The sequence below is a fragment of the Amblyomma mixtum genome, chromosome 3 (genome assembly GCF_055824585.1).
Source record: "Amblyomma mixtum isolate Tamu chromosome 3, ASM5582458v1, whole genome shotgun sequence".
In the NCBI taxonomy this organism is placed as follows: Eukaryota; Metazoa; Arthropoda; class Arachnida; order Ixodida; family Ixodidae; genus Amblyomma; species Amblyomma mixtum.
In genome coordinates, this window is record NC_143014.1 from 349,849,528 (window position 1) to 350,130,670 (window position 281,143).

Sequence of the window (281,143 nt, forward strand, 5' to 3'; positions counted from 1 at the left end):
ACATTAAGATGCAAAAATCTCCCGTTTCTTCACCATTTTTTTTAAATTTATCAAAGCACTGCGGGAAAAAGGGCATGAAGTAAGAAATTTTTAGTTTCAATAGAAAATTCGATTACAACAGGAAACATGAATGTCCAAAGCGGTTTGTACCAAATTTACCGTATGGGCTAAAAAGGAGTACTTGAATGGTTTGGTTTGGTTTGGTTTATGGGGTTTAACGTCCCAAAGCGACTAAGGCTATGAGAGACGCCGTAGTGGAGGGCTCCGGAAATTTCGACCACCTGGGGTTCTTTAACGTGCACTGACATCGCACAGTACACGGGCCTCGAATTTCTCCTCCAAAGAAATTCAGCCGCCGCGACCGGGATCGAACCCGCGTCTTTCGGGGCCAGCAGCCGAGCCCCATAGCCACTGAGCCACCGCGGCGGCTAGGAGTACTTGAATGACTCGTCATTGGTGACTGCTGTATTATGCACAGATGATGCGCTGGAGTGCCATTATAGACAAAAATGAGGAAAGCATAAAGCATGTCAAAGCTACCGCGCAAAATACTCCATTCCCTGTACATGAGTGCGTTTGTATCCGCTATGCACCCTGGCCAATCCCCCGCCGTGGGTATGTGCCATTAAGCCTGAGGACATCATCATCATCATCATCTCTGCATCAGTCAGATGCCTCGCTATAGTTTCAGCGGCACCCTTTGCTATGGCCCGGATCGTCAACGCAGCAGGAACTAGATCCTCAGTAATAGTTTATTAATTAATTAATTTTATTATTTTACCCTCAGGGCTTACCAAAGCATTGTAGAGGGGAGGGGCAGAAATACAAGGTACACTATGCAATTTGGTTAATAAAAGGAAACAGAAAAAAAAATATAAAGGCAACAACAACAACGACGAAAAAAGAACAAAAACGGCACGTATTCAAAGCACACGGGTCGGTTACAAATGTGCAATAGTTTGGTTGAACAGAATGCAGCAGAGTACAGCATCAACGTAAAAAAAACAAAAAAAAATAAAATGAAGGAACAGTCATACAGATCATGATAAGCGCCAGTGCAAGTTTTAAAAAGAAAATAAAAAAGGGCTTCAAAGTATGTTATTAAGGCAAGCACGAAATCAGTGGTTGTCGGTGATAGCGCCAAGGTCAGCAGGTATATGGTTCCAGTCACGGGTTGTTTTTGGTAGAAATGAATGTGGATATGTCATGGTGTTGTGGCGAGGTATGGCGATTTTGTAGCAGTGATCTACACGGGCAGAAACATGCGCAGCATCTGTGATCAGGCGCGTCCTGAGTTGATGGTTATGATGATAAATTTTATGGAAGAGGCAAATACGAGAAATCGTACGACGGACAGTGAGAGGGGGCAAATTTAGACTTAGTTTCATGTTAGTGACGCTTGCTGTGCGGTGGTAATTATTGAGAATAAAACGAGCAGAGCGATTTTGTACGCTCTCCAAGGTTTTATTCAGTGATACATGGCCAGGGTCCCATATGGATGAAGCGTACTCAAGATTGGGTCGTACATAGGTAGTATATAGCTGTTTTTTAAGTGAAGACGGAGCTAGTGAAAAGTTACGTTTCAAATACCCAAGCATGCGATTGGCTTTGGCTGTTGTGTAGTTAATATGAAACTTCCAGGAAAGGTTATTCGCAACGTGTACTCCAAGGTACTTATAAGTTGAAACGGAGTCGAGTGGAGAATCATTAATACAGTAGCTTGGACAGGATGATTGACTGCGGGAAATTCGCATTGTTTTGCATTTTGCAGCATTCTGTTTCATCTGCCAAAGGGAGCACCAAGAAGCGATATTATTTAAGTCAGTCTGGAGTAAAGTCACATCAGAAGCGTTAGTTATTTTACGGTAAATTACACAGTCATCAGCGAAAAGACAAATAGAGCTAGATACGCAGTTGGGTAAGTCATTAATATAAATAAGAAAAAGCAATGGAGCCAAGACAGATCCCTGAGGCACTCCTGATTGGACGGGTACCTCAAGGGAGTCAGTCTCGTTAGCTGTGACATACTGGGTGCGGTTTGAAAGAAATGCAATTATCCAGTCAAGTACTACAGGATCGATGTTAAGGTGACTGAGTTTTAGTATAAGAAGTTGATGATTAATCTTATCAAAGGCCTTGGAAAAATCTAGAAACGCACAATCAGTAATGAACCCCGAGTCTAAAAATGAATGTAGATCATTGGTGAACATAAGTAACTGTGTTTCGCATGAGTATAATTTGCGGAATCCATGCTGGGAGGGATGAAAAAAGTGGTTTGATTCGAGAAAGTTGACGAGGTTGGTGAAGATTATGTGCTCAAGTACTTTGCAGGGTACTGATGTCAAGGAAATGGGGCGATAGTTAGACGGTTTGTGTGAATGGCCAGATTTGTAAATAGGAACAACTTTGCCTGTTTTCTAGTCTTTGGGTAGACAGCTGTCGTTAAGTGATTTGATAAAAATAAAGCTTAATAAAATAGAGCAGTATTCAGTAGTGTTCTGAAGGAGTTTTGATGTGATTCCATCGACACCACAAGACGATGATCGTTTCAGTTTACTAATGATGGTTCTGATTCCGGCGGGATCAAAAACAATGAGGTCCATTGGAGAAAAATGAGCATGAGGGAAAAGCGGGCATTGAGTGGCTGAGGGGCTAATGAACGAGAGAGAAAAGGTCTTATTCAATAAGGCAACACATAAAATTTCAGGGACCTGCTTGCCAGACTCGTCAACCAGGGTGATTGTTCGATCGTTGGAGCTCTTTACAATGTTCCAAAATTGTTTCGGATTCGTACTTATTAAAGAAGGAAGTGTGGTGTTAAAGAAATTGAATTTAGCTGTTTTCAGAGCGTTTATGTAGTTTTGTGCTGCCTGATTGTATATTGACCATTGGTTAGGGCTACATCTCATTTTTGCTTCGCGAAAGAGCCTTTTTTTCTTATTGGATAAGCGTTTTAGATAGGTGTTATACCAGGGGGCACTGGATGAGTGATGGATCGTTCTTAGTGGAATATACTTGTCACTGAGATGGAGAAGATTACTTTAGAAAGATGACCAGAGTTCGGAAACCGAAAGCCTCGAGTGGATTAGTAAAATGTCAATGAGAAATGAGGAGAGCTCCTTATTAATAGCGTCAAAGTTGGCGTTGTTGTAATCTCGGATACGTTTTTTTTTTTGTCGCTTTGCTCGCGTAGATGGCACTGAAAACGAGAAGTGTAATATGTCATGGTCGCTGAAGCCTGGTACGTGTAACACTGCAGAACTGATGTCAGGAGCTGATGTAAGTATTAGATCAATCAAAGAAGATGACGATGGTGTTACACGTGTTGGTAGATTGACAAGCTGAGATAAACTGAAGTCAGAACAAACAGTGACAAAGTTAGAAGCTTCAGCGGTAGTAGAACTAGCGCAAAGATTGGACCAGTCAATGCTTGGGAAGTTAAAATCCCCAAGCAAAAAAATAGGTGCACCAGGAAACTGTACAGTGATTTGGTTAAGACAGTCATGGATACCTTCACAAAACGCCGTGCTGCAACTGGGAGGGCGGTAACAGGCACCAATGACAAATTTTTTGAAAGCAACAGTTATACAGCACCAAAATGTTTCTAAGTCACAATCAATAGATATAGGAAAACACTGAAAACTTTCATTAATAGCAATTAGGACTCCACCACCCATTCTATCAGTTCGATCATAACGAAAAGTAACGAAGTGTTTATTGCAGTCGAACAGTTCATTTGATGATATTTTCTCAGAGAGCCAAGTTTCGGTTAGGACAATTATGTCTACTTCAGAGTCGTTAATTAGCGCATTAAAATAGTCTTTTTTATTGTAAAGGCTGCGAATGTTCGTGTACAGCACGGAAACTTTCGACACTGATCCGCTTCCCCTCACCCATTCCTAACTTTTGGACGAGTAAGTGCGGCCAGAACGTATTGCCGTGGTAGGTGGGGCCTCATTATCAACTGTTCGGCTAGCGGGTGGCATCTCGCGTATGTTTTTGGTAAGCGCGTCATAAAAGTAGCATTTGTCTTTGGCAAGCAATTTATTGTGACGTAGCTTGTACTTAGTTTTGAGTGATTTCGCGAACTCAAGAAGTTTCTTTCGAGCTTGTCGAGTAGCTGGGCAGAAGTCCTCGCTCATGCTGAAATCGCTATCCTGAAGGCCGGACGGATTGGAAAATACCAGCTCTTTGGTCTTGTCGGTTGTGAATTTAACAATAAGCGGCCTGCTTTTTTCGGAATCGTATCGGCCAATTCTATGAGCACGAGCTACCGCATCTGATGTTAGCTGCAGTTCAAGTTCCTCAGAAAGTAGAGCTAAAAGTTTTCTTCAGACTGCTGGGGTGTTTCTGATTCTTCGTCACTGATTCCAAAAAAAATTAAATTATCGCGACGAGAATGGTCTTCCATTTGATCAAGTCGAGAGCGGAGGACAATGGAATCTTGTTCAAGGCGGTCAATGTTTCCTTGTGCTTCATTCATGTCTAGCTGTACGGTTGCCAATAAAGCGGTTTGCTGCTCAACACTTGCTAAACGTTCATTTATTTCAGATATGGTGTTAGAGAGCAAGACCTGCTCCTGCTTGATTTCTATAATAGTCTGGGATAAGTTAGCTTGGTTTGCTTCTATCCTGATGCATCTCTCGTTGGTTTCTTTAACCAGTTTGAGCAATTCAGTCATATCGTTATCTTTCGGTCCCGGGTTTTCTTCAACATCACCACACATTAACAGAAAAAGCGAGCAAAATGAGGCTGCCAGTGTTCCAGGGCATGGAAGCACAATAATAAATGGATCATCTGATTTAAAGCATTTAGTAGGGAGATATGGACGACTAACCTGCGCAAAGAAGACGATAACGTGCGAGTGCATCATCGTCGAAGAGGTGCTTCCATGCCCACTGAAGACGAACCGCCCGGCGTCCGCTTTTAAGCCGTCCGTTTTTCGAAATGTTGATGTCGTTGTGGCTGGACTACGATGAATGAGGCCTGGTCTAGCAGTGCAGATGGCAAAAAGGCAGGGCAAGCCGGCGGAATGCGGCAAACCAGCGAAGCTTTGTCCAGGCAATTCAGTGTTCTTTTCACTGGAGTCGAATGTTCCGGCTTTGAAGGGCGTTTCCGCACCATGATTGCAGTAGCTGAAGATAGCAGAAAGCTGCGCAAAGAAGACGATAACGTGTGAGTGCATCATCGTCGAAGAGGTGCTTCCATGCCCACTGAAGACGAACCGCCCGGCGTCCGCTTTTAAGCCGTCCGTTTTTCGAAATGTTGATGTCGTTGTGGCTGGACTACGATGAATGAGGCCTGGTCTAGCAGTGCAGATTGCAAAAAGGCAGGGGAAGCCGGCGGAATGCGGCAAACCAGCGAAGCTTTGTCCAGGCAATTCAGTGTTCTTTTCACTGGAGTCGAATGGTCCGGCTTTGAAGGGCGTTTCCGCACCATGATTGCAGTAGCTGAAGATAGCAGAAAGCTGCGCAAAGAAGACGATAACGTGTGAGTGCATCATCGTCGAAGAGGTGCTTGCATGCCCACTTGTTTATGAGGAGCTCTCTCTCTGCGCCATACGAGGTAATTGTGGAAAATATGGCGTGAAAAGAAGAGTGAAGAGCGTCTTTATTTTTTGTGCGTCTGAAGGAGGAGAGTTAATGAACGAGTAGACGCAGAAAACGTTTTACGAGATGGCTTGATTAATGATTTGAAAATTAAGGGGAAAAGAAACACATCAGCTGTGGAAACACTAGAGAGCTTTAGCATAAGCCTCGTATACATGGAGCCCGACGTTGCGGGTCGGGTCGGGGTGCGCCAGATGTCGGGCTGACCAGCCCGACCCTACCGCGTATACATGAACCGGTTTTCTGTCGGGCAGAGACCGTCGCTACCCCTAGCGTCGAGCACGCAAACTACACGCATGCTAGAGGAGGAAAGACGCCCAGACGAAAAGTTCCCTTTCCCGCTGCTGCTCGTTCCGGCCGGTTGGTTCGCCCGTTCACGTGCGCGCTGTCTTCGAGGCCGGCAGCGGCTCGCTTTGATTTCTAATGGGTGTCTCCGCTGCCGGAAAAAAAAATCTCCCAGCACGGCCGGTCTCGACGCGCGCGCTTTCTCGCTCTCTTCTTACGGCCTGAGCAGGTGCCGAGAAAACAAATCATGGTGAAAACCACTATCCAAAGCCGGGGTTTCTAGTGATTCCGGCGTTTTTTTTTTTGAAAAGGCGGTCAAGTATCTCCCACAATCGAAATTCTCGAAGTCTTGTAACTAATCATTGAACCACATCTAGAAGATTCACCCGTCCTATGCTGCCCGGAATGGGTTGACATAAGCCACGCCAAATGCTTAACACACCTCATTTCTGAGAAGTTTCTCCGAATTTTTCTCGTCAACTACACAAAGAAATTGACAAACCAAAATGACAAGCCGTCTGGTTTCATCCACAAGCCAACGCGAAAGCATTTAAGGCTGTAACTGACATCCCTTGAACTGCGAGCCGCACAACAATGTTGTATAGGTCATTACAAACAGCGCCTGTTATTGTTTTCAGTCCTTCTAAGTATGTGAAACGATATCGGAGTTCCAAAGAGCAAAGGATCTTTCTGATCTGGTGTGTTTCACGCAGTGAGAACAGATAGCACAGATACTTCGAATGTTTTCAAACGGCAAGTGCTATTATTTTATTCATACATTTCCAAGTATCAACAGAGATTGTGCCAGCCCTGAAGATGAAAATAAATGTTTTCCTAACCGTGGCTTCGCCCTGTAATATCTTGCCTCACTTTTATTCCTGGTAGACGCAAATGATACAGCCCTATTCGCTAATACTATGCGCCATCATTGCATGCCGACTTCAATGTTTTGAGATCCATCTACTAGTTCCCTGCTTTGCGTGCCGATAGCAGTGGCTGCATAAGATTGTCGTCAAGTTCTTCTTCAGTACTCGGAGCAGCCGTTCAGCAATATGTGCGAAGTAACCGAACCAGGCCCCGGAGAGTTGCGGCGGTAGATAGCAACTGCCCCTCATGCACAGGCCGTTAAGAAAGAGCGCGCGCCGAGTGCTCCGAGTTCCTGCACAGCGCCAGCCAGACCGGAGAGGAGGCAGGAGAGTAGGCGCTAAGCCGATGCGGCAGCGTATACATGCTCCTTCCAGCCGGGTCGGGCAGAGCCAACCCACCCCCTGCAGTCGGGCTGGCCCAGCTCGACTCGACGGTCCCTTTGCTCGACCCCCTAGCGTATACATGAGCCCGACAACCGGTTCTCGGCCCGACAGCCTGCTTAACCCGACTTTTGTCGGGCTCATGTAAACGCCCAGATAGTGAATCTGTTACAAGAGCAAGCCATGTATAGATGGCTTGCCCATGAGATAAATTTACTCGCTGCATACCGAGCAGGTGGCGATCAGCTGTTTCGATCAGCAGGAAGACTTTTATTTTTTTTACTCACTAAACGGTAGGTGCGGGGCCAAGTGCAGAGCACACCGCAGAACCAGTGTAGAGGTTAAATTCATGCATTTCCTCAGTATATAAAAACATTTGAATCGAATCGCGTGCGTATGGCGAATGATTAATGATGCAAACGTCGCAAGGATTGCCGACATAGGCAGAAAACAACTCATTTTATATCCATAGAAATGACCAGGGAATGCAAGCATGAAATGCATTGCAAGAAAAGCACAGCGCATTCTAGGGCACGTCACTAACGGCGGATAACTGGCAGATTCTTTCACTGCTGGACTAGCCGCAGCCTCTTGCCCGCTTTGCACGGTGGCTCAGTGGTTAAAGCGTTCGGCTGCTGAATATACACCCGTGCAATGGTGTGAGGGGACCGAGTGTGCCAGCACATGTTCAGGGATGCACATACAGCCGACACTACGGCCGCAGGTGAGCGGCGAAACACGGCGGCCCGATCACACAAGTGGAGGCCTCCTCGGTGGCACTCGCGAGTTATCGACGGAGTGCAGTTTTCCCCCGACAGTCACCTTTGCTTGTAACCAGTTTAACCATCTTCCAGTTACTTCAGGTGTACCTCAAGGCAGCGTCTTAGGGCCACTGCTTTTCCTAATCTATATAAATGATCTGTCTGCTTCAATCCCCGGAAATCTCTCTTTAAAGCTTTTTGCCGATGATTGCATACTTTTTAAGTCCATAAATAACCAGAACCATCACTACATATTGCAAAATGCGCTTCTAACTGTTCATCAGTGGTGCGTAAAATGGGATATGCAACTAAACCTTGATAAAACTGTTCTCTTACGCATTTCGCGCAAAAAAACATTTTAGTTCTTTCTCTTACACCCTGCAAAATCATGTAATCCACGGGGTTACACAATATAAATATTTAGGGGTAACGTTAACTCATGACTTAACATGGACTTCACACATTGCAGACATTTGCTCCTCGTCTTTTTCTAAGCTTTGCTACTTAAGGCAGAAGCTTAAAGATGCCCCAAGTAAAGTTGAACTCCTTGCATACTCAACATTCATTAGGTCCAAATTAGAGTACGCTTCGGTATTATGGGATTCATTCATAAAGACATGTACAAGATAGAGATGGTGAAAAGGAAAGCGGTTAGGTTTATTTATAACAAATACAGGAGGTTAGACACACCTACAACACTAATGAAAACCAACCATATTCCATTACTTGAAGTACGCAGAAAAATTTCCCGTCTGTTGTTTATGCATAACCTTTTAACACATAAACTAAACATACCCCGCCCTGTAATTCTCAAACAATTGTCGCGCCGAACACACCATTCAAGAATTCATTTGCTGGAACCCATTTTTGCAAAGACTCACTCATTCAAGCACAGTTTTTTTCCACGGACTGTTTCCGACTGGAACTCTCTTCCCAAGGCCATTTTCCAGTCCTCAAATTTTAGTAAAGCTCTTGAGAAGCATTTTCTCGAGTGAATGAGCGTTGTATTTTGTTATTCTGCTCATTGTTTGTAACCACGTGTATTTTCTTAATATTTGTCATTTTCAGTGCCTTATATAGCCCCTCCTGCATGGGCCAATCTATTGGCCTGCAGTATTTTGAAGTAAATAAAATAAATAAATGCCGACGCGCCGCTTCCGCTCCTTTCGACCGCCCGCTTGCATGGCCCATGTATGCGAAGCAGCACCGTAAATGTGTTTTCTTGTTCCCTCTATGCCCGGAGATTAAAAGATTGGCGCAACGCATCCTTCGGATAAGTGCCGCCCCAGGCCTATCTTTGCGCGAGCTCGACAACCGAAAAGGTGGGGTCTCGAAGTGCAACCAGGTCGGCAGAGCTGCGTGTGTTCTTTTTATGGAAGTGCAGGCAGCGCACAGGGGCGACTTGCTACTCGCTGCAGCGCTTTTGGCGTCTCTTGAAAGGGATGCAGGACTTAGAGAGGGCTAAAGTTTTTGCTGCTGCCCTAGCATTTCCATTTTCTTGTTTTACGCGTTGTGGTCACGTTTGGCACGTTAAGATTCGAACAACACGCTTCCCCCCTGGAGTTTTTGAACGGCGACGAAGTCTTCTTGGCCTACAGAGCTTCTCTGTAGCTTTCCTTTGTAGCTGTGTATGGCTGCGCTTTGGTGGATGCTAATGAGTAATTACTTCCTGATTAAAAATCTAATCCAGGTTGGAGAATTCCTATAAACATTTGACTAATATTATACTGCACTTTTTTGATGCCTCGTGTTACCTTAATGCACCTTTGACGTCCAGCCATCGTTCGGTTGTTGGAACCGAAACCGAGGAGCATCTGAGAAGAAATACAAATCAGGGGGCGCTTTCTTGACCTGAGTGCTCTGAGGCGAAATCGTTAGGCGTAGTGTTGCTACTTGTGTCACTGATGTGTGGTGAAGGTATTAAGCTTCGCCTGTAAGAGTGGAACGCGACAGCGTCTTGCAATGATGACAGGGAGTCCACAGAACGCCATCACCCGCTCAGCTGTACGCCTTGCTCGTCGGTAAATTGGTTTTTGAGGAAAGGAAATGTATCTGTCTCGCATATCTCGGTGGACACCTGAACCTCGCCGTAAGGAAAGGGAGGAAGATGGGAGTGAACGAAGACACTGTATTCACAAGACGAGCCTTTTTTCAATCCAAACCATCGAGCTGGCATAATGGATATTGTACAAAAGGGATAAACAAGGTCTGTTCTGAAAGTAGTAGGACTCATACTTTTTAATAAAATTTATTCATAAGAGTACTTAAAACAATTATAAACTTTCAAAGTAGCGCCCTTCCACACCTACACGCTGCTGCTAATGAGTCTTCGAGTTTTCGTACGCCTCCAGGAACGCCTGGACCGGAATGTTGTTTAGCTCCCTCGACACGGCCTTTTTAACCGCCTCTACTAATGCGTGATATTTCCCCTTGAACGTCGATTTAATTTTCGGGGATAGAAAAAAGTCTGTCGGGGCCAAGTCGGGGCTGCAGGGGGAGCTGAGGCAGCGTTGCCGCCTTGTGCAGGGCGAAAAATCAGGGTCCTCATTGACATGATGAAGAAGATCCTGACAGATCGCATTCCGGTTTTCTTTTGCTCCTCTGACACCACTCCCGGCATCAACTACGCGAATACTTTACTTTATTGTCCCGATCTCAAAAAGTTGGGTTTGAGGAATGCTGAAGTCATCAGCAACGATTCTGATACTCATCCTACAATCACTGCTGAGTAAATGTTTCACTCGCTACACATTTTCGTTGGTCTTGCTGGTAGAAGGCCTTCCGAAGCGGTCGTCGTTTTCCACTCTTTTCTTACCTTTTCGGAACAGCTTGTGCCACTCAAAAAACGCCTGATCTACTCATGGCAGCGTAACCGTGGGCCTCCTTAATCATGTCGCGAGTCTCTTTGCCAGTTTTACCAAGATTTACGGAAAATTTGATCGCGTATCGCTGATCCAGTAAACACTCCATGATTCTGCGTGACGAGACGTTTCGACAGGGGTTCACAGTACAAGCCACCTGCTCTCTTCAACGGCCGAGAGCCGACTGCCGATTTTCCCCAGCGTTCCTAATATCCCCCTTCAGCGCTCCTGCGCGCGCAGACCGCCTCTCGTCCGCCCGTTCGTCCAGGAAAAAACCAGTCCTACTGCTTTAAGAACAGACCCTGTATATATGTACACATGTGTGTGTGTATACACACACAAAAAAACACTATTTACAGAGCACCTAATTAAGCGCTACGTGGCACAAACATGATAGAAAACTTATTAGAACTAAAAGGACGGTAATCATATACAGCGCATCAGGGGAGGAAACCATGTCAATAAATACCAGGAAAGGAAAAAAAAGCTGGCATGGTGGACTGGTTAGCGTGCTCGTCGCGCACTCCTGACACCCTGGTTCGAGTCCAAAACTCCGCCAATTCCATTTATCAGTTTTATTTACTTTGTTATTTATTTATTTTACTTGTAACATTACTATACCATCCGTTTAATTGGTTACTAGCTAAATGGTTACTAGCTAAAGTACAATTAGCCCCGTTTAAAATTCGCGCACTGTGACGCCATGACCATTTCGACCAATTGAAAAGCGTGACATTTCTGTCGACAACTCCTGCTTACAACGCTGAGGCATTAAAGGCTTCCGTCTTAAAATCAATTAGATATTACATAGCGCTTATATAGAGGAATACCGCGGTATGATCCATGTACAGTAATGCCTAACTCATGATGGGATTGGCCCGCCGGAGTGGCTCAGTGGTTACGGCGCGCGGTTGCTAACCTGAAAGACGCGGGCTCGATCCCGGCCGCGGCGGCCAAATTTCGATGGAGGTGAAATTCTAGAAGCCCGTGTACTCTGCGGTGTTAGCGCACGTTAAAGAACCCGAGGTGGTCGAAATTTAGGGAGCCCTTCACTACGGGGTCCCTCGTAGCGCCGGAGAAAATTATATCCTGCCAAGCGTTTGCAGCACAATGTTTCCGGAGGCGTCATATGATTCAGCGTATCATACAGCTTAATCGTACTAGTTAAGTTAGAGCCTAGCTTGTGGCAGGAATTCGCACCAGCGTCCTATAACCAGGGGCTGCGGCTGTCCATCGAGGTATATGAGATAGCTGTTGCGTCGTTTCCTTTCCTCAAATCCAATTTTCATTTCCTTCATTACGGCACCTGCTTCCCTCTTTCTTCTTTCGCTTCCACCTTCCTCCCTCCAGTAGCGGTGCGGTTCGGGTCTCCACCGAGATGTGAGACAGTTACTGCGCCATTTCCTTTCTTCAAAAATGCGTTGCTTTCAAAGCTGTTTTCAACGTGCAAGGCGCCGCGCCTAACGGGCGATGGCGTTCCGTGGACTCCCTGGAAGCGCTGCAACGCGTTGTTGCGTTCCACTCCTAAAGCCAATGCTTAAGCGTTCTCCAACTTTTGCCATCTGCGTGCGGGGAGCCGCAATAATAACGGACAGCTATTGCAGCTATTCAGTCTATCCTTCCACATCACCGATTTTCTTTATTTCTGTCAGTCCTTTCTATTTTTTCTGACGGCCGAGTGTACGCGTCACCCGACAGTCACCCTTCCTTCGAAGCAATATAAGTGCCGACGAGTGGCTTCCGCTCCTTTCGGTCCCCCGTTTGTGTGATACATGTATGCGATGTGCCTCCGTAAACGTGCATATGTGTGTTCTTTATTTCCGCAAATTAAAAGATTGGCGCAGCGCATCCTTGGAATCAGCGCCGCCACGGGCCTCTCTGCGCAAGCCGCGAAAAACGAAAAGGTGAGGTCTTGAGGAGCAACCGGGCGGCACAGTTGCGTGTGCTCTCTTTAAGTAAGTGCTGGCAGCGCACACGGGTGATTTGATTCGCCTGCAGCGCTGTTCTGGCGTTTCTCGATTTTCTCAGAAGTGTTAAACACCTGCTTCACCCAGCATGTCTTTCCTGAATCATTCAAAAGAGGCCCCAGTGTCCTTATTCCTCAAAAGTCTCCTTTGTCGACATGTCCGGCAGATGGGCGCCCTGTCACACTACTGAATTCAGATTACAAAGTATTAGAAAAATTGCCCTTTTCTCGTCTACGGGCTCTCCTCTCGTCCCTCACTTCCTCCTACTAGGTTTGCTCCAACCCAGATCGTGAAAACAGATTTAATCTTCCGTAACGCGAGACATCCTAGCGTATACTTTACGGCGGCCATCACAGGATCTTCTTGTTTCCCTTGATCAAGAGAAGGCGTTCGACTTTTACAGCACGACTATAATTAAGGTTCGCTGGATGCTTTCGGTTTCCCACCTTTTTTTGTGATTCTGAAGATATCTACAGGGATATATTAAGCGCCCAATTCCTCGATCTACGGGAAAGTACCGCATTTGATGTTGGCCGCGGCGTCCTTCAAGGTTGTCCCCTCTCTTCCCTTTTGTTTGTCTTATCATTAGAGCCTTTCCTCTTGGAAGTCAATCGCCACTCTCTTATTAGAGGTCTGGCTTCGCCAGGCAGCGAATCGCCACCCTTCACTGTTTATACTGATGACACCACCCTGTACAAAGCTGATGAACGCAGCCTGCTTGAAACTTCAAATGTTTTTAGGGAGTACGCCTCCTTGTCTGGGGCTGCTCTTTATTATTCGAAGAGTAAATAATTTTTGTGGGGTCCTCTAGATTCATATTACATGCGCAATACATTTGCAGTGGAGCGCGCAGATGCGTATTTTAGGCGTCACCTACGACGGCGCTCCAATATGGCATGGTGTGTGGTCTTCGGACGTCGAAGGCATTACAGCTAGTGTGCGCAGGGCGCAGACATTTGACCTGCTATTGCTTGAGAGGCGCTACCTGGTTCAGTCCGTCATGCTCGGCGCTTTCTGGTAACCTTTGCCATATAGTTAAACCAGCCCTCCGTGTCATAAGTGGGGGTGCAGACTACAGTTTTTTTTTCTTTTTTTTTGGTCAGGCAGAACCTAGCTTCGGGCTTGCGCGGTTCTTTGGCAACGACTGGAGAGAGGAGGTTTGGCCTTTCCAAATTTGAACGTCACGTCTTCGCTGTTAGCTTTGAAGGGTGTTTTGCGTATACTGCTAGGAGACGCTTCTCCGGCGCGAACCCTGACTCGGTACTTTTTGGGTCGTTCTTTGCGCTTTTTTGATCCCGCGGCCCCTGTTAGTCACGGATCTCAGTCAGAGCAGCCTACCGCTTTCTATGTTTTGTCAGAGGCCTTCTTCAGGCATGTAAGAGCAGTAGCACCTCATGTAAACATCGTCGCAGACCGTGGGGTGCATATTATTGGCTGGCTATTGTTGCCTGTTGCGCCGGCGGGTCGTCGCTCACCTATGCGCCGCATCCAGTGGGTGCGGTTGTGTGATTGAGGAACAGTGCGTCCTCATCAGCGCTGTCGATAGCTCGGCGTTTGAACTCTTTTAAATCGAATGTACCACACTGCAGTCTGCTGCAACGCACCGCGGGAATCACACCGAAAGAATGCAGCGAGAATGAGGCCTAAGCACTTGCTCTAACTGCGTCGCGGGGCGAACAGATGAAGATCAGGTATGGCGAGAGCGCCCTGTAGGCTTTAGGGGAACAGGTAAAAGTAGCTTCTGTAGCATAAAACGGCGACAGTCCAACATCTTATACCGTGCCAGGCACAGTGGAGCAGCAGGGGCGAGCAGCGACGATGGTAATATGGAGTGCGTCAGCCTCGTCACTAGACAAATTTAGCGTACCGCTACCTTTACCGGACTACCGGGAGACCGCCCACCACGGGTGAGCACGCGCTGATTGGTCTCGATGCTGCAGGTTCACGTGCAGCTGCCGAGCTCCTGGCGACATCTGGTGCCGTCAAGGCGATTTGAGCATGCGCATTGGCTGCGCGCGAGCTCCCGGAACTCCGGTACTGGTAACGGTAACATGGTACATGGTATGCTAAAGTGTCTATTATCGCACGACTGACCGAAGCAAACGAGACGCTACGTGGCGCTCGGGAAGGCGCAAAATGGTGTTTTTCTTACTATCTTTTGGTCTTTAGGAGGGATGTGACCAACAAACTCATTTAAAAATAGCAGTTAAAAAGAAGGAAGACATATCAATTACGCTCCATGGATCAGCGAAGTAGGTGAAATAGGTAATTTAACACAGCCTGCTCCACACTGACGGAGTAGACGCTTGCACACGAGGTGTTTTGAAGGCGACGCCTGCTATTTGAACGCAGATTTGGTTTGATTCCTGTTTACAGCGCAGTGCGCCTCAAAAATGGTCCCATGCATCGACAGTTGAGGCAGGTAAATTTAAGCTAGGAGTCATTTACGCTGCAGCGTAATTATCTGATGAAATATTTGCTGCATGAGGGGCAAGCCATGTCTCGAAATGGCGCACAGCCACTCCAAAGTGCTACAAAATGCCGATACTATTGCTGCAAAGTCTTGCAAAATGCGTTTTTTTTGTGCTTAAAAAAATGCTCCGAATCACGGTTTGGCGGTAGCACTACTGCAAACAGTGTAGTTAATGAGCGAATCAAAAAGTCATGAAAACGAGCCGAATGGGAACCGAATGTTTGTGTCATTACTCGTAACAGTAGCAAATACTCGTACGAAACGAATATTTGCATGAAACAACGGAACGTTGGCAGCAACGCTGTAAGTCATAGATTTTACGCGCAGTGCGCAGAATAACACATTAGAAGGAAGTTTGAAAAATTTTTGTTGTCACTCAGTTATCTCAAATACTGACGACCACTGCCAAATTTCTCCCATATTTACCATGGTTTGAACGGTTTTGATGTGGACAAATTCCTCGATAATTAACGTATTTTTTCCTTTTGAAGTCCGGATTAACGAGTTTTATTGTACAAATAAAAAACTAACGTCCTATAGCCTTTCACTGCAATAAAATAGAATCCTTACTAAGCAATCTGCCGAAGTAAAGAGTCGAGAGCAGGCATCTAAACTTAATTGCTACGCAGATATCCTTATTTTTATCCCCGGGCCATCATGAGCTGCTAGTAATTCATTCATTCATTCATCTTTATTTGTCATCTTTACAGAGGTCTGGACCACAGACAAAATGCTGAAGAAGACAGCTTGACGGGGTCTGTGCCCCTTAACAATTCATGTGCGTACTGACATGTAGAAATGATATTTGGCTCGTCAGTTGCAAATTTGTAATTCAGAACATAAAAAGTCATGACTGAAAACTAAGTGAACAATTCTGTTATTAATAAGACAAACAATTCACAATGTACTAGTAAAAACATTCTCGGTAATGATACAAGGCAGGTACATGGATAATAGCTAAGCAAAACTAACAAGGGACGACAGCACGAAAGCACTGGTGAATACAGGATAACAAAGCGAGCAATAAGAACGTTAGGAAAAACAAGAGAAAGTGACACGTTGATGAAAGTTTAAAATGTGTAGGAAAAGACGTAGGCTTTCTTCTAGGTTTGCTTTTAGCTAACTGAATTTTTTTTTATAGATTGCGAATATTCAATAGGGACGGCAATCTCACGCATAATGACTGAGTTCCATAGTTGGTGCGCACTGATGGAATGAGCCAGATTTCATGGTGACGTGTTTCATAAACATTATCATTTCTCATGAGGTTCGATAATGTTGCAATGAAATTATTTCCGCCGCCGCGGTGGCTCAGCGGTTATGGTGCTCAGCTGCTGACCCAAAAGACGCGGGTTCGATCCCGGCCGCGGCGGCTAGAATTTCTTTGGAGGAGAAATTCTAGAGGCCCGTGTACTGTGCGATGTCAGTGCACGTTAAAGAACCCCAGGTGGTCGAAATTTTCGGAGCCCTCCACTACGGCGTCTCTCATAGCCTTAGTCGCTTTGGGACGTTAAACCCCATAAACCAAACCAAACCAAACCGAAATTATTTCCTTGGTTTCTTGTCTTAAAGTATCGGTTGAGTAATGTGTCATTATACAGAAAGTGAACTGGACGGATTTTAAGATTTTCAAAGAGGGGTTCTGTATGAGCATCATATGAGGAGTCCGAAATGACGCGCACTGATTTTCTGGAGTAACAATACCTTGTTCATTTTAGTGGCAGTGGTAGTCTCCCAAATCAGATGACAATAGCTAATGTGCGAAAGGATGAGTGAGTTATAAATAACAAATTTTATTCTGCTCAGTAAAAATGAACGTAATTTGGTTAGTACTCCAACTACTTTGGCAATTTTGTTAGCCACCATGTCGACATGTGAATTCCAAGATAAATGCTCCTCGAATATGACCCCAAGACTTTTGAAGGAATGGACGATGTAAATGTCTGATGTTCCGATCATTAGATTCCCAGTAACGGACACGTCCTGATTTTTTGGACTGAAGAGAATAGCTTTGGTTTTATTAGTGTTGATTGTTAAGGCGTTTACAGCGCTCCATTTGTGCAATTTTAACAATGTAATGTTTGCTCGGTCCAGTAAGCTCACCGGAGTAGGTGAAGTAAAAAATATGGTAGTATCATCGGCGTAAATAACAAACGTAGCTGATTCATCTATAGATGTTATGTTGTTAATGTAAATATTAAACAGTAATGGGCCAAGGATACTCCCTTGAGGCACCCCCCTGTTAATTTGCCTAATTTAAGATATGTGAGTATTAATGTGCACTCTTTGTTGGCGATACTGGAGGTAACTTTTCAGTAAACTTAGGAATACCCCTCGAAATCCGTAGATTTCAAGTTTCTTTAGTAATGTAGTATGATTTAAGCGATCAAAGGGCTTCGAGAAATCAATAAATACACCTAGAGTTAGTAATTTGCTTTCTATTGCATGCAAAATGAATTCCTTTTGAGTTAGAAGTGCTAATTCAGTTGAAAGTCCTTTTCTAAATCCGAACTGAGATTTAACTAGTATGTTATGCTTTTCACAAAATTCAGTCATCCTGTTGTTAATTAACTTTTCTAATCCCTTTGAAAAACTGGAAGAATAGAAATCGGTCTCTAATTGGTTAGGCTATGTTTATCACCGCCTTTGAAAAGAACGCTCACTTTTGCTGTCTGCATACCTTTAGGAAATATGCCATGTGGGAAGGAAAGGTTGTACACGTGCTCAAGGATGGGACTGATAATGTCTATGACGTATTTGACGGGGCGCATCTGTAAGTCATCCGAGTCGCATGATTTGCTGTTGTTGAAGGTGAGAAATGTGTTGCAAATTTCTTCAGAGTTAGTTGGTTTTAAAAACGCGCTGTCACGGGAGGAATATCTAATGTTTTCTAGGCTCCGTGAATCGTGGGAATCAGTCACTAGGGTGGTGAAGAATTCGTTGAAAGCGTTAGCCAGTGATGATCCCGATGATGGTGTGCCATTTAACACCAAGCCTTCTAGGCTCTGCGAATTTCGGCCGTCTCGACCAAGAACCGTATTAAGCCTTCGCCATGCAACATCGCTACGTTTCATAACTGCAGTGTTAAAAAGGTTGTGAAGGTAATTTCTTTTGCTTTGTCTTAAAAAATTTGTTACTTTGTTTCTGAAAGCCTTAAAAGCGCGCAGGTCTTCAGCATCCTTTGTTTCAATAAAGCGTTTGAAAATAGCGTCCTTTTGTTTAATTAGTTTTAAAGAATGGTTCGTTATCCATGGTTTACGAGTCTTTTTATTGTTTGTTGCTTTGCGGGAAAAGTTTTGTTATAAGCTAACTTGAATAATGACAGAAAAGTGTCGTAAGCAGTGTCCGGGTGCGATTCGTTGTAGACTTGTTCCCACCTGATTTGAGATATTTCATTGCGAAACTGTTCCAGAGTAAATGGGTTAATATCCTGATATGTCATGTCACGCGTTGCCAGGAATGATGATTGTGTTAATTTGTGGTCAGTAATGAGAAATATATAATCTACAGCACAACACAGGCGCATATTGGGGAAGTTGGATTTTTGCAAGAATTTATTTGTCCATGATTCTGTAGCAAGGCCTAGGCGCAAGTTTTCAATTGAGGAAAGCTTGCGCCCCACAAAAAATATTGATGCGGGTAGACGACGACGACAAAGAGCGATGGCACGAGTGGGAAGAGTAGAAGACGACAACGAAGTTCGGACTGTGTTCTCGCTGCCGCTCGCAGCTGTTCTTGTCTATTTGTAAATATCTGTAAATATATTCTTTCCCGCAACAATATTGTTGAGACAAGCTTGATTATTTGAATTGCGTTGACTCTAGCTGACTGCTCGAAGGGCAATTTTCGTTACTGCATCTGGTGCATCAATTATATATTCTTGGAGTTGGAGAAAGGAGGAGCTACTTTAAAGAGACCACTATAAGCATACCCAAACCCACTGAGTCTCGGGCATTACGTCTCGTGAGTTCCTAATCTCGGTCCATCTAAATTCGGTATGGCTGTATTGGGTACAGGGACACATAGGGCTCCACGTAAAAAAGGTTGCAGATTCTTTATCAAGGCCCTCTTTGTGCGGCCCAATTGCTGCGTTCCCGCCAACCTGTGCATTTACAGCTGCGGTAAGATTTCGCAGCTACACATTATTTCAGGAATTTGCTGCCACGGCTCTTGCATAATCTCCGAGATATCAGCATCTTCTGCATCCTTGGAGTAGCAAACACTATCGCTCTCACAGACTGGAGATCTCTTTCACGCGTTTGCGCTGCCGGGTTCCCCAGCTAAATTTTTACCTTCACAGACTGGTCTGGCGGTTTCCACTGTGCCCATTTTGTGACGAAACTGAGACAGTAGATCACTCCCTGTTGTTCTGCCCACGCTTCTGTTTTTCGAGGAGCCGCATACTACAAATTTCGTTTCATGAGCTAGGCCTACCTGTGTCCACTATGGTTGTTCTTTCCATTTCGCTTCTTTTATTGGTCGAAGCAACACGAGGGTGCGCTCTGCTGCGCAATATATCCTTCTACAAAGACCGCGGCTCCCATTCTGAAGTTTCTCTTTTCTTTCGCCTCCCCACTCTCAATCAGTGCGATCTTCCAACATTACATGCGTCGTGTTCGAACTTGCACATAAAACCATTGCCCCGTCTTTGATCTCCTAGCTAACAGGTCCACTGTCGTTGCGTCGCGCCGTCTGTCACCCTGTACCCTATTACTCCTCCTTTTTGCCCGTTAAACGCTCTTCTTTCCAGCAATTCACCGCCTGTGTCTTGGCCACTGCCCAGTAGTGGTTGTGTGCCATCTTTATTTGAGGCCAACCTACCAACCATATGCACGCCAGCAAGACACCAGAACAAGTGACGCTAGAGAAAGCACTTTCACTGGGGCCAAACATCAAGCTGCCATGGTATATGGATGGCTTGCTTGTAGGGTTGTGCTCTTGACCAACTTAAAAAAGGGCGTGTTTTGTGTTGTTGTCACCTTGTGCTTTGTTCTTTGTCTTCGTCAAATACAGCGCTCTCGCGACTTCGCCTCGTGCACCCGCCAGTGCTCTCAACGAACGTCGCGGTGCTCGCGGTGAACCAAACCTCGCTCAACGCCTCCGTCCAGGCTCATCGGTGGCAGCTACCTGCAACTGGCACGTAAGTCGGCGGCAGTTTGCAATGGCTGGCAATGGCGGCAGCCCGTGGCCCAAATGCCCGTAAGGCAAAAGCTGCGGGCGCGCTTTGGCCTATTCTGTGGTGCGTTGGACACCCAGACCGTTTTCAGCTGCTGCATGCTACTGCTCAGCGAGCGTCTACTGTTTCCACGTAGGACGTCTTTCCTCATCCTTTGGTCTCGCGTTTTACGAGGGGCTTTCTGCAGCCTTAACTGCGCTGCATCATGTCGTAACGGCAGGGGATGGGCTAGGGGCTCTGCGGAATATGAGATGTGGTAACATGGTCAAGGTTAGCCGGTAGGATATCTGGGAATATTTAAGAGCGCTACTTCTTCCTGAGTTGAGCTGCGTCAGCGTAAGCGGCAGTGCGAGCGATGAGCGTAGCAGCGAATGAAAGTACGGCGGGAGGGAAGATAGCGCGAGGAAGAAAGAGAAAAAGGGTGGAGTTCTGGCGAAAGCGCTGGTTCAGGCATGCACACACACGCCTCAACCAGCTTACCCACTACCGAGAAACCCGGCGCTTTTACGCACCGCCGGCTCCCTCGCTAACCCTAACACAGGCCTCCCACTGGTGCCGACACCAGACCCGTACTGCTCTCACCCCTATTCTCCTTCATGTCCGCTACCCCTATAAGTTCGTCTCCTGCTGTAAGCTGTGCAGGAAACCTGGAGACTTCACGTCCTCCTCACAATCCCTATCTTCCCACGCCCTCCATCCCCAACCACGGCGGAGTCGGACTGGGAGACTCTCCTGGCCAGCTCCATTGCTGTTGACCAGCGCCGGATAATTACCGACGCCCTGAAACGGATAGCCCTCCAAGGGCTGTCTCGGAGGAAGGGGTTACCTCGTGCCATGGAAGGGGGAGCGGGGAAGGGCGGGGTTTGCCCCCTTCTGAACTGGTAGGCAATAAATGATTTCCGAAGCCAAACGCCGCCGCCATTCGGCATTGCATGTTCCTTATGCTATCGCCTATCGTTAAAGTACCTCGGCAGCTGCGCTTATATTCTGCATTACCTTTTATCGTAATCTTTCAGTGATTGTTTTCCTTTGATGCTAGCTGTTAGCTTTGCTAATAGTCTTCAAGCTTCCTGATACTGTGCTTAAAGTATAAGACGAGAATACCGTGCCGGCAGCCGGCCAAATTAACCGACAGTATGACCCTATTACGGCCTCATCGCGGCACACAACCATTGAAAAGACTCTGCCGGCATTCTCTTTTTCCAGCTGTTTTGCCTGTAGAACCCCCTGCACAAAATTCTGCCAGCAGCAGGCAATCTAACATAACCAAAAGAATCTCAAAGTGCTACCCTATAAGCAACACACTCCCAAGGGAAAGAAATATTGGTTTGCGTTGTTTTCTCTTTCCATCTATGTAAGAAAAATTCCCCTCGAGCAGGGCTTCGAATTGCTTTCTTTTGCGTCCTCAAACGCAGTGCTATTGCACTAAGCTACAGAACCATTGGAACAAGGCGCCGTATTCGTGCTCCTTACCGTTGCTGCGCCCGTCACGCGTCACCAGCGAGCCAATAAGACTTCACTGCAGGCATCCTGTTTTTCGGGCTATCCTGCCGGCTCCTGACAACGTAGCCACGTCCTTAAGGATACTGATGCCGTGCGCATCAACTACTGCGCTGGATCGGCACACAGACCGATTCGCTGGACAGCATGTCAACTTATGATCGCTGATGTCAGCCTCCGCAGGGCCTTTACAACGTTAAGGGTGTCGTGTCGAAGGAAAGACCTCGGCGTCCTTGTCCGTAAGCGAATCATTCCGATGGAAGCAAGGAGTTGCCAAAACTAAATAACAAAGAAAATTGGGTTAACTTAGGTTTAGGCGAGAATTGAACCCAGGACATTCGGATTGTACTACCTATAGGCCGCAAAGCGTCTTTAGCTAAGTCTAGTGAATGCGTTGTGGTGTTTCACTTAGTGAAGTACAATGAGTAATTATGCTAATGAGGAATTATGCAATCAAGTACGGGATGCGAGCGGGGCCCAAAAGCGCTATCTCGTCGTATTCTTAAAGACGAACTTAATGTATCCCCCAATATCTTTTCCGGAGCTATGTAACTGCAATACCACTTTCCAACAGCTCGATGTCCGGACTGACGTTTTTCACCCTCGCTCCAATCCTTTCTTGCGTGCCCTGCTAGTGATGGACTTAACACGTAGTATCACGATATAATTTTTTACGAACCCGCCGCCGTGGCGCAATACTTAGAGTGCTCGGATACCTAGCCGGAGGACATGTGTTTAATCTGACCCGCAACGCCCGCGTGTCGCTGAACTCGAAAATCTGAAGGCGCCCTTGCGCTGCTTATATCAGTGCACGTTGAATAACCCGAGGTAGTCTAAGCTAACGATGATTGGTTATCAGTAAAACGAAAGGTGTAGTGACTGTCTCACTTATTGCTGGACACCGCGACCGCGCCAGACGAGAACGGAGGAAGCTGGGCGTGAAAGAAGGAAGGAAAAGGTGCCCTACTGGAGGGCTCTGGATTAATTCCGACCACATGGGGCCTTTAACATGAACTAACATCGCACAGCACACGGGCGCCATTGGCGTTTCGCATCCATGGAAATGCGGCCGCTGCGTTCGGGTTCGAGCACCGGTACTCCAGCTCAGCAGCCAAGCGAAAAACCTCTGAGCCCTCGCGTCGGTTACAAAAAAAGAAACCTGAGCCTGCACTATACTCGCGGGCAGCTTTTTATGGCTATGTAGCAGAGGCTAGACAGGAGAGGGAAGGAGATGGGACTTTGTCCCCGCGCCGCAGGGAGTGCGTTGATCGTTGATCGGGCTAGGGATGCGGAGGGGGGAAGTCGGAGAGAGGGTTCAGGGTTGCTAGTGCTGAGGAGCCCACTTTGCACGACACGAGAACAAAACACCGCCTGCTTCTCTTTCCTGCTAGCCCCTATTGGACAGCCATGAAAAGTTGTCCGCGAGTATAAGGCATCACTTCCGCTCTCTGTTCATTTACTTATTTCTCGTCCCTTCCCTCATAGCGTGGTTGAGGTATCCGCCAAGGTGTTAGGCAGTACGCATTCCCCTTTCCTGAAAAATGGTTGTAGTTTAGCTCAGCTAAGCGTGGTTTCGAAAAATCGACCCGACGTAGACGGCTCCGGCCGACAAGCTTCGACCATAGCGAGAGCTGCAATGCAAATGCCGCGATAGTGACGCCGGCTCCTTTTTCCATCAAACGTCGAGTCACTTGGTTAGTCACGTTGCCACAGCTGCCAAGGCCGCGGTCGGCTCAGCGGTCCGCACGTCGGCGGCACGAGGTTGCAGCTGCGGCGAGTGACGTGTGTTATATCTTGTGGCTGTCCACCGCCACCGCTCCTACACTTCAAGGTTATATTGCGACGCCGATGATATTGGCTTGACTAGGGCAGTAAAGGTTTCGCTTTTAAAAAAATTCAGTTTTCCAGTACAGTACGGTTGAGACGTCCACTCAAAATCAACTAAGGCGCCAAGGAGAGGCCTGGGGTAAAAATTTTGCCTCCCGCTTCTCTGAGCCGCCGAAGCGGGCACCATTTTCTTATTCAGCCCGTATTAGGGTCTCTCGCTGGGAAGCGTGTATGCGAAGCTTGCGTCGCCGCATTTTGTTCATGCTGTCTTGATGCAGACAGCGCCGCCAAGGCATCACGTCTTCTCAATGTTCGGATTACACCCCCCCCCCCCCCGTTCCCCTCGTTGTGAGCGTCACTGTAGAATAAATAATATCCGCCGTCCGTCGCGGCGACTCAATGGCTAAGGCGCTCCTCTACTGAGCTGCGGTATCCGGGTTGGAACCAGGCCGGGGGGGGGGGGGGGGGGGGAGGGTTGAATGGCGGCGTAACGCAAAACGCGCAGTGTGCTGGGCGATGTCAGTGCATGCTAAAGATCCCCAGCTGGCTGAAATTATTCCCGAGACCTCCACTACGGCACCTCCTTCCTCGTTCATTCCCACCTTCCACCTTTCCCTTACGGCGCAGTTCCGGTGTCCAACGAGTTATTGAGGCAATTCCTGGGTCATTTCTTTTCTTGTAAAACTAGTGTTTATTTTGGCCATGTGATGTGCGATGGCACTGTATGTTAAAGGTCCCTGAGGACCGAAATTATTCCGGAGCCGTCCACTGCGACACGTCTGTATATTATTCTTATTTCACTCCCACCTTCCTCTCTTCCCTTACGGCGCGGTTCAGTTGTCCACAAAGAAGTCAGTTACTGCGCCATTTCATTGCATTAAAAATTAATGTTCATTTTTGGGCAACTTTTGGAGGGGCGCATTATTGGCACGATACATTACTTATCTTCGAAAAAAATGTAGGGGTGGGGGGCGAATGAATGGGCGCATTCATAGGTGACGCTTGGTGAATATGGTTGAAAAGATTAAGGGGGGGGGGGTGAGGCGGAGGGGTGTCTATTATCGCAGTGTACTTCCTGGACTTCGCCAAAGGAAAATAGCATGCTCATAAATATCATAGAGAACAGTCCTCGCTGAGAGATGCGACCCCCTCCCCCTTCAGTCCACCAGTTGGCCAACGGGGTTTTTCCGAACTAAATTTCACCCTTGAGGGGTTAAAGGGGCGACTGCAGCTTTCCTCCTCTAATCCGCCCTGGGAGTCTTGTGCGACAGCGCGTGCTTAGAACTTTTCATTTTTGCCCCCTTATTCTTCGTCCTACGACGTTACATTTCACAGCGCTCTTGGCACGAAGGAACCCTTGAGCGCGACTCGCAACGACGTGGACCAGCAGCAGGATTCCACGAGCAGCGCAGAAGAATCCGTCGAAGAATCGTAAGCGCTCGGGCTACTTTTAGCCAGTCTTTTTCTTTCATTCGTGTTGTGTGCACCACTGCCTTTTTAATTCTGTGACGCTCCTGATATGTAAAAAAAAAGGTTAGAGGGCACTGCAGAAAACGCATTGGAGCTATGCGAAAGCATTGACGCCTCCTCGCCGCCTCTAGTTGGTCCTCGCCGCCTCTATGTCGAGTGTGACGTTGCGGCTTAGGATCGAAGCACGTAATTCACCTTAAACAACAATTAATGCAGCTTACTCTATAATTAATTCGAATTTAATTAAGCATTATTTTGGCTCTAATTAATTAACTAATGATCTGATTGGCACCAAATTTTCTGCCCGGCATCGCCTCATCACTCCCCTTTTATTACAGCCAATTTTGGACAATGTGTCTTTATGGTTCGTCGCAACTGCTGCCGACACCTTTTTCGGGCACGAAGTCGTCGACGTAGCCAAGAAAGGCTTTCGTCTTAATGATCGTTGGTTGGTTGGTTTATGGGGTTTAAGGTCCCAAAGCGACTCAGGCTATGAGAAACGCCGTTGTGAAGGGCTCCGGAAATTTCGACCACCTGGGGATCTTTAATATGCACTGACATCGCACAGTACACGGGCCTCTAGAATTTCTCCTCCAAAGAAATTCTAGCCGCCGCGGCCGGGATCGAACCCGCGTCTTTTGGGTCAGCAGCCGAGCACCATAACCGCTGAGCCACCGTGGCGGCGGTGCCTTAATGATGATTATCCGAGAAAACAGAGTATTAATACCCTGTGTAATTCGTAGATTTCGCCAAAGAAAAATAGGGTTTTTTCATAAATATCATACAGTGAAAGTCCTCGTGGAAAGATTCGCCCCCTCCCCCTTTAGTCCAACAGCTGGCCAATGGGTTTTTTCCAAACTAAATTTCTCGCTTGAGGGTGGGAAGGGGCGACTGCAACAGTCTTCCTTAAATCAGCCCTTGGAGCGTTGTGCGACAGAGCGTGCATTAGAACTTTTCATTTTTGCCCCCTTATTCTTCGTCCTGCAACGTTACAATTCGCAGCGCTCTTGGCGCGAAGGAACCCTTGACCGCGACTGGCGACGGCATGGACCAGCAGCAGGCTTCCACGAGCAGCGCAGAAGAATCCGTCGAAGAATCGTAAGCGCCCGGGCTACTTTTAGCCAATGTTGTCGTTTCCTTCGAGTTGTGTGCGCCACTGCCTTTTTAATTCTGGGAAGCTCAGCACGACAAAAAAATATAAGCTCTAGAGTTTTTATTCGTCGCTTGTTCAATATAGTCAAGCATTAAAAAGCTGATCTCATTTGCTTTTACAATTAGCCAGCGGAGTAATACAGGGCGTCGCGGACGGACCCTGGCCCAGTGTTAGCAACTGCTATTTTTTGAAGTTGTGTCCCACTATGCATACCTTCCCCGACGGCGTGGTTTAGGTGTCCATCGAGAGTGAGCCAGTTGGTGGGCCTTTCCTTCAAATGAGCATTTTCGCCCTTTGCTGCTTCTGACACCGTACCGAATACATTCATGCACTGAAACCACGGTGAGTGAAACCTTTGGGATCATAGCAGGAGCATTGAAATTGGGTTTTGAGGAAAGAAAATGGTGCTAAAACTGTCTTCCATATCTCGGTGGACACCTGAACCACGCATTAAGGGAAGGCATAAAGGAGGGTGTGAAAGAAGTAAGGAAGAAAGAGGTGTCGTAGTGGAGGGCTCCAGATTGATTTGGACCAGCTGGCGATCATTAATGTGCACTGGCTTCGCACAGCACACAGCCGCCTTTAGGATTTCGCCTCCATCCGAACGCTGGTGCCGCGGTCAAGTTCGAACCAAAGTAGTCCAGGTCAATAGCCGAGCGCTCTAACCAGTGAGGCACCGCGACAGGTAGAGGAAAATTGATGTCCTTGCATGGTTTCACACAGATCACGAATGTCGCTTTCAAACATAAGCAATAGATCGTCATTGGTTATTTCTCATATGCATTGTCCTTAGCTGCAAATAAATTTGTAACGCATGCGCTCAGCCGAGCAGCAAAGAAAGTAGGTAGGGTAATCAAGGGTTCGACAGAGTCCTGTCTGGCGAGGGAGAGGCATAGTGGTAAAGTAAAACATACACTCGCCAAAAGATGGTTTATAAACCATCTTTTGGCGAGTGTATGTTTTATTTTACCACTAAAGTAGGTAGGGTTTCACCCCCCCCCTCCCCCCTCCGGAGTCCTGGTTCTAGAATGCTTTCCCCCTTACACATTTGTGCTGTGGTGAAACCGCCGCGGCCACCTACTGCTTCTGCGCTTTGCTCTTACCGTCGCCTTCCTAGAGGCCCTCAAGTTCCTGTGGTTCGTAGGGGAAGGAAAGCTTAGGTGAGGCCCATGCACGGGGGAGAAAACGGGAGCAACTTCCGTCCCTGCTGATTGGAAGAACCTCCTCTGAAGCCCTAACTGGTCCACCATCCGCTGAGAACGTAACTGAATGCTGTATTGGCGGTAGCGTCTGTAAAGAGAAAATACAGCGATAACTAACAGCAAGAAATTTCTGAAAGGAGGAAAATCTCTTACTCTCTGCATTCCATTTTAATTTCTGATTCCTGCGGCCGTTGTCACCAGCGCGCATTTGTTTGCGTGTTTCGCGAACTCCGTGAGTCGCGTCATCTCGGGCGCTGTCGCCTCCTTTGCGGCGCGGATCGCGGAACTCACCCAACAAGCGGCAGAGTATGCGGCTGAACTCGCCGACTGGAACTGGGTAGACCGATGCAACACCGCTGCTCGACAAATGTCGAACCAGATCCTCTTTGACGTCCGGTTCGTGCGCGTGGCGCGTTCTCCACGCCCTCATTGATCCGACGCAAACACGCACCGAAACACAAAAACATATTTAATGTGCAATTCACACCATCAACGGAGACAGCGAAACTGGCTGTCGCGCTCCGAGATAAATATCTGTATACAGACCAGGATTCGCGTGGTCCGGCGTACTCATATGCAGGTTATGAGAACGCAAATCTGAATCGAAGGTTCTACCTTCACGACCTCAAAGCGGTCCTGACCAAAATAAAACGAGGGACAGCCCCGGGCGGGGAGAAGGTGACGGTGAACCTTCTCGCTAACCTCCCCGAACCGGCTTATGAGCGGCTGCTGGAATATTCCAATACCATCTAGATGGCTCTCATCACATTCATACCCAACCCAGGCAAAGCTCTCAACGCCGACCTCAGGAGGCGGATAGGATAGCTCGAGGGTACGCAACAAACCGAGCATCCAACAATCCTGACCCCGCTGAGGAACCCGAGGCGGTAGCCCAAAGCTATACAGAAATTCTTAACTGCTACAGAGAGATCAGACTAAAATGCCCGCCCCCACACAAACAACTCAATAGAGAAGACGCCGTAGCATGGCGACCGTTACAAACGGGAACATTCCCGTGCCTAAACATGCTAACTGAAATCTACCCCACGCAGTACAAGAGCGAGTGCCCGTGGTATGGAGACAAACCAACCCTATACCAGACTACATGGGCTTGCCAGAAAATAGGCGAGCTACCCATAACAGAAAACCCGAGTGCGGAACAGTGGGAGAGGATGCTATCCAGCGACACACTGAAAGTCCAACAAAGACTAGTAAGGCGTGCACGCAGGGCAGCTACCCTCAGCGGAGTCCTGGACAAGGGGAACCGACCCTGGTTATAAGATGGAAGACTCCATCGGAAGCCACAAAAAACATTGTAAAATAGAGCAAATAAACGTTTTCCACCACCACCACCGGCCCATCTCTCTCACATCTTTTGTGGGGAAGTTGATGGAGACCATGGTCCGTGACAGACTTCCAACGACTTAGAAACGCACAACGCCTTTGCAGGCACCATGTACGGGTTCCGCCCATACCGCTCCCAGTAATATGTTCTGCAGCAACTTCATAGAGGAAATCTTGATCCTGTCGAGCACCCTAGGGACGACAACGCAGTCCTCGCAATGGAATTGCAGAATGCTTTCGACAATGTGACGTATGTTATCATCCTCTCCCACCTGTCCCAAGAGGACTGTGGGAACAACACAATCCTGTGGGAACAACACAATCCTGTGGGAACAACACAACACAGATCAGCAATCATATATCCGACTCCAAGACAGTGAACATGGCCCGTACACACTTGGTACGTGAGGGACTCCACAGGGAGTGGTCCTCTCGCCTCTTCAATTCAATCTGGCCGTGATGAAGCTAACCTACCCTGCTGTGTGAGGTCTCCGGCGTGCAGCATGCCCTGTACGCGGATGACATCACCCTCTGGGCAACACACGGATTGTTTGGAGAAATCTAGGCCAACCGACAGCAAGCGGCGGCTATTGTGGACGATTATGCACGCCGCTGCTGCCTTGAGTGCTCCCCGAGCAAATCGGAACTCATGCACATATGTCCCAATCCAAAATGCACAACCAAAATTAACCTCTCCCTGCTTAGTCGCCCGATACCTGAACACGAGGAACTCTGGGTATTGGTATTCTAGATGCAATGGAACCGCAAGATCGACACCGCACTGAAGAAGCTCCGCAAGGTGGGGGATCAGGTGGGCCGTACGGTCTGCCGGGTATCAAACAAGCGGGGAGGGGGGGAGGGGGGGGGTGCGATGTAAAGGGGCCCTGCAGCTGAGCTGGCCAGTGCATTCGTAACCAGCCGAATCCTGTATTCGGAACCGTACCTCCACCTGCGCAAATGCGGTGAGAACGCTCTCGAAGTGATTGTCTGCAAAATCTATGAGAGCTCTGGACCTCCCCATTGCAACATCCAGCGAAGGTCTCCTCGGCCTGGGGATGACGAACACCTTTGGGGAGCTGCGTGAGGCTCATCTCAACAATCAACTTGCGTTTAAGCAAAACACGTGCGGGTAGGCGCCTTCTGACTCGCCTCCACATCAATTACACAACTCAACAGGAGAAGCGGGTATCCCTGCCCGAAGCCTGGCGCTTTGCCCTGCAGGTTCACCCCCATCTCCAATAACACGACAAAGGATGCCCATGATGGCCACAACCTCGCGCGAGCACGGGCCATTTCCGAGGAGTATGGTGCTCGATCAGGGGTATTTTGCACGGACGCGGCCGGTGAACACCATGGGGGTTGGTACACGGCGGCCGTCGTCCACCAAAGCTACTCAGTTTAAGGGCTCGCCTTCCGTGCTCCCGACATTACATTCGCGGAGGGAGTTCCTATGGAATTTGCTGCCGCGGATCCAGCGTTGCGAGTCATTATAACCGACTCAAGGGTGCTTGCCGCAATTTTGGACACGGATAAATTCTAGATCGCGCCTTTCAAATTTTACATAGATGTGAGTACCGGGGTTTCCCAACCCGCCGCACCATCATCTGGGTCCCAGGACATACGGAGGTATAGGGAAGTATAGTACGGATGCTACCGCCCGCGCGCATAGCTACTGGGCATCGCCTCTCCCTTTGCCTGATCCGGCTACTGGTTTTAATCCGGCTATTACTTTTCGGGAAATCTCTCTCCTGTATCAAACCACTCTCGGCTGGTACCAACCCCTTTGCAAAGGCCTCAGGATGGCGGAGGAGCGTTGTCTCCTTCGTCTCTACACCAACACGGTACGGTGCCCGGCAGTGCGTGAACATTCCAATTCGGCCTTTTCGGGTGAGGGTCCACACAATGGGGAACGGATTGCGGACACGAATCAGATAGTGTGGGCATGCCCTGCCAATCCTGCTTCCCCACTACACCCGAGAGGACTGGGAGGCTGCCCTGCTCGGCTGCTCAACTCTCCAGGACCAACGAGCCCTGATTACAAGAGCCCGGGCCGCCGCCGAGGACACTGGTGTCCCTGATTAGGCATCACTTCTAGTGATTGTGACGGCTGGGCCATTCAGGCCCAGTCCAAGCAATGCCTCTTTTGTAAATAGTATAAATAAATGTTTTACGCTCCCGACAACAGGTCACAGAAACTTTGACGTCGTGCTCCTCCATGCGCTAGTGATTTCGGTGCATCTACAGCAACGGTGGTGTTGGTTTTGGGCTCGTGACCTTCGAAATTGCGAAGAACGCATCGAAACTCGCACATATTTGACGGGAACCTCTATCTGCGCTCGATTTCTCGGGAGCCACTGCTCACCGTGGATCATAGTCACTGCTATGATTCGAGTCGGCACATCTTGGCAGCTGTCTCTAAAACTGCGTGCTAACTGAATTCTATTGGAATCGCATATATTAGCGAGGACATTGAAAGTCATTGCGTGATAGTGGTTTCTTTCACATGTGTACGCTAAACAATTTTTAGAAATTATCTACGATTGTAAGGTACATCGTGCACACATTAAATTGCGTGCACTTTCTGTGCACAGAATGATGCCTATGCATCGCGCGAACACTATGCACGGAATGATTGGACATGTAATGCGTGAATGATGGAGGAAATGATGTATTCAAAATGTCATTTGCACCGTCTGAGAGAAACTTAACATTTCTGGTGCGTCGACACATCTGTATTTTACAGAATGCTGCAACATGTCGCAGTTCGAGAAATATCCTTTTAGACCGAGAGAAACGATAAGGGTCGGTGCGTCAATAAAACAATACAAAATATGTTCTCTGTTCTTATTACATTGTTTGCACTGCTGGTTCCCGCCGGTAGCCTCAGCGCTGCGCCAATGTAAGAAGGTTTAACGTCCGAAAGCAGCTCAGTGGACGAAAGACGCCATAGTGAAGGGCTCCGGAAATTTCGACCACCTGGTGTTCTTTAACGCCAGGTGGTCGAAATTTCCGGAGCCCTTCCTCATAGCCTGAGTGGTTTGGTACGTTAAACCCCGAAAAACCACTTTCTTACACTGTTTCAGCGCTGCGGCTACCAACGTTGACCAGCTGCGGAACCAGTTTTAAAATGTCACAACAGCAAAGAAACTGTGTGCGCAAAACACAAACGCGCTGCTCTCGACCACGCGCAGAGCAGGCGGACAACGACACATCAGCCCACCTGCCGTAGCGAGCCCGAATTGGGATCACTGCATGCGTGAAGCGGATTCCATGCGAACTCCTCCCGTGCTCGAATGTTTCGGTCATTCTTTGTGATGGAGATTAATGCGCCGATATTCGCCCGCCAACCGGAATCAACGTAAGCGAAGGAAGAACTGGCGCTAGCCTCTGTATTTCATGGCCGCTGGCAGGTATAGAAAATTTCACCCCCGTGCAGTCGCTCTCCGAGCTGCACGCATAACTGCGCCGGATGTCAGGTGTTTTCACAAATATTGCTGGGAGTTTTTGGCCGACGGCGCAGCAATGGCCACTTTGGGGCAGCGGCGTAGTCTGTTGCTTTATCTGCTGCGCATGCGCAAGCGCGCGGGGACGACGCCAGCAAACGAAGGGGGGAACTCACGTGTAACTTTAAATAACGTGACCTAACGGCATTTCCTAAATTCTTTCCTTCCTCCATGGCGTGCTCCGAGCAATGTCATTTGCATTGTTTTCGCACGTGCACTTATGCATTGCGGGGAACCCATCCAGTTAGCTGGCTGCCTCTGCGCGTCTGCTGTTCGAATCCCCTATATCCAGGCCTTCAGGTTACAGGTGCTCGTGTTAAACCGTCGCCATGTTTTTATGGATCCACCCAGAATCCACCCTGTCAGCTGACTGCCTCGCCTGTTCTACTCTTCTCCTCCCCTCTGCCTATAGACCCTCAGGCGTCGCGTGCTGCAATAAAAGCAGTGACATTATTGATGCTTGCCCACTTGCAGATATGCATGGTGAAGAACCCACCTTGCCAGTTGACTTCCGTTGCGCTTGTTCCATGCTAGACCCGTTTGTACGCTAGAGCGCCTCTTCTCAGTGCCTAAACTTACCACACGATCATAGTTTGGCAGAGTTACGGACGCATTTGCCTGGAAGCCGTCTTATGGAATGTATAAAAATGCATACATATTAATACAACTTTACGGAGCATAGCGCAGGATTTTCGCGCCTATTATTTGGGAACCAACGAAGTTTTCTTGTACTGCCGTTATTTATTTTTTTTCACTGGGGAATCTATTCAAGAACAGCTGAGAATAGCACATGTGCCGTAAAATTCTAGGTGCCACCAGCCTGGATGATGTCTTTTTTCCTGCCCACATGCATCATTTTAGGCAAACCTTAGAGAAAATATAGCACTCGTACTCTCGTAGTGCTTCAGACTCTGTGCCCTTTCACTCGTTTATTGGGGGCATTTATTGTGCTGCGCTATCTATGTTATAAGAATTTGCGTCGGATTGCAGCTCCGAAGACGGAGTCAAGATCCGGTCCCTGGACGACTTTGAGATCGCCCGGCGACTGGGGACGGGCGCGTTCGGCAACGTCTACCTTGCCCGAGAAAAAAGGACGAAATTTATCGTTACTCTTAAAGTGAGTAATCAGTACGATTTGAGATCATTTAATGTACAGTTGGTGTCACAGCATTGCATTCATTTAGCGAGATTTCTTTTCTTTGAGCACGTCATTGCTGCTATATTACCCCCATTTTGCTGTCCGACAGCAGTTGACATGTGTTATTAGCGGGGGCTCGATTTCCTTCTTTATATAGCGGGCGATGCACCTGAATAACTCTGAATTTTTATAAAGAGGCTTTTTATTTAGAAGACTTAAGACTATCAATTGTGAACCGCATCAGAATACACCTAAGACGGTTTAACTAGTAGGCTGGTCGACTAATACTGAATAGTTAACGTTTTAACTACTTTTATTAGTCTCCTTATCAAGAGGCCTGTAGCTCGTGTTAAGTAATATATAAACTGAGTGATTGGAATTTCGAAAACGAAGTTGCCCTCGGCGCAGTGGGCTAACGTATTCTGGCTGCTTCGACTAGTTATGTTCGCTTGAGGGGTCGCTTTGCCTGCGAGCGTCTCGAAGGCGCTTGTATTTTGGCGGGACTTAAACATTTGTTGGCGCACAGCGAGAGAGTGACTGCTTTTTCTAAATTCTTTTGAATTTTTTTATAGAAGACCATTGTATGACCCATTATCCGACACTGAGATAGATGGATAGCTGCACACACTGGCGAAGCCTTGACGCTGTCGTGGGCTCACTAGTGCATAATTGTTTGGCTAGAAAGACCACTCCTGTTTACGAGCTGCGACACCCAGCAACCTAGGCGCAGTGGAGAAAACACGTGTGCATATTCATGTTCGATGAAGCGTGTGTTCATGCAATTGCCTGTTTTCTGGTTGTGCGTTCCGCCCCACGAAAACCTGTATCCCTGCATTAGCGACAGTCAGCTTCGCTCCCGTACTGTTTGGAATTTCTCAGAGTGCAAACACCTCGCGTACAACCTCTACTCTCCTACCCCGGTGGCTGAATCACCAGGTACACATCTGTAAGTTTACCGAGGGTAGAGAAACTATAATAACGTATCTTACCTCCACCTTCTGGAGATGTGTGATGCGATAAATCTACAGAATGACTGCGGTACTTCTGACTTGTGTGAGGGAAAATTTCTTCTGACATAATAAGAAGGCTCTGTTGAAGAGCTCTAGAAACCCTTTTTGAGTGCATAAACAAATTCCCTGAAGTGAAAACTGAGAGTGCATGGTACCATATCGTCTACATGCTTCAGGAGTGTTTGTATTATCGAGAAACTTTGTAACGTTTTTGAATGCTCGAATACAACGGCACGTGGTCTTATCAGTCGCGACGCAAGAGGCGACCAGATATTTATGGCCGTAGGTTGCCGTAGGTGCGCTTAGCCCCTTAGCTTCAAAGTTCTTTAAACTGAGCGCTCTATAAGGCCGACGGTGCTCCTTTTCTTCGTCAACCAGCTGGTACATTTACTTATATCGCCGTCACTGAGTTGTAGTCATTTACGGGCACAGGGTAGCACAATAAACAACGTTCAAGTTTCAAGCAGTTCTGCCAGTCTTCCTTTTGTCGACCGCCTGCCTGTACTATTCTAGACCATATTTTGACAGCTTAAACCGACCGGTTGATTTTGATATGGTTGCGCTGTATTGTTTGTAAATTCATTGTAAAACTACATACAACAGCCAACAATGAAAATTCTGCGGGATGCGAAAGCCACTTCCTCCTTTGTTGCTGCCCCCGTTACTGTGGTGGTGACGTCATATGTGGCGTCACACGTATGCGCAGTACATTACTGGTTACGAGATACTATGTAACTGATGACGGCAATAGTTTTTCTTAATTTGTATTTTTATTTTGGTTTCTATTTTTATATCTTTCAATTTTTGTTTCTTTTAGCATTTCTTTCTATTTTCCCTTTTCTCTTTTTTTTAATCTACATTTTCATTATTATTATTATTATTTTAATTTTTATAATTTGCGATTTTATTTATTATTATTTTTATTATTAATCTTACATTAATATTTGTTATTTCGTTTTCTTCTTTTCATTTTACGATGATTTATATGATTTTTGGTTACGACGTATAGCACCATTGATGACGTCATCAGGATGATTGAGAGCTACAGTGTGACAATTTTAACGGATGAACGGACAAAGATAAGCCATTAAATTATTTCGTCTCAATAAATCTTTCAGTATTCACAAGGAAAGGGATCAGTACTCGAGGGCTGATATAACACTGCCAACCGAAATTCTTGAAATTTATTGAGCACAGCTACAACTGCACATCATCCAAGTTGGAAAGTTTCTGACATTGGTTTTGCTGCTGTGGTGTTCTCCGCCTTCTGTTAAAAATGCAAGGCCTTCAGACAGAGTGTTCTTTGCAAGACACGCCCTAATCCCACGAAGAAATGGTGTGTAAACGTTGTGCGTGAGACAGAAGCAGTGGCCTATCGGTTGGGGCATCCGCATCGTGAGGGAGAGGTGCGGAATTCAGACACTACTGCCGCCAGGAATAACCATCATTTTCCAATTCGTGCAAGCTTTCGCCTTCCCTGGTGTGATATTCCTAGGGTGAAATTCCCGCAAAATGGGTCTTTGACCCCACCTTGTCCGGATGAAAATAGCGATCGCCATAGCGCTTTTTGTCCAAATCTTCCCTTAAAAGCTGCCAACAAACTTCACTTTTAACGCTGTGCGTGCAGGTCATGTTCAAGTCAAAGCTGCAGCGGTTTAACATCGAGCGCCAGCTGATAAGGGAAATCGAGATCCAGGCCCAGCTAAGGTGAGCTTGCTTGCTTTGATTTTGCATTGTCATGAGTACACCTTGCAGCACACATCGTTGCGCTACATTCTTGCTGGAGGTTATCACGTTCTTTGTGCAGCTTTTTGGCGATTGTTTCTGCGTTTCGCGGCGTCGCCGTTGCCGTTGTCTGTTGTAACAAGCAATAGACACTTTGTTCGCGCTTTAAGCTGCGAAACCAATACAGCGCGAGCTTGAAAAGCAGAGGGTAAAGTTGGTAAATCTCTTTTTGAGGAAAAGAAACGGCACAGTATCTCTCTCACACATCTCGGTGGAAACCTGAGCCAGAGGAGAGGCGCACAACTGCCCTTTTGGAACAGTGGACACCTCAATCGTACCTTAAGCTACGTGGAGGTAGTGACAGATGTGCACTGCGTGCGGTGGGATTGAAAACGTTGTGCCAGAAACGCGGCGTTGAAGCCATAGGCCGTCGGCAATCGTTGTTTTCATTGGCATTGTCGTCGACAGCGTTTTACACCGATAATTTTAAGGAAAGGAAGCGCGCATTACTGGCTCAATGGGCCAGTGGACGCCTGAATCATGCTTATTGTTACGTCTGGTGATGAGATAGAGATGTCGGCAGCATGCGTTAGCGCTGACAACGGTGAGCGAACTGCCACTTGCCAGGGTGGCAGGGTGGGTGGGGACTTTTAATGGAGATATCAAGACAAACAGAAATTTCTCAAGCCTTATGCCGGAGTATATCTTGTACCTCTCGTCCGTAACGCCTCCCAAGGCCGCGACAACCTCGCGAAATATTTTTACAGGCCTCGTCTTTGGGAACCAGGCATTGGTGCAGCAATTCGAGCATATTTCTTTCTCCTCAGCCTTTCTCCTGAGCCATTGTACATGACTGAAATAAATGCACTGAACACTGAACACACACATATATCCATCTATTTCTCCAACCACAAAGCTACCTTCATGAAAATCAAGAACAGTTAGTGGAGTGTTTCTTGAAGAAGGAATATATGCAAAAAATAACAAGTTGTCTGTAGTTGCACATATATTTCTTGCTTGAATTCTTTGCCTCAGTCTATCGCAAAGCTGAAACAGCAGATGAGCTGCGCTCAAATTTCACATTAGGAACTAACGTAATCGTCCGCAATTTTTTTTCTCGGTACAGTTATGGCCTGAGCACGCTCATTAACTCTTTAACTGCAGTTATTTATTTATCTTTGGTGTTTTCTTAAGTGCGAGAGATTTATATGGCTGTGTCGCGTCAGCAAAAAGCGTCCGCAATTTTGTTTGCACCATGATGTCGTTCTCTGATGAAAAATGTGTGAGTGTTATTGTGACGCAGATTATGTTATAAAACGCTTCAGTGGGAAAAATTTGGTTCATTAGATGTTCTTCAAGAATTAAACACGATAAAACTCATAGAAATACACAGAGAGGTCGATATAGTACACGGACGTCAGAACTGCCATGGACGTCGATATATTATGTGGACGTTTTGCTTTCTCATTGCTCCAATGCCGGTCGCGGGAGCGATCCCAAAGTTTTTTCTTCTGCATATATCACTTGTTTGCTGCGCCATGTAGCTTGGAAGATGTTGGATATTCTGCTGACACTGTCTTGTGAGCCCTTTTTTTTTCTCTTTGAAAGTGCACACCTACCACAATCACATCAGAATGCAGCCAGCCCAGAAGTGAAAAACTGATAACTGCACGCAATTGAAGTCAGCTGGTTCTACAGAGAAAGGCGTTTCACAGCCCAGCTCCAGCACACGGCTTCTTTTGAGAACGCTTGATTCAGTTTGTCGGTGTTCGAAATACTAATGCTGCTGTTATGTTGGTTCTTCAGCCTCCTTGAGGAAGAAGAATTCATGCGTTCTGGGCGTAGCATGGTGGCTCTCAGAAGATACCACACGTAATATTGTAAGGGAGATTTGGCGTGGTTATTTTGTTATTCTCGATGTGGCAAAGTGGAAAGTACCACGTAATGCTTTGAATTTTGCACAAGACAGGATCCACAAGCAATTTTAAAATAAATTTTGCAGTGGTACATGATTAGAATGAGAAGAGCGCCACAAGCCAGGCGTATGTAAATCTCACATATAACTTCCATGGCTTGAGGTCTGTCATAATGGAGCGCATTTGTGTACAGAAAGTATAGGTGTTTTGATGAAAAAGTTGTTATTCGAGTAACCAATGCCGCCATTCTTGTCAACTTCTATTTCTTTGGTTATTTTGATATTTTGACTTCTCATTAAAAGCAGTCACGGTGATGCACCGACTTGCTTAACCTCGCTTAAAGTAACCACGGTTTTCGCTAAGCTTGGTGCTGTTGTTCGCACGGCAGAATAAGGCTAATTGTTAACCTCGTTTAAGGTAAGCACGCTTAACTAAAAAAAAGGTTACCTAAACTACGGTGAAGCTCGCTCTTGTGGCAAGGACATTAGGCGGGCAAAATAAGCCCATTGGCGTTCTTTTTTTTTTTGCGTGAAAGTGCAGGAAATGCACACATCAAACAGTCTTGAAATTTCTCAAGGCCTTTTCTCTGTGTAGTGATTTTTAAGCGTCAATCTGTTCTGTCGTTGTGTATGGCTGCTCTGTTATCAGTGCGTGTTTGTGAATAACCTATAACTCCTATGCATTTCAACATTTCTTCAAAATTTTCAAACAGTTCGATAATATTGTAAAATGTATACGGGGCTGTTAAAACATATGATCAGAATACTTCGCTTTTGTTCCCTTGCCTTGCCTTGCCTTATTTTATCTCTCAACGCACGTTAAGACAGCGTTTCCTTTGCGAGTGACAACCGATGCCAGACTTGTTGACATGCCCAACGGTCACTTCGGGCCTTCCCTTGCAGGCACTCGAACATCCTGTGCCTCTACACCTGGTTTCATGACAGCACCCGTGTCTACCTCATCCTGGAGTATGCACCTCAGGGGGAGCTGTACCCCCGTCTTCTTGACGCAGGGCGATTCACCGACCAGCGAGCAGCCACGGTCAGTGCCCTGTCCTTTTATCACTCGTGTGTCACCCCCGTCATGTGTCACTGCCGTCACCACAGCTTTCAGTGATGCCACAACCCCTCCTCTGATGCTGTGACAAAAGCGCTGTGCCTCTGGGCACAAGCCAGTAGTCTGATCTTCAGGGCTGGTTACTGATGGCGGGTGGTTCTTCTTGATAACGTTGAAGAACAGGTCAACGAAGGGGTATTGAACAATGTGGTTATTTGGGAGCCACAATGTTAACGCTTATAAAAGGTTTAAAGGCGGGCACGTAATAGGCCGAATTAAATGATGAGCCTGAGAAGGAAGGCTGACCACATTTACCTTCCCATTTCTGCAGCTAATTCGTACATCCCCTATGTTTTGGTGTTGAGCTGACCTTCGGAGAAAGTAGTGGTTATAGGGGTGTGCGCTTGGAACTTTCTCACGCCCGGACCGAATTCCAATCGACAAAAAATATTTCTAATATTCTCTGCCAAATTCAACACCCTTACAAAACCAATAACCGTGCGAAACAACGAAAAGCTAGCGGCGCTGCTGCGAAACAGCGCTCCAGTTTCAGCTGCAGCTGTCAAGGGACGCAAGGCTGATCTCCAAAAGGAGGACGCAGCACGAAGTCAGTGTAGTAACTCTATGATCATCATGTCATACGTAAAGGAAAACTGCTGCCTCTGTGGCAGTCATGTTATAGTTACAAGAAGGTTTCTGTTCTACTAATGAAGAAAGCGATTAAATTATCGCCGCATCTCAATCGAGGAGTGGGGTGAAAGCTGTATGAGCCACGGCCATCTAGATCGGGCATCAAGCCACGGTCTGTTGAATTGCGTCATCCCTGCCGCGTTGCCCAGACTTCTTGGCCAAGTATGAGCAGTATGATACAGCTGTTTTATACGTTCCTACTTAGGGCTATCGGCAAATAAAACAGCTGTCTTACCGCTGCGCTCCTATGGGGCAGAAACGTGCAGGCTAACGAAGAGGGTTCAGCGTAAGTTGAGGAGGACAACGTAATGAGCTATGCAAAGAAAAATGACAGGTGTAACGCTGAGAGATGGGTAGCGGGCAGAGTGGTTGAGGGAACAAACGGGACTTAATGACTTGCTAGCCGAATTCAAGAGGAATAAATGAGCTTGGGAAGGGCATGTAATGCGAAAGCAAGACAACCGCTCGTCCCTAAAGGTAGCGGAGAGAATCCCCAGAGAACGCAAGAGTAGCAGGGGGCGGAAGAAAGTTAGGTGGCTGGGTGAGATTAAGAAGTGTGCGAGGATGAGGTGTATGCAGCACGCAACGGACAGGGTTAATTGGAGACGCATGGGGGAGGCCTGTGCCCTGCAGTGGGTGCAGTCAGGTTGGTGGTGATGATGGTGATGACTATGAGCAATTTGAATGTCGCCAGATAAATGGACCGGATCGCTGCACTGAAGCCTCAATACCGCGCTGTCCGATCTCGGCAACATGCTGTGGGGCGCGCGGGGGGGGGGGGGGGACCTTTAGTTTTGTGTAACAAAAAAAAATAGCCAGTTTCGACCGAAGAATTCGTATTTTCGGCTCTCATTCCTTACAATGATGCAGTGAAAATTCCTGCATTTTTCCCTACGTTATTGCTTTTTCGTTAATCATTTCGATTTCAGTAGAGATTAGTGAAGGTCAAAGAGCTGCAATTTTCCACGTGCTACTCGTTACGATTGTATTTGAGGCAGGAACAACCTGTCTGAAGAGATGGGCGCCATCACCATCTAAAAGTTACGTGATAAAAGAAAAAGCTTAGATTCCAATATGGAGCTTTGTTCGATCATAATGCACTTCATAATGGACGCTCGAAGAAAGTAAGCATGTAAATGACTAGAATAAACTCCTTCTTCATACTTAAATTACAGAACTAATTAGAGTATCGATCTACTGAATGCCATATTTACTCCCTAACTGGTCGGCCCATGGCATATTGTCGATCCCTTGTACGATTGGTCGATGTCGTTGCTCTTTTAGCAAAGCGCGCACATATTCCCCCATACAGTACGCCTGCCAGGCCCTCAAGATCTGCCACAGCTGCAAGTTGATCCACCGGGACATCAAGCCAGAGAACTTGCTCCTTGGCATCAACGGCGAGATAAAGATCGCCGACTTCGGCTGGTCCGTGCACGCGCCCTCTTCAAGGTGGGCACACTGGCTAGTTTTCACTTGGGATGCTCGATTGTCAGCAGATGCTATACTCGTTGACAGCACTTTGGTGTTTTTTTTTTCGTTATATCTGCCTAGTATGCTCTGCACAGGGTGTACCGTATTGATCTGTCCGGTTTGTAAATCATCCTGCACAAACTACTGGACTATTTCGGCTCAAGCACAAACCACGTGGTAGCTTATGATAGTCTCCGTTTTCCGATAAAAATTTGGATTGACTGGAATTGGCGAACAACTGCAGTCGTCTGCGTAGAGGATTTTCGTGAGGGCGAACGAAATAGCCGATTTTAGAGGCTGCATCATCTGGGGTAATGTGAGGCCTGCCCCAGATCCAAGCAGGGTCACTGGTTTTCTCGCAGTTCGCCAGATGGCGCTGCCTCGCAAATTGGCTACTCCGCTCGACTCGACGAAAATGCTCTACGTAGGCAACTGCAGTTCTTCGTCGACTTCTGTCAATACAGGTAAGTTCCGGGGCTAAATTATTTATTGAAACACGCAGAAAATCACAAGCTGCCCTGTGGTCTATGCCTGGGACCAAGTAAGCCTGTAGTTTGAGCAGGAGAAATTTTTAAATCCCGGGCTGATAAATACGGCATACACTGTATACAGTTCCTTTGTATGAACAAAGTACCAAAGGAGACGTTTAGGGCAAAAATCGAAACCTATACTGTTTGCTTCAAAAAAACAAACCAGTTAGCTTGGTTTGTGGACTGCGCTTCGGCAGCTCTCCACTTGATACAGTGGAAGAGTTCAAACTTTTAGGGCTGGCATCCCAACCTTATGAGTTGGGATGCACATATTAAATAACTGGTCAAAAATCTCTCTTCCACTGTTTGCTTACCACCAAGATATTGAGACATTTTTCCAACCAACATTAATTATGCTTCAAGCCAAATCTTTCACTCTCTCTTTCGGTCCCACATTAACTATTGCACATTAATTTGGGCCATGATTAATAAAAAAAAATAACAGTATTACATAGGCTCGAAAAAGAAACTGTCCGCTGCATTGCTAATGTTCCATACTGCCACCACACTCAAGAGCAGTTTGCTCAATTCAAGATAGGTAGTGCCGCCGCAGTGGCTCAGTGTTTATGGCGCTCGGCTGCTGTCACCTAAGACGCGGGTTCGATCCCGGCAGCGGCGGTCGAATTTCGATGGAGGCAAAATTCTAGCGGACCGTGTACTGTGCGGTGCCAGTGCACGTTCTAGGGCGCTGAAATTTCCATAGCCCTTCAGTACGACCCGCGACACATCAGTGGTGCGGGAGAGACCCAAACTAGGGTCTCAATCAACTCTGTCCCTTCAGTACGGCGTCCCTCAGAGCCGCAGTCTATATTTGACGTTAATCCCCCATAAACCATAAACCAACATAGTTAGTATAGAGCAAATATACAAATACTGTCTTACATAACTGCTGCACTTTTCGAGGGTATGTTAGCAAGAATTCTTAAAAAAAAGTGTAGTCTTAGATTGCAAACTCACGCACATCGAACCTGGTCATCTGAAAAATTGTTTGTGCCACGGCTGAGCACAATTCATCCTCTGACACAGCATACTATGCGCCATTTTTTACAAATAAGCTCAAAAGACGTTTTTATGCGAAGCATACTAGCCGCACACCCGAGCTCTTCCTTGCTGCGCCGCGCGCGCCCGCGTAGCTACCACTTGACCTACATCGGCGCACCACGTGATATGACGTCACAACAGCTGTGAAAGCTGGGGCTCAACTCGTGCGCTCGCTTGCGGACGCGCAGCCTCCACCGGCGGCCTAACTCCCGCTCCTTCCGCTAGGGACGCTGACGTCACAACAGCTGTGAAAGCTGGGGCTCAACTCGTGCGCTCGCTTGCGGACGCGCAGCCTCTGCCGGCGGTATGCTTCGCATCCTAGGCTTAACCATAAGCTAAGCCAGGCCATTTTTTTTATTGACATAACTCGCAGAGCATTGCAAGGCATATTTGTTATTTGACAGTTTTCTTAGTACGTTGCATCTATTTTGTCACACAAATTCTGTTAATGAATATGCAAAGTGTTTGCCTTTCCACCTGGATCGTCATGTACGGCGCTATACAAACAGAATACTGCTGCTTTGTAGAGCAGGTTTATTGTTAAGTCCTTCATTTGCTTGCAGCATAATTATGTTGATAAGCGGAGTGCATGTATCATATTGTAATTTTATTCTCGCATTTGAACCTTTGTACTGTTTATGTAAAGTCACTGCTGCCAATATGGCTCCCTAGCCTAGTCAAGCTGTGGTCACAGCTTTTTTGTCAGGGAAGCCATCAACCTTGCACTGTCGTGCAGAATGAACCTGATTTGATTTGAAACCATTGAAAGTTTGATGAATAAAGGGTTCGGCAAATGAAAATTGTACTGTTATAGGAGTTGAGCGGACAAGGGGAGGGAAAAATGGGACTCGTTATGACTAGCATGACGGAAAACAGTCACTCATACCAAGAAGCACAGGGGATGTTTTTTTAACCTTTGGTATTCGTCAAGTTGAGATTAAAATGATATATTTTAAAGATAATTGATTAAAAAGCAAACGAAAAAACTACATACCGCCAGTGGTATCCGAAACAAGGAACTTTGAATTTCGCGTCCGGTGCTCTACCGACTACGCGCAGGCGACGCCTGTCTAATCTTCTGCCTTCGGGGTATTTATTTTAAGCGTAACCCGACCTTGAGAGTGTTCACCAGCGCCACCCTCGTCCATAGCGGCGGGCGCAGTACGTCCTTCATTACCGCGAGGGTCACGTAGGAAGGTGATCGAACGGTGAGGGTAGAAGCTTGCGAGAACCCTCTTATGCTACGTATGGTATCAACACTGCCAAAAACGAGGCCTTCGTTAGCTATAGAGCAGACAAGGGAAGGCAAAAGAGGGCTCCTTATGGCATAAATGACGGAAGCCGATAGTCACTGAAACCAAGGAGCATATGCGTTGTTTTCATCACTGAAGTGTCATCATAAATTAACTGCTTCTACTTAGTGCAGCTGCGCTCTTCTATTAGCCTCACTGCAGCAATTTCAGCGCTTAGACAAAGCAGCTATCGCGTCACGACTCACGATGTGGAAACAAGAAACCAAAAGTGGCTTGAAGAACTACCTGCGAGCGATGGTCAGTGACTGCAAAAAAACAGCAAAACCGCTGTTTGTTTTTAACTGTTCGTTGATAGCTGGTAGGCACATGACTAGTAATAGCGAGCGATAGATTGCCTCTTAGTGCAAGCTGCAAATATATGTACGCATGTTGAATCTGGCATTGTTGCCTGCAGGCGACGTACAATATGCGGAACTGTGGAGTACCTGCCGCCGGAAACGGTGATGCACATCGCATACGACGAGAAGGTGGACCACTGGTGTCTGGGCATCCTCATCTACGAGATGGTGGTTGGCAGCACACCATTTGCGTCGGACTCATTTGGCAAGACCCGTGAGCTCATAATGCCGGCCAAGCTTGAGTTCCCGCACCGTGTCGGTGCCGATGCTCGCGACATCATCGGAAAGGTTAGAAGCACGCATTGCGCGAAATAGTGTACCCCCTGTGGCTACATGTTGCATCCGTGTCTGTCAGTGAAGCATACGTGCTGCGTTTGTTGTGCTTTTCCGCACTGCGGATGTACACTGCTGACTCAGCAGAGTTGTGTTCTCTTCACATTTGTGCCGCACCTTTTGTCTAGCAATGCTGGCATATTGCACTGAAACAGACCTGTGCCTATACGGTTTTCTTCTTCAGAAGCAGCGAATGTGGCAATAGGTTCTGTTAGTCGAAAAAGCGCTTACTTTATAGAAATATATTCAGTTTTTGATAGAGGCAGTAGATAAACTGAGAGGTTGGTAGGGTAAGGTATGATAGGGTAGGTGGGAGTGTAGGGTACGGTATGGTTGGTAAGGCACGTAGGTGAACAGGTTATGGTGCCGTAGTGTAGGCAGTTTAATGAGGGTAAGTAGGATAGTTAGGGGACATAATGGTGGATAATATACGTAAGGGTATTAAGGCTAAGGTACGATGCGTAGGGGTTCGTAAGGGAAAGCAGGTGTGTTAGTTAGGGAGATGGACATGCTGTTTAGTTTTAAATATGCGGACGACTGCAACATATCTTATTTTCGCAGCTGGTCCGGATACGTGCCGTAGACCGCATTTCCTTGGATGAAGTGCTGGCCCACCCGTGGATCACGAAGAACGCCGACACCACAGTGGTGTCCACGACTTTCTGAAAACCCCGCTGCCATCGCTCATTGCGTTCACTGGGCACGCTGATTTTGTCGTGCACCTTTGACGAGGCATCTCAAATTCCTTGTATCGGTTTAGGTGTTTGTTTCGTGTTTTTTTTGCGCATTCATATTGTCAGTACATGTAGTACAGCATTTATAGGGCATTTATTTGGTGAGGTTTTACTTAGTTTCGTACAGCACGTTTTTAGAATACTCGTTACTTTTATTCACAAAGTTACGAGCATTGATGAGGAAGTTAGAGCGCAAAAAAGACAAAGTGGAGACGTGGACGGGACAAGCGCTTTGTCTTTGTTTTTTTTTGCGCTCTAACTTCCTCATCATGAACTACCAACAGGCCCCAATTTCTACTCTGCTGAATTATATTTCTTCTCCACTGGGCTCTTTTTTGTGTTCCCTACGCCCTAGCGAGCAGTGTTCCGTTTGTGCTAGTCTCATTGCCTCTTCAACGTGCAAGGCCCGCTACCTCGCCTTCTGCGTCAGGAAAGATCTGTGTCCCCCGGATATCGCCCTTTTGTTCGGGGTGTTGCTACCTTCACTTGGGCATTGGAAAAGAATCTGCAAAATCATAAAATCTGAATGTTGGCGCCAAGTGCCGTTCTTGCTGGAGTGGCTTCGGATGGCTTGCTTCAAGTGGTGCGGCCTTGGCTTTTCTGGGAAACAGTGCTTCAGAGAGTACATGAAAACGGCTGAAGATGCAACGGGATTCCTTTGGAAGACAGTTATCCGCAATTTGCCTAAGCCAAACAAGAAGAAAGCTGGCATCGTTCCAGTGAACACATTGGGCGACGTTTCACTCCCAAACAAAGTTCAACGCGTTCGGGAAAGAGGTCCTAAGTTCAGCTTGCAAGACCCAGGTGACAAGGTGACTCTTTTAGCAACTGTTCATAACATAGCTAGCAAAGCACCAGTAGAGAAGGCACGCTGCATTTCAGAGGGTGTTGAAGCATTGCAATGAACATACCCCAGGAAGAAAGGTGGTCTTCCTATCCTACGTGACATTACTATCGATTTCCAGGACTCCGGCTTGTCACTCCTCTTATCTGACAAGGAGGGCGGCTTTACTGTCATGCCGCAGGGCTTATGCAAGGAAAAGGCCACGCAGGCTGTAAGCAAGAATTTCAAGCCAGCAGGTATACGTCCAGGAAGAGCGAAATCAAAAGCACTCTCTCTGCTTGAGGAGCTCAGCCTTGATTCACTTGCCAAACGTGTTCGTGCGACCAAGGTTGATGTCCTGAAACTATTTTTCGCTGCCAAGACACACAAACCGCTTTGTCCTTTTAGGGAAATCGTGTCCGAAAAGGGCAGCTGGCAGGAACACGTTAGAAGCTTCCTCTTGGCACACCTGAACAGCCTTAATGTGGACGATCCCTGCAAGATTGCAAGTGCAGACCGTTTGGTTGAACAGCTCAAGGAAGGTCTTCCTGGAGCGAACTGCGCCTTTTCTGTGGATGTGGAGGACCTCTTCTACTCTGTACCTCGCGGGGAACTCTTGACAGCCGTCAGTGAAGTTATTGATAGGACTTGCACTGTGGCTTTCCAGAACTCCTGTGGCATTACAGCGGAAGCCTTTTTGGAACTGCTGGACTGTTACTTAAGTTGTACTTTGGTGAGATACCGAGATGTTTGTTTTTTGCAGAAGGACGGCATATGCACTGGTTCTCGTATTGCACTTGTATTATGTGAAATTTATCTAGCTAAATTAGATTCCTTGATTCTAGACAATCTTAACGACCAGCCTGTTGTAAAAGTTTGTAGATACGTTGATGACTTTCTTGTTCTTGTTCACGTGAAGCCGGGGGACACTTTACACCTCTTGGCTACCTCGATTTTAGATATTTTTAACAGGTGCTCGACAAGCCTAAAATTTACCCTTGAACTACCTCAATCTGAGTCGTTACAGTTTTTAGACATTCGCTTGTTTTTTAATTGCATTGCTTCCTTTTGACTCAGCTCACTCCAAGTTAGTCAGAGTGATAGCTACATCATATCTTCGTGCAGCGCTCTTCAAGTCCTGTCACCATGAAGCAAAAGAAAGTTTCCACACCCAAGTGGAGCGTTTAGGTAGTTCTGGCTACCCCGCCGAAATGATCGTAGCTGTGGCGGAAACGCTGATACAGAAGATGAAAACACCCTTGCACAGGCGCACGAAGGAACAAATGAGCGAAAGCTTCGCTGTCATGCCTTACGTGCACCGCGTGTCGCATAATCTGAAGAGAATTGCGGCTAAATTCCAGGTTAATGTTATCTTCAAGGCGCCATGCAAGCTATCCAAGTTATGTCCCATGGTGACTGGTGAGCGTCGAAAGATTCCTGGGTGCAATAAGAAGCAGGAAGAAAAATTTGTTCCCTGTAAAGAAGGCGTTATTTATCATATCCCTCTGAGCTGTGGTCAAATCTATATCGGTCAGACAGATCGATGTTTAAACGACAGATTGAGGGAGCACGCCAATTCACTAGATAAAGGCTACGGATCGAACCTCCCACCCCATTGTAAGGACTGCAAATGTCTACCGCTTCTGAAGAGCACCTCGGTAATCGGGAGGCATCTAGGTAGGCTCGTACGTGAGTTCTTTGAAGCCGCTAAGATCGCTCAGAACAATCTATGCATCCGCTCGCCCTCAGTGCACATGACACCAAAAGAACATCAATTTTTGTAATCATAATGTGTATTATCTTAGCTATTTTGAATCGTGTATGCCTTCACCACCTTCTGCATACTCGCATGAGGGTTTAACAACAGCAAGTTTTGGAGACAAGAGGTTTAGCGCATGCGGTGCGGCCCCGCTAGGTACCCGCTAGGTTCAATAAAGCAGTTGTTGAAACTTAGCGCTTGTCCCGTCCACGTCTCCACTTTGTCTTTGTTTTTTTTTGCGCTCTAACTTCCTCATCATGAACTACCAACAGGCCCCAATTTCTCCTCTGCTGAATTACGAGCATTTATTTGGACCGTTTACCGGTGAAGCTTGGAGGCATTGTGTTCTGAGAACGCTAGTTTTTTTTAAGTTCTATGCTTCAACAAGTTTATCCCGCGAACAAATAATTGAACTAGATGTCCTTAAAGGGACGCAGGAGAAATTTATGTTGTATCGATAATGTACCACCTCCTAAGCACAGAAATATAACTCTTACCTGCAAATAAAGGTCTTGCAAGGTGAAGTACAGGTACCGCTGTCACAGGCCCATCTCGCAAGCACAAGTGCGATGACGAAATAGCTCAAAAGAAGGAATGGATCTCTGAGGCTGACCAGCGTGCATGAAGGTTACGCGTTTGTGTATCGGATCTTCAGTCGTGTCTCACGCACGGGCACTAACCACAGGCCAAGCTCCGGGGAGCATGCCGCTATCTAATGCGCGATAACCCACTCGCCCTCTTACGCACCGAGTGGGCTATAAAAACACTCGCTGAATAAAGCAGGTCGTTCAGTGTTCTGTGGCTGCGTCCACGTTTGACTTCGGCCAGTGGTTAAATGATGCTTGGTGTCAGAAGTGGGATGATCCTCGAGCCTGCTGTTCGCGGATTCCACTCGTTGTGCTCACCCGCCGACGGACGACCCGGAGCAGCTTTGCAGACATGGTAAGCATCAAGCCTCCAGAACCACTGATCCTGTCCGGAAAGCCGGAAGAAGATGGAAGCTGTTCCACCAAAGGTTTGAACTCTTCTTGGAGGCAACGTCACCTGAAAAACCAAGGACTGAAGCGGCGAAAACGGCGCTCTTGCTCAGCGTAGCAGGCGAAGTTGCGATAGATATTTACAGCAATTTCTCGTTCTTGGAGACAAGGCAAACAGGACTTCAAAGTGGTTGTCGCCATGTTTCAGGAATACTTCGCCGGAAAGAAGAACGAAGTGCACGAAAAGTATATGTTTCGTACACGTGTGCAGTAGCCGGCAGAACCTTTCGAACAATTTTTGCGAGAGGTGAAGAAACAGGCGAGGTTCTGCAATTTCGAGGCCCTAACTGACGACATGGTACGGGACTGAGTGGTTTTCGGCACAAACTCTCCCAAGCTACGAGAGCAAATGCTTAGAGAAAAGTATTTCGCGCTCGGAAGAGCCATGACTTTATGCAAAGCAGCTGAAACCGCCCCTCGCCAAAATGAGATATGCTTCAAGACAGAGACAGAAATCTATGCAGTAACTTCAAGAAAAGAGCATCAGCCAGCCACGTGCCCCCGTTGCGGCCGGACACATCCGCCAATGCGCTGCCCGGCATACGGAAAAACGTCGTTCGTGCAACAGTCCACACCATTTTACCTCGTGTTGCAGAGGGAGAACTAATGTCGGTGAGGTATAGCAAGGTGGTGACGACGACTTCCAAGTTTAATACCCCTGTCACACGGCCAGTTTCCATGGCCATCGAGTCGAGGGCCTTCGAGATTTTCGATCGCCATCGAACTCGAGGTAGTTGTGGTCCTGCTACACGGCATATCTCAATGGCCATTGAAATGGTTCGCGCGTCTTACGCCAAGCTCGTGTGGCGCCACAATCATTACGTTCGGTTTCGCGCAGATAAGAAAAACAGTGCCCGGATGAATGGAATTCAGTGCCCGGATGAGTGGGATTCAGTGGCCGGATGTTGGCTCTCGGTCTCGCCGTGACGTCACCACACTGCCGACAACGGGAGCTAAAAGCATATCACGCTTAATAATTAACTCTCGTCCAAAAATCCTGCGAATGAAGCAGATTCGCTCGCCGCAAAAACTAGGACCTGTTCTCATCTGTTGACGCCCGGGCGAGGTGGAACTGCCGCGCGCTGCTGTTTCTCGCTTTTGCACACCGCGTCGCCGCTCGCGGCGTACATAGATACAGTGATAAAAGAGCATAAATTTCTGCTGTCTACGTACCACGAGCCTATGCGCGCTTACGTACGCTTTCCCACTTTTAGTTCAGCGTATGCTAGCAGAGACGCAAAAATAAACTTAGCCTATAGTGGCGCCATCTGGTTTTCAAGACGGGAACCATTGCTGTCAACAAACTGTCTCCTCTTAGGCCTAGCAGCGGCAGAATCGTCGCTCTAAATAAAAATAAAGCAAATTTATCACTTATACATTTTCTGATAGGCAAGATGAGAAGAAGTGAAAGACCGGTACCCCATTTATGACCATTGAACAGACTGAAAAAGGCAGCAACGACGAGAATTCAGTCCGAAGCGAGGGGCCCGACTTTGAAGGGCGCCGCCATGTTTGTCGTTCGAAGCAATGCTAGCAACACTGGGCAACGCTCAAGGCCCTCGAAATCTCGATAGAGTTCCGGGCTGCTCCGTTGACTCGATAGACTATTGAGTCGATGGACATTCAAACTGGCCGTGTAGCAGCGCTCGATCGCCTTTGAGTCGATAGTCTATCGGTTCGAGGGCCTTCGAAACACCCGTGGGACAGGGGTATTAGATGTGGCGGTCGATAGCATTCCGAATGGCCGCGACTAGCTTGTGGAAGCCAGTATTGGAGGAAAGAACGTCACATTCGAAGTTGATACCGGATCCCAAGCGAACCTCGTCCCGTTATCAGCCTATCGAAAGTTTAATGTCGCTGGGCTTCGGTCAAACGGAGCAGCGCTGCGCTCGTACATAGGTGGCATTGTCAAGCACCGAGGAACCTTTTCGACACCTGTCGTCATTTCCAATCGAAAAGAAAGTGCCGAGTTCTTCGTGGTAAAAAAAAAAAACAAAAAAACAAAACCAACACCACGCTATTCTTGGATTTGAGGCCATCAAGCGTATTGGACTCGTTCAGCGGAATATCGACGCTGCAGCCACAACCACTTGTGAGGAAACTGCCCGGCAGTTCCCGCACTTGTTTCTTGGAACTGGACGCCTCCGGCGGGAATGCAAGATTGTGCTTCGCGAGGATGCTACACCCATCGTCCAGCCGGCTCGAAGAGTGCCCCTGTCTCTTCAGCAGCCACTGCGTGCCGAGCAGGACCGAATGGAACGAGAGGGCATTATTCTCAAAATGAGCGACCCGACGGACTGGGTAAGTCCACTCGTAATGTTAAAAAGATGGCTAGCTAAAAGTATGACTTGACCCGAGAAAATTTAATGACAGTTTGAAACGGGAACACTACCAGATGCCAAGGCGAGAGGAGATTGAGGCAGAGCTAACAGGCACAAAATTTTTCTCGCGTTTAGACGCCAATGCCAGTTTTCATCAAGTTCCCTTGGATGAGACTTGATCCAAAATATGCACATTGTCCGCACCCTTTGAGCGTTACTGTTTTTTGCGCCTCCCTTTCGGCACTGCCTCAGCCAGTGAAGTGTTCCAGAAAGCACTAAACGAGGTATTTGACGGTCCTCCTGGGGTTTGCGTGTATGTTGACGATGTGTTGATTTCAGAATATATTTATTGAACATCATGGCGATGTTGGGTGCACCGGCAAAAAGCCAGTGCAAGGCTTGACGAGGCCGGCGCACCCTACAGAAGCTTGGCAGTGATACACTTGTTCACGCTAACAAAACAAACGAAAGAAACAATACCAGGGCACTTTCAGAGAAAAAAAAAGAACGTACAAACACACAAGACATATAACAGTTGTTGGCATTGTTTAGCTATACATTTATAAGGATTTCTTATTTAATAAATGTGGAAGAGTGAAGTTCAGCATTTGATACCCGTAATTTGTGCGGGTCTTAGGTACAAACCAATTCAAAACTGTTCGAGTAGAGTATTCAGGCTCTTTGTATTTCAGTCCAGACAGCTGTAACATAAAGCAATTGTTTTTAACAACACTCGTTTCATGCCGTCTTAAGAGCAACGTTTCATACAACTGGGGAAGGGGGTGATGCCGAGTGCCTGAAATATCGGGCCACTATGCTCTAGTCGCGGAGCATTCACAATGCTACGAACAGCTTTTTTTTTGAAGAAGGTGCAAGCGATTAATGTTGGTAAAAGACGTAGTGCCCCAGACCAAAAAGCAATAGTTAAGAACAGAAGAAAAAAGTGCGTTATACAGCATTTGCTTAATACGCTTCGGCATAAAGTACCTTAGTCGACATAAAATACCGACAACCTTGGACTGTTTGTTTATTACCATTTCGACATGATCATTCCATAATAAGTTCTCATGAAAAATCACACCTAAACTTTTGATGACTGGAACAATCTGGATGAGTGACGAGCCCAATCTTAAAGAAAGTGTCGATCCGTTAATAGGCTTACTGCGAGGTCTGAAGAGCACAGTTTTTGTTTTCTGGGTGTTAATGCTTAACAAATTGCATTTAGACCATTCTAAAAGCGAGTGTAGACAATGTGATGCTTGTTGCTGAAGATCTTGTAAATGTGAGGCTCTAAAAAATAAAGTGGTGTCATCTGCGTAAATAATGAAAGTTGGCAGCTTACTAATGCAGACGACGTCATTAACATAAATGAGGAATAGGAGTGGTCCCAAAATACTGCCTTGCGGAACGCCTGAAGTGATAGGCCTAAAATCTGAGGAGTCATTGTGTATGTTTACCTGTTGTACTCGAGAACCTAAATAAGACTGAATTATTTGAAGAAACTTTCCGCGAAAACCATAGTGCTCGAGCTTAGCTATCATTATTCTGTGATTCATGCGGTCAAATGCTTTGGAAAAATCAATGAAAATGCCAAGAGTGAGAAGTTTCTGTTCAAAGGACTCTAAGATTAGTTCTTTCTGCGTGAGAAGCGCGGTTTCCGTCGAGAAGTGTTTTCTGAAACTATGCTGACTGGGCGTTATTATGTTATGTTTGTCACAGAAACCAGATATTCGTCTAAACAGGATTTTTTCAAAACACTCTGAAAAAACAGGAAGAATGGATATTGGTCGATAATTTGACAGAATGTTTTTGTCTCCGCCTTTATGTATAACCGTGACTCTGGCAATTTGCATTCTTTTGGGGAATACTGCATGTTCAATGCAACAATTAAAGATATATTCTAACACTGGGCTAATTACATCGGCTACATACTTTACTGGGGAAATTCTGAAACCATCAATGGGGCCCAACCCGAGAAGAACATAAAAAGCGCCTACGAAGTGCAGTAAAAGCAGCTGGCTCCGAAAGGCTTACCTTTAACGCTGCAAAGTGAAAGTTTGGCGAACCAAAGATCGCATTTCTGGGTGACATAATTTCCAGCAAAGGCATCGCGCTGGATCCAGAATTAATTTCCATCATTCACGAGATGCCAAGGCCAAAAGACAAGCAAGCAGTACAGAGACTGCTGGGGACAACTATTTTAGCAGATATGTGCCAAGCTTGGCACAGCGCCTTTCATTGATAAGGTCTCCTCTCAAGCAAGATGAGCGGTTGCAATGGACTGCCAATTAACCATGAAACTGAAAGGCGAGGAATTTGTGAGGCGCTGAGCGCAGCTCCGCTGTTCGCTGTTTTCGGCCCAAACCTGGACGTCAAAGTTACATCAGATGCCTCGCAATATGGCGTTCGGTCGGCTTTTCTGCAAAGGCTTGATGACGAGCGGAAGCCAGTAGCATACGCATCAAAATCGTTTGCTGGGAGAGAACAGCGCTATTGTCGAATTGAACGAGAAGCTCTGGCGCTTGATTTCGGCTGTGAACGATTTCATCACTTCGTTTACGGGTGATCACCGGCCTCTTATAGACATAGCAAAGAAGGCGATAGCTGATATGCCACCACGAGTGCAGCACTTCTTTCTGAGGCTTTCAAAGTATGATTACACTATCATATTTCGTCCTGGCAAGCAGATGGTCCTGGCAGACGTGCTATAAAGATCACTCGTTCCTGGAGACAGCACCGCCGTGGATACCACCGACGTCGAGATCCATGCCGTCAGCGTGGTGTCAATGCTCGTCAGCGACACAACAGCCCAACGCCTTGCCGTATCTCAAACTCAACGCCGTATCTCAAACTCAATGTGGACGTCAAAAAGACGTCCAATGCAATCTTAGACCAGGGTTAGTGACGCAAGGAGAACAAAACTTCGGCTATAATGGAAAAAGAAAGGTAACAAGTGGGATTAACATTGAGTAAGAACAGGCAACCAAATATGCAACTTCACATCATAATCCGCAGTGTGAGCACACATTTACCCTCGGCACATGAACCTCAGGGCTCAAACAGATTAATCCACATAAAGCATGTTTCTGTCGAGAGTATTCCTAAGCTCCCGCGCTAAGGATAAAACATGGTTTGTAACAAATGCTTTGCGTGAAGCATGTCTAACAAAATTATGTAAAATCAGCACGTGCCAATAGCCGAGTTACGAAACCGAATATGTGCAAACATTAAATACGCTGCACAACTACCGTACAGTTACCATGTGAGTGGCAATCAATCCGAGGGTTACCAGCAATGGCCGCTGCTTCCCATGATTTCAGAAGTGAGACGCTACTTCGCAGAGGTGCCTTAGAGCTCCAGCGCTCGTACGATTCGACCGCGTTGCAAACGGAAGAGCTGCCGGTCACGGCAAATCGCACACGCAGTACCGTTGACAGCGATCCGTTGGAACACCACAGGCAGCTGTTCGCAGTCGTCACCCAGGTTCTCCAGGGATCAAGAACACAACTCGCTGCTTGACTGTCGCATCTTGTTTGCAAAAAGAGCGCCTTTTGCAGCATCGGCGCATAAAAGGAATCCCTCAAGGTCATCGCAGTCGGTGAATTCTATCCTCCGACGGCACTGACACACAGATTCTGCAGCAGGGCTTTCCTTTCGCCGTGACAGCGGAGACAGAACGGAACCAGACGCGGACCTGCTGACTGAGGCGTCGTAAGAGCACGTGGAAAGATCTGAGGAAGACCTCCACGAACTGGGCGAATCTGACAGCCCCTTGGAATCATGACGGCTTTGCGGCAGCGGCGTAGACGCCCGAGGTGTGTCTCGGAGCATTACGTCGCTGGTCGCCCATTCGCTGTACTGGCCGGAGTCCTGCAGGATGCATTCCTGGCGGCAGTCGACTCGATCCTCCATAACGTCACCTGCGAATGGAAGAACAAAAATTACGACTCACAGTTTTTGAGACGTGCACACGGAAAATCTTTGTCTGCTACTCCGTTTAAGCGACGAATATGCACCGATTATACTTACAGTAGCACACGCCAAAAGCCTCTTCGTGAGGAGCGCAGTCCAACGACGACGTAAGATAAGTGCCCAGGTGGTCGGCAACACCACTCGTTCGCAGACAACTGGGACTTCCCTCCAGTGCTGCTAACCTCGAAAGCCTCTGCTCCCCCAATTTTTCACTCAAAGTCTTCTAGATTTCCCTAGATGCGAAAAATAATATTGAGGCATGAAAAAAATGTGCGTGGTTGAACTGCAAACTGTTTTATTTCGCAGGGACCCTTTTACCAGATTTTGGGAGTAACTTTGAACACAGTAACACATTAATATCCCATGCAAACTCGCGTACCATGATCATGAGTAAGAAAAACATTCGAGTTATCAAAAGCTAACAAATCCTGGGCGAAGCCGAGAAATGAATGGAAATCTGGCAGTGAACACTTATGCTCACCGACTGCAGTCAAAGTGCGAGGCAAATCCACTTTGTGCACAAATGTGGGCGTGAACCAACAAACGCTAATACAGAGGACAAGTCATTTGAGTGGCATTCCGGCTGTGTTTCACTCATGCATATACAAGTCCTTTTCCCATGAGGCCAATTATGCATTCCTTCCCTGCAAAGTGATACAGTTGGCTCTTCCTAGAACCCGCTTGGCGTAATTAGTAGCTGCCACGGATTGCGTCACCAAGCTGTTCCTTAGCTTTGTTTCGATCAGGTTGGTCTGAGAGAAAACTCTCTCCGCTGTTGCACTCGAGTGCGGCAAACAGAGAACTTGTAGACAAAGACGCTCAAGAAAGAGGAGACATTGGGCTTCCGTCCCCTTGCCTGGCGTCTCTCACTCGTTTTCAAGAGCGTTGAACGTCCACATCTTCCGGCACGTCCATTTTCGTATTGCGGAGTGGCCTCTATTCTGCGTCATTTTTCTCATTTCCGTTTCTGGCACCGAAGAGAATGACGTGGAAAATGGGGCTATTGAAGAAGTCCGCTTTTCGATGACAACTTGCGGGTCGACTGCCTCCAGTCTCTTCATCTGGATGTTATCCAGTGGGAGTCTGGTTAGTATCAGGGTTGCCGCTTCAGTATAAAATACTAAACATCTCAGGCGGAAGTTATGAGTAATAGTTCAGTCTATGCTATGAGGCCCCGACAGTGCCGACATCACTTTTACGCCGAGGTATATCTCCTCAAGAGGCATGAAGTTTGTTGGGTCTCTGTACGGTACACGCTCACGCAAAAAGTTTAAATTTATATACGCTTCGAGAATGGTCTTCAATACCGCTGATATGGAGTCAAGAAGCTTGAGCAGTGTTGTCTCTGCGGCTTGCATTTCCTTGTATAGTGTGGTGAAGAGCGGAAGAGCATAGTCGAGAAATTGGAGATACAGCTTTGTTGAGGGGTCCTTCAGCTTGTTCAAGATGGATTCAGCATCTTAAAGTCGGTCCTCGCTGTTTTGGTCTAAAAAAATGCAACAAGAGCATGGTATTTTTCGAGAAGCTGTTTCACAACAGCTTGGAAGGGGAGCCAACGTGTATGAGAGGGGTGTGAAAGCTTGTGATGCTGCACAGCTAGGATCTCCTAATGGACATGGTGATATGCCACCATTTGCTTATACGACAGGAAATAGTTACAAATGTCTCTGGACAAGCCTCCAATGCCCCTGGGGAGCGTCTGGCATGCATCACGCAGGTGAAAGGAATGGCACACGCACTTCATTCTAAACTGTCCGAGAATGTCGCCCGTGAGGAGGGAAGCCATTGAGTTCCTAGCCCCCATCATTACGTCAGCGTCATCGGCTGCAAAGCCAATCATGTTCTTCCTGTAGTCAATCACAGCTGCTGTGAAGAAATCGCCCACTAACATGTGAGATTTTCGCTGCCGTCATTTCCGAGCACTCCCTTGATATTGGACGGCAGTTCGGTCTGCCACAAGACATTTTTTTCGCGATGTCGGAATCTGAGCACACCGCTTTTACTAGCGGTACGAGGGGGTCCATCATGGCACGCGGAAGGTTGTTCTGAACAGCGAAAGCAGCCGACCTATTTCCCCTTCCTTGGCTTTCTTTTCCACTTTTGAGTTTGCGCTGAAACAGGGCATGCCAAAAAGCGTTTACGTCTTTACCCTGCTGGCGAAGCTTGTCTGGTGCTACTTGCTTGACTAATTCAGATTTTCCACCTTTATAATCAGCACCACTCGACTCGCAGTAGAAATGCGGCGGTCATTTCTTGTTCTTCATCAGCCAGCCACTGTACTTGCTATACTTTTCCCATTTTCAAGGTACTTTTGCGCGTATACCTTGGCTTTCTCTGGTGCATGCGGGCATTGCAGGTCACAGTCGGACGACGACGACATTCTGGCGCTGACATTGACTTTGAGAGCGGCTAGCCTACCTGCGAGAATTTATACGAAGTCGTCTACGCTGTTGTGAACGAACATGGACCTGTAATTCCAGCAATTACCAGTGGACTCTTTCTGCTTGCATCCCGGTCGAGTTGGTACTCAAAAAGACTAGTTAACCACTTCACCCTCAGCTGGCGAGTCGCAGGGACTGTTTCTAAGAAAACTCGTCGCGAGATCCACTTCTACAGCAATTCACCAGAACCCAGCCAGGAGAGCACAACCTAGACCAGCCCTTCCAACAAGCAGCGCATGTCGTGACGAGGAATGTGCACTGCGGAGTCACACCAAACTTCCTTCAGCCGTGGTTTCGAGGAACCGTGCTTCTCCCTTATAAAAATTTCCATAGACAGTCCATAGACTGTCTATAGACTTTAGTCTATGAAGTCTATAGACTGTCTATAGACAAATCCTTTAGACTGGTCTATAGACAGTCTATAGATTTATGGCCATACACTTTTAGTAGACTTGTCTATAGACAAATGTCTACTGAAAGTCTATAGGTCTGTAGGAAGTCTATAGACACAGGTCTATAGACAGTCTATAGACGATCTATAGAATTGTGGTCATACATTTACTATAGAGCTGTCTATAGACCGTCTATAGACACTTGTCTATAGACGACCTATAGACTTATGGCCATAGACTTCCTGTAGACTACTGTCTATAGACAGTCTACAGACAAAAGTCTACTGGTCCAGTAGACATATGTCTATAGACTGTCTATAGACATTCCATAGGTGTGTGGCGTGGCAGTGCTATAGACCTTTGTCTATAGACAGTCTATAGACCTCTGTCTACTAAACTATTAGTAGACCATTATCTATAGACTGCCTATAGACTGTCTACAATAATTGAAAAAGGTCACCAGACAGAGTTCACACATGAAACAATCAATATACTTACAAATTTAGTTTATTTCCAAGCTATCCAGGCTGGGAATATGCAATACATGCACCAAAAAATGCACCACAGTAACATAAAAGCTGAAAGTAACAGTCCGGCTAGTTTCCTCAGAAGCATTCTTGTGGCCCGTTGTCTGCAGTAAATCATCAGGGCATGTTCACCTGTACAGCACAAAGAAAAAAAATAATATAAGAGGAACTGAAAAAAAAAATTCCCACTCTATCTCTACACATGTGCTTTTCAATGCAAGGCATATCCTGGCTATGCCATTCTAGAAAGGCAGTCTTGATCTTTTGGTTTGGTTTTATGGGGTTCAAAGACCCAAGGCGACACAGGCTACGAGACGCTGAAGTGAAAGGCTGGGGAATAATTTCGGTCACCTGTGCAGAGTACACAGGCCTTTAGCATCTTGCCTCTATTAAAATGCGACCGCCTAGGCCGGAATCGAACCTGCATCTTTCAGGTCGCCACGATAGCCACTGAGCTATCACGAGGGCTCAATCATTTCAGTAAATACACGACAGATTGTAAGTGTCGTCATAAAACATTGTAACAAAGACCCCTAATCCCTGGAGCACTCTAACTCTGAATCCAGTACTGATACTGATTTCTGTATGGCAATACTGTTACAGCGAATACTGACCTCTTTATGGCAACCCTTTTACACTATTTGTAACAGAAGACTTCGAACAATTGTGCCACATATCTGCATTGACTCACAAGGAGCTGTTAAGAATGCCACCTCCATAAAATACAGATTCAGTGCACCTTACACAGGGATCCAAAAAGGAGATATTGCAGCATTTATTCTTATAACCGCTATAGAAGAAGCGCTTCAGAATACCCTGCATGAATTAAGCCTGGTACACCCGGCCAAATTTTAACTGGCTCGGGTGTTGCATCGCTAAATGCACCTTGTAAAAAAGGTGCCTTTCGGCTACACTGCTGGCATATTCATGCTGTAATTTAACGAGTGAAATGTCATTTCGTGGTTCCTTTTTGTTCATATAATGTTTGAGTGCAGTACTTGCGTGTTTAGATCAACGTTATCAGAAACATTCGTCTGCCACTACGAACAGCTGAAGCAAGCGGCATACGCAGCAATGGATCTGGTCCATATGGCCTCATCCTCTGGGTAAAGTACCCCTCCTTTCATGGCGGACAAGTCGTTTACCCAGATTAGTGCAAATGCGCCACCAGAACCATGGCTGCGTATTCCGCTTGTTTCGGCTCTTCGTAGCGGCAGACGACGAATATTTCTAATAACTTTGACCTAAACATGCAAGTAACATTAACATTAAGTAACAAACATTATATTAACAAAAAGAAACTATGAAATGCCATCTCACGCGTCAAATTACAACATGAATATGCCAGCAGTGTAGCCAAAAGGCACCTTTTTACAAGGTGCATTTAGCGATGCAACACCTAAGCCAGTTAAAGATTTGGCCGAGTGTACGTAAGCCGATACCCAAACGGGCACAAGCTATACAAAACCAGCAGGCAGAAGCAACCAGTTCACCACAGATTTGCACCTATAACTTGAAGCACAAAGACGGAACAGCATACTCATACATCTGCGCGCGCTCTTAGAAACAAGCGGGTTGCAGCGCTTCCATGCCGCGCTCATTATTCAGAAAACTAATACAGCACACAGAGGCTGCAGCTGCGCCGTTTCAAAAGCAGTCGCGAGATTGAGACAGCAAATTACTGTCACGATAAAATACCGTCTGAAATTCACTTAGTTTTTCCTTCAAGTGCAGCTCCAACAGCGCAGTAAAGAGGTGTTTCTTCCCTTAAGGCAGCCTAACCCAACGCTGCTAGAAAAATCAGCGAAAGCATTGAACGTGCTCAAAGTAGGAAGTATTTCAATGAAACAATTAACTCCTTCAACAGGCGCAGCTATAATAACACGAGAGCTTCATTTAATTTTAGGCGCATATAAGCGGCGAGTCACATCGGCGCTTTCGTAACGTAGCAGTCTGAAATCAGAAACACATACTTTGCCTCTCGCGCAAATGGTATTCTAGAAATATGTGCACGCGTGAGCGGGATTCATGAACGAACCACTCGGAACGAAATGTAAGCCACCTCTTGTCGAGCCGACCTTTACCCAGCTTTCAAAATGAAGTGCCCGCAAGCCAGCGGCGGCGGCCAACGGCTCTGATGACAGACACGGACGAATCCATACGTGTGCAACGAAGGGGAGATGGGATGGAGCTCGTGGGTTCTTCGCGGTGTTTGAGCACGCCGGCCATTCGCGCCGGCAACGAATTTTATTCACCCATCACACTACAAGCATTCCTCCAGCGCCGCTTGAATACAACTTTGACAAACGTCTCGCGCTCCAGTCTATAGCGTTACAAGACACCTTTGCTGAAACGTCGGCGTCCACGACGCGCACCGAGTGAGCGTCCATACGTAGCAAGCAATGCACACCTCAAAAAGAACAGCACTCCATGGTCCGGACAGGCGATAACACAAAGATAAGAAAATAAATGTAATCCACCACTGAACGAGACTGTATGTAAGTACGTTTTCGGAGGTGCAAAGTAAATTGAGCTCACATGGCGCTAACTAACACACAGTTCCATTTCGGCCGTCATTCACAGGCTAAACGACATTTCTGGCCGCGCATCTACTTTGAAACACGAAAAATCTAGTAGACAGCTCGCGAGGAGCGGCGTATCAAGGGCATCGCACAGACTGCCTTTCCGAGCGTTAGTAAAGACAGCGGGACAGAGATAAGCGGCATTAGTCGAGAACCCGATGGCTTCCGCCTTAGAAACGAAGATAGGCGCACATAATCTGTTCTGCACACACAGCTCTGCTTAGAGTGGTTTAGGAGACCAAATGAATAAAATATAAACGTGTAGACTTACCGTAAGCGGACGATGAAGCTGGATTTTGGAGAAAACGTAATCCGCGAAACACACGCCAAAGCCATTGATGCAGCCATGCACAGTGTTGTTTGCAGCCCGAATGATTTTCCGCCGTCTCGCGGTAAAATGGGTAAAACGTGAAACAGAAACCCATTTCACGGTTGTATCTTTATCGCTCGCACTCTTGCCGTGTGGCAATTGGTTTATAAGCTTAAATTCTTCGCTTACCCTCTAAAAATCTTATTGTTTTCGTGAAAACAGAACCTAAATCTAACTTCTTGTCGGTATACGCGCCGCATCTCCCACCGAATAGTATGTGGTACAATTCTCAAGTAATAATTATAAGGTTGCATAGCATAACGTCTATTTTGCGTGTATTCGTGTTTAGAAAACTGATATGCGCCACATCAGCGTGTCATCGGCTCCGAAGCAACAGGTGCAAGGGTAGGAACGAAAAAATACTGGCTTTGTGATTGTTGCGTCGCAGCACTTATTCACGTGAATACAAACTGCAAAGGTAGAAATGGCAGATGTTAATCGCACAGAGGACCAGGCTCTTCGAGATTAATCTAAGATGTTTCTAAGGGATGGGCGCTTCCTTGAATTCTCACACCCGTATTTCCCCCTTTATTTTCAGGACGTTTTAAAGAGAAATGTAGAACCGTTGATGAAATGTTTCTGATTTCAGCGCGTTGGACAGTAACGATCGAAAGATGGAATGGAATTGTGTAGAGCGATTCCTTTAAGGGAAAGCGTATTCGTTTGACGTAGTACAGTTTGCGGGCGCCCTTACTTCAAGAACGGCTGCGTTTCCTCGGCTACTTGTTAGCACTAAATATCTAATTGTACTGACAATATACGTCACGGTATAACGAAAAGGAGCTTGTCAAGGCTCCTGAAAACAATATACAGGAGGGTGTTGTAATGGCCTTACGCAATACTTTTTAATTTTCGTAATAGCGAAGGAGGTGGGGGACTCCCGACATAGTTGCGGTCACTAGATGCAGGTCCCCTCAACATGCAGTGCAAAAAGAAATTGACATTGTTCTGGACTTAGTCGAAAGTCAGTGTATCGAACATTGTTAGATAAAATTACGATTGTTATAGACTGGTCTATAGGCAGTAGACTATCTATAGTGTACAGTCTATAGACGAAAGGAAATTGAGGTAGTTGTAGACTGTAGTCTATAGAGAGTCTATAGACCGTCTATAGACAAAAGGAAATTGAAGCAGCTATAGACCGTAGGCTATAGAGAGTCTATAGAACGTCTATAGACGAAAAGAAATTGAGGCCGCTATAGACCTTGGTCTATAGAGAGTCTATAGACCGTCTATAGACGAAAGGCTATTGTGGCAGCTATAGACCTTAGTCTATAGACCGTCTATAGACGAAAGGAAATTGAAGCAGTTATAGACTTTAGTCTATAGACAGTCTATAGACAAAAGGAAATTGAGGCGGCTATAGACCTTAGGCTATAGCGAGTCTATAGACCGTCTATAGACGAAAGGAAATTGAAGCAGTTATAGACTTTAGTCTATAGACAGTCTATAGACAAAAGGAAATTGAGGCGGCTATAGACCTTAGGCTATAGCGAGTCTATAGACCGTCTATAGATGAAAGGAAATGGAGGTAGTTATAGACTTCAGTCTATAGAGAGACTATAGACCGTCTATAGACAAAAGGAAATTGAGGCAGCTTTAGACTTTAGTCTATAAAGTGTCTATAGACAAAAGGAAATTGAGACAGCTATAGACTTCAGTATATAAAGTGTCTATAGACAGTCTATAGACAAAAGGAAATTGGTTTGGTTTTTGGTTTTTGGGGGGTTTAACGTCCCAAAGCGACTAAGGCTATGAGAGACGCCGTAGTGGAGGGCTCCGGAAATTTCGACCACCTGGGGTTCTTTAACGTGCACTGACATCGCACAGTACACGGGCCTCTAGAATTTCTCCTCCAAAGAAATTCCAGCCGCCGAGGCCGGGATCGAACCCGCGTCTTTTGGGTCAGCAGCCGAGCACCTTAGCCACTGAGCCACCGCGGCGGCAAAAGGAAATTGAGACAGCTATAGACCTTAGTCTATAGAGAGTCTATAGACAGTCTGTAGACGAAAGGAAATTGAGGCAGCTATAGACCTTAGTCTATAGAGGGTCTATAGACAGTCTATAGACGAAAGGAAATTGAGGCAGCTATAGACCTTAGTCTATAGAGAGTCTATAGACCGTCTATAGACAAAAGGAAATTGAAGCAGCTATAGACTTTAGTCCATAGATTTTCTATAGACTGTCTATAGACAAAAGGAAAAGTCTATAGGATGGCTATAGAGTCTATAAAAAGTCTATAGAAAGTCTATAGACCATTTTTATAAGGGCTTGGCCAGCGTGCTTCTTGGCACTCCTGAAGCTAGACTGTTCCAGGGTAATGGAATAATGGAATTGAGTGGGCGAGTTGGTTTTCCAGGAACTGACCTGGAACTGTTCCAGGAACTGACCTGGAAACTCCAAGCAAAGGAAGTTTCCCAACTTTTGCCTAGGCAGATGCGTCATCGACCCTGTCCAAGGGCCGCACCCACCAGATTTGCTTCTTGGCGGGAAAGAAAGGCGGGAACCGAAGGCAAAGCCCTGTTTAAGGGCGTTCGTCCGCCTCATCGAGTCTCAAGAGCTCTTGTCTCCAGCGCTTCCCTCATCATATCGGTAAAGTGCGTGTATTTGGTTCATCATGTAATTAGAATGGCATGCTGTCCCCCAAAGTCTCCCTGAGTCCCGTCACGTCATCCTCGTACCTCCTCCCGGCCCGACTTCGCTACATCGATCCCAAGAACACTTTCCCCTCGTGCAGATGGCACATTGACAATCTCAAAATCAAGGTGGTGATGAAACGGTGAATAAGGAGCCGATTCACACCGAAAATTACAAATGACCCATACAGAAAGTAAAGTAAACAAAAATCCCTTTTCGCCTAAACAGCGTTCTAATTCTCTAGATTTAGGGGAAAATCCCTTGGGTTGGCAGCACTGCTTGCCTCCAAGGCGGGGCCTTTGATACCTTACCATCTCCTCCCCATTCCCTCCTTACCTGCGATGAGACGCCACACGAGGAGGCCCCACGGGGCCTTACATAAGCGGAACGACATTCTTTATTTAGTTATTGTAATTGTTCCGGTTAGTTAGGTGCAGCCTTGGTTGCACAATTTAATTTGTTGTTCTAGCCGTAAGGTTATTGAACCCCCAGCTGCAATTTTCAAGAATGCGGAAGTGATTTGTGAGGCTGAAGTTTACTTTGTAAGGGCATGCTATATCTTTTCCACGCTTGGCTCAAGGTTCGCTGCTTAATTTAACACGTGCGGGCGCGTGGTGTTGAGCCCACCAATATTGCTTAAAGTTTCCTGTTTACTGCAACTGCGGCTAAGATGTTTTAGGGAAATCAAGTTACATGTACAGACAGCGAGGTGTTGGTGAATTTAGAAGAAAGGAGGTGTAACTCTGTTGATGAGGCAGAGGGAGCGGATTTCAGGCCATGGTCTTGCGTATCGAGTCCGCGACTGGACGGGGTGTGAAGTGGAAACGGCATACAAACGCCGCCAGTGGATGCTGTGGAATGTACAAGGCATGAACAGCAAAGGTGGTACAGGACAACCTTGCCTTAATTGTTTGCGTACCTCGACAGTTGTCACATATTTTATATCCCCCGCTGCAATTTCAACTGTATTATCTTTGTATTCTTCCGGTAGAAAATAATTAACACAGCAGTTTGTTCACGTTGTCGTATGCACCGCTTATATTGAGAGGTCTGTTCTCCGTCTTAGCTATTTCTGTGCATTGCGTAAGCACGAACGGGCTATCATCTAAGCGCCTGCTCCTTCTGAACCTTTGCTGATGTTCTCCGAATACCGTATTTTTTTCTACTCATGACTGCATTTTTAATTTCCCCACCTACATTTTTTGCGAGCACTAAACTTCGCGAAGCGAATGTAGCAATTACCAAGCTTCCTAGAACTTCCAGGCCGATACGTGGCCGATGCACGGTGCCACACCCACACTGAACTCATCTTAGCACTAACTCAGCAGTAAAAAAAAGTATACTGACGGGTGGCGCCCTTTTTAAGACGACAATTTTAGAATCCACAGCCTCGCCAGAGCTGAACGCATATTTTCTTGGTAAACTTCCCTCGCCCATATGGCCAGAACAGAACATTATACCCGTAAAAGCAGACAATAGCTCCGAAGCCTTTTTCCCTCGACGTTGGTTTCTAAAAAATTCACGGAAAGGAAAACGAAATGAAGCTACAGAAAACCACACAGGAATTGGTCAAAATACTCGCATGCTTTCCAGCATCGAACCGTGGGAAGCAAGGGGAGCTATTTTAAAAAAGACGTTGCATTTTCTCTGGAAATATATTCACGATAACTAAGCCCCGTACAAAAAATATCTGGTGAATGATGCAGCAGAGTACGTCCAGTCGATTGCATCTACCGGTTCTCAGCATTTTGTAATTAATCCCCATGTACTTACATCGTGACAACGCAGGGGGTAGGAGTTGATAGGGGATTAAACACGGCTCAATCGGATTAACTGCGATGTCATGAAGATCAGTCAGCGCCGTTTTCTGGCGCACTCTTTTGAGGGGCACCTTTCGTGTCGTTCTTTGGTTTCATTCGACTGTGGTTACCACCTTTTTGGTTCTTGTCTATGCCTAATTCTTTAATGCACACGTATATTCGGTAAACGGTAGTTTAAAAGAAGTTTATTTTGTTTGTGGTAATATTGCATGCCGCCGGGCACCACTCTTGTGAAGAGCCGAACTTGTAAATTGAAAATAACCATTTACAAAAGACAAAGGACAAGAGAAGGAGTGTTCACGCCACAACGACCACAGTTGGTATATTGTATTTTCAATTATTTTCCATTTACAATGTACCAACTTACCCGCATTTCAACCCTTGAGCCGGACTTGTACTGTGCTGTTGTAGGTTGTCATCAAGGACGAAAGGACGTCCCTGCGATAAGTTCTCCTGTCAGCGCATCCATGTAAGAATGTAAATTGCGTTTCTACCATGCCCTCTACGGACTTTTCTAGACCGCCCGAAAACCGTTGCGTGCTGTACGTGCTGCAAATCCGATGCTCCAAGAAACCCCGAAATTTCTTGCCATGAACTAGCGTCCACCGAAAGCTTTCAGAATTTGTGGCTGCGCAAAATTTCGCGGCAAAGCAGATGCAAGACCAGGTGATAGCTGCATTTCTTCTGGGGTGTTTTCTGCCCGATCCGTTTCGAACAGGAAGACTACAGGAAAGGAATGAAGAATAAGGTGCTGAAACCAAAGGCGTTTCCGACCGTTTCAGTTTGTACCCAACATACAAACAACCGCTGCATTCAAAGAACCAGAGAACGCTGATCTGACGCTCTCAAATCGCACGTGAGCGGTGCATCAGAACAAGGTGTGTCGAATGCATTGAAGGCTGAGAAATACTTAGAAGCACAGACGTGACTGTGGAAAACGGGGGATGCGAACATCATCGCAGAATGCTGTCGGACGAATCGGAAAGCCATGCTGCGGGCGACTGTTTCGCTACCGAAGTATGCCGGCTAACAGACAAACAAAGGAATAAAAGATATAAAAAGGAGTCCTGCCTTTGTTCAGAACCAAGTGGGCCAGGTTGTTCATTGGAAGAACCTGATCAAGTTGTTTGCGAACAAAGGCGCTTGTCTGGCTGAAATTATTTCCGGAAAGCTTAATTAGTACTCACCACCTTTTACAGACATCGGTAATATTCAACAATTTTACGTCGAATTATTTGATAAGGCACTTTTATCCCAGGAAAAAAAATGAAACTCGAAAATGTGTGTATACTATGCAAAAGTAAACAAAAGACTGACCATTTGCGAGCTTGCTCTAAACACTTTCAATAAATAACTCAATGCGTCAAATTACATCGCCTGTAGAACTTCTTGTACTGTAAAAATTAGCTGCCCATGCGAACACCAACCGTGAGCGGATTCGTGTTCATTTTTTATTTTTTCCACTTACAAAAGTATGACATCATCGGCTTGCTTTCTCATCGAGATTGTTACAAAATGCTTTCTATTTGCAAAATCGCTGGACACAGGGCGACCCACGCAAGCCAGCGGGTTCGCGTAGAAATGTACTTTCTTTGTACCACACCAACAATGTTAATCACTGGCATCGATTTGGCAGATTTTACAGTAGAAACTTCGTGGACTAGAACAAACGATGTATGGAATGGCAGGGCATATTGCGAAATCACAGCCGATAATTGGACTAGATATGCAGCTGCTACCCTGACAAGCGCTTCGACTTCGTCACCGATAGCCAGCGCTGTGGCCGCCGCGGCGGCACAAACTGGACCTATCGCCATCACCGGTGGCGGGGCGCATTCGGCGGGTAGCTGCTACAGGAAATCGAGCGGCCGTGCTATAGTAAACGCTTAGTCCGACTACGAAAAAATTCGCGATGTTTTGACAGCGAATTTTTATACCTCTTACCAACTCTAAATTAAAAACGCGGAAACAGTTTCCGTATGCCTCAAAACCATGTTGCTGCTGGTTCTAATTACCTGACCGCTAGAGCAATGACCTAAATTCTGGAAACAGGTCTGCAGAGAACAAATCATAAAATAAAATAAACAAGTTATCAATTTAGCGCTGCGAGTTCGTTCTGCTCTTGGTGCCTTGATGGGCCGACGTTAGTGGTGCCCCCTCGTGTGGAGCTCCCTTGCGTTCCACAAGTCTGAGCGCAGAAGGAGAGCGAGGGTAAGCAGGGAACGGGGAGGAGAGAGAGAGGTATAGACGCTTTACAGCGCGGAACTATGGGTGCCGCCATATTAGGTCACGTGACCACTCTTCCATCGCTGGCCTTCTGACTCCGCTGCCTGCCTGCGAGGAAGCTTCAACTGCAAGGACGTTCTGCAGCGAGACTTTATTTTGCTCGCAAAATGGATACAGGATGGGTGGTTGACACCAAGCTTTGGCCAAGCTTCAGCGGCCGTGTATGTGCGCTATTATTTGTGCATTTTAGGCCTCTTTTATCTTGTTTTCGTGTGGGTCTTCACGCCGCATAGCGTTGTTTGGTGACGGCGGTGTGCTCGATGTATGTCCTTTCTCGCTTTTCTAACTCAAAAATTGCTGCTGGCATTTCTGTCCTAGTGTGCTTACGACTGTTTTCGTGCATGCGTTTGAAGTGAGAACTTCCTAGATTTCGTTGCAGCACAAGTTAGTTGCACTCTACAAACATGTACTTTCTTTGCAGCTGGCTCGTAACTGCCTCATTCTACAAAAAATCCCCAACACCTGCGCACCAGTCGCTGACAGATATTGAAAACTAATTATTTGTTTCTGATCGGCCGCGTCAATCACGCTGCGACCCGCGCCATATGTTTACGATGGATGAACGGCTGGTATTAGCTCCTGCTGTTCTACTTTGCATCAAGTCGAACTTTTGCTTGCTTGCGGAAGGGATTTTCGAATTTAAGCTTTTTAAAGCCTCCCGCAAAGAGGGCGAGATTTAACGTGCGCTCGTTTGCAAACAAGTGAGGGTTTATGAAAAGCTCTTTTGCATTTAACCTGTAGCTGTTGCGTGGCATCTCCCGATGTAATGCGGTGCGCCTTGCGTACGATGACCGGAGTTTTCAGCCTGGACAGTAAGCCATAACTGGCAGCCGCTAGTAAAATACGAAGTAAAATTATCAGCACAAGCTACAATATTTTTCATTGCATGTTTCTGCACCCGTATTGTTAGATTAAAAAGGTTGGAGCTGAGGACGCATTTAAGAAGCAGTTCCTTTTATTTTTGTTTCGCAGCTACCTTTGCTCAGAGCATAAGTGTATTGTGCAAAACTTTACTTAATTTCTTGGCAACCAACTTTCACCATGGGGACAAATTTTCTATTACCACAAAGCTAACCAACTACAGAAATAGCACATATGACGACATAGTGTACTGATATCATTCTTTATTTCAGCTGTCTACAACTACAAGATTGAAATGCCCGACACAGATGGCAATGCTGCCCTCAACTACCGAGGATTTCCTGAAGGCAGCAACCTGCTTGACAGTGGTCATGTTGGTGTGGCACTGCACCAGCAGAAAAATGGTGTGAGCTGCATCCAGGCAGACATCAGGTCATCGCAAACAGCAAGCCGGACGTACCGAACACGAGTAAATTTTGGACAACCTTCCCCAGCCAGCTGCACATGCAAAGCGGGGCTGAGTGAACGGTGCAGCCATATTTGTGCCCTGCTTATGAAGGTTGTCGAGGCAACATCCAAGGGGCTCACCGGACAGTCACCAACTGACAAAGCATGTGCATGGAACGCGGCAACAGCGAAAAATGTGACCCCGGCAACAATGGAGGCAGTTTCTTCACATAAAAAAAACAGGAACAAAGGCCCGGCAGTTTTTATGGGAAAAGGATGTGCTCCTTCACTTTGAAAAATGCCCTCTCGACATCACCAAGCTGCAGAACACCATGCTACACGGTGTTCTGAAGCCACGCAGGAAATTACCTACAGGTGGTGGTGAAGACGGCCGTGCATGAAAGAAAATTATTTCCTGATGTTGCGCATGACTGACTCGAAAAAGTGAGTCGAGTAGGCATAGAGGCTATCATTAAGTGCAAGTAAGATTGCCTTCTGGATTTTGTTGTTGCATAAGTGTACATTTTGTTTGTCTAAATGCAGTCAGTTTCTATAAAGACATAATGCGTAAAGATTTGCTTTTGCTATGTTCAAAACTGAACAAGCAAGGGACATCTGCTTACGGTTGAACCATCCCAAAATACAGACTGTAATGTTTACCCAGTAATGAGCTTTACAGCAGAGCGTGCATCTCGACATTGGGACATGTGGTATAGCATCAACAAGACCTTCATACTCATTTATACAGTCTGAGCTGTCCACCACGCGCTGTTGAATATGATAGCGCATGAACTGCAGGAGTTCATATCAGGTTGCGACGGTTTTTAGTGCGATGATCTCACGAGGTTATACTTAGCATCTGGGCGCAATTCCGAAGTTCCAGGTGCACCGAGAAACAGCTATTGGTCATGCTGCAGAAGATTTTATTTTTTTCAACTTCTTTTGATTTTAAAGTGCACCTATACATGGTCCTACATTGCATACTGACTGCGTGATTTTCAGGTTTTAGCCACCATAAGCCTGTTTCGAGTATGCACTAGAAGTGGTTAAATTAACGGACCCTTCCCGTACTGCACAGTTCTCCAGCAGGATCATGGGCAGCACGACTGCAAGCTGCTGTGTCAGGCATGCCAAGGTTTCTTCATGACCAATGTGCTGCTGTCTCCTGAGCAAGCTGCAACACTGGCAAAGCACCCTCAGGGAAGTGCAGCATGGCACAAAGAACGATTCCTAAGGATAACTTCCAGTGAGGCCCGTACCATTCCAATCAAAGCTGCCCCTGAGAAGTGGGTATCAAAGCACATACATCCAAGCTTCTATGGTAATGCCAGCACACGGTAAGGAGCCAAATATCTCATTGACTGCAGCCTTTGGTGTGGTGACTCAGGTGCTCTGCATGGCACGCTGAAGTTATTACACCTTGGATTCACAAATGCTATGGCAAGTTTTATAGTACAAGAACTATTGCTAAACACTGTTTTACATGAGATGCTGACAATAGATTGGTTGTGACACCACGATTTTATGTTGTACAGCAGCTCTTTTGCGTATTTGCAGTATGAACTTTCTATTACTGCATTATGCAACGTGGAAATTCGCAGGCCGGATTAGCCTGCAAAAAATGAAAGTATTACTGTCTCGTTGTAAAATGTGATGTAAATTTCCATTGCTTGCTTCCAACAGCAGAGCACAACTTGACTGCTTGTTCATTGCAAATCGCATGCAAGTTACAAGCCTGAAAGCATGAAATTGGAGGTTGATTATTGTTATATCGTGAATGCTTGGATTGGATATTGGATTATACTAGTCACTGTTGAAGTTACTTTAAGATGAGGCGGACTAATTCCTTAGAACATGAATTTAATTTTTACATGAAGGTATGGAAGAGATTTAGAAGCAAAAGGCCGTGCCTGGTACAAGGAAGCAATGAACACGGACGTTGTGGAATGTGGCCTTATCGTCCGACCTGCCACTTCATGGCTTGGTGCCAGCCCTGATGGCATTACTCCAGACTCGGACACAGTGGTGGAAATAAAGTGCCCGACACCATAGACTGCACTCAAGCGTTGTACCTTTGATTCCCTGTTTAAGACCGGCAAATATGACGTGATTGAGAAGGACAACAAACTCATACTGAGCAAGGCCGGGAAGAACAGATATTATCTGCAAGCACAGTTGCAGCTGTTTTGCTGCGAGAGAAGCCAGTGCGGCTTTGTGATTTGGGCACCCAACGAGGCATACAGGGTCTGTTCTGAAAGTTGTGGGACTGTTTTTTTTTCCTGGGTGAACGGGCGGACGAGAGGCGGTCCGCGCGTGCAGGATCGCTGGAGGGCGATATTGGGAATGCTGGGGAAAATCGCCAGTCGGCTCTCGCCCGTTGAAGAGCGCAGGTCGCTTGCACTATGAGCGCCTGTCGAAACATCTCGTCATGCAGAATCATGGAGCGTTTATCGGATCAGCGATACGCGATCAGATTTTGTGTAAATCTTGGTAAAACGGACACAGAGACTCACGATATGATTAAGGAGGCCTACGGTGACGCTGCCATGGGCACACCAGTGGCGCAGGCTGCTCCGAGAAGTTAAGGAAAGAGTGCAAGACTACGTCCGCTCGGGACGCCCTTCGACCAGCAAGACTAACGAAAATGTGTAGCGAGTCAAACATTTACTCCACAGCGATTGTAGGATGAGTATCAGAATGATTGCTGATGACTTCATCATTCCTCAAACCCAAGTTTCCTCAAAAACAAGGAAAGTGTGCGCGAGTGTTGTCAGAGGAGCAAAAGGCCTACTGCCTTTTGCAAAAGCGCAACTGCAAAAGCGATCTGCCAGGATCTTCTTCATCATGTGAATGAGGACCCCGATATTTTGCCCAGAACAAGGCGGGAACGCTGCCTCAGCCACTCTAGAGCCCCGACTTGGCCCTGGCAGACTTTTTTCTATCCCCGAAAATTAAATCTACGTTCAAGGGGAAACATCACGGATTAGTAGAGGCGGTTCAAAAGGCCGTGTCGAGGGAGCTAAACAGCATTCCGGTCCAGGCGTTCCTGGAGGCGTACGAAAACTGGAAAACTCATTAGCAGCAGCGTGTAGGTGTGTAAGGGTGCTACTTTGAAAAATTATGATCGTTTTTACTACTCTTATGAATAAATTTTATTTAAAAAGAGTCCTACTACTTTCAGAACAGAGCTGTATGTTATCGAGGTGCCCTATGACAAGCAGTTCTTAAGCAAGCAAGTAGCACACGTTGAGGAGTTCTATTTATCACACCTGCTGTCAGCATTTGTTGACAGAAAAGCAATAAACAGGTTCTCACTCCAATAAACTAACAAGATTCAACTAGTCGTCTCGTCATTAAGAACATTTGACCCGGTTTATTTGTGCATGCAACATCAGAATCGTCAAATACGTCTCTGAACATATAAAAAGAATGCAGGCACAAAGCACAAACCAACAGGCTCGTACCCTCACCTCATACTGAACATTTTTCAACGACGCGCGAGAAGAGCTCCTCAAATGTTACAACGACTCTTGGCTCGACGGTGCTGTTCCTCAAGAATGGAAATCGAGTCGATTGATACCCCTACTAAAACCAGGGAAATCTCCACTCGAGCTCTCATCGTATAGGCCAATAGCTTTGGCCAGTTGCGTAGGAAAGGTCATGGAGAAAATGATTTTGTCGCGCCTTGAGTGGTACCTCGAACACTACAAAATATACCCCGACGCTATGGCCGGCTTCAGGCGGCGTCGCTCTTATATTGACAATGTCGTTGACCTCGTATCCACGGTTCAACAACAGAAGCACTTGAAACGTTTGTCAGTGGCACTCTTTCTGGATGTAAAAGGTGGCTACGACAACGTGACCCATGAGGCCATCCTTGATGCGCTGGAAACTGTGGGCATCGGTGGTCGGATGTTTGCGTGGATAGAGAGCTATCTGTCCAAAAGATCATTTTTTATCCAATGTGATGATGGCCCGACGCCTGCGCATTACACCTACCGTGGCGTGCCCCAGGGCGGTGTCCTTAGCCCTACATTGTTTAATCTGACTCTCATCGGCCTCCATGAGAACCTCCCCAACACCGTCCAGGTGTGTATGTACGCCGATGATATCTGCATTTGGGCCTCCTCTGTCACGCGTCCCCAGTGCGGGCAAGACTTCAGCGGGCAGCATCAATCACTTCTTCCTATCTCCAGAAGAAAGGTCTCAGCGTTTCACCGGAAAAGTGCGCGCTAGTGGCATTTACACGTAAATGTATGACTCCATATCCGGTACGCATCGACGGTCAAGTCATTTCTTACAGCAAATCTCATCGTTTCCTAGGGATCCTGATCGACCGCAATTTATCATGGAGCCCGCATTGCACTCTACTGAAAAAAAAAGCTAACATCTATCGCTCATTTACTTCGATTTCTGGGAGGAAAATCATGGGGCTCGTCGGTCCAGTCAATGCTGGAGTTGTACAGAGCTCTATTTGTGGGATGCTTGCGGTACAGTACACCTGTACTCTCAAACACGTGCAAAACTAACATGCGTGCCCTCCAGTCAGTGCAGGGTCAGGCCCTTCGCACATGCCTAGGCCTCCCTCGGAGCGCATCAACACTGGGTAGCATTGCTCTCGCCAAAGACCACCCGATCTCTACTTATATTGTCCTAGACTGCTTGCGAATGCACATACGTCATATCTCAAGGATTCCACAGCATCACCTTGCGCCCTGCCACTACAGAGACCACATTCTGCATTTGCGAAGGTGATAACGACGCAACAGTCGTCGATCCCACAACAGTGCACCCCGGCAGCACTACCTCCCTCTCCTCTGTGGTGTACGCGGCTCCCATGTGTGCGCCTTGCTATTCCGGGGATAGCGAAGAAGTCAAATTTATCGTCGCCAGCCATTAAGCAACGGACACTGTCCATGCTCCACTTCGAATACTGGGACCGTACTCACGTCTATACGGATGGATCAGTAACCTCTACTAGTTCTGCTTGCGCTGTGGTCGTTCCATCGCGACAGACTCAAATTCACCAACAAATTTCGCATCGGACTACCTCTACTGGAGCAGAGTTGGCCGCACTTCTTGCGGCGGTACAGTATATCTCACAACAATCACCTCAAAAATGGGCTGTTTTCTGTGATTCAAAAGCTGCCCTACAATGTCTTCGATCTGCCTTGAGACATAGCGACCATGAGCAACTTATAGCGGAGATACGATATCTGCATCACCAGGCAATCGAACAAGACCATGAAATCATCTTCCAGTGGGTACCAGGCCATAGCGGCATTGTTGGTAACGCCTTAGCTGACGATGCTGCTCGATCGGCTCACGAGACAACCAACACTGTCCGCATACCCCTGACAAGAGCTGACGCAGCAAGGCACCTTCAACTGCTCGCCCGAAACCTGACTGTAACGTCGTGGTCTGCCCCTGGAGGTTGGACACCCCGCTCGCATCACTTCAACCTCTTGATCCAACATCATATACCATTCGGCCTCCCCCGCAGTGATACTACGCTGTTGTGCCGCCTGTGGCTGGGAGTGGCGTTCACAAACGCCTATTCCAATCTCATCTCAATGGCTGACTCTCCTGCGTGTGGCCAGTGTGGTTGTGACGAGACGATCAGCCACCTCCTTTGTGACTGCCCTCGTTTTGAGCGAGAGCGCGGTTGCCTAGTTGCTTCTCTGCTCCGCTTGGACTCGCGTCCTTTAACAGAGTCTAACGCTCTGGGGCCTTGGACGCAACCTTCCAGACAACGGAAAGCGGTGAAAGCGCTCCTGAATTTCCTAAGGGACTCGGGGTTGCATTCCCGCCTATAATCTAAGTTTTCTGTGCGCGCCCTCTGTCCCTGTGACATAGTGGTCGATGGACACTTGACAGACTCATTTCTTTGCCGCTCTTTTTCCTTTTTCCCCTTTGTTCCTCTCCCCCAGTGTAGGGTAGCCAACTGGGCATCGCCTGGTTAACCTCCCTGCCTTTCCGTCCTTTTCTCTCTCTCTCTCTCTGTCATCATCCCAAAAGTAAATGCAGGGAGTACAGGCAATAAATATTCAAAAAGAACGACAAAGTAAGACATCTCCTATATGGTTTTAACAAAGGTTTCTATCATGCAAGTCAATGCAGAAACTCCCCAACAAAACTTTGCATTGCATTTTAAAAATCCGAAGTCCACACAAACGTCAGACCTACACTGTACACCACAGCTGCAAAGCAAGTGCCCCTAAGTAAGCCGAAAACCAAACCTCAAACACTGAGCTGCTCCACTCATAAAATGCACTGACCGATTCCACCTGTACCATTCTGCGCATACAGCTATGGATGTCTGGGCTTGATGCCTTGCCAATAATGCTTTTTTCTTCAACTAACATCTTACACACCCACTGCCAGTGACAAAAATACAAATACTGGTTGTGCTCATTTTACTGTATTTTACCTGAAAGACAAGTTGATTCTGGTTAACAGCTGTGAAGATTTGCATAAATCGGATAACACAATGTAGCCATCCCCCCCCCCCCCCCCCCTTTATACAGCCTACACTGAATGTGAGAAAGCACTTGCTTTAGTTGAAGCATCATGAGGCATTGCATAACCATGGTCCAGAAAAAGCACATGTAAAAGCATTAGACAATTTCTGAAGGGAATGAATGGACTACATAGCCCTTCAGAGGGAAAGCAAAATTTCAACAGCGAAGGTGTCAAGCTGGAAGAACATATTTTTACAACCATCAAGACAATGAAATAGGCTCAGAACGTCAATCTAGGTAGCTCAAACGTGCTCTTCAAATGATTCCAACTTCAGTTCCTCAAGGAGAAAGAGTGCTTTAGAGTTTGCTCTTCCTGGACGTAAGCTAGCGGACTTGAAATTTCTGGCAAACACTTCAGTAATCGGATGGCATGGAAGAAGGCTCGAAAGTGAGTTGTTTGTAGCGGCAAAAATAGCTCGGAGCCGTTAGTGAAATAGCTCGGAAAATACCTGAATAGCATATATATATTGAAAGATATATTTAGGTCATCAACAGGAGCCTGCCAGTACACCAGCATGCTAGAGGAGGTAATTCGTTGTATCTTGAAAGTGTTTACCTATGGGGCAGAAACTGTGAAGCCAATGAAAATGCTTAAAATAAATTGAGAGCAATGCGAGCTATGGATATAGACATGGATCGAGTAGGTTGGTTAAGGGAATAAATGCAATTTAATGATATCCTAGTTGAAACTGATTGGCAAGTTTGCAGGGGTAAGGTGGCTACAGCTGGCCCAGAAGCTTTAACTGAATGCCGGTTTGAGGAGCCTTTCTCTTGCAGAGAACATTAGTGACATTACTGAGTGAACAGAGAACATGGGAGGTGCATAAAAGCAAGAGAAGACTAGAAGATGTGGCTACTCCCCATAAATCTCGATGCATCATTCAGGTGTGTTTTCTACCACTTCCAGATGCTTGCCTGGATGCGACGGTGCCTGAGCACCAGGCTCTGATGCATCACCATGATCTCTAATCAGATTTGGTTGGAGGTTGCAGAGCCCAGCGATGGCACCAAGTACAGAGGGCAAAATGCATGTCTAGAACGGCCGAACTGCGTGCTCCGGGCCGCTCAGAGCTACGTGCGCGACGTCTAGCGATATAACGCCTGGTTCGAGACGACGGAGTGTGGGCATGCGTGGCCAAACTGATAGCGCTGCCTGTCTTTTCGGGGCTCGCAGGCGGCCGCGGCTTTACCTCCTTCTTTTGTCGTTAGTAGCGCTGATTTGCGCTACCGTCTGCGAAAGCACATACGCGGCAGAGTGCACACTACTGACTTCTTTTTTTTTTACTTTCTTTTTGTGCGCTTGCAAAGCTCTGGCGAGGAGCAATTCACCGCATCACATACGCGCCGGTGTACTGCATCGTCATCACGGCTACGAGCCTTAGATAATGGAGCGAGGTTTGGCGTTTTGGCGTTCTTCGGCAAATGCCAAAATAGGCATGTGATTATTGAAAGCATACTGGGGCCTCAGGTGAGGTGGCTGTCGTCGCACAAAAAGAAAGTAAAAAAAAAAGAAGTCAGTGGTGTGCGCTCTGCCGCATATGTCCTTTCGCAGACGGTAGCGCAAATCAGCGCTACTAACGCCAAAGCAGGAGGTAAAGCCGCGGCCGCCTGCGAGCCCCGAAAAACGGCCAGCGCTATCAGTTTGGCAGCGCATGCCCACACTCCGTCGTCTCGAACCAGGCGTTATATCGCTAGACGTCGCGCAAGTAGCTCTGAGCGGCCGGAAGCACGCAGTTCGGCTGTTCTAGACATGCATTTTGCCCTCTGTACATCATTTGCTATGGGTTTCTTTGCGAATATACTAGCAGGGAATTGCTTCAAAATCCTGAAGCATTTGAGACGCCTAATTGATCGCTCAACATAAATCTGAAGTCTTGCCAGGCGACGCGAAGCTACTACCTCTGAACGACAGATCTGCGGCCGGCCTTTGGAAAAGCTTGTGAGTGAAACTTTGACACATGGTGGCAGCAGGTCACCTATGTTAATGCCACGGTCAGCGAGGACTTCATCGCCTTGCGTCAGGTGGCCTAAAAAACCACTGTCAAAAGTGATGAAACGATCGCTTGCACGGCCACTATACGGTTTTGACATAAACTTAATAAACCCACTTCGTGCAATGACGAAGAATTTTGGCCGTATTGTGCGATTTGTAGGAACTAAGTTATATTTCTCCTGTGCAGCTGCCCAGGTCTGTCAATGAAAATTTCGAAATAGTCCACAATACAAGTTACGGAGTAATTCTCCTCAAAAACATTGGGCAGTGTGCTCCATATTATTGCTCTTGGGCCCCGCCGCGGTGGCTCAGTGGCTACGGTGCTCGGCTGCTGACCCGAAAGACGCGGGTTCGATCCCGGTCGCGGCGGCTGCATTTCGATGAAGGCGAAATTCTAGAGGCCCGTGTGCTGTGCGATGTCAGTGCACGTTAAAGACCCCAGGCGGTCGAAATTTCCGGAGCCCTTCACTACGGCGTCTCTCATAGCCTCAGGCGCTTTGAGACGTTTTGAGACCAAACCAAACCAAACTATTGCTTTTGGCAGCCAGAACACTAAGTACTCTCTGGTAAACTTTGCAAGTTGTGTTAGATTGAAGCAGAAAATCCTGCTAATGGCTGCCGTGGATGCACCAAAACTTAAGGCGAGGTCATTAAGCAATAGGCCAAGACGCAGCCGCATCAGTGTAAGTAGGATTTGGCCCTCAAAGGGCATGGTGAAAGGGCTCTTCACAATAGTGGAAAGAGTGTGAACCAGTTCGTCAAATGCTACTTTTGACAGACCTGTAAAGAATAGGAAATGACAGAAAGAGTTGAGTATGCACTGAAGATAGTCTGGAGAGCACTGTCTGCAGTGACTGGGGCCTGCGTGCGAGTGGTTGCATACACATGGTCATGAACAGCCGCTGGCTCCTCCACTTGAGTTGCTTTTTCAGATGTTTTGGCAATCTTTCAACTCCATCCACAGGCCAAGCAGCGATCAACAAGATTCTGAGCTCCTTCTCTCCTGCACAACGAAGGATGTGGAGGAAAGTGAGACAATATTTAGCGCGGTGGTCTGCGCTAACAGGCACACAGGATAAAATGACCATGCTATGCAAGGGTTACACTACAGGGATATGACTTGAATGTTCTGACTGTATAAATGTGGGCTGCATCGCACTCCTGTAGCAACTTGGAGAAGTACTGAAAGCTTTAAAGGGACACTGAGGAAAAATTGAAATTGGCCTCTATCGATATGGTACTGTGTTCTAATCACAAAGAGATTATGATAAGCGAACACTGAGCTTTTATGAATGGGAAAAAAACTAAATACAGGGGTCACCATCATTGGCCGACAATATACAGAGTTGTTCTCAGTAGCCCGTTAAACACTGCAAATGCAGCAAAAATGCTGTAATGCAGCTTACAGCAGACGATGAACCTGTGCACTGCAATGGCTATACATACACTGACTGAAATCAAGGCTGCTCTCATGTGCATTGCTTTACGTTTCAATTTGCACAGCAGGAAACCCCAAGCATTGTGAAAAAAGCTAAGTTCCAAACATACATAGCTGCATGTGGCAACCGGAATCTGATGGGAAAAAGAATGAAAAGATGGTAATTGCTTTATTGAAATGCAGATTGTGTACCCCTGCAGAAATAGGCATAACTCCTGCGCACATGGCAGCATGAGATGCACAATCTGGGTCGAAGCCATGAATTGTAACTAGGCTGGTCGTATATGAGCGGTTGCAAGAAATTTTAATGCTAATTGAACATGACGATGCCAAAGTTGGCAAAACTAGTAAGGAAGCTCACAGTGAGCATTTCATGACAGCAGCAACTTTATTTGTAAACAGATTCTGCTGTTGAAATCCTTAACCCTTTCACACGCTATTCTTTTTTCTCCACTCAAATGAAACAGTACTACCAAAAATGAATCTTCAAGCATTGACGAAGACAGTTCTCAAGTGCAAAATACTAGTAGAGGTGTTATTATGGAAACAGCAACAATAAATTTATGCAATTTATGAACGATTGTGGGTCTAATTTCTATTTCGAAGGTGCATATTACGCTTGAAATTGTAAAAAAAAAATTGATGTCATTAATGGTGGCAAACTATATTTGCACAAAGATTGTAGACGGCGTGCTACCCCGCTGACGAGATCGCTGCATATTTGTTTACTTCATTCACTGTATGGCACAAAAACCACCTTATTTGCGACATGAAGGATGCAAAATTCACTTGGAATGAAGAAAGCACTGCTAAGTGCAGCACACTCTCAGCTAAACAAGCAATATCCGTAGCATACTACAGGATTAAACTGTGCATATAATTAGTGAAAGCAAACGTGCATGTTTTGCACACAAGACAGACTAGCATAAAAGCACGTAAATGAGAACCCATAAAGGATAATTCACACCACTTTACTGTACCTATGTGACAGATCCTCTGTTGCAGTGTTGATGGGCAGGTGATCATAAGCTGCAGCACTCTCTTCATCTTGCTCGCCTAATGAATGCTGCATGCCCCTTTCCTTGCATGACAAACATTGAGCTGTTAAGCACGCCCCTGGCGCCAAAGTTGTGACGTCGTGCCCCCGTCGTGCCCTGTTCCCTTGTGGTGAACAGTGTAAAGAACTGCACAGTATGAAAATACAAAAGAATAAATAAACTGCAGTTCAGAACAAACTCCAAAAGCCATACCGGTGTTCGAAGGTGCAGTGTTGGGTATGCATTGTCTTTAATGAGACGCCCATCAATGAAATGAACTGAGCATACCTGCAAGACATGTGTATGAAGGCCACATTAAGTTCTGACAACCAGTGCAAGCGGACTACGTCAAACACCACACATTGAAGGAAATATGTAATATGTTCATTCTAACTAAACATGTAATATGTCGATTTCATGCAACTGTCCAGGCACTGCACTTCTGCTTTGTGCTCTTCAAAAATATATCACCATAATATTTTCTCAATGCATATTTGAGAAGTTTTGTTTTCTATAAACCGGGGCACACAAGAAATTTTTTCAACCGGCGTCTGCACCCACTCAAGAATAGCTCAACAGCATTCATCGGCTGTGCGATGCCAAAATTCATTAACAAAAAAAATACCAAAACAACGCCTGGAAAGCTTCTGGTCGGATCCTATCTCACGTGCGCAAACACTCGCATCTCCCCGTTGTGGCGAAAATGAAATGCGGTCAGCAAGGCATGTTCGCGTAAATATTTAAAAACGAGAAGGTAGAGATAAGGTATTTACAGTGAAACAGATTTACGCTTCAAGCGCGAACGCACAGCCGACTCGAAAGGCACCGACTAAATGCGGACATACACATCAGCCTGTTTAGCTCGGTCCTAGATTACATTATATTTGCCATTAAAAGAGCAGGCTCTAAGTCATACTACTGTACTCTCAGATTAACATTGAATGCAAGGTGACTGAAACGATACTAGCAAACCAAAACCTCCCGTCAGACCATGTACAGAAATTCTTTTCAACAGCGGCTTGAGGGTGCGATCACTGACGGCTGCCGGCGTTACAGGTACCGTCAACAAACGACCAGAGCAACTGGAGTTTCACTTTCATCCTGTGTACTCACCCTAGCCGATTAGCCGGGGTAGAAGTCTTTCCTCTGCAGGTTAGCGATCTAATGCTGTAGAATCAACTTGTTCTTCTCTCCTTGCGGAAATCTGTGCATCGGAAATCTGTGCATCGCGGATAATCTTCGTGATGTTGAAGCCCGTGTGTTTCGCAAACAGATATGTTCCCAGCCTTCAAATATTCGTCACAGTTCTTGCAACCGAACACGGAACATGTTTTGCCTCTACTTTTCCACATTTTGGCCCCAAAGCGATGCGGATACAGCGGCGAAGTTAGCAGCCCGTAGGCACCAGCTGCTGTCGTCTGAGATCCTGTAGGCCACTTATGTCGAGACGGCGGTGGCGCCGCGAGCACCAACTAAGCAAACTGCTCTCTGTAAACGGTCTATAAAAGGCCGCGTCTTGCAGAGAAGTCCCCAGTCGCCTGCGAACGCTTTGGAGTGGCTACCCTATGAAAATTTATCGTACGTCTTCGTTTGACTACGCTCCTGACTAAGAGGCTTTCGTTCTGTGCTTCAGTAAGTATAATCGGTACATATTCATAGCTGACTCACAGTAGCAGTGAAAGATTTTCGGCGGTGCGCGTCTCTGTAAGCCTCAATTCTGGTTCCTTGATTCGCAGGTGACAGCATGGAGGACCCCGGTTATTACAGCGAGTGGGTAAGCAGCGTCGACGACCTGATGCTCCAGGATACACCACGGTCGTCTACGCCACTGCCGAAAAGCCGGCACGATTCCCAGGAGCAGTCAAATCCGTCCAGTTCGTGGGTGTCTTCCACAGTTCCTTGCACGTACTCGTGCGACGCATCAGTGATCAGCTCCGGGCCCTGATCCATTCTCTGTCCGCCGTTGCGACCAAAGAAAATCTCCGTTGAAGAATCTGTGTCTCGCTGCCATCGGAGCCTACAATTCTCTGACGGTTGCAGGCATCCTGACAAAGGCGGGCGCGATGATTCCGAGGAGTTCCCGTCAAGCACTAGTGACGCGGAAGGCGCTCTTTTTGCTAATGAGTTGCAGGAGTGAACCAGCGAGACGTCTTGGAGTTTTCTGGATAGCCTGGAGAACGACTCCGACCAGCTGCCTGCGCTCTTCCAGCGCTTCGCTGTCAACGCTTCTGCCTGTGCAGTTTGCCGTGAAAGGCAGCTCCTCCGCTTGCAGCGCGATCGGATCATACTGCCACGTATCATTGCAGTGTTCGTTCGTTCGTGCTGAAGGCCGCAGGAACGGGGCGCTATCATTTTTCTTCTTGACATGTGAAGCTACCGGACTAATCTCGATTCATGACTGCCATGACGAAGTGCATCTACGTTTTTCCAGATTGCTGTAGTTGATTTTGACCGGTTACAACGAAGTTTCCTTGACGGCTTTCAGTTGAACTATGCAGAGAGCGGCGGGCATTCGTAGTTCGACAACTGACAAGCACGTTTTCTGCTTACGCCCTGTCGTGCTGTTCAGTTCTTTCGCTGGCGCAAGTCAGCCCAAATAAAGGGCTACGTTTGCAAGTCGTGTTGCTGTCTTCCTGACCGCTCGACTGCCGTCACTACGACTTGAAACTACGAGCCCTGAATCTCCCAGACACGTCTGTCGAGCTATAACGCACTTCTGGAATCTTCGGAAGCAGCGACGAGAGCTTAGAATCCTTGGAATAAGCTGCATTTGCATGGTAAGTGCACTAAAGTTGCATAGCGTGCTTAATGCTTGCACACATTTTCTGTCGATGCCTTGGCTATGTATTCATGCGCTGCTTTATTATTATTTTCCTTTGTGACGTCGGCTTCATGCACGACAGCTGCAGCGAAGTGCGCTTTATCCTTAGCCTGGGAGCGTAAGAATACCCTCGGTGAAAGCATGCTCCATGTGGATTCATCTATTTCAGTCGTGGGGAAGTTGTGCTGAGGGAAACGTATGCTCACACTGCGGTATATCCTGCAAAGTTGCATGTCCGGTTACCTGTGCTTGTTATTTAATCCTAATCCGCCTTTTTTGTCATTCTTTTTCCATTGTAGCCGACATTTCGTGCTTCTCGCTGCTTGACTGAAGCGGGGACTTCGTCGAAGTCTTGGTCCAGAAGTCGCCTTAATATTCTTTAGCCTGTAGCAAAGTTAATAAACTGATTTTTTTTTCACTTCGTATTGCTGTGGGTTCTGCGTCATGCTATCTCCAATCCGCTTCCGCCTGAATCCGGCATAAGGTCTTGCCGGCGGGGCTCATCGAGAGCGGAAAAGGGGATGGTGATGCGAAGGATTTCTGACTCCCCAAGTTCGGGTGGTACTTTACCCTTATACAAGCTACCTAATGATTCGTAACGCCGCTCGGCTGCTGACCCCAAAGAAGCGGGTTCGATCCCGGTCACGGCGACTGAATTTCGATGAAGGCGAAATTCTAGAGGCCCGTGTGCTGTGCGATGTCAGTGCACGTTAAAGAACCCCAGGTGGTCGAAATTTCCGGACTCCTTCACTGCGGCGTTCCTCATAGCCTGAGTTGCTTCGGGACGTTAAACCCCAAAAAACCAAACCGTAACCATTGTTTTTCGGAGGTATTAGAAAGGTGATGAAGGTGCATAAACTATCGGGACGCTTCAACCGCCTTAGTTTTTTAAACGGGGATGCTGCTACACCAGGTGAGTTTTTATTTCTGCTAGCGAGAGCTGGGCGCTATTTTGCAAGTGCAAGTGCAACATTCGTGTACGGCACAGTGGAAGATTTATAATTTCATAAATCACTACGTGCGAACAATGTTGATGATTGTGGGTAATATATTAGAGCTGGAATGCCAAATGAGACGAGCTTTCACACAGGAAAGCCTACTTGGATATGGCAGCACAGTCACGTGTCTATCACAGTTACCATGCAAGAAAGTCATATGCCTCCCAAACCTGTGGCTGTTCCGAGTTGTGCCTCATGTTTCCCTTGAGCAACAATTCCTTACCTAGAAATCAATAAAGCTAGTGTTCTGCTTTACTTCTCTTATGCTTTTTGTGCGTATTCAAACTGTATTATTCTATGTAGCTCCCGCGATCGCAATATAATAATTTTTGGTATGAAAGTGGAATTCGATAGCATGATATTTGAGGTTTTTCCCTTCTTTCCTTGGAATTGTCGGTCAATCAGCCGTCATATTGGAACTGCTAGCTGCAGTAGCGCATATCCGCCATTGTGTTCCGGTGCCGAAATTATATACATCGAATTTTATTGTTATTCATCACGACTGCTGTCTAAAAACCAGGTTGCTAACAAAAACCCCCCGGACATGTTGTCATGACGTCATGAGGTGACGTGACCTCTTTCGACCAATCAGGGCATGTTGTGATGACGTAACAAAATCACTCGACCTCCTTCAAGCAATCAGCCTATTTTCGTCTCGAATATCGGCGGTTTTTTATGTGACGCATTAACAAGGGTCTGAGCAAGCGGCTTTTGTGTCGCAGCTAGTCGCTAGAGAGCGAGAGAGAAAAACGGTTAAAGCTTAAAATGGTTGGGCGGGCCTTCATTCCAGAAGCCCACTGGCTTTGGCCGCTGTTCTTGCCCGGTTCACCAACGAATGCTGGCCTTCAGAATGAGCTGGACAGCGCCGCCTATCAGTCCTCAGTTGCAGGGTTATTGATTCTTTGTGTAGTTGAGTTTTTGTGGCATGCCCATACCATACGGTATAAGTCAGCCACTTCACCGCAGAGGGCACAATGCGGTTCGTACGAATTTGGAAACATATCGCTGAATTTGACTGCATTTATATAAGTTTTAAATTGCCATATCCTTAAAGTGACCCCTTGTGCAGTAATGTTTAGAAATATTACTAAACATGGGCATTCAAAATACTGTAGATAAAATTACTGAATCCTATTCGATATCGCAGAGGATAGGGCTATCAGGAAGAAGGACAAAAATTGACGTACTCGATAGACTAGTGCTCGAATGCCTTTGGTCTACCGGGTATCATAAGAAAAAAACAAAGGCTAATCTCAAAGAGAAATTTGCGGGCGCTATGGTACGCCAGTTAACGACAGCACCAGCCGCTCTGTTGCAAAGGATGTGGCTTAGGGCGTCGCCTTCTGAAGCCGTGCAAGCCGCCAGACAGGCCTTGCGGGAGGAAAGTAGGCGAGAGGCTGCGCGTCGTCCAGCAGCGAAAGAACGTATGGTGCGGTGACTGTCGCCTACTAGGAGTCCTGAAATGCTCGGCGGCTTTTCTGCAATGCGCCTCAGCTTTGTCGTTACAGCATCTGGTACATCAATTTTTGCTCTTGAGTCTAGGGGATTACGCGTCTTTTCAACTTCCTGATCGCGCTCCGTCTAAATACGGTACAGTTGCTTTGGGTACCGGGGCACAAGGGATTTCATTTAGTGAGGTTGCAGATTCCTTAGCAAGGGCCTCTTCCTGCGGCTCAATTGGTGCTGCCCTGCCACATTCTGCATACACAGCTGCGCTCAGGTTTCCGCAGCTACACAATATTTGAGGAATTTGCTGCCTCGGCTCTTACATCATCTCCCGGATATCAGCATCTGCTGAATTACTGGAGTAGCAAAGACTGGCGCTCGCAGAGACTGGAGGTCTCTTTCACGCTTTTGGGTTGCTGGGTTCTTCTGCTAAATTTCTACCTTCACAGATCTCGTCTGGCGGCTTCCCCACTCTGCCCATTTACTGCCGAACCTGAGACAATGGATCACTACCTGCTGTTCAGCCGCCGCCTCTCTTCTTTGAGGAGGCGTCTACTAGCAATTCCGTTCCACAAGTTCGGTCTGCCTGTGTCCACTGCTTTTGTTCTTCCCATCGGCGCTTCTTTGCTTGGAAGAAGCAACGAGAGTGTGGATTCTGCTATGTAAAACTTCCTTCTGGAAACACTGAGACTCCCATTCTAGAGGTTTTTTTTCTTTCTCCTCTCCGCTCTCAGTCAGTGCGAACTTCAAACATTACAAGCGTTATATTCAAATTTGCACATAAAGCTATTGTCGCGTCTTCGATCTCCTAGTTAACAGGTCCCCTGTCGTTGCGTCGCTTAGTGTGTCAGCCTATATCCAATTACTACTCATATTTCTCCCTTTAACCCTCCTGTTTCCAGCAATTCAGCGCCTGTGTCGTGGACACCCCCCGTAGCTGGTATGTGGCATCTTCATTTGAAGCCAACCAACCAACCTTATGAACATTAGCAAGACACCAGAACAAAAGACGCGAAGGACTTTCACTGGGGCCAGACATCAAGCTGCCATGGTATATGAACGGCTTGCTTGTGTGGTTGTGCACTTGACCAACTTAAAAAAGAGCGTATTTTATGTTGTTGTCACCGTGTGCTTTGTTCTTTGTCTTCGTCAAATACAGCGCTCCCGTGATTTCGCCTCGTGCACGAGCCAGTGCTCGCAACGAACGTCGCGGTGCTCGCGGTGAACCGAACCTCGCTCGACGGCTCGGTCCAGGCGCACTGGTGGCAGCTGGCTGGAACTGGCACGTAAGTCGGCGGCAGGACGCAATGGCTGGCAGTGGCGGCAGCCTGTGGCCCAAATTCCCGCAAGACTAAAGCGGCGGGCACGCTTTCGCCTCTTTAGTGGTGCATTTGACACCCAGACCATTGGCAGCTCCTCCCTGCTGCTGCTCAGCGAGCGTCCACTGTCTGCACGTAGGACTCGTTCCTCAGCCTTTGGTTTCGCGTTTTACGAGGGGTTTTCTGCAGCCTGAACAGTTGTTCTTCATGTCGTAACGGCAGGGGCTGGGCTCGGGGCTCTGGGGAATATAAGATCTGGTGACATGGTCAAGGCTAGCGCGTAGGATATCTGGGAATCATTTAGAGCGCTACTTCTTCCTTAGTTGAGCTGCAACAGCGCAAGCGGCAGCGCGAACGAGAAGCACAGCAGCGGATGAAAGTACGGCGGTAGCGAAGAGAGCGCGAAGATGAAGGAGGAGGAGGGACGAGTTCCGGCGAGAGCGCTGGTGTAGGCACGCACACGCAGGTCTCTTGGGTAACGAGGAGGTCCACTCCCTCGCCCGAGGTCTCACTTTACGGGCCGGAGTTGGACCCCCCTCCGCCATCCCATGAGCGTCTGCGTACCTTCAGAGATATCCTTACCCACTACCGAGATACCCGGCGCGTTTACGCACCGCCGGCTCCCTCCGTAAACCTACCCCAGGCCTCCCACTGATGCCGACTCCAGGCCCGTACTGCTCCCTACCCTATTCTCCCTCATTCCCGCTGCCCCGATCAGTTCCTCTCCTCCTGTAACTTCTGCGGGAAACCGGGAGACTTTCTTCACGTCCTCCTAACGTGCCTTACCATCCCACAGCTTTCATACCCAATCTCGGCGGAATGATACAGGGAAGCTCTCCTGGCCAACTCCGTTGCTGCTGATCAGCGCCGGATAATTACCGACGCCCGGAAGCGGATAGCCCTCCAAGGGCTGTCCTTTGTCCTGTAAGGGCAGCCCCCTTAGAGTTGCCTCGTCCCATGTGAGAGGGGAGGAGAGAGGGTGGGGTTTTCCCCTTCTTCATTGTTTGTCAATAAACTTTTTCCGCGGCCAAACGCCGCCGCCGCCGTTTGGCATTCCATTTTCCTTATGCTATCGAGTATCGTTCAAATACATCGACAAATGCGCTCAAATTTCGCAGTACCGTTTATCTTAATCATTGAGCGATTTTTTACCTTTGACTGCAGCTCTTTTCATTAAATCCGCCTGGGTGCCTTGTGCGATAGCGCGTGCAATGCATCTTTTCATTATTTTGTCACGTTATTCCTCAACCTGCAACGTTGTATTTCGCAGCACTCTTGGCACGAAGGAACTCGTGAGAGGGACTCGCAACGGCATGGACAAGCAGCAGGCTGCCACGAGCAGCTCGGAAGAATGCGTGGAAGAATCGTAAGCGCCCAGGCTACTTATAGCCAATGTTTTCGTTGCTTTCGTGTTGTGTGTGGCGATGGAGGCGAAATTCAAGAAGCCCGTGTGCTGTGTGATGTCAGTACAAGGAAATGGCTATGTTGCCGGCAGCCGCCGGAATAGCCGAAGAGGATGCCGGCCGCGTCGTCTTATTGGCTCGCTGGTGTCACGAGACATGCGCAGCAAAGTTAAGAAGCACGAATACAGTGCTACATTCCATCGGTTCTGTGACAGTGGATTTGCACGACTTTTGGGGACGCAAAAGACAGAAATTCACAGCCCCCGTCGAAAGCAAATTTTTCGCTCAACCACGCTTAGCTGAGCTAAACTGCAACCATACTTCAGGAAAGGGAAATTCGTACTGCCTGACTTCTTGGCGGATACCCCAACCGCGCCGTGAGGGGAGGGATGAGAAGAAGGTGAATGAACAAAGGAGATGGTGCCTTCGTTAAGGGCTCCATGCACTTTGACGATCTGAAATGCGCGAGGCGAAAGCCTTTCCACGCATTTTTGGCTGCTACTGTTTATGCATCTGATCAGTAAGTAGTCATGCCTGGTTAATGATTAACTATTAATGACTGGTTAGTGATTAGTTAGTCATGACTAATTTGTTGATGACTAACTAGTCACGATTAATCAACTAGATATGGTTGGTTTACGACTAACTAGTCATTACTAATTAGTCGATGACTGCTTAATGACTAGTTATGCATGACTTGGACTAGTAACGACTAGCTATGATTTTCACTTCAATATGTAACGGACGGACGGACAGTCATGGCTGCGAATATGCGCTGTTAAAGGCTTTGGCCTTGAGGAACGTAACAATGTATTCGTGCTCCTTACATTAGCTGCGCACGTCACGTGACGCCAGCGAGCCAATAAGACGACACGGCTGGCATCCTCATTTTCGGGTATTCTGCCGGCTGCTGGCAACATTGCCACTTCCTTAAGGATATTTATACCATGCGTATCAACTACTGGGCTGGATTGGCACAGAGATCGATTCGCTGGACAGGATGTAAATTTCTGATCGCTGATGACAGCCTGCGCAGGATCTTTACAGCGTTAAGGGAATTAATAAAAAGGCGACAGCCCGACGTTAATCCGGTTTAAATTAGAGAAATCGGCCGCCAGGGCGATAATTCGAAGTTTCCAAGAACACTGGGAACGTGTAGATCTAGTTCCAGCTGTAGAAATACGAGTTCAGATTCCTGCTCTGAGCACCTCTAATTTGTACCTATAGTTTCGATCCGTTGTATATGTGCCAGTATAGCGAACAATTGAATAAAATATGGGGGCCGCACTTTTGGCGCAGAATGTTTCAAGCGATGTCAAATGACTTGGCACGTTCCTGAGGATAATATCAGTAATTGAGATGCAGCTCAAAATATGTGCTGGATTGGCAACTACAACCTTACCCGCCCCCAAACTTTGCATTCCGAGGACCTTCAGACGGCCCTAACGGCTGAACCGGTTGTCACAGGGGGTTCCAGATGGTTTCAAACGATTTGTCGTGTTGTGATGCACATGTCTATAAAATTTATTAGCTGATATTACAAGGAAATATACCGGACATAAGAAAGGTGGCTTATATTGCAATAGTAGTAAAAAATCCATGAGGTAGATCGCATTGCTTGTGTCTTAGAAGGGAGGTTTCTGGAAAGGAAACATCCGTGGATGTTTGGATTTGGTATTCTCCACCTTTGCTGATAACACCGACGTAAACACTTGAAGCTCCCGTAACTAACGCTTTTAAGTTGAACACTGAGGCAGTGTCGGTGGAAGATTTTTTATTATTTCACTCCCATTTTCCTCCGTTCCCTTACGGCGCGGTTGAGGAGTCCACAAAGAAGCGAGATAGTAACTACGCCATTTAATTTTCATTTGTAGGTCACTTTTAGAGGGGCGGTTTATTGACAAAATACATTGCTTGACTTATCTGCGAAGAAAAAAAAATGGAATGGGGGGTGGGGGCGTGCTTATTAGCGCTGTGTATTTCGTGGACTTCGCCAAAGAAAAATAGAATTTGTATAAATATCCCAAAGAAAACTTCTCGCTTGAAGATGCGACCCCGCTCCCCCCCCCCCCCCCCCTAGTCCGCCAGTGGGCTAATGGGGTCTTTCTAAACTAAATTTCTTATTTGAGAGTTGAAAGGTGGGACTGCAGCTCTTTTCCTCCAATCCACCCTTCATGCCTTTGTGATAGCGCATGCATTACATCTTTTGGTTATTTTGCCTCCTTATTCCTCACCCTGGAACGTCACGATTCGCAGCGCTCTTGGCACGACGGAACCCGTGAGCGCGACTCGCAGCGGCATGGACGAACAGCAGACTTGCACGAGCAGCTCGGAAGAATCCGTCGAAGAATCGTAAGCGCTCGGGCTACTTTTAGCCAGTGTTTTCGTTGCTTTCGTGTTGTGTGCAACGATGAAGGCGAAATTCTAGAGGCCAGTGTACTGTGCGATGTCAGTGCAGCGCCCGCATTTTGATGGAGGCAGAGTGCAAAAGTCTCACGTTCTGTGTACGATGTCACTGCATATCAGTTACCGGTCCTTAGGTTCTCTCTGTTAATCCGGAGTCATACTCTACGGCTCCTCCTTCTCTCTTCCCTCTTACACTACATACCTTCCCCGACGGCGTGGTTGAGCGGTCCACTGAGAGTGAGCCAGCTTCTGCACCTTTTCTTTCCTTTCTTTTCCTCAAAATTTTTTTTTGTGTATTTACTGCTCCTGACACCCCATCGAATGCATCCATGCACTGAAATCACGATGACTGAAACCTTTGGAATCGTAGCAGGAGCTTTGAAATTGGTTTTTGAGGAAAGCAAATGGCTCAGTAACTGTTTCAAATATCTCGGTGGGCACCGGAACCACGCCCGTAAGAGAAGGGATAAAGGAGGGAGTGAAAGAAGAAATGAAGAAAGAGGTGCCGCAGTGGAGAGCTCCGGATTAACTTCGACCACCTGGGGTTCTTTAATATGCACTGATATCGCACAGCACACGGGCGCCTTGTGCGTTTCGCCGCATCCAAATCTTGTTGCCGAGAGAGGGTTTGAACCCGGGTATTCCGGCTCAGTAGCCAAGCGTCCTAATGAACGAGCCACTGTGGCAGGTATGGGAGTATTGAAGTCGTTGCATGGTTTCAAGCAGATCACACAGGTTGGTAAATTCGTTTTTGAGGAAAGGAAATGGCGCAGGATTTGTCTCACATATCTCGGTGGACACTTTAACCATCAAACAGGTTCCTCTTCAACATATGCAATAGAACATCGTTAGTTATTTCGCTTATATATTGTCTTGGGGGGAAAGAAATTTCTAACGCATGCACTCCTGCATCCGGTGGGCAATCGTCCTTCCCACTGTCCTCGTTGTCGAATCCTTAGCCCCCTTGCACTTGTGTGCTGCGTTGAAACCGCCGCGGCCTCCTATTGCCTCTGCGCTTTGCGCTTCCCGTCGCCTGCCTCGAGGCCCACAGGCTCCACGTGGTTCGTGGGGAAGGGAAGCTGAGGAGAGGCTCTTGCCAGGGGGAAGAAAGCGCGAGAAATTTCCTTCCCGGGTAATTGGAAAAACCTTCTCTGAAGCCGTAACTGGTCCGCCATTAGCTATGAACGTAACTGGACAAGGAAATGGCGCAAGCGTTTGTAATAGAGCGAGGTTTAACCACAAGAAGTTTCTCAATAGACTACGGCACCTCTTTCTTTCTCTTTTCTTTCGCTCCCAACTTCCTCTTTCCTTAGGCGCGGTTGAGGCGGTCATCGAGATATGTGAGACAGATATTGTGCCATTCCAAAACCAATTTCAAAAGAGCTATCTCTATCCCTTTTGTATTTCTGACCACCGCGGCCGTTGTTACCATCGCTTATCGTTTGCGTGTCTCGTGAACTCCGCCAGACACGTTATCTAGGGCGCTGTCGCCTGCTTTGTGGCGCCGGTCACAGACACTTTGGCGTCGCATTCCTTCGTGTGTTAGTGATGTCGGTGCCGCGACAGCTACAGTGGTGTTTGGCTTTGGGCTCGCGACCTTGGAAACTGACACTGCGAATATTGCAGCGAGACTCGCAGAGATATGACGGGAACCCCTACCTGCGCTCGCTTTCTCGGGAGCCACTGCTCATTTTGACGCCGTGGATCATAAACTATGATTTATTCACTAATATGATTTGATTAGGCACATCGTGGGAACTGATTGTGCAAGTGTATGCTAAGTGAATTCTATTGGTGTGCCATATATCGCCATGGACTGTAAAGGCCATTGCGTGATAGTGGTTTGCCTTGACGGGTTTACGTGAACGCTATACAATTTTTTTCAATAATCTACGATGCTAAGGTACATAGTGCGCGCATTAAATTGTGTGCACTCACTGTGCACAAAATGATTCCTATGTATCGCATGAACAGTATGCACGGAATGATCGCACACGTATTGCTTGAATGATGCACGAACTGATGTACTTAAAATATGAGTTGCGCCGTTTGAGAGAAGCTTAACACCTCTGGTGCGCGGACAAATGTTATCTGTGTTTTAGGGAATGCTTAAACACAGACGTGTAATGTATATTGAGATACAGCCCTTTTAGACTTAAAATAACCTGAAGGCCATGCGCGTCAATAAAACAATGAAAAATATTTTTTGTTCTCCGTACATTGGCTCAGCGCTGCACTTACCACTGCTGACCACCAGCGCAACCACTTTTAACCTGCCACAACACACAAAGAAATGGTGTGCGAAAACCTCTAGTGCGTGACTGCGGCAGAGTAGGTGGACAGCGAAACATCGGCCCACCTGCCCTAGCGGGCCCGATTTTGGACTTGTCCACGCGTAAAGTAGATGCCATCGGAGAAGGAAAAAACTCAGGGTAGGCAGTTTCGCCACATTTTTGGCGCCGCTCCCCAATGCTTCCCCCGCTACTTGGCTGCCGTTTCAGCGCCCTTGCGTATGCGCAGAAGCAAATCTAGGAGACGACGCCGCTGCTCCTCGCGTTACTATTTGCTGCGCCTTCGGCCGAAAACTCCAAGTAGTCCTTGCGAAAGCGCGTGACTTCCGGCACGCTTTTTGGCGTGCAGGTCGGATAGCGAGGGCTCCTGAGCTTTCCTTCTTCCTCCATGGTATGTGCCATGCTAACACCCCCCTCGCCCGCGTGTTTCGGTTATCCGTTGTCATGGGGATTGATACGCCGTTATTCGTCCCCCAACCGCTATGAAGGTAACTGAAGGAAGAACTGGCGCCAGCGTCTGTAATTCGCGGCCGCTGGATTGCATAGGAAATTTCACCCCCCCCCCTGCCCTCACTATTCGAGCTGTACGCCAAGAATATGCCGGAAGTCACGTGTTTTCACAAGGAGTACTGGGAGTTTTTGGCCGACGGCGCAGCAATAGTCACGTTGGCCGCAGTGGCGCAGTCTGTTGAATTTTCTCTTGCGCATGCGCCAGCGCGCGGAGACGACGCCAACAAACCAGAGGGAGCACTCACGTCTAACATCAAATAATGTGACCTAACGGCCTCTACTAATTATATTCCTTCCTTCATGCCATGCTCTGAACACTGTCATTTTTAAGAGCTTTAGCTCTTACGTTTGTCGAGGACGCGTCTGTCAGCACCGAAGGTCAAATTGACCGAAACAGTAACTATGTGCACACAATGTCACATAATAACAGTGGGCGAGTAGCGCATTAAGTCATACCTATACTTTCTATCCGTTATATATGGGCCAGTATAGCGACCATCGAAGTGCTACCCCCCCGTGGTATTACGATTTGCATGAAATTGCATCTGCGATCGAAACCTGAAGCACCTGAGGTGCGGCTAGGGGGAATAAAAGGGCAGGGAGAGGACAGGGAGAGGACAGTGAGAGGGAAAGAAGTGGGGGACCATAGAAGAAAGGATAGGGGAAGGGTGGCAATATGCACTTCAACTTTTCATTTCGGCCCCCTCATTCCTTATCCTGCAGAGCTACAATTCGCAGCGGTCTTGGTACGAAGGAACCTATGAGCCCGACTAGCAACAGCATGGACGAACAGCAGGCTTCCACGAGCAGCTCGGAAGTATCTGTCGAAGATTCGTATGCGCTCGGGCTACTTTTGGCCAGTGTTTTCGTTGCTTTAGTGTTGTGTGCGCCATTGCTTCAGATTCTGTGACCCCCCTGATATTTTAAAAATAACCACTCACAGCACACAGCGTGTTAAGACATCAGCAGAGTCGCGTCTGTACCCGTTTCGTAGAACTCCTTATACAGCATGCGCTTTTGCCTGGAAAGCCGCGGTCTGGATAAAAAAAGAAACACCTCAAACCGAATATTGACGGCCACGGACTTATCTTCCTACAGCGATTACAATTGTCCTGCTGCTGACCCGAAAGACGCGGGCTCGATTCAGCCACGGCGGTCAAATTTCGATGGAGACGAAATTTTAGAAGTCCTTGAACTGTGCGTTATCAGTGCACGTTAACCCCAGGGGGCCGAAATCTCCGGAGCCCTTCACTGCGGCGGCTCTCATAGCCTGAGTCGCTTTCAGACGTAAACCCCCCATAAACCAAACCAAACTTTGTATGTTAGGGAGGACAAGATTTCTAATTGAGATGAAGCCGAAATTATGTGTGGGATTCGCAACGACGACCTTTTCCGCCTCCAAACCACACACTCCGACGACCTTCAGAGGGCCATTACGGCCGAATTGTTTGTCGCAGGGGGTTCCGAATGGCGTGAAACAATTAATTGGGTTGTGGTGCACGCGTTAATTAAGCTCATTAACTGTTATAACGAGAAAATATACCTGATATTACGAAGGTGGCTGTAAATCGCAATAGCATAGTGCGAAACATGAAGTAGATGGCGCAGCTTTGTGACTTAGAAGGGTTATTTCCGGAAAGGAAACATACCTGGGTGTTTGGAATTCGTCTCCTTCACGTTTGCTGAGCATATCGATGTAAACTCCTGACGCTCCCGTAGCTGGCGCGCAGAAATCGAGCACTGAGGCAGTGATGGCGGATAATTTTTTTATGCTTCCGCACGTGCACTTATGCATTGCGGAGAATCCACTTCAGTTGCTGACTGCCTCTGCCTTTCTGCTCTTCACATCCCCTACCTCCAGGCACTTAGGTTTCGCGTGCTTGTAGTAAAGCATTGCCATATTTTCATGGCTCCCCACGTGCACTTATGCATTGCGGAGAATCCACTTTGGCTGCTGACTGCCTCTGCCTTTCTGCTCTTCGCATCCCCTAACTCCAGGCACTTAGGTTCCGCGTGCTTGTAGTAAAACATCGCCATATTTTCGTGGCTCCCCACGTGCACTTATGCATTGCGGAGAATCCACTTTAGCTGCTGACTGCCTCTGCCTTTCTGCTCTTCGCATCCGCTACCTCCAGGCACTTAGGTTCCGCGTGCTTGTAGTAAAGCATTGCCATATTTTCATGGCTCCCCACGTGCACTTATGCATTGCGGAGAATCCACTTTGGCTGCTGACTGCCTCTGCCTTTCTGCTCTTCGCATCCCCTAACTCCAGGCACTTAGGCTCCGCGTGCTTGTAGTAAAACATCGCCATAATTTCGTGGCTCCCCACGTGCACATATGCATTGCGGATAATCCACTTTCGCTGCTGATTGCCTCTGCCTTTCTGCTCTTCGCATCCCCTACCTCCAGGCACTTAATTCCCGCGTGCTTGTAGTAAAACATTGCCATATTTTCATGGCTCCCCACGTGCACTTATGCATTGCGGAGAATCCACTTTGGCTGCTGACTGCCTCTGCCTTTCTGCTCTTCGCATCCCCTACCTCCAGGCACTTAATTTCCGCGTGCTTGTAGTAAACCATCGCCATATTTTCATGGCTCCCCACGTGCACTTATCCATTGCGGAGAATCCACTTTGGCTGCTGACTGCCTCTGCCTTTCTGCTCTTCGCATCCCCTACCTCCAGGCACTTAATTTCCGCGTGCCTGTAGCAAAAAAAGTGCCATATTTTTATGGTCTGCACGTGCACTTATGCATTGCGGAGAATCCACTTTGGCTGCTGACTGCCTCTGCCTTTCTGCTCTTCGCATCCCCTAACTCCAGGCACTTAGGCTCCGCGTGCTTGTAGTAAAACATCGCCATAATTTCGTGGCTCCCCACGTGCACATATGCATTGCGGATAATCCACTTTCGCTGCTGATTGCCTCTGCCTTTCTGCTCTTCGCATCCCCTACCTCCAGGCACTTAATTCCCGCGTGCTTGTAGTAAAACATTGCCATATTTTCATGGCTCCCCACGTGCACTTATGCATTGCGGAGAATCCACTTTGGCTGCTGACTGCCTCTGCCTTTCTGCTCTTCGCATCCCCTACCTCCAGGCACTTAATTTCCGCGTGCTTGTAGTAAACCATCGCCATATTTTCATGGCTCCCCACGTGCACTTATCCATTGCGGAGAATCCACTTAGCCTGCTGACTGCGTCTGCCTTTCTGCTCTTCGCATCCCCTACCTCCAGGCACTTAATTTCCGCGTGCCTGTAGCAAAAAAAGTGCCATATTTTTATGGTCTGCACGTGCACTTATGCATTGCGGAGAATTCACTTTGGCTGCTGACTGCCTCTGCCTTTCTGCTCTTCCTAACCCCTACCTCCAGACACTCAATTTCCGCTTGCTTGTAGTAAAACATCGCCAAGTTTTCATTGCTCCCCACGTGCACTTATGCATTGCGGAGAATCCACTTTGGCTGCTGACTGCCTCTGCCTTTCTGCTCTTCGCATCCCCTACCTCCAGGCACTTAAGCTCCGCGTGTTTGTACAAAAACATCGCCATATTTTCATGGCTCCCCACGTGCAATTATGCACTGCGGAGAATCCACTTTGTTTGCTGACTGCCTCTGCCTTTCTGCTCATCGCCTCCCCTACCTCCAGGCACTTAGGCTCCGCGTGCTTCTACAAAAACATCGCCATATTTTCAGGGCTCCCCACGTGCACTTATGCATTGCGGAGAATCCACTTTAGCTGCTGACTGCCTCACCTCTCCTGCTCCTCTCTTCCCCTCTGCGTCTTGGCCTTCAGGCTGCGCGTGCAGCGATAAAAGCAGCGACGTCATCTATGCTTGCCCACTTACACTTTTGCATGAATTCCGGAGAACTTACCTTGGCAGCTGACTTCCTCTGCGCTTGTGCCCATGCTGGACCCGCTTGCTCGCTAACGCGCCTTTTATCAGTGCCTACACTTACCGCACGATCATAGTTTGGCAGAGTTACGGGCGCGTTTGCCTGGAAGCCGTATTGTGGAATGTATAGAAATGTATCCATATTAATGCAACTTCAATGAACATAGCGCAGGATTTTGGCGGCTATTATCTTGGAACCAACAGTTTCCTTGTACTGCATTTTTTTTTACTGAAGAATCTACTCAAAAAACAGCTCAGAACGACACATGTGCATTACGATGCTAGGTGCCACCAGCCAGGATGGTGTCACTTTTTTCCTCCCCATGTGCTTTATTTTAAGTAAACCTGAGAGGAGATATAGACCTCCTTCACCCCGCGACGTCACGGAGATGCGGTGGCGCTGATGTCAGTAGCGACTTTCGCGTGGTAGGCAAAACAGGTTGCGCCTGGCCGTGCCTACCGCAGCTGCTGCAGCTACCGGCGGCTGCATATCGTGGCTGCGCACTGCAGAAGCAGCATGTACTGACCAGCAGCGTCGCTTTTGGATCCCCGTAGTATCATAAAACGAAAAATTAGATTAGCTTTAATAGGTTTCTCGGAAATAAATGCCGCATTAGGAAATGGGCCGCGGTAGTAGAAGTCTGGGTGTAGACCGGCGCTGCCAGTCAACGTACTGCATAGCACGGAAATTGCCGCGCTCATTCACCTGAACAACCGCATGGTACGCTTAAAATTGCGCAAGGAAAAGAAAAAGCATGTATGTAGCTGCGAACGTACCGTATTTTCCGGTGTATAAGACGCACCCTTGTATAAGACGCACCAGCCATATATGCAAGCTGTCACTGAAAAAGTTCGTATATAAGACGCACCCGTGTATAAGACGCACCCCAGTTTACCCAGTTAGGCTAGTGAGGCTTAATTAAACACGCTTGCGCGACTATTGCGCAATGCACCGTACCTGTGAGCAATTCTTAAGCAACGCTAAGTGATCGAAAAAGGCAACACTCACGCCATACCCGTCCACGTTTTAGGAAAAAAGAAAGAAAAAACAATACAGCTCCCCATATGTCCATAACAACATTTTATTTCTACTTGAAACCTTCGAAGTCTTCATCTTCAGAGGCGCTATCAAAAGGTTCACCCATTTCTGGAAGCAACTCGGCTGAAACATGCACTACGTACACGGAGCAAAAAAAGTTGCAAAGGGTGACTAAAAAAGAACGCCGGCTTGTCTTGACAATGGCGAGAAGCGCGATTGTCACCATCATTTGGCGCTTCTCATTACTTTTGCTTGGGGCCTCCGAAACAGCCGCGCGTTTGTGATCCCGGAAGTCGTCATCCCCGCCGTTTCATGAGAAAGATCACCTAGAATGTCGCGCACTGCGGTCCCGGTATTGAAGTATTAACCGTGTTACAACCGCGTTATTGGTAGTGATATTTTTCAGGTGAAAAAAGCTTGAGCATGAACCGGAGTAATCGATGAACTCGCAAAAAAAAGATGAAAAATTCGCATATAAGACGCACCCTTGTATAGGACGCGCCAGCAAGATTTTCGTAAAAAAGCCGCGTCTTATACACCGGAAAATACGGTATTTATCGCTCTGAGCTGGTGTGCACGGGCGCCGGCAGGGTCCCTCTCCACCGGGGAGTGCGTTATTTTGTTGATAGCACAGCATGTTTTAACGTGTGCAGAAGTTATACGAACGTGTAATGAAGCATTTTAGGGCATTTAATATATGCTTGAAAATATTTCTTAACATGAACGACATAATTATTTGATTGTAGTAGAAAAGTCTGGTAAGTTGTGACAATCTTGCGCGGTCACGTTGGCATGCTTCGAACATCGTACTTTCATTGCATCATGCATGCGTCATAAGCTTCTTCCTGAAGTAGTACATGATCGCGAAGGCTGTTTGTAAAGAAGCAACCGCAGGCGGGCTACCAACAGAGGCACGTAGCGAGATTGACAGAGGATGAGGCAATGAAAAGTGTTTTCTTTATTGATGCTTGAGATATGTAACCAAATTTGGTGCAAATATGAAATTGCTCTGCTAATTTCAGCAATGCGTTTTATTTTCAACTATACCTGGTAAAGTTCTTGGATAATTTTAATTAACACCCTCATCAAGTCACCACGGCTCCTGAATAATTAAGTAGAAAATGCGGAAATTTTTTATGCCAGCACGTTGCCAACGCCCTATTCTCTATGATGGAGGTATTACTTCTTTTTTTTAGATTCGCAGTGCCTTTCTTATCAAAAATGACTACCATACTACTGCTCCTGTACCAAAAAAAAGTCGAGAGATTTATTGCACTCCTCAATGTCTCTGGAATCGTTCGCGACTAATAGAATCATTCTATTTCCATTCGTTACAAATTTACGAAGGGGTGAGTGATGCCAATCAGAAAATGTGGTAGATCACAAAACAAACCTTTAAGTTTTTTTCCCTCGTTTATGGCCTCTTCGCTTTCGCTTTGGTCAAAGAAATATGCCGCACTGAAATCAACGAAACCTCTGATCCCTCTTCTGCGTAGTGATACTAACATTGTGGTGCTCCGTCGTCGGAAACCCGCAGGATTCGCGACGTGCCAGGACCGTCAGAAACGCCATTACCTCAATTTTTGACGACCACAGATCTAAAAACCGTAATTTTATTAATTTCTACTGAATATTTTGCTATAATTTTTAGTAACCAAACAGAAGACCCAGGGCTGGAAGAAATATAATTTCAGGAATCCAAACTTTTCACCAAATCGACCAGTTTAAGAAGGGGAGAAGTCAGCCTGGTGGTGCCTGATCTGACGGCTAAAAAGAGCGGCTACGCGAGACAGATGAGATCGGGACACGACCGACGCTATCCCCACTTTTCGCACTGTGCGACACGTGTGTCAACAGACGGTGAGCGCACGTCGGCTCTGCCGAAAAAACGCCAGTGCTTCCCTCAGCACTGTCCCGAGGTAAAATCATTCTTGCTACTTCAGTGTCAAAAACTTATCATTTTATTGAATGCCTGGGGTAGAAACCAACTGCAGCGCTTTCTAGCCATAATACAATACACACCGTGTCGAAATACGCCGTACATGGCCAACGCGAGCCCGTGTACTTCGAGGAATACTAAGTTGAAAGCATCAACCATTATTATGATTCTCAGAAACTCAAAACGCGCATACAAGCCTTGAAAACCGGCGCTGCACCACCTCAACTCGACGCCACTCCCTGGCCTCTTGCCTACCGCGAGCCCGTTCGCGACTGCAGCGCCACCTCGCTTGTTTGCAAACATGGAGGAGGTCTATAGCACTCGTGCTCTCGTGGTCCTTGAGACTATGTGGCCTTCCACTCCTTTATTGGGTGAAACTATTACTTGTGCTGCGTCGTCCATGTTATAAGAATATGTACTTGATTGCAGCCGCGACGAAGGAGTGAAAATCTGGCGCCTGAGTGACTTTGAGATCGGCCGGCCACTGGGGAAGGGCTGGTTCGGCAAAGTCTACCTTGCCCGAGAAAAAACGACGCACTATCTCGTTGCTCTCAAGGTGGGTAGACAGTGCGCATTGAGATCATTTAATGTAGAGTTTGTGTCACAGCACTGAATTCGTTGAGCGAGAATTGGTTTCTTACAGCACGTCACTGCTGCCGTATCACCTACATTTTGCTGTCCGATAGCATTGTTCATCTGCTGTCAGCGGCGGCTCGATTTCCTCCTTTATATACCGGGTGATGCGCATAAGGTCTTGTGTAATTTAAAAAAAGGGATTTTTTGAGTTAGAAGACAAAACTATCAGTGGTGCAGCACACCACAATAACCTAAGGCGCTTTAACTAATAGACTGCTTGACTAGTACTGAATATATAACAATATATAACTTTTTAACTATTACTTTTAGTCTCCTTACTTCGAGGGGTGTAGCTTCGCCTTAAGTAATATCCATATCAGTATTTAGAACTTTGAAAACGAAGTTGTCCTCTGCGCTGTGGCCTAACACTAGCAGCTTAATACAGCAAGGCATGGGTTTTTGTAAAACACACCGCCTAATGGTGCACCAATGAGCCCAAAAGGCAGACTGCTCCACCCGCTTGTCTTTGCACGCAAATGCTTAAGCATGGCGCAGTTTAAACACGAACGTTTTTTTAGCCACCGTTGCGGCACACGTGTGAGGTCGCAGCTATCACATCATCAAAGCTTCGCCTTGTCCGATAAAGAAATCTTAGTTGCACAGGGAGATATCTGCCATCTGTCTGTATAAAGCGCACCGAAGTCAGTGCTTATCCTAACCCAGTCAACAAAAAAAAAAAACGGCCGAACCATGCCAGAAATACGATATTCCGCTGTTTTGTGGTAACGACAGATTTTTCTTTGTTTTGTAGATTTTTTTTCAGTACTACTGTAGTTTTATTTGTAGTACTTCTCTCTAGTCTGTGGTTCTGCAGTACTTTACTGCCGTAACGATACAAAATTCTGTCGTTGCTGCAAAACATTTTGTTGGTACAGCAAGATCATAAGCACGAACATTGCAGAAAATCTCTGCGACGACAGAAAATTTTATATTTTATTTTTAGATTGAGATTTGTTGCTTTTCTTCGTATTTCTTTTTCGTTGCGCTCTTGGCCAGGTATTAATCTCTAATAACGTGCCGAGCTGCACGTCGTCTCTGAAATCTGATTTTCGGCAACTGTCCAGCCTTGCGGCTCCGCCATTCTGAAGCGATTTATATAGAACGGGAACACTGTGATTGTGTGGATACTGCATTCATGCACAGAGGCCCACGGCTTATCAAAATTTAACAAAGCTAAGCACCTATTCCGACACCTGCTGTTGCTTTGTGCCAAGATATCTTTTAAGAGCTCTAAACACTCTCTTTTGCATACATAAACAAACTCCTTGAAAGTGAAAACTGACAGAGTGCACAGAACCTTTGCGTCTAAAGTCTTAAGGCGCTGCTGTATTTTCGTGAAACTTTATAATGTTTGTGAATGCTCGAATGCAACGGCACGTGGTCTTATCACTCTGTGACACCATAGGCGACCAGTTATTTATGGAAATATTGTAGCCGTTCGCAATGGCTTGTACGATGTTGGAGGTTGTCGTAGTGTCGTTTCGCGCCTTATCTATAAACTTCCTCGTCACCTTTAAACTGAACGCTGTGTAAGGGCGACGGTGATCCTGGCCTTCGTCGACCAGCTGGCACACTTGCCGATATGGCCCTCGCTGAGTTGTACTCATTTGCGAGAACAAGATCGCACAATAAACAGCGTTCAAGTTTCAAGCAGTTCTGCCAGCCTTCCTTGTCGACCGCCTGCCCATAACATACTTGATTGCCTCCGGATGCCATAAGTGACCATACTTTGACAGCTTAGGCTGATTGGAAGATTTTCATATGGTTGCCCTATATTGTTTGTAAATTCATTGTAAGGATGCGCATACGACAGCCAGTGATAAAAGTTCTGGGGGCACTTTGCTCTTACTAAAGTGCGATGAGGCGAAAGCCACTTCCGCCTCTGTTGCTGCGCCTGTTACTGTGGTGATGACGTCATAGGTGAGGTCACGCGCATGCGCCGGCAGCTGCCAGGGTGGAGTCGGAGTGGCGGTCGGTGGGATGACGTCATAGGTGACATCACGCGTTTGCGGAGTACATTTCGAGTTAGGACATACTGCGCTATTTTGATGATGTCATTAATTTGTATTAATTTTGTGATTTTTTCTTTTTTTTCGTTATTTTATATTGTTTTTCACATTAGGGTAACTTTTTGTTTCTCTTTTATTTGCATTATTTTGTTTTTACCAAAGATAACAATAATTGTAATTATTATAATAACTACAAATATAATAATTACTATAAAATAAAAGTTTCTAAGATTTATTTCTAATTCACTTTATTTGCACTTTCATTTATTATTAGTTTTATGTTATTCTTCTTACTTTAATTTTTGCTACCTCATTTTGTTAATTTTATTTTACGATGATTTCAATGATGCTTGGTTATGGCATATCACAACACTGATGACGTCAACGGGATTATTGATAGCTATAATGGGACAGTTTTCGCGGACGGACGGACAACAATGAGCTATTGAAGGCATTCGCCTTAATAAATGTTTATGTATTCACAACCAAAGGGAGCAGTGCTTGAGGGCTGTAATAACACTGCCAACCGAAATTCCTGAAATTTCTTGAGCACAGTCAGAACTCGTGGTTCGATCCCGGCCGCGGCGGTCGAATTTCGATAGAGGCGAAATTCTAGGGGCCCGTGTATTGTGCGATGTCAGTGTACCTTAAAGAACACCTGGTGGTCGAAATTTCCGAAGCCCTTCACTACGACGTCTCTCATAGCCCGAGTCGCTTTGGGACGTACCCCATTAACCAAACCAAACCAAACAGTCAGAACTGCTCACCATCTAAGTTGTGAGGTTTCTGGCATTCTTTTTGCTACTATGGTGTTCTCGCGTCTTCTGTTAAAAGGCCTTCAGATAAGGTGTTTAGCAAGACAAGTCCTAATCACACGAAGAAATGATGTGTAAACGTTGTGCATGATACGGCAGCAGCGGCCTAGCGGTTTGGGCTGCCGCCCCGGAAGGGGGAGGTGCGGAATCCAGCCCCTAGTGCCGCCAGGTATAACCGTCAGTTTCCAGTTGGTGCAAGCTTTCCCCTTCCCTGGTGTCCGACTTCTCTGGGATGACATTCTTGGAAAATGGGTCTTTGACCCCACCTTGAGCACGTGAAAATAGCGTTTAGCATGGTCCTTTTTGGCCAAACCTTCCCTTAAAGGTTGCCAACAAACTCATCGTCAACGTCGTGCGTGCAGGTCCTGTTCAAGTCTGAGCTGCAGCGCTGCAATATGGAGCGTCAGTTGCAAAGGGAAATCGAGATTCAGTCCCACCTAATGTGAGCTTGCTTGCTTTGCGATCTGCATTGTCGCGAGTACACCTTGTAGCACACTGTTTTGTGCTACATTCTTGCTTGAATATTATCCCGCTCTTTGTGTTTGTTGTTTTTTTGTGTAGATGTAGTTATGGCCTGAGCGTGCTCATTAACTGCAGTTCTTTATTTATCTTTGAAGTTTTTTAATGCGAGAGCTTCATATGGCTCTGTCACGTAAGCAAAAAGTGTCCGCAATTTTGTTCACACGATTGCGTCGTGCTTTGAAGATAAATGTGTGAAAGTGTGATTGTGACACATTGTGTGTGATAAAATGTTGCCGTGGGAAAATTTGCATGATGAAGTGTAATTAGTTTAATAATTAAACGAGAAAAAAACGCAAAATATACACTTAGACGTTAAAACAGCCACGGACGTCGATATAATATGTGGACGTTTTGCTTTCGCATCGCTCCAGTGCAGGTCGCCGCAGTGATATCAAAGTTTTTTTCTTCTGCAATTATATCACTTGTTTGCTGCGCCAGGCAGCTACGAAGCTCGTGGATAATCTCCTGACACTGTCTTCTGAGCCTTTTTTTCCCTCATTGGAAGTGCACACGTGCCACTATCACGTCTGATTGCAGCCAGCCAGGAAGTGAAAAATTGATAACTGCGCACAAGTAAAGTCAACACGCTCTAAAGCGAAAGGCGTCTCACAGCCCAGGTTCCGCACACGGCTTCTTTTGACAACGCTTTATTCAGTTTGTTGGCGTTCTAAGTACTAATTCTGCTGTTGTATTGGATATTCAGCGTCCTTATGAAACAACAATTGATGCGTTCTGGACGTAGCATGGTGGCTCGTAGAAGATACCACGCTGTGATTTTGTACGGGGGCTCTGTCCCGGTGATTTTGTTATTGTCGATGTGGCAATGTAAAAAGTCTGACCTAATACTTGGAATTTTGAAGGAGACAGACCTTACCAGCAATTTTAAAGTAAGCTTTACAGCGGGACATCATTAGAATAAGAAGAGTACCAGAAGCCATGCTTGTGTAAATTTCACACAAAAATTCCATGGCTGGATGTATGCCGTAATAAAGTGCATTTGTGTGCAGAAAGTATAGCAGTTTTGATGAAAAAGTTCATTCGAGAAATCAATGCCGGCATTCTCGTCAACTTCCGTTTCGTTGCTTATTTTTATATTATGTATTCTCAAGCAAAGCAGTCACGGCGACGCACTGCCGCGCTCAACCTTGGTTAAGCTAACAACGGTTTTCGCAAAGCATGCTGCTGCTGTTCACACGGCAGAGTTAGACTAATTGTTAACGTCGGTTAAGGTCTCCACTCTGAAGGAAAAAAGCGGTTGCATAACTGAGCTTAAGCGTGCCCTTGTGACAAGGATATTATTCTTTTCTCTTTTTTTTTTGCTTGAAAGTAAAGAATAGGCATGCATTAAACAACCTTGAAATTTATGAAGGCCTTTTCACTGAGTAATGCTTTTTAAGCGTCCATCTGTTCTGTCGCTTTCTATGTCTGCTCAGTTATGAGTGCTGATTTAGTTAATAATCTTTAACTCGCACGCACTTCAACATTACTCGAAACGGTTGAACAGTTTGATAATAGTTTAAAGCGCAACTTCAAGCAGGCACCTGCTGATTTGAAGGAGACACTCTACTTGACAAACGTGCGTACCATCTTAGAATATGGTTGTGCGACTTGGGATCCTCCAACAAAAACACTTCTCAGCGAACTCGAACGAATTCAAAAACGAGCAGCAAGGTTTGTGTCCGCAAACTATGAATTGACCAAAAGCTCCTCTCAGATTTGCAATACTTTGGGCTGGCCTTTACTGCAAGACAGACGCAAACACCTAAGACGCAAATACGCTAGACAGACTGCAAGACAGGCGCAAATACCTAAGACGGCTATTTCACAATATTTTTATAGGCTCAACATGAAAGCTCCCAGCTACATATCCTCCCGTTTGCATCATTCTTTAAAGGTTCAAGAATACCAGTGCCGTATAAATGTCTTTAAAAACTCATTTTTTCCCAGAACAGTGCATGTCTGGAATTAATTGCCGGAAGAAGTTGTCTTAGCCCCGCAATCTTCTTTTGAAAATGGTCTGTCGCGACTTTTGTTGAATTAAATTTTTTTCGTCTTGCTTTCATGATTCTTTAGTTACAAGTTTACTTAGCATTGGAATGCGTTGTATCTTTTATTTTTTATTGTTTGTTTGTTTCGTACACAGTGTCATCTGCATGACAATGTATGCTTTGCAACTGTATCCCCCCTACAAAAATCCCCTGAATGGGCGCTGTAGGTACCTGAATAAATAAATAAATAGTATAAAATAAGTTTGTTCAAACGTATGTTCAAAATAATTTTCTTTTCTTCCCTTCCCTTGTGTTGCCTTTATCTTTCAGTGCGCACTAACACAGCGTTTGCTTTGCGAGTGACCACTGGTGCCAGACTGGTTCATTTGCCCAACGGCCACTTTGGGCCTTCCCTCGCAGGCACTCAAACATCCTATGCCTCTACACCTGGTTTCATGACAGCACCCGTGTCTACCTCATCCTGGAGTATGCACCCCAGGGGGCGCTGTACCCCCGTCTTCTTGACGCAGGGCGATTCACCGACCAGCAAGCAGCCACTGTGAGTGCCCTGTCTTTTTATCACTCGTGTGTCACAAAAGCATTTGTTGGGCGAGTTGGTGTTTTCGATGATCCATAACTACAGCGCAAACGACAGGACAGAGATGAAGAAGGGACACCACACAGCGCTGACTCAGAAATAAGGTTTTATTGGATGCCAGCAGATATAAATACCTCCCTGGCGGCCAGAAAGAATGCAGTTCACACTTACATGCGTGACTGACATGCTAGTATACTAGTCACGTGCCACCAAGCAAATCACATGCGCGAGAATACAATATAATCAGTCAGCATGCACTTGTCAATATTCGCAATCAAGGTATCGTCTTTCTTTTCTTGACAACGCGACAGATGAAGTACTGATGCATTCTTCCGAGAGCCTACCTATTAAGTGAGCTTCTATGATCTCCCTTGCTAACGAGTCACGGTTCTTTCCTAACACTGCACTTTCCTGATAGTTTGGCGCACAGACGTAGGTATCATCGTCATCTTCATTGCCTTTGCAGTGCCTGCAATGTTTCGCCACGTGGCCAGAGATAGCGACACGGGAGACATTATACTCATGCTCTTTGAGTCTTTCGTTTAAACATCGGCCGGTTTGGCCGATGTATAGCTTTCCACAAGACAGTGGCAGCGAATATACCACCCCTTCCTGGCAAGGCACAAATTGTTTTGCGTGCTTTATCGGGCACTTGCGCGATTCTTTAAGCTCTGAATTTACATTCGTATTCAGGCTGGACAGTCGTTTGGGCGCCGATAAGACGACATCAACGCCTGCATGTTTCCGATTCTTTTTAGATTGTGCGACACTTTGTGAAGATATGGCAGCACAACAACCTTCCTTTTCTTCGTCTCTTTCGTACATTCACTTTTTCCCTTTGATTCAGAATGATAGCGGAATTTCCACTACTCGGTTCCTTGAATTGTTGGCACTCTATCTTGGCTCAACTTTTGCGGAATGGAATGGCGAAGTTTTTATTCAGAAAGAGGGGATCTGTATTGGTTCATGTCTAGCGCCTTTCCTTAGTGACGTGTTCCTAGCAGCACGAGACAGAAGGATGAAAGAGCGATTTGAAGGTTCCAGAGTTTGTAGCATTTTTAGATTTGTTGATGACTACTTTGTGTTTTTAGATTGTGACAACCTTGGTTTCGAGCAGCAATTCCCTGACGTTCTTTCGTTGTTCTCAGAATGCCTCACACCATTTGTTTTAACACACGAAGTACCATTGAATGATTTTATTAGGTTTTTAGATCTTTCGCTTCATTTCACTCCATCTCATGTTTGTTGGGCTTATGAGCCCCGTGCTGTTAAGCCCATCTTGCCGTTTTCATCAGCTCACTCCAAGCTGGTGAAGAGAGCAATTGTACATACCGTTTTTAGCAACACAGTGAACAAATCCTGTGAACACAGGTTGGAGTATAGCTTAAGCAACCAAGTAGACCGCCTCGCAAAGGCAGGCTAACCGTCTGAACTATTACTTTCCGTGGCAGGAAAACTACAGGAAAAATTAAAATCAAAGGGAAAAAGTGAATGTACGAAAGAGACGAAGAAAAGGAAGATTGTTGTGCTGCCATATCTTCACAAAGTGTCGCACAATCTGAAAAGAATAGGAAAACATGCAGGCGTTGATGTCGTCTTTTCGGCGCTCAAACGACTGTCCAGCCTGATTAAGAATGTAAATTCAAAGATTAAAGAATCGCGCAAGTGACCGATAAAGCACGCAAAACAATTTGTGCCTTGCCAGGAAGGGGTGGTATATTCGCTGCCACTGTCTTGTGGAAAGCGATACATCGGCCAAACCGGCCGATGTTTAAACGAAAGACTCAAAGAGCATGAGTATAATGTCTCCCGTGTCGCTATCTCTGGCCGCGTGGCGAAACATTGCAGGCATTGCAAAGGCAATGAAAATGACGATGATACCTACGTCTGTGCGCCAAACTATCAGGAAATTGCAGTGTTAGGAAAGAACCGCGACTCGTTAGCAAGAGAGATCATAAAAGCTCACTTAATAGGTAGGCTCTCGGAAGAATGCATCAGTGCTTCATCTGTCACGTTGTCAAGAAAAGAAAGACGATACCTTGATTGCGAATATTGACAAGTGCATGCTGACTGATTATATTGTATTCTCGCGCATGTGATTTGCTTGGTGGCACGTGACTGGTATACTAGCATGTCAGTCACGCACGTAAGTGTGGACTGCATTCTTTCTTGCCGCCAAGGAGGTATTTATACCTGCTGGCATCCAATAAAAGTTTAGTTGTGAGTCAGCGCTGTGTGGTGTCCCTTCTTCATCTGTCCTGTCGTTTGCGCTGTAGTTATGGATCATCGTGTGTCACCCCCGTCATGTGTCACTGCCGTCACCACAGCTTTCAGTGATGCCACAACCCCTCCTCCGATGATGTGACAAAAGCGCTATGCCTGTGGGCACAAGCCAGTAGTCAGGTCTTCAGGGCTGGTTACTGATGGCGGGTGGTTCTTCTCGACAACATCGAAGAACAGGTCAACGATGGGGTATTGAACGATGTGGTTGTTTGGGAGATACAATGTTAACGCTTATAAAAGGTTTAAAGGCATATTAGGGCGGACACGTAATAGGCCGAATTAAATGATGAGCCTGACAAGGAAGGCTGACCACATTTACCTTCCCATTTCTGCAGCTAATTCGTACATCCCCTATGTTTTGGTGTTGAGCTGACCTTCGGAGAAAGTACTGGTTATAGGGGTGTGCGCTTGGAATTTTCTCACGCCCGGACCGAATTCCAATCGACAAAAATATTTCTAATATCCTCTGCCAAAGTCAACATCCTTACAAAACTGATAACCATGCGAAACAACGAACAGCTAGCGGCGCTGCTGCGAAACCGCGCTACAGTTTCAGCTGCAGCTGTCAAGGGACGCAAGGCTGATCTCCAAAAGGAGGACGTAGCACGAAGTCCGTGTAATAACTCTGTGATGATCATGTTATACGTAAAGGAAAACTGTTGCCTCTGTGGCAGTCATATTATCGTTACAAGAAGGTTTCTTAAATTATCGCCGCATCTCAATCGAGGAGTGGGGTGAAAGCTGTATGAGCCACGGCCACCCAGATCGGGCATCAAGCCACGGTCTGCTAAAATTGCCTCATCCCTGCCGCGTTGTCCAGACATGTTGGCCAGGTGCGAGCAGTATGATAGAGCTCTTTTATACGTTCCTACTTAGGGCTATCGGCAAGTAAAACAGCTGTCTTACCGGTGCGCTCCTATGGGGCAGAAACGTGCAGGCTAACGAAGAGGGTTCAGCGTAAGTTGAGGAGGACAACGTAATGAGCTATGCAAAGAAAAATGACAGGTGTAACGCTGAGAGATGGGTAGCGGGCAGAGTGGTTGAGGGAACAAACCTGACTTAATGACTTGCTAGCCGAAATCAAGAGGAATAAATGAGCTTGGGCAGGGCACGTAATGCGAAAGCTAGACAACTGCTCGTCCCTAAAGGTAGCGGAGAGAATCCCCAGAGAACGCAAGAGTAGCAGGGGGCGGAAGAAAGTTAGGTGGGTGGGTGAGATTAAGAAGTGTGCGAGGATAAGGTGTATGCAGCAGGCAATGGACAGGGTTAATTGGAGACACATGGGGGAGGCCTGTGCCCTGCAGTGGGTGCAGTCATGTTGGTGGTTATGATGGTGATGACTATGAGCAATATGAATGTCGCCAGATAAATGGACCGGATCGCTGCACTCAAGCCTCAATACCGCGCTGTCCGATCGCGGCAGCATGCTGTGGGGCGCGCGGGGTAGGCGGGGGGCGAGCTTTAGTTTTTTGTAAAAAAAAAAAATTGCCAGTTTAGAACAAAGAATTCGTATTTTCGGCTCTCATTCCTTGCAATGATGCAGTGAAAATTCCTGCATTTTTCCGTATGTTATTGCTTTTTCGTTAATCATTTCCATTTCAATAGAGATTAGTGAAGGCCAAAGAGCTGCAATTTTCCACGTGCTACTTGTTACGATTGTATTTCAGGCAGCAATTACCTTTCTGAAGAGATGGGCGCCATCGCCATCTAAAAGTTACGTGATAAAAGAAAAAGCTTAGAATCCAATATGGAGCTTTGTTCATTCAAAATGCACTTCATAATAGACGCTCGAAGAAAGTAAGCATGTATATGACTAGAATAAACTGCTACTTCGTACTTAACTTACAGAACTCATTGGAGTATCGATCTACATGAATGCGATATTTACTCCCCGACTGGTCGTCCCGTTGCATATTGTCGATCCCTTGTACGATTGGTCGATGTAGTTGCTTTTGTTACAAAGCGCGCACACCTTCTCCCATACAGTACACCTACCAGCTGTGCCAGGCCCTTAAGTTCTGCCACAGCCGCAAGGTGATCCACCGGGACAGCAAGCCAGAGAACTTGCTCCTTGGCTTCAACGGCGAGATAAAGATCGCCGACTTCGGCTGGTCCGTGCACGCGCCCTCTTCAAGGTGGGCACACTGGCTAGTTTTCACTTCGCATGCTCGATTGCCAGCAGATACTGTTCTCGTTGACAGTACTCTGATGTTTTTTTTCGTTATGTGTGCCTAGTATGCGCTGTACAGGGTGTACCGTATTGATTTGTCCGGTTTGTAAATCATCCTGCACAAACTACTGGACTATTTCGGCTCAAGCACAAACCACGAGGTAGCTTATTATAGTCTCCGTTTTCCGATAAATAATTTAAGATTGGAGCGTACCTGGATGATTAGAATCGGCGGACAACTGCAGTCGTCTGCGCAGAGGATTTTCGTGAGGGCGAACGAAATAGCCGATTTGAGAGGCTGCATCATCTGGGCTAATGTCAGGCCTGCCCCAGATCCAAGCAGGGTCACTGGTTTTCTCGCAGTTCGCCAGATGGCGCAGCCGCGCAAATTGGCTACTCCGCTCGACTCGACGAAAATGCTCTACGCAGGCAACTGTAGTTCTTCGTCGACTTCTGTCAAAACAGGTAAGTTCCGGGGCTACATTATTTATTGAAAAACGCAGACCATCACAAGCTGCCCTGTGGTCTATGCCTGGGACCAAGTAAGCCTGTAGTTAGCTGGGGAAATTTTTAAATCCCGGACTTATAAATACGGAATACCCTGTATACAGTTCCTTTGTATGAACAAAGTACCAAAGGAGACGTTTAGGGCAAAAATCGAAAGCTATACTGTTTGCTTCAGAAAACAAACCAATAAGCTTGGTTTGTTGACTGCGCTTCGGCAGTTCTCCACTCGATACAGTGGAAGAGCTCAAAGTATTAGGGCTGGCATCCCAACCTTATCAGTTGGGATGCACATATTAAGTAACTGGGCACAAAGCTCTCTTCCACTGTTTGCTTACCACAAAGATATTGAGACAATTTTCCAACCAACATTAATTATGCTTCAAGTCAAATATTTCACTCTCTCTTTCGGTCCCACATTAACTATTGCACATTAATTTGGGCCATGATTAATTAAAAAAATAACGGTATTACATAGGCTCGAAAAAGAAACTGTCCGCTGCATTGCTAATTTTCCCTACTGCCACCACACTTTCGAGCACTTTGCTCAATTCAAGATAGGTAGTGCCGCCGCAGTGGCTCAGTGTTTATGGCGCTCGGCTGCTGTCACCTAAGACGCGGGTTCGATCCCGGCAGCGGCGGTCGAATTTCGATGGAGGCAAAATTCTAGCGGACCGTGCACTGTGCGATGCCAGTGCATGTTCTAAGGGGCCGAAATTTCCATAGCCCTTCAGTACGGCGTCCCTCAGAGCGAGCCGGAGTCTATTTTTGACGTTAAACACCCCTAAACCTTAAAACCAACATAGTTAGCATTGAGAAAATATACAATTACTGTCTTCCATAACTGCTTGGAGGAGAAATTCTAGAGGCCCGTGTACTGTGCGATGTCAGTGCACGTTAAAGAACCCCAGGTGGTCGAAATTTCTGGAGCCCTTCAGTACGGCGTCTCTCATAGCCTGAGTCGCTTTGGGACGTTAAACCCGATAAAACCAAACCAAACCTAACTGCTGCACTTTTCGATGGTATGTTAGCAAGAATTCTTAAAGAAATTGTGTAGTCTTAGATTGCAAACTCACGCACATCGAACCTGGTCATCTGAAAAATTTTTTGTGCCACGGCCGAGCACAAATCATCCTCTGACACAACATACTATGCACCATTTCTTACAAATAAGCTCAAAAGACGTTTTTTTTTCAATTGACATAACTCGCAGAGCATTGCAAGGCATATTTGTTATTTGACAGTTTTGTTAGTACTTTGCATCTATTTTGTCGCACAAATTCTGTTAATGAATATGCAAAGTGTTTGTCTTTCCAACTGGATCGTCATGTACGACGCTATACAAACAGAATGCCGCTGCTTTGTAGAGCAGTTTTATTGTTAAGTCCTTCATTTTCTTGCAGCATAATTATGTTGATAAGCGGAGTGCATGTATCATATTGTAATTTTATTCTCGCATTTGAATCTTTGTACTGTTTATGTAAAGTCATTTCTGCCAAAATGGCTCCCTAGCCTAGTCAAGCTGTGGAGACAGCTTTTTTGTCAGTGAAGCCATCAACATTGCACTGTCGTGCAGAATGAACCTGATTTATTTGAAACCATTGAAAGTTTCATGAACACAGGGTTTGGCAAATGAAAACTGTACTGTTATAGCAGTTGAGTGGACAAGGGTAAGGAAAAATGGGGCTCGTTATGACTAGCCTGACGGAAAACAGTCACTCAAACGAAGAAGCATAGGGGATGTTTTTTTAACCTTTGGTATTCGTCAAGTTGAGATTAAAATGATATATTTTAAAGATAATTGATTAAAAAGCAAACGAAAAAACTACATACCGCCAGTGGGATCCGAAACAAGCAACTTTGAATTTCGCGTCCGGTGCTCTACCGACTACGCGCAGGCGACGGCTGTCTGATCATCTGCTTTCGGGGTATTTATTTTAAGCGTAACCCTACCTTGAGAGTGTTCACCAGCGCCACCCTCGTCCATAGCGGCGGGCGCAGTACGTTATGCATCACCGCGAGGGTCACGTTGGAAGGTGATGGAACGGTGAGAGTAGAAGCTTGCGAGAACCCTCTTATGCTACGTATGGTATTAAGACTGCCAAAATCGAGGCCTTCGTTAGCTATAGAGCAGGGAAGGGAAGGCAAAAGAGGGCTCCTTATGACATAAATGACGGAAGCCGATAGTCACTGAAACCAAGGAGCATATGCGATGTTTTCATCACTGAAGTGTCATCATAAAACACTGCTTCTACTTAGTGCAGCTGCGCTCTTCGGTTAGCCTCACTGCAGCAATTTCATTGCTTAGACAAAGCAACTATCGCGTCACGACTCACGATGCGGAAACAAGAAACCAAAAGTGGCTTGAAGAACTACTTGCGAGCGATGGTCAGTGACTGCAAAAAAACAGCAAAACCGCTGTTTGTTGTTAACTGTTTGTTGATAGCTGGTAGGCACATGACTAGTAATAGCGAGTGATAGATTGCCTCTTAGTGCAAGCTGCAAATATACCGGGTGTTTCAGCGAACACTTTCAAAAATTCTCACAAGTAGAATTTTCTTGGTAAAGATGTGGCTTTTCCCTCATAGTATTACGAATGTTGGCGGACACCAGAAAACCGGTAAATCATATTAGGTAGTAAACTGGTTCACTAATTTTTTTAATAATTAACCTTTTAACTATTACAGTTAGGCGCCTAGTTGCAATTCGATATTTGTAGCCGGTCCTCATATCAGTTTTTAGAATTTCGAAAACGCAATTACCCTCACCGCTGTGGCTCGACAAAGTCTGGCTGTTTCGTGCGAAAAATACATGGGCTATCGAAAGCATGCAGGCGAAGCATCCGCTCCAGTGCACGTAACTAGTCGAAAAAGCCAAATTTTTTCGAGCCACAGCATCCAGGATAATCGGATTTTCGAAATTCTAAAAACTGATATGGCTATTACTACCGACCGGCTACAAATATCTAATTGCAACTAGGCGCCTAACTGTAATAGTTAAAAAGTTAATTATTAAAAATTAGTGAATCAGTTTACTACCTAATATGATTTACCGGTTTTCTGATGTCCGCCAACATTGGTATTACTATGCTGCAAAAGCAATATCTTTACCAAGAAAATTCTACTTGTGAGAATTTTTGAAAGTGTTCGGTGAAACACCCGTATGTACGTATGTTGAATCTTGCATTCTTGCCTGCAGGCGACGTACAATTTGCGGAACTGGGGAGTACCTGCCGCCGGAAATGGTGATGCACCTCGCATACGACGAGAAGGTGGACCACTGGTGTCTGGGCATCCTCATCTACGAGATGGTGGTCGGCAGCACACCCTTTGCGTCGGACTCATTTGACAAGACCCGTGAGCTCATAATGGCGGCCAAGCTTGAGTTCCCGCACCATGTCGGTGCCGATGCTCGCGGCATCATCGGAAAGGTTAGAAGCACGCATTGCGCGAAATAGTGTACCCGCTGTAGCTACATGTTGCATCCGTGTCTGTCAGTGAAGCATACGTGCTGTTTTTGTTGTGCTTTTTCGCACTGCGGATATACACTGCTGACTCAGCAGAGTTGTGTTCTCTTCACATTTGTGCCGCACCTTTCGTCTGGCAATGCTGGCATATTGCACTGAAAGAGACCTGTGCCTATCCGGTTTTCTTCTTCAGAAGCAGCGAATGTGGCAATAGGTTCTGTTAGTCGAAAAAGCGCTTACTTTATAGAAATATATTCAGTTTTTGATAGATGCAGTAGATAAACTGAGAGGTAGGTAGGTTAAGGTATGATAGGGTAGGTGGGAGTGTAGGGCACGGTAGGGTTAGTAAGACACGTAGATTAACAGGTTATGGTGCCGTAGTGTGGGCAATTTAATGAGGGTAGGTAGAATAGTTAAGGGGACGTAATGGTGGATAATATACGTAAGGGTATCAAGGCTAGGGTACGATGCGTAGTGGTTGGTAAGACAAAGCAGGTGTGTTAGGTAGGGAGATGGACATGCTGTTCAGTTTTAGATATGCGAACGACTGAAACATATCTTATTTTCGCAGCTGGTCCGGATACATGCCGCAGACCGCATTTCCTTGGATGAGGTGCTGGCCCACCCGTCGATCACGAAGAACGCCGACACCACAGTGGTGTCCACGGCTTTCTGAAAACCCCGCGGGCATCGCTCATTGCGTTCACTGGGCACGCTGATTTTGTCGTGCACATTTGACGAGGCATCTCAAATTCCTTGTATCGGTTTAGGTGTTTGTTTCGTGTTTTTTTTGCGCATTCATATTGTCACTACATGTAGTACAGCATTTATAGGGCATTTATTGGGTAAAATTTTACTTAGTTTCGAACAGCACGTTTTTAGAATACTCGTTATTTTTATTCACAAAGTTACGAGCATTCATTTGGATCGTTTACCGGTGAAGCTTGGAGGCATTGTATTCTGAGAACGCTAGTTATTTTTTAAGATCTATGCTTCAACAAGTTTATCTAATCACATCCCGCGAACAAATAATTGAACTAGGTATCTTTAAAGGGACGCAGGAGGAATTTATGTTGTATCGATAGAGTACCACCTCCTAACCACAAAAAGATAACTCTTACCTGCAAATAAAGGTCTTGCAAGGTGAAGTACAGGTACCGCTGTCACAGGCTCATCTCGCAGGCAAACGTGCGATGACGACATAGCTGAAAAGAAGGAATGGATCTCTGAGGCTGACCAACGTGCTTGAAGGTTACGCGTTTGTGTATCGGACCTTCAGTCGTGTCGCACGCATGGGTACTAAGCACCGGCCAAGCTCCGGGGAGCATGCCGCTATCTAATGCGCGATAACCCGCTCGCCCTCTTACGCACCGAGTGGGCTATAAAAACACTCCCTGAATAAAGCAGGTCGTTCAGTGTTCTGTGGCTGCGTCCACGTTTGACTTCGGCCAGTGGTGAAATGATGCTTGGTGTCAGAAGTGGGATCATACTCGAGCCTGCTGTTCGCGGATTCCACTTGTCGTGCTCACCCGCCGACGGACGACCCGGAGCAGCTTTGCAGACATGGAAAGCATCAAGCCTCCAGAACCACTTATCCTGTCCGGACAAGCCGGAAGAAGATGAAAGCTTGTCCACCAAAGTTTTGAACTCTTCTTGGAGGCAGCCTCACCTGAAAAACCAAGGACTGAAGCGGCGAAAATGGCGCTCTTGCTCAGCGTAGCAGGCGACGTTGCGATGGATATTTACAGCAATTTCTCGTTCTTGGAGACAAGGCAAACAGGACTGCAAAGTGGTTGTCGCCATGTTTCAGGAATACTTCGCCGCAAAGAAGAACGAAGTGCACAAAAAGTATATGTTTCGTAAACGCGTGCAGTAGCCGGCAGAACCTTTCGAACAATTTTTGCGAGAGGTGAAGAAACAGGCGAGGTTCTGCAATTTCGAGGCCCTAACTGACGACATGGAACATGACTAAGTGGTTTTCTGCACAAACTCTCCCAAGCTACGAGAGCAAATGCTCAGAGAAATGTATTTAGCGCTCGAAAGAGCTATGACCTTATGCAACGCAGCTGAAACCGCCCCTCTCTAAAATGAGATAAGGTTCAAGACAGAGACAGAATCTATGCAATAACTTCAAGAAAAGAGCACCAGCCAGCCACGTGCCCCCGTTGCGGCCGGACACATCTGCCAATGCGCTGCCCGGCATACGGAAAAGAGCATTAGCCAGCCACGTGCCCCCGTTGCGGCCGGACACATCCGCCAATGCGCTGCCCGGCATACAGAAAAGAGCATCAGCCAGCCACGTGCCCCCGTTGCGGCCGGACACATCCGCCAATGCGCTGCACGGCATACGGAAAAGAGCATCAGCCAGCCACGTGCCGCCGTTGCGGCCGGACATATCCGCCAATGCGCTGCCCGGCATACGGTAAAGAGCATCAGCCAGCCACGTGTCCCGCTGCGGCTGGACATATCCGCCAGTGCGCTGCCTGGCATACGGAAAAGAGCATCAGCCAGCCACGTGCCCCCGCTGCGGCTGGACATATCCGCCAGTGCGCTGCCTGGCATACGGAAAAGAGCATCAGCCAGCCACGTGCCCCCATTGCGGCCGGACACATCCGCCAATGCGCTGCCCGGCATACGGAAAAACGTCGTTCGTGCAACAGGTCAAACCATTCTACCTCGTGTTGCAGAGGGAGAACAAATGTTGGTGAGGTATAGCAAGATGGTGACTTGGAGAGAAATCCCCTTCTTGGAGAGAAATCCCCAGTCCCCAATCTTGGGAATGCCTTCCGTCTACACATCGTAGATCGCGGTTGGACTGCGCTCCTCACGAAGAGGCATTTGACGTGCACTTCAGTAAGTACAACCGATCCATATTCGTAGCTCACACAGAGTAGCTGTGAACGATTTTCCGGGTGCACTTATGAAAATCTGTGAGCCTCAATTCTTGTTCTTGATTCGCAGGTGACGGCATTGAGGACCCCGGTCATTACAGCGATTGGGTGAGCAGCATAGGCGACCTAATGCTTGAGGACACACCACGGGCGTCTACGCCGCTGCCGAAAAGCCACCACGATTCCAAGGAGCAGTCAAGTTCGTCGAGTTCGTGGTTGTCTTCGGCTCTTCCTTTCACTTACCTTGCGACGCCTCAGTGAGCAGCTCCGGGGCCGGATCCCTTCTCTCTCCGCCGTCGTGGCCAAAGGAAATCTCCGTAGAAGAGTCTGTTTCCGGCTGCCGCCGGCGCCTGCAATTCTCTGACTGTTGCAGGCATCATGGCAAAGGCGAGCGCGATGATTCCGAGGAGTTCCCGTCAAGCACTGGTGACGCGGAAGGCGCTCTTTTTGCTAATGAGTTGGAGCAGTCAAGCAGAGAGGTGTCTTCGAGTTTCCTGCATAGCCTGGAGGACGACTCCGACGGGCTGCCTGCGCTCTTCCAGCGCTTCGCTGTCAACGCTACTGACTGTGCAGTTTGCCGTGCCAGGCAGCTCCGCCACTTGAAGCGCGAACGGATCATACGAGCGCTGGAGCTCCCAGACACGTCTTTCGAGCTACACCTCACTTCTGGATTCTTCGGAAGCAGCGACCAGAGCTGGGAATCCTCGGATTGATTGGCATTCGCATGGTAGGTGCACCGCAGTTGCGTAGCGTATTTAATGAAGAATAAGGCAGAACACCGACCAAAATAAGAATGAACACTTAAGCGACGTTTCGGCTCCCACACGGGAGCCTTGTTCACAAACAGATACGGACGTAAAAAGACTGGCTATTTAAGCTTGAAAATGGGCCCTAGGCAGAGGGCGTATGCACTAGAATGCATAGTGCACAGCCCGCTGCCTAGGGCCCATTATCAAGCTTAAATAGGCAGGCTGTTCACGTCCGTACCTGTTTGCGAACAAGGCTCCCGTGTGGGCGCCGAAACGTCGCTTAGCTGTTCATTTTTATTCTGGTCGGTGTTCTGCCTGCTTCATGTACACTTCCGACAATGGGTTTCCGTCTAACCCTCGACTTCAGCGTATTTAATGCTTGCAGATATTCTCTGTCGATGCCTTGGCTATGTGCGTGTACTGCTTTATTATTATTTTCCTTTGTGATGTCGGCTTCATGCAAGACAGTTGTAGCGAAGTTCGCTTTTTCGTTAGCCTGATAGGAATAAGAAAACCCTCGGTGAAACCATGCTCCATATGGGTTCATCTATTTCAGCCGTGAGGAAGTTGTGCTTAGGGAAACGTATGCTCACACTGCGGTATATCCTGCAAAGTTGCATGTTCTGATACCTGTGCTTCTTATTTAATGCTAATCCACTTTTTTATTATTCTTTTTCTATTAGAGTCGACATTTTGTGCTTCTCCCTGCGTGATTGAAGCGGGTGGCAAAGCCTGGGCGTTTTCTCGCCTGGTGGGCAGTCGAAGTCTTCGTTCAGAAGTCGTCTTAATCTTGCTTAGTTTGTAGCAATGTTAATAAACAAATTTTGTTTTTTCACTTCGTACTTCTGTGTGTTCTCCGTCATCATTTCTGCACTCTGATTTCGGCATAAGGTTTTGCCGACCGGGCTACTCGAGAGTGGCAAAGGGGATGGTGATACGAAGGATTTCTGACTCTCCGAGTTCGGGTCATATTTCACCATACACACGCTACCTAATTCTTCATGGCTATTGTTTTTCGCAGGTATTGGGAGAGCCATGAAGGTGAATAAACTATCGTGACGCTTTAACCACCTTAGCTTTTAAAGGGACACTGAGGAGAGCACTATTAATATTTTTTTATAGTAAAATCCGATAGTTCGGCATATCATGGCTTTGTTGCCACTTGGCCGGCAGCGAAAGATGCATTTATTTCTAAGAAATTTGGATTCGAAGTTGAAAAAGTTTTTCCCGCCGCTCTGATTCAAACTTGAGATTCGTCTATGACGACACAGGACTAAGAGACGTGAAACATGACGTGCACATGACGTAACGCAGACTCCGTGATTTCTGGCTGCCAGCAGTGCGGACTAGCAGCAGCCGAAAAGAAAGCTACCGCCGGCCGCACGTTGAAGGCATCTATCGGGTATTGCGGCCGTCGCTACAGTCGCTTCGATTACGTTTGCACTGGCGTTTTGCCAGCGTTACGATGGATCTCGTTCTCGAAGTCGTCAACGAAGTTCTCGCAAGTAGACACCTTTAGCATACCGTGTACCTTGTTACCGCTAGCGGAATACCGGGAGCCCGCCTACCGCCGGAAAACAGGCGCTGATTTGTCCCGATGCTTCAGGAGCGCGCGTAGCAGCCGGGCACGTGGCGCCATCTGGCGACGTCAAGGAGATTTGCGCATGCATTGGCTGCGCCTCAGTGATGCATGGCTTCTCAGTTCCTGGTGTTGCTAGAACCATTCGTTCTAACAACACTGCTTTGGCCTATGATCTCATCACGCTTGTACTTGCGAGTTTGGCCTGTGGCGGCGATACCTGTATTTTGGTTCTTGCTCTTTTCTACTTTACAAGAGCTTTGTTGTCAGTATGAGTGGCGTTTTTGTAATCAGGAGCTGGTATTCTGTCGATACAAGCCAACTTCCATTTCTCCTCAGTGTCCCTTTAAACGGGCATGCTGCTATAAGGAACGAAACAGCGCAACTAAAACGAAGGACCAAGAAAAAGAGAGACACGAACACGCGCGTGTTCGTGTCTCTCTTTTTCTTGGTCCTTCGTTTTAGTTGCGCTGTTTCGTTCCTTAAAGATGCAATACCAACTCGCCCACTATGCTATGCTGCTATACTAGGTGATTTTTTTTCTGAACTGGGCCCTATTTTGCAAGTAATATCTATGTGCAACGTTCGTGTGCGGTATAGAGGAAGATAAAAGTAAGGTTTCATAACGGACGACGTACAGTGTTGAATGTGGGCAATATGTAAGTGCTGGAATGCCAGAGGAGGCGAGCTCTCACACAGGAATGCCTCCTTGGATTTGGCAGCAGAGTGACACAGGTACCGCGATCTGCCTCCCCATCCCGTGGCTGTTATTAGTTGTACCCGGAGTTGCCCTGGAGCAACAATTCCTTACGTAGTAATTTATAAAGCTAGGACTCTGCTTTACTTGTCTGATGCATTTTCTGCGTATTCAAACTGTATTATTCTCTTTAGCTCTCGGGATCACAAAATAATAATTTGGGTATGAAAACGGAATTCGATGGCATGATGATTCATATCTTGCTTTACAGCCGTCATATTCGGACTGCTAGCTGTAGTAGCGCATATCCGCCGTGGTGTTCCGATGCCGAAATTGCATACATAGAATTTTATTCTTATTGATCAAGGCTGCTTTCTAGAAACCAGGTTGCTAACAAACCCGCTGGGCATGTTATGAAGTCACAAGGTGACGTGACCTCTCTCGAACAGTCAGGGCATGTTGCGAGGACGTAACAAGATCACTCGACCTCGTTCGAGCGATCAGCCTATTTCGACTCGGATATCGGCAGCGTTATGCCATGCATTAACAGGGCACCTGTGCTATCGGCTTTTGTGGCGTAGGTTGTCGCTAGAAAGAAAAACGTTTAAAGCATGAAATGGTTGGGGGAGCCTTCATTCCAGAAGCGGATTGGCGGAGTGGTCAGCGCCGCCTCTCAGTCCTCAGTTGTTGAGTTATTGATTCTTTGTATAGTTGGGTTTGTCTGGCATGCCCATACCATACGGTATAAGTCAGCCACTTCATTGCAGAAGGCGCGATGCGGTTCGTGCGATTTTGGAAACATACAGCTGAATTTGACAGGATTTATTTAAGTATCCGATTGCAATTTGCTTAAAATAATCCCTTCATTTCATTTCATTTATTTTACCCTCAGGGCTTTCGCATTACAGAGGGGGTGGGACAGTGAAAAAAACAATACATAGATCAAAAACAGGGCTATATATACGAAACAATATTGAAAGATCCTAGAGACAGAGGACGAAAACATTGAGAACAAAAGTACAGGAGTAAAAAAAAGAGGATTACAAAAAAAAGACACCTAATATCGTCTATATATGAGTACACAACATGTCACAAATGGTCTGATTCTAACAGTGCGAGTAATTTTATTTTAAAACGCCCAGTGTCGCTAACACAGGTGGCTGTGGGTGAAAGATTATTCCAGTCACGACATGTTTTAGGGAGGAAGGAATTAGAGCAGGTCACTGTGCGGCAGTGTGGAACAGCTACTTTTCGATTGTGGTCTATGCGAGGCGACATGAAAGATGGTGTCTTTACACAGATGGCTTTCAGGCAAGGATTGTGATAGTAAAATTTATGGAAGAGGCAAATGCGTGAAGGCTTACGGCGAGTGGAGAGTAAGGGGAGTTTAAGATTAGATTTCATTTTTGTTACACCGGCAGTGCGATGGTATAGTTTCCAACGATGAAACGGACGCGTCGATTCTGCACGGCCTCGAGTTCATTTGTTAATGTGATGGTGTCAGGATCCCAAGTTGAACATGCGTACTGTAGTTGCGGACGAATGAGTGTAGTATTCTTGGGAGTGCAGTAATCTTGGGAAATATTACTAAACATGGGCATTCACAATAATTTCGATGAAATTACTCAAGGCCATTCGATATCGCAGAGGATAGGGCTATCAGGAAGCAGGACAGAAAGGGACATACTCGATGGGCTAGGGCTTCTATGGATTTGGTCTACAGGATATCATAAGAAGAAATAAAGGCTAATCCCGAGGAGAAGTTTGCGGGCGCTATGGTGCGCCAGTTAAGGAAAGCACAATCCCTTCTGTTGCAAGGGAAGGAGCTGAGGGCGTCGGCTCTTGAAGCCGCGCAAGCAGCCAGGGAAGCCTTGGGCGCTTCCTGTATGGAAGATACGAAAGCGGGCGAGAGGCTGCGTGCTGCCCAGCAGCGAAAGAATGTATAGTGCGGTGACCTTCACCTAGTAGGAGTCTCCTAAAATGCTCTGCGGCTTCCCTGAACTGAGCTTTCTCTGCCCCCCCCCCCCCCTCCGTAGTTTCTAAGGATACAAGTTCATTTGCGCTCTGCATATCTGGGCAGCCTTTGGCACCGCTTGAGTGCTTAGTCCTCATCCTTCATTATTTATAGGCGCATATATTCAGCCATTTTTACCTACTGAGACAATGGATAATTTTAATTTAGTAGAAAGCTACTCTCTTAGATGTATACCGGATTGGCGGTGTGCTTTTCACCTGGCGCCGCAACTGGTACCTGGCATGCGCAGTACGCAATCCGTAATTCTCCATGGCTGGCTTGCACTGACGTAATTGTAGGACCCATTTTGGTAGAACGTTTGAAAGGTTGCGTGCTTATCTAATGAGCGGATCGTCACCTGCTCGATATACACTGGGCAAAATTTGCAAGTTCCAGAATCATGGCACTTCTGATCTCATGTGAAAGCCATTTTTTTACATGCTTTGCACTTGTGCAGACCCGCTAATATGGAACTCTTTTAAGTTTGCATCGCTCACCTGTTTAATCTCCCTTTTAATTTTCACAGCTTCAGTCAAGCCATCCGTCCATATCAAAAAACCTTTTCTCTGTCTATATTTTCATCAGTGCTTCTGCTTCATACAGACACACACGCAAAATAAAAAGGACGCTGTAAGGGGTCGGCAGTGTACGCGTGGTCATCGGAACGCGGCTGGGGGCGCTCAAAGCGAAGCGTCTCCTTTCTAGGAACGCGGCCGCTCGCGAATGCGCCCGGAAATACGGGTGTCCCCCCGCCCCGCGGTACCGATTCGCGCACGTGCTGGCACGAATGTGTATTCGTGTTTTTTTTTATTTCTATTTTGTGGTGGAGCGGGTGACTTACCCTACAGTAGTTGGAGGGCTGGCCAGGCTCTCGATAAACCAATCATGTGAACATTGTAACATGATTGGAAGCCACCAAATGTGGGCCGGGCCTTAACGGCTTTAAAACCGGGCTCCGGCGCCAGATGAAGGGTTCTGGGCTAAGGTGAGATGCTATGCATCTTCGGCTATGCCGAGTAGGGGCCTCCCCTAGTGTTAGCCAGTTCCGTCGTTTTGTTGCTTGGTATCTTTTGTTGTTGCTTGGTCTTTTTGTTGCTTTTTGTTGTTGTGTATCTCTTTGCCCTTTAATTTGTCTCTAGTGCCTGAACTTGTTTGCAATGTAAATAGCTGTACATAAACTTCAAGTATTCGCCTTACCCCTGCATCTCAACTCCTCACAAGACCGTCTCTGACGGGGCACCCCTGGTGCGAAGGAACGCTTCAGTCTTCAAGTTAAACCAAGCGCCTATGGCGGGGCACCTCTGGTGCAAGGAAAGAGAACCTGTGAAATTTACTGACGCAGTCGACGAGGATCCTGCGGCCATCGGAAGACGGCGCAGGAAGAAGACTGAAGGCAGGGAAAAAGGCGACGACAAGGCAACAGGTCAGCGTTCGAGAACGGTCCTGCAGGGAGAGACAGCGGCAAGGACCACGGCAGTAGTCCAGCGACGCGAGACTGCGTCCGGTCAAGGAAAGCAGCGCGTCGACAACTCGGCGGTCACCTGCGGGTCACAGCAAGTGACGACAACTTGCACAGGACCAGCGGCGTGCGACAGCTCATCGCAGCGTCCGGTGAAAGTGGCGGTGGACTCCGACGCCAAGGAGCTGGCAATGCGGATCGACGCATCGAAACTGAGTTTCCTTCGTCGCATTGTTCACGTCCCTGTGCATGTGTTCGTGCCGGTAGGATAGTTGAGGGGTACAGACGGCGGTATGGACAGTTATCCATGCCGACCCTCACTCGATGTGAGGTACCAGGTCGAATTAGCGAAGGCGCGCTTAGCGGACCTTCAGGCTCAACTTGCGAAAGTAAATGGCGGAAATGCGCTGCTTCGCGAGGAAGAACCTCAGGATATTAAGTATGTCTTGAAGGTAGTAGAAGCAAGACGCCAGCAGGTAGAGCTCGAGATCTCTAAGATCAAGGAGATTAGAAGAGCCAGTGACTCATCCAGGGAGAACTGCTCTGAGTACCGAGAGGTGAGGCCGCCTGTGCTGGAAGATAAAGGCTTATGCTTCTCAAGCACAGGTGGAGGAACGAGCAGTCAGGTCGCTGTAGGCAATCAGCCGATATGCGCGGACGCCTCTTTATAGGAAAGGCCGCAGAGAGCGCAAACGAGAATCCTCAAGGGCGCGGTAATGTCACAGCTCCTCCGCCACCGCGAGTGGCTAGCAACGAAGAGGAAAAACCAAATTCCGATGTTCCGGGGTCAATCGAGACCAAGCTGTCCGATAGCAATCAAGGCAGCGATATAATTCCTGCAGGCTCTATGAATGAGAGTGTGACCTCAGACACAGAGCTAGTGTCAGGAGGAAGTCTAACGTTGCCGCAACGGCAGACGGTGTCGGGCAGGTGGCAGGAAGTGCCTCGTAGCGTTAGTGATGGCAGGAGCGTTCCATCCGAGCCAGAGAACGGAGGTGGGCCTGCTGGGCCGACCGGGCAGAGCGCCGCGCAATTGTCGAACGCACACGATGTGTGTCTGGCCAGGTCATTTGAGGGCCCGGAAATGAGTTGCGACTTGCCACAAGGCAAATTTGGGTCAAGTGACTGCGAGGGATCTCATGCAGCCTCAGAGTTAAGCGACGCCACGAAATCAGCAAGCGCCGATCAAGCAGGGAGAGGCAATTTCAAGGTTTGCCCGTGCAGGAACGGGACAAATGGCTCCAAGCGAGGCAGAGTAGCTTGAGGCAGGTGCCTGGCCTTCACGTTGAAAGTCAGCGCGTGGAGCAGTACGTTCCGTGCTGCAGTACGCCAAATGCCGTGTGGCAAAAGCGGCCGCACTAATATGATTAGACTGGACAGGGGCTATGCTCCTTACGCAGCATGCGTCTCGTATTGGCGCGCCAAAGAGAGCGTGCCCTCAAGGGCGTTGCGTGATAAGGAATTTGGACCCATCGAGTACCACAACGTTTTCGATCCTGGAGGGCAGCAACTTTTTAGTTATCGCCCCGCTGCGGCACCAGTCTAATGAGCGAAGCGGCCATTAGGCATTAATCGTGTCGATCAAGACAACTGTTGGCTCGAACGCACACAGGGACGCCCGGTGCGACTAAGGAGGCTCACGTGGCCGCTTACGGACCCAATATGAGTGCTAATGAACGCTCCGGTTGCGAGTGTCTGTGTGCATGTGTGCCCATTCGCGAGGACGAGTGTGTATTTGGAGGTGATGAATTGGGTGCAACCCACCAATTTGGACGCCGTATTACGGCGCACGGCAGGCGTGCCACTTGTGTATTTGAGTGTGCATTTTGCTTATGTTTGCTTGGTGCCCCTAAGCATTTTGCGTAATGTTGTATTGGTGCCCGTGTGCATTGTTTTGCTTTTGGTTTTGTTGGTGCCAGTGCTTGTGTAGCTGCGGTATGTCACCCACAGTGTGGTTTCGTAACCGACACCGATCCCTTCTTTGTTATAATTCTAAAAGTGCCATTTGGGCCCTTTGTAGAATCTTGGGAAGGGCGTGTAAGGGATCGGTAGTGTACGCGGGGTCATCGGAACGCGGCTGGGGGCGCTCAAAGCGAAGCGTCTCCTTTCTCGGAACGCGGCCGCTCGTGAATGCGCCCGGAAATACGGGTGTCCCCCCGCCCCGCGGTACCGATTCGCGCACGTGCTGGCACGAATGTGTATTCGTGTTTGTTTTTATTTCTATTTTGTGGTGGAGAGGGTGACTTACCCTACAGTAGTTGGAGGCCTGGCCAGGCTCTCGATAAACCAATCATGTGAACATTGTAACATGATTGGAAGCCACCAAATGTGGGCCGGGCCTTTAGGGCTTTAAAACCGGGCTCCGGCGCCAGATAAAGGGTTCTGGGCTAAGGTGAGATGCTATGCATCTTCGGCTATGCCGAGTAGGGGCCTCCCCTAGTGTTAGCCAGTTCCGTCTTTTTGTTGCTTGGTATCTTTTGTTGTTGCTTTTTGTTGTTGTGTATCTCTTTGCCCTTTAATTTGTCTCTAGTGCCTGAACTTGTATGCAATGTAAATAGTTGTACATAAACTTCAAGTATTCGCCTTACCCCTGCATCTCAACTCCTCACAAGACCGTCTCTGACGGGGCACCCCTGGTGCGAAGGAACGCTTCAGTCTTCAAGTTAAACCAACCGCCTATGGCGGGGCACCTCTGGTGGAAGGAAAGAGAACCGGTGGAATTTACTGACGCTCTGCATTTCTTTCCTTTGGCGTCACCTTTTCCTGAATTATCTCGTAACGCACAGAGCGAGCTGCACATAAGCAGGAGGCGATTATTGAGGAGCTCGTTGCTGTTGCGGTGATGCTCCGTCCATCGCACAGGGTGCCGTTGAGCCTGTAGTGAGGCATAAGTACAGAATTCTTCAGAAAAAGGTGAAATATTTTGCTTCGTAATGTTCCCTGAAACCCAAAGGAGAAGGATTAACCTAGTTGGAGCTAGTTGGTTGTTTATATAGGATGACAAACAGCGCAAAACTACACAGAGGACAGAGAGGCAAGGCACGTCTGTGTGCCGTCTTCCCTTCCTGTGTCCTTTTTATGTTGGTAGTTTTGCGCTGCTGTACAATGAAAAGATGCCTTTTAGTGCGAAAGTAATAGTTCACGAAGTGAAACCACCTGACCACTTTGGGTGAAGCTTGCCCTGAAGGGTGACATTGGCCAAACTATAAAAAATTTGCTGTCCCTTCGCTCAGCTAGGCCAGGATATACATAGCAAAAGGCGCGTTGGGCGCCGAGCTCTACATAATCGACGCCTAACAACCATGGCAACCAGTTGTCATGGTTATGGCGCATGCGCAGTACTGGCCTGCGACGACCGCCCGAAATGCGCCTCTGACTAGAATAGTGCAGCTATCGCTACAATACATTATTAAAATAAATATTGCCGCAACTGGAACTAGAACTCGCGCCAGTGCAAACACATCAGCTTCATTGGCCCCTGTACGAGTACACTATGCCGGTCACGCCTTCTGTTCAACTGCAACACATCGTCTTCTTCAGCAACTAATATTAATATAATACGAATATTCGCGCTTTTAGCTAGGTGGCGGTAGTGACAGAGATGTGCATTGCATGCGTTGGCGTGGAGAAAAGTGTGGCAGAAGCATGGTGCATAGAGCAATACACGTTGGCATTGACAAGATTGCTGCAGAAACGCAGCTGTGGAGCGTAGACCGGTGGCGTGCATTCGGTAAATTGACATTGAGGATGAAAAAACGAAAACGCCTATAACTGGCTCCTTGGGTCTGTGGACACCTCAATCGCGCTTTGGTATCTTGTACGCGGTGTGGTGTGCTCCAGAAAAAAAAACTGCATTTTCGAACAATATTTGATGCTTAGCAATGTCAAATCGCCGACAAGTTTTTCGCTTATTTTACTCCTACAATTCTTTTAAAAAGGTACAATTTTCCGAATGAAACACCACTGCCTTTACATGTGTTTATCAAATGCTATAAGTGAGTCCTAGAAAAACGTTGCTTGCTGGGAGAAATGCCCTGTTATGGGGGTATTGCTTGTACTTTTAAAATTTTTTTTATATGATCTATGGTTAACTTATTTTGCTAATTTTTTTTCCGCCATTGTGACTGAACGCTATTTCTCTACAAGAATTTAAGCACCTTAACTGCCATCTGTTATCATTCAATTTCCTCTTGCATTCTTCACATAGTATTTTTCGTTCATCTTCCCGTGCTCGAGCGATGCTCAGCCCATATCCCCCTGTACTGCCTCATTTGTGGTTTTACCCTGGGCACCTAGTGCTGATCTTCCAACAGCTCTCTGATTTACTTCTAATCTCGAGTGATCTTCTCCCTTAAGCACAGAACTGGATTGCCAACAGTGTGCCCCGGCACCATTATTCCTTTCCAAGTACCTCTGAGTACTTCATAATTGTTGTCCCCCATACTGCCGCATGTTTCATCGTCCCGGTGCCTTTTCACCCGTTCGCCCTCAGAGACTGTTCGTGCTTTCTGTGTGCAGCTACCCTTCTCTTACCCACACCGCTCGACCACTCTGGATATTTCATTGCCTTGTATTGTAAGCACCTTATAAATTGCATTGTTGAAAATCATCACACCTCCCTTAGCTACGCTGAAAGTGAAACCTAGAGCGTCTGCTTCGTCTCCACAACAATTAATTAGAATTTGCAAATCTTGCTGGCTATCAGCTCACAGTACGATATTGTCCGCATACTTTAAACACGGGAGCCGTTGCTCAGCGACCTTTCCGCCTAAAATGCACGGCACATTATAACGTGGATTACTTCCTTGTAGCCTTCTTTCCATGTTTACAATAGAAAACATGAACAGCAGCGGTGATAGATTACAAGCTTGCCTTAATCCTTTGAGTACCTCGACAGTTGTCGTACTTTTTGCCCCTTCCCATGTAATTTCAACTGCGTTATCTCCGTATATTTCCTGTTGAAAATCAGTTACCTCATGACCGATACCTTCATTTTTTAATATGTTCCACAGTAGCTCCCTGTTCACTTTGTCGTATGCACCGCTTATGTTGGGAGGTCCCTTCTCCGCTTAAGCTGTTTCTGTGCATTGGCTAAGCACGAACAGGCTAGCATCTAAGCGCCTACCCCTGCTGAAGTAATCCGAGTGTCCTAATAATCTCTACTCATGGCTGCATTTTTAGTTCATCACCGGCATTTTTTCCGAGCGCTCAATTTCGCTGAGTGTGGCAGTCACCAACCTTCCTAGCGCAGCAGGGCCTAAACGTGACTCCACATACACGGTGCCACACCCCTGATGCACCCATCTTCGCTTGAACTCAGCAGTACACAAAAAGAAAAGCATGGTGATGGTTGGCGCCCTTTTTAAGAAGATGATTTTGGAATCCACATCTTTCTCGGAACTGAAGGCACATTTTCTTGGTAAACTCCTCTAGACCACATGCACAGAACAGAGCATTATCCCCGTAAGCGTTTTCATCTCGTCGTTCGTTTCTAAAAAAATTACGGAAAGTAAAGGCAAACGAAATGAAGCTACACAAATGAAAGAAGAATTCAACAGAATCTACCGCACGCGTTCCTGGATCGAACCGGGAGAAGCGGGGGGAGCTATTCTAAAAAAAAACGGTGCATTTTCGCCGGAAATATCCTCACGAAAACGAAGCCCCGTACAAATGATAACTCGTGAATGATGCAGCATATGCCCCTCGGAGTATGTTAAGCCGATCGCATCTACCGGTTTTCGTATTTTGTAATTAATACCCATGAACTTACAGCGTGACATCCGAGGGGGTGGGAGTTGATAGGGGATTAACCACGGCTCATTCGCTTTAACTGCGATTTCATGAAGATCAGTCGGTGCCGTTTTCTGGGGGTCTCTTTTAAGGGGCACTGTTCGTTTTTTTGTTGTATCCGACTGTAGTTACCATCTTTCTGCATCTTGCCTATGTCTAATTCTTTAATGGCCACGTATTTTGGGTAAACGGTATCTTAAAAGAATTTCATCTAATTTGTGGTAATATTCCATGTTCCCGGGCACCACTCTTCCGAAGAGCCGGGCTTGTAAACTAAGAATAACCAGTAACAAAAGACAAGGGATAAGAGAAGGAGAGTTCACGCCACAACGACTGGAGTTGGTACATTGTACTTTCAAACGTTTTCAATTTACATTGTACCAACCGGCCCGCATTTCACCTCTTGAGCCGGACTTGAACTGTGCTGTTGTAGGTTGTCATCAAGGACGAAAGAATGTCCCTGCGATAAGGTCTCCTGTAAGCGCACCCCCTGCTTCTTGTGCTGTAAAAATTAGCTGCCCATGCGAATACCAACCGTGAGCGTATTCGTGTTCATTTTTTATTTTTTCCACTTACAAATGTATGACATGATCGGCTTGCTTTCTAACCGAAATTGTTACAAAACGCTTTTTATTTGCAAAATCGCTGGACACAGGGCGACCCACGCAAGCCAGCGGGTTCCTCGTAGAAATGTGCTTTCAGTGTACCACACCAACAATGTTAATCACTGTCAACGATTTGGCACGTTTCAAGTAGACATTTCGTGGACTAGAACAAACGATGTATGGTATGGCAGGGTATATTGCGAATTCACAGCCGATAATTGGGCTAAATATCCAGCCGCTACCCCGACAAGCGCTTCAACTTCGTCACCGATAGCCAGCGCCGTGGCCGCCGCGGTGGCACAAACTGGACCTTTCGCCATCACCGGTGGCGGGGCGCATTCGGCGGGTAGCTGCTACAGAAAATCGAGCGGTCGTGCTATAGTAAACGCTTAGTCCGACAAGGAAAAAATTCGCGATGTTTTGACAGCGAATTTTTATACCTCTTACCAACTCTAAATTAAAAACGCAGAAACAGTTTCCGTATCCCTGAAAATCCTGTTGCTGCAGGTCCTAATGACCTGACCGCTAGAGCAATGACCTAAATTCTGGAAACAAGTCTGCAGAGAACAAATCATAAAATAAAATAAAATAAACAGGTTATCAATTTGGCGCTGCAAGTTCGTTCTGCTCTTGGTGCCTTGATGGGCCGACGTTAGTGGTGCCCCCTCGTGTGGAGCTCCCTTGCGTTCCACAAGTCTGAGCGCAGAAGGAGAGCGAGGGTAAGCAGGGAATGGGGAGGAGAGAGGGAGAGGTATAGACGCTTTACAGCGCGGAACTATCGGCGCCGCCATATTAGGCCACGTGACCACTCTTCCAACGCTGGCCTTCTGACTCCGCGGCCTGCCTGCGAGGAAGTTTCAGCTGCAAGGACGTTCTGCAGCGAGAATATTTATTTTCCTCGCAAAATGGATGCAGGATGGGTGGATGACACCAAGCTTTGGCCAAGCTTCAGCAGCCGTGTATGTGCGCTATTATTTGTGCATTTTAGGCCTCTTTTCTTTTGTTTTCGTGTGGGCCTTCATGCCACATAGCGTTGTTTGGTGACGGCGGTGTGCTCGCTGAATGTCCTTTCTCGCTTTTCTAACTTAAAAATTACTGCTGGCATTTCTGTCCTGGTGTGCTTATGACTGTTTTCGTGCATGCGTTTGAAGTGAGAACTTCCTAGATTTCGTTGCAGCACAAGTTAGTTGCACTCTACAAACATGTACTTTCTTTGCAGCTGGCTCGTAACTACCTCATTCTACAAAAAATCCCCAACACCTTCGTACCAGTCGCTGACCGATATTGAGAACTAATTGTTTGTGTCTGATCGGCCGCGGCAATCATGCTGCGACTCGCGGCATGTGTTTACGATGGATGAACGGCTGGTATTAGCTCCTGCTGTTAGACTTTGCATCAAGTAGAACCTTTGGTTGCTTGCGGAAAGGATTTTCGAATTTCAGCTTTTTAAAGCCTCCCGCAAGGAGCGCGAGATTTAACGTGCGCTCGTTTGCAAACAAGTTAGCGTTTATGAAAAGCTCTTTTGCATTTAACCTATAGCTGTTGCGTGGCATCTCCCGATGTAATGCGGTACGTCTTGCGTACGATGAGCCAAGTATTCAGCGTGGACAGTAAGCCATAACTGGCAGCCGCTAGTAAAATACGAAGTAAAATTATCAGCAAAAGCGACAATATTCTTCATTGCATGTTACTGCACTCGTATTGTTAGATTAAAAAGGTTGGAGCTGAGGACGCATTTAATAGGCAGTTCCTTTTATTTTGGTTTCGCAGCTACCTTTGCTCAGAACATAAGGGTATTATGCAGAACTTTACTAGATTCCTTGGCAACCAACTTTCAGCATGGGGACAAATTTTCTATTACCACAAAGTTAACCAACTACAGAAATAGCACATATGACGACATAGTGTACTGATATCATTCTTTATTTCAGCTGTCTACAACTACAAGATTGATATGCCCAACACAGATGGCAATGCTGCCCTCAACTACCGAGGATTTGCTGAAGGCAGCAACCTGCTTGACAGGGGCCATGTTGATGTGGCACTGCACCAGCAGAAAAATGGTGTGAGCTGCATCAAGGCAGACATCAGGTCATCGCAAACAGCAAGCAGGACGCACCGAACACAAGTACATTTTGGACAACCTTCCACAGTCAGCTGCACATGCAAAGCGGGGCTGAGTGAGTGGTGCAGCCATATTTGTGCCCTGCTTATGAAGGTTGTCGAGGCAACATCCAAGGGGCTCACCGGACAGTCACCAACTGACAAAGCATGTGCATGGAACGCGGCAACAGCGAAAAATGTGACCCCGGCAACAATGGAGGCAGTTTCTTCACATAAAAAAAAACAGGAACAAAGGCGCGGCAGTTTTTTATCGGAAAAGGAGATGCTCCTCCACTCCTCTCGACATCACCTAGCTGCAGAACACCATGCTCCACGGTGTTCTGAAGCCACGCAGGAAATTAAATACAGGTGGCGGTGAAGACGGCCGTGCATGTCAGAAAATTATTTCCTGATGTTGCGCATGACTGTCTCGAAAAAGTGAGTCGAGTAGGCATAGAGGCTATCATTAAGTGCAAGTAAGATTCCCTTCTGGATTTCGTTGTTGCATAAGTGTACATTTTGTTTGTTTAAATGCAGTCAGTTTGAATAAAGACATCATGTGTAAATATTTGCTTTTGCTATGTTGAAAACTGTTTTGGGTTTAGCCACCCCAAAATACTGGCTGTAATGTTTACCCAGTAATGAGCTTTACAGCAGAGCGTGCATCTCGACATTGGGACATGTGGTATAGCATCCACAAGACCTTCATACTCATTTATACAGTCTGAGCTGTTCACCACGCGCTGTTGAATATGATAGCGCATGAACTGCAGCAGTTCACTTCAAGTTGCGACGGTTTTTAGTGCGATGATCTCACGAGGATATACTTAGCATCTGGACGCAATTCCGAAGTTCCAGGTGCACCGAGAAACAGCTATTGGTCATGCTGCAGCAGATTTGATTTTTTGCAACTTCTTTTGATTTTAAAGTGCACCTATACAAGGTCCAACATTGCATACTGACTGCGTGATTTTCAGGTTTTAGCCACCATAAGCCTGTTTCGAATATGCACTAAATGTCCTTACATTAACGGACCCTTACCGTACTGCACATTTCTCCAGCAGGATCATGGGCAGCACGACTGGAAGCTACTGTGTCAGGCATACCAATGACCAATGTGGTGCTGTCTCTTGAGCAAGCTGCAACACTGGCAAAGCAAGTGCAGCATGGCACAAAGAACGGTCCCTAACGATAACTTCCAGTGAGGCCCGTACCATTCCAATCAAAGCTGCCCCTGAGAAGTGGGTATCAAAGCACATACATCCAAGCTTCTATGGTAATGCCAGCACACGGTAAGGAGCCAAATATCTCATTGACTGCAGCCTTTGGTGTGGTGACTCAGTTGCTCTGCATGGCACGCTGAAGTTTTTACACTTTGGATTCACAAATGCTATGGCAAGTTTTATAGTACAAGAACTATTGCTAAACACTGTTTTACATGTGATGCTGACAATAGATTGGTTGTGACACCACGATTTTATGTTGTACAGCAGCTCTTTTGCGTATTTGCAGTATGAACTTTCTATTACCGCATAATGCAACGTAGCAATTCGCAGGCCGGATTTGCCTGCAAAAAATGAAAGTATTACTGTCTGCTTGTAAAATGTGATGTAAATTTCCATTCCAACAGCAGAGCACAACTTGACTGCTTGTTCATTGCAAATCGCATGTAAGTTACAAGCGTAGCCGCCGCGGTGGCTCAGTGGCTATGGTGCTCTGCTGCTGACCCGAAAGACGCGGGTTCGATCCCGGCCGCGGCGGCTGAATTTCTTTGGAGGAGAAATTCTAGAGGCCCGTGTACTGTGCGATGTCAGTGCACGTTAAAGAACCCCAGGTGGTCGAAATTTCCGGAGCCCTTCACTACGGCGTCTCTCATAGCCTCAGTCGCTTTGGGACGTTAAACCCCATAAACTAAACTAAACTAAGTTACAAGCCTGAAAGCATGAAATTGGAGGTTGGTTTTTGTTATATTGTGAATGCTTGGATTGTATATTGGAATATACTAGTCACTGTTGAAGTTACTTTAAGATGAGGTAGACTAATTCATTAGAACATGAATGTAATTTTTACATGAAGGTATGGAAGAGATTCAGAAGCAAAAGCCCGTGCCTGGTACAAGGATGCAAAGAACACGGACGTTGTGGAATGTGCCCTTATCGTCCGACCTGCCACTTCATGGCTTGGTGCCAGCCCTGATCGTATTATTCCAGACTCGAACACAGTGCTGGAAATAAAGTGCCCGACACCATAGACTGCACTCAAGCGTGGCACCCTTGATGCCCTGTTTAAGAGCGGCAAATATGACGTGATTGAGAAGGACAAAAAACTCATGCTGAGCAAGGCCGGGAAGAATAGATATTATCTACAAGTACAGTTGCAGCAGTTTTGCTGCGAGAGAAGCCAGCTCGACTTTGTGATTTGGGCACCCAACGAGGCATACAGGGTCTGTTCTGTAGTTGTAGGACTGGTTTTTTTCCTGGGCGAACGGGCGGACGAGAGGCGGTCTGCGCGTGCAGGACCGCTGGAGGGGGATATTGGAAACACTGGGAAAAATCGCCAGTCGGCTCTCGGCCGTTGAAGAGCGCAGGTCGATTGAACTGTGAGCCCCTGTCGAAACGTCTCGTGATGCAAAATCATGGAGCGTTTATTGAATCAGCGATACGCGATCAAATTTTATGTAAATCTTGCTAAAACGGACAAAGAGACTGACGACATGATTAAGGAGGCCTACGGTGACGCTGCCATGGGTAGACCAGGTATTTTTTTCAGTGGCGCAAGCTCCTCAGAGAAGGTAAGGAAAGAGTGCAAGACTACGACCGCTCTGGACGCCCTTCGACCAGCAAGACTAACGAAAATGTGTAGCGAGTGAAAACTTTACTCCAGAGCGATTGTAGGATGAGTATCAGAATGATTCCTGATGACTTGAGCATTCCTCAGACCCAAGTTTTTGAGATCGTGACAGAAAACTTAGCCATTAGGAAAGTGTGCGCGAGTGTTGTCAGAGCAGCAAAAGGCCAACTGGAAAGCGATCTGCCAGGATCTTCTTCATCATGTTAATGAGGACCCCGAGTTTCTGCCCAGCACAAGGCGGGAACGCTGCCTCAGCCCCCCTACCGCCCCGACTTGGCCCCGACAGACTTAAATTGACGTTCAAGGGGAAACATCACGGATTAGTAGAGGCGGTTCAAATGCCCTTGTCGAGGGAGCTAAACAGAATTCTGGTCCAGGCGTTCCTGGAGGCGTACGAAAACTGGAAAACTCATTATCGGCAGCGTGTAGGTGTGGAAGGGTGCTACATTGAAAAATTATAATCGTTTTTTCTACTCTCATGAATAAATTTTATTAAAAAATGAGTCCTACTGCTTACATAACAGACCTGTATGTTATCGAGGTGCCCTATGACAAGCAGTTCTTAAGCAAGCAAGTGGCACACCTCGAGGATTTCTATTTATCACACCTGCTGCCAGCAATTGTTGACAGCAAGCAATAAACAGGTTCTCACTCCAATAAACTAACAAGATTCAACAAATCGTCTCGTCGTTAAGAACATTTGACCAGGTTTATTTGTGCATGCAACATCAGAATCGTCACATACGTCTCTGAACATATAAAACAAATGCAGGTACAAAGCAAAAGCCAACAGGCTCGTACCCTCACCTGATACTGAACATTTTTCATCATCCCAAAAGTAAATGCAGGGAGTACAGGCAATAAATATTCAAAGAACGACAAAGTAAGACATCTCCTATATGGTTTTAGCAAAGGTTTCGATCAGGCAAGCCAATGCAGAAACTCCCCAACAAAACTTTGCTTTGCATTTTAAAAATTCGAAATGCACACAAACGTCAGACCTACACTATACACCACAGCTGCAAAGCAAGTGCCCCTAAGAAAGCCGAAAACCAAACCTCAAACAGTGAGCTGCTCCACTCATAAACTGCACTGACCGATTCCACCTGTACCATTCTGCACATACAGCTACGGATGTCTGGGCTTGATGCCTTGCCAATAATGCTTGTTTCTTCAACTATCATCTTACACACCCACTGCCAGTGGCACAAAAATACAAATACTGGTTGTGCTCATTTTAATGTATTTTACATGAAAGACAAGTTGATTCAGGTCCACAGCTGTGAATATTTGCATCAATTGCATAACACAATGTAGCCACCCCCCCCCCCCCCTTTACACAGCCTACACTGAGTGTAAGAAAGCACTTGCTTTAGTTGAAGCATCATGAGGCATTGCATAACCACGGTCCAGAAAAAGCACATGTAAAAGCATTAGACAATTTCTGAAGGGAATGAATGGACTACATAGCCCGTCAGAGGGAAAGCAAAATTTCAACAGGGAAGGTGTCAAGCTGGAAGAACATATCTTTACCATCATCAAGACAATGGAATAGGCTCAGAACATCAATCTTTGTAGCTCAAACGTGCTCTTCAAATGATTCCAACTTCAGTTCCTCAAGGAGAAGGAGTGCTTTACAGTTTGCTCTTCCTGGACCTGAGCTAGCGGACTTGAAATTTCTGGCTAACACTTCGGTAATCGGATGGCATGAAAGAAGGCTCGAACGTGAGTTGTTTGTAGCGGCAAAGATAGCTCGGAGCCATTAGTGAAATAGCTAGGAAAATACCTGGATAGCATGTATATATTGACAGATATTTCCAGGTCACCAACAGCAGCCTGCCAGTACACCACCATGCTAGAGGAGTTGGTTGGTTGGTTTATGGGGTTTAACGTCCCAAAGCGACTGAGGCTATGAGAGACGCCGTAGTGGAGGGCTCCGGAAATTTCGACCACCTGGGGTTCTTTAACGTGCACTGACATCGCACAGTACACGGGCCTCTAGAATTTCTCCTCCAAAGAAATTCTAGCCGCCGCGGCCGGGATCGAACCCGCGTGTTTCGGGACAGCAGCCGAGCACCGTAACCGCTGAGCCATCGCGGCGGCACTAGAGGAGTTGATTCGTTGTATCTTGGAAGTGTTCACCTATTAGGCAAAAACTCTGAAGCTAATAAAAATGCTTGAAATTAAATTGAGAGCAATGCGAGCTATGGATATATATATGATTCGAGTAGGTTCATTAAGGGAAAAAATGCAATTTAATGATATCCCAGTTGAAACTGATTGGCAAGTTTGCAGGGGTAAGGTGGCTACAGCTGGCCCAGAAGATTTAACTGAATGCAGGTTTGAGGAGCCTTTCTCTTGCAGAGAACATTAGTGACGTTACTCAGTGAACAGAGAACATAGGAGGTGCATAAAAGCAGGAGATGACTAGAAGATGTCGCTACTCCACATAAATCTCGATGCATCATTCAGGTGTGTTTACCACTTCCTGATGCTTGCCTGGATGCGACGGTGCCTGAGCACCAGGCTCTGATGCATCACCATGATCTCTAATCAGATTTGGTTGGAGGTTGGAGAGCCCAGCGATGGCACGAAGTACATCATTTTCTAGGGGTTTCTTTGCGAATATACTAGCAGGGAATTGCCTCAAAATCCTGAAGCATTTGAGACGCCTAATTGATCGCTCAACATAAATCTGAAGTCTTGCCAGGCGACGCGAAGCTACTACCTCTGAACGACAGATCTGCGGCCGGCCTTTGGAAAAGCATGTGAGTGAACCTTTGACACATAGTGGCAGCAGGTCACCTATGTTAATGGTACGGTCAGCGAGGACTTCATCGCCTTGAGTCAGGTGGCCTAAAAACCCACTGTCCAAAGTGATGAAACGATCGCTTGCACGGCCACTAACGGTTTTGACATCAACTTAATAAACCCACTTGGTGCAATGACGAAGAATTTTGGCCGTATTGTGCGATTTGTAGGAACTAAGTCATATTTCTTGAGTGCAGCTGCCCAGGTCTGTCAATGAAAATTTCGAAATAGTCCACAATGCAAGTTACGGAGTAATTCTCCTCAAAAACATTGGGCACTGTGCTCCATATTAATGCTCTTGGCAGCCAGAACACTAAGTACTCTCTGGTAAACTTTGCAAGTTCTTTACAATGAAGCAGAAAATCCTGCTAATGGCTGCCGTGGATGCACCAAACGTAAGGCGAGGTCATTCAGCAAGAGGCCAAGACGCAGCTGCATCAGTGTAAGTAGGATTTGGCCTTCAAAGGGCATAGGGAAATGGCTCTTCACAATATTGGAAAGAGTATGAACCAGTTCGTCAAATGCTACTTTTGACAGACCTGTAAAGAATGGGAAGAGACTTGGTGCAAGAGTTGAGTATGCACTGAAGATAGTCTAGCAAGCACTGTCTGCAGTGACTGGGGTCTGCTTGCGAGTGGTGTCATACACATGGTCATGAACAGCCGCTGGCTCCTCCACTCGAGTTGCTTTTTCATATGTTTTGGCAATCTTGCATCTGCAGCCACAGGCCAAGCAGCCATCACCAAGATACTGAGTTCCTTCTCTCCTGCACAACGAAGGATGGGGAGGAAAGTGAGACAATATCTAGCACGGTGGTATGAGATAACAGGCACACAGGATAAAATGACCATGCTGTGCAAGGGTCACACTAAGGGAAATAACTTGAGTGTTCTGACTGTATAAATGTGGGCTGCATCGTACTCCTGTAGCGACTTGCAGAAGTACTGAAAGCTTTAAAGGGACACTGAGGAAAAATTGAAATTGGCCTCTATCGATAAGGTACTGTGTTCTAATCACAAAGAGATTATGATGAGCGAACACTTGGCCGACAATATACAGAGTTGTTCTCAGTAGCCCGTTAAACACTGCTAATGATAGCAGCAACTTTATTCGTAAACAGATTCTGCTGTTGAAATCCTCAACTCTTTCACACGCTATTCTTTTTTCTCCACTCAACTGAAGCACTACTACCAAAAATGTATCTTCAAGTGCAAAATACTAGTAGAGGTGTTATTATGGAAATAGCAACAATAAAATTATGCAACTTATGAACAATTGTGGGTCTAATTTCTATTTCTAAGGTGCATATTACGCTTTAAATTGTAAAAAAAATGATGTCACTAATCGTGGCAAACTATATTTGCACAAATATGGTAGACGGCGTGCTACCCCGCTGACGAGATCGCTGCATATTTGTTTACTTCATTCACTGTATGGCACAAAAACCACCTTATTTGCGACATGAAGGATGCAAAATTCACTTGGAATGAAGAAAGCACTGCTAAGTGCAGCACACTCTCAGCTAAAGGAGCAATATCCGTACCATACCACAGGATTACTCTGTGCATACGATTAGTGAAAGCAAACGTGCATGTTTTGCGACAGACTAGCATAAAAGCACGTAAATGGGAACCCATAAAGGATAATTCACACCACTTTACTGTACCTATGTGACAGGTCCTCTGTTGCAATGTTGATGGGCAGGTGATCATAAGCTGCAGCACTCTCTTCATCTTGCTCGCCTGATGAATGCTGCATGCCCCTTTCCTTGCATGACAAAGATTGAGCTGTTGAACACGCCTCTGGCTCCAAACTTGTGACGTTGTGTCCCTTGTGACGTGGTGCCCCCGTCGTGCCCTGTTCCCTTGTGGTGAACAGTGTAAAGAAATGCACAGTATGAAAATACAAAAAAAAAATAAACTGCAGTTCAGAACAAACTCCAAAAGCCGCACCGGTGTTCCAAGGTGCAGTGTTGGGTATGGATTGTCTTTAGTGGGACGCCCACCAATGAAATGAACTGAGCATACCTGCAAGACATGTGTATGAAGGCCACATTAAGTTCTGACAACCAGTGCAAGCGGACTACGTCAAAGACTACAAATGCAAGGAAATATGTAATTTGTTCATTCTAACTAAACATGCAATATGTTGATTTCATGCAACTGTCCAGGCGCTGCACTTCTGCTTTGTGCTCTTCAAAAATATTTCACCATAATATTTTCTCAATGCATATTTGAGAAGTTTTGTTTTCTATAAACCGGGGCGCACAAGAAATATTTTTCAACCGGCGTTTGCACCCACTCAAGAATAGCTCAACAGCATTCATAGGCTGTGCGATGCCAAAATTCATTAACAAAAAAAAAATGCCAACACAATGCCTGGAAAGCTTCAGGTCGGATCCTATCTCACGTGCGCAAACACTCGCATCTCCCCGTTGTGGCGAAAATGAAATGCGGCCAGCAAGGCATGTTCGCGTATATATTTAAAAACGAGAAGGTAGAGATAAGGTATTTACAGTGAAACTGTTTTACGCTTCAAGCGCGAATGCACAGCCGACTCGAAAGGCACCGACTAAATGCGGACATGGACATCAGCCCGTTTAGCTCGGTCCTAGATGACATTATATTTACCATTAAAACAGCAGGCTCTATGTCGTACTACCCTACTCTCAGATTAACATTGAATGCAAGGTGACTGAAACGATACTAGCAAACCAAAACCTCCTGTCAGACCATGTACAGAAATTCGTTTCAACAGCGGCTTGAGGGCGCGATCACAGACGGCTGCCGGCGTTACAGGTACCGTGAAAAAACGACCCGAGCAACTGGAGCTTCACTTTTATCCTGTGTACTCACCCTAGCCGATGAGGCGGGGTAGAACTCTTTCCTCTGCAGGTTAGCGATCTAATGCTGTCGAATCAACTTGTTCTTCTCTCCTTGCGGAAATCTGTGCATCGGAAATCTGTGCATCGCGGACAATCTTCGTGATGTTGAGGCCCGTGTGTTTCGCAAACAGATATGTTCCTGGCCTTCAAATCTTCGTAGCAGTTCTTGCAACCGAACACGGAACATGTTTTGCCTCTACTTTTCCACATTTTGGCCGCAAAGCGATGCGGATACAGCGGCGAAGTTAGCAGCCCGTAGGCACCAGCTGCGGTCGTCTGAGATCCTGTAGGCCACTTATGTCGAGACGGCGGTGGCGCAGCGAGCGTCAACTAAGCAAACTGCTCTCTGTAAACGGTCTATAAAAGGCCGCGTCTCGCAGAGAAGTCCCCAGTCGATGCGAACGCTTTGGAGTGGCTACACACTGAAAATTTATCGTACGCCTTCGTTGGACTACGCTCCTGGCTAAGAGGCTTTCGTTCTGTGCTTCAGTAAGTATTATCGGTACACATTCATAGCTGACTAACAGTAGCAGTGAAAGATTTTCCGCGGTGCGCGTCTCTGTAAGCCTCAATTCTGGTTCCTTGATTCGCAGGTGACACCATGGAGGACCCCGGTTATTGCAGCGAGTGGGTAAGCAGCGTCGACGACCTGATGCTCCAGGACACACCACAGGCGTCTACGCCGCTGCCTAAAAGCCGGCACTATTCCCAGGAGCAGTCAAATCCGTCTAGTTCGTGGGTGTCTTCCACAGTTCCTTGCATGTACTCTTGCGACGCATCAGTGATCAGCTCCGGGTCCGGGTCCATTCTCTGTCCGCCGTGGCGACCAAAGAAAATCTGCGTTGAAGAATCTGTGTCTCGCTGCCGTCGGAGCCTACAATTCTCTGACGGTTGCACGCATCATGACAAAGGCGGGCGCGATGATACCGAGGAGTTCCCGACAAGCACTGGTGACGCGGAAGGCGCTCTTTTTGCTAATGAGTTGCAGTAGTGAAGCAGCGAGACGTCTTGGAGTTTTCTGGATAGCCTGGAGAACGACTCCGACCAGCTGCCTGCGCCCTTCCAGCGCTTCTGCCTGTGCAGTTTGCCGTGAAAGGCAGCTCCTCCGCTTGCAGCGCGATCGGATCATACTGCCACGTATCATTGCAGTGTTCGTTTGTTCCTGCTGAAGGCCGCAGGAAAGGAGCGTTATCATTTTTGTTCTTGACGCGTGAAGCTACCCGACTAATCTCGATTGATGACAGCCATGACGAAGTGCATCTACGTTTTTCCAGATTGCTGTAGTTGATTTTGACCGGTTACCTCGAAGTTTCCTTGCCGGCTTTAAGTTGAACTATGCTGAGAGCGGCGGGCATTCGTAGTTCGACAACTGACAAGCACGTTTTCTGCTTACGCCCTGTCGTGCTGTTCAGTTCTTTCGCTGGCGCAAGTCGGCCCAAATAAAGGGCTACGTTTGCAAGTCGTGTTGCTCTTTTCCTGACCGCTCGACTGCCGTCACTACAACTTGAAAATACGAGCCCTGAATCTCCCAGACACGTCTGTCGAGCTATAACGCACTTCTGGAATCCTCGGAAGCAGCGGCGAGAGCTTAGAATCGTTGGAATAAGCTGCATTTGGATGGTAAGTGCACTATAGTTGCATAGCGTCCTTAAAGCTTGCACACATTTTCTGTCAATGCCTTGGCTATGTATTCATGCACTGCTTTATTATTATTTTTCTTTGCGATGTCGGCTTCATGGAAGACAGCTGCAGCGAAGTGGGCTTTATCCTTAGCCTGAGAGCGTAAGAATACCCTCGGTGAAAGCATGCTCCGTGTGGATTCATCTATTCCAGTCGTGGGGAAGTTGTGCTGAGGGAAACGTATGCTCACACTGCGGTATATCCTGCAAAGTTGCATGTCCGGTTACCTGTGCATGTTATTTAATCCTAATCCGCCTTTTTTGTCATTCTTTTTCCATTGTAGCCGATACTTGTGCTTCTCGCTGCTTGACTGAAGCGGGGACTTGGTCGAAGTCTTGGTGCAGAAGTCGCCTTAATATTGTTTAGCCTGTAGCAATGTTCATGAACTGATTTTTTTTTTTACTTCGTATTTCTGTGTGTTCTGCGTCATGCTATCTCTAATCCGCTTCCGCCTGAATCCGGCATAAGGTCTTGCCGACGGGGCTCATCGAGAGCGGAAAAGGGGATGGTGATGCGAAGGATTTCTGACTCCCCAAGTTCGGGTGGTACTTTACCCTTATACAAGCTACCTAATGATTCGTAACGGCGCTCGGCTGCTGACAACAAAGACGCGGGTTCGATTCCGGTCGCGGCGTCTGAATTTCGATGAAGGCGAAATTCTGGAGGCCCGTGTGCTGTGCGATGTCACTGCACATTAAAGAACCCCGGGTGGTCGAAATTTCTGGACTCCTTCAATGCGGCGTCCATCATAGCCTGAGTTGCTTCGGGACGTTAAACCCCAATAAGCCAAACCGTAACCATTGTTTTACGGAGCTATTAGGAGGGTGATGAAGGTGCATAAACTATCGGGACGCTTCAACCGCCTTAGTTTTTTAAACGGGCATGCTGCTACACAAGGTGAGTGTTTATTTCTGCTAGCGAAAGCTGGGCGCTATTTTGCAAGTCATGTGTATTTGCGACATTCATGTACAGCACAGCAGAAGAAAGATTTATAATTTCATAACTCACTACGTGCGAACAATGTTGATGATTGTGGGTAATATATTAGAGCTTGAATGCCAAATGAGACGAGCTTTCACACAGGAAAGCCTACTTGGATATGGCAGCACAGTGACGTGTCTATCACAGATACCATGCTAGAAAGTCATCTGCCCCCCAAACCTGTGGCTGTTCCGAGTTGTGCCTGATGTTTCCCTTGAGCAACAATTCCTTACCTAGAAATGAATGAAGCTAGTGTTCTGCTTTACTTATCTCATGCTTTTTGTGCGTATTTAAACTGTATTATTATATTTAGCTCCCGCGATCGCAATATAATAATTTTTGGTATGGAAGTGGAATTCGATAGCATGATATTTGAGGTTTTCCCCTTGTTTCTTTGGAATTGTCGGTCGATCAGCCGTCATATTCGAACTGCTAGCTGCAGTAGCGCATATCCGCCATTGTGGTCCGGTGCCGAAATTATATACATCGAATTTGATTGTTATTCATCACGACTGCTGTCTAAAAACCAGGTTGCTAACAAAAACCCGCCGGATATGTCATGACGTCACGAGGTGACGTGACCTCTTTCGACCAATCAGGGCATATTGTGATGACGTAACAAGATCACTCGACCTCCTTCAAGCAATCAGCCTATTTTCGTCTCGCATATCGGTGGTGTTTTTATGTGACGCATTAACAAGGATCTGAGCAAGCGGCTTTTGTGTCGTAGCTAGTCGCTAGAGGGCGAGAGAGAAAAACGGTGAAAGCTTAAAATGGTTCGATGGGCCTTCATTCCAGAAGCCCATTGGCTTTGGCCGCTATTCTTGCCCGGTTCACCCCAACGAATGCTGGCCTTCGAAATGAGCTGGACAGCGCCGCCTATCAGTCCTCAGTTGCTGGGTCATTGATTCTTTGTGTAGTTGGGTTTTTGTGGCATGCCCATACCATACGGTATAAGTCAGCCACTTCACCGCAGAGGGCACAATGCGGTTCGTACGATTTTGGAAACATATCGCTGAAATTGACTGCATATATATAAGCTTTAAATTGCCGTACGCTTAAAGTGACTCCTTGTGCAGTAATTTTTAGAAATATTACTAAACGTGGCATTCACAATACTGTAGATGAAATTACTCAATGTCATTCGATATCGCAGGGGATAGGGCTATCAGGGAGAAGGACAAAAATTGACGTACTCGATAGACTAGTGCTCCAATGCCTTTGGTCTACGGAATATCATAAGAAAAAAGAAAGGCTAATCTCAAAGACAAGCTTGCGTACGCCAGTTAACGACAGCAACAGCCGTTCTGTTGCAAAGGATGTGGCTTAGGGCGTCGGCTTCTGAAGCCGTGCAAGCCGCCAGGCAGGCCTTGCGGGAGGCAAGTGGGCGAGAGGCTGCGTGCCGTCCAGCAGCGAAAGAACGCATGATGCGGTGACTCTCGCCTGCTAGGAGTCCTAAAATGCTCTGCGGCTTTCCTGCAATGCGCCTTAGCTTTTTCGCTACCGCATCTGGTACATCAATTTATACTCTTGAGTCTCGGGGATTACGCGTCATTTCAAGCTCCTGATCGCACTCCGTCTAAATACGGTACAGTTGCTTTGAGTACCGGGGCACAAAGGATTTCATTTAATGAGGTTGCAGATTCCTTAGCAAGGGCCTCTCCCTGCGGCCCAATTGTTCCTGCCCTGCCAAATTTAGGCATACACAGCTGCGCTCAGGTTTCGGCAGCTACACAATATTTCAGGAATTTCCTGCCTCGGCTCTTACATCACCTCCCGGATATCAGCATCTGCTGAATCCTTGGAGTAGCAAAGACTGGCGCTCGCATTGACTGGAGGTCTCTCACGCTTTAGGGTTGCTGGGTTCTTCTGCTAAATTTCTACCTTCACAGATCTCGTCTGGCGGCTTCCCCACTCTGCCCATTTTCTGCCGAACCTGAGGCAATGGATCACTACCTGTTATTCTGCATGCCGCCGCCTCTCTTCTTTGAGGAGGCGTCTACTAGAAATTCCGTTCCACCAGTTGGGTCTGCCTGTGTCCAATGCCTCTGTTCTTCCCATTGGCGCTTCTTTGCTTGGAAGAAGCAACAAGAGTGTGGGCTCTGCTATGTAAAACTTCCTTCTGGAAACACAGACTCCCATTCTAGAGGTTTTTTTTTTCTTTCTCCTCTCCGCTCTCAGTCAGTGCGAACTTCAAACATTACATGCGTTATATTCAAATTTGCACATTAAGCTATTGTCCCGTCTTCGATCTCCTAGTTAACAGGTCCCCTGTCGTTGCGTCGCTTAGTGTGTCAGCCTATATCCAATTACTACTCATATTTCCCCCCTTAACGCTCCTCTTTCCAGCAATTCAGCGCCTGTGTCGTGGACACCCCCCGTAGTTGGTACGTGGAATCTTCATTTGAAGTCAACCAACCAACCATAGGCACACTAGCAAGACACCAGAACAAAAGACGTGAAGGAAAGCACTTTCACTGGGGCCAGACATCAAGCTGCCATGGTATATGAACGGCTTGCTTGTGTGGTTGTGCACTTGACCAACTTAAAAAAGGTCGTATTTTGTGTTGTTTTCACCGTGTGGTTTGTTCTTTGTCTTCGTCAAATACAGCGCTCCCGTGATTTCGCCTCGTGCACGAGCCAGTGCTCGCAACGAACGTCGCGGTTCTCGCGGTAAACCGAACCTCGCTCGACGGCTCGGTCCAGGCGCACTGGTGGCAGATGGCTGGAACTGGCACGTAAGTCAGCGGCAAGACGCAATGGCTGGCAGTGGCGGCAGCCTGTGGCCCAAATTCCCGCAAGACTAAAGCGGCGGGCACGCTTTTTCCTCTTTAGTGGTGAATTTGACACCCAGACCATTGGCAGCTGCTCCCTGCTACTGCTCAGCGAGCGTCCACTGTCTGCACGTAGGACTCGTTCCTCTCTCTTTGGGTTCGCGTTTTACGAGGAGTTTTCTGCAGCCTGAACTGTTGTTCATCATGTAACGGCAGGGGCTGGGCTCGGGGCTCTGGGGAATACAAGATCCGGTGACATGGTCAAGGCTAGCGCGTAGGATATCTGGGAATCATTTAGAGCGCTACTTCTTCCTGAGTTGAACTGCGTCAGCGCAAGCGGCAGCGCGAACGAGAAGCACAGCAGCGGATGAAAGTACGGCGGTAGCGAAGAGAGCGTGAAGAGGAAGGAGGAGGAGGGTCGATTTAAGGCGAGAGCGCTGGTTGAGGCACGCACACGCAGGTCTCTCGGGTAACGAGCAGGTCCACTCCCTCGCCCGAGGTCTCACTTTACGGGCCGGAGTTGGACCCCCTCCGCCATCCCATGAGCGTCTGCTTACCTTCAGAGATATCCTTACCCATTACCGAGATACCCGGCGCGTTTACGCACCGCCGGCTCCCTCCGTAAGCCTACCCCAGGCCTCCCACTGATGCCGACTCCACGCCCGTACTGCTCCCTACCCTATTCTCCCTCATTCCCCGCTGCCCCGATCAGTTCCTCTCCTCCTGTAACTTCTGCGGGAAACCGGGAGACTTTCTTCACGTCCTCCTAACGTGTCTGACCATCCCACAGCTTTCATACCCAACCACGGCGGAATGATACAGGGAGGCTCTCCTGGCCAACTCCGTTGCTGCTGATCAGCGCCGGAGAATTACCTACGCCCGGAATCAGATGGCCCTCCATGGGCTCTCCTTTGGCCCGTAAGGGCAGCTCCCTTAGGGTTGCCTCGTCCCATGTGACAGGGGAGGAGAGAGGGTGGGGTTTTCCCCGTCTTCATTGTTTGTCAATAAACATTTTCCGTGGCCAAACGCCGCCGCCGCCGTTTGGCATTGCAGTTTCCTTATGCTATCGAGTATCGTTCAAATACATCGACAAATGCGCTCAAGTTTCGCAGTACCGTGTATCGTAATCATTGAGCGATTTTTTACCTTTTACTGCACCTCTTTAATTTAAATCCGCCCTGCGTGCCTTGTGCGATAGCGCGTGCATTGCATCTTTTCATTACATTGTCTCGTTATTCCTGAACCTGCAACGTTGCATTTCGCAGCGCTCTTGGCGCGAAGGAACTCCTGAGAGCGACTCGCAACGGCATGGACAAGCAGCAGGCTGCCACGAGCAGCTCGGAAGAATGCGTGGAAGATTCGTAAGCGCCCAGGCTACTTATAGCCAATCTTTTCGTTGCTTTCGTGTTGTGTGTGGCGATGGAGGCGAAATTCTAGAACCCCGTGCGCTGCGTGATGTCAGTACAAGGAAATGGCTATGTTGCCGGAAGCCGGCGGAATAGCCGAAGAGTATGCCGGCCGCGTCGTCTTATTGGCTCGCTGGTGTCACGAGACATGCGCAGCAAAGGTAAGAAGCACGAATACAGTGCTACGTTCCATCGGTTCTGCGACGGTGGATTTGTACGGCTTTTGGGGACGCAAAAGACAGAAATTCAGAGCGCCCGTCGAAAGGAAATTTTTCGCTAAACCACCTTTAGCAGAGCTAAGCTGCAACCATTCCTCAGGAAAGGGAAATGCGTACTGCCTGACTTCTTGGCGGATACCCCAACCGCGCCGTGAGGGGAGGGATGAGAAGAAGGTGAACGAACAAAGGAGATGGTGCCTTCGTTAAGGGCTCCATGCACTTTGACTATCTGAAATCCGCGAGGCGAAAGCCTGTCCACGCAACTTTGGCTGCTACTGTTTATGCATCTGATGAGTAACTAGTCATGCCTGGTTAATCATTAACTATTAATGACTGGTTAGTGATTAGTTAGTCATGACTAATTTCTTGATGACTAACTAGTCACGATTGATCAACTAGATATGCTTGGTTAACGACTAACTAGTCATGACTAATTAGTCGATCACTGGTTATTGACTAGTTAGTCGTGACTTGGACTACTAACGACTAGCTATGACTTTCACTTCAATATGTAATGAACGGACGGACAGTCGTGACCGCGAATGTGAGCTGTTAAAGGCTTTGGCCTTGAGGAACGTAGCAATGTATTCGTGCTCCTTACATTAGCTGCGCACGTCACGTGAAGCCAGCGAGCCAATAAGACGACACAGCTGGCATCCTCATTTTCGGGTATTCTGCCGGCTGCTGGCAACATAGCCACTTCTTTAAGGATATTTATACCATGCGTATCAACTGCTGGGCTGGACTGGCACAGAGACCGATTCGCTGGACAGGATGTCAATTTCTGATCGCTGATGACAGCGTGCGCAGGCTCTTTACAGCGTTAAAGGAATTAATAAAAAGGTGATAGCCCGACGTTAATCCGGTTCAAATTAGAGAAATCGGCCGCCAGAGCAATAATTCGAAGTTTCCAAGAACGCTCAGAACGTGTAGATCAAGTTCCAGCTGTAGAAATACGAGCTCAGATTCCTCCTCTGTGCACCTCTAATTTGTACCTATAGATTCGATCCGTTATATATGTGCCAGTATAGCGAACATTTGCATTAAGTTTAAGGGCCGCGCTTTTGGCGCAGAATGTTTCAAGCGATGTCAAATGACTTGGCACGCTCCTGAGGATAATATTAGTAATTGAGATGCAGCTCAAAATATGTGCGGGATTGGCAACTACAACCTTTCCCACCCCCAAATTTTGCATTCCGAGGACCTTCAGACGGCCATTACGGCTGAACCGGTTGTCACAGGGGGTTCTGGATGGTGTCAAACGATTTGTCCTGTTGTGAAGCATATGTCTTAGAAATTTATTAGCTGATATTACAAAGAAATATCAAGGACATAAGGTAGGTGGCTTAAATCGCAACAGTAATGAAAAATCCATGAGGTAGAGGGCGTTGCTTGTCTCTTAGAAGGGAGGTTTCTGGAAAGGAAAGATCCGTGGATGTTTGGATTTGGTCTTCATCACCTTTGCTGATAACACCGACGCAAACACTTGAAGCTCCCGTAATTAACGCTTTTAAGTTGAACACTGAGGCAGTGTCGGTGGAAGATTTTTTCTTATTTCACTGCCATTTTCCTCCGTTCCCTTACGGCGCGGCTGAGGAGTCCACAAAGAAGTGAGATAGCAACTACGCCATTTAATTTTCATTTTCATTTGTAGGTCACTTTTGGAGGGGCGGTTTATTGACAAAATACATTGCTTGACTTATCTGCGAAGAAAAAAAATGGAAGGGGGGGTGGGGGTACTTATTAGCGCTGTGTATTTCGTGGACTTCGCCAAAGAAAAATAGAATTTGTATAAATATACCAAAGAAAAGTCCTCGCTGGAAGATGTGCCGCCCCCTGTCCCCCCATCCATCCCCCCCCCCCCCCACCCAAGTACGCCAGTGGGCTAATGAGGTCTTTCTAAACTGAATTTCTTGTTTGAGAGTGGAAAGGTGGGACTGCAGCTCTTTTGCTCAAATCCGCCCTTTATGCCTTTGTGATAGCACATGCATTACATCTTTTGATTATTTTGTCTCCTTATTCCCCACCCTGGAACGTCACGATTCGCAGCGCTCTTGGCACGACGCAACCCGTGAGCGCGACTCGCTGCGGCATGGACGAACATCAGACTTCCACGAGCAGCTCGGAAGAATCCGTCGAAGAATCGTAAGCGCTCGGGCTACTTTTTGCCAGTGTTTTTGTTGCTTTTTTGTTGTGTGCACCGATGAAGGCGAAATTCTAGAGGCCAGTGTACTGTGCGATGTCAGTGCAGCGCCCGTATTTTGATGGAGGCAGAGTGCAAAAGTTTCACGTTCTGTGTACGATGTCACTGCATATCAGTTACCGGTCCTTAGGTTGTCTCTGTTAATCCGGAGTCATACTCTACGGCACCTCCTTTTCTCTTCCCTCTTACACTACATACCTTCCCCGACGGCGTGGTTGAGCGGTCCATTGAGAGTGAGCCAGCTGCTGCACCTTTTCTTTCCTTTCTTTTCCTCACAATTTTTTTGTGTATTTACTGCTCCTGACACCGCACCGAATCCATCCATGCACTGAAATCACGGTGACTGAAAGCTTTGGAATCGTAGGAGGAGCATTGAAATTGGTTTTTGAGGAACGCAAATGGCTCAGTAACTGTTTCAAATATCTCGGTGGGCACCGGAACCGCACCCGTAAGGTAAAGGATAAAGGAGGGAGTGAAAGAAGAAATGAAGAAAGAGGTGCCGCAGTGGAGAGCTCCGGATTAACTTCGACCACCTGGGGTCCTTTAACGTGCACTGATATCGCATCCAAATGTTGCCGCCGCGATCGGGTTTGAACCCGGGTATTCCGGCTCAGTAGCCGAGCGTCCTAATGAATGAGCCACTGTGGCAGGTATGGGAGTATTGAAGTCGTTGCATGGTTTCAAGCAGATCACACAGGTTGGTAAATTCGTCTTTGAGGAAAGGAAATGGCGCAGGATCTGTCTCACATATCTCGGTGGACAATTTAACCATCAAACATGTTGCTCTTCAACATATGCAATAGAACATCGTTAGTTATTTCGCTTATATATTCTCTTGGCGGGAAAGAAATTTTTAACGCATGCGCTCCTGCATCCGGTGGGGAATCGCCCTTCCCACTGTCCTCGTTGTCGAATCCTTAGCCCCCTTGCACGTGTGTGCTGCGATGAAACCGCCGCGGCCTCCTATTGCCTCTGCGCTTTGCCCTTGCCGTCGCCTGCCTCGAGGCCCACAGGCTACACGTGGTTCGTGGGGAAGGGAAGCTGAGGAGAGGCCCTTGCCAGGGGGAAGAAATCGCGAGCAACTTCCTTCCCGGCTAATTGGAAAAACCTTCTCTGAAGCCGTAACTGGTCCGCCAATAGCTATTATCGCAACTGGACAAGGAAATGGCGCTAAAGTTTGTAATAGAGCGAGGTTTAACCACAGGAAGTTTCTGGAGAGACTACGGCACCTCTTTCTTTCTCTTTTCTTTCACTCCCAACTTCCTCTTTCCTTAGGCGCGGTTGAGGGGGTCATCGAGATATGCGAGACAGATATTCCGCCATTCCAAAACCAATTTTAAAAGAGCTATCTCTATCCCCTTTGTATTTCTGACCACAGCGGCCGTTGCTACCATCTCATATGGTTTTCGTGTTTCGTGAACTCCCCCAGTAACGTTATCTAGGGCGCTGTCGCCTGCTTTGTGGCGCCGGTCACAGACACTTTGGCGTCGCATTCCTGCGTGTGATAGTGATGTCGGTGCCGCGACAGCTACGGTGGTGTTTGGCTTTGGGCTCGCGACCTTGGAAACTGACACTGCGAATATTGCAGCGAGACCCGCAGAGATATGACGGGAACCCCTACCTGCGCTCGCTTTCTCGGGAGCCACTGCTCATTTTCACGCCGTGGATCATAAACTATGATTTACTCACTGCTATGATTTGATTCGGCACATCCTGGGAACTGATAGTTCAAGTGTATGCTAAGTGAATTCTATTGGTGTTCCATATATTGCCATGGACTGTGAAGGCCATTGCGTGATAGCGGTTTGCCTTCACGGGTTTACGTGAACACTATAAATTTTTTTCAATAATGTGCGATGCTAAGGTACATAGTGCGCGCATTAAATTGTGTGCACTCACTGTGCACAAAATGATTCCTATGTATCGCATGAACAGTATGCACGGAATGATTGCACACGTATTGCTTGAATGATGCACGAACTGATGTACTTAAAATATGAGCTGCGCCGTTTGGCAGAAGCTTAACACCTCTGGTGCGCGGACAAATGTTTTCTGTATTTTAGGGAATGGTGTAACATAGACGTGTAATGTATATTGAGATACATCCATTTTAGACTTAAAATAATCTGAAGGCCATGCGCGTCATAAAACAATGAAAAATATTTTTTGTTCTCCGTACATTGGCTCAGCGCTCCACTTACCACTGCTGACCACCAGCGCAACCACTTTTAACCTGCCACAACACACAAAGAAATGGTGTGCGAAAACCTCTAGCGCGTGACAGCGGCAGAGTAGGTGGACAGCGAAACATCGGCCCACCTGCCCTAGCGGGCCCGATTTTAGACTTCTCCACGCGTAAACTAGATGCCATCGGAGAAGGAAAAAACTCAGGGTAGGCGGTTTCGCCACATGTTTTGGCGCCGCTCCCCAATGCTTCCCCCGCTACTCTGCTGCCGTTTCAGCGCCCTTGCGTATGCGCACAAGAAAATCTAGCAGACGACGCCGCTGCTCCTCGCGTTACTATCTGCTGCGCCGTCGGCCGAAAACTCCAAGTAGTCCTTGCGAAAGCGCGTGACTTCCGGCACGCTTTTTGGCGTGCAGCTCGGATAGCGAGGGCTCCTGAGCTTTCCTTCTTCCTCCATGGTATGTGCCATGCGAACACCCCCCTCGCCCGCGTGTTTCGGTTATCCGTTGTCATGGGGATTGATAGGCCGTTATTCGTCCACCAACCGCTATGAAGGTAACTGAAGGAAGAAATGGCGCCAGCGTCTGTAATTCGCGGCCGCTGGATTGCATAGGAAATGTCCCCCACCCCTGCCCTCACTATCCGAGCTGTACGCCAAAAATATGCCGGAAGTCACGTGTTTTCACAAGGACTACTGGGACTTTTTTGCCGACGGCGCAGCAATAGTCACGTTGGCCGCAGTGGCGCAGTCTGTTGAATTATCTCTTGCGCATGCGCCAGCGCGCGGAGACGACGCCAACAAACCAGAGGGAGCACTCACGTCTAACTTCAAATAATGTGACCTAACGGCCTCTCCTAATTTTTTTCCTTCCTACATGCCACGCTCTGAGCAATGTCATTTTAAGAGCTTTAGCTCTTACGTTTGTCAAGGACGCGTCTGTCTGCACCGAAGGTCAAATTGACCGAAACAGTAACTATGTGCACACACTGTCACGTAATAACAGTGGGCGAGTAGCGCCTTAACTCATACCTATACTTTCTATCCGTTATATATGTGCCAGTATAGCGACCATCGAAAAGGGACCCCCCCGTGGTATTACGATTTGCATGAAAATGCATCTGCCATCGAAACCTGAATCACCTGAGGTGCGGCTAGTGGGAATAAAAGGGCAGGGAGAGGACAGGGAGAGGGGAAGAAGTGGGGGACCACAGAAGAAAGGATAGGTGAAGGGTGGCGTTATGCACTTCACAACTTTTCATTTCTGCCCCCTCATTCCTTGTCCTGAAGAGTTACAATTCCTAGCGGCCTTGGTACGAAGGAACCTATGAGCCCGACTAGCAACAGCATGGACGAACAGCAGGCTTCCACGAGCAGCTCGGAAGTATCCGTCGAAGAATCGTATGCGCTCGGGCTAGTTTTGGCCAGTGTTTTCGTTGCTTTAGTGTTGTCTGGGCCATTGCCTCTGATTCTGTGACGCTCCTGATATTTTAAAAATAATCACTCGCAGCACACAGCGTTTAAGACATCAGCAGAGTCGCGTCTGTACCCGTTTCGTAAAACTCCTTATACAGCATGCGCTTTTTCTTGGAAAGCCGAGGTCGAAAAACAAAAGAAACACCTCAAACCGAATATTGACGGCCACGGACTTATCTTCGTACAGCGATTACAATTGCCCTGCTGCTTACCCGAAAGACGCGGGCTCGATTCAGCCACGGCGGTCAAATTTCGATGGAGGCGAAATTTTAGAGGTCTTTGTACAGTGCGTCATCAGTGCACGTTAAACCCAGGGGGCCGAAATCTCCGGAGCCCTTCACTGCGGCGGCTCTCATAGCCTGAGTCGCTTTCGGACGTTAACCCCCCATAAACCAAACTGAACTTTGTATATTCGGGAGGACAAGATTTCTAATTGAGATGAAGCCCAAATTTTGTGTGGGATTCGCAAAGACGACCTTCTCCGCCTCCAAACCGCACACTCCGAGGACATTCAGAGGGCCATTACGGCCGAATCGTTTGTCGCAGGGGGTTCCGAATGGCGTCAAACAATTCATCGGGTTGTGGTTCACGCGTTAAGTTCATTAACAGTTATAACGAGAAAATATACCCTATATTCAGCCGCGGCGCTTCAATTTCTTTGGAGGAGAAATTCGAGGCCCGTGTCCTGTGCGATGTCAGTGCACATTAAAGAACCCCAGGTGGTCGAAATTTCCGGAGCCCTCCACTACGGCGTCTCTCATAGCCTTTGTCGCTTTGGGACGTTAAACCCCATAAACCAACCAACCTATACCGTATATTACGAAGGTAGCTGTAAATCGCAATAGTATAGTGCAAAATATGTGGTAGATGGCGCAGCTTTGTGACTTAGAAGGGTTATTTCTGGAAAGGAAACATATCTGGGTGTTTGGATTTCGTCTTCTCCACGTTTGCTAAGCGTATCTATGAAAACTCCTGAAGCTCCCGTAGCTGGCGCTCTGAAATCGAGCACTCAGGCAGTGATGGCAGATAATTTTTTTATGCTTCCGCACGTGCACTTATGCATTGCGGAGAATCCACTTTGGCTGCTGACTGCCTCTGCCTTTCTGCTCTTTGCATCCTCTACCTCCAGAAACTTAGGCTCCTTGTGCTGGTAGAAAAACATTGCCATATTTTCGTGGCTCCCCACGTGCGCTTATGCATTGCGGATAATCCACTATCGCTGCTGATTACCTTTGCCTTTCTGCTCTTCGCATCCCCTACCTCCAGGCACTTAGGCTCCGCGTGCGTGTACAAAAACATGCCATATTTTCATGGCTCCCCATGTGCACTTATGCATTGCGGAGAACCCACATTGGTTGCTGACTGCCTCTGCCTTTCTGCTCTTCGCATCCCCTACCGCAAGGCACTTAAGCTCCGCGTGTTTGTACAAAAACATCGCCATATTTTCATGGCTCCCCACGTGCAATTATGCACTGCGGAGAATCCACTTTGGCTGCTGACTGCCTCTGCCTTTCTGCTCATCGCCTCCCCTACCTCCAGGCACTTAGGCTCCGCGTGCTTCTACAAAAACATCGCCATATTTTCAGGGCTCCCCACGTGCACGTATGCATTGCTTGGTAGTGGTGCTTTCTGGGGTTCGGTATTTGGCCTTAGGATGGACGGTACTGTACTGGTTATCACCTGAAAGCTTGGCTGCAACATCTAGACACCAAAAACCCTGTATGATCGACGACGGCCGCTAGTAAACCTTGTTAGCGCCTGTTTTCTGGCAAACGATTAGCGCGCTTACGTTCTCTCGTTGCTTTTTACAAAAAAAGCGATTTTCGAGCATTGGTCCAGCCTTCGCATTCATTTTTACTGCAACTTGCCTACGACGTCATTCTGCAAGATATAGCGTAGCGATCAGTAACAGATCTACTTGAGTCTGGGTTGCGCCTGTCTCGGCCGAGTCCTCGCTTTGGTCTAAGTGCACAAGGCTGCTTAAGGCTGGCGTTTACCTTGTGAGATATACTGCAATCTCAATAATGCCGAAAACAAGATGTTATGGCGGCATTTTAAGAACTGGAGTGCGCGCTACAAAAGCGATCACATGACGAATGCACCGGTAGTTTATGGTGTTATCTCAATTTTTTTTTTCCTGGCACTTTCGGAGGTGGCAAAGCCAGCTGCTGAAGACTCTTACTACATAAGCCATTTATTTACATTTTATCATGCCGTGACTACGGAGTCGCTGACGAGTGCAAGTAAATTGTGAATTTTTGTTGTTCATTGCCAATGTGCTGACTTCGCGCTACCAAAATAAGAGACAAGCTGTGAGCGGCCACGCAACAAACCAAAAATGAGCAATTATAGAAATCACGGAGAAACATGTACAAAAAATAAAACGCGCTAGGGGTATAACGTGGTTAAACCGAGCAGACGTGCGAACGCATGTGTTTAGCCTGTTTGGCTCATGGTTTTGCTTTGCTGGGTTGTTGGCACATCTGGCGACGATATTAGAGTGAAGTTAAGCTCTGATCGAGGTTAAGCTGGTCTTATCTGTTTGTTCCGAAGGAGGACGTTGATGGAGACGACGGTGTACAATGCGCGCAGCGCGCGAGAGCGTGTTACAGTATAGTTTTTTCATGTTTGGGTCTGCACGAAACCCTGGCCAATCTCCCACCGTTTGTATGTGCCATCGTTTTTGAGGCAACAACAACAACCCGAGGCGTGATGGGCTGCCGCTATAGCACAGTACTCTCTTGCAGTGACCAGCGAAGCTAAGCCGTTCGCGCCGCCGGGGGTTCCAGTCGCGGCAATATTTATTTTATTTCTGCACCCTTAAATTCACGGACGCCACAAGATTCTTAATTGGGTATGACCCCGTGAAATAGTGATTTCGTACCAAAAGCCATGAGCACATTGAAGAGTTCAGTTGTCTGAAATGCAACATCGTCACAGATTCGTGCTCAAGTACGCTGGTTGGCCTTCGAATGTCCGTGGGACGGCGCCGGGCCTGAGTGTCAGCTTCTCGCGTTGCGGCGACACTGCTTCTGCGTTGATCACGAACTCGTGAGACCGAATTAAATACGCGGGGCGAAATGCCTCTCGCAGACACGGATACGCTTGGAGTCTAAGCTAAATCCACCGCTTTCCTGTCGGGGTATCGCCCGCTTCCATATTTTGCGCTGCTCGGCGTCCCTCCGCCGCCAGAACAACGAGGCCTTTTCCTGCGTACCTCCGTAGCCGGAGCGGCAGCCCTTCACGCAGAAAGTATTTGGCATTGCAGGCTTGCACGTCACGGGCACTGTACTTATTTTGCAAACGAAGGCAAAGTGAGAAGAGAAAATAGAGCCGCAACGCCGGCATCCCATTCCTCCCGTAGACTCGCGGCCGTAGAGCCGCTCGCCTCCTCGCGTTGTTGCCCCCACACGACTCTTAGCGCCGCCTCGTGGAAGGCGCGGTGAACATATGAAGCTCTCCCACAGAGTTACGGAGAAGTTTCATGACCATAAAGCATTGAAGAACTATGGTATTACCAATATTAGCGGACACCTGAAAACCGGTAAGTCATATTAGGTAGTAAACTGATTCACTAATTTTTAATAATTACCTTTTTAACTATTACAGTTAGGCGCCTAGTTGCAATGAGATATTTGTAGCCGGTCGGTAGTAATAGCCATTTCAGTTTTTAGAATTTCGAAAATGCGATTATCCTGGATGCTGTGGCTCGACAAAATTTGGCTTTTTCGACTAGTTACGTGCACTGGAGGGGATGCTTCGCCTGCATGCTTTCGATAGCGCATCTATTTTTCGCACAAAACAGCCACACTTTGTCGAGCCACAGTGGTGAGGTAATTGCGTTTTCGAAATTCTAAAAACTAATATGGCTATTACTACCGACCGGCTACAAATATCTCATTGCAACTAGGCGCCTAACTGTAATAGTTCAAAAGTTAATTATTAAAAATTAGTGAATCAGTTTACTACCTAATATGACTTACCGGTTTTCTGGTGTCCGCCAATATTGGTAATACCATAGTCCTTCAATGCTTTATGGTCATGAAACTTCTCCGTAACTCTGTGGGAGAGCTTCATATGTTCACCGCGCCTTCCACGAGGCGGCGCTAAGAGTCGTGTGGGGGCAACAACGCGAGGAGGCGAGCGGCTCTACGGCCGCGAGTCTACGGGAGGAATGGGATGCCGGCGTTGCGGCTCCATTTTCTCTTCACACTTTGCCTTCGTTTGCAAAATAAGTACAGTGCCCGTGACGTGCAAGCCTGCAATGCCAAATACTTTCGGCGTGAAGGGCTGCCGCTCCGGCTACGGAGGTACGCAGGAAAAGGCCTCGTTGTTCTGGCGGCGGAGGGACGCCGAGCAGCGCAAAATATGGAAGCGGGCGATACCCCGACAGGAAAGCGGTGGATTTAGCTTAGACTCCAAGCGTATCCGTGTCTGCGAGAGGCATTTCGCCCCGCGTATTTAATTCGGTCTCACGAGTTCGTGATCAACGCAGAAGCAGTGTCACCGCAACGCGAGAAGCTGACACTCAGGCCCGGCGCCGTCCCACGGACATTCGAAGGCCAACCAGCGTACTTGAGCACGAATCTGTGACGATGTTGCATTTCAGACAACTGAACTCTTCAATGTGCTCATGGCTTTTGGTACGAAATCACTATTTCACGGGGTCATACCCAATTAAGAATCTTGTGGCGTCCGTGAATTTAAGGGTGCAGAAATAAAATAAATATTGCCGCGACTGGAACCCCCGGCGGCGCGAACGGCTCAGCTTCGCTGGTCACTGCAAGAGAGTACTGTGCTATAGCGGCAGCCCATCACGCCTCGGGTTGTTGTTGTTGCCTCAAAAACGATGGCACATACAAACGGTGGGAGATTGGCCAGGGTTTCGTGCAGACCCAAACATGAAAAAACTATACTGTAACACGCTCTCGCGCGCTGCGCGCATTGTACACCGTCGTCTCCATCAACGTCCTCCTTCGGAACAAACAGATAAGACCAGCTTAACCTCGATCAGAGCTTAACTTCACTCTAATATCGTCGCCAGATGTGCCAACAACCCAGCAAAGCAAAACCATGAGCCAAACAGGCTAAACACATGCGTTCGCACGTCTGCTCGGTTTAACCACGTTATACCCCTAGCGCGTTTTATTTTTTGTACATGTTTCTCCGTGATTTCTATAATTGCTCATTTTTGGTTTGTTGCGTGGCCGCTCACAGCTTGTCTCTTATTTTGGTAGCGCGAAGTCAGCACATTGGCAATGAACAACAAAAATTCACAATTTACTTGCACTCGTCAGCGACTCCGTAGTCACGGCATGATAAAATGTAAATAAATGGCTTATGTAGTAAGAGTCTTCAGCAGCTGGCTTTGCCACCTCCGAAAGTGTCAGGAAAAAAAAATTGAGATAACACCATAAACTACCGGTGCATTCGTCATGTGATCGCTTTTGTAGCGCGCACTCCAGTTCTTAAAATGCCGCCATAACATCTTGTTTTCGGCATTATTGAGATTGCAGTATATCTCACAAGGTAAACGCCAGCCTAAGCAGCCTTGTGCACTTAGACCAAAGCGAGGACTCGGCCGAGAAAGGCGCAACCCAGACACAAGTAGATCTGTTACTGATCGCTACGCTATATCTTGCAGAATGACGTCGTAGGCAAGTTGCAGTAAAAATGAATGCGAAGGCTGGACCAATGCTCGAAAATCGCTTTTTTTGTAAAAAGCAACGAGAGAACGTAAGCGCGCTAATCGTTTGCCAGAAAACAGGCGCTAACAAGGTTTACTAGCGGCCGTCGTCGATCATACAGGGTTTTTGGTGTCTAGATGTTGCAGCCAAGCTTTCAGGTGATAACCAGTACAGTACCGTCCATCCTAAGGCCAAATACCGAACCCCAGAAAGCACCACTACCAAGCGAATAGAGCCTGTTGGCCGGAAAACAGCCGCTCCGAGCAGGGTTCGCGCAGCGACTCGTGCCCCCACGCCGACAGCCGCGCCACTAGCGGCGCGCGCTGTCCCTATATGAAACTTTGGCGGGAGTTTCGTGACCAGAAAAAAACATTGAAGGACTATGGTAATACTATGCAGCAAAAGCCATATCTTTACCAAGAAAATTCTACTTATGAGAATTTTTGAAAGTGTTCGCTGAAACACCCGGTATGTACGCATGTTGAATCTTGCATTTTTGCCTGCAGGCGACATACAATGTGCGGAACTGGGGAGTACCTCCCGCCAGAAATGGTGATGCACCTCGCATACGACGAGAAGGTGGACCACTGGTGTCTGGGCATCCTCATCTACGAGATGGTGGTGGGCAGCACACCCTTTGCGTCGGACTCATTTGACAAGACCCGTGAGCTCATAATGGCGGCCAAGCTTGAGTTCCCGCACCATGTCGGTGCCGATGCTCGCGACATCATCGGAAAGGTTAGAAGCACGCATTGCGCGAAATAGTGTACCCCAGTGGCTACATGTTGCATCCGTGTCTGTCAGTGAAGCATACGTGCTGAGTTTGTTGTGCTTTTCCGCGCTGCGGATATACACTGCTGACTCAGCAGAGTTGTGTAATCTTCCTATTTGTGCCGCACCTTTCGTCTGGCAATGATGGCATATTGGACTGAAAGAGACCTGTGCCTATACGGTTTTCTTCTTCAGAAGTAGCGAATGTGGCAATAGGTTCTGTTAGTCGAAAAAGCGCTTACTTTATAGAAATGTATTCAGTTTTTGATAGATGCAGTAGATCAACTGAGAGGTATGTAGGTTAAGGTATGATAGGGTAGGTGGGAGTGTAGGGTACGGTAGGGTTGGTAAGGCACGTAGGTTAACAGGTTATGGTGCCGTAGTGTAGCCAGTTTAATGAGGGTAAGTAGAATAGTTAAGGGGACGTAATGGTAGATAATATACGTAAGGGTATTAAGGCTAGGGTACGATGCGTAGGGGTTGGTAAGACAAAGCATGTGTGTTAGGTAGGGAGATGGACATGCTGTTTAGTTTTAAATACGCGGACGACTCCAACATATATTATTTTCGCAGCTGGTCCGGATACGTGCCGTAGACCGCATTTCCTTGGATGAGGTGCTGGCCCACCCGTGGATCACGAAGAACGCCGACACCACAGTGGTGTCCACGACTCTCTGAAAAGATCCCCGCTGGCATCGCTCATTGCGTTCACTGGGCACGCTCATTTTGTCGTGCACATTTGACGAGGCATCTCAAATTCCTTCTATCGGTTTAGGTGTTTGTTTCGTGTTTTTTTCGCGCATTCATATTGTCAGTACATGTAGTACAGCATTTATAGGGCATTCATTGCGTAAATTTTTACTTAGTTTCGTACAGCACGTTTTTAGAATACTCGTTATTTTTATTCACAAAGTTACGAGCATTCATTTGGATCGTTTACTGGTGAAGATTGGAGGCATTGTGTTCTGAGAACGCTAGTTATTTTTTATGTTCTATGCTTCAACTAGTTTATCTGATCACATCCCGCGAACAAAAAAATTGAACTAGATATCCTTAAAGGGACGCAGGAGGAATTTATGTTGTATCGATAGAGTACCACCTCCTAACCACAAAAAGATAACTCTTACCTGCAAATAAAGGTCTTGAGAAGTGAAGTACAGGTACCGCGGTCACAGGCTCATCTCGCAGGCACAGGTGCGATGACGAAAAAGCTGGAAAGAAGGAATGGATCTCTGAGGCTGACCAACGTGCTTGAAGGTTAGCGTTTGTGTATCGGACCTTCGGTCGTGTCGCACGCATGGGCACTAACCACCGGTCAAGCTCCGGGGAGCATGCCGCTATCTAATGCGGGATAACCCACTCGCCCTCTTACGCACCGAGTGAGCTATAAAAACACTCGCTCAATAAAGCAGGTCGTTCAGTGTTCTGTGGCTGCGTCCACGTTTGACTTCGGCCAGTGGTGAAATGATGCTTGGTGTCAGAAGTGGGATGATCCTCGAGCCTGCTGTTCGTGGATTCCACTCGTCATGCTCACCCGCCGACGGACGACCCGGAGCAGCTTTGCAGACCTGGAAAGCATCAAGCTTTCAGAACCACTTACCCTGTCCGGGCAAGCCGGAAGAAGATGGAAGCTTGTCCACCCAAGTTTTGAACTCTTCTTGGAGGCAACGTCACCTGAGAAACCAAAGACTGAAGCGGCGAAAATGGCGCTCTTGCTCAGCGTAGCAGGCGAAGTTGCGATGGATATTTACAGCAATTTCTCGTTCTTGGAGACAAGGCAAACAGGACTTCAAAGTGGTTGTCGCCATGTTTCAGGAATACTTCGCTGGAAAGAAGAACTAAGTGCACGAAAAGTATATGTTTCGTAAACGCGTGCAGTAGCCGGCAGAACCTTTCGAACAATTTTTGCGAGAGGTGAAGAAACAAGCGAGGTTGTGCAATTTCGAGGCCCTAACTGACGACATGGAACATGACTAAGTGGTTTTCGGCACAAATTCTCCCAAGCTACGAGAGCAAATGCTCAGAGAAAAGTATTTAGCGCTCGAAAGAGCTATGACCTTATGCAACGCAGCTGAAACAACTGCGTTGAGACATGGTTCAAGACAGAGATAGAATCTATGCAATAACTTCAAGAAAAGAGCATCAGCCAGCCACGTGCCCCTGTTGCGGCCGGACACATCCGTCATTGCGCTGCCCGGCATACGGAAAAGAGCATCAGCCAGCCACGTGCCCCCATTGCGGCCGGACACATCCGCCAATGCGCTGCCCGGCATACGGAAAAGAGCATCAGCCAGCCACGTGCCCCCGTTGCGGTCGGACACATCCGCCAATGCGCTGCCCGGCATACGGAAGAATGTCGTTCGCGCAACAGGCCAAACCGTTCTACCTCGTGTTGCAGAGGGAGAACAAATGTTGGTGAGGTATAGCAAGATGGTGACTTAGAGAGAAATCCCCTTCTTGGAGAGAAATCCCCAGTCCCCAGTCTTGGAGTGCCTTCCGACTACACATCGTAGATCGCGGTTGGACTGCGCTCCTCACGAAGAGGCATTTGACGTGCACTTCAGTAAGTACAACCGATCCATATTCGTAGCTTACACGGAGTAGCTCTGAACGATTTTCCGGGTGCACTTTTGAAAATCTGTGCGCCTCAATTCTTGTTCTTGATTCGCAGGTGACAGCATTGAGGACCCCGGTCATTACAGCGATTGGGTGAGCAGCATAGGCGACCTGATGCTTGAGGACACACCACGGGCGTCTACGCCGCTGCCGAAAAGCCACCACGATTCCAAGGAGCAGTCAAGTTCGTCGAGTTCGTGGGTGTCTTCGGCTCTTCCTTTCACTTACTCTTGGGACGCCTCAGTGAGCAGCTCCGGGGCCGGATCCCTTCTCTCTCCGCCGTCGTGGCGAAAGGAAATCTCCGTAGAAGAATCTGTTTCCGGCTGCCGTCGGCGCCTGCAATTCTCTGACGGTTGCACGGTTGCAGACATCATGACAAAGGCGAGCGCGATGATTCCAAGGAGTTCCCGTCAAGCACTGGTGACGCGGAAGGCACTCTTTTTGCTAATGAGTTGGAGGAGTCAAGCATAGAGGTGTCTTCGAGTTTCCTGCATAGCCTGGAGGACGACCATGACGGGCTGCCTGCGCTCTTCCAGCGCTTCGATGTCAACGCTACTGACTGTGCAGTTTCCGTGAAAGGCAGCTCCGCCACTTGAAGCGCGAACGGATCATACAAGCGCTGGAGCTCCCAGTCACGTCTGTCGAGCTACACCTCACTTCTGGAATCTTCGGAAGCAGCGACCAGAGCTGGGAATCCTCGGATTGATTGGCATTCGCATGGAAGGTGCACCGCAGTTCCGTAGCGTATTTAATGAAGACTAAGGCAGAACACCGACCAAAAGAAAAATGCACACTTAAGCGACGTTTCGGCTACCACACGGGAGCCTTGTTCACAAACTGATACGGACGTAAAAAGACTGGCTATTTAAGCTTGAAAATGGGCCCTAGGCACCGGGCGTATGCACTAGAATGCCTAGTGCATAGCCCGCTCCCTAGGGCCCATTTTCAAGCTTAAATAGGCAGTCTGTTCACGTCCGTACCTGTTTGCGAACAAGGCTCCCGCATGGGAGCCGAAACGTCGCTTAAGTGTTCATTTTTATTTTGGTCAGTGTTCTGCCTGCTTCATGTACACTCCCGACAATGGGTTTCCGTCCAGCCCTCGACTTCAGCGTATTTAATGCTTGCAGATATCCTCTGTCGATGCCTTGGCTATGTACATGTGCTGCTTTATTATTATTTTCCTTTGTAATGTCGGCTTAATGAAAGACTGTTGTAGCGAAGTGCGCTTTATCGTTAGCCTGATAGGAATAAGAAAACCCTGTGAGGAAGTTGTGAGGAAGTTGTGCTTAGGGAAACGAATGCTCACACTGCGGTATATCCTGCAAAGTTGCATGTTCGGTTACCTGTGCTTCTTATTTAATGCTAATCCATTTTTTTATCATTCTTTTTCTATTACAGCCGCATTTTTGTGCTTCTCCCTGCGTGATTGAAGCGGGCGGCAAAGCCTGGACGTTTTCTCGCCTGGTGGGCAGTCGAAGTCTTCGTGCAGAAGTCGCAAATCTTGCTTTTTCTGTAGCAATGTTAATAAACTTATTTCGTTTTTTCACTTCGTACTTCTGTGTGTTCTTCGTCATCCTTTCTGCACTCTGACTTCGGCATAAGGTGTTCCCGACCGGGCTTCTCCAGAGTGGCCAAGGGGATGGTGATACGAAGGATTTCTGACTCTTCGAGTTCGGGTCATATTTCACCATATTAATGCTACCTAATTCTAATTGTTTTTCGCAGGTATTGGGAGAGCCATGAAGGTCAATAAACTATCGTGACGCTTTAAGCACCTTAGCTTTTTAAACGGGCATGCTGCTACACTAGGTGAGTTTTTATTTTTCTGAACTGGGCGCTATTTTGCAAGTAATGTCTATGTGCAACGTTCGTGTGCGGTATAGAGGAAGATAAAAGGAGGGTTTCATAACGGACGACGCACAAACAGTGTTGATGAATGTGGGTAATATGTAATGGAAGGCAAGAGGAGGCGAGCTCTCACACAGGAAAGCCTGCTTGGATTTGGCAGCAGGGTGACGTGTCTATCAAAGATACCGTGATCTGCCTCCCCATCCCGTGGCTGTTCTGAGTTGTACGCGGCGTTGCCCTGGAGCAACAATTCCTTACGTAGTAATTTATAAAGCCAGGGCTCTGCTTTACTTGTCTGATGCTTTTTGTGCGTATTCAAACTGTATTATTCTCTTTAGCCCTCGCGATCACAAAATAAAAATTCGGGTATGAAAACGGAATTAGATAGCATGATGATTCATATCTAGCTTTACAACCGTCATATTCAGACTGCTAGCTGTAGTGGCGCATATCCGCCGTGGTGTTCCGGTGCCGAAATTGTATACATCGAATTTTATTCTTATTGATAAAGGCTGCTTTCTAGAAACCAGGTTGATAACAAACCCGCTGGGCATGTTGTTATGACGTCACAAGGTGACGTGACCTCTCTCGACCAGTCAGGGCATGTTGCGATGACGTAACAAGATCACTCGACCTCATTCGAGCGATCAGCCTATTCGGACTCGGATATCGGCAGGGTTTTTATGCCATGCATTAACGGGGAACCTGTGCTATCGGCTTTTGTGGCGTAGGTAGTCGCTAGAGAGAAAAACGTTTAAAGTATGAAATGGTTGGGTTGTCCTTCATTCCAGAAGCGGATTGGTCAGCGCCGCCTCTCAGTCCTCAGTTGTTGAGTTATTGATTCTTTGTATAGTTGGGTTTGTCTGGCATGCCAATACCATACGGTATAAGTCAACCACTTCATTGCAGAAGGCGCGATGCGGTTCGTGCGAATTTGGAAACATACAGCTGAATTTGACAGGATTTATATAAGTATCCGATTGCAATTTGCTTAAAAAAATCCCTTGCGTAGTAATCTTGGGAAATATTAGTAAACATGGGCATTCACAATAATGTCGATGAAATTACTCAAGGCCATTCGGTATCGCAGAGGATAGGGCTATCAGGAAGCAGGACAGAAAGGGACATACTCGATGGGCTAGGGCTTCTATGCATTTGGTCTACAGTATATCATAAGAAGAAATAAAGGCTAATCCCGAGGAGAAGTTTGCGGGCGCTATGGTGCGCCAGTTAAGGAAAGCACAAGCCCTTCTGTTGCAAGGGAAGGAGCTGAGGGCGTCGGCTCTTGAAGCCGGGCAAGCAGCCAGGGAAGCCTTGGGCGCTTCCTGTATGGAAGATACGAAAGCGGGCGAGAGGCTGCGTGCTGCCCAGCAGCGAAAGAATGTATAGTGTGGTGACCTTCACCTAGTAGTAGTCTCCTAAAATGCTCTGCGGCTTCCCTAAAATAAGCTTTCTCTTCCCCCCCCCCCCGTAGTTTCTAAGGATACAAGTTTATTAGCGCTCTGCATATCTGGGAGGCCTTTTGCACCGTTTGAGTGCTTAGTCCTCACCCTTCATTATTTACAGGCGCATATATTCAGCCGTTTTTACCTACTGAGACAATGGATAATTTTAATTTAGTAGACAGCTACTCTCTTAGAAGTATACCGGATTGGCGATGTGCTTTTCACCTGGCGCCGCAACTGGTACCTGGCATGCGCAGTACGCAATCCGCAATTCTCCATGGCTGTCTTGCACTGACGTAATTGTAGGACCCATTTTGGTAGACCATTTGAAAGGTTGCGTGCTTATCTAATCAGCGGATCGTCACCTGCTCGATATACACTGGGCAAAATTTGGAAGTTCCAGAATCTTGACACTTCTGATCTCATGTGAAAGCCATTTTTTTACATGGTTTGCACTTGTGCAGAACCGCTAATCTGGAACTCTCTAAAGTTTGCATCGTTCACGTGTTTAATCTCCCTTTCAATTTTCACAGCTTCAGTCAAGCCATCCGTCCATATCAAAAAACCTTTTCTCTGTCTATCCCTTACAAAAATTTTTAGTAACATTCTTTAGAAAGTCTTTCGACAATTGTTAATAGAACCTATCAACATTGAATAGAAAGTCTTTTAAACGCCTTTTGTACATTGTAGCAACAACCTATCAACCGTCTTCCGACAACTGGCCACCGATATCCAAAAGACTCAAGTACATAGAAAGTCTTTATACTTCCTATCATCCCCTTATCGAGTTTGTATACACTTCCTACTGACCCCTTACCGACAATGTCTACCAACACCCTATTAACGGTCTTCCGACAATTGGCCACCGTTATCCAAAAGACTCAAGTACATAGAAAGTCTTTACACTTCTTATCAACCACGTACCGACAATGTCTACCAACACCCTATTGACGGTCTTCCGACAATTGGCCACCGTTATCCAAAAGACTCAAGTACATAGAAAGTCTTTACACTTCTTATCAACCACATACCGACAATGTCTACCAACACCCTATCAACGGTCATCCGACAATTGGCCACCGTTATTCAAGACTCAAGTACGAAGAAAGTATAATTCCTACATCAACTTTTGGAAAAGTGTATGTTAACTACACAGTACAACACTTTTACCAACATAGTTTTATCACTTCAAAATCATTTTGTGAACACTATCCTGGACTGCTTAAAGAATAATAGAAGCAAAATGCAAATTATTACATGTATTGTGCACAAGTGTACATACGCGCTACAACACATGCATGATGCATCAAAATATTTTATGGAGAACAATAGAGGAAAAGAATATTGCCTTGGGCACACTTCCCCTCAGTTCCCTCTGAGTAACAATGACTGACACACAGCAATTGAAAAACATAACAGGTTTTAATTCACGATGTTTCGGCTGGAGGACCAGCCTTTTTCGAGTATAGTATAGCATTTGAAACAAAAGCTGTGTGCTTCAAATGCTGTAGTACACTTGAAAACGGCTGGCCCTCCAACCAAAACGTCGTCATTTAAATCCCGTTAGGTTTTTCTTACATATATACGAGGTGTTTCAGGGAAGACTAAGTATTTTTCAAAAAACAGGTATTTTGAGATGAATGTATGGCGTTTTCAGCATAGTATTACCAGTGTTGACAGGCACCAGAAAACTTGTGAAGTCTTACATAGTAAGCTGGTTAGCTAATTTTTATTAATGAACCTTTTCACTATCAGAAACTTCGTTAAAACATTAAGTTGGGCTAGTTGGTAACGGCTTGAAGCGGTAAGAACACACTCTCTTAGCGGTAAGAACACACACAACACCAAGACACACACACACAGGACACCCGCTAGACCAACTATCTTTACTGGACACTTGTACGACATAAATATGTATTACTGAGCACACGCAGGTGCCTCGTCATCGGCATCAGGTCTAACTACACCCTCCCCTCTCCTGCAAGGCATACGGTTGCGCCGATAAACAATCCCTTTTTCTGCCAATGCCAGGGAGGGAGTGCTTACACACATGTCACCCGCCTCTTGAATACGAAAGGCCTGGGAGCCGAGAAAAAAGAAAGAGAAATTATCGAAGTCTTTCGTATTTAGGAGGCGGGTGACATGTGTAAGCACTCCCTCCCTGGCGTTGGCAGAAAGAGATTGTTTATCGGTGCAACCGTATGCATTGCAGGAGAGGGCAGGGCGTAGTTAGACCTGTTGCGGATGACGAGGCACCTGCGTGTGCTCAGTGATACATATTTATGTCATACAAGTGTCCAGTAAAGATAGTTGAAGTCTAGCGGGTGTCCTGTGTGTGTGTGTCTTGGTGTTATGTGTGTTTCTTACTGCTAAGAATATGATTCCTTCACTATCAGAGTTAGGCGTCTAGTTGCCATTAGAGATTTGTAGCAGTTACATGCACTGGAGGGGTTTCTTTCCCTGTGTGCTTTCAAAAGCGCATGTATTTTTGCACGATGCAGCCAAATTTTGTCGAGCCACAGCAGCGAAAGTAATCATGTTTTGTACATTCCAGAAACTGATATGGCTACTACGACCAACTGGCTAAAAGTCTCTAACTGCAACCAGTTGCAAACCTGTGTTAAAAAGTTAATTATCAGAAATTAGTTAACCAGCTTACTAAATACACCTCACCGGCTTTCTGGTGTCTGCTAACACTGGTAATATTATGCAGCAAAAGCCATATTTTTGAAAACTACTTATTCTTCCCTGAAACACCTGGTGCATATAAATACTGCTCACTTTCCTGTACAACACAGAAACGAAATAATTTCTTCTGTAACATGAAAGTTCCATGAGCCACATAACAAACCCGTGGAAAAAAACTGCATGCATACACACACATCTCTCCAAAACAGCTAAAAAATCCCACAAAGTGAAACAATGCTTACACTGTCTTAAGACCAACATTAAAGGCTGCAAACACTAGCGAATTAAAAGCCAAACAGATGCCAAACATATGCTAAATGTCCCCATGGATGTAGATATTAAGCTATGAGCTGATTTTAATAAAAATGCATCAGCACAGAAATGCTTAAGCGACTTTGTTGGTGCACTATCCTGACACTTGTCCTCAATATCAGGCAGCCTGCTTGTTGTTAATCATCATCATCAGCCTGACTATGCCCACTGCAGGGCAAAGGCCTCTCCCATGCCTCTCCAATTAACCTTGTCGTTACTTGTCTGCATCACCAGCGGAAGAGGTAGCGTCCTAGTGATGAGACGTGTGCACGAACAGGTAGCCTCCTCCATGGCCGAATGCAGCAGCAAGAGAACTGCACAAGAAAACATTCAAAGTATACAGTTATAGTAACTTCTAATAGAATCAAACACGGAGAAGCAACAATCAGTTAAATGTGCACTAAAATACAGCACTCCGAGTGAGTTTGATAAGGCTACTGAGTAATAGCATAAGCAGCAGTCACAAGACTAGAACTAAATGTAATGCGTCCTTGAACAAGAAAAAGCTATAACATGCTGTTGTGTTCAATTCTGCTTCCACATTCGAAGACTGAATGATATTCACAGGAACTGACATTAACGTGTTACACCTAATTAGGCTACCACGAAGAGATATTTAGCCATTCCAGTCATATGAAGATAACATGCAGGCCATCAAATATGAAAATTATTTTGTGTTACTGATTTGTCTGCACAAAAATTCAGGCAGCTTTTGTTTTCAAAAGTGATGGCACAAAGACATTGCAATATAATGCACATGTTGCTGTAGATAATGTATCATTTGGAGCTATACCAGGTGTTAGGGGAAAATGTATGAACAAAGAGTACAAAGGTGAGCAAGTTCGTCAGGGCAAGAGTGGCACACTCTAAAGCAAATGAATCGAAATATTAAGGCACACACTGCATCAGATACAATACTTGTAAGTAAAGCTGCATGGAACTACAAGCGATAAAAGCCTCAGAAACGTGCCCCTAAGGGAGCAGCTGGACTGGTAGTTTTTTATTTGTCCCGCAGCACATCCCTCCAGTGCTGAGGCCTGCTCATATCTGTTTAAGTTAAGAATACAAGGGAAACAAGCAAACAAGTGTTCCAAAGAAGATAAAAATGTGCACTTAGGTTGTTCTTTAGGAAATTACCTGTCACTAATTGCAGCAATAAATACCTCGAGAAAGAAAATAAGTTATTTACACAGCTTATTACAAACCTTGATGGCACGGGAGAAAGGCAACATCAAATGCATCGGTTCAAGTAAAGCCAGGGGTCTTGTTAAGGTCACAGCAATATTTGTTGACTTAGGCTCAGCTAGTGTAATGCAATCAGTAACTGAACGTCGGCATGAAGAAAAATAACAATGCACCAATACTCAATTCCAAATGCATTTCAACTGTACAGTGCAGTCAGTTGTGACAAAGGGAGTGTGAAAGAAAACCTCAGCAATGCTCATGACATCGAATAAGCACCTTTCTTCTGTACATCTAAAATATAAGCTTTACAGGGTTTCATGTAATGCAAGGATAACCTGGTAAGGTATCAATTATTGATGCTAGCAACAAATATGCGTTTAAAGCAGAGTGCTCCACTTGAACGCCACTATTCAGTTATGCATTGCCCGTTAGGCCATGCCTATCACACCACTGGTTCACTTCAAACATGCCATACCTTGTAAGAGGTAGGTACTGCTGAAGTAAACCTATAAAATTTATTTGCTGCTTTTAGACCGCTGTATAAAGGTCATGAAGCAGATAATTGTTTTAATTTGGTCTATACTGTGGTCAAGATTTCCAAGCACGAGACGCATGAGGGAAAAACTATAAAAAGCATTTCACACTATAACACAATGCACTTGACTAGGGGAGTGCTTTCATGATGCCCGCAACATCTTTTCCCTTTCTCTTGGTCTTCTTTTAAAAGAAAAAAAAACGAAAGAGAGAGGGAGCCTGGACCAGATTTTTGGCAGGCTAAAAAAGACAAGGAAAATATACCCACTTGTCTACCTATCCTTTTACAAGTGGCACATGCTTGATATCCAGTGTCAATGGCTGATAGGCTGAACCAGCAGGTCTTGATGTCATTTTCCTCTGGTTGAGGTAGCATTGGCTCGATGACAGATGAAAGCTGGTGCAAAAGTAGCATGATGATACCGGTGGAGCAGCTGTACAGGGCTTGACTGCGGGTGCATTTGAAGAAAGGCTGCATTAGAGCCATGCTTTCATAAACATCACAGAAGGCACATCCCATTACAACCTCTAGCTGTTCAGTCCAATGTGTTCATGAGTGGAGGCTAATGATTAATTACCTATGCCTCCAATAGTTAGCAAAAAATGGTTTACAAAGCTTGTCATACTTTTCTTAAAGCTATTATTCGCGAATCACGTTATACTTTTATGGCTTCAGACTGAAAATGGGGGAATGACATAAATGTAGTGAACGTAAAAAAATAAAATGACAACAAACCTTCCATTGTGCGATTACCTCAGCTGCACTGCAATGGAATGGTTCTGCTATTTTTAATCGTCGTTTCGTTGACCAGAACTATCAAGAAACACAGCACTTGATGTGACTGCATGCGACGTAGAACGGGCAATGCTCCTTATCCAGTAAACACTCAGGCAGCAGAATCAAAAGACGCACGCCGCTACAAGCACTTTTCGTTCTTATGGTCTCCTTTTCACGCGCTGCTCCTGTTCAGTCGGAATAACGAATCAAGCAGCACCCCATAGTTCTCGGCGTGCAACCAAATTCTATCACATAACTCCTGCGCCGAGGAGCTGACGCAAAGAGCGTGAGGCGGCGGGTTAAAAGTTGCATAGTTGGCAAGCGAGCGTGTCAGAACACCTTCTCTCTGCAAACGATCGCGTGGTGCCCGCATTTTGCACCTCACTGCGAACAAGACGTGAAGACCAACCCAAATGCATTCGCAGCCCTCAATCATACCCCCGACACATCGCAGAAGTCATTTTCCAGTTCTGTACTTACATTTGTCAACGTTCACGGCAAGCCGTTTCTTCTATCGGGCATCGGGCGCCGGCCGCTCTCGGCGTGGTTGCGTGCAGTACGTCAGAGCAGTTTTTGAGCACTGCGTGCGCGTAAGAACGTCTTCCGCAGCACTGGAGCCATCTGTCACCTTCCGAGTTCAGTGACACTACCACAACACTAACGAGGCCGCACATTTAACACAAACAAACTGAAGAAACGCACCCACAACATCACAACCGTCGCACCCCGTCAACAAAGAGTCGTTTCAGTGTCCTAAAAAAGATAGTGTAGCGCGCGCGGCCAACATGAGAATCGCAATCCGCCGCCAGCGAACGGAAAGGTGGCGCTAATGTCGCCTAACTTTACACGCGTTAAAAAAAGAATTGATAAAGCCTTTTTTGCCACAAACTTGTTGCATTAAACGACAAAATATTTCGTTTCAATTACAAAGTCAGCAAATTGGAATGATTGAGGTGAAAAAATGCGACTACTCACAACCATCTGTTTCTGGCGGCGCTGCGAACGAAAGCTTGGAAAACCGGGCAGCATGCCGGGCAGCTACAGGCGACGCATCTGGGGCCAGGAAAGCCGCAGCCGCTGCACGGCTGCACTGTCTGCCTAGTTCTAAGGCTATAACTCAGCTCCCCGTAACTGCTTCGCAGAATAAGGAATGATGATGATGTTGCCAAACGCTACTGGTTTCGGTTTTTATTTTCGCATATTGTGTGGCTTAGCGTACTCTACACAGCTTGGCTCATGCAATTTAGTGTAGGGTACGTGTGTGTACCTAGGGAACACGAGCCTTCGCACGCCGCTCTAGCGTGACGCGCGAAACTTTCAAGGCTGCGCTGCAGCATCGCCTCTGTTTTGTGTGTGTTTATATCACGTCATTGGACACCTTGCATGCTCTTTGCTCGAGCGAGCCCCGCCGACAGTCGCGCTACCGTAGTCTTTTTGTGTGCTTCCTTGATTGCTTTTTGCCTCTGCCTTACGCGGTCCTCGGCTCGGCCTCACGTCCGCTGATGGCAGTAAGAAAAGGCGAAGAATGAACACATGCTTTCGCGCGTCTACTCCGTATGACTACGTTAAAACCCAACACTTTATTCCAGGATTCCTTAGTCATTGCATTACGGGAAGATAGAAAATACAGCTATCACCACGTTTTCCCTCGCCACAGCTTCGTACCGTGTTTGCGTTGAAGGAGATGCAAGTGAAGATGCGGAAGAGGCACTGCGCCTGTGCTTTAGCGGTGCTCAAAGTGGGGGCTGCTCTCACCCTAGCTTTTTCCATACTGGAAGCTCCTCTGTGGCTCAGTACTAGCGAAAAATGTAACAAGTCAAGAATGAGGGCTTATAGTGCTCCAGTTGCCGTGCACCTTCCTCATGCAAAGCCCTTGTTACCGCAGTTGAGTATAGCGGGCCGCTGTTACCTGTTTTGTTTCTCTGTACTTCTCTTTATAGTATCGGCCGCCGAACATGAATAAAAATTAATATTGCCTTGCCTGAAATTTCGCATGTACAGTCGCTGAGGAACGAAGCAACTTGAGTTCTCGATGCTGTAAGCCTGCACACGTTACACAGAATTTACTCAGAGCGCGAAGCGGTGCGGCCCTTTTCGCGCGGGGTTTTTCAGTCCCGTGCGATCAGCCATTGCTGGTCGCTCGAGGGGGAGGGTAGTGCGAGGGTTTAAATTGTGCGCTCCCACGTGGAGTGGCATAAAGTGTACCGGGCACTTTTGCATGGCGGGCAGTGTGCAGGGAAAGTATGCTTGCGGTGCAGGTACAGGAAGCTGGTGATATAATTTGGGCGCCATTTGGGCTAGCGAGAACGTGTCATTCAATGAGTGTGGAAACACATCGGTGCAATGCTAAACTTGAATTTTTTTGTAGCTCGCAACAATAATCCCTCTGAAACCTCAGAGCGAAACGCTCTTAATGCTAGTGTGTTTTAGCACCGTCGTACGGTACATCACTGTTCAACTGCACGTTAAAATATGACCTATCAAGAATTACAACAATAGCAACACCAACGTGTTTCGAATTCGCAGAGTTGTTGTACAGCTCTGCTGAAATTCTTTTTTAGTTCTGAAATGTTAAATCTGTTTAATGACTGCGTGAGTACAGAATTTAAGGACGAATACGCAGCAGAAAGCATTGTTTTCGTGTAGAATGAGCCATCAGCGAAACTGAATCGCTGTAACGAAGTCATCATTGCGCTTATGTAACACAATATGTCACTAGCTCCTATTTTTTCTTAAAGTTCTTTTAATTTCCTTGAAGTGCGAGGCAATAATACTTGAGTATTCTATGAATTCATTCACTTTGTACCAAAATTATTTCGTTTGCTGGTAACTTTTTTCGTAGACTTCATACAATCAAAAATTGTCACTAAATGTCTTCAATTCAAGGCACGTTTCTGAATTTCGGGATAAATGTTCTGTTATGAACTTTGCCCTTTTCCCCGCACTCGAAAATGCGAAAGCAGTAAAGCTAGTATTGAGAAAATTGAACTGAAATTTCTAAAAATCCACAGCGTGCTCGGCTATGGGAATGTGATTGCAAATTTTTGTTTCGTCTTCAAGGTTAGTCAAGTTGCCGCTTTGAAGTTGTCGGCTACAGTACTTGATTATTTTAGGCTTTTATTTGTTTATTCGCATCACCAAAATGCTTTCTCGGTTCGTAGTATATTTCTATTGACAGCAGTATATAAGCAAAAAGAAAATTGTATGAACTTTCTATCAACAAATGTTGATAAAATATGCCCTAAGAAAATGTGACTGCAAATGTTTGTTTCGTGTTCAAGGTTGCTTTAGTTGCATTGACATGTTAGGCTAGAGTACTTAATTAATTTAGGCATTTATTCTCATTCTAAAACGTTCTGTCGGTGTCTAGTATGTTTCTACTGACAGCAGTACATAGAAAGCAGTAAGGAAATTGTATGAACTTCCTATCAACGAATGTTAATAGAATATGCTCGGCTAAGGGAATGTGAGTGTAATGTTTGTTTCGTGTTCAAGGTTGTTTTAATAGCTTTGAAGTGTTCGCCTACAGTACATGATTTGAGGCATCTATTCGCATGACCAGAAATGTTTTGTCACTTTCTAGAGTATTTATGCTCACAGCAGTCCGTAAAGAATATAAAGTATTAAAATGGAATATATCTTCTGTTTTAAAACGTTTTCCCATATCCTGATTACATTCCAAACGCATTTGCTGCGAAAAATGTTGGTCGCTTTTCCATATAGTGAAATTGTTGACTAGCTGCAACAGATTCCACCATGTAATCAGGTAAGATGTCGTCACGATTATGCGAACAAGATAGTGTTAATCACCTCGAACACCATGGAGTTTGTTCATTTACTTCTCTCAACGTGTCAAACTGCACCCAGATTTTCTAGTAACTTTCTATTGACAGGAGTAAATACAAAGAAGTAACAGTCCACCAACTTTGTATTGACAAATGTACATAGAATGTAAAAATTATTTTCTAGTAACTTTCTATTGACAGGAGTACATACAAACAAGTAACTTCTACCAACGTTGTATGAACAATTGTTGATAGAATGTAAAAGTTACTACAAGGTTACTACAGTCCATAGAATGTTAATACAAATTCTAAAGAAAGTTGATATCCATTTTTGTAAGGGATATCTTCATTAGTGCTCCTGCTTCATACAGACACACACGCAAAATAAAAAAGACGCTCTCCATTTCTGTCTTTTGGCGTCACCTTTTCCTGAATTATCTCGTAACGCACAGAGCGAGCTGCACATAAGCAGGAGGCGATTATTGAGGAGCTCGGTGCTGTTGCGGTGATGCTCCGTCCATCGCACAGGGTGCCGTTCAGCCTATAGTGAGGCATAAGTACAGAATTCTTCAGAAAAAGGTGGAACACTTTGCTTCGTAATGTTCCCTGAAACCCAAAGGAGAAGGATTAACCTAGTTGGAGCTAGTTGGTTGTTTATATAGGATGACAGACAGCGCAAAACTACACAGAGGACAGAGAAAGGCAAGGCACGTCTGTGTGCCGTCTTCCCTTTCTGTGTGCTTTTTGTGTTGGTAGTTTTGCGCTGCTTTACAATGACAAGATGCCTTTAGTGCGAAAGCAATAGTTCACGAAGTGAAACCGCCTGACCACTTTGGGCGAAGCTTGCCCTGAAGGGTGACATCGGCCAAACTATAAAATATTTGCTGTGGCTTCGCTCAGCTAGGCCAGGATATACATAGCAAAAGGCGCGTTAGGCGCCGAGCTCTACATAATCGGCGCCTAACAACCATGGGAACCGGTTGCCATGGTTACGGCGCATGCGCAGTACTGGCCTGCGACGACCGCCCGAAATACGCCGAATACATTTTTAAAATAAATATTGTCGCGACTGGAACTACAACTCGCGCCGGCGCAAACACATCAGCTTTAGTGGCCCCTGTACGAGGACACTATGCCGGTCACGCCTTGTGTTCAACTGCAACACATCGTCTTCTTCAGCAACTAATATTAATATCAAACTAATATTCGCGCTTTTAGCTAGGTGGCGGTACTGACAGAGATGTGCATTGCATGCGTTGGCGTGAAGAAAGGTGTGGCAGAAGCATGGTCCATAGAGCAATACACGTTGGCATTGACAAGATTGATGCAGAAACGCAGCTGTGGAGCGTAGACCGGTGGCGTGCATTCGGTAAATTGACATTGACGATGAAAAAACGAAAACGCCTATAACTGGCTCTTTGGGTCTGTGGACACCTCAATCGCGCTTTCGTATCTGGTACGCGGTGTGGTCTACACCAGAAAAAAAACTGCGTTTTCGAACAATATTTGATGCTTAGCAATGTGAAATCGCCGACAAGTTTTTTGCTTATTTTACTCCTACAATTCTTTTAAAAAGGTACAATTTTCCGAATGAAACACCACCGCCTTTACATGTGTTTACCAAATGCTATCAGTGGGTCCTAGAAAAACTTTCCTTGCTGGGAGAAATGCCCTGTTATGGGGTTTTTCTTGTACTTTTAAAATTTTTTTTATATGATCTATGGTTAACTTATTTTGCTAATTTTTTTTCCGCCATTGTGACTGAACGCTATTTCTCTATAAGAATTTAAGTACCTTAACTGCCATCTGTTATCATTCAATTTCCTCTGGCATTCTTCACATAGTATTTTTCGTTCAGCTTCCCGTGCTCGAGCGATGCTCAGCCCATATCCCCCTTTACTGCCTCGTTTGTGGTTTTACCGTGCGCACTTAGTGCTAATCTTCCAACAGCTCTCTGATTTACTTCTAATCTCTAGTGATCTTCTCCCTTAACCACAGAACCGGATTCCCAAAAGTGTGCCCCGGCACCATTATTCCTTTCCAAATACCTCACAGTACTTCATATTTGTTGTACCCCCATAATGCCGCATATTTCATTGTCCCGGCGTCTTTTCAGCCGTTCGCCCTCAGAGATTGTTCGTGCTTTCTGTGTGCAGCTACCCTTCGCTTACCCACACCGCTCGACCACTCAGGGTATTTCATTGCCTTGTATTGTAAGCACCTTATGAATTGCATTGTTGAAAATCATCACACCTCCCTTAGCTACGCTGAAAGTGAAACCTAGAGCGTCTGCTTCGTCTCCACAACAATTAATTAGAATTTGCTAATCTTGCTGGCTATCAGCTCACAGTACGATATTGTCCGCACACTTTAAACCCGGGAGCCGTTGCTCAGCGACCTTTCCGCCCAAAATGCACGACAGATTATAACGTGGATTACTTCCTTGTAGCCTTCTTTCCATATTTACAATAAAAAACATGAACAGCAGCGGTGACAGATTACAAGCTTGCCTTAATCCTTTGTGTACCTCGACATTTGTCGTACTTTTTGCCCCTTCCCATGTAATTTCAACTGCGTTATCTCCGTATATTTCCTGTTGAAAATCAGTTACCTCATGACCGATACCTTCATTTTTTAATATGTTCCACAGTAGCTCCCTGTTCACTTTGTCGTATGCACCGCTTATGTTGGGAGGTCTGTTCTCCGCTTAAGCTGCTTCTGTGCATTGGGTAAGCACGAACAGGCTAGCATCTAAGCACCTTTCCCTTCCGAAGTACTCCGAGTATCCTAATACTTTCTACCCATGGCTGCATATATAAGTTCATCACCAGCATTTTTTCCGAGCACTCAATTTCGCGGAGTGTGGCAGTCACCAACCTTCCTAGCGCAGCAAGGCCTATACGTGACTCATCATACACGGTGCCACACCCATGATGCACCCATCTTCGCTTGAATTCAGCAGTACACAAAAAGAAAAGCATGGTGATGGTTGGCGCCCTTTTTAAGAAGATGATTTTGGAATCCACATCTTTCTCGGAACTGAAGGCACATTTTCTTGGTAAACTCCTCTAGACCACATGCACAGAACAGAGCATTATCACCGTAAGCGTTTTCATCTCGTCGTTCGTTTCTAAAAAAATTACGGAAAGTAAAGGCAAACGAAATGAAGCTGGAGAAATGAAAGAAGAATTCAACAGAATCTACCGCATGCGATCCAGGATCGAACCGGGAGAACCGGGGGGAGCTCTTCTAAAGAAAATGTTGCATTTTCGCCGGAAATATCCTCACGAAAACAAAGCCCCGTATAAAAGATAACTCGTGAATGATGCAGCATATGCCCCTCGGAGTATGTTCAGCGTATCGCATCTACCGGTTTTCATATTTTGTAATTAATACCCATGAAAATACAGAGCGACATTCGAGGGGGTGGGAGTTGATAGGGGATTAACCACGGCTCATTCGCATTAACTGCGATTTCATGAAGCTTAGTCGGTGCCGTTTTCTGGGGGTCTCTTTTAAGGGGCACGTTTCGTACTTTGGTTGTATGGAACTGTAGTTACCATCTTTTTGCATCTTGCCTATGTCTAATTCTTTAATGGGCGCGTATGTTGGATAAACGGTATCTTAAAAAAATTTCATCTAAATGGTGGTGATATTCCATGCTCCCGGGCACCACTCTTGCGAAGAGCCGGACTAGTAAACTAAGAATAACCAGTCACAAAAGACAAGGGATAACAGAAGGAGAGTTCACGCCACAACGACAGAAGTTGGTACATTGTACTTTCAAACGTTTTCAATTTACAATGTACCAACCGGCCCGCATTTCATCTCTTGAGCCGGACTTGAACTGTGCTGTTGTACGTTGTCATCAAGGACGAAAGAATGTCCCTGCGACAAGGTCTCCTGCAAGCGCACCCCCGTGCTTCTTGTGCTGTAAAAATTAGCTGCCCATGCGAATACCAACCGTGAGCGTATTCGTGTTCATTTCTTATTTTTTCCACTTAAAAATGTTTGACATGATCGGCTTGCTTTCTAATCAAGATTGTTACAAAATGCTTTTTATTTGCAAAATCGCTGGACACAGGGCGACCCACGCAAGGCAGCAGGTTCCGCGTACAAATGTACTTTCATTGTACCACACCAACAATGTTAATCACTGGCATCGATTTGCCACGTTTTACAGTAGACATTTCGTGGACTAGAACAAACGATGTATGGAATGGCAGGGTATATTGCGAAATCACAGCAGGTAATTGGACTAGATATGCAGCTGCTACCCCGACAATCGCTTCGACTTCGTCACCGATAGCCAGCGCCGTGGCCGCCGCGGTGGCACAAACTGGACCTTTCGCCATCACCGGTGGCGGGGCGCATTCGGCGGGTATCTGCTACAGAAAATCGAGCGGTCGGGCTATAGTAAACGCTTAGACCGACTAGGAAAAAATTCGCGATGTTTTGACAGCGAATTTTTATACCTCTTACCAACTCTAAATTAAAAACGCGGAAACAGTTTCCGTATCCCTGAAAATCCTGTTGCTGCTGGTTCTAATCACCTGACCGCTAGAGCATTGACCTAAATTCTGGAAACAAGTCTGCAGAGAAGAAATCATAAAATAAAATAAACAAGTTATTAATTTGGCGTTGCGAGTTCGTTCTGCTCTTGGTGCCTTGATGGGCCGACGGTAGTGGTGCCCCCTCGTGTGGAGCTCCCTTGCGTTCCACAAGTCTGAGCACCGAAGGAGGGCGAGGGTAAGCACGGAATGGGGAGGAGAGAGAGAGAGGTATAGACGCTTTACAGCGCGGAACTATGGGCGCCGCCATATTAGGTCAGGTGACCACTCTTCCATCGCTGGCCTTCTGACTCCGCTGCCTGCCTGCGAGGAAGCTTCACCTCCAAGGACGTTCTGCAGCGAGAATACTTATTTTGCTCGCAAAATGGATACAGGATTGGTGGGTGACACCAAGCTTTGGCCAAGCTTGAGCGGCCGTGTATGTGCGCTATTATTTGTGCATTTTACGCCTCTTTTCTCTTGTTTTCGTGTGCGCCTTCACGCCACATAGCGTTGTTTGGTGACGGCGGTGTGCTCACTGTATGTCCTTTCTCGCTTTTCTAACTTAAAAATTACTGCTGGAATTTCTGTCCTAGTGTGCTTATGACTGCATTCGTGCATGCGTTTGAAGTGAGAACTTCCTAGATTTCGTTGCAGCAGAAGTTAGTTGCACTCTACAAACATGTACTTTCGTTGCAGCTGGCTCGTAACTACCTCATTCTGCAAAAAATCCCCAACACCTGCGAACCAGTCGCTGACAGATATTGAGAACTAGTTATTTGTGTCTGATCGGCCGCGGGAATCATGCTGCGACCCGCGGCATGTGTTTACGATGGATGAACGGCTGGTATTAGCTCCTGCTGTTCGACTTTGCATCAAGTAGAACCTTTGCTTGCTTGCGGAAAGGATTTTCGAATTTAAGCTTTTTAAAGCCTCCCGCAAGGAGCGCGAGATTTAACGTGCGCTCGTTTGCAAACAAGTTAGCGTTTATGAAAAGCACTTTTGAATTTAACCTATAGCTGTTGCGTGGCACCTCCCGATGTAATGCGGTACGCCTTGCGTACGATGAGCCAAGTTTTCAGCGTGGACAGTAAGCCATAACTGGAAGCCGCTAGTAAAATACGAATTAAAATTATCAGCAAAAGCGATAAAAAAGCAAAAGCGACAGGTGGCCTAAAAAACCACTGTCCAAAGTGATGAAACGATCGCTTGCACGGCCACTAACGGTTTTGACATAAACTTAATAAACCCACGTGGTGCAATGACGAAGAATTTTGGCCGTATTGTGCGATTTGTAGGAACTAAGTTATATTTCTTCAGTGCAGCTGCCCAGGTCTGTCAATGAAAATTTCGCAATAGTCCACAATGCATGTTAGGGATTAATTCTCCTCAAAAACATTGGGCACTGTACTCCATATTATTGTTCTTGGCAGCCAGAACACTACGTACTCTCTGGTGAACTTTGCAAGTTCTTTTACAATCAAGCAGAAAATCATGCTAATGGCTGCCGCGGATGCACCAAAACGTAAGGCGAGGTCATTAAGCAAGAGGCCAAGACGCAGCTGCATCAGTGTAAGTAGGATTTGGTCCTCAAAGGGCATAGGGAAAGGGTTCTTCACAATATTGGAAAGAGTGTGAACCAGTTCGTCAAATGCTACTTTTGACAGACTTGTAAAGAATAGGAAGAGACTTGGTGCAAGAGTTGAGTATGCACTGAAGATAGTCTGGCAAGCACTGTCTGCAGTGACTGGGGCCTGCGTGCGAGTGGTTGCATACACATGGTCACGAACAGCCGCTGGCTCCTCCACTCGAGTTGCTTTTTCATATGTTTTGGCAATCTTGCATCTGCAGCCACAGGCCAAGCAGCCATCAACAAGATTCTGAGCTCCTTCTCTCCTGCACAACGAAGGATGGGGAGGAAAGCGAGACAATATTTAGCACGGTGGTATGAGCTAACAGGCACACAGGATAAAATGACCATGCTATGCAAGGGTTACACTACAGGGAAATAACTTGAGTGTTCTAACTGTATAAATGTGGGCTGCATCGTACTCCTGTAGCGACTTGCAGAAGTACTGAAAGCTTTAAAGGGACACTGAGGAAAAATTGAAATTGGCCTCTATCGATAAGGTACTGTGTTCTAATCACAAAGAGATTATGATGAGCGAACACTTGGCCGACAATATACAGAGTTGTTCTCAGTAGCCCGTTAAACACTGCTAATGATAGCAGAAACTTTATTCGTAAACAGATTCTGCTGTTGAAATCCTTAACTCTTTCACACCCTATTCTTTTTTCTCCACTCAAATGAAGCACTACTACCAAAAATGTATCTTCAAGTGCAAAATACTAGTAGAGGTGTTATTATGTACATAGCAACAATAAAATTATGCAACTTATGAACGATTGTGGGTCTAATTTCTATTTCTAAGGTGCATATTACGCTTGAAATTGTAAAAAAAAATGATGTCACTAACCGTGGCAAACTTATTTGCACAAAAATGGTAGACGGCGTGCTACCCCGCTGACGAGATCGCTGCATATTTGTTTACTTCATTCACTGTATGGCACAAAAACCACCTTATTTGCGACATGAAGGATGCAAAATTCACTTGGAATGAAGAAAGCACTGCTAAGTGCAGCACACTCTCAGCTAAAGCAGCAATATCCGTAGCACACCACAGGATTAAACTGTGCATATGATTAGTGAAAGCAAACGTGCATGTTTTGCACACAAGACAGACTAGCATAAAAGCACGTAAATGAGAACCCATAAAGGATAATTCACACCACTTTTCTGTACCTATGTGACAGGTCTTCTGTTGCAATGTTGATGGGCAGGTGATCATAAGCTGCAGCACTCTCTTCATCTTGCTCGCCTGATGAATGCTGTATGCCCCTTTCCTTGCATGACAAAGATTGAGCTGTTAAGCACGCCCCTGGCTCCAAAGTTGTGACGTCGTGCCCCCGTCGTGCCCTGTTCCCTTGTGGTGAGCAGTGTAAAGAATTGCACAGTATGAAAATACAAAAGAGTAAACAAACTGCACTTCAGAACAAACTCCAAAAGCCATACCGGTGTTCCAAGGTGCAGTGTTGGGTATGCATTGTCTTTAATGGGACGCCGATCAATGAAATGAACTGAGCATGCCTGCAAGACATGTGTATGAAGGCCACATTAACTTCTGACAACAAGTGCAAGCGGACTACGTCAAACACTACAAATGCAAGGAAATATGTAATATGTTCATTCTAACTAAACATGTAATATGTTGATTTCATGCAACTGTCCAGACACTGCACTTCTGCTTTGTGCTCTTCAAAAATATTTCACCATAATATTTTCTCAATTTATATTTGAGAAGTTTTGTTTTCTATAAACAGGGGCGCACAAGAAATATTTTTCAACCGGCGTTTGCACCCACTTAAGAATAGCTCAACAGCGTTCATCGGCTGTGCGATGCCAAAATTCATTAACAAAAAAAAATACCAACATAATGCCTGGAAAGCTTCTGGTCGAATCCTATCTCACGTGCGCAAACACTCGCATCTCCCCGTTGTGGCGAAAATGAAATGCGGCCAGCAAGGCATGTTCGCGTATATATTTAAAAACGAGAAGGTAGAGTTAAGGTATTTACAGTGAAACTGTTTTACGCTTCAAGCGCGAATGCACAGCCGACTCGAAAGGCACCGACTAAATGCGGACATGCACATCAGCCCGTTTAGCTCGGTCCTAGATGACATTATATTTACCATTAAAACAGCAGGCTCTATGTCGTACTACCCTACTCTCACATTAACATTGAATGCAAGGTGACTGAAACGATACTAGCAAACCAAAACCTCCCGTCAGCCCATGTACAGAAATTCGTTTCAATAGCGGCTTGAGGGCGCGATCACTGACGGCTGCCGGAGTTACAGGTACCGTCAACAAACGACCCGAGCAACTGGAGCTGCACTTTCATCCTGTGTACTCACCCTAGCCGATGAGCCGGGGTAGAAGTCCTTCCTCTGCAGGTTAGCGATCTAATGCTGTCGAATCAACTTGTTCTTCTCTCCTTGCGGAAATCTGTGCATCCCGAAAGGCCTAGTACACGGACAATCTGCGTGAAGTTGAGGCCCGTGTGTTATGCAAACAGATTTGTTCCGAGCTTTCAAATCTGCGTCGCAGTTCTTGCAACCGAACACGGAACATTTCTTGCCTCTACTTTTCCACATTTTGGCCGCAAAGCGATGCCGCAAAGCGATGGATACAGCGGCGAAGTTAGCAGCCCGCAGGCACCAGCTGCTGTCGTCTGAGATCCTCTTGGCCACTTATGTCGCGACGGCGGTGGGGCCGCGAGAGTCAACTAAGAAAACTGCTCTCTGTAAACGGTCTATAAAAGGCCGCGCCTTGGAGAGAAGTTCTCAGTCGTCTGCGAACGCTTTGGAGTGGGTACCGACTGACAATTTATCGTACGTGTTCGTTAGACTACGCTCCTGACTAAGAGGCTTTCGTTCTGTGCTAATCGGTACATATTCATAGCTGACTCACAGTAGCAGTGAAAGATTTTCCGCGGTGCGCGTCTCTGTAAGCCTCAATTCTGGTTCTTTGATTCGCAGGTGACAGCATGGAGGACCGCAGTTATTAGAGCGAGGGGGTAAGCAGCGTCGAAGACCTAATGCTCCAGGACACACCACGGGCGTTTACGCCGCTGCCGAAAAGCCGGCACGATTCCTAGCAGCAGTCAAATCCGTCCAGTTCGTGGGTGTCTTCGGCTCTTCCTTTCACTTACTCTTGCGACGCATCAGTGATCAGCTCCAGGTCCGGGTCCATTCTCTGTCCGCTGTCGCGACCAAAGAAAATCTCCGTTGAAGAATTTCTCTCGCTGCCGTCGGAGACTACAATTCTCTGACGGTTGCAGGCATCATGACAAAGGCGGGCGCGCTGATACCGAGAAGTTCCCGACAAGCACTGGTGACGCGGAAGGCGCTCTTTTTGCTAATGAGTTGCAGCAGTGAAGCAGCGAGACGTCTTGGAGTTTTCTGGATAGCCTGGAGAACGACTCCGACCAGCTGCCTGCGCTCTTCCAGCGCTTCTGCCTGTGCAGTTTGCCGTGAAAGGCAGCTCCTCCGCTTGCAGCGCGATCGGATCATACTGCCACGTATCATTGCAGTGTTCGTTCGCGCTGAAATCCGCTGAATGGGGCGTTATCATTTTTGTTCTTGACGCGTGAAGCTACCGGACTAATCTCAATTGATCACAGCCATGACGAAGTGAATCTACGTTTTTCCAGATTGCGGTAGTTGATTTTGACCGGTTACTTTGAAGTTTCTTTGCCGGCTTTAAATTTGACTATGCAGAGAGCGGCGCGCATTCGTAGTTCGACAACTGACAAACACGTCTGCTGCTTACGCCCTGCCGTGCTGTTCAGTTCTTTTGATGGCGCAAGTCAGCCCAAATAAAGAGCTACGTTTGCAAGTCGTGTTCCTTCTTCCTGACCTTTCGACTGCCGTCATTACAATTTGAAAATACGAGCCCGGAATCTCCCAGACACGTCTGTCGAGCTATAAGGCACTTCTGGAATCCTTGGAAAGAGCGACGAGAGCTTAGAATCATTGGAATAAGCTGCATTTGCATGGTAAGTGCACTATAGTTGCATAGCGTGCTTAAAGCTTGCACACATTTTCTGTGAATGCCTTGGCTATGTATTGATGCGCTGCTTTATTATTATTTTCCTTTGTGATGTCGGCTTCATGCAAGACAGCTGCAGCGAAGTGTGCTTTATCCTTAGCCTGAGAGCGTAAGAATACCCTCGGTGAAAGCATGCTCCATATGGATTCATCTATTTCAGTCGTGGGGAAGTTGGGCTGAGGGAAACGTATGCTCATACTGCGGTATATCCTGCAATGTTGCATGTCCGGTTACCTGTGCTTGTTATTTAATTCTAATCCGCCTTTTAAACATGAAATGCTTTTAGCCCCCGTTGTCGGCAGTGTGGTGACGTCACGCCGAGACCGAGAGGCGTCATCCGGGCACTGAAATCCACTCATCCGGGCACTGAAATCCACTCATCCGGGCACTGAATTCCAGTCATCCGGGCTCTGAAACGATAACATCCGGGCACCGTACAAGACTTAACGAGATTTAACGAGACTCTCTAAGCCCTCCTACGCGACCGGCATGCAAGCGCCGGTTGGTCTCCAAAGGAGTCACAAAAAATAACTGCTGCCAGTGCCTTCTCAATGTTTATCAAGATATCAGTCGCTGTGCGTTTGATAATGCACGGAATTATAATTTCCGATTTCTAATAACGCGTGCAAAAAGCACATAAATGCCACGATACACTTCGTTGTCATACGTGATCTCTTAGGGGCTTCGCGCATCGAAGCAAAGCCGCGCAGGCGCTCAGGGGCCCGGGGCAGAAGCGCTGCGTTCATAGGGCAAGGCATCGCGCCGAACGGGTGGTGACGTTCCTCCCTTCCATTACGGTGCGGTGCGGGTGTCCACCGAGATGGCAGAGAATTACTGCGCCATTTCCTTTACTTAAAAAACCTTGCGTTCAAATGGCAAGGCATAGCGCTGAACGGGTGGTGGCGTTCCTCTCTTCCTGAACGGTGCGGTTCGGGTGTCCACCGAGATGACATTAGGCCCGTAAACATATCATGCTTACTCTACTCTCGGTTACGGAACAGGCAGAGATTTTTTGTCATTCTTTTTCCATTGTAGCCGACATTTTGTGCTTCTCACTGCTTCACTGAAGCGGGGACTTGGTCGAAGTCTTGGTGCAGAAGTCGCCTTAATATTGTTTAGCCTGTAGCAATGTTAATAAACTGTTTTTTTTTCCTTCGTATTTCTGTGTGTTCTGCGTCATGCTATCTCTAATCCGCTTCCGCCTGAATCCGGCATAAGGTCTTGCCGACGGGGCTCATCGAGAGCGGAAAAGGGGATGGTGATGCGAAGGATTTCTGACTCCCCAAGGTCGGGTGGTACTTTACCCTTACACAAGCTACCTAATGATTCGTAACGGCGCTCGGCTGCTGACCCCAAAGACGCGGGTTCGATCCCGGTCGCGGCGGCTGAATTTCGATGAAGGCGAAATTCTAGAGGCCCGTGCGCTGTGCGATGTCACAGCACGTTAAAGAACCCCAGGTAGTCGAAATTTCCGGACTCCTTCACTGCGGCGTCCATCATAACCTGAGTTGCTTCGGGACGTTAAACCCCAATAAACCAAACAGTAACCATTGTTTTACGCAGGTATTAGGAGGGTGATGAAGGTGCATAAACTATCGGGACGCTTCAACCGGCTTATTTTTTTCAACGGGCATGCTGCTACACCAGGTGAGTTTTTATTTCTGCTAGCGAGAGCTGGGCGCTATTTTGCAAGTCATGTGTATGTGCAACATTCATGTACAGCACAGCGGAAGAAAGATTTACAATTTCATAACTCACAACGTGCGAACAATGTTGATGATTGTGGGTAATATATTAGAGCTGGAATACCAAATGAGACGAGCTTTCACACAGGAAAGCCTACTTGGATATGGCAGCACATTGACGTGTCTATCACAGATACCATGCTAGAAAGTCATCTGCCTCCCAAACCTGTGGCTGTTCCTAGTAGTGCCTGATGTTTCCCTTGAGCAACAATTCCTTACCTAGAAATGAATGAAGCTATTGTTCTGCTTTACATATCTCATGCTTTTTGTGCGTATTCAAACTGTATTATTCTATGTAGCTCCCGCGATCGCAATATAATAATTTTTGGTATGGAAGTGGAATTTGATAGCATGATATTTGAGGTTTTCCCCTTGTTTCTTTGGAATTGTCGGTCGATCAGCCGTCATATTGGAACTACTTGCTGCAGTAGCGCATATCCGCCATTGTGGTCCGGTGCCGAAATTATATACATCGAATTTGATTGTTATTCATCACGACTGCTGTCTAAAAACCAGGTTGCTAACAAAAACCCGCCGGACATGCTATCATGACGTCACGAGGTGACGTGACCTCTTTCGACCAATCAAGGCATATTGTGATGACGTAACAAGATCACTCGACCTCCTTAAAAGCAATCAGGCTATTTTCGTCTCGCATATCGGCGGTGCTTTTATGTGACGCATTAACAAGGATCTGAGCAAGCGGCTTTTGTGTCGTAGCTAGTCGCTAGAGAGCGAGAGAGAAAAACGGTTAAAGCTTAAAATGGTTCGGTGGGCCTTCATTCCAGAAGCCCTTTGGCTTTGGCCGCTGTTCTTGCCCGGTTCACCAACGAATGCCGGCCTTCGGAATGAGCTGGACGGCGTCGCCTATCTGTCCTCAGTTGCAAGGTTATTGATTCTTTGTGTAGTTGGGTTTTTGTGGCATGCCCATACCATACGGTATAAGTCAGCCACTTCACCGCAGAAGGCACAATGCGGATCGTACGAATTTAGAAACATGTCGCTGAATTTGACTGCATTTATATACGTTTTAAATTGCCATATCCTTAAAGTGACCCCTTGTGCAGCAATTTTTAGAAATATTACTAAACATGGGCATTTACAATACTGTAGATGAAATTACTCAATGCCATCCGATATCGCAGAGCATGGGGCTAACAGGAAGAAGGACAAAAATGGACGTATTCGACAGACTATAGTGCTCCAATGCCTTTGGTGTACGCGATGTCATAAGAAAAAAGAAAGGCTAATCTCAAAGAGAAGCTTGCGGGCGCTATGGTACGCCAGTTAACGACAGCACCAGCCGCTCTGTTGCAAAGGATGTGGCTTAGGGCGTCGCCTTCTGAAGCCGTGCAAGCCGCCAGACAGGCCTTGCGGGAGGAAAGTAGGCGAGAGGCTGCGCGTCGTCCAGCAGCGAAAGAACGTATGGTGCGGTGACTCTGGCCTACTAGGAGTCCTAAAATGCTCTGCGGCTTTCCTGCAATGCGCCTTAGCTTTCTCGTTACAGCATCTTGTACATCAATTTATACTCTTGAGTCTCGGGGATTACGCGTCTTTTCAAGTTCCTGATCGCGCTCCGTCTAAATACTGTACAGTTGCTTTGGGTACCGGGGCACAAGGGGTTTCATTTAATCAGGTTGCAGATTCCTTAGCAAGGGTCTCTCCCTGCGGCCCAATTGTTGCTGCCCTGCCAAATTCTGCATACACAGCAGCGCTGAGGTTTCCGCAGCTACACAACATTTCAGGAATTTGCTGCCTCGGCTCTTACATCATCTCCCGGATATCAGCATGTGCTGAATCCTTGGAGTAGCAAAAACTGGCGCCCGCAGAGACTGGAGGCCTCTTTCACGCTTTTGGGTTGCTGGTTACCTCTGCTAAATTTCTACTTTCACAGATCTCGTCTGGCGGCTTCCCCACTGTGCCCATTTTCAGCCGAACCTGGGACAATGGATCACTACCTGCTGTTCTGCCGCCGCCTCTCTTCTTTGAGGGGGCCTCTACTAGAAATTCCGTTCCACCAGTTGGGTCTGCCTGTGTCCACTGCTTTTGTTCTTCCCATTGGCGCTTCTTTGCTTGGAAGAAGCAACAAAGAGTGTGGGCTCTGCTATGTAAAACTTCCTTCTGGAAACACAGTCTCCCATTCTAGAGGTTTTTTTTTTCTTTCTCCTCTCCGCCCTCAGTCAGTGCGAACTTCAAACATTACATGCGTTATATTCAAATTTGCACATAAAGCTATTGTCCCGTCTTCGATCTCCTTGTTAACAGGTCCCCTGTCGTTGCGTGGCTTAGTGTGTCAGCCTATATCCAATTACTACTCATATTTCCCTATTAACGCTCCTGTTTCCAGCAATTCAGCGCCTGTGTCGTGGACACCCCCCGTAGTTGGTATGTCGTATCTTCATTTGAAGCCAACCAACCCACTATATGCACAGCAGCAAGACACCAGAACAAGAGACGCGAAGGAAAGCACTTTCACTAGGGCCATTCATCAAGCTGCCATGGTATATGAACGGCTTGCTTGTAGGGTTGTGCACTTGACCAACTTAAAAAAGGCGTGTTGTGTTGTTTTCACCGTGTGCTTTGTTCTTTGTCTTCGTCAAATACAGCGCTGCCGTGATTTCGCCTCGTGCACGAGCCAGTGCTCGCAACGAACGTCGCGGTTCTCGCGGTGAACCGAACCTCGCTCGACGGCTCGGTCCAGGCGCACTGGTGGCAGATGGCTGGAACTGGCACGTAAGTCGGCGACAGGACGCAATGGCTGGCAGTGGCGGCAGCCTGTGGCCCAAATTCCCGCAAGACTAAAGCGGCGGGCACGCTTTCGCCTCTTTAGTGGTGCATTTGACACCCAGACCATTGGCAGCTGCTCCCTGCTAATGCTCAGCAAGCGCAGACTGTCTCCACGTAGAACTCGTTCCTCAGCCTTTGGGTTCGCGTTTTACGAGGGGTTTTCTGCAGCCGGAACAGTTGTTCATGTCGTAACGGCAGGGGCTGGGCTCGGGGCTCTGGGGAATATAAGATATGGTGGCATGGTCAAGGCTAGCGCGTAGGATATCTGGGAATCATTTAGAGCCCTACTTCTTCCTGAGTTGAGCTGCGTCAGCGCAAGCGGCAGCGCGAACGAGAAGCACAGCAGCGGATGAAAGTACGGCGGTAGCGAAGAGAGCGCGAAGAGGAAGGAGGAGGAGGGTCGAGTTAAGGCGAGAGCGCTGGTTGAGGCACGCACACGCATGTCTCTCGGGTAACGAGGAGGTCCACTCCCTCGCCCGAGGTCTCAATTTACGGGCCGGAGTTGGACCCCCTCCGCCATCCCATGTGCGTCTGCTTACCTTCAGAGATATCCTTACCCATTACCGAGATACCCGGCGCGTTTACGCACCGCCGGCTCCCTCCGTAGGCCTACCCCAGGCCTCCCACTGATGCCGACTCCACGCCCGTACTGTTCCCTACCCTATTCTCCGTCATTCCCGCTGCCCGATCAGTTCCTCTCCTCTTGTAACTTCTGCGGGAAACCGGGAGACTTTCTTCACGTCCTCCTAACGTGTCTTACCATCCCACAGCTTTCATCCCCAACCACGGCGGAATGATACAGGGAGGCTCTCCTGGCCAACTCCGTTGCTGCTGATCAGCGCCGGATAATTACCGACGCCCGGAAGCAGATGGCCCTCCAAGGGCTGTCCCTTGTCCTGTAAGGGCAGCCTCCTTAGGGTTGCCTCGTCCCATGTGACAGGGGAGGAGAGAGGTTGGGGTTTTCCCCTTCTTCATTGTTTGTCAATAAACATTTTCCGTGGCCAAACGCCGCCGCCGCCGTTTGGCATTGCATTTTCGTTATGCTATCGAGTATCGTTCAAATACATCGACAAATGCGCTCAAGTTTCGCAGTACCGTTTATCGTAATCATTGAGCGATTTTTTACCTTTTACTGCACCTCTTTAATTTAAATCCGCCCTGCGTGCCTTGTGCGATAGCGCGTGCATTGCATCTTTTCATTACTTTGTCTCGTTATTCCTCAACCTGCAACGTTGCATTTCGCAGCGCTCTTGGCGCGAAGGAACTGCTGAGAGCGACTCGCAACGGCATGGACAAGCAGCAGGCTGCCACGAGCAGCTCGGAAGAATGTGTGGAAGATTCGTAAGCGCCCAGGCTACTTTTGGCCAATCTTTTCGTTGCTTTCGTGTTGTGTGTGGCGATGGAGGCGAAATTCAAGAAGCCCGTGTGCTGTGTGATGTCAGTACAAGGAAATGGCTATGTTGCCGGAAGCCAGCGGAATAGCCGAAGAGTATGCCGGCCGCGTCGTCTTATTGGCTCGCTGGTGTCACGAGACATGCGCAGCAAAGGTAAGAAGCACGAATACAGTGCTACGTTCCATCAGTTCTGCGACGGTGGATTTGTACGGCTTTTGGGGACGCAAAAGACAGAAATTCGGAGCGCCCGTCGAAAGGAAATTTTTCGCTAAACCACCCTTAGCTGAGCTAAACTGCAACCATTCCTCAGGAAAGGCAAATGCGTACTGCCTGACTTCTTGGCGGATACCCCAACTGCACCGTGAGGGGAGGGATGAGAAGAAGGGGAACGAACAAAGGAGATGGTGCCTTCGTTAGGGGCTCCATGCACTTTGACGATCTGAAATCCTCGAGGCGAAAGCCTGTCCATGCAACTTTGGCTGCTACTGTTTATGTATCTGATGAGTAACTAGTCATGCCTGGTTAATGATTAACTAGTAATGACTCGTTAGTGGTTAGTTAGTCATGACTAATTTCTTGATGACTAACTAGTCACGATTGATCAACTAGATATGCTTGGTTAACGACTAACTAGTCATGAGTAATTAGTCGATCACTGGTTATTGACTAGTTAGTCGTGACTTGGACTACTAACGACTAGCTATGACTTTCACTTCAATATGTAATGAACGGACGGACAGTCGTGGCAGCGAATGTGAGCTGTTAAAGGCTTTGGCCTTGAGGAACGTAGCAATGTATTCGTGCTCCTTACATTAGCTGCGCACGTCACGTGACGCCAGCGAGCCAATAAGACGACACGGCTGGCATCCTCATTTTCGGGTATTCTGCCGGCTGCTGGCAACATAGCCACTTCTTTAAGGATATTTATACCATGCGTATCAACTACTGGGCTGGACTGGCACAGAGACCGATTCGCTGGACAGGATGTCAATTTCTGATCGCTGATGACAGCGTGCGCAGGATCTTTACAGCGTTAAAGGAATTAATGAAAAGGCGATAGCCCGACGTTAATCCGGTTCAAATTAGAGAAATCGGCCGCCAGAGCAATAATTCGAAGTTTCCAAGAACGCTCAGAACGTGTAGATCAAGTTCCAGCTGTAGAAATACGAGTTCAGATTCCTCCTCTGTGCACGTCTAATTTGTACCTATAGTTTTGATCCGTTATATATGTGCCACTATAGCGAACATTTGCATAAAGTTTGGGGGCCGCGCTTTTGGCGCAGAATGTTTCAAGCGATGTCAAATGACTTGGCACGTTCCTGAGGATAATATTAGTAATTGAGATGCAGCTCAAAATATGTGCGGGATTGGCAACTACAACCTTTCCCGCCCCCAAACTTTGCATTCCGAAGACCTTCAGACGGCCATTATGGCTGAACCGGTTGTCACAGGGGGTTCAGGATGGTGTCAAACGATTTGTCGTGTTGTGAAGCATATGTCTTAGAAATTTATTAGCTGATATTACAAAGACATATCAAGGACATAAGGTAGGTGGCTTATATCGCAACAGTAATGAAAAATCCTTGAGGTAGAGGGCGTTGCTTGTCTCTTAGAAGGGAGGTTTCTGGAAAGGAAAGATCCGTGGATGTTTGGATTTGGTCTTCATCACCTTTGCTGATAACACCGACGCAAACACTTGAAGCTCCTGTAATTAACGCTTTTAAGTTGAACACTGAGGCAGTGTCGGTGGAAGATTTTTTCTTATTTTACTCCCATTTTCCTCCGTTCCCTTACGGCGCGGTTGAGGAGTCCACAAAGAAGTGAGCCACTAACTACGCCATTTAATTTTCATTTTCATTTGTAGGTCACTTTTGGAGGGGCGGTTTATTGTCAAAATACATTGCTTGACTTATCTGCGAAGAAAAAAAAATGGAAGGGGGGGGTGGGGGGTACTTATTAGCGCTGTGTATTTCGTGGACTTCGCCAAAGAAAAATAGAATTTGTATAAATATACCAAAGAAAAGTCCTCGCTGGAAGATGTGCCGCCCCCTGTCCCCCCCCCATCCATCCCCCCCCCCCCACCCAAGTACGCCAGTGGCCTAATGGGGTCTTTCTAAACTGAATTTCTTGTTTGAGAGTGGAAAGGTGGGACTGCAGCTCTTTTGCTCAAATCCGCCCTTCATGCCTTTCTGATAGCACATGCATTACATCTTTTGGTTATTTTGCCTCCTTATTCCTCACCCTGGAACGTCACGATTCGCAGCGCTCTTGGCACGACGGAACCCGTGAGCGCGACTCGCAGCGGCATGGACGAACAGCAGACTTCAACGAGCAGCTCGGAAGAATCCGTCGAAGAATCGTAAGCGCTCGGGCTACTTTTTGCCAGTGTTTTTGTTGCTTTTTTGTTGTGTGCAACGATGAAGGCGAAATTCTAGAGGCCAGTGTACTGTGCGATGTCAGTGCAGCGCCCCCATTTTGATGGAGGCAGAGTGCAAAAGTTTCACGTTCTGTGTACGATCTCACTCCATATCAGTTACCGGTCCTTAGGTTGTCTCTGTTAATCCGGAGTCATACTCTACGGCACCTCCTTTTCTCTTCCCTCTTACACTACATACCTTCCCCGACGGCGTGGTTGAGCGGTCCCTTGAGAGTGAGCCAGCTGCTGCACCTTTTCTTTCCTTTCTTTTCCTCACAATTTTTTTGTGTATTTACTGCTCCTGACACCACACCGAATCCATCCATGCACTGAAATCACGGTGACTGAAAGCTTTGGAATCGTAGGAGGAGCATTGAAATTGGTTTTTGAGGAACGCAAATGGCTCAGTAACTGTTTCAAATATCTCGGTGGGCACCGGAACCGCACCCGTAAGGTAAAGGATAAAGGAGGGAGTGAAAGAAGAAATGAAGAAAGAGGTGCCGCAGTGGAGAGCTCCGGATTAACTTCGACCACCTGGGGTTCTTTAACGTGCACTGATATCGCATCCAAATGTTGACGCCGCGATCGGGTTTGAACCCGGGTATTCCGGCTCAGTAGCCGAGCGTCCTAATGAATGAGCCACTGTGGAAGGTATGGGAGTATTGAAGTCGTTGCATGGTTTCAAGCAGATCACACAGGTTGGTAAATTCGTCTTTGAGGAAAGGAAATGGCGTAGGATCTGTCTCAGATATCTCGGTGGACACTTTAACCATCAAACATGTTGCTCTTCAACATATGCAATGAAACATCGTTAGTTATTTCGCTTATATATTGTCTTGGCGGGAAAGAAATCTCTAACGCATGCACTCCTGCATCCGGTGGGGAATCGCCCTTCCTACTGTCCTCGTTGTCGAATCCTTAGCCCCCTTGCACGTGTGTGCTGCGATGAAACCGCCGCGGCCTCCTATTGCCTCTGCGCTTTGCCCTTGCCGTCGCCTGCCTCGAGGCCCACAGGCTCCACGTGGTTCGTGGGGAAGGGAAGCTGAGGAGAGGCCCTTGCCAGGGGGAGGAAAGCGCGAGCAACTTCCTTCCCGGCTAATTGGAAAAACCTTCTCTGAAGCCGTAACTGGTCCGCCAATAGCTATGATCGCAACTGGACAAGGCAACGGCGCTAAAGTTTGTAATAGAGCGAGGTTTAACCACAGGAAGTTGCTGAAGCGACTACGGCACCTCTTTCTTTCTCTTTTCTTTCACTCCCAACTTCCTCTTTCCTTAGTCGCGGTTGAGGGGGTCATCGAGATATGTGAGACAGATATTCCGCCATTCCAAAACCAATTTTAAAAGAGCTATCTCTATCCCTTTTGTATTTCTGACCACAGCGGCAGTTGTTACCATCTCATATGGTTTTCGTGTTTCGTGAACTCCCCCAGTAACGTTATCTAGGGCGCTGTCGCCTGCTTTGTGGCGCCGGTCACAGACACTTTGGCGTCGCATTCCTTCGTGTGTTAGTGATGTCGGTGCCGCGACAGCTACGGTGGTGTTTGGCTTTGGGCTCGCGACCTTGGAAACTGACACTGCGAATATTGCAGCGAGACCCGCAGAGATATGACGGGAACCCCTACCTGCGCTCGCTTTCTCGGGAGCCACTGCTCATTTTCACGCCGTGGATCATAAACTATGATTTACTCACTGCTATGATTTGATTCGGCACATCCTGGGAACTGATAGTTCAAGTGTATGCTAAGTGAATTCTATTGGTGTTCCATATATTGCCATGGACTGTGAAGGCCATTGCGTGATAGCGGTTTGCCTTCACGGGTTTACGTGAACACTATACAATTTTTTTCAGTAATCTACGATGCTAAGGTACATAGTGCGCGCATTAAATTGTGTGCAATCACTGTGCAGAAAATGATTGCTATGTATCGCATGAACAGTATGCACGGAATGATTGCACACGTATTGCTTGAATGATGCACGAACTGATGTACTTAAAATATGAGCTGCGCCGTTTGGCAGAAGCTTAACGCCTCTGGTGCGCGGTCAAATGTTATCTGTATTTTAGGGAATGGTGTAACATAGACGTGTAATGTATATTGAGATACATCCATTTTAGACTTAAAATAACCTGAAGTCCATGCGCGTAAATAAAACAATGAAAAATATTTTTTGTTCTCCGTACATTGGCTCAGCGCTGCACTTACCACTGCTGACCACCAGCGCAACCACTTTTAACCTGCCACAACACACAAAGAAATGGTGTGCGAAAACCTCTAGCGCGTGACTGCGGCAGAGTAGGTGGACAGGGAAACATCGGCCCACCTGCCCTAGCGGGCCTGATTTTAGACTTGTCCACGGGTAAACTAGATGCCATCGGAGAATGAAGAAACTCAGGGTAGGCGGTTTCGCCACATTTTTTGGCGCCGCTCCCCACTGCTTCCGCCGCTAGTTGGCTGCCGTTTCAGCGCCCTTGCGTATGCGCACAAGAAAATCTAGCAGACGACGCCACTGCTCCTCGCGTTACTATTTGCTGCGCCGTCGGCCGAAATCTCCAAGTAGTCCTTGCGAAAGCGCGTGACTTCCGGCACGCTTTTTGGCGTGCAGCTCGGATAGCGAGGGCTCCTGAGCTTTCCTTCTTCCTCCATGGTATATGCGATGCGAACACCCCCCTCGCCCACGTGTTTCGGTTATCCGTTGTCATGGGGATTGATAAGCCGTTATTCATCCGCCAACCGCTATGAAGGTAACTGAAGGAAGAACTGGCGCCAGCGTCTGTAATTCGCGGCCGCTGGATTGCATAGGAAATGTCACCCACCCCTGCCCTCACTATCCGAGCTGTACGCCAAAAATATGCCGGAAGTCACGTGTTTTCACAAGGAGTACTGGGAGTTTTTTGCCGACGGCGCAGCAATAGTCACGTTGGCCGCAGTGGCGCAGTCTCTTGCATTATCTGCTGCGCATGCGCCAGCGCGCGGAGACGACGCCAACAAACCAGAGGGAGCACTCACGTCTAACTTCAAATAATGTGACCTAACGGCCTCTCCTAATTTTTTTCCTTCCTTCATACCATGCTCTGAGCAATGACATTTTTAAGAGCTTTAGCTCTTACGTTTGTCAAGGACGCGTCTGTCTGCACCGAAGGTCAAATTGACCGAAACAGTAACTATGTGCACACACTGTCACATAATAACAGTGGGCGAGTAGCGCCTTAACTCATACCTATACTTTCTATCCGTTATATATGTGCCAGTATAGCCACCATCGAAAAGGGACCCCCCCCCCCGTGGTATTACGATTTGCATGAAAATGCATCTGCCATCGAAACCTGAATCACCTGAGGTGCGGTTAGTGGGAATAAAAGGGCAGGGAGAGGACAGGGAGAGGGGAAGAAGTGGGGGACCACAGAAGAAAGGATAGGTGAAGGGTGGCGTTATGCACTTCACAACTTTTCATTTCTGCCCCCTCATTCCTTGTCCTGAAGAGTTACAATTCCTAGCGGCCTTGGTACGAATGAACCTATGAGCCCGACTAGCAACAGCATGGACGAACAGCAGGCTTCCACGAGCAGCTCGGAAGTATCCGTCGAAGAATCGTATGCGCTCGGGCTAGTTTTGGCCAGCGTTTTCGTTGCTTTAGTGTTGTCTGGGCCATTGCCTCTGATTCTGTGACGCTCCTGATATTTTAAAAATAATCACTCACAGCACACAGCGTGTTAAGACATCAGCAGAGTCGCGTCTGTACCCGTTTCGTAAAACTCCTTATACAGCATGCGCTTTTGCGTGGAAAGCCGCGGTCGAAAAAAAAAGAAACACCTCAAACCGAATATTGACGGCCACGGACTTATCTTCGTCCAGCGATTACAATTGCCCTGCCGCTTACCCGAAAGACGCGGGCTCGATTCAGCCACGGCGGTCAAATTTCGATGGAGGCGAAATTTTAGAGGTCCTTGTACAGTGCGTTATCAGTGCACGTTAAACCCAGGGGGCCGAAATCTCCGGAGCCCTTCACTGCGGCGGCTCTCATAGCCTGAGTCGCTTTCGGACGTTAACCCCCCATAAACCAAACCGAACTTTGTATGTTCGGGAGGACAAAATTTCTAATTGAGATGAAGCCCAAATTTTGTGTGGGATTCGCAAAGACGACCTTCTCCGCCTCCAAACCGCACACTCCGAGGACCTTCAGAGGGCCATTACGGCCGAATCGTTTGTCGCAGGGGGTTCCGAATGGCGTCAAACAATTCATCGGGTTGTGGTTCACGCGTTAAGTTCATTAACTGTTATAACGAGAAAATATACCGTATATTCGGCCGCGGCGCTTGAATTTCTTTGGAGGAGAAATTCGAGGCACGTGTACTGTGCGATGTCAGTGCACATTAAAGAACCCCAGGTGGTCGAAATTTCCGGACCCCTCCACTACGGCGTCTCTCATAGCCTTTGTCGCTTTGGGACGTTAAACCCCATAAACCAACCAACCTATACCGTATATTACGAAGGTAGCTGTAAATCGCAATAGTATAGTGCAAAATATGTGGTAGATGGCGCAGCTTTGTGACTTAGAAGGGTTATTTCTGGAAAGGAAACATACCTGGGTGTTTGGATTTCGTCTTCTCCACGTTTGCTAAGCATATCTATGAAAACTCCTGAAGCTCCCGTAGCTGGCGCTCTGAAATCGAGCACTCAGGCAGTGATGGCAGATAATTTTTTTATGCTTCCGCACGTGCACTTATGCATTGCGGAGAATCCACTTTGGCTGCTGACTGCCTCTGCCTTTCTGCTCTTTGCATCCTCTACCTCCAGAAACTTAGGCTCCTTGTGCTGGTAGAAAAACATTGCCATATTTTCGTGGCTCCCCACGTGCGCTTATGCATTGCGGATAATCCACTATCTCTGCTGATTACCTTTGCCTTTCTGCTCTTCGCATCCCCTACCTCCAGGCACTTAGGCTCCGCGTGCGTGTACAAAAACATGCCATATTTTCATGGCTCCCCACGTGCACTTATGCATTGCGGAGAACCCACTTTGGCTGCTGACTGCCTCTGCCTTTCTGCTCTTCGCATCCCCTACCGCCAGGCACTTATTATCCTCGTGCTTGTAGAAAAACATTGCCCTATTTTCATATCTCCCCACGTGCACTTATGCATTGCGGAGAATCCACTTTGGTTGCTGACTGCCTCTGCCTTTCTGCTCTTCGCATCCCCTACCGCCAGGCACCTATTCTCCTCGTGCTTGTAGAAAAACATTGCCCTATTTTCATATCTCCCCACGTGCACTTATGCATTGCGGAGAATCCACTTTGGTTGCTGACTGCCTCTGCCTTTCTGCTCTTCGCATCCCCTACCGCCAGGCACTTATTATCCTCGTGCTTGTAGAAAAACATTGCCCTATTTTCATATCTCCCCACGTGCACTTATGCATTGCGGAGAATCCACTTTGGTTGCTGACTGCCTCTGCCTTTCTGCTCTTCGCATCCCCTACCGCCAGGCACCTATTCTCCTCGTGCTTGTAGAAAAACATTGCCCTATTTTCATATCTCCCCACGTGCACTTATGCATTGCGGAGAATCCACTTTGGTTGCTGACTGCCTCTGCCTTTCTGCTCTTCGCATCCCCTACCGCCAGGCACCTATTCTCCTCGTGCTTGTAGAAAAACATTGCCCTATTTTCATATCTCCCCACATGCACTTATGCATTGCGGAGAATCCACTTTGGTTGCTGACTGCCTCTGCCTTTCTGCTCTTCGCATCCCCTACCGCCAGGCACTTATTATCCTCGTGCTTGTAGAAAAACATTGCCCTATTTTCATATCTCCCCACGTGCACTTATGCATTGCGGAGAATCCACTTTGGTTGCTGACTGCCTCTGCCTTTCTGCTCTTCGCATCCCCTACCGCCAGGCACTTATTATCCTCGTGCTTGTAGAAAAACATTGCCATATTTTCATGGCTCTCCACGCGCAATTATGCACTTCGGAGAATCCACTTTGTTTGCTGACTGCCTCTGCCTTTCTGCTCATCGCCTCCCGTACCTCCAGGCACTTAGGCTCCGCGTGCTTCTACAAAAACATTGACATATTTTCAGGGCTCCCCACGTGCAATTATGTACTGCGGAGAATCCACTTTGCTGACTGCCTCTGCCGTTCTGCTCATCGCCTCCCGTACCTCCAGGCACTTAGGCTCCGCTTGCTTCTACAAAAACATCGCCATATTTTCAGGGCTCCCCACGTGCAATTATGCACTGCGGAGAATCCACTTTGTTTGCTGACTGCCTCTGCCTTTCTGCTCATCGCCTCCCCTACCTCCAGGCACTTAGGCTCCGCGTGCTTCTACAAAAACATCGCCATATTTTCAGGGCTCCCCACGTGCACTTGTGCATTGCGGAGAATCCACTTTAGCTGCTGACTGCCTCACCTCTCCTGCTCCTCTCTTCCCCTCTGCGTCTAGGCCTTCAGGCTGCGCGTGCAGCGATAAAAGCAGCGACGTCATCTATGCTTGCCCACTTGCACTTTTGCATGAATTCCGGAGAACTTACCTTGGCAGCTGACGTCCTCTGCGCTTGTGCCCATGCTGGACCCGCTTGCTCGCTAGCGCGCCTTTTATCAGTGCCTATACTTACCGCACGATCATAGTTTGCCGAGTTACAGACGCATTTACCTGGAAGCCGTATTGTGTAATGTATAGAAACGTATACATATTACTTCAACTTTAAGGAACATAGCGCAGTATTTTGGCGGCTATTATCTTGGAACCGACAGTTTCCTTCTACTGCAATATTTTTTACTGAAGAATCTACTCAAAAAACAGCTCAGAACGACCGATGTGCATTAAGATGCTAGGTGCCACCAGCCGGGATGGTGTCATTTTTTTCCTGCCCATGTCCCTATCGAAAAATCTCGTATATATGTGTCATATGTGTCTGGTTCATACGAGATTATGGAATATGTGTCTTACGTGTTATACGAGTCATACGCATCATACGCAGCATACGTGTCATACGCAGCATACGTGTCATACGCAGCATACGTGGATACGTGGCATATGGGGTATACGCGGATACGAGACATATGAGGCATACGTATATGTGTCATACGCAGAATATGGGGTATACGCGGATACGAGACATATGAGGCATACGTATACGTGTCATACGCAGAATATGAGGTATACGCGGATATGTGGCATATGGGGTATATGCCGATACGCGACATACGAGGGAATGTGGCATTCGAGGAAACGGCATTGCTGGAAATGTTGCATATGTGGCATAAGAGAATGTGGGACACATGAAAATGCCACGTGACGCTGTATACACCTATCTTCCATTCATTTAAAGCACTTTATCCAGAACACGCTGATAGTTTGTAGGTCTAAAGACATGTGAAAATAGTAAGGTGCCATGCCGACTAACAGGCAAGGAAAGAAATTCATTTGCACCACTTTATTTCAGGTCTCGCAGCATGTCTGCCAGATATCTGTTGAGTTTTTTTCGCCGGGCTTCTGCATCCAGGTTTCCAGTTTCAGCAGATCTACCCATTTTCTCGAGGTATGCATCAAATGCATCTGAAATAATAATAATTCTATTAATTTCAGTTTTGGAAACAGTGAATGTATACAGTAAAAGCTCATTGATTCGACCCAAGCCGTTAATTCAGAAATCCGGCTAATTCTAACTGCCTGCTCGGTCCCAGCCAATGGTTTTAGAATAAACCATAAATAATACAGTTTATGTAGGCTGCACTAGAATAAAATACATAAATTTTTTTCAGTTACTTCAAAGGAATCAGTAGGAAACTTACAGCCAACAGCCTGCAGCTTCTTGGGGCTTAGAGCCGGCTTCTCCACAGCCCCTCCGGTGTTGAGGTAGCGGCGGCAGGGAGCGCCGGTAACGCTCCTGCCGCGAAGTGCAGGCACGCCCCACAACAGTTTTGCCAGCTCTTTGCAGAAGAGCGAATCCTTGTTGCGCCCCAGCAGCCACTGCCATCTCGCTGCATCAATGAAGAACCCATTGCCAATGTGAACCTGCAATAAAAAAAGAGGTTTGTTTTAGTGGCTAGCAATATGGCACCCTAGCTCTCATGACAGGAAAAAGCTGTAGCAGTGGGCTAGTGCGATGTGTGCTTCTTAGCTGCCACAAGCAACCAAACTAGTGCACTGTTGGCCCTCGTGCTGCAGTATCTTAAGTATAACGTTGATTTATAGGGTGCTGAGAGGATAGCATTCTGCTAATCTTGGGACTGGCCTCCAGCTCGCAAAAGAAACTGTGGACAGAAAGGAAATGAACACAACAGTACAGTGTTATACCCATTCACATGACACTCCTCTAAGGCTTTTTCCAGCAAAGGCATCTCTTTTCATCAAAGGAGTGAAAGCTCAAAGCAGCTGCAACACAGCTACTTGGTGCAACCAAAGGGTGAAACAGTCATTGAGGTTTAGCACCCTTTGCTGGGCATGAGGTGGCTGAAGTTAGTGTTTTATGGTGTACTCTATTCATTCCTTCAGCTCAGATAATTTTTTGTCCTTGCTACAATTTTGTGCTGTTATTGCTTCCTTAAAAGAACTGCAACAGCTACTCTCATAAGCACCAGCAAATTTTATTCCATTTCACAACCCCTTTAAATATTAATCCACAATTGCCCCTTCCGGAACAAGAAGGCCTTGCCTAGCAATGCTTTAGGTTAGCCAACAGCAGTTGTCACCATCACTTGTGGAAAACAAATTAGGCCATTTCAATGAAAACCGATTCTTTTAAGGCTTCAAATACTGGCTTGCTCGCTTCAGGGGATGGCACAATCTGACTTTCAAGAGTGCGTATAGGGAAGGAGCTTACACTGATGAAGCGATCTTCTAGTTTATGAATGGGCCAACACGCCCGTGGAGACTATTGCCAACTGCTTCTGACACAATAGTTTTGAGCAACCTGACTGCTGTTCAGCAGAACTGCCAGCTGAAACAGCTGACGCACCCACAGAGGAAGACAACAATAGTTTTCCTTGCCTTATACCATGCGGCACACTGATTACGTGGCTATCGATGACAGTGTCATGGTCACCGGTCAGCTATAACCGCGGACAAAATAGTTGCAGAAGTTCTGGGCGCTGACAACACTTCAGAAGACAAAGGCTGTGATGAGCGGCTACAACCATTGCGGTGCACGGCTTAAGAACCCATAGAAGTTTTGTCCATGCTGGAGGACTTTTGCGGATAAGCTCCTCATAGTGTGCATGCCACGGAGCATCTGGCTGCACCTACGGCTATTGTAGCCACTCATATTTCAGCCAAAAAGCAGACAATCATTACACAGTTTTCCACTAAATAAGGCTATGTCATGCTTAAGCAAATGTCATGTTTGTTGTTCATTAGATATTTCAACATTCCGTTAATCCAACAATTTTTCATGGTCCTGTCAGAATCTAATTAAGAGATTTTGCTGTATTCATCATCATCAGCCTGACTATGCCCACTGCACGGCAAAGGCCTCTCCCATGTCTCTCCAATTAACCCTGTCCTTCGCCAGGCGCGGCCACCATATTCCCGCAAATTTCTTAACCTCATCCGCCCGCCTAACTTTCTGCCGCCCCTTGCTACGCTTGCCTTCTCTTGGAATCCACTCCGTTACCCTTAAGGACCAGCGGTTATCTTGCCTTCGCATTACATGCCCTGCCCAAGCCCACCACCACTTCCTCTTGATTTCAACTAGGATGTAATCAACCCACGTTTGTTCCTTCACCCACTCCGCCCTCTTCCAATCTCTTAACCTTACACCTATCATTTTTCTGTCCATAGCTTGCTGCGTTGTCCTCAACTTACTCACTTTCAAATTACCTCACCGCTCACCTGTACCTCAGGTGCCGCGGTGGCGCAGTGGTTATGGTGCTCGGCAGCTGACCCGAAAGACACCGCTTCGATCCCGGTCGCGGTGGTCGAATTTTGATGGAGGCAAAATTCTAGAGGCACGTGTACTGTGCGATATCGGTGCAAGCTAAGAGCCCCAGGTGGTCAAAATTTCCGAAGCCCTTCACTATGGCATCTTCAGGTAGCTTTGAACTGATTGATAACATCTCTGAGCGTAAACTTCATGAAGTGATAACAACTGCATTAGAGCACATCCTTGTACCTCGGTTGCTTTGTCTCACTGGTACAGCCGGAGAAATTCCTGGCTTTCCACCTGAATAGCAACAATGGAGTCTTACCTTCCCATTCAAGTTTACGAGCAATGGCGGCAGATTTTCACGAGTGTCATCGACTTGAACAGCTGGGCTCTCCTGCAGATGTAGCAAAGAAACAGTGATGTTTATACCCCCGTGAATCATGTATACACTGCATATTACCAAAGTTAACTGTGGACTTTCAAGTAGCTTTGAACTCGTTGATAACATCTCTGAGCATAAACTTCATGAAATGATAACTGCATTAGAGCACATCCTTGTACCTCGGTTGCTTTGTCTCACTGGTACAGCTGGAGAAATTCCTGGCTTTCCACCTGAATAGCAACAATGGAGTCTTACCTTCCCATTCAAGTTTACGAGCAATGGCGGCAGATTTTCACGAGTGTCCTCGACTTGAACAGCTGGGCTCTCCTGCAGATGTAGCAAAGAAACAGTGATGTTCATACCCCCGTGAATCATGTATACACAGCTTAATACCAAAGTTAACTGTGGTGAAAAAAACATTCAGGACACAGTAATATGCAAAATATTTTGCTACCTTGCAAATTAAGTTCATGATTACACTTTAAGGTGCTTTAAGGGGGGACGAGGGTCTTAAAACTGACCTTTTTATTTATGGTTCAAATCTAATGAAATTTTGCACAGATGCATTTTTCTCTTCTGATTCCAAAAATGTAGTCCTAATTGAGCGGGTGATCTTAGATCAAAAGTTATCTTAAATTCTAGAGTGTAATTAGGTAATTTCTTACGCAGCTTTAATGAACTTTCTCATTGCATTTTGTTGCTTTTAATTACATGAATTGAGAGCCAGAGAATTCCCAGACCCAATGACATTCTTACTTTTTCTTTTCAGACCACGCATAAATAGCAATTTACAATTAGCTTAACGAGTTGAATCAAATACTGCGACCTTTTACTCTTGACATAGTATATCACGATGACATGCCTTGAGACAAAAACGAAGAATGTCACCGGGTAAGGAAAGTCTCTGGCTATCAATTCATGTAAATAAAAGCAACAAAATGCAAAGAGAAAGTTCATTAAAGGTGTGTAAGAAATTACATAATTACATTGTAGACTTTGTAAGATTTAAGGTCACTAGCTCAATTATGATTACATATTTGGAATCAGAAGAGAAAAACACATCTGTGTGCAAAATTTCATCAGATTCTAGCCACAAATAAAAAGTTAGTTTTAAGACCCTTGTCCCCCCTTAATGCTGCATACAAAATTCCTTAAATTGATCACACAATGTGATACGCTGTTTGTGTTCGGACCACATGCTTTCACACTCTACCTGTGCATAGAGCCAGCTGCACTCCATACTTATAAGTACCCCTCAAAGTGGTGCCAATGTGCACTCACTCAGCCTCCTCCTAGGTTTCATGCGCAAGGACTTCTCACCTCCTCCAGCCAAAGTGAATGAGAAAGACATGGCTGCAGCCCGGCACACTTGGCAAGCAAAGCAGCAGCAAGAACAACTATTGCAGTTGCGAACTTAGACATGGCGTATCACATTGTGTGATGGCTTTAGCCTAAGCACTTGCCTTTTTCTAAGCGGCACTGCATCAGAACATGATAAAATCCTTGAAAAAGCTAACATTTGCCAAAGCCAATCCCCAACCCCCCCTCCCTGGAGAACAAGGAGGACCAGTGCAGGGCAGTATAAATCAGCTGGTACATTCACAGCATGCAAAGCCACTGAGTTGTGGTCATACAGCAAGCAGTGAACATATTCCTTATGTGCCCCCAAATGTTTCATGACAGGTAAAACTTCCAGTGCCACTATTCTGTAGTGCAAGCAAACTCTAGAATGGCTGCATAAGAAAACAAGGTACTATCAATCTTAAATACTGCAGTAATGTGTGCAAGGGCCACACTTTCTTTTCCAGATTCAAGGGTCAATTTTCGGGGTGCGGCCCATACATGCAATTTGTGAAAAAAAAAAATGCTTTAAGTGAAAAAACACAAATCAGGGAATGAGTGGCATTTATTCTATGTTCATTTGTTGCATGCTCATCCCACACAAAGCCACGCAGCATGTACGCTGTCAATGCGCAGCCGTTGTTCCGCACTTCCATCACATAAGAGAGCAGCTCTTCTTCCAGTTTGGGAAACTCGCACGGCTTGCCTCGGAAAGCGTGCTTTTTGCAGCTTGTGCTTCTCAATGCATCCTTTTGGTTGCACTATCATCAGACACTTTTCGGACAATTTCCTGCATGCCGCAATTTCCTGCATGCAGACAATTTCCTGCATGCCGCACGCTTGCCATGTTCGAGAGCCAACTCCCAGCCACGTAGCTATTAAGGTGCTTGCCCATCGTGCTAAAAGTGCAACGCTCGGCAGCAGCACGTGAAAGCCAAAACTACGATGAACTAACACGCTACCACAACTGCCACAATTATTTAGACATGGAAATGTTCCCAGCTAGATCTGGCAAATCGGCTCACAACTCTACTTGGCTGCTCACAAACCGTGCAAAAGCTAAAATTAAGCTAAGCTCAAATACCTGCATGTCTGCATATTGTTCAAGGTCAGCTCTGCTGGGCAGCTCCACCAAACCTTCTTCCATCTCCACTGGAGACACTGCCGCAGCAGACAAGGCACTGGAGCTTTGGGTGCTCCGCAGCGGCGACCTCTCTGCAGGCTTCAAACCAAAATCAACAAAAGTAACTGGTAATTAACAACATGAATGGCACCAAGCAAGACCATAGAACCGCTAGGCAGCAGAACATCACACATCGGCTTATATGTCTGTCTTGAGAGTGTACAGCACATCTGCTGCTCCCACCGGACTGCAAGCCAAATGTAGAAGTGGTGTGTAAATGATATACCCACCCTCTCATTCCTGACACAATAACTTCAGCAATACTCTCCCAGCAAAGTGCGCAACAGCTTCTTCAAGACATCTGACCACTTGTTAGTATAGAATTATGGAGTACAAATGGTACTCCAAGTTAACATACAAAGGCAGCACGTACCTTGGGGCACTGACAGCAGCTTTGTTTTTTCAGCCACGTTTCTGCAAACAAAATAAAATATATATATACTCTAGCAGTGAGCATGTTTAATTTCGACTTTAAATGCCTCTCTCTTTTTCCCAAAGGCAGTTACCTAAAAAGGAAAACGAAGCAGCAGCTGAAGGTATGGCAGACGGACCCAGCACATTTTTCTGCCCGGATACTTCCGATTAACACTTCAGACACTTCTGATTGCTGTTCTTCAAAGTCTGATGTATCTCACAAAGTAATTTTCTCATGCGTTCAGTGTAATGGTTTACGTGGATTTAACATCCCAAAGCAGCTCAGGCTATGAGGGATGCTGTAGTGAAAGGCTATGATATCACACAGTACACCCATTCAGTATAATAGGTATAACGGTGTGCTTCTGTCCACTATTCAGTTGTAGCAGCGGGCAAATTCAAGTCAGTACAATTGCATAGTGCAGATCACGCTGTGGCATAGCTTGGAACACTGCCATTTCATTTTCGCTAGGTAGTCTGCCCAATTTCATCCTTGAAGCACTCATTTTGATTACGATCTACAAAAACCTTTGGCTCAAGACTGCTTGCAAACTGCAAAGAATGGCATGCATTCCGTGCCCCTATTTTGAGTGCGGCAGCAATGAACTGTTTGTTACGTAACGTGCACAACAAACACCAAGTTTTCCCATTGTACCTCTACCACACGTCGCTGAGTTGCAGCATGCAAACTGCAAAGTTACTCCTGGCTATTTCCGTGCAAAACATGAGGCACATGTAATTTCCTGCTATGTGCCAAAGCCTGCTTTGTGAACATGGAGACCTATTTCCATATGGCGAGCCACTGTTCTTGAATCAAACTTGAGTGCACATGCATGGTGACGGCTGACTGGGCCGTTGAACTTGATTTAGGGTTGAACGCGCGTGGGTTTAAACTCTATGCATGCGAACTTTTGTGAGGAAGGCCAAGCTGCAGGCTGGGAGCTCTATTTGCCAGCAAGTGGATCATTCGGCTTTCTGGTTGCTCCTCCCTCGTGCACTGTGGTGGAGCATGTCTTTGCCTCAGCACGCTCAATGGCCTCGTGTTCCAGCTGTACCAGTGTAAGCCTCAAGGAAATGAGACGTGCTACTGATTGTGCCATGGCTGTGAGACAGAATCTAAAAATTTCAAAATTGAGTATCTTGTTCTTCTATCTGCAGGTAAAGAAGACCTACCATAACATGTCTTATGTATTACCATGTAGTACAAATGAGTGCTCAGCAGTAAGATGCGTGGGTGAGGTTGCTCAATCACAGGCAATACAAATGCTGGTGATAGCTAGCTTAACCTGCTAACCGACTTTTCAAATGACATTTGCACTAAAATGGTCATTTTTTTTTATTTAAGGAAATGAAAATATTGTTTATCGGAAGCACACAAAACACCATAGAAAATTTCCAGTCAGATAAAAGTGGCAGTGTGGGTTTCCAGAACCCACAGTGTCGTCCACTGTCTGAGCACAGGCTGTGTTGGACGAGCCCTGCTAGCTGTAAATTGGACAGAGCGCCAAAGAAGCACAAGACGAGCTATACACGTCATACGCCAAAGTAACTGTTGGCTTGTGACTAGCCTGGCTGGTCAGTGTCGGTTAGGGCGTTAAATTACAAGCAGGCTGAGGTGACAAGTTATGAGGCTCTCCACTAAATGCAAAGCAGAGGCATCTAGCCAATGCATGTGTCTGCTGTCATGCACAACCTGGTGTGAAATCACTGATCTGTACTGTCAGTGGGAGTGTAGTGATGTAAGAATGAGCGAACACCACTTTGCAGGTCGTCATAAGTCATGAATGTAGCATGTAACTTGCATAAGCATTGTGGGGAACAGTGCGTAGCAAGCAGAATGACGGGCAAGCATCAAACATGACTTGCGCTATGGGCCTACGGCAATGTCCACCACCATACCTTTAATGAGAATTGGCTAGGCTAGGTACAGGGTTGGTCAAGTTCCCGGGCCACAGGGTCTGCTTTTCATCGGTATATCCTGGCACTTATGATTCAGTAAAGCCAGCAAGGTTCTCAGAGGTTAAAGCAATACTTCTTCTATCTTTTGTAGATATTTTAAGCCTCGGAAATGCCGTAGCCGCCTGACCGTTTCGCTCAAAAGAGAACCCTGTGGCCTGAAAACTTTTGACCGACCCTGTACATCGGGTGCATCTTTAGAAAGTTCGAAAAAAAAGGCTGGTTAGGTGTAACGCATCACTGATTAACAATCAGCAGAGAGATGAATGTTATGTTTTATTTCTCAAAGAAAGTGATCTGCCTGGAAAATCTTTGTCAACAAATACTGGATATATGTCCGGCAGTTACGGAGACATAACACGCTGTTTCTGATCCCTTTCTTAACTGTGTAAATCAAATTTCTATGCATACTATTACTATCTGAAAACTACAAACATGTCATCAGGAGAGCCTGGATTGCATTAAAACTAACCTTACAGGCAACTGCTTAAAAAAAGAAACTGGACCATTTTCAAAGAAGTAATTATGTACCCACCGAGCTTATTCAAGTGCAGATCTTCAATTCTGTCATGCCGCGCCTGCAGCTCAGCATTTTGTTTTTGTAATGCTTTTATCTTCTTTCGAAGAGTCTCATTTTTCTGTTGCTCATCGAGGAGCATTTTTTTTGGTACCACGTCATCATCACCCCCCTCAGAACTTGTTTCTTCAGTTGGGAGAAGATCAGCCATTTTTTTTCTCTGTGCATTTTTTCTCTTCCGAGCAGCATCTTTTTTTGAAGGTGCCTAGAGTAAAAAAAAATATATCACAGGATAAAGAGAATATTAAGAAATAGAAGAAGTGTCGCTGCACAAAACTATCAGCCTGAGAATGTAGATTCAGGAACAGATGCATTTTTTGAGCAGAATACCGGGTTGCAATCAAATACATGCGAGTGCCACTCGGGTACAGGCATGAGCCTGTACTATGTTATGCACTATCTGATGGCACGTGCCTGTTGTCGAGATATCCGCAGTGAGCCCTCCCCAGTGGTATGCTGGCCTGCCCATATGCACAGAAGCAATCGTGTTGAAATTATGCAGCTGTGCAAAGAAAAAAACGCCACGCAAGTAGCACCAGAGGCCTACCGCCAGTAGAGCCATTCCCTGAGCTTGTTTATCAATGCAAAAAAAGCTGTCTGAGAAAAAACATTACCGCTAATAGGCTCTAGTCGAGTGCACCTTTTTGTGGCAATGCAGGGGAAGCTACCAGCGCAAGACGCCAGCTTCTGCGTTTGTTCTCATGCGCTCACAAGCCAAAGATACAGGTCAGTTAGCTGGCAGTTCGCGCTTGTAGCTTCCACTATATACAGAAAGCTGTCCCCAGTTATAGCATCTTTTAGAGGCGGGTGCTTATTTAAAGAAACTGGATGACGGGAAGAGCGGCGAAAACAGTCCGCGATCATTCAGGTCGAGTACCAAAAACACACAGCAATAGCGATGCTACTGGAGTGCATCTTTATCGTCATCTTTGTTATGCATGCTCGTCTTCATCTTTACAATATACACACATAACATCCTTGCGGTGCATGCTGAAAAAGTGCAGCAGTTTAACTGAACCTGTAAGGCCGCATACCAGCTCAAGCGTACGGTTGGCGATGCCGATATAAGGGCAAATGCTGCTGCCGCCTCTCGTGGCGTACCATCCCTCCTGAGTCGCATGATACTTCCACAGACATGCACCGCCGTGGGAGGCGGCATAGTGAACATATTGCAGAGTAATAAAGCCTGCCGTGGTTTCAACAGAAAAGTAACCATGGACCAAGGTGGCAGACTGCCTGGCTGAGAGTGTAGCATCACTGTTTCAGCACGCACAAAGACGACGAAGCGGCGAGCACGCACTGGAGAGAACACTTGGGCCTCGGCCTCGGCCGGACGCTGCCGCCGCTGCTCTGCCACTATCTCCTCTCTGGCTGCTCTCTGGCAGCCACACTCTGGCAGCCTCCCCTCTGGCAGCCGGCAAGAGTTACTGCTCATGAATTATTTTATCATTCAATCTCTACCACAAGCCGCTTCCACAGCACAGTTCTATGCATCAATTCTGCACACTGTCTAAAGCAACGCACAGCTTCTACATGATGAAGGTTATTCCCACGTGATCACGCTGCAGAGCGAAAGCTTGTCCATGCTGAGCTCTGTCTCCAGTGAAACTCGCCCCCCATCCCATTCAACCAAAGGCGACGGATTGTTAGCTCAGTGCATAAGAGAATATACAGCACGAAATTTTCTGCCACACTGGCTGATCACGCATTACTCGTGCTGGGCCAGCAGAACTTGTGCTCACAATTGTGCCGCACAAGTGGCTTACGACAGAGATAAATGATAAAATGAGTCACGCATGCTAGCTTCCTTACTCAGGCAACCTGCCACCATGGAAGCAACACAGTTTTTCTGTCAAAAAAGTCACGTCCAATGGAACTGTATGTGCAAACAGGCCAGCCTATTAGAGAGAGGGCGCACATCCCAACAATGCACATTCGCCATCAGATGGTGCTGACGAGCAGTTGTGCCACCATTCCTGTAATCTCTCCACCTGTGCTCATGTCTATTCATCAGTTTCCAAATGACATACATAATGGAGTCATGCGAAGGGCAATGATAATGCAAAAAACAGTAGCAGTTGTCAAGATGATGATCACACAGAAGATAGAAAGATGGTGAACTGATGACTGCAATAATGCACTGTAGGCAGTAGATTTGGGAATGCCCATTATAGATGGCTTGCACATGGCGCCACGGGCACCATGACGGAAAACCACACATAGCTTCGGCAGTGTACAACAAAGCAGGTGGCCATAAGCAGATTACAAAAACATGCATTCCATCGCTGCATTCCTGTTCTGCCAACATGGCAGCTGCTGTGACAACAGTGCAAGCCATCTATATGTCTTCTTGTGACTCTTTCACAAATCATTTCATACAAAGGACATGCATCAACACTACTGGACCTACGTACACTCTTCTTTGGGTCAACTGCTCCAAGTACATCTTCTTCGAAAATGAAATCTGGCACAGGAATCCTGCGCTTTGCTATCCTCTGGATCAGGTCCACCTTTGTAACTGTGTCACGGTGCAAAAGAGAAACAATGTGGACGATAGCAAACAGAAATGTGGATAAGTGCATGTATGATGCGCAGCCTTTGTCAAAAACATACAGCCAAAGTGCAAGTACATCATGCAGTGTGTCTCCTTTTGCATCACCTGCATTCTAAATCGGACAGGTACTCTTATCCTCACATCTCCGAAGCTTTGGACATTAGCGCTAGAGTGTCCTGCTATTTGGAATAGAAGCAAACCCCTCGGGTTGCATACCTTTGACAAAAGCTGTATGCTAGAAAAGCACTTCTTGGAAAGTTTTACAAACGCTTTGCAAAACTCGTAAGTTAACTTCTCTTCAAAGCAAAATCATGTATCACAGCGGCGCGTCCTGCCCGCCGGTAATACAGTGCAGCGGTCGAAAGTCCTGAAGGCAGAATAACGCTACACATCCATCCTGTACACTTCTGATATGAGCTGAATAAGGCAATGTGGGGAGGCGCGAGACTGAAAAGCAGCAGCTCTGCAGGTGCATGCAGCAACCACGCTCAGGCAAGATACAGTAAATTTACAGTACTGCACTCAGCTTTTATTGCGCTGCCATGATGGAGGGGCTTTTACACACATGGAAGCTGACTTCGCGAGTTGTGCAAAAGACTGTTTGCACTCACTGCTAAGCACAATTTCGAGTCGAGGCAGAGATGGCTGTACAGCGTACCGTTCGCTTTGGTAGGTATGCAACTGAAGTGGCGTTAAAAATCTTCCAAAGCAAGCACTAGTTTCGGAGCACTAACACGCCTCTTCTATTTGACAACACTGCTTCGCTTAGGGAGATTTTCTCCTTGTCACCTAGCTGTTTCAGATGGACAGTACATGCACACCGGTAAGCGGCAGTGCTTTTGACTGCAGTCCCGCATGGAGTCGGTTCGATCTAGAGGGCAGCGGCCGCTGCTTGCCGCTATATACGCAGCTGAGTCATTGTGAAGGCATTGCACAAACTTTCCGAAGTGAAGGACTCACCGCCAAGCTCCACGATGTCCGCTTCATAAAAACCTTCATCGTTTGTCTCCTTGTCAGCGCTGCTGCACCAATACACACTTTTCGCCTTCGCGAGGTCGTCGACTGATGACGGGGAGTAGCTTTTTATTAAAGAAATGTGCACAATTGCCTTAAAACCATCTTTATATTTTACGTAAGCGAACGCGGGTGATGAAGAAGTCATTGTTGGTTTGACTTTGCTTGTAGTACACGTCGCAACAAGGGCAATACCTGACACATGGAGGAAGAAAAAACTCAGGAGAGGCGGCTTGACTTGTCCGGCGCAGCGGCTAAAACGCACCTCGCTTGGATTGCGCTAGCAGACAGCATAGGTATGCCCATGGTATGCCACACGCAGTGTGGATGGTGTGCGCTGGTTTTCACGGTAGTACCTTCGTGAGATTGAATGCGTCACAGTGTTCTTTCGAAGCACAGTGCGCGAACAACATAGACGGAAGGAGCAGACGAAACGTAAGCAAAACTGGAGAAAAAAAAAAACTACGCGAATGCCAGGTACTCGCAACCTCACACTACTCTCCTGTTGAAAGCGAAAAAATTCACCACATGTTGTCTATAAATTTCCATATTCCAATAAAGTTGGCCAACATGTTGGCATTGGCGTGGGTTTCTGCCCATGAAATATGGTAGAGATCTGCAAAGCGTATATAAACAGACAAGAACTAAAAAACACAAGGATTATTTTGCGGGCTGTAATAATGCTGTTGTGCCTGTTCTTATTCCATATTCTTGTGGAAGCCCCAATGTGTTATCTCTGAAATGCTTTTTTCTTTATTTGCGCGTTGATATTGCTGCGTTCGAAGCTAACAGCGCGAAAGATGGAGGAGATGATCGCGCGACTGTATTGTAAACCCGGGATGGACATGGTTCGGTGTGTGCCCCGTTACATATTCCATACACAAGCTTCATCCATGCTGCATTCACACCGAGACTGGCTGCCGCAGTGCTTGGGAAACGCGAGATATACGGCGCGTAAAGCAACTCTTGATACCTACAGGTGGCGGCGCGAAAGATTTACATGTAAGCTAGGACGCCTTCCCCGGATGAAACATTACCCCGGGTCCCCCAACATCGCGCAGGAACATAATTATTCTGAACCACTATTTATCTATTAACCCAACAATAATTGAGGACTGGGGGGCGGCGCTGTCCAGCTCAACGTTTTTGGATCTAAAAACGTTGGTCCAGCTCACATTCGAACGACCAGCTATCGCTGGTGAACCGCGCAAGAGAGGCGGCAAAAGCCATATTGGTCTCCTGGATTGAGAGACGCCCAACAATTTTATGCATTAAAGGACTACAGACACCAAATCTCATTTCGCGTGTTCTGTCAAACGATGCATTAGACATTAGAATACATGGATTAACTGGTGGTATATGCCTACAACCGCTAAATAATTTAAAACTGCATTTTTCTCTCATGTTGTTTCGGTTTCATCGACTGAACGACGACTGTGGCGTCAAACTGATGTTTTGGTCATGTTGGTTGGTTTATGGGGTTTAGCGTCTCGAAGCGACTAAGGCTATGAGAGACGACATAGTGGAGGGCTCCGCAAATTTCGACCACCTGGGGTTCCTTAACGTGCACTGACATCGCACAGTACACGGGCCTCTAGAATTTCTCATGTGATCCACTATAAAAACTAATATAATCGCTGATATGTAGTTTTGCTTCACTGCTACATTTAATGCAGCCTCCGCTCCGTGTATACGAAAGTCTAACGCATCGTTTGAAAGAAGAAAACACCCGTTCTCATCCCTCCCGTTTCTCATCCCTCTGCTACAAATCTCACGAAGTCCATCTCCTGCGTGCGTTGTGCATTTCCCGTTTCTTTTTTGTATTTTTGCTCTCTGTTGACTTTTCTCTTTCCCGGCATTCTTTTATTTCTATTAATTAATTAGTTTATTCATTTCCCCAAGAAAAAAAAATCACCACAAAAACTCTCTATGCACCCCTCTTCTCGGTCGATCCCCATCTTCCTCCATGCCGATCCCCTGTTCGGGTATGCGCCATTCTACGAGGTGAAGAACAACGACTCTCCTCCCCAACGGGCATTGGCATATGCGTGGCGTTCTTTCGTCTTCTGCTGTGGAAGTGTTGGATTATCGGCGTACGCATATGTTTCCAGTTGACATTCCGAAAACTTATAGTTGAAACGAAGCGCGTACGTCCGCCCCATTTGCCGCAAGCTCCACTACTAGCGAGGGAGTACGCGCGCCAGTTCGTAACCGCAGCCTCTGCTCGGGAGACATAGCTTCGCCCATCATGAGCCAGGGAGTGCAGGAGGCAGCGCCAAAGCGTCGTAAGCTGTACTTAATCGATGCAGCGCAGCCATTTGCTGTTCCGCGCACTACGTTGTGGGCCAATAAGCAGCGGACCGTCGCGCCGGCCAGCGCGGGAGTAGCGTCCCCTAATCTTGTCCCCACACCGCAAGATGAACCTTGCGATGAACAACTGCCGGACAGTGCGCCTGGCGTGTCTTGCGAGGCCGGCACGTCAACGCAGCCAACAGTGGGCGATGTGGCCAGCAACGAGCCCGCAGTGCCTCAGCTCGGAACCTCTGGGCTGGCAGAGCTGTCAGCAGACACTGAAAGTGACTTTAGCTGCAGCACTGAAGACAGTGAGCAGGAAGAAGGCGACGAAGACGTCCAAGATGGCACTGTACCGCAATTTGATGACTGCGAGCTGTTGGCACAGTGTGTCAGGGACTTTGGGCACAAAACGTTGCCAAACTCAACAACAACGTTAGCAGAGGCGATTGTTTTGATAATGTCCTTTGTGGTGGCACATGGACTGACTTGGTCAGCGGTGAATGACATGCTCAAGTTGATTGATGCACTCTTTGGTTACCAGCGGTCAGGCTTGCCTCACAGTAAATACCTGTTCCGAAAGCTCTGGGCACCAAAGTGTGCAACAATGGTCAACACACATTATTTTTGTGAAGTGTGTACATCCCTCCTTGATCTTAATGATGGCAAACTTACTTGCAACATCTGCAAGTCATCTTCTTCCATCCGCGATGCCAGGAAGAAGGGCAGCTTTTTCGTTATCTTGGACTTGAAAAAACAGCTTTGCCACGTCATGGCACGAGTGAAGGATGTGCTCTTCACCAGTCTTTCGAAGCTGAGAGATGAAATCAATGCAGGAGGCAGACTCGTGACAGACATCGGCAACGCAGCAATGTGTCTAAGACTCCGTCAAGAGGAATGTCTGAGATGGAGTGACCTCACGCTGACAGTGAACACTGACGGAAGTCCGCTGTACAAGTCAACAAATGCGTCAATCTGGCCAATCCAACTCTGCATCAATGAACTTCCTCAGCCTAACCGCAATGATAACTGTTTTCTTGCTGGCCTGTGGTTTGGGCGAAAACACCCAGACATGCTTCTTTTCGTGGGAAAATTTGTGCAAGCCCTCACAAGTGTTGGGGACATTCTGTGGCGGCATGGCTCCTTGTCATTGTCATCAAAAGCATACCTGGCATGTATATGCGTTGATGCCCCTGCTAGGGCGTCTGTTGGGAACCACGTCCAATTTAATGGACGTTTTGGCTGCCCCTGGTGTCTCAGCTGTGGACAGTTTGAAAATGGTAAGAAAGTCATACTAATATTCACTGAAGGCATTGTTTGCCAACATTCAGTAATTGTTATTACATTGATGTTCAAAGAAATAACAAGGGATGTGTTAAAATGCATGCATGTTAAACCTGGACAGTAAATGTATAATTAATATCTTTTGCTGTTGTTTAGTTCTTTTCTGAATCCATTTAATATACTCCACAAGATATCGGATGTCCATGTAATGTTTATGTTATGCTCATTAATTCATACAATCTTCACTTTTATGACAGTGGATGTCCACTTAACACAGCACTATGATAAAGCTGCTTGTTATGGGTCAGCAGTGCTGCAGATTATTATAATTATGATCAAATCAGTAAAGTACATCCAAACTTGTTATTGAAAAAGCAAGACTCGTGTGTCATCTCTTTGTCGAATTCCAACATGAATAAGTTAGCGGTTTAACCGAGAGAAGCATTTATGGTGCGCGTTTAGCATTGCAAAAGTCTATATTTTCAGGTTTGAGGGCACCATCTGTCTTAAAATATGTTGTGAATTTAGTTTTCTATGATAGGCTTTCTGAAATATAATCCTGACTCAACTTTGTTTTTTAGGGCGGCGGCTCTACGTTGAGACAGATCCCCCTGCCACAGAGAGGACAGCAGGGGGCGCACGTAGAGACATGAACCTTGCCATACAGCTGGAGACGTCAGTGAATGGTTTCAAAGGGCCATCACCTTTTACAGCTCTTGCATACCTGGACGTCGTGTGGTGCTATACTGTGGAGTATATGCACTGTGTACTCCTCGGTGTTGCAAGGCAGTTTACCGACTACTGGTTTGAATCATCCAACTGCCGGGAGCGGTACTACATAGGTGAGCACTAGCAGCCTTTCTACATGTTATGTGTATTTCACATACCTATGCCTTGAGCTATCTCCTAAGTGCAGTTGTGCACTTTCAACTTTGTTTGCAGGGCGGCCAGCTACCATAAACGCTGTCAACAAGCGCCTCCTCAGCATTAGGCCACCACATCACATCACACGCTTGCCTCGCACACTTCTGGAAAGACATTTCTGGAAGGCACATGAATGGCGAAATTGGTTGCTGTTTTACTGCATACCTTGCTGCCATGATGTGCTACCATCCAAGTATGTGACACATTTTGCTCTGCTCTGCGAGGCCATTTTCATCCTTCTGCGTGAGCAACTTTCGACTCCTTCCATCAACTATGCAGGTAAGCCTAAACTCTCCTGCCTGAAATGTTTAAATTGTAATTTTTTTGTCATTCCTATTTTCTACAGAGCGCTTTATGTGACTTGAGCCAAGGCTAAAAAAAAAAACAGTTGTATGATGCAGGTGCCTGAGGGCGATAAATATTTGTCATCATACTATCTAACTGTCTTTAAATTCTACCTAATTACGTAATCAGCCAAGATTAATTATGAAATTTTTTATATTGATATCTAGCGTATAAACAACAGCTTCAACTGAATGTGTTTGTATTCGCGTAAATCAAATGCTATTTATGTGAGACCGCACCTACATGTAAAACTGGATGCTGCTACTTCGTTTCAGATCACCTCCTGCGGCGTTTCGTCAGCCGGGCTGCAGGACTGTATGGCGAACACTGCATGAGTTTTAACGTTCACCAACTGACACACTTGGCGCAGGCTGCCCGTAACTTCGGTCCATTGTGGGCCCACTCAGCTTTTGTTTTTGAGAGTGGGAACGGCCATATTGTAAAGCTAGTAACAGCTGCAAATGGTGTGCCTGACCAGATCATAGAGCGGGTGATTATGGCGCAAGAATTGCAGCTGTTGCTTTCTCTGCCCGAAATCCCTGCGCAGTGCAAAATTCTGAGTGAAGAATTTATTTCTTACAAGAAGGTAGACAAGGCCCATTATGTAGGGGGTGCATACATGTTTGGCACACCCAAAGAGGTGCCTGCCATTCTTGCTCCTGAAAGAGCATGTTTGGAATCCCTTCTAGGTAGCGTACCTGAGATGCAAGAGCATTTCAGGTTTTCATATCGGGGTACCATTTTCCACAGTAAGCAGTACAAACGAAGCTGCAGAGGGGACAGTACCTGTTTTGAATCAAACAATGGTGACTGTTTCTTTATAAAGCGCATATTTGAGATCACTGATGAAAGGTCGGCATGCAATGGCGATGTTATTCTGCTTTGTGGCAAAATTGTTCCTGCAGAATCGGAAGTTGTGTTGCCGCCTCACATTACAGAGTGTTTTTTTTCTCAACAGTATCCTCTTGTTGCCTTGAATATTCTTGAGTTGTCTAAGCCTTGCATACTTTTGTCTTTCAGTGGTGAGGAAAACTTCCTCTGCAAAATTCCAAATCTTATTGAACGAGACTAGTCTGCTGCTGGGACCTGCCCATAAATGCAATAACAAAATGTGAAGAAAAAAATTTGACAATGAAAACTTTGCGAAAAAGGTCTGCTTCTCTGTATAGCAGCGTGCAGTAAACCATAAAGTAGAGAAGCCCTTCACTACTCCAAATGCTTTATCCTGGTTGCTATTACCTTAAATATGCAGTGAAGCTAGTGGTGACTTAGTGTGGTGACTTGTCTCTTACTATAATGGTCTTCATGCTGCGAATCACCAATACAAGGCTCTGCCCAGTCAGCTGACAGCTCCTGAATACCATTCAGTGTTGCAGAAGCTGTTGAACAGCTTCTTCCACAGTAGGTCATAAAATATAGTAAATGAAACAGCACAAGAACCAGCACACTACCACTCTAATTCATTGAACCAAAACAAAAAAAGGCTGCCTCACATTGCAGAGTGTTTTTTTTTTCTCAACAGTATCCGCTTGTTGCCTTGAATATTCTTGAGTTGTCTAAGCCTTGCATACTTTTGTCTTTCAGTGGTGAGGAAAACTTCCTCTGCAAAATTCCAAATCTTATTGAGCGAGACTAGTCTGCTGCTGTTGTGGACTACTTTCAAAAACTGCATGAAAATACAAGAACGAATAGACAAGAAAAGACAAACACACAGCCCAGTGTAAGCTGCACTGTCTTTGGTTTGTCTTTTTATGCAGTTTTTGAAAAAGAGGTATTTGCACCAACTATCCCACTAGGAAACATTGCTAAAAAAAGTGACGTTTGCTTGACTGCTCTAAAAAAAATTTGAATTTCACCCTCCTTGCAAAGCATACATAATACAGTCATGTCGTGTTAATATCAACAGATTTAGTTACGAACAATTTTTCTGGGGATCAAACTTCTTATATGTATTTTTGCTTTCTTGATCTATGTGGAAGCTTGCTGTTTAGATGGTGGACATGGAGTAAATGCACAAGGCCTATTGGGGCCTACTTATTCTTATTCTGTGTTGATTGATGGTTAGGACAAAAGCTTGACCTCACCCATCTGTTTTGAATGCTGGACACCTTGAAAGGCAGCGTGAAATTCTAAATGCCTTAGGGACGGCCTTTTTTTGTTTTGGTTCAATGAATTAGAGTGGTAGTGTGCTGGTTCTTGTGCTGTTTCATTTACTATATTTTATGACCTACTGTGGAAGAAGCTGTTCAACAGCTTCTGCAACACTGAATGGTATTCAGGAGCTGTCAGCTGACTGGGCAGAGCCTTGTATTGCTGATTCGCAGCATGAAGACCATTGTAGTAAGAGACAAGTCACCACACTAAGTCACCACTAGCTTCACTGCATATTTAAGGTAATAGCAACCAGGATAAAGCATTTGGAGTAGTGAAGGGCTTCTCTACTTTATGGTTTACTGCACGCTGCTATACAGAGAAGCAGACCTTTTTCGCAAAGTTTTCATTGTCAAATTTTTTTCTTCACATTTTGTTATTGCATTTATGGGCAGGTCTTCTTGGGAACTGACACTCTTGTATAAATGAGACATGACTGTACTCGTGAAGTGCGTTTTTCGGACTAAAAGTTTCAATTATGTTCCTAAATTGGCTTAGTTTTTTGGTTCATTGGGGTTTTAACGTCCCAAAGCAACTCAGGCTAGGAGGGATGCCGTAGTGGAGGGCTCCGGAAATTTCGACTACCTGGGCTTCTTTAATGTGCACTGACATCGCACAGTACACGGGCCTCTAGAATTTCGCCTCCATCGAAATTCGGCCACCGCGGCCGGGACCGAACCCACGTCTTTCGGGCCAGCAGCTGAGCGCCGTAACCACTGAGCCAATTTAAGTGTTTTGCACCACATGCTGTCTAGAGTGCATCATGCTATGTGTTAGCAACTAAATTCTATAAAAATATTGTCACGTGCTACGCATGGGCCCTGAGGAACAAAGAAGGTGTGCGCACGCTGGAAGAAAAAGAGGAACTCCAGTATCCTGCCGCTGGCGCACCAGGCTCTGGTCGACCTGTCTTGTAAATAGTATTTGTAAATAGAACCTGTAACAGTGTGGTGGAGGTGCTGGGTCGATCACCACGGACCCCTCTCGCAACCGCTGCAGCCGAAGAATCGCCGGATTGCCACCGTTGCCCGTGCAAATGCCCAAGGAAGCCGAAGCATGTCCAACCGGTGTAGCAACGGCCGCTTGAAGGTCTTGAAGCTGTGCAAAGTCGTTAATCCCAGTATGTCCGACGAAGATCGCATTGGCCATCTCCTTAAGGGCATCGTAGAGGACGTCTACAGCTGTCTTATCAGTAAAGAAAATTTAGACTCGCCCACGGATATCATCAAGCACTGCCGCACCTTTGAAGCTCTAAAGCTGCGTCGAATTACTCCCAAGTTCGGTCGCCTGCCTAACGTCATCACCGTCGCCAGCGTGGATTTCCACGAGCCTGTGAATGCTGCGACTCTCCCTGACGTCATTCGTAAAATTGTGCCTGATGAACTCTCCCGGCATCAAGATCTTGGGCGCCGCAGTGAAGTCCCGTGTGAGAGCTGTTCTCTGCAGGCGGCTCCCGCCTACCGCTCCTCCCCTTGAAGTTTGTCCAGTCCGGCCCCTACCAGTGCTACTCGCATTGATTACAGCGGCGCTCCCCGGATCACCCGCCCCAGCCCCAGTGCGCCAGCTCGTCCGCAACGCCACCTGCGGCAGCCGGAGTACGATGGCCGCTTCGACACTGGCTACGAGGAGTGTTATCCCGAGTGCCCCTGCGACTCACCACTTTGTTACCGCTGTGATCTGATCGGTCACATCTCTAAATTCTGCCGTCGCCGGGGCCAGTTTTCCCGCTCCCAGCGCCAATGGTCGTACCCTCGCCCGGGTTTCAATGCGCCTGTTCATGACCGTGTCTTCACATCGTCTCAGCGCCCATCCAGTTACGCGCCACCACGGAACGACTCCCCTGCCTCTGACCGAAGTCTGACTCCACCTCCGCACCGCTCTCGCTGCTCGCCTTCTCCCCAACGTCGTTACCCACCGTCACTGGGAAACTAGCATGTGCGGTCGATGGAGGTGCGGTCGCCGGATCATCGATAGTGCCAATTCCTCTGCCCATTGTTATGTTACAGAACCGCCTTGAAGTTTTAGTGGACGGTGTTTGCGTCATGGCCTTAGTGGACACTGGTACCACAGTGTCGGTGATGAGTTCTACTTTCAAGAACCGTCTGGGTCGTAAAATAATGTGCGCTTGGGATTGTGCTGTTATATTCCGGGGTGTAGGGGGAGAATCATTGGTTCTGATTGGTGTTTCTTTTGTGAATGTAGTGATCGCTGGCCACATGTTCCGAACTGAATTCACGGTGCTCCCTCGTTCTACGCGTGACATCATCTTCGGTATTGACATTTTGCACCAGTGCGGCGCTACTCTCAACTTCCGCAGTGGTGGCATATCATTAAGTCCTGGCCTTCGGTCAGCTCTCATAGAAGACTCGCCAGTGGTTGAAGTGTTTTCTGTCTCTGAAGATACCGTCGTTCCAGCAATGTCTGCCATATTCGTTCCCATTGTGTCCTCAAGCACGATTTCTGATGCCTTCGATGCTGTGGTGGAACCTTGTTCTCTTAACTGCGCAAAGAAAAGTGTGCTAGTACCCCGCAGCATCGTCCATGTGACCAAGGGCCATGCCACTCTTTGGACTGTCAATCATTCCAACGAACCTGCAGTATTGCCATGTGGTTTAAAACTTGCTGGCTTTGAAGAACGTTTTTCTGTACCAGTTGCCGCGATCACTGACAACGTGTCTTGTCCAACTAGACGCCGCGATCTGAGCGACTCTCAATTCCTAGCCATGGTCAACAAATCCCTACCCACTAGCAACCGCCAGGTACTAGTAGCCGTTCTTATGAAGCATGCGGACGTGTTTGACTCGGTCGCGACCAACCACCGCCGATTCCAGCTTCCCGTACCCATCACATGATCAATACTAGATCTGCACAACCGATTCGACAGAAGCCATACCGCGTCTCGCCTTCTGAACGTCAGATAATCGATGAACAAGTCCGTGACATGTTGCACCGCGGCATCATTCAGGAATCTTCAAGCCCGTGGGCTGCTCCAGTGATCCTCGTCAAAAAGAAAGATGGCACTTGGTGATATTGTGTCGACTACCGCCGGCTTAACACTGTCGCAAAGAAGGATGTTTATCCGCTACCACGCGTTGTTGATGCCATTGACTGCCTCCACTCAGCCTCCTACTTTTCCTCGGTGGATCTACGGTCTGGATACTGGCAGATCCCGATGCACCCACAAGACAAAGAGAAGACGGCATTCGTGACACCTGACGGGTTGTATGAATTTAATGTTATGCCATTCGGCCTTTGCAACGCTCCTGCCACTTTTGAACGATTTATGGATACGCTTTTACGTGGCCTGAAGTGGCAAGTTTGCATGTGTTATCTGGACGATGTTGTTATTTTTGGAAGGACCTTCGCCGAACATAACAGCCGCTTAGCCATTGTCCTAGACTGCATAGAGAGAGCGGGCCTCGTGCTGAACTCCAAGAAGTGTCGCTTCGGTGAACGCCAAATTACTGTGCTTGGTCATCTCGTTGACAAGGATGGCGTCAGGCCCGACCCGCAGAAGGTTGAAGCTGTAAGCAGTGTCAAATAAGCAGTGTCTAAAAGCCCAAATCAGTGAAAGAGCTCAGGAGTTTCCTAGGACTTTGCTCATATTTTCGGCGTTTCGTTCCCAAGTTTTCTGATTTAGCCTACCCGCTTACAAGTCTCCTGCAGAAAGACGCTCCTTTCCACTGGACTCCCGAATGCGACTCCGCATTTCAGCAGCTCAAGTTTCTCCTCACCTCGCGGCCAATATTGTGTCATTTCTGCCCCACAGCACCCACTGAACTCCACACTGACGCCAGCGGCATCGGCGTGGGTGCTGTGCTTATCCATTATCCAACGCCATGAGGGCAATCAACACATCGCTTATGCAAGTCGCACCCTCAGCAAGTCGGAACGTAATTACACTGTAACAGAGCAAGAGTGTCTCGCAGTTGTTTTTGGCGTACAATGGTTTCGTTCGTATCTTTATGGACGTGCTTTTACAGTCATCACAGACCATCATTCTCTGTGCTGGCTTGTGAATCTACGCGACCCCTGCGGTCGGTTGGCCCGCTGGGCTTTACGCCTCCAAGAGTTTAACTTCAAAGTGTCTTACAAAAGTGGCCGCCAACACGCCGACGCAGATTGCCTCTCGCGGCTGCCGCTCACGGTTACTACTTCCGATGATGAAAACTTCGACGACTATCTCGCTGCCGTTTCCCAAGAGTTTCCAGATCATGGCACTTTCCAGACAGAACAACGCAAGGATCAGCACTTGGCGCCAATTTTTGCCGAAGCCCGTGACCCGACATCCGCAAGCCCTTTCTGTATTCGCGACGGTTTACTCTATAGAACGAATTACTCGCCTGGAGGTGAGCGCTTTCTCCTCGTCGTTCCGGCTACTCTGTACTCCTCTGTTCTGCACGCAATGCATGATGACGTCACGGCTGGGCACTTGGGGTTTGCCAGGACCCTTAACCGCATCAAAGAACGTTTTTACTGGCCAAAAATGCGTCACATGGTTCAGCGCTACGTGGCCACCTGCGTGCAGTGTCAGCGGTTCAAGCTTCCCACAACTTCTTCGCCTGGACGCCTGCATCCTGTGCCACCTCCAAGCACACCGTATGAACAAGTTGGTCTCGATCTGCTCGGCCCGTTTCCCCGCTCGTCCAACGGTAACCGCTGGGTCATCGTGTGCGTTGATCACCTCACCCGTTACTGTGAAACCGCCGTCCTACCTTGCGCCACCGTTGCTGAAGTCTCACTCTTTCTTCTTCATGCTGTCATCCTCCGGCATGGACCTCCTCGAGTTGTTATCAGTGACCGCGGTCGCCAGTTTACGGCAGATGTTGTGGAAGAGCTTCTGCATCTTTGTTCATGCCATTTTCGCCACTCGACACCGTACCACCCCCAGACGAATGGACTGGTTGAACGTACCAATCGGACACTTATGAACATGCTTGCCATGTATGTCGATTCCCGCCATAAGAACTGGGATGACATGCTTCCCTTCATTACATACGCCTATAACACGTCGAGGCATGAAATAACTGGCTAAAGCCCATTCTTCCTTCTTGATGCCCGTCCGCCTCGAAGCCCCCTCGACAGCATGTTACCTTTCTCTCTCGACACCGAGCCTTCTATTGCCAACACTCTATGTCGCGCTGAAGAAGCCCGTCTGATTGCCCGGATACGCACCTTGGCATCGCAGGATCGCTCTAAGCAGCGTTATGACCACCGGTGCAAGGATGTCTGCTACCTGCCCGGTGACGTTGTATGGTTGTGGACGCCTCTACGCAAGCATGGTTTATCACAAAAGCTGCTGTCCCACTGCATAGGCCCATTCATTGTTGTTGCTCGCCTCAATGACCTCAACTATGTCATCTCTCCCCGATCAACGCAAGGACGCCGCTCAAGGAAAACCCAAGTCGTGCATGTCGCACGGCTAAAGCCCTGCCACTCTCGGGACCCAGATTGATTGACTGGCCCAGAGGGTTTCGTCTGCGAACGGGGAAATGTCACGTGCTACGCATGGGCCCTGAGGAACAAAGAAGGTGTGCGCACGCTGGAAGAAAAAGAGGAACTCCAGTATCCTGCCGCTGGCGCACCAGGCTCTGGTCGACCTGTCTTGTAAATAGCATTTGTAAATAGAACCTGTAACAATATGATAGGCAATAGAAGGTGTTGCAATGGTCTGTTAGCAAAAAAGTATTTTTGTTGACTTCATGCTCTGCCCCATCATAAAGCCTCGTCAGCATTGAAAAAGGACTTATTAATGCTGCTGATGGTATACAAAAGTGTATCTTGCGCAATGTCAACATTTGTGTTGTAAATTTAGAAAATTGTCTATTTTAGCAGTATGAGAATTATACATGAGAATTATACAGAGGTGTGACATATCCGGAAGATACCATAATGGCTGTGGCTTTCTTGAAAGCTCCTTTGACAAAAGACTGCTCTGTTGAACCATTTCTCTGCGACTTTGCAGAACAGTGCACTTCATTCCTAAAGAACTTATGAACACATATCATCAAGAGACAGTTTTTAGGTCAGCTAATTGGTGTTTTGGTGGTTTGTTGTCGCAGATGGCACCTCGAACTTTGGTTAAATCTGGAGTGCAGTTTACATGCATCAGAATTTGACGTACTTCCAACTTCTTAGTGTGTTATCATTATGTTAGCCTGAGCAGTAAATGCTTTCGGAAGATGGCCTTTTGGCTTATTTGCTCTTTGACTTCTCATGTGACAGTTGTTTTTTTGCTTGTTTTCATTTTTAAAGGCCAACCTGTTAAGGTAAACTTGCATTTGTTAATATATTATATGTTTGTTTCCATGAGAGAGCTGCAGCAAAAAGTCAGGAGTTGTTAGGGGAATGTGAGGCGATTGCTGCATACTTATTTTAATGTTCAGTCCAAAGCAAGGTAGGCTGAGTGTAGTGTTTGTAATCGGTATCTAGCCGAATGTTACTACTCTGTTGGCCACTATGAAAGAATAAAACATGGCGGCTTAAGTAACAGGCTCGCTTTATCGGTCCCTCGCCCAATCTCATCAATCGGACCCCATCACAGTCTCCGGGAACACTAAGATGGTGTCAGAAGTGCTCTTTTATCTCATGTGAGTACCACTACATCAAGAGTCAGTCCGTCCAATCACCCATCAGCAACAAGCGGCTACTGGCAATCGTAGCCATGGCACATGTGCTCCCTGCCTTCCCGAGTTTTGACCTTCACGCTACCGACGACAACAATATTGGTCACGAATGGACAAAGTGGATAGTAAGGTTCGAAAACTTTCTTTTAGCTTGCGATATCTCGGCAGATGCACGCAAGAAGGCGCTCCTCCTGCACTACGTCGGTGAAGAAGTCTACGACATATATCGCTCGCTCTCCGACAGTGCTGCGCAAGTTGCAACGGCTACAAGCACGACCCAAACCACGCAGAGTAGTACATCGACGCCAGAATACGATGCCGCTCGAGCGAAACTGAATGCATATTTTGCGCTGCGAGTGAACTCAACATTTGCTATCTACAAATTTCGTCAAGCTCAGCAAAACGTTGGTGAGTCACTGGACGCCTTCTACGCGCGCCTCCGGCAGCTTTCTCGCCACTGTAACTTCGAAAACGTCGACTCTGAAGTCGAGAACCAAATCATTCTCGCCACAACGTCTTCTCGCCTCCGAAAGTATGCCATGCTTCATTCCCTCACGTTACCGGACTTACTTAAGCAAGGAAGAATGCTCGAGGATGTCGAACGGGATGTGTCCGAAATCGAAAAGCACGTCGATAACAATGCGGCGGTGTTCGCAGTGCACAAGGAAGGACAACACCATGGCCAACACCAAAGAAATGAACGACAGATGCCACGGCAGGCCTACACACCGCAACGACCTCGTGTCTCGTCAGCAGATTGTCGCAACTGTGGCGGCAAGTGGCCTCACCTAGGTGGTCGATCCAGTTGTGCTGCATGGGGCAAGACTTGCAAGGCATGTAACAAGGTTGGTCATTTTGCACGGTTCTGTCGCTCAACCAGGAGAACAGTACTTGCAGTGGGATATGACAATGACTCAAACACACAGTTAGCCTGCAGTAAGAAGAGTTCAAGTACTAGAGAGCCTACAGCCACCTGTGACACCAGTCCAAGCAGTGACGAGTACGTTTTTGTTGCTATGACTTCCCCTCAAGCAAGTTCATCTCCAAAGGCTGTTGTCACTGTCAACAATGTGCCAGTCACTTTCGTAATCAACACAGGTGCTACAGTGTCAATTGTTGGTGAAAATGACTTCAAGAGCTGTCGCCTAAATATGAATCTCCAAGAAACATCCATCAGAGTGTTCCCATACAAATCAACGTCTCCACTTCAACTTTTGGGCAAAGTCTCTGTTACAATGCGATACAAAGATAAGTGCATTGAAGACGACATTTTTGTCATTCCAGGAAACTGTGCACCATTCCTAAGCTTCACAGCAGCAACCAACCTGAGGCTTGTCCAGATCACGTACCAAGTTTCTGACAATCCAGGTGACAAGTCAATCGCGGAAGCATTCCCCAAATTGTTTAGTGGAGTTGGAAAACTCAAAAATCAGCACATCCACCTTTTTGTGAACGACACAGTCCCACCTGTTGCACAACCACACAGGCGTATTCCGTTTGCCTTACGTGATGCCACAGAAAAAGAACTTAAACGCCTCCTGTCAGAAGACATCATAGAGCCAGCCATCGGACCTACACCGTGGGTGTCCCCTGTGGTTATTGTGCCGAAACCACATCAGCCTGACGAAATTCGAATCTGCATTGACATGCGTGTTGTGAACAGTGCCATTCAGCGGGAACGACATTTGTGTGCAACAGTGGATGACATCATTGTTGCCTTGAATGGAGCAACAGTATTCTCTAACCTTGACCTGAAGAATGGATATCATCAGTTGGAACTTGACACTTCCTCAAGGCAGCTCACAACTTTCTCAACGCATGTTGGCTTGTTTCGCTACAAACGTCTCAGCTTTGGCATCAGCAGTGCGGCTGAAATCTTTCAAAACACCATCCGCCAAGTGCTCAATGGCATCCCCAATGTCCTGAATGTTAGTGACGACGTCCTTGTTTTTGGACAAACAAAACCAGAGCATGACGCCTCTTTGAAAGCAGTTCTGCAGCGACTCCGAGAAGCTGGACTGACACTCAACGAGAAAAAGTGTCACTTTCATCAACGAGAACTGAACTTCTTTGGACTTATTTTCTCAGCTGACGGCATTCCTCCTGATCCCAAGAAGATAGCAGCCTTCCTACAAATCAAAACACCAGAGTCACCGCAAGAAGTGAAGAGCTTGCTAGGCATGATCAGCTATTCAGGCAGATTCCTGAGAAATCTAGCCGATCTCACACAGCCATTACGTGAACTGACATTGAAGAATGTTGCATGGGAGTGGACAGAACAACAGCAGAATGCTTTTGAGAGCTTAAAACAAGCCATGTCAGATGCATCCACCCTTGCTTACTTTGACCCATCCAAGCCGACAGAACTGGTCGTAGATGCAAGTCCACATGGACTGGGTGCTATCCTCACACAACGTGTCGGTGAACACATTGCAGTGATAGCCTATGCAAGTAGAGTGCTCACACCTGTTGAAAGCCGCTACTCCCAAATAGAACGTGAAATGCTCGCAGCTGTATGGGTAATGGAACACTTTCGCCTTTATCTTTGTGAAATTCACTTTCTTTTGCTGACTGATCACAAGCCATTAGTGAGCATACTGGGAAACCCAAGATCATCACCATCTGCCCGCATTGAGCGCCTTGCTCTATGCATTCAACAGTACAAGTTTGATGTACAGCACACCGCGGGAAGTAGCAACCCTTCCGATTACCTTTCCAGGCATCTGCTTCCTGAGATAAAAATACATGCCCGCATCGACAAAGTACCCAACGAGTATGTTAACTTCATCCAGTGCCACAGCATCCCAAATGCCTTCTCAGTTCAAGAAGTGGCTGAAGCAACTAAAGCAGACCGGCAGTTACAGTTACTTGTCAGTGCTATCCAGCACCCGACACCTAGCAGCTGGGTCTCAGTTGAACTGAAGCCATTTGCATCCATAAAGAATGAACTAACAACAACACCTGAGGGCATCGTCCTTCGAGGAACGCGCCTAGTTCTTCCCACTAGCCTGCAGAAGCAAGCAGTGCTGCTCACCCACAAGGGTCAAGGGATCGTCAAAACAAAACAGATGCTGAGAGAAAAAGTTTGGTTTCCAGGCTTGGATAAACTAGTGCACACTTTGATTAAAAACTGCCTACCATGTCAAGCAGTCGTTCCCCAAGCAAAGCAAGAACCACTTGCCATCACTGAACCACCCAATGGTCCCTGGGAGGAAGTTTCGGTTGACTTTTGTGGTCCGTTCCCAGATGGAAAGTACACAATGGTGGTAATAGATGACTTCACGCGATACCCTGTAGTACAAGTCACACATTCCACAAGTGCAAACAATGTTCTTCCCTTGCTGCGACGAGTGTTTTGCCAGTTTGGAATCCCTGCACAGGTAAAAACTGACAATGAACCACCATTCCAAGGCAGAGAGTTTGCTGCACTCTCGAAAGAGTTAGGACTTCAACATCATCGGATCACACCTTTGTGGCCTCAAGCTAACGGTGAAGCTGAACGGTTCACGAGAACATTGAAAAAGCATGTTCACACAAGTCAGCTTGAGAACACAGATTGGAAAGCAGAGCTTGACACTTTCCTGATGTCATATAGATCTTCCAAACACCTTACAACAGGAAGATCACCATATGAACTGCTGTTTGGCAGACCAATGAGGAATCTTCTGCCTTGCTACACTGAAGCTCCTTCGCACAGTGAAGACTTAACAAGGTTGAAAACAACCGTGCTCGAGAAAAAGGCATACAACAAACATCATGCTGACGCACGAAGACATATTCAACCACATCGCTTTTGTATCAGCCAACGAGTCTTGTGCAAGCAAGAGAGACGCGACAAGTTCACTCCATACTATGATCCAGACCCTTATACCATTGTAAGCATTCATGGATCACAAATCAAGGCATCGAGAGGAAACAGGGTAATAACGCGCAACTCAAGTTTTTTCAAAGATGTCTCCGGCCTCAAACAAGCATCAGCCACAACACCGCTCCACTGCGATGACATCATATATCCACCACCTGTAGTGAACCAGCCTGCACCTCCTATATTGCACCCTCCTACACCACCTGCATTGCACCAGAGTTCTCCAACACGGCGCTATCCACAGAGAAACAGAAGACCTCCACGTCATCTCTCTGACTTTGAGACCTGACTTTGCGACTGTTTGCCAGTGAGAGACCTCTCTACAGTGAACTGTGACAGTGTGTGTGCACATCCATTTAACTTTCCCCGAGGAGGGTAGTGTAGTGTTTGTAATCGGTATCTAGCCAAATGTTACTACTTTGTTGGCCACTATGAAAGAATAAAACATGGCGGCTTAAGTAACAGGCTCACTTTATCGGTCCCTCGCCCAATCTCATCAATCGAACCCCATCACAGTCTCCGGGAACACTAAGCTGAGGTGTATAGTTATGGCTTTGTGCAAGAACGAATGTAAAAGGAGTTCAGTTTTTAAATTATTTTGTGTTTGTCTATTTGTAGAGCAAGAGGTCATTTGGCATTACTTTGGAGTTCTGGGGCATATTAGTGCATGTTTTTTACTTACCTTTTTTGTGTCACGCCTTTGATATGCTTGCAATATTGGATGAGCTTTCTCGGCTGGAGAACTTTGCCGTTGGTGGTGATTTCCTTTGACCATGCCATGGGAAACTTTTATTCTGTTGCTGTGCTTTGAGTGCTTTCACAGTGTAAAATAATATTGTATGTTAATCTTCTGTAATTTCCAGTCTCACCTGATGCTATGCACTATCCCTCACTTCAGCACTCTGTATATACCTCATTTCTAATCTTCAATAAAGATAAGGAAATAATTTTGTCAATTAAAAAGGTTCTTCATTCAAAAGGTTGTGGTTATAATGCTACATTTTATTGCTGTCTGGATCTGCATTTGGGACAGCAATTTACCGAAAAAATATTATATTACACATTTGGTCCTAAAAATTGCATCGATAGCATGACAGATATACATGTCACTGCCAGAAACTAAAGTTTGAAGCTCAAGCTGTCGAATTACCATGGACTCTTGTACGCGTGCTTTCAAGCTCTCAAATATCTACTGGTATTGTTAAGTGGTACACTCAAATAACTTTTTGTGACTTTACTGCATCTCATTGTTTCTAAGTGGTCACCATCCTTGAATTATGCACAATGTATAGGCATACCGTACTTGCAATTTCATGAATCTCTGTGATTTTGTGCAGTTATGTCTTCCAGATGTGCAGCTTTAACTGTTGCACATTAGTTAATTTGATACTGGTGGCCATTGTAGCCAGGATGCAAGTTAGTGTAGCTGCTCTCCCTCTGTATATACCGCATTCTCCAAGCTTTTTTTTTGTTAGATCGAAATGTTATTGTAAAGTTGGCATGGGCACAGGTGTTTGACAATAAAACATGCAGTATCATGTGAATGTACATTGTGCATATTACAGCTGTGTGAGCCATGTTATGCTGCAGAACACTGTTTATTTCATAGTTCGTTGTTTTAGAGCTTGGCAGCTTCTTTTTGAGTAAGTTTCGTGCATATATATACAGTCCTGGAGAAAAGTTTGTGGGTTCGTGGAAAAAAACATTACTACGCATGTCAGTGAAGAGCAGCGAATTATGGGGGGGAATGTGTGTTCCATCTCCTGGAACGCTAGCTGACTCGTTAGCAAGGCCATGCAGAAATAGTATTTCTTTTTGCGAATCACATCCTGTAAATTTTTGTCCATGAGTACAACATCATGAATGTGACACTTCAGGCTCATAAGAAAGACAATTCAAATGAACTACTCGACCGATATGCCAATTTAAACATTTCATACAAGGGTGATGCGAGTTCAAAAAGAAAATTGCAAAATGTAGGTTTTAATTTTGCGAAGCGACACATGGACAGTGAGTGACGCGATCAGTTTAGATCATATTTCTGCTTTTTAACATGTCCTGATATTGCACAACTAGCACATGGGTATTTTTGTATTTCATATGTGTCCATTGAAATAAGGCTGCCATGGCCGGTATTAAACCTGACATATGATCAGCATCCCGACATCAAAGCCATGTGCGCTGGCCGTCATGGCGGGAAGACGCAAGTTGATGCAAGACATACACAAACTGATGCGAGATCACGTCGATTTGCAGAAGTGTGCCACGTATGAATTCATACGCAAAGTTCGGCACATGAGCTCGTATGCAGCATATGTACACGTATGGCTCATATGCTCCGAGTGTGCACACATATAAGGCCCATATGACTCGTATGCATACATACGAAGTGATACGAGAGAGACACATATGCACACATATGACCTCGTATGCAGCGCATATGCACACATATGGCCTCGTATGCAGGACATATGTGCCTCGTATGAATTCATATGTGCCTCGTATGAATTCATATGAGGCACATATGAATTCATACGAGGCACATATGAATTCATACGAGGCACATATGAATTCATACGAGGCATATATGAATTCATATGAGACACGTATGAAATCATACGAGATTTTTCAATAGGGGTGCTTTATTTTAAGTAAACCTGAGAGGAGATATGAAATGAAGTGAAATGAAATGAAATTTATTTCAGCAGAATCGGGGTACATATACTTGATGATTTTTTGTTTTTATATCTCCTGAGGTTCACGAGGCAAAAGGCGTCCATATGGCGCCTGACGGGGCCTCGTGACCTTCACGCACGCCGTGCGTGACCTGTGCGTGACCACGCCGTGCGTGACGAGAGCACTCGTGCTCTCGTGGTCCTTGAGACTATGTGGCCTTCCACTCCTTTATTGGGTGAAACTATTACCTGTGCTGCGTCGTGCATTTTATAAGAATTTGTACTTGATTGCAGCCCCGACGAAGGAGTCAAAATCTGGCGCCTGAGTGACTTTGAGATCGGCCGGCCACTGGGGAAGGGCAGGTTCGGCAGTCTACCTTGCCCGAGAAAAAACGACGCACTATCTCGTTGCTGCTCTCAAGGTGGGTAGACAGTGCGCATTGAGATCATTTAATGTAGAGTTTGTATCACAGCACTGCATTAGTTGAGCGAGAATTGGTTTCTTACAGCACGTCACTGCTGCCGTATCACCTACATTTTGCTGTCCGACAGCAGTGTACATGTGCTGTCAGCGGCGGCTCGATTTCCTCCTTTATATACCGGGTGATGCGCTTAAGGTGTTCTGTAATTTAAAAAAAAGGCTTTTTCGAGTTAGCAGACATAAAACTCTCAGTGGTGCAGCACACCAGAATACACCTAAGGCGCTTTAACTAATAGACTGCTTGACTAGTACTGAATATATAACTTTTTAACTATTACTTTTAGTCTCCTTACTTCGAGGGGTGTAGCTTCGCCTTAAGTAATATCCATATCAGTATTTAGAACTTTGAAAACGAAGTTGTCCTCGGCGCTCGCTGTGGCCAAACACCAGCAGCTTAATACAGCAAGGCGTGGTTTTTTTTTAAACACACGCCTAATGGTGCACCAATGAGCCCAAAAGGGAGACTGTTCCACCCCCTTGTCTTTGCACGCAAATGCTCATGCATGGCGCAGTTTAAACACGAACGTTTTTTTAGCCACCGTTGCGGCACACGTGTGAGGTCGCAGCTATCACATCATCGAAGCTTCGCCTTGTCCGATAAAGAAATCTTAGTCGCACAGGGAGAGATCTGTTATCTGTCTGTATAAAGCGCACCGAACTCAGCGCTTATCCTAACCTAGTCAACAACAACAAAAAAAAACGGCCGAACGATGCCAGAAGTACGATATTCTGCTGTTTTGTCGTAACGACAGATTTTTCTTTTGTTTTGTAGCTTTTTTCAATACTACTGTATTTATTTTTTATAGTACTTCTATTCAGTCTGTGGTTCTGCAGTACTTCACTGCCGTAACGATACAAAATTCTGTCGTTGCTGCAAAACATTTTGTTGTTACAGGAAGATCATGAGCAGGAACATTGCAGAAAATCTCTGTGACGACAGATAATTTTATATTGTATTTCTAGATTGGGATTTGTTGCTTTTCTTCGCATTTCTTTTTCGTTGCGCTCTTGGCCAGGTATCAATCTGTAATAACGTGCCGAACTGTACGTCGTGTCTGAAATCTGATTTTCCGCAACTGTCCAGAATTGCGGCTCCGCCATTCTGAAGCGATTTATATAGAACGGGAGCACTGTGATTGTGTGCATGCTGCATTCATGCTCCGAGGCCCAGGGCTCATCAAAATTTAACAAAGCTAAGCACCTATTCCTACAGCTAATTATTATATATGTAGTTATTAGAATAATTACAATTATTGTTTTTATGTTTATAAGAATAAAAATAGTACAAATAAAACAGAAACACAAAAGTAAACCTAAATATGACAACAATAAAAAATAACTAAATAAAACAAAAAATCACAAAATTAATACAAATTAACGACATCATAAAAATAGCGCAGTATGTCCTAACTCGAAATGTACTCCGCAAACGCGTGATGTCACCTATGACGTCATCTCACCAACTGCCACTCCGACTCCACCCTGGCAGCTGCCGGCGCATGCGCGTGACCTCACCTATGACGTCATCACCACAGTAACAGGCGCATCAACAGAGGCGGAAGTGGCTTTCGCCTCATCGCACTTTAGTAAGAGCAAAGTGCCCCCCCAGAACTTTTATCGCTGGCTGTCGTATGTGCAGCCTTACAATGAATTTACAAACAATACAGCGCAACCATATGAAAATCTTACAATCAGCTTAAGCTGTCAAAGTGTGGTCACGTATGGCATCCGGAGGCAATCAAGTATAGTATCGGCAGGCGGTCGACAAGGAAGCCTGTCAGAACTGCTTGAAACTTGAACGCTGTTTATTGTGGGATCTTTTTTCCGCAAATGAGTAAAACTCAGCTACAGCCATACCATCAAGTGTACCAGCTGGTCGACGAAGAGCAGGATCACCGTCGCCCTCACACAGCGTTCAGTTTAAAGGTCACGAGGAAGTTTATAGATAAGGCGCGAAACGACACTACGACAACCTCCAACATCGTACAAGCCATTGCGAACGGCTACAATATTTCCATAAATAACTGGTCGCCTATTGTGTCACAGAGTGATAAGACCACGTGCCGTTGCGTTCGAGCATTCACAAACATTACAAATTTTCACGAAAATACAGCAGAACCTTAAGCCTGTAGACGCAAAGGTTCTGTGCACTCTGCCAGTTTTCAATTTCATGGAGTTTATGTACGGAAAAAAAGAGTGTTTAGACCTATTAAAAGATACTTGGCACAAAGCAACAGCATGCTCAATAAATTTCAAGAATTTCGGTTGGCAGTGTTATTACAGCCCTCGAGCACTGCTCCCTTTGCTTGTGAATACATAAACATTTATTAAGGCGAATACCTTCAATGGCTCATTGTTGTCCGTCCGTCCGCGAAAACTGTCACATTATAGCTATCAATCATCCTGATGACGTCATCAGTGGTGTAATAGGCCATAACCAAACATCACTAAAATCATCGTAAAATAAAATTAACAAAATGAGGTAACAAAAATTAAAGTAAGAAGAATAACATAAGAGTGATAATAAATAAACGTGCAAATAAAGTGACTTAGAAATAAATCTTAGAAATTATTATTTTATTACATTAAGAACTCGCGGTTCGATCCCGACCGTGGCGGTCGAAATTCGATTGAGGCGAAATTCTAGAGGCCCGTGTATTGTGCGATGTCAGTGTACGTTAAAGAACACCAGGTGGTCGAAATTTCCGAAGCCCTTCACTACGACGTCTCTCATAGCCAGAGTCGCTTTGGGACGTACGCCATTAACCAAACCAAACCAAACAGTCCGAACAGCTCACCATCTAAGTTGTGAGGTTTCTGGCATTCTTTTTGCTACTATGGTGTTCTCGCGTCTTCTGTTAAAAAGGCCTTCAGATAAGGTGTTTAGCAAGACATGTCCTAATCACACAAAGAAAAGATGTGTAAACGTTGTGCATGACACGGCAGCAGTGGCCTAGCGGTTTGGGCATCCGCACCGTAAGGGGGAGGTGCGGAATCCAGTCCCTAGTGCCGCCAGGTATAACCGTCAGTTTCCAGTTGGTGCAAGCTTTCCCCTTCCCTTGTGTCCGACTTCTGTGGGATGACATTCTTGGAAAATGGGTCTCTGACCCCACCGTGAGCAGATGAAAATAGCGTTTGCCATGGTGCTTTTTGGCCAAAGCTTCCCTTGAAGGCTGCCAACAAACTCATCGTCAACGTCGTGCGTGCAGGTCCTGTTCAAGTCTGAGCTGCAGCGCTGCAATATGGAGCGTCAGTTGCAAAGGGAAATCGAGATCCAGTCCCACCTAAGGTGAGCTTGCTTTCTTTGCGATCGGCATTGTGAGGAGTCCACCCTGTAGCACAGTGCTTTGTGCTACATTCTTGTTTGAAGATTATCCCGCTCTTTGTGTTTGTTGTTTTTTTTGTGTGTAGATTTAGTTATGGCCTGGGCGTGCTCATTAACTGCAGTTCTTTATTTATCTTTGAAGTTTTTTAATGCGAGAGCTTTATATGACTCTGTCACGTAAGCAAAAAGTGTCCGCAATTTTGTCCGCACGATTGCGTCGTCCTTTGAAGATAAATGTGTGAAAGTGTGATTGTGACACATTGTGTGTGATAAGATGTTCCCGTGGAAAAATTTGCATGATGAAGTGTAATTAGTTTAATAATTAAACGAGAAAAAACTCAAAAATTACACTTAGACGTTAAAACAGCCGCGGACGTCGATATAGTATGTGGACGTTTTTCTTTCGCATCGCTCCAATGCAGGTCGCCGCAGTGATATCAAAGTTTTTTTTCTTCTGCAATTATATCACTTGTCTGCTGCGCCAGGCAGCTAAGAAGCTGGAGGATATTCTCCTGACACTGTCTTCTGAGCCTCTTTTTTTTCCCTCATTGGAAGTGCACACGTGCCACTATCACGTCTGATTGCAGCCAGCCAGGAAGTGGAAAATTGATAACTGCGCACAAGTAAAGTCAACACGCTCTAAAGCGAAAGGCGTTTCACAGCCCAGGTTCCGCACACGGCTTCTTTTGACAACGCTTGATTAAGTTTGTTGGCGTTCTAAGTACTAATTATGCAGTTGTATTGGTTTTTCAACGTCCTTATGAAAGAACAATTGATGCGTTCTGGACGTAGCATGGTGGCTGGTAGAAGATACCACGCTGTGATTTTGTACGGGGGCTCTTTCTCGGTTATTTTGTTATTGTCGATGTGGCAATGTAAAAAGTCTGACCTAATACTTGGAATTTTGAAGGAGACAGGCCCCACCAGCAATTTTACAATAAGCTTTGCAGCGGGACATCATTATAATAAGAAGAGTACCAGAAGCCATGCTTATGTAAATTTCACACAAAAATTCCATGGCGTGATGTATGCCGTAATGAAGTGCATTTGTGTGCAGAAAGTATAGCAGTTTTGATGAAAAAGTTCATTCGAGAAATCAATGCCGTCATTCTCGTCAACTTCCGTTTCGTTTCTTATTTTTATATTTTGTATTCTCAAGCAAAGCAGTCACGGTGACGCACTGCCGCGCTTAACCTTGGTTAAGGTAACCACGGTTTTCGCAAAGCATGCTGCTGCTGTTCACACGGCAGAGTTAGACTAATTGTTAACGTCGGTTAAGGTCTCCACTCTGAAGGAAAAAAGCGGTTGCATAACTGAGCTTAAGCGTGCCCTTGTGACAAGGATATTAATAGGCGGGCAAAATAAGTGCATTGGCATTCTTTTCTCCTTTTTTTTTGCTTGAAAGTAAAGGATATGCATCCATTAAACAACCTTGAAATTCATGAAGACCTTTTCACTCAGTAATGGTTTTTAAGCGTCCATCTGTTCTGTCGTTTTCTATGTATGCTCTGTTATGAGTGCTGATTTAGTTAATAATATTTAACTCGCACGCACTTCAACATTACTAGAAATTGTCGAACAGTTTGATAATAGTTTAAAACGCAACTTCAAGCAGGCACCTGCTGATTTGAAGGCGACACTCTACTTGACAAACGTGCGTCCCATCTTAGAATATGGTTGTGCGACTAGGGATCCTCCAACAAAAACACTTATCAGCGAACTCGAACGAATTCAAAAACGAGCAGAAAGGTTTGTGTCCGCAAACTATGAATTGACTAAAAGCTCTTCTCAGCTTTGCAAAAATTTGGGCTGGCCTTGACTGCAAGACAGGCGCAAATACCTAAGACGGCTATTTCACAATATTTTTAGAGGCTCAACAGGTTTGTCTAAAGATTCATACATGAAAGCTCCCAGCTACATATCCTCCCGTTTAGATCATTCTTTAAAGGTTCAAGAATACCAGTGCCGTATAAATGTCCTTAAAAACTCATTTTTCCCAGAACAGTGCATGACTGGAATAAATTGCCGGAAGAAGTTGTCTTAGCCCCGCAATCTTCTTTTGAAAATGCTCTGTGCGACTTTTGTTGAATTAAATTTTTTTTTCGTCTTTCTTGCTTTCATGATCCTTTAGTAATAAGTTTACTTAGTATTGGAATGCGTTGTATTTTTATTTTTTATTGTTTGTTTGTTTCGTACGCAGTGTCATCTGCATGACAATGTATGCTTTGCAACTGTATCCCCCCTGCAAAAATGCCCTGAACGGGCGCTGTAGGTACGTGAATAAATAAATAAATAGTACAAAACGGGATTGTTCAAACGTATGTTCAAAATAAGTTCCTTTTCTTCCCTTCCCGTGTGTTGCATTTATCTTTCAGTGCGCACTAACACAGCGTTTGGTTTGCGAGTGACCACCGGTGCCAAACTGGTTCACATGCCCAACGGCCACTTTGGGCCTTCCCTCGCAGGCACCCAAACATCCTATGCCTCTACACCTGGTTTCATGACAGCACCCGTGTCTACCTCATCCTTGGGTATGCACCTCAGGGGGCGCTGTACCCCCGTCTTCTTGACGCAGGGCGATTCACCGACCAGCAAGCAGCCACGGTGAGTGCTCTGTCCTTTTATCACTCGTGTGTCACCCCCGTCATGTGTCACTGCCGTCACCACGGCTCTCAGTGATGGCACAGCCCCTCCTCTGATGATGTTGTGGAGACGAATCGTGGGCACCAGTCATCGTCAGGTCTCCACAAATATATTCGGCTGGACGCGCTCAGCCAGGCTGGGATGGAACAGCGCTGCGCCGGCCTTGCAGTTAAGCAGCCATGAAAATCCAGTCTGCGCGTGCTTGGCAGGCGTACTGGGACAGTCGTCGTCTTCGGCTGCCGGACCACGATGGCACGCTACAGGGCCAAAATGTCACAATGTCACAGGGCTACAATGTCACAAAAGCCCTGTGCCTCTGGGCACAAGCCAGTAGTCTGATCTTGAGGGCTCGTTACTGATGGCGGGTTGTTCTTCTCTATAACGTTGAAGAACAGGTCAACGAAGGGGTATTGCACAATGTGGTTGTTTGGGAGCCACAATGTTAACGCTTATAAAAGGTTTAAAGGCAGAGCAGGGCGGGCACGTAATAGGCAGAATTAAATGATGAGCCTGAGAAGGAAGGCTGACCACATTTACCTTCCCATTTCTGCAGCTAATTCGTACATCCCCTATGTTTTGGTGTTGAGCGGACCTTCGGAGAAAGTAGTGGTTATAGGGGTGTGCGCTTGGAATTTTCTCACGCCCGGACCGAATTCCAATCGACAAAAATATTTCTACTATTCGCTGCCAAAGTCAATATCCTTACAAAACAAATAACCATGCGCAACAACGAACAGCTAGCGGCGCTGCTCCGAAACAGCGCTACAGTTTCAGCTGCAGCTGTCAAGGGACGCAAGGCTGATCTCCAAAAGGAGGACGCAGCACGAAGTCCGTGTAATAACTCTATGATCATCATGTTATACGTAAAAGAAAACTGCTGCCTCTGTGGCGGTCATGTTATGGATACAAGAAGGTTTCTGTTCTACTGATAAAGAAAGCGATTAAATTATCGCCGCATCTCAATCGAGGAGTGGCGTGAAAGCTGTATCAGCCACGGCCACCCAGATCGGGCATCAAGCCGCGGTCTGCTAAACCTGCCTCACCCCAGCCGCGTTGCCCGGACTTGTTGGCCAAGTATGAGCAGTAGGATACAGCTGTTTTATACGTTCCTACTTAGGGCTATCGGCAAATAAAACAGCTGTCTTACCGGTGCGCTCCTATGGGGCGGAAACGTGCAGGCTAACGAAGAGGGTTCAGCGTAAGTTGAGGAGGACAACGTAATGAGCTATGCAAAGAAAAATGACAGGTGTAACGCTGAGAGATGGGTAGCAGGCAGAGTGGTTGAGGGAACAAACGTGACTTAATGACTTGCTAGCCGAATTCAAGAGGAATAAATGAGCTTGGGCAGGGCATGTAATGCGAAAGCAAGACAACCGCTCGTCCCTATAGGTAGCGGACAGAATCCCCAGAGAACGCAAGAGTAGCAGGGGGCGGAAGAAAGTTAGGTGGGTTGGTGAGATTAAGAAGTGTGCGAGGATAAGTTGTATGCAGCAGGCAAAGGACAGGATTAATTGGAGAGACATGGGCGAGGCCTGTGCATTGCAGTTGGTGCAGTCAGGTTGGTGGTGATGATAGTGATGACTATGAGCAATATGAATGTCGCCAGATAAATGGACCGGATCGCTGCACTCAAGCCTCAATACCGCGCTGTCCGATCTCGGCAGCGTGCTGTGGGGCGCGGGGGAGGGGGGGGGGGGGTGACCTTTAGTTTTGTGTAAGAAAAAAAAATAGCGTGTTTAGACCAAACAGTTCGTATTTAGGGCTCTCATTCCTTACAATGATGCAGTGAAATTTCCTGCATTTTCCCTATGTTATTGCTTTATCGTTAATCATTTCCATTTCAATAGAGATTAGTGAAGGCCAAAGAGCTCCAATTTTCCACGTGCTACTCGTTACGATTGTATTTCAGGCAGGAATTACCTTTCTGAAGAGATGGGCGCCATCACCATCTAAAAGTTACGTGATAAAAGAAAAAGCGTAGAATCCAATATGGAGCTTTGTTCATTGATAATGCACTTCATAATAGACGCTCGAAGAAAGTAAGCATGTATATGACTAGAATAAACTGCTACTTCGTACTTAACTTACAGAACTCATTAGAGTATCGATCTACATGAATGCCATGTTTACTCCCTGACTGGTCGACCCCTTGCCTAATGTCGATCCCTTGTACGATTGGTCGATGTAGTTGCTTTTGTTACAAAGCGCGCACACCTTCTCCCATACAGTACACCTACCAGCTGTGCCAGGCCCTGAAGTTCTGCCACAGCCGCAAGGTGATCCACCGGGACATCAAGCCAGAGAACTTGCTCCTTGGCTTCAACGGCGAGATAAAGATCGCCGACTTCGGCTGGTCCGTGCACGCGCCCTCTTCAAGGTGGGCACACTGGCTAGTTTTCACTTGGCATGCTCGATTGTCAGCAGATACTGTACTGGTTGACACTACTCTCATGTTTTTTTTCGTTATATGTGCCTAGTATGCTCTGTACAGGGTGTACCGTATTGATCTGTCCGGTTTGTAAATCATCCTGCACAAACTACTGGACTATTTCGGCTCAAGCACAAACCACGAGGTAGCTTATGATAGTCTCCGTTTTCCGATAAATAATTTAAGATCGGAGCGTACCTGGAATGATTAGAATCGGCGAACAACTGCGGTCGTCTGCGTAGAGGATTTCCGTGAGGGCGAACGAAATAGCCGATTTGAGAGGCTGCATCATCTGGGGTAATGTCAGGCCTGCCCCAGATTCAAGCAGGGTCACTGGTTTTCTCGAAGTTCGCCAGATGGCGCAGCCTCGCAAATTGGCTACTCCGGTCGACTGGAAGAAAATGCTCTACGCAGGCAACTGCAGTTCTTCGTCGACTTCTGTCAAAACAGGTACGTTCCGGGGCTAAATTATTTATTGAAAAACGCAGACCATCACAAGCTGCCCTGCGGTCTATGCCTGGGACCAAGTAAGCCTGTAGTTTGAGCAGGAGAAATTTTTAAATCCCGGACTTATAAATACGGAATACCCTGTATACAGTTCCTTTGTATGAACAAAGTACCAAAGGAGACGTTTAGGGCAAAAATCGAAAGCTATACTGTTTGCTTCAAAAAACAAACCAGTAAGCTTGGTTTGTGGACTGCGCTTCGGCAGTTCTCCACTCGATACAGTGGAAGAGCTCAAAGTTTTAGGGCTGGCATCCCAACCTTATCAGTTGGGATGCACACATAAGTAACTGGTCAAAAAGCTCTCTTCCACAGTTTGCTTACCACAAAGATATTGAGACATTTTTCCAACCAACATTAATTATGCTTCAAGTAAAATCTTTCACTCTCTCTTTCGGTCCCACAATAACTATCGCACATTAATTTGGGCCATGATTAATAAAAAAAATAACAGTATTACATAGGCTCGAAAAAGAAACTGTCCGCTGCATTGCTAATGTTCCATACTGCCACCACACACTCGAGCAGTTTGCTCAATTCAAGATAGGTAGTGCCGCCGCAGTGGCTCAGTGTTTATGGCGCTCGGCTGCTGTCACCTAAGACGCGGGTTCGATCTCGGGAGCGGCGGTCGAATTTCGATGGAGGCAAGATTCTAGCGGACCGTGTACAGTGCGATGTCAGTGCACGTTATAGGGGGCCGAAATTTCCATAGCCCTTCAGTACGGCGTCCCTCAGAGCCGGAGTCTATTTTTGACTTTAAACCCCCATAAACCTCAAACCAACATAGTTAGTATAGAGCAAATATACAATTACTGTCTTCCATAACTGCTTGGAGGAGAAATTCTATAGGCCCGTGTACTGTGCGATGTCAGTGCACGTTAAAGAACCCCAGGTGGTCGAAATTTCCGGAGCCCTTCATTACGGCGTCTCTCATAGCCTGAGTCGCATTGGGACGTTAAACCCCATAAAACCAAACCAAACCTAACTGCTGCACTTTTCGAGGGTATGTTAGCAAGAATTCTTAAAAAAATTGTGTAGTCTTAGATTGCAAACTCACGTACATCGAACCTGGTCATCTAAAAAATTGTTTGTGCCACGGCCGAGCAAAAATCATCCTCTGACACAACATACTATGCACGATTTCTTACAAATAAGCTCAAAAGACGTTTTTTTTTTCCATTGACATAACTCGCAGAGCCTTGCAAGGCATATTTGTTATTTGACAGTTTTCTTAGTACTTTGCATCTATTTTGTCGCATAGGTTATGTTAATGAATATGCAAAGTGTTTGTCTTTCCACCTGGATCGTCATGTACGACGCTGTACAAACAGAATGACGCTGCTTTGCAGACCAGGTTGATTGTTAAGTCCTTCATTCAGTGGTTATGGCGCTCGACTGCTGACCCAAAAGACGCGGGTTCGATCCCGGCCGCGGCGGCTAGAATTTCTTTGGAGGAGAAATTCTAGAGGCCCGTGTATTGTGCGATGTCAGTGCACGTTAAAGAACCCCAGGTGGTCGAAATTTCCGGAGCCCTTCACTACGGCGTCGCTCATAGCCTTAGTCGTTTTGGGACGTTAAACCCCATAAACCAACCAACCAACCTAATTATGTTGATAAGCGGAGTGCATGTATCATATTGTAATTTTATTCTCGCAGTTGAACCTTTGTACTGTTTATGTAAAGTCACTGCTGCCAAAATGGCTCCCTAGCCTAGTCAAGCTGTGGTCACAGCTTTTTTGTCAGGGAAGCCATCAACATTGCACTGTCCTGAAGATTGAACCCGATTTGATTTGAAACCATTGAAAGTTTGATGAACACAGGGTTCGGCAAATGAAAATTGTACTGTTATAGGAGTTGAGCGGACAAGGGGAAGGAAAAATGGGGCTCGTTATGACTAGCCTGACGGAAGACAGTCACTCAAACCATGAAGCATAGGGGATGTTTTTTTAACCTTTGGTATTCGTCCAGTTGAGATTAAAATGATATATTTTAAAGATAATTGATTAAAAAGCAAACGAAAAAACTACATACCGCCAGTGGGATCCGAAACAAGGAACTTTGAATTTCGCGTCCGGTGCTCTACCGACTAAGCGCAGGCGACGGCTGTCTAATCTTCTGCTTTCGGGGTATTTATTTTAAGCGTAACCCGACCTTGAGAGTGTTGACCTGCGCCACCCTCGTCGATAGCAGCGGGCGCAGTAAGTCATGCATCACCGCGAGGGTCACGTAGGAAGGTGATCGAACGGTGAGGGTAGAAGCTTGCGAGAACCCTCTTATGCTACATATGGTATCAAGACTGCCAAAATCGAGGCCTTCGTTAGCTATAGAGCAGGCAAGGGAAGGTAAAGAGGGCTCCTTATGACATAAATGACGGAAGCCGATAGTCACTGAAACCAAGGAGCATATGCGATGTTTTCATCACTGAAGTGTCATCATAAATTAACTGCTTCTACTTAGTGCAGCTGCGCTCTTCGGTTAGCCTCACTGTAGCAATTTCATTGCTTAGACAAAGCAGCTATCGCGTCACGACTCACGATGCGGAAACAAGAAACCAAAAAGTGGCTTGATGAACTACCTGCGAGCGATGGTCAGTGACTGCAAAAAACAGCAAAACCGCTGTTTGTTGTTAACTGTTTGTTGATAGCTGGTAGGCACATGACTAGTAATAGCGAGCGATAGATTGCCTCTTAGTGCAAGCTGCAAATATACCGGGTGTTTCAGCGAACACTTTCAAAAATTCCCATAAGTACAATTTTCTTGGTAAAGATATGGCTTTTGCAGCATAGTATTACTAATGTTGGCGGACACCAGAAAACCGGTAAATCATATTAGGTAGTAAACTGGTTCACTAATTTTTTAATAATTAACTTTTTAACTATTACAGTTAGGCGCCTAGTTGCAATTAGATATTTTTGTAGCCGGTCGTTAGTAATAGCCATATTAGTTTTTAGAATTTCGAAAACGCAATTACCTCACCCCTGTGGCTCGACAAAGTCTGGCTGTTTCGTGCGAAAAATAGATGCGCTATCGAAAGCATGCAGGCGAAGCATCCCCTCCAGTGCACGTAACTAGTCGAAAAAGCCAAATTTTGTCGAGCCACAGCATCCAGGATAATCGCATTTTCGAAATTCTAAAAACTGATATGGCTATTACTACCGACCGGCTACAAATATCTCATTGCAACTAGGCGCCTAACTGTAATAGTTAAAAAGGTAATGATTAAAAATTAGTGAATCAGTTTACTACCTAATATGATTTACCGGTTTTCTGGTGTCCGCCAATATTGGTAATACTATGCGGCAAAAGCCATATCTTTACCAAGAAAATTCTACTTATGAGAATTTTTGAAAGTGTTCGCTGAAACAACCGGTATGTACGCATGTTGAATCTTGCATTGTTGCCTGCAGGCGACATACAATGTGCGGAACTGGGGAGTACCTGCCGCCGGAAATGGTGATGCACCTCGCATACGACGAGAAGGTGGACCACTGGTGTCTGGGCATCCTCATCTACGAGATGGTGGTGGGCAGCACACCCTTTGCGTCGGACTCATTTGACAAGACCCGTGAGCTCATAATGGCGGCCAAGCTTGAGTTCCCGCACCATGTCGGTGCCGATGCTCGCGACATCATCGGAAAGGTTAGAAGCACGAATTGCGCGAAATAGTGTACGCCCAGTGGCTACATGTTGCATCCGTGTCTGTCAGTGAAGCATACGTGCTGAGTTTGTTGTGCTTTTCCGCACTGCGGATATGCACTGCTGACTCAGCAGAGTTGTGTTCTCTTCACATTTGTGCCGCACCTTTCGTCTAGCAATGATGGCATTGTCGCGTTCGTTAAAAATAGACAACTTCGTTCAGCGAGTACAACCGACATCCGTTTATTTCAGGTTACATGACACGACTGGCGCCCTAAAGGGCGCTCCTTTGTTTCCCTTTCCCAGCTTGCTTGGCTTGTCTTGCCTTCCGACTTGGGACGGTCTTGTTTCGGTTTCGGTTTCGCAACACATTCCCCCCCGAAAATGACTTCAGTCATTTTTTCCTTTTACGTTAACTCAAGAGGATACACGAGTTGGATTGGTCTCTTGAGGGTTGATCCTCCAGGTAGTCTCAGAAGGCACGATCGCACCTTCCCGTCTCTTCCAGGAAACAGTTTATCAATCCTTGCGGTTTTCCACTGCTGCCGTGGTTGAAGACTGTCACGAAGAAGAATCAAGTCACCTTCCTTGATCGCTTTTCCCTGACGTTCGTTCTGACTCTGCACATTTCGCAGTTCCTCAAGATACTCTCTGGTCCACCTACGCCAGAAAGCTTCTGTGGTCTGTTGGCGTCGGGTCCACAGTCTCTGAAGGGATATGTTGATTTGGTCATCTTCGTTTTTCCCCACGCTAGGCAGCGACGTGAGGCGTCTTCCTGTCAAGAAGAAGGAAGGGCAAAGAGGTTCCGGTTCTTCCGGTCCGTCGTATACATGAGTTAGAGGTCTTGAGTTCAAGACAGCTTCAATTTCGGCCAAGGTCGTTGCTAGCTCGTCGAAGGACAGAAACTTGGCAGCGATAACTTTCTTGAGCGCAAGTTTGGTTGATCCGACGAGTCGCTCATAAAAGCCACCCCACCAGGGGGCGCGCTCTACTATGAACTTCCATTCGATTCGTGTCTTTGCAAAGTAGTCAAGAACCTCCGGTTTCCGGATAGAGTTCCAGAGGTATAAAAGATCTCTGTTGGCTTTCTTGAAGGAAAGCGCGTTGTCACTGTAGATGACTCTGGGTACACCTCTTCTTGAGATGAAACGTCTGAAGGTCATCAAGAACGACTCCGCTGTCATGTCCCTCGCAAGCTCTAAGTGAACTGCCCGTGTCACGGCACAGGTGAATAGCGTGATATAGGACTTGTACAGCGAGTTTTCTCCTTTTACTAGAAGTGGCCCTGCAAAGTCCACCCCTGTGACTTCAAATGGTTGAGCCTGGGTCACTCGATCATGTGGAAGCGGTGCAGTCACTTCCGATGCTGGACGTGCATTGTAGCGTTGACAGGTTATGCACCCTTTGATGATTCTTTTTACCAGCTGGCGGGCTCGTACAACATGGTACTTCTCTCTCAACTGTACCAAAGTATCCCGTGCTCCCCCGTGAAGTACTTGGAGATGAGCTTGACGCACGAGCAATTCGGCTAGGTGATGTCGCCTCGACAGTACAATTGGATGGCGTTCGTTGTACGGCTTGCCACTCTGTTGAAGTCTGCCGCTTATACGTAGAATACCGTCGTTGTAAACAAACACTGGAGTGTCCCTCAAGGGCGAGTCCGCTGGAAAGCGATCTCCTTTTTTCGCGCACTCAATTTCCCTCTTCAGGTCTTCTCGCTGAGCTTGTCGTATCCAGTATTTCTCGGCATCATCCAGTTCAACTGCCGTCAGTGATCCTTTGTTAGTGCTCAGATGTCGCAGCTTGTTGACATATCGTAATATCCAAGCTGTCACTCGGAAGAGTTTTGTTGCATTGCAGTATCGATCTGGGTCTAACAGCTTCGGAACTTCAGTGGAGCTTGTTGTATGAAGGACTTCCACAATTCGCTTTTCTTCGTCCACTGTCGGAATGTTTCTTGGTTGAGAGAAGCGTGGCCAATTGTTTTCAGTCGCCTTCATCCAGGGCGTTCCTTCCCACCAGGTGGAACGCTCAACAAGCTGATCTGCTGTCACTCCCCTGGTCATGAGATCCGCCGGATTCTCGGATCCGGGACAATGTCTCCATGCTGAGGTGTCGGTAAGACGCTGAATTTCTGTTGCGCGATTCCTCACGAACTGTTTCCATTGCGAGGGCTCTCCCGTGATCCAATGCAATGCGATTGCCGAGTCGGTCCAGAAATGTGTCACTTGTGGTGGTTCCTTTAGGCTTTTCAGGATGTATCGACTCAGTCTGGCCGCTAAGAGACACGCCATCAATTCGAGTCTCGGAAGAGTGAGTTGCTGCATCGGGGCGACCCTCGACTTGCTAATGAGGATGCTCGAAGTTGCGATGCCATCCGCATCTGTTACGCAGATGTAGGCCACCGCCCCGTATGCCACTGGGCTGGCGTCAGCAAATACGTGGAGGACTGTTTTGATGGCAGGTTCGACTGTGCCTGCTTTGTAGCAGCGTTGCACTTGAACTCTTTTCAATTCGGTTAGTTCCTCGCACCACCGCATCCATTTTGCGTCCAGATCCTCTGGTAGGATGTCATCCCATTCCACGTTTCTTTGCCACAGCTCTTGCAATAAAGCCTTTGCCCGGACTGTGAATGGAGCTAGCCATCCAAGTGGGTCATACAGTCTTGCTGTTGTCTTCAGAACAGACCTTTTAGTACTTGTTCCTGGCTCAGGCAGCTCGATAGACTGTGGGGTGAAGGTGAGGTTATCTGTGCTGGGATTCCACGTCAGTCCTAACACCTTAAGGACCCCTGGGAGGTATCCTAAGTGTCTCGCTTGACAATCATCTGTCGCAAACCGTTCGTTCAATGTGTGGTTGTTGGACGCCCACTTGTGGAGTGTCATAGAGGCCGCGCTGAAGATGGTCCTAGCTTCTTCATAGATCTTCAGGGCTCTCTCTTCGTTTTCTGCTCCCGTTAAGAGGTCGTCCACATATAAGGAATGCGCCAGCAGCGATGCTGTGTCCGGATACTCTTCTTCCATATTCCTCAAGTGATGCTGAAGAGTTGCTGTCAACAAGAAAGGACTCGCTGTGGTTCCGAAAGGAACTCGCTTCATTCGCAAAGTCTGCACCTCGCCCATTGGTCCACTCGCACCTGGCTTCGTATGGTACCACAGAAAGCGCAATGCATCTCTGTCGTTCTCTCTTATATCTATTTGTAAGAATGCCTTTTCAATATCTGCCACCAAGGCGATTCTGTTGCTCCTGAAATTCAGTAGCAGTGCGACAAGGTCGGCTGTCAAATTTGGACCACTCTCGAGGTTTTGATTCAATGACTTTAACTTCTGTCCATGCGAAGAAGCATCGAAAACCACTCGCAGTCTTGTGGTATTGCTCGTTTCTCGGAACACCGGCTGATGAGGCATGTAGTAGATCAGTTTTCCTTGTTCTTCTTTTTCTACTACTGGCTCAGCTATGTCTTCCATGCAATACTGCCTGATGACTGCGTCGTAGGCTTCCAGTAATTCTGGATTTCTTCGAAGACGGTTTGTCAGTTGGGACAGGCGTTTTTCCGCAGTCCCCTTGTTGTCACTTAGATCTATGTTTTGCTTCCAGGGAAGGGCTACCTCGTATCGATATCCACTACGCCTGATATTGTCTTCGAAAGATTCGAGTAGCTGTCGCCCAATACAGTCGTCGTTATCCGTGACTCCGATAGACTCCAAGGTCCAGAAACGTTCCAAGCAGTTCGTGGTCTCACTCTCGGCCAATGATATGCGAAGGGCGATGGTTTGCATGCTCTGTGAGTCAACCATGTTTGTTCCTACAGGTCCTTGAATGCACCACCCAAATGCAGTCTCGACTGCTCGGAGTTTACCGTCTAGCTGCTTGCTTCTACCAGTTACAAATTCCCAGTAATGCTCTGCTCCGATGAGGAGGTCGATATCACCTCTTTCGTTATCGCAGGTCCTGTCGGCCGCGGCCAAAGGTCCAAGCAGTTCCTTGATCCTGTGTTCAGGAATCAGGATTCGTTGTTCGCATATGATGTCCGTCTCAAGAACTTCGATCTGTTGAATCTTCTTGTTTTGTGCGGTTAGCGACACCATCACTCTATTAAAGTCTCGTTCTGACTGGTGTCCACCGAACACGCCAACTTTCAACGTTTCTGTTCCGAGAACTCGACACCCGAGTTTTTCTGAGGCTCGCTTCGTAATGAACGAACGTTGGCTTCCGCCGTCAAAGAGCGCTCGTAAGTATACCGCTTTCGTTTCACCGGCACACAACGCCGTTGCCGTTTGTAGCAGTACTTCTCGTTTGCGAGTTTCTTTCACGGTAGATTGCAAATTCACTGGGACTGTTGTCACATCGGTTGCATTTGCCTTGACTTTCGGATGAGTAAATTCTGGGTCGCACATTGTTGTCGCATGCCGGCCTGCACAGTTACCGCATTTAATGCTGCTTCTGCACTCGTTAGAATGGTGATTTGGTTTCATGCAGCGGAAGCAGCGTCTTCCCAAACGTAGCATTTTTTTCTTTTCTTCCAACGAAATGCCAGCACGGCAGGCAGCGGATTCGAGGTTATTCTTGTTGCAAAGAAAACAATGATCTGCTCTTGCTGACTGCTGCAGTACAGCAGCTGATGATTTAAATTTCGTTCCAATGCTCTTCTTGTAACTCCCAGTTGGGTTTAACGTCTTCAGCATTGACACCTGGTGCTTCTTGCCAGTACCTTGCTGAGCAACCAGATTCTCGCGGCTTTGCACTTCAATCCTCAAAAAGTCAAGTAACTTCGAGAATAAAGACGGAGTACCTTTTGTAGCTGTTTCTGTTGGCTGCCCCGGTGCGTCGTCGCTCCGCAGCGCAGATCCAGTTCGTTCCGTGTTCTGTGTTGACGTTTCGGAGGGTTCCTCCCTCGCCACTGCTCGGTGAAACTCGAGCAATATTTCTTTCGGCAGGGCGCGCTGTACCACGGGGTAGAGGAGCGTGCAGTAGGTCTCCTGTTTCTGGCCGAGCGCCTCCAGCCCGCGGAGGTGAGAGACGAGGGCATCGTACAACCGTCGGAGGGACCGTATGTCTTCGGCGTTTCGCACAGGCTCAAGGTCCAAGAGCATTCGCATGTGCGCTTGCACGATGGCGTCCTCACCGCCGAAGCGTCTTTTCAGCAGCAAGATGGCGTCGTCATAGCACTGCGATGTGGGGGGAAGGCCCTTGATCGTTCTTGCTGCTTCGCCAGTCACAACCAATTTTAGGTACCCGAACTTGTCCAAGGTCGTCAGCCGATCGTTCTTGTGAATCATTTGCTCGTACTGTTCCCAAAATTCTTGCCAGGACACATCTTTGTCGTCAAATTTTACGAGCTCTAATTTTGGAAGCTTCACCTGGCAGGTCGTGGTTGCCGCGCCTGCGTCGTTGCTTGGTGATGGCTCTTCTTTCGGCTGCCTGTTTACTTGAATTTCTTGAATCTCCGCTTGGAGCTTCGCAATGTATGTAACGATCTTGTCGTCATACTCGATGGTTTCGATATACTCCTGCTCCGCTTCTTTCGCTGGCAATAGCGCCTCGACAGCGGCGTTAGCTTCGTTTAGACGGGTCTGCAGAGAGCTCATTCTTGCCAAAAAGACACTGAGTTCCTTTTCGTTGCCCGTGCGGCTTTTCATGCAGGAGTCAATTTCCGTAATGAGTCTAGTCACCTGTGATTGGACAGCTGATCTCTTCGCTTTGTGTCTGTCCATGTCGCTGCACTCGGTAGCACTGGGCGGCGGCTTTGGAGTAGAAATGGGCTTTTTCTTCATTATTCGTTGCCGTCGCATCCAGGTAGTCGTCTTCGTTAGGTCTCGGGGAATTTCCCGGGTTTCGGCACCAGCTTATTTTATGTCGCGTGCGTTAAAAATAGACAACTTCGTTCAGCGAGTACAACCGACATCCGTTTATTTCAGGTTACATGACACGACTGGCGCCCTAAGGGGCGCTCCTTTGTTTCCCTTTCCCAGCTTGCTTTGCTTGTCTTGCCTTCCGACTTGGGACGGTCTTGTTTCGGTTTCGGTTTCGCAACAGGCATATTGCACTGAAAGAGACCTGTGCCTATACGGTTTTCTTCTTCAGAAGTAGCGAATGTGGCAATAGGTTCTGTTAGTCGAAAAAGCGCTTACTTTATAGAAATATATTCAGTTTTTGATAGATGCAGTAGATCAACTGAGAGGTATGTAGGTTAAGGTATGATAGGGTAGGTGGGAGTGTAGGGTACGGTAGGGTTGGTAAGGCACGTAGGTTAACAGGTTATGGTGCCGTAGTGTAGGCAGTTTAATGAGGGTAAGTAGAATAGTTAAGGGGACGTAATGGTAGATAATATACGTAACGGTATTAAGGCTAGGGTACGATGCGTAGGGGTTGGTAAGACAAAGCATGTGTGTTAGGTAGGGAGATGGACATGCTGTTTAGTTTTAAATATGCGGACGACTCCAACATATATTATTTTCGCAGCTGGTCCGGATACGTGCCGCAGACCGCATTTCCTTGGATGAGGTGCTGGCCCACCCGTGGATCACGAAGAACGCCGACACCACAGTGGTGTCCACGACTTTCTGAAAACCCCGCTGCCATCGCTCATTGCTTTCACTGGGCACGCTGATTTTGTCGTGCACCTTTGACGAGGCATCTCAAATTCCTTGTTTCGGTTTAGGTGTTTGTTTCGTGTTTTTTTTGCGCATTCATATTGTCAGTACATGTAGTACAGCATTTATAGGGCATTTATTTGGTGAGGTTTTACTTAGTTTCGTACAGCACGTTTTTAGAATACTCGTTATTTTTATTCACAAAGTTACGAGCATTCATTTGGATCGTTTACCGGTGAAGCTCGGAGGAATTGTGTTCTGAAAACGCTAGTTATTTTTTAAGTTCTATGCTTCAACTAGTTTATCTGATCACATCCCGCGAACAAAAAATTGAACTAGATATCCTTAAAGGGACGCAGGAGGAATTTATGTTGTATCGATAGAGTACCACCTCCTAACCACAAAAAGATAACTCTTACCTGCAAATAAAGGTCTTGAGAAGTGAAGTACAGGTACCGCGGTCACAGGCTCATCTCGCAGGCACAAGTGCGATCACGAAATAGCTGAAAAGAAGGAATGGATCTCTGATGCTGACCAACGTGCTTGAAGGTTGGCGTTTGTGTATCGAACCTTCGGTCGTGTCGCACGCATGGGCACTAACCACCGGCCAAGCTCCGGGGAGCATGCCGCTATCTAATGCGGGATAACCCACTCGCCCTCTTACGCACCGAGTGAGCTATAAAAACACTCGCTGAATAAAGCAGGTCGTTCAGTGTTCTGTGGCTGCGTCCACGTTTGCCTTCGGCCAGTGGTGAAATGATGCTTGGCGTCAGAAGTGGGATGAACCTCGAGCCTGCTGTTCGTGGATTCCACTCGTCATGCTCACCCGCCCACGGACGACCCGGAGCAGCTTTGCAGACATGGAAAGCATCAAGCTTTCAGAACCACTTACCCTGTCCGGGCAAGCCGGAAGAAGATGGAAGCTTGTCCACCCAAGTTTTGAACTCTTCTTGGAGGCAACGTCACATGAAAAACCAAAGACTGAAGCGGCGAAAATGGCGCTCTTGCTCAGCGTAGCAGGCGAAGTTGCGATGGATATTTACAGCAATTTCTCGTTCTTGGAGACAAGGCAAACAGGACTTCAAAGTGGTTGTCGCCATGTTTCAGGAATACTTCGCTGGAAAGAAGAACTAAGTCCACGAAAAGTATATGTTTCGTAAACGCGTGCAGTAGCCGACAGAACCTTTCGAACAATTTTGCGAGAGGTGAAGAAACAAGCGAGGTTGTGCAATTTCGAGGCCCTAACTGACGGCATGGAACATGACTAAGCGGTTTTCGGCACAAAATCTCCCAAGCTACGAGAGCAAATGCTCAGAGAAAAGTATTTTGCTCTCGAAAGAGCTATGACCTTATGCAACGCAGCTGAAACCGCTGCGTTGAGATATGGTTCAAGACAGAGACAGAATATGCAATAACTTCAAGAAAAGAGCATCAGCCAGCCACGTGCCCCTGTTGCGGCCGGACACATCCGTCATTGCGCTGCCCGGCATACGGAAAAGAGCATCAGCCAGCCACGTGCCCCCGTTGCGGCCGGACACATCCGCCAATGCGCTGCCCGGCATACGGAAAAGAGCATCAGCCAGCCACTTGCCCCCGTTGCGGCCGGCCACATCCGCCAATGCGCTGCCCGGCATACGGAAAAACGTCGTTCGTGCTACAGGCCAAACCATTCTACCTCGTGTTGCAGAGGGAGAACAAAAGTTGGTGAGGTATAGCAAGATGGTCACTTGGAGAGAAATCCCCTTCTTGGAGAGAAATCCCCAGTCCCCAGTCTTGGAGTGCCTTCCGTCTACACATCGTAGATCGCGGTTGGACTGCGCTCCTCACGAAGAGGCATTTGACGTGCACTTCAGTAAGTACAACCGATCCATATTCGTAGCTTACACGGAGTAGCTGTGAACGATTTTCTGGGTGCACTTATGACAATCTGTGCGCCTCAATTCTTGTTCTTGATTCGCAGGTGACAGCATTTAGGACCCCGGTCATTACAGCGATTGGGTGAGCAGCATAGGCGACCTGATGCTTGAGGACACCACGGGCGTCTACGCCGCTGCCGAAAAGCCACCACAATTCCAAGGAGCAGTCAAGTTCGTCGAGTTCGTGGTTGTCTTCGGCTCTTCCTTTCACTTACTCTTGGGACGCCTCAGTGAGCAGCTCCGGGGCCGGATCCCTTCTCTCTCCGCCGTCGCGGCGAAAGGAAATCTCCGTAGAAGAATCTGTTTCCGGCTGCCGTCGGCGCCTGCAATTCTCTGACGGTTGCAGGCATCATGACAAAGGCGAGCGCGATGATTCCAAGGAGTTCCCGTCAAGCACTGGTGACGCGGAAGGCACTCTTTTTGCTAATGAGTTGGAGGCGTCAAGCATAGAGGTGTCTTCGAGTTTCCTGCATAGCCTGGAGGACGACTCCGACGGGCTGCCTGCGCTCTTCCAGCGCTTCGATGTCAACGCTACTGACTGTGCAGTTTCCGTGAAAGGCAGCTCCGCCACTTGAAGCGCGAACGGATCATACAAGCGCTGGAGCTCCCAGACACGTCTGTTGAGCTACACCTCACTTCTGGAATCTTCGGAAGCAGCGACCAGAGCTGGGAATCCTCGGATTGATTGGCATTCGCATGGTAAGTGCACCGCAGTTCCGTAGCGTATTTAATGAAGACTAAGGCAGAACACCGACCAAAAGAAAAATGAACACTTAAGAGACGTTTCGGCTACCACACGGGAGCCTTGTTCACAAACTGATACGGACGTAAAAAGACTGGCTATTTAAGCTTGAAAATGTGCCCTAGGCACCGGGCGTATGCACTAGAATGCCTAGTGCATAGCCCGCTCCCTGGGGCCCATTTTCAAGCTTAAATAGGCAGTCTGTTCACGTCCGTACTTGTTTGCGAACAAGGCTCCCGCGTGGGAGCCGAAACGTCGCTTAAGTGTTCATTTTTATTTTGGTCAGTGTTCTGCCTGCTTCATGTACACTCCCGACAATGGGTTTCCGTCCAGCCCTCGACTTCAGCGTATTTAATGCTTGCAGATATTCTCTGTCACTGCCTTGGCTATGTACATGTGCTGCTTTATTATTATTTTCCTTTGTGATGTCGGCTTAATGAAAGACTGTTGTAGCGAAGTGCGCTTTTCGTTAGCCTGATAGGAATAAGAAAACCCTCGGTGAAAGCATGCTCCATATGGGTTCATCTATTTCAGCCGTGAGGAAGTTGTGCTTAGGGAAACGTATGCTCACACTGCGGTATATCCTGCAAAGTTGCATGTTTTGTTACCTGTGCTTCTTATTTAATGCTAATCCACTTTTTTATTATTCTTTTTCTATTACAGTCGACATTTTGTGCTTCTCCCTGCGTGATTGAAGCGGGTGGCAAAGCGTGGACGTTTTCTCGCCTGGCGGGCAGTCGAAGTCTTCGTGCAGAAGTCGTGTTAATCTTGCTTAGTCTGTAGCAATGTTAATAAACAAATTTTGTTTTTTCACTTCGTACTTCTGTGTGTTCTCCGTCATCCTTTCTGCACTCTGACTTCGGCATAAGGTGTTTCCGACCGGGCTACTCGAGAGTGGCAAAGGGGATGGTGACACGAAGGATTTCTGACTCTTCGAGTTCGGGTCATATTTCACCATATTCGCAGGTATTGGGAGAGCCATGAAGGTGAATAAACTATCGTGACGCTTTAACCACCTTAGGTTTTTAAACGGGCATGCTGCTGCACTAGGTGATTTTTTTTTTCTGAACTGGGCGCTATTTTGCAAGTAATGTCTATGTGCAACGTTCGTGTGCGGTATAGAGGAAGATAAAAGTATGGTTTCATAACGGACGACGTACAAACAGTGTTGATGAATGTGGGCAATATGTAAGTGCTGGAATGCCAGAGGAGGCGAGCTCTCACACAGGAAAGCCTGCTTGGATTTGGCAGCAGAGTGACGTGTCTATCACAGGTACCGTGATCTGCCTCCCCATCCCGTGGCTGTTCTGAGTTGTACGCGGCGTTGCCCTGGAGCAACAATTCCTTACGTAGTAATTTATAAAGCCAGGGCTCTGCTTTACTTGTCTGATGCTTTTTGTGCGTATTCAAACTGTATTATTCTCTTTAGCCCTCGGGATCACAAAATAAAAATTCGGGTATGAAAACGGAATTAGCATCATGATTCATATCTTGCTTTACAACCGTCATATTCAGACTGCTAGCTGTAGTAGCGCATATCCCCCGTGGTGTTCCGGTGCCGAAATTGTATACATCGATTTTTATTCTTATTGATAAAGGCTGCTTTCTAGAAACCAGGTTGATAACAAACCCGCTGGGCATGTTGTTATGACGTCACAAGGTTACGTGACCTCTCTCGACCAGTCAGGGCAGGTTGCGATGACGTAACAAGATCACTCGACCTCATTCGAGCGATCAGCCTATTCCGACTCGGATATCGGCAGGGTTTTTATGCCATGCATTAACGGGGAACCTGTGCTATCGGCTTTTGTGGCGTAGGTAGTCGCTAGAGAGAAAAACGTTTAAAGTATGAAATGGTTGGGTTGTCCTTCATTCCAGAAGCGGATTGGTCAGCGCCGCATCTCAGTCCTCAGTTGTTGAGTTATTGATTCTTTGTATAGTTGGGTTTGTCTGGCATGCCCATACCATACGGTATAAGTCAACCACTTCATTGCAGAAGGCGCGATGCGGTTCGTGCGAATTTGGAAACATACAGCTGAATTTGACAGGATTTATATAAGTATCCGATTCCAATTTGCTTAAAATAATCCCTTGCGTAGTAATCTTGGGAAATATTAGTAAACATGGGCATTCACAATAATGTCGATGAAATTACTCAAGGCCATTCGATATCGCAGAGGATAGGGCTATCAGGAAGCAGGACAGAAAGGGGCATACTCGATGGGCTAGGGCTTCTATGCATTTGGTCTACAGTATATCATAAGAAGAAATAAAGGCTAATCCCGAGGAGAAGTTTGCGGGCGCTATGGTGCGCCAGTTAAGGAAAGCTCAAGCCCTTCTGTTGCAAGGGAAGGAGCTGAGGGCGTCGGCTCTTGAAGCCGCGCAAGCAGCCAGGGAAGCCTTGGGCGCTTCCTGTATGGAAGATACGAAAGCGGGCGAGAGGCTGCGTGCTGCCCAGCAGCGAAAGAATGTATAGTGCGGTGACCTTCACCCAGTAGGAGTCTCCTAAAATGCTCTGCGGCTTCCCTGAAATAAGCTTTCTCTCTCACCCCCCCCCCCCCCCCCCCGTAGTTTCTAAGGATACAAGTTCATTAGCGCTCTGCATATCTGGGCAGCCTTTTGCACCGCTTGAGTGCTTAGTCATCACACTTCATTATTATAGGCGCATATATTCAGCCGTTTTTACCTACTGAGACAATGGATAATTTTAATTTAGTAGACAGCTACTCTCTTAGAAGTACACCGGATTGGCGATGTGCTTTTCACCTGGCGCCGCAACTGGTGCCTGGCATGCGCAGTACGCAATCCGTAATTCTCCATGGCTGTCTTGCACTGACGTAATTGTAGGGCCCATTTTGGTAGACCATTTGAAAGGTTGCGTGCTTATCTAATCAGCGGATCGTCACCTGCTCGATATACACTGGACAAAATTTGCAAGTTCCAGAATGATGACACTTCTGATCTCATGTGAAAGCCATTTTTTTACATGGTTTGCACTTGTGCAGACCCGCTAATCTGGAACTCTATAAAAGTTTGCATCGTTCACCTGTTTAATTTCCCTTTCAATTTTCACAGCTTCAGTCAAGCCATCCCTCCATATCAAAAAACCTTTTCTCTGTCTATATCTTCATTAGTGCTCCTGCTTCATACAGACACACAGGCAAAATAAAAAAGACGCTCTCCATTTCTTTCTTTTGGCGTCACCTTTTCCTGAATTATCTCGCAACGCACAGAGCGAGCTGCACATAAGCAGGAGGCGATTATTGAGGAGCTCGTTGCTGTTGCGGTGATGCTCCGTCCATCGCACAGGGTGCCGTTGAGCCTATAGTGAGGCATAAGTACAGAATTCTTCAGAAAAAGGTGGAACACTTTTCTTCGTAATGGTCCCTGAAACCAAAAGGAGAAGGATTAACCTAGTTGGAGCTAGTTGGTTGTTTATATAGGATGACAGACAGCGCAAAACTACACAGAGGACAGAGAACGGCAAGGCACGTCTGTGTGCCGTCTTCCCTTTCTGTGTGCTTTTTGTGTTGGTAGTTTTGCGCTGCTTTACAATGAGAAGATGCCTTTAGTGCGAAAGCAATAGTTCACGAAGTGAAACCGCCTGACCACTTTGGGTGAAGCTTGCCCTGAACGGTGACATTGGCCAAACTATAAAATATTTGCTGTGGCTTCGCTCAGCTAGGCCAGGATATACATAGCAAAAGGCGCGTTAGGCGCCGAGCTCTACATAATCGGCGCCTAACAACCATGGCAACCGGTTGCCATGGTTACGGCGCATGCGCAGTACTGGCCTGCGGCGACCGCCCGAAATGCGCCGAATACATTTTTAAAATAAATATTGCCGCGACTGGAACTACAACTCGCGCCGGCGCAAACACATCAGCTTCATTGGCCCCTGTACGAGGACACTATGCCGGTCACGCCTTGTGTTCAACTGCAACACATCGTCTTATTCAGCAACTAATATTAATATCAAACTAATATTCGCGCTTTTAGCTAGGTGGCGGTACTGACAGAGATGTGCATTGCATGCGTTGGCGTGAAGAAAGGTGTGGCAGAAGCATGGTCCATAGAGCAATACACGTTGGCATTGACAAGATTGCTGCAGAAACGCAGCTGTGGAGCGTAGACCGGTGGCGTGCATTCGGTAAATTGACATTGACGATAAAAAAACGAAAACGCCTATAACTGGCTCCTTGGGTCTGTGGACACCTCAATCGCGCTTTCGTATCTGGTAGTGGTCTACACCAGAAAAAAAAACTGCGTTTTCGAACAACATTTGATGCTTAGCAATGTGAAATCGCCGACAAGTTTTTTGCTTATTTTACTCCTACAATTCTTTTAAAAAGGTACAATTTTCCGAATGAAACACCACCGCCTTTACATGTGTTTACCAAATGCTATCAGTGGGTCCTACAAAAACTTTCCTTGCTGGGAGAAATGCCCTGTTATGGGGGTATTGCTTGTACTTTTAAATTTTTTTATATGATCTAGGGTTAACTTATTTTGCTAATTATTTTTCCGGCATTGTGACTGAACGCTATTTCTCTACAAGAATTTAAGTACCTTAACTGCCATCTGTTATCATTCAATTTCCTCTGGCATTCTTCACATAGTATTTTTCGTTCAGCTTCCCGTGCTCGAGCGATGCTCAGCCCATATCCCCCTGTACTGCCTCGTTTGTGGTTTTACTGTGGGCACCTAGTGCTAATCTTCCAACAGCTCTGATTTACTTCTAATCTCTAGTGATCTTCTTCCTTAAGCACAGAACCGGATTCCCAAAAGTGTGCCCCGGCACCATTATTCCTTTCCAAATACCTCTCAGTACTTCATATTTGTTGTACCCCCATAATGCCGCATGTTTCATCGTCCCGGCGTCTTTTCAGTCGTTCGCCCTCAGAGACTGTTCGTGCTTTCTGTGTGCAGCTACCCTTCTCTTACCCACACCGCCTGACCACTCTGGATATTTCATTGCCTTGTATTGTAAGCACCTTATAAATTGCATTGTTGAAAATCATCACACCTCCCTTAGCTACGCTGAAAGTGAAACCTAGAGCGTCTGCTTCGTCTCCACAACAATTAATTAGAATTTGCAAATATTGCTGGCTATCAGCTCACAGTACGATATTGTCCGCATACTTTAAACCCGGGAGCCGTTGCTCAGCGACCTTTCCGCCCAAAATGCACGAAAGATTATAACGTGGATTACTTCCTTGTAGCCTTCTTTCCATATTTACAACAGAAAACATGAACAGCAGCGGTGATAGATTACAAGCTTGCCTTAATCCTTTGTGTACCTCGACAGTTGTCGTACTTTTTGCCCCTTCCCATGTAATTTCAACTGCGTTATCTCCATATATTTCCTGTTGAGAATCAGTTACCTCATGAGCGATACCTTCAGTTTTTAATATGTTCCACAGTAGCTCCCTGTTCACTTTGTCGTATGCACCGCTTATGTTGGGAGGTCTGTTCTCCACTTAAGCTGTTTCTGTGCATTGGGTAAGCAGGAACAGGATAGCATCTAAGCGCCTTTCCCTTCCGAAGTACTGCGAGTATCCTAATACTTTCTACCCATGGCTGCATTTTTAAGTTCATCACCGGCATTTTTCCCGAGCACTCAATTTCGCGGAGTGTGGCAGTCACCAACCTTCCTAGCGAAGCAAGGCCTATACATTACTCATCATACACGGTGCCACACCCATGATGCACCCATCTTCGCTTGAACTCAGCAGTACACAAAAAGAAAGCATACTGATGGTTGGCGCCCTTTTTAAGAAGATGATTTTGGAATCCACATTTTTCTCGGAACTGAAGGCACATTTTCTTGGTAAACTCCTCCAGACCACATGCACAGAGCAGAACATTATCCCCGTAAAAGCACAGAAGCTCAGAAGCGTTTTCATCTCGTCGCTCGTTTCTAAAAAAATTACGGAAAGTAAAGGCAAACGAAATGAAGCTACAGAAATGAAAGAAGAATTCAACAGAATCTACCGCACGCGTTCCTGGATCGAACCGGGAGAAGCGGGGGGAGCTATTCTAAAAAAAAAAACGGTGCATTTTCGCCGGAAATATCCTCACGAAAACGAAGCCCCGTACAAATGATAACTCGTGAATGATGCAGCATATGCCCCTCGGAGTATGTTAAGCCGATCGCATCTACCGGTTTTCATATTTTGTAATTAATACCCATGAACTTACAGCGTGACATCTGAGGGGGTGGGAGTTGATAGGGGATTAACCACGGCTCATTCGCTTTAACTGCGATTTCATGAAGATCAGTCGGTGCCGTTATCTGGGGGTCTCTTTTAAGGGGCACTGTTCGTTTTTTTGTTGTATCCGACTGCTGCTACCATCTTTTTGCATCTTGCCCATGCCTCATTCTTCAATGGGCACGTATGTTGTGTAAACGGTATCTTAAAAGAATTTCAACTCATTTGTGGTGATATTCCATGCTCCCGGGCACCACACTTGCGAAGAGCCGGACTTGTAAACTAAGAATAACCAGTCACAAAACACGAGGGATAAGAGAACGAGAGTTCACGCCACAACGACTGGAGTTGGTGCATTGTACTTTCAAACGTTTTCAATTTACATTGTACAAACCGGCCCTCATTTCAGCTCTTGAGCCGGACTTGAACTGTGCTGTTGTAGGTTGTCATCAAGGACGAAAGAATGTCCCTGCGATAAGGTATCCTGTAAGCGCACCCCCGTGCTTCTTGTGCTGTAAAAATTAGCTACCCATGCTAATACCAACCGTGAGCGCATTCGTGTTCATTTTTTATTTTTTCCACTTACAAATGTATGACATGATCGATCGGCTTGCTTTCTAATCGAGATTGTTACAAAATGCTTTTTATTTGCAAAATCGCTGGACACAGGGCGACCCACGCAAGCCAGCGGGTTCCGCGTAGAAATGTACTTTCAGTGTATCACACCAACAATGTTAATCACTGGCATCCATTTGTCACGTTTTACAGTAGACATTTCGTGGACTAGAACAAACGATGTATGGTATGGCAGGGTATATTGCCAAATCACAACCGATAGTTGGACTAGATATGCAGCCGCTACTCCGACAATCGCTTCGACTTCGTCACCGATAGCCAGCGCCGTGGCCGCCGCGGTGGCACAAACTGGACCTTTCGCCATCACCGGCGGCGGGGCGCATTCGGCGGGTAGCTGCTACAGAAAATCGAGCGGTCGTGCCATAGTAAACGCTTAGTCCGACTAGGAAAAAATTCGCGATGTTTTGACAGAGAATTTTTATACTTCTTACCAACACTAAATTAAAAACGTGGAAACAGTTTCCGTATCCCTGAAAATCCTGTTGCTGCTCGTTCTAATGACCTGACCGCTAGAGCAATGACCTAAATTCTGGAAACAATTCTGCAGAGAACAAATCATAGAATAAAATAAACAAGTTATCAATTTGGCGTTGCGACTTCGTTCTGCTCTTGGTGCCTTGATGGGCCGACGGTAGTGGTGCCCCCTCGTGTGGAGCTCCCTTGCGTTCCACCAGTCTGAGCGCAGAAGGAGAGCGAGGGTAAGCAGGGAATGGGGAGGAGAGAGAGAGAGAGAGGTATAGACGCTTTACAGCGCGGAACTATGGGCGCCGCCATATTAGGTCAGGTGACCACTCTTCCATCGCTGGCCTTCTGACTCCGCTGCCTGCCTGCGAGGAAGCTTCAACTGCAAGGACATTCTGCAGCGAGAATACTTATTTTGCTAGCAAAATGGATACAGGATGGGTGGATGACACCAAGCTTTGGCCAAGCTTCAGCGGCCGTGCAAGTGCGCTATTATTTGTGCATTTTAGGCCTCTTTTCTCTTGTTTTCTTGTGGGCCTTCACGCCACATAGCGTTATTTGGTGACGGCGGTGTGCTCGCTGTATGTCCTTTCTCGCTTTTCTAACTTAAAAATTACTGCTGGCATTTCTGTCCTACTGTGCTTATGACTGTTTTCGTGCATGCGTTTGAAGTGAGAACTTCCTAGATATCGTTGCAGCACAAGTTAGTTGCACTCTACAAACATGTACTTTCTTTGCAGCTGGCTCGTAACTGCCTCATTCTACAAAAAATCCCCAACACCTGCGTACCAGTCGCTGACAGATATTGAGAACTAATTTTTTGTGTCTGATCGGCCGCGGCAATAATGCTGCGGCCCGCGGCATATGTTTACGATGGATGAACGGCTGGTATTAGCTCCTGCTGTTTGACTTTGCTTCAAATCGAACTTTTGCTTGCTTGCGGAAAGGATTTTCGAATTTAAGCTTTTTAAAGCCTCCCGCAAGGACCTTGAGATCTAACGAGCGCTCGTTTGGGAACAAGTTAGCTTTTATGAAAAGCTCTTTTGCATTTGACCTATAGCTGTTGCGTGGCATCTCCCGATGTAATGCGGTAGGCCTTGCGTACGATGACCGAAGTTTTCAGCGTGTACAGTAAGCCATAACTGGCAGTGGCTAGTAAAATACGAAGTAAAATTATCAGCACAAGCGACAATATTCTTCATTGCATGTTTCTGCACCCGTATTGTTAGATTAAAACGGTTGGAGCTGAGGACGCATTTAATGAACAGTTCCTTTTTATTTTGGTTTCGCAGCTACCTTTGCTCAGAGCATAAGTGTATTACGCAGAACTTAACTAGATTTCTTGGCAACCAACTTTCAGCATGGGGACAAATTTATTATTACCACAAAGCTAACCAACTACAGAAATAGCACATATGACGACATGGTGTACTGATATCATTCTTTATTTCAGCTGTCTACAACTACAAGATTGAAATGCCCGACACAGATGGCAATGCTGCCCTCAACTACCGAGGATTTGCTGAAGGCAGCTGTCACAAAATTCGGCGCATTTTAGGAACAAACAAAGAAAAACCGCCGCGCGCACGGCGTCTCGCCGGCGCGAGCCCGACGGGGCAGAGGGAAAGCCCCGCCGAGCGCGTGCCTCTCTCTCCACCGCCGCGGCGTGCGCCGAGGAAATGAGTCATCCCCGCCGATTATTCTCGAACATGCGAGTCGGTTCTACGGCTGACGGGGGGAAAGGGCGTAGCCTTGCGTGCACTAAGACACGTCCCCCTCGCCCGTCGGCGTCGGCGCCGCTCAAGAACACGCTCGAAACTTCGAGATGCGACCCCCGACCTCTGACCAATGGGGACGCGCGGCTGGTGAGAAGAGGAAAGGGAGACAGCACTGCCAATGCTGCGTGTATGTGCGCGCCTACTCGGGCGCGAACAACAAACAGACGGGAGAGCGAGCCTATAAAGAAGGACGTTGACCGCTATCAGTCAGTCCGGACCGCCGTTTAAGCTTCCTCGAAGCGCGCCCGTTCGACTCCCGGGAAAACCCCACTCGGCCAGCATCGGACCAACGAGGCAACGTTCGCCAGTCTGCGGGACGGCATCGTCATGGAACTCTGGTCGTCGGACTGCCGCAGTGCCCGGTGAACAAATTGTGTTTTGCTTGTTTACCTCTCTCTCCTGTTTTAGTGCACTCTAGGTGTAATATTACCTCTGTATTGTATTCTCTCTCGAGTTTAACTTTGCACAAGTTGCATCGTTCTGTTAATCACTTTGTATGTGACTGTACTAGTGATTGTGTAATCCTCTGTATCGTCTCTTTGCTGTATAAACTTCGTTTGTTTGTGAACCTGTGGCTCCGACCCATTCTCTGGCTTGCGACCAGCGAAAGCTGGGCACCGAACGCCCAAAAACCTCTTGTCACTTGGTAGCTGGTCTCCGCTGAGTTTGCCACGCTGAGTCGAGGGCATCTCCTTCGAGTCCGAGACCGCTACCCCCACACGCTCTAAGGGTGTCTGGGAGCTTCCCACGTAAAAGTGCGCGAAGTCTGGGTGACAATATATTCTGGCGTCCGCGACAGGACGTTTGGTGTTTGCAAGCACAGAGAACGGAGAAAGAGTCGGAAGGAGTTTACGAATCGTAAACGAGTGTTAGCAGCAGAGCGATATTGTGAGGTGCCGCGCCGAAGCGGTTAGTGATGTTCACCGTGTAGAGGTATTCATTGCCTTGAATGTAGAGTTCGGTCTCCAAATATGAGCTTTAAGGAGCTAAAGGAGCTAGTAGAGGCCGGTCTCCAGATGGGGATGACCGGAGCCGAACTGCGTAAATGGGTGGACCAGGAAAGAGAGAAGGCCGAGAAAGAAAGAGAGAGGGCTCGGGAAGAAGCCGAGAAAGAAAGAGAGCGAGCTCGAGAAGAAAGAGAGAGAGAGAGACAGCGCGCTAGAGAAGCCGCTGAGAAAGAGAGGCAAAGGAAACGAGAAGAAGAACAGAGAGAACGGAAAAGGCGCGAAGAAGCGGCCGAAAGAGCTTTTGAAAATGAAATGGCAATCATTCAGAGGAAGATTGCTGAAATTCGGCGTTTGAACAACGTCAGGGAGCCTGTGGAGCTTAACCCCGTAGAGGCCGGGTGGAAGACTAACGAGTCTAATTTGTTGACAACCACGGAAGAGGTTGTAACTAGCTCCACTAGTGAGAGTGTGGTTGTGGAACAGCCTGTTCCTGCAACTGAAACCACAGAGAGTGAAGAACAAACCGGAGTGCCGCTTCCTCTAGAAATTGATTGTGTAGCTACTACCGAGGTAGTAGGCATTGAGGTAAAGGCCGACCTGACGCTGCAGTCAGAGGGGACCCTAGAGCAGCCGCCTGAGGACGAAGAAGCAGTTGAGATCTCTATGGAGGAGTCCGAGTGCTACACCTCTGAGTCTTTCAGCGCCGACCACGAGAAGGAGTGGTTAAATGGCACTGAGTGTGAAAGCTTAGATGTAGTAATGGCTGCAGAGGAGAGCGCACTCATTGAAAACCCGGAAATCGTTCCGTGTGAACCCTCGAGCAGCGAGGAGGGCTTTCCCGATGAGGAAGGCGAGGATATTTCTGCCTATGAGGAAGACGAGGAAATTCTTCCCGCTGAGGAAGGAGAATGTGCAGCACAGGGAATCGAGCACCATTGTACTGAAATTGACGAACTCACGAAAGAATCACAGAGAGCAGAATTGAAAAGCGAGGAGAATGATTCTTCAATGAGACCTGAGCCGTGCTCTGAGAACTGCTCTCGAACAAGAGTGAGAAAGAAGAAAAACAAGAAAACATTGGACCGAAGACAAAGCGCAGTCCATGAAGAACAAGAAACGAATGAAACAGTGGCTTCATCACGGGAACACATCTCGAATGAGGCAAATGAAAACGAACCTGGTGAGCCCCGTAGAAGAGCTTGGAAGAAGGAAAAAAGAAAGAGAAGCGAATCGGACACCACCGAAGCAGGTGGAATCGAACTGAAGAAACCCTGGAGAAAATTCAGGAAGAGAATGGACAGAAAGAGAACTAACCTGAAGACCGTTGAGTGGAATGCAAGCGACCTGCACGAATATCGCAGCAAAGTGAAAAAGAAGCTGAGACGAGCAAGCGCAGCGTTCAGTAAAGACTCCGTCTGGAGGCGCAAACGCAAACAGAAAAGCGCGCGCCGAGAAGGAGAACACGAGAAGTGTAGCCGTCGTGAGCGAACTGGCGTAAAATTTGTTCGCAACCGACGCGCTAACCACAGGAAAAGAAGGGCTCGAAGTCTGGGCGCGAAACCAGACAGGAGTACGAGTAGGAAGCGGAGCCAAAACCGCGTTCGGAAGAGAAGCCTCAGCACAAGGCGGAAAAAGAGTCGAACCCGCGACAGAGAGAAAAGCCGCAGTCGCTTGCGAAAGAGAATTAAATGCACGACTGAAAGCTTGGGCGAAACATTCCTTTTCAGAACCAACTGTGTAGGCCAAACTTGGAAGTATAGGCGAAAGTGTGTCTTGTACTTGCGTGCTCCATGTTTGTAGCCTTGTGTTAATGTACTGCCCAATCGCGGCGGGTACTTATGTACATTGTGAACCCTGCATTGAGTTGTGTATGTGAAAACATCATGGTGTTGATGTAGATATTTTCTCATATAGTTTGTGAGCGCATGCATGTGCGCGCGAATTGAACCGCCAAACTGAGGCGTGCTTTGAAGTGCAACCTGTCTATTGCACTGTGTTATGTATGTGAAGGCATCAAGGTATTGATGTGTGTACTTTGGCATTCGCCATTGACTGTGTGAGCGCATGCATGGGCGCGCGAATTTTGTGTTTTGTGAATATTGTTACACAATATTCTTAAAGGAAGGGGCAGTGTCACAAAATTCGGCGCATTTTAGGAACAAACAAAGAAAAACCGCCGCGCGCACGGCGTCTCGCCGGCGCGAGCCCGACGGGGCAGAGGGAAAGCCCCGCCGAGCGCGTGCCTCTCTCTCCACCGCCGCGGCGTGCGCCGAGGAAATGAGTCATCCCCGCCGATTATTCTCGAACATGCGAGTCGGTTCTACGGCTGACGGGGGGAAAGGGCGTAGCCTTGCGTGCACTAAGACACGTCCCCCTCGCCCGTCGGCGTCGGCGCCGCTCAAGAACACGCTCGAAACTTCGAGATGCGACCCCCGACCTCTGACCAATGGGGACGCGCGGCTGGTGAGAAGAGGAAAGGGAGACAGCACTGCCAATGCTGCGTGTATGTGCGCGCCTACTCGGGCGCGAACAACAAACAGACGGGAGAGCGAGCCTATAAAGAAGGACGTTGACCGCTATCAGTCAGTCCGGACCGCCGTTTAAGCTTCCTCGAAGCGCGCCCGTTCGACTCCCGGGAAAACCCCACTCGGCCAGCATCGGACCAACGAGGCAACGTTCGCCAGTCTGCGGGACGGCATCGTCATGGAACTCTGGTCGTCGGACTGCCGCAGTGCCCGGTGAACAAATTGTGTTTTGCTTGTTTACCTCTCTCTCCTGTTTTAGTGCACTCTAGGTGTAATATTACCTCTGTATTGTATTCTCTCTCGAGTTTAACTTTGCACAAGTTGCATCGTTCTGTTAATCACTTTGTATGTGACTGTACTAGTGATTGTGTAATCCTCTGTATCGTCTCTTTGCTGTATAAACTTCGTTTGTTTGTGAACCTGTGGCTCCGACCCATTCTCTGGCTTGCGACCAGCGAAAGCTGGGCACCGAACGCCCAAAAACCTCTTGTCACTTGGTAGCTGGTCTCCGCTGAGTTTGCCACGCTGAGTCGAGGGCATCTCCTTCGAGTCCGAGACCGCTACCCCCACACGCTCTAAGGGTGTCTGGGAGCTTCCCACGTAAAAGTGCGCGAAGTCTGGGTGACAGCAGCAACCTGCTTGAGAGTGCCCATGTTGGTGTAGCACTGCACCAGCAGAAAAAATGGTGTGAGCTGCATCAAGGCAGACATCAGGTCATCGCAAACAGCAAGCAGGACGTAGCGAACAGAAATAAATTTTGGACAACCTTTCACAGCAAGCTGCACATGCAAAGCGGGGCTGAGTGAGCGGTGCAGCCATATTTGTGCCCTGCTTATGAAGGTTGTCGAGGCAACATCCAAGGGGCTCACCGGACAGTCACCAACTGGCAAAGCATGTGCATGGAATGCGGCAACAGCGAAAAATGTGACCCCGGCAACAATGGAGGCAGTTTCTTCACACAAAAAAAAAACAGAAACAAAGCCGCGGCAGTTTTTATCGGAAAAGGAGATGCTCCTTCACTTTGAAAAATGCCCTCTCGACATCACCAAGGTGCAGAACACCATGCTACACGGTGTTCTGAAGCCACGCAGGAAATTAAATACAGGTGGCGGTGAAGACGGCCGTGCATGTAAGAAAATTATTTCCTGATGTTGCGCATGACTGACTCGAAAAAGTGAGTCGAGTAGGCATAGAGGCTATCATTAAGTGCAAGTAAGATTGCCTTCTGGATTTTGTTGTTGCATAAGTGTACATTTTGTTTGTCTAAATGCAGTCAGTTTCTATAAAGACATTATGCGTAAAGATTTGCTTTTGCTATGTTCAAAAGTGCACATGCAAGGGACATCTTCTTACGGTTAAACCATCCCAAAATACTGGCTGTAATGTTTACCCAGTAATGAGCTTTACAGCAGAGCGTGCGTCTCGACATTGGGACATGTGGTATAGCATCAACAAGACCTTCATACTCATTTATACAGTCTGAGCTGCTCACAACGCGCTGGTGAATATGATAGCGCATGAACTGCAGGAGTTCATATCAAGTTGCGACGGTTTTTAGTGCGATGATCACACGAGGTTATACTTAGCATCTTGGCGCAATTCCGAAGTTCCAGGTGCACCGAGAAACAGCTATTGGTGATGCTACAGCAGATTTGATTTTTTGCAACTTCTTTTGATTTTAAAGTGCACCTTTACATGGTCTTGCATTGCACACTGACTGAGTGATTTTAAGGTTTTAGCCACCAGAAGCCTGTTTCGAATATGCGCTAAAAGTCGTTAAATTAACGGACCCTTCCCGTACTGCACAGTTCTCCAGCAGGATCATGGGCAGCACGACTGCAAGCTGCTGTGTGAGGCATGCCAAGGTTTCTTCATGACCAATGTGCTGCTGTCTCTTGAGCAAGCTGCAACACTGGCAGAGCACCCTCAGGGAAGTGCAGCATGGCACAAAGAACGATTCCTAAGGATAACTTCCAGTGAGGCCCGTACCTTTCCAATCAAAGCTGCCGCTGAGATGTGGGTATCAAAGCACATACATCCAAGATTCTACGGTAATGCCAGCACACGGTAAGGAGCCAAATATCTCATTGACTGCAGCCTTTGGTGTGGTGACTCAGATGCTCTGCATGGCACGCTGAAGTTTTTACACCTTGGATTCACAAATGCTATGGCAAGTTTTATAGTACAAAAACTATTGCTAAACACTGTTTTGCATGTGATGCTGACAATAGATTGGTTGTGACACCACGCTTTTGTGTTGTACAGCAGATCTTTTGCGTATTTGCAGTATGAACTTTCTATTACCGCATTATGCAACGTGGCAATTCGCAGGCCGGATTTGCCTGCAAAAATTGAAAGTATTACTGTCTGGTTGTAAAATGTGATGTAAATTTCCATTCATTGCTTCCAACATAAGAGCACAACTTGACTGCTTGTTCATTGCAAATCGCATGCAAGTTACAAGCCTGAAAGCATGAAATTGGAGGTTGATTATTGTTATATTGTGAATGCTTGGATTGTATATTGGAATATACCTGTCACTGTTGAAGTTACTTTAAAATGAGGCAGACTAATTCATTAGAACATGAATGTAATTTTTACATGAAGGTATGGAAGAGATTCAGAAGCAAAAGCCCGTGCCTGGTACAAGGAAGCAAAGAACACCGACATTGTGGAATGTGGCCTTATCGTCCGACCTCCCACTACATGGCTTGGTGCCAGCCCTGATGGCATTACTCCAGACTCGGACACAGTGCTCGAAATAAAGTGCCCGACACCATAGACTGCACTCAAGCATGGTACCTCTGATGCCCTGTTTAAGAGCGGCAAATATGACGTGAATGAGAAGGACAAAAAACTCATACTGAGCAAGGCCGGGAAGAACAGATATTATCTGCAAGTACAGTTGCAGCTGCTTTGCTGCGAGAGAAGCCAGTGCGACTTCGTGATTTGGGCACCCCACGAGGCATACAGGGTCTGTTCTGAAAGTTGTAGGACTGGTTTTTTTCCTGGGCGAACGGGCGGACGAGAGGCGGTATGCGCGTGCAGGATCGCTGGAGGGGGATATTGGGAATGCTGGGGAAAATCGCCAGTCGGCTCGCGGCCGTTGAAGAGCGCAGGTCGCTTGCACTGTGAGCCCCTGTCGAAACGTCTCGTCATGCAAAATCTTGGAGCGTTTATGGGATCAGCGATACGCGATCAAATTTTGTGTAAATCTTGGTAAAACGGACAAGGAGACTCACGACATGATTAAGGAGGCCTACGGTGACACTGCCATGGGCAGACAAGGTATTTTTTTCAGTGGCGCAAGCTGCTCCGAGAAGTTAAGGAACGAGTGCAAGACTACGACCGCTCTGGATGCCCTTCGACCAGCAAGACTAACGAAAATGTGTAGCGAGTGAAACATTTACTCCACACCGATTGTAGGATGAGTATCAGAGTGATTGCTGATGACTTGGGCATTCCTCAAACCAAAGTTTCCTCAAACCCAAGGAAAGTGTGCGCGAGTGTTGTCAGAGGAGCAAAAGGCCTACTGCCTTTTGCAAAAGCGCAACTGCAAAAAGCGATCTGCCAGGACCTTCTTCATCATGTGAATGAGGACCCCGATTTTTTGCCCAGCACAAGGCAGGAACGCTGCCTCAGCCCCCCTACAGCCCCGACTTGGCCTCGGCAAACTTTTTTATATCCCCGAAAATTAAATTGACGTTCAAGGGGAAACATCCCGGATTAGCAGAGGCGGCTCAAATGGCCGTGTCGAGGGAGCTAAACAGCATTCTGGTCCAGGCGTTCCTGGAGGCGTACGAAAACTGGAAAACTCATTAGCAGCAGCGTGTAGGTGTGGAAGGGTGCTAAATTGAAAATTTATAATCGTTTTTACTACTCTTATGAATAAATTTTATTAAAAAAATGAGTCCTACTGCTTGCAGGTCAGACCTGTATGTTATCGAGGTGCCCTATGACAAGCAGTTCTTAAGCAAGCAAGTGGCACACCTTGAGGATTTCTATTTATCACATCTGCTGCCAGCAATTGTTTACAGCAAGCAATAAACAGGTTCTCACTCCAGTAAACTAATAAGATTCAACTAATCGTCTCGTCATTAAAAACAGTTGACCAGGTTTATTTGTGCATGCAAAATCACAATCGTCAAATACGTCTCTGAACATATAAAACAAATGCAGGCACAAAGCAAAAACCAACAAGCTCGTACCCTCACCTGATACTGAACATTTCTCATCATCCCAAATGTAAATGCAGGGAGTACAGGCAATAAATATTCAAAAAGAACGACAAAGTAAGACATCTCCTATATGGTTTTAACAAAGGTTTCTATCAGGCAAGCCAATGCAGAAACTCCCGAACAAAACTTTGCGTTGCATTTTAAAAATTCGAAATCCACACAAACGTCAGACCTACACTGTACACCACAGCTGCAAAGGAAGTGCCCCTAAGAAAGCCGAAAACCAAACCTCAAACAGTGAGTTGCTCCACTCATAAAATGCACTGACCGATTCCACCTGTACCATTCTGCACATACAGCTACGGATGTCTGGGCTTGATGCCTTGCCAATAATGCTTGTTTCTTCAACTAACATCTTACACACCCACTGCCAGTGGCACAAAAATACAAATACTGGTTGTGCTCATTTTATTGTATTTTACCTGAAAGACAAGTTGATTCAGGTTCAGAGATGTGAATATTTGCATCAATTGGATAACACAGTGTAGCCACCCGCCCCCTTACACAGCCTACACTGAGTGTAAGAAAGCACTTGCTTTATTTGAAGCATAATGAGGCATTGCGTAACCATGGTCCAGAAAAAGCACATGTAAAAGCATTAAAAAAATTCTGAAGGGAATGAATGGACTACATAGCCCTTCAGAGGGAAAGCAAAATTTCAACAGGGAAGGTGTCAAGCTGGAAGAACATATCTTTACCACCATCAAGACAATGAAATAGGCTCAGAACATCAATCTTGGTAGCTCAAACGTGCTCTTCAAATGATTCCAACTTCAGTTCCTCAAGGAGAAAGAGTGCTTTAGAGTTTGCTCTTCCTGGACCTGAGCTAGCGGACTTGAAATGTCTGGCGAACACTTCGGTAATCGGATGGCATGAAAGAAGGCTCGAACGTGAGTTGTTTGTAGCGGCAAAAATAGCTCAGAGCCATTAGAGAAATAGCTGGGAAAATACCTGAATAGCATATATATATTGACAGATGTTTTTAAGTCATCAACAGCAGCCTGCCATTACACCACAATGCTAGAGGAGTTGATTCGTTGTATCTTGGAAGTGTTCACCTATGGGGCAACTCTGAAGCTAATAAAAATGCTTGAAATTAAATTGAGAGCAGTGCGAGCTAAGGATATATATATGATTCGAGAAGGTTGGTTGAGGGAATAAATGCAATTTAATGATATCCCAGTTGAAACGGATTGGCAAGTTTGCAAGGGTAAGGTGGCTACAGCTGACACAGAAGATTTAACTGAATGCAGGTTTGAGGAGCCTTTCTCTTGCAGAGAACGTTAGTGACGTTACTCAGTGAACAGAGAACATGGGAGGTGCACAAAAGCAAGAGATGACTAGAAGATGTGGCTACTCCACATAAATCTCGATGCATCATTCAGGTGTGTTGTCTACCACTTCCAGATGCTTGCCTGGATGCGACGGTGCCTGAGCACCAGGCTCTGATGCATCACCATGATCTCTAATCAGATTTGGTTGGAGGTTGGAGAGCCCAGCGATGGCACGAAGTACATCATTTGCTAGGGGTTTCTTTGCGAATATACTAGCAGGGAATTGCTTCAAAATCCTGAAGCATTTGAGACGCCTTATTGATCGCTCAACATAAATCTGAAATCTTGCCAGGCGACGCGAATCTACTACCTCTGAACTACAGATCTGCGGCCGGCCTTTGGAAAAGCTTGTGAGTGAAACTTTGACACATAGTGGCAGCAGGTCACCTATGTTAATGGTACGGTCAGCGAGGACTTCATCGCCTTATAAGTCAGGTGGCCTAAAAAACCACTGTCCAAAGTGATGAAACGATCGCTTGCATGGCAACTAACGGTTTTGACATAAACTTAATAAACCCACTTGGTGCAATGACGAAGAATTTTGGCCGTATTGTGCGATTTGTAGGAACTAAGTTATATTTCTTCAGTGCAGCTGCCCAGGTCTGTCAATGAAAATTTCGAAATAGTCCACAATGCATGTTAGGGATTAATTCTCCTCAAAAACATTGGGCACTGTGCTCCATATTATTGTTCTTGGCAGCCAAAACACTAAGTACTCTCTGGTGAACTTTGCAACTTCTTTTCCAATGAAGCAGAAAATCATGCTAATGGCTGCCGTGGATGCACCAAAACGTAAGGCGAGGTCATTAAGCACGAGGCCAAGACGCAGCTGCATCAGTGTAAGTAGGATTTGGTCCTCAAAGGGCATAGGGAAAAGGCTCTTCACAATAGAGGAAAGAGTGTGAACCAGTTCGACAAATGCTACTTTTGACAGACCTCTAAAGAATAGGAAGAGACTTGGTGTAGGAGTTGAGTATGCACTGAAGATAGTCTGGCAAGCACTGTCTGCAGTGACTGAGGCCTCCTAGCGAGTGGTTGCATACACATAGTCATGAACAGCCGCTGGCTCCTCCACTTGAGTTGCTTTTTCATATGTTGCGGCAATCTTGCATCTGCAGCCACAGGCCAAGCAGCCATCACCAAGATACTGAGTTCCTTCTCTCCTGCACAACGAAGGATGGGGAGGAAAGTGAGACAATATTTAGCACGGTGGTATGAGCTAACAGGCGCACAGGATAAAATGACCATGCTATGCAAGGGTTACACTACAGGGAAATAACTTGAGTGTTCTGACTGTATAAATTTCGGCTGCATCGTACTCCTGTAGCGACTTGTAGAAGTACTGAAAGCTTTAAAAGACACTGAGGAAAAACTGAAATTGGCCTCTATCGATAAGGTACTGTGTTCTAATCACAAAGAGATTATGATGAGCGAACACTTGGCCGACAATATACAGAGTTATTCTCAGTAGCCCGGTAAACACTGCTAATGATAGCAGAAATTTTATTCGTAAACAAATTCCGCTGTTGAAATCCTTAACTCTTTCACACGCTTTTCTTTTTTCTACACTCAAACGAAGCACTACTACCAAAAATGTATCTTCAAGTGCAAAATACTAGTAGAGGAGTTGTTATGGAAATAGCAACAATAAAATTATGCAACTTAGGAACGATTGCGGGTCTAATTTCTATTTCTAAGGTGCATATTACGCTTTAAATTGTTAAAAAAATGATGTCACTAATCGTGGCAAACTATATTTGCACAAAAATGGTAGACGGCGTGCTACCCCGCTGACGAGATCGCTGCATATTTGTTTACTTCATTCACTCTATGGCACAAAAACCGCCTTATTTGCGACATGACGGATGCAAAATTAACTTTGAATGAAGAAAGCACTGCTAAGTGCAGCACACTCTCAGCTAAAGGAGCAATATCCGTAGCATACCACAGGATTAAACTGTGCATGTAATTAGTGGAAGCAAACGTGCATGGTTTGCACACAAGACAGACTAGCATAAAAGCACGTAAATGAGAACCCATAAAGGATAATTCACACCACTTTACTGTACCTATGTGACAGGTCCTCTGTTGCAATGTTGATGGGCAGGTGATCATAAGCTGCAGCACTCTCTTCATCTTGCTCGCCTGATGAATGCTGCATGCCCCTTTCCTTGCATGACAAAGATTGAGCTGTTGAACACGCCTCTGGCTCCAAACTTGTGACGTCGTGCCCCTTGTGACGTGGTGCCCCCGTCGTGCCCTGTTCCCTTGTGGTGAACAGTGTAAAGAATTGCACAGTATGAAAATACAAAAAAAAAATAAACTGCAGTTCAGAACAAACTCCAAAAGCCGCACCGGTGTTCCAAGGTGCAGTGTTGGGTATGGATTGTCTTTAGTGGGACGCCCACGAATGAAATGAACTGAGCATACCTGCAAGACATGTGTATGAAGGCCACATTAAGTTCTGACAACCAGTGCAAGCGGACTACGTCAAACACTACAAATGTAAGGAAATATGTTATATGTTCATTCTAACTAAACATGTAATATGTCGATTTCATGCAACTGTCCAGGCACTGCACTTCTGCTTTGTGCTCTTCAAAACTGTTTCACCATAATATTTTCTCAATGCATATTTGAGAAGTTTTGTTTTCTATAAACCGGGGCGCACAAGAAATATTTTTCAACCGGCGTTTGCACCCACTCAAGAATAGCTCAAAAGCATTCATCGGCTGTGCGATGCCAAAATTAATTAACAAATAAAAACACCAACACAATGCCTGGAAAGCTTCTGGTCGGATCCTATCTCACGTACGCAAACACTCGCATCTCCCCGTTGTGCCGAAAATGAAATGCGGCCAGCAAGGCATGTTCGCGTACATATTTAAAAACGAGAAGGTAGAGATAAGGTATTTACAGTGAAACTGTTTTACGCTTCAAGCGCGAATGCACAGCCGACTCGAAAGGCACCGACTAAATGCGGACATGCACATCAGCCCGTTTAGCTCGGTCCTAGATGACATTATATTTCCCATTAAAACAGCAGGCTCTATGTCGTACTACCCTACTCTCAGATTAACATTGAATGCAAGGTGACTGAAACGATACTAGCAAACCAAAACCTCCCGTCAGACCATGTACAGAAATTTGTTTCAACAGCGGCTTGAGGGCGCGATCACTGACGGCTGCCGGCGTTACAGGTACCGTCAACAAACGACCCGAGCAAATGGAGCTTCACTTTTATCCTGTGTACTCACCCTAGCCGATGAGCCGGGGTAGAAGTCTTTACTCTGCAGGTTAGCGATCTAATGCTGTCGAATCAACTTGTTCTTCTCTCCTTGCGAAAATCTGTGCATCCCGGAAGGCCTAGTACACGGACAATCTTCGTGAAGTTGAGGCCCGTGTGTTTTGCAAACAGATATGTTCCGAGCCTTCAAATCTGCGTCGCAGTTCTTGCAACCGAACACGGAACATGTCTTGCCTCTACTTTTGCACATTTTGGCCGCAAAGCGATGCCGCAAAACGATGGATACAGCGGCGAAGTTAGCAGCCCGCAGGCACCAGCTGCTGACGTCTGAGATCCTGTTGGCCACTTATGTCGCGACGGCGGTGGCGCCGCGAGCGTCAACTAAGAAAACTGCTCTCTGTAAACGGTCTATAAAAGGCTGCGCATTGGAGAGAAGTTCTCAGTCGTCTGCGAACGCTTTGGAGTGGCTACCGACAGAGAATTTATCGTGCGTCTTCGTTGGACTACGCTCCTGACTAAGAGGCTTTGGTTTGGTTTGGTTTATGGGGTTTAACGTCCCAAAGCGACTAAGGCTATGAGAGACGCCGTAGTGGAGGGTTCCGGAAATTTCGACCACCTGGGGTTCTTTAACGTGCACTGACATCGCACAGTACACGGGCCTCGAATTTCTCCTCCAAAGAAATTCAGCCGCCGCGGCCGGGATCGAACCCGCGTCTTTCGGGCCAGCAGCCGAGCACCATAGCCACTGAGCCACCGCGGCGGCTAAGAGGCTTTCGTTCAGTGATTCAGTAAGTATAATCGGTACATATTCATAGCTGACTCACAGTAGCAGTAAAAGATTTTCCGCGGTGCGCGTCTCAGTAAGCCTCAATTCTGGTTCTTTGATTCGCAGGTGACAGCATGGAGGACCCCGGTTATTGCAGCGATGGGGTAACCAGCGTCGAAGACCTGATGCTCCAGGACACACCACGGGCGTCTACGCCACTGCCGAAAAGCCGGCACGATTCCTAGGAGCAGTCAAATCCGTCCAGTTCGTGGGTGTCTTCGGCTCTTCCTTTCACTTAATCTTGCGACGCATCAGTGATCAGCTCCGGGTCCGGGTCCATTCTCTGTCCGCCGTCGCGACCAAAAAAAATCTCCGTTGAAGAATCTGTGTCTCGCTGCCGTCGGAGCCTACAATTCTCTGACGGTTGCAGGCATCATGACAAAGGCGAGCGCGATGATTCCGAGGAGTTCCCGTCAAGCACTGGTGACGCGGAAGGCGCTCTTTTTGCTAATGAGTTTCAGCACTGAAGCAGCGAGACATCTTGGAATTTTCTGGATAGCCTGGAGAACGACTCCGACCAGCTGCCTGCGCTCTTCCAGCGCTTCTGCCTGTGCAGTTTGCCGTGAAAGGCAGCTCTTGCGCTTGCAGCGCGATCGGATCATACTGCCACGTATCATTGCAGTGTTCGTTCGCGCTGAAAGCCGCTGAATAGGGCGTTATCATTTTTGTTCTTGACGCGTGACGCTACCGGACTAATCTCGATTGATCACAGCCATGACGAAGTGAATCTACATTTTTGCAGATTGCTGTAGTTTATTTTGACCGGTTACCTCGAAGTTTCCTTGCCGGCTTTAAATTTAACAATGCAGAGAGCGGCGGGCATTCGTAGTTCGACAACTGACAAACACGTTTGCTGCTTAAGCCCTGTCGTGCTGTTCAGTTCTTTCGCTGGCGCAAGTCAGCCCAAATAAAGAGCTACGTTTGCAAGTCATGTTGCTGTCTTCCTGACCGCTCGACTGCCGTCACTACAACTTGAAAATACGAGCCCTGAATCTCCCAGACACGTCTGTCGAGCTATAACGCACTTCTGAAATCCTCGGAAGCAGCGACGAGAGCTTAGAATCATTGGAATAAGCTGCATTTGCATGGTAAGTGCACTATAGTTGCATAGCGTGCTTAAAGCTTGCACACATTTTCTGTCAATGCCTTGGCTATGTATTCATGCGCTGCTTTATTATTATTTTCCTTTGTGATGTCGGCTTCATGCAAGACAGCTGCAGCGAAGTGCGCTTTATTCTTTGCCTGAGAGCGTAAGAATACCCTCGGTGAAAGCATGCTCCATGTGGATTCATCTATTTCAGTCGTGGGGAAGTTGTGCTGAGGGAAACGTATGCTCAGACTGCGGTATATCCTGCAAAGTTGCATGTCCGGTTACCTGTGCTTGTTATTTAATTCTAATCCGCCTTTTTTGTCATTCTTTTTCCATTGCAGCCGACATTTTGTGCTTCTCGCTGCTTCACTGAAGCGGGGACTTGGTCGAAGTCTTGGTGCAGAAGTCGCTTTAATATTGTTTAGCCTGTAGCAATGTTAATAAACTGATTTTTTTTTACTTCGTATTTCTGTGTGTTCTGCGTCATGCTGTCTCTAATCCGCTTCCGCCTGAATCCGGCGTAATGTCTTGCCGACGGGGCTCATCGAGAGCGGAAAAGGGGATGGTGATGCGAAGGATT

General features: G+C 46.9%; 4 protein-coding genes and 7 pseudogenes across 4 annotated transcripts; 5 read left to right on the plus strand and 6 right to left on the minus strand.

The window, feature by feature from the left end:
- Positions 1-26,221: 26,221 nt before the first annotated feature.
- Positions 26,222-72,858, plus strand: LOC149356326 (aurora kinase C-like). The gene is made up of 12 exons (XM_089576309.1): positions 26,222-26,274; positions 30,097-30,177; positions 33,369-33,495; positions 36,154-36,233; positions 39,070-39,208; positions 41,226-41,365; positions 44,665-44,896; positions 45,503-45,586; positions 51,356-51,595; positions 68,555-68,567; positions 69,776-69,972; positions 72,826-72,858. Exons 1-12 carry the CDS (start codon positions 26,222-26,224, stop codon positions 72,856-72,858), a joined length of 1,419 nt encoding a protein of 472 aa, XP_089432435.1.
- A 4,490-nt stretch (positions 72,859-77,348) lies between these two features.
- LOC149356327 (uncharacterized) lies at positions 77,349-79,176 on the minus strand (annotated as a pseudogene).
- Positions 79,177-79,229: 53 nt separating this feature from the next.
- On the minus strand, positions 79,230-82,889 carry LOC149356328 (uncharacterized; annotated as a pseudogene).
- Positions 82,890-88,836: 5,947 nt separating this feature from the next.
- Positions 88,837-162,480, plus strand: LOC149356329 (aurora kinase C-like). Its single transcript, XM_089576310.1, has 9 exons — positions 88,837-88,889; positions 91,183-91,278; positions 94,857-94,967; positions 101,430-101,556; positions 104,823-104,902; positions 107,391-107,529; positions 111,838-111,986; positions 161,538-161,769; positions 162,376-162,480. The coding sequence occupies exons 1-9, from the start codon at positions 88,837-88,839 to the stop codon at positions 162,478-162,480; spliced, it is 1,092 nt and encodes a 363-aa protein (XP_089432436.1).
- Positions 140,064-143,230, minus strand: LOC149356330 (uncharacterized; annotated as a pseudogene).
- A 20,717-nt stretch (positions 162,481-183,197) lies between the features above and the next one.
- Positions 183,198-208,287, minus strand: LOC149356331 (uncharacterized; annotated as a pseudogene).
- Positions 208,288-217,086: 8,799 nt separating this feature from the next.
- On the plus strand, positions 217,087-220,768 carry LOC149356332 (uncharacterized). Its single transcript, XM_089576311.1, has 4 exons — positions 217,087-218,410; positions 218,996-219,256; positions 219,357-219,617; positions 219,959-220,768. Exons 1-4 carry the CDS (start codon positions 217,087-217,089, stop codon positions 220,753-220,755), a joined length of 2,643 nt encoding a protein of 880 aa, XP_089432437.1. The 3' UTR covers positions 220,756-220,768.
- A 6,899-nt stretch (positions 220,769-227,667) lies between these two features.
- On the plus strand, positions 227,668-233,689 carry LOC149356333 (uncharacterized). Its single transcript, XM_089576312.1, has 2 exons — positions 227,668-229,347; positions 233,663-233,689. Exons 1-2 carry the CDS (start codon positions 228,499-228,501, stop codon positions 233,687-233,689), a joined length of 876 nt encoding a protein of 291 aa, XP_089432438.1. The 5' UTR covers positions 227,668-228,498.
- Positions 233,690-234,515: 826 nt separating this feature from the next.
- LOC149356334 (aurora kinase C-like) lies at positions 234,516-254,584 on the plus strand (annotated as a pseudogene).
- Positions 254,585-275,443: 20,859 nt separating this feature from the next.
- Positions 275,444-276,268, minus strand: LOC149356335 (uncharacterized; annotated as a pseudogene).
- A 53-nt stretch (positions 276,269-276,321) lies between these two features.
- On the minus strand, positions 276,322-279,847 carry LOC149356336 (uncharacterized; annotated as a pseudogene).
- Positions 279,848-281,143: the final 1,296 nt, after the last annotated feature.

Bases quoted from the DNA above. Each gene is read 5' to 3' on its own strand.
- LOC149356332 (XM_089576311.1), top strand. From the start codon at position 217,087: ATGAGCCAGGGAGTGCAGGAGGCAGCGCCAAAGCGTCGTAAGCTGTAC. The intron at 219,257-219,356 runs GTGAGCACTAGC...CTTTGTTTGCAG, and splicing joins CCGGGAGCGGTACTACATAG to GGCGGCCAGCTACCATAAAC. The intron at 219,618-219,958 runs GTAAGCCTAAAC...ACTTCGTTTCAG, and splicing joins TCCTTCCATCAACTATGCAG to ATCACCTCCTGCGGCGTTTC.
- LOC149356326 (XM_089576309.1), top strand. From the start codon at position 26,222: ATGGACCAGCAGCAGGCTTCCACGAGCAGCGCAGAAGAATCCGTCGAA. The intron at 30,178-33,368 runs GTATGGTGCTCG...GTCGGATTGCAG, and splicing joins GCACGGGCCATTTCCGAGGA to CTCCGAAGACGGAGTCAAGA. The intron at 45,587-51,355 runs GTGGTGTCCACG...GGACTCGTTCAG, and splicing joins CGAAGAACGCCGACACCACA to CGGAATATCGACGCTGCAGC.
- LOC149356329 (XM_089576310.1), top strand. From the start codon at position 88,837: ATGGACAAGCAGCAGGCTGCCACGAGCAGCTCGGAAGAATGCGTGGAA. The intron at 107,530-111,837 runs GTGAGTGCCCTG...TCTCCCATACAG, and splicing joins CCGACCAGCAAGCAGCCACT to TACACCTACCAGCTGTGCCA. The intron at 111,987-161,537 runs GTGGGCACACTG...TTTTGCCTGCAG, and splicing joins GTGCACGCGCCCTCTTCAAG to GCGACATACAATGTGCGGAA.
- LOC149356333 (XM_089576312.1), top strand. From the start codon at position 228,499: ATGGCACATGTGCTCCCTGCCTTCCCGAGTTTTGACCTTCACGCTACC. The intron at 229,348-233,662 runs GTACTTGCAGTG...GATTTTGTGCAG, and splicing joins GTCGCTCAACCAGGAGAACA to TTATGTCTTCCAGATGTGCA.